Consider the following 288,358-nt stretch of genomic DNA (forward strand, 5'->3'; position numbering starts at 1 on the left):
CCATCACACATATATTCTGTTCTAGGTATCATTTTCCTAAACTGCCAACAACCTCGACCGGTCTAGTAAATCTTATTTCTTAAATACAACACTCTGTTGTAGAGTTTATTGTTGCTATTATTGCTCTGAATCAGTTGTTTTCTTATGAGTTTCTTGGATCATAGGAACCTACCTTATCCTTATCCATTGGCCCAATTAGTTCAATATTGTCTACACTGACAAGATGTTGTTGGCCTACAACTCCCATCAGCCCTGACCATTGGTCATGCTGGCTAGGGCTGATGGAAGTTGGAGTCCAGCAATACCCTGCTTTAGTCTACCAGCCACTACTAAGGAAGAAAGGCATGCTACAAAATCAGCTCATGTGGATAGTTTTGCGGGGTGTGGGTTCAATAAACAGGAAGCAAAATAGTAATCAACCAACACAAAAGCAGCTGAATTTATTCCAGCGTTTTTAAGAATCCAGCCATCCGGTTGCCATCATCCTGCCTCATGCTAACTTGTTTTGAATGCCACAAAGCCTCGATATATGGTGCCATTCCAGCAGTGGTTTTCTAGTGCGTGTGGACACTCTTGACTTGTGACGAGCTTATACATACATATTCATCGCTACAAGGCTCTTCTAAGGTGGGAGGCCCCTTATAAATAAGGAAGGAAACTTCAGCTATTAGCCTCCTAAGTAAGGGTGGTGAGGTGAATTACTGTCGATTATCCTGACAATATTACAGTGGCATTTTGGCAGAGGAACTCCCTTGGGGTCAAGAATATGAGGCCTACATTCATTAAGAGTGTGTGTGTGTGTGTGTGTGTGTGTGTGTGTGTGTGTGTTTTAAAAAGGGTACCTGGGCAGGAATGCCCGTGGAATGTTGAAAGACAGGGAGAAAATGGATCCAAAACTTCCTGGTGAAAATGAGAGGCTCGAACACTTCAGAGCAGGAACCAGCAAACGACCAATCACAGAGGAAGTGCAAAGAGACTCCTCTTTACTCAGGAGGCACTGAATGGATGAGCCGGATAGATCGTTAATAGCTAGTAATCGCAGACACAGCTGAGAACATAGGCCAGAGCAAGCCCGACAAGCACTTACAAGAAGGAAACATGACAGGATGCAAACAGGAAAGGGGAGGAAAGGGGAGCAGCGTTGCACAGCCTCCGCCTGTCCTGAAATGTAACTCGTGTTTAAAATTACATTAATCATGTTGTCTGCGGTTAGAGCACCTGGCTAGAAGGTCAGAGATGGACAGTAGCAGGTCCTCATGCAGGGTAAATTGCTCTGTTGACACTGGAGGAGCCGCACGGTGGGAAAATGCTGCTCATCATCATGTTCCGATGAGAAGAGGTCTTGCTAGATTAAACTGACAATGGCCATGTCAGGGAGTTGATATTGGTACCTCCCTGGATGCATGGCGGTTCAGATAACTGGCAATTTTAGTTCTTGTACCATAACCTTAATAGTTACACATTTGAAATACTCTGCACAGGGTCAGAGGCACTCTGTAGCCAGCCTGCTGCTGGTGTAATGGAAAACAGTTTCGGCAGATGATAAGGGGGTGTTCAGGTTGGTGTTCCTGGCATGAGGTTTTGGGTTGAAAACAGTACTAGTGTAAGTGCATCTGAAATTAAGCACTTAAGAGGACAGGAACCTGGGATATAGGGCAGTGTACACAACCCAATTTCCACCTCTGGTTGCATACAGAAAAACTGGATCTGAATCATCTGTTGGTGCCACGAAGTCTCTGTCTGGAAGCACCCATAGTTGCCTGTCTGTTGAACTCCCATGGTATTATATTGTGTCTTCTCATTCCTGCCCACCCCAAATGTAATTCCACAATTATTGTGGAATAAGTCTGTCCAATGTAGACTGCCAAAGTGCTGCTGAAGCTTTTCAGAGTTAATGGCATTTCAGCTAGTACGTTCAGCTAGTCCTTGTCCGTTTATTTAACTGGCAATCAATTAGTCAGTTCCTATGCTTTTTAGAGTACAGTTGCTCTTGTTTGCAATGCCAGATGCCAAATCATTGACATATATGATATATTAGATGAGGGTGGGGGCTGACTCTCCCCCCCCATTGTCCCACAATTCTTCAGTAGGTTGTAACTAACAACCAAAGGAGGAGTCTGTTGAAGGTGAGAAGAACGCATGAAGGAGGCGTGATTAGGACACTCATCACTACAATCTCCATAGTACTGCATGATTAGCTGCTGTGCACATTTGATTTTCAACATGTTGCATCTTCTTACGCAACCAGATGAAGTTTTGGACAGGATTGCGTGATCCTTACTAAAGCACTTTTTGTCAAATTAAACAGCACGTGTGAACGTGGACAGTATGCACGCGTTGGTGCAATTATACAACCAGCAAGTACTGGCAGACATATTCTGATGTCGCTGTGTAGTTGGCCCCAGCAGAAGAAGGTTAATTATATCTTTTAAGTTGCCTCAGTTGTCAGCCCTTGATACTAGTCCCAAGCTGACAGTTATATACATAGCAATTAACCAACATAAAGGATTTGTGGCGATGGGGAGAGGCTTGGCCTTCTTTTCTAAAGCGTGGGCACGCACACACAAAATGTTTCTTTAATGGAGCTTAACATAGATGGCAAATATTTCGCTCATAAATATTTCATTTACCAACGTGTCAGTTCAACAAACATTGACTCAAATCAAGACCCTGATAACAAAGTTTCTTTTTATGAGAGGGAAGGGCAGGTTGCTTCTTTTTCAAAAATAACCCAACAGTTCCTTTTATCTCTACAGCTTCAGATATCAATATATCAACCTGCACAAAGTCCGTGCTACATCACAGGTTTGGCGAGGGCCAACTGGCTTGTTTAAATTAGTTTGCATTGTGAATCTGGATCTTTTTTCTGGTTAGGGATCGGGAAGAAGTTTGATGCAGTCCACATTTAAGGGTGAGCCTACCTGATTTGCACTTTCTGAAACCATCCATGAACTGAAACACAGCCATCATTTGAAATTTGCACTTCTCTGAATTTTGCCAGGCAGTTCTCTGGCCAGGTAGTGTGTACAAAAAAGGCTACCTTCTCACAGGAGCAGTCCTTTGGTATTCCACTAGTTTTCAGGCTTTCTGTATTCAGGAAGCCATTTCTGTGTTAACTGCTCTGCCATGGCAGTCCTGCAAAACCTCAGTCCATTATAGCCAATTCTGGGTCACCTTCTGGACCCCAGTCAGTTGATATAGCTAGGCATATTGGACATTATTGTTGTATTGTGATAACTAAAAGTACAGCCTGGAACACACTGTTACATTTTCAGAGAAAATTGGAAGTGGTGCACGAAGTGTTTTTCAGGGAAACTTGTCCATCATTACTGCTCTCATGGAGAAACTCCTGACATTATTCCAAGGAAATCAAAGGTTCCATTGAATACAATTGGAAAGTGCCTATCTGCAGACCAGAAAACAGTGTCTGTAGAGGGCCACTTCTGCACTAAAAAAAGAGGAAACATGTTTACATAAAATGTGAATATGCTAAATTATATGTACAATTGCAAAATTAAAAATAATTACCATAATTCCAGTGGAAATGCAATACATTTCACCATAGTGACAAAGACTGTGACCAGGTGACATGCACCTGCTGCCCATGTATTGTGCTGATAGACAACTTCAAGATGTCTACTTTCGCTTCTTGTTGTTCTTTAACTTTAAAATGTATTTGGACTGGGCAATGCTTCAGAGGACAGTCCTCTGTAAAGTAGGATGCATGGTCATCCCACTTGACTTTGCCTTGTAGAAGAGAAACAATGTTTTGTTGAGCACTTTCTCATCTTATTTTGCAGTCCTGCTCAGTAAATTTGCTGTCACAGTTCTGATCTGTGTCCATTAGAAGGTTTGGGAGAAGTGGATAAGAAAACAGAAAAACTGGTGGCTCAACAAGCTAATTGGAGGACAAAGCAAAGAACATTCTCAAGGAGTTCCAAGGTGAGAGGAAGATGGACCAGGACTTTAGCATGAGCATGATTTGGAAAACACAACAACAGGGCAAATTAGGCAGTGAAACAGTGGATTTAATGCATTTGCCTATCTCCATTCCCATCCCTCCTGTGAAACTCTTTTGCTGTTGCCAGTTTTGTTCTCAGCAGTGCACTGGCACTTGCTCCCACTATGAAAATTGTCTTGTGTACTCATGAGTCACATGTACATCAGGAATCCGAAAAGCAGCTTGTCATACCTGTGTCTGTCCGATTCATTGTCTAAGCTCCTGCAAGTCTCGATTTCTTTTCACTTTTGTTAGGTGGGGGACTTGTGTGTGTGCTCTCGTTGTGTTAGACGAGGCCTTCAGAATCTGCTAATAATACTGCCACTGAAAACACAAGGACTGTGACATTATTCTGAAACTATTGTGGAGAAGGCTCATCCTCTTTAGTGAAGATTCTGCATTCAAGGATAGTTCATTCTGCGGGGGGGGGGGGGGAATATTGCTACCCAAATAAATATCCTCCATCCTGGAGAGTCAGGACCATGTTTGGACACAAGGTTTATTTTGAGATGTTTTTACATCATAGTAGGATCACATATATGTAACTTTTGGAAATAAACTTTTGAGAATTTTGGGAAAGGACCCTGAAGTGGCTTTACAACTAAGAATATGGAATCAAGAAGTCAGCTACTGTATTCACAAAACTTAATATTCTTAGTGACTTAAAAGGAGTAAACAGAAGTTAAGAGTTCTGGTAAAGGCAAGTAGAGGACTATTGTTGTGTCTGATGTGGCTTTCTTGGTGCAGCCAGATTAAAGGACAATGAATTATATTGAGGTGTCCCATGCTTTTGATTCAGAAACAGCTATCGTTTCTCTACAGTTCATGTACTCTCATACAAATTCAGACAGCATTCAACTTATACTGTCCTGTCCCTGAGATTTTCTGTAGTACAGAATTTTCAAGGAGCAGAATGGGGGAACCTATCACTTGTAATTATGCCATAGCCAGTCCCCCACTGTTAGTACAATGGTTATTGGTTTCCCTTGCTAGGTTTAAGAAGCTATGAGCAGCATCAAGAGACTGAAGGTGGCAAAGCACTGTATGTGCAACATTTCAGAAATAAAGCGCTTGAAGGCTTGCCATAGCTGTCTCTCTTGGTCATTTAAAAGTGAAACCGACTTGCTCAAATAGGCACTCTGTGGAAATCATTTAAGTAGAACTTCATGAATTTATCATGAAATATCATGTGCTAAGAAGTGGTTATTTAAATATCTGAGCATCGCATGTAATCAGAGAATTGTGAACTCATGAACTATCAGACCTTTTGAAGCTTAAAACAAAAAATATGTTTGTTAACATTGCCCAAGCAAGGCAAAATTACTACCAGGACAAAAATATTAAGAAAACTTAACTTCTGTCTACTCCTGTTTTACATGTACGTATGCTAAAATCCCATAAGGGGACCTACACACTTGATCAGCACTTATTTCTTTCACCAGGGTATAGGATTCCAGGGCTGGATCCACACTGACCTTTTAACCGTTATTGGAACGGTATTAGATAGATCGTTCTAAAGCGTCACAGGGCATACTGGTAAATTAAAAATGTTCCTTACCTTGTTTTTATCCGTCAAAACGCACTTTCCCTACTGCTGGTTCCTGGTTGCTTTGCAGCGTCCTCTGGTGTCAAATTTTAATAACACATGATGAACATTACAAGCAAAATGTAACGTGTCCATCTACATTATGAAAATCATTCCTTAACGTTATAAACCACGAGTGTAGTTCTGCCCCAGGTGATTTGTACTCATAAACTTGTTACTTTAAAAACCAGCTGTTGGATTTGTCCCAGGAATATTTAAATTTGCTTTATGGTTTTAAATGGAAGACCAGCTAGATTGTTAGAAAAAAAACATTTTTCAAAAAACAAAGCTAGATTTTTTATTAAGAAAGGGAAGAATTGATGTGCATCTTTTTTCTTTAAGAAGAGAGATGGAATACTGGCTCTGGATTATTTCAGGACTCTAAAAGTTTTTCATCATGTCAGAGGCTGACTTCTTAAGTCTAAAGGGCAATATGTAGTATGAACAAACTGTGGGTTCTTCACCATATGAACACACCAACCCTCTGCTTCTAATGGGTACAAAAGCATCTGGCTTAGAGGTTATCAAGATGCTAAGGAACTATAATACTTCTGCTGCAATGTCTCTTACAGGCTCCTGTGATTTTTCCACTATTCCATAAGCAGTGTGATATCTTCTCAAAGGAGACAAGAGTACACACTCAAGATCTCTTAATGTGGATTAGTTACTTGTTAATGTTCTTTAATCACTAGTTTCTTCACACAAGCAGGAGGGTTAAAGAGCAGTTCAAGTGTCACACCACTCTTTAAAGCAACATTAAGATTCTCCATCTTCTTAAGCTTTTCTCCACAAGGAAAGGTGCTCCGTCTCTCCTAATCATTTTAGTTTCTCCATTTTGTATCTTTTCTACCTCTACCATACCCTTTTAGAGATGGGGTGAGAGAACTGAACAGAGAATTTTAAACAGGGACACGCCATAGGGCAGTTTATGTGAAGGCATACACATTACTTGCTGTTTGATTTTCATATCCTATTCCTAATATTGAGATTGCCTTTTTCAGTGTTAAAGTATACCTCTTCACACCCATCTCTTCTGCATACTGCTTCAAAGTTATTGATGTGTATGATGACAGGAGTGCACAGAAGTACTTGTGCATAAGCAGTACTATTTTTTTGAAGTCCCCAGAAACCCACAATTATTCTAAGAGAGGTGATCACATATACATACAAAATTTCTCAGCCTCATATAATCAACATGCTTAAGTCTAATTAATGCACGAAGGTGTTAAAACCACAGTGCAACCCGACATGCCAGGCTTAGCTAGGTCACACCCCCTCACCTCGGGAGAAAGGTAATCAAACCTATTGTTCTCTCCCAACCTGCCTGAGAAGCTCAACGTGTGAGGTCTGAACTGGTTGCTCCAAGCGCAGACTGCATGGCTCTAACAAGCCATTCTTGTGTTCCTGTACCAATAATTTAGGAACTTTCATCACTGTAATTAAGTCAAGTTTTACTGCCTATGTTTTCCGAATGATGTATGGAAAAGCGCATGAACCTGACATGTTTGTAAGTAAACCCATTTTTAATGTACCAAATGTGTGATCTTTTTCTATGCTGAGGGAAAAGGGACCATTTTGGAACTCCCAAGGGTGTATTTTAAATATCTAACAGCCTTTCCCCCCCCCCACACTTTGCTGCATGTTTTGTGATTATAAATCTCTGCTGGTGTTCTCTCACCAAAAAATACTTGCCCCAAACTTCGATCTTGGCATCCAGGAATTCTCCTTTTATACCTATAATTTCCCCTTGACACCGGCGAAGATTAGTACTGGGGAAATGAGGGGCAAATCTACATTAAATGAAAGCGAGTATTAAGAAGGTATGCTGGCGCAGATACACTCTAAGCATGTGATTTTGAGCACAAGCTCAGGAGTCCTGTTCAGATCTAAACTGGCAGGGGACAAGGCTAGCCTGATGTGGTGAGTTGCCACTATAAGTGAGCATTTTAACCCAGCTCCAGAACAAGCTGCCTTTCATGTGAGTCTCATTGAGTAGCTGACATGGAAGGAGTGCCAAGAGGATAGGTTCCCGAAAGGCTGCATCCCTATAGCAAGACTAACCCGACAATAGCAATGATCATGAGAACCCCAGCAAGAATACAGATGCTGATGAAGACAATGTCACTGGTGTCCTGGCCCTTGCTCTCGTAGACTTCTGCTGCCTCCATATCCTGCTGTTGGGACTCCACCAGGTTCTCTGCATACTGGTTCAGTCTGTAGGGATCAGAGCCAGAGATAAGATTCACAGAGGCCTCTTTCCTTTTGGGTTCGCACTGCACTTCATATTGGTGAATGTCCTCCTGATTTCCATCTGAAAAGTCAATATACAGGATGCTGACAATCACAGACGTGTTGTTTCTTTTCTATAAAAGAAGAAACACAAGCAAAAGAAAAGTGTTTTATTTTAACACCGTGCAGCCAGTGAACACCTTCCTTTTCTACATTAGTAATAAATCTTCTAAAGAAGTAAGGCTGCCTAAGGTTTACTTTGTGAGGTACTAATTTATTTTTAATCCGGTAGGGACTTTACCTACCAGAGAAGAAGGGCAGATCAAGTCGATGGATTATGCCAAAATGGCTAAAATGACCGGAAGAATCAGAAATCAGGAAGACCAAAATTTTAATAAGGAATGGGGGGGGGGGGGAATTATAACCTTAAAAACCATTGTAAACAGTTAAAATTGTTAGTAGGTTTGGGATATCACTTGTAGCTTAATGGTGAGTTTTGGACACAGTGGAGATGTAAAAGATTTGGATTATCATAAAAGATGCAGGAGGAAATGATTAACAATAAGACCCACAAAGGGGAGGAGGGAAGTCCAGGAGATTCCTTGCAATATTGTTTTTATGTTGTATGTTTGATATGTGACAGTAAAAGTTTAATCTGAAAAACCAAATAAATAAATTTATATATATCTAAATAATTTTATTGTTAATCCTCTTTGTTTTCTAGCTAGAACAAGATGCATAATGCCATGCAAGGCAACAGAATCCAGGTGGGCCTGACCAACTCCACAACAACCAAGCTGAACACAGCTCTCAAGCAACATATTGTGGTTGCCATATGCTCAATATCTTTTTGGGTTTCTGCAGTGCCAGGCAAAATCAGATGCTTATTGAGAGGCCCCTGTTGGGCCACCACCCCTGGACAGTTAACTGTGCTCAGCTTTGTGGATCACAGCATTATGCAGGGCTATACAGAGAAAAGATAGGTGGCAACATAACTTGGTAGGTTTACAGGTAAAGTTTTAGGTCAGGAAGACACAGTATATTTACACAGCGAGATAATTAGCTGGATTACAGTTTGTACTAGTGTCAAACTGGAGCAAGCTTTGAATAGAGCAGAGGGAAATTATGTGCATTTTGTCTTTGACATTCAGCACGTGTACTGATTTTTATATTTCCGTGATGGAATCTTTGGTACCACTATCTGACTTGCATATGCTATGGATGCAGAGCAGACAGGAAGAAAATCAATATGATTTGCCTGATTATGAGCTACTCACAGCTGGTGAATAATCCTTTTTTTATTCTACTGGTAGTCCATACCCTTCCTTCCAGCCACAGTACATCAGTCAATCAATGTAGGCCTTTATCAGAAGAAGCTGCATTAAAACGCTTGTAGAGCTTCCCCTTTCAAAGAGGGAAGAGTGCACAAAGGAAGCAGACGGATCTGCTGCCAGAAAAAAAGTCCTTCTCAAACTCCATGAAACTAGAGAAAGCAAAATTGGATTACTCATTGGATTATCATCCCATCGTGCCGCTGGACATCTGACCTGCTGTGGCATCATTGCCAAAAATAAAGCAACAAATGCACATGGTTATTAGACCCTTGTTCTGGACGTATTTTTTAAAAGTGGTTTATTTCATACTGTGGCCTCATTTAGCCCCATAAAGCCTCATTTATGGTGACTTGTCATAGGCAGATGCCTTGTTTGGACTCAAACCAATAGTCCACCAGGTTCAGTATTGTCTATGCTGACTGCCAGTAATTCACCAGGGTCTGAGGCAGGGAATCTTTCCCAGACCTACTTAGAGATGCTGAGGATGGAACTTGAAAACTGTTGTATGTACAGCAGATATGCTCTGCCACTGAGCTACGGCTCCTTCCCATCACCTTAAGATTGCCTCGTATCGCTTGTTCTCTGTCACAGCAGAGAAGTCATGCCCACAGTCCAGGAAAGGCACCTTAACAGCCCCCACCTCCAACTTATTGCCACCTTGACTGTTTTAGCCCCTGGGTGTTTTCTGCCTATGTGAGTGACTGCCTTGTGATTGGCGGGACATAGCCACCTGTCAATCAAGACCCACCTGGGCCAGAAACTCTTTAAAAGATGACTGTTGCCAAATAGGTCCCTCAGCCGACCATCTATCTGAGGAGGCCAGGAGCATGTTTATAAGTAGCTGCAATAAGAGAAATAGACTTGAAATGTTTTCTTTTTGATGTACCATTCTGCTTTTACCTTGTCTTTTTATTCTAAATAAACTTAATAAAATTGGCTGGTGGGGACTTGGTTGCATTTCTGCTGGACTCAAAGGGGTATTTCCCGCCCTCACAGGGCTGTACACATTGGATCTGACAGAGAAAAGTAAAGTCTCTGGGGTTCAGGGAAGAGCTGGGAAGGCTTGATGATCTCTCATTTCGCCTCATAAATATGCCCCTTGGATCCACAGAAATCACTCTCATCTGGAGGCAGAGGGACCAGAGAACCTCAGGCCTGGTATGACTGACCTACCTAGACTGGCAGGTGAGGAATGAATGAAGCAAAAGGCCTCTCCTCTCTTCTTTTACACACACCTCATGGAATCACAAAATGGTACAATAAAGGGAAACAAGCTGAACTTATGACTACCAGTTCTTTGATCATGACAAGTCAAAACTATGTCATGAGGAAGCTTGGCTTAGCTCCCACGGTTATGAAAATATGTTGAAAATAAATACATGAAAATATTATGAATAATTTACAAGTTATCTAGTATTCCCCAGCAGCGCATAGCCTCATTTCAATGTCGTTTGGATGCTCAGCACCTTTGACTGCCAAGCCATTGACCGAGGAATGAGCACCCCTCGTTTCCTCTTTCTTTCTCTGCTCACTGGGTGGCCATAGACAAGTTATTTAATCTAGGGTCTTTAACGTGAGCCTTGCCACCTGCACACCAACAGCTTCACAGATGACAGGGACGTAAAATGAAATTTCCCAGGACTCAGACAATAACTGCACCCCAAAGCAATGGTTACTTTCAAAAATGTATCACCTATAACTTATAAAAATATAGTGCTGGTGCTACTATCAGTAGCCAGATAGCCCTATACTGGAAATCATTCAATATTCCTATGAGAGAGGTATGTTTTCCTAATGTATGGAACACAGCTTTATCTGAATATCTGGTCAGACTTAGACATGTAGTTTGGGGTGAAGCCAAATCAGACAGTTCTGAAGTGGATCCGTCTCCATTTTTTAAATTACAGTATATAAATATGGAGAGTCATATAAGTACTCCTCCCATCACTCCTCGTTGTGGTTGGACTATATAAGGTAAAGGGTAAAGGGACCCCCGAGTGTTAGGTCCAGTTGCGGACGACTCTGGGGTTGTGGTGCTCATCTCGCTCTATAGGCCGAGGGAGCTGGTGTTTGTCCGCAGACAGCTTCTGGGTCATGTGGCCAGCATGACTAAGCCACCTCTGGTGAAACCAGAGCAGCACATGGAAACGCCGTTCACCTTCCCACCAGAGCGGTACTTATTTATCTGTTTGCACTTTGACGTGCTTTTTAACTGCTAGGTTGGCAGGAACTAGGACAGAGTAACGGGAGCCCACCCCATTGCGGGGATTCAAACTGCTGACCTTCTGATCGGCAAGCCCTAGGCTCTGTGGTTTAGACCACAGTGCCACTACATAGACTCATCTTAAAATCTTGGCTATATGGTACTGCAACTCTGTAATTTTTTTTTATATACAAAATATACTCAGCGTATGGTTCTGTTATGGTTTGTATGATTATGTGTCAGTTTGTACGTACGTTTATGATAAATCAATAAAAATGATACTAAATTATATTAAAACAAAATGTGGGACTTAGGAGCAGTTTTTCGGTGGTTTTAAAAACAACAACCCCAAAGCAGCACAGTGGTAATTGAAGGTGTTATTGGTGCTGTGGTGTTTTAAACTTTTCCTTGCATGCCACAATCCTATTTGAAGTACACTCACTCTTGTTAGCTGCTGAGAGGAAATTTCCTCCCAATGCTTAAAATGAGATCTTTTTCTAAGGTCTGCAGAAGGGTGGAAGGAGTTAAATTCTCCCTGCTTTGATCCTGATATTTAACACCCCCTAGCAGAGGCTTCTATTTGCATTTTTAAAAGAAAAGTGCCCAACAAATGTGTGAAACCCCACCTTAAATGTTACTCTGGTTTAGCTCTTAGTTTTTCTTTGTGCAACCTGAGGATAATTTAACACATGCTGAACATCTGGAAGGATTTTGCTTAGTAAAAAAACCCCCAGATCTGAGTTCCCCATTCACAGTGGTCGGTATGCTTTCTGATTATCATGAAACCTTCTTCCAGAAAAATCATTAGACCAGGCTAATCAGCCAGAGTGTTGGAAAACCTTCTTAGAACAAAAACTGAGTCATGATGAGCTTTCTGCCTATGCTTGGGTGCCACATGAGGTACAGTTCAAACAAAACACCACATTTACACCACAAACTTTTATCCAGGCATCACTTCACAGGCCGCTTACTTCAGAGTATAATGGAGGATACTTTTATCTTAGACAGATGCTTCTCAGCCTGACCTACCTCATAGGGTTGTGGTGAGGATAAAAAAGGGGGAAAGGGGAGAACCAACAACAAACGTTAGAATGTGCTTTACCCCAAATAGTTCTTTCCATTCCTTCAAATACACACCCATAGATGTAACATTTCCCCTGTGTGTTTGTGTGTAACATCTCAGAGGTGGTGTGGAGAAATGTCAGAGTATGTGTGTGCGAGAGAGACAGAAACAGAGAGAAGGTGGGGTGAGAGACCCAGGATGGGAGACTCCCATGGGATCCCCCATGTACACTTCCTTGAGTTCCATGGTGGAAGAAAGGTGGCATATCAAATGTACAAGATAAATAATAACTGCATCTGCATTGCCTCATCTTCACTCCTCCAATAGTAATTCTTCTTCTTCTCCTCTTATCCATTCAATGACACAACTGTGTGTTGGCCTTGTAGTTCCCTGTTATTTATGTTGAACAAGCAAAGGAAGCAGCCAGCAGTAAGGGACAGCAAGTAATCCACACAGGAGAACTTCACTAATTCGGCTACGGAAACAAATCCAGGAGCAGATGCTCTGAGGATTGGTCCAGAGGCAACAAATGATAATAATTGTGCCTTCTGCTGATGCAGAATACAAGACCCAGGCAGCCAACACATTTTACTTGGACATGGCCTTAATTTATACAGGCCTAACTTTTTTTTTTTAAAAAAAAACACCGATCACTTACCTGCGGTTCTGTACCACAGGTTTCAAACCTTGCATGTATCCTAAAATTCAAGCCGACCACTTGTGCAGGACAGGACGGGATTCCTAAATATATCTTATTCCTCTCCAGCTGAGCCAGTGACTGTGTGGGAATCTGGATCTGAAACTCTGTCCGTGTGCAGCTGACATTCATGAGGACAACTGCGAGAGGGGAAACAAAAGGAAGAACCTTCCCTGAAATCACCGGAGGTTAATAACAAATAGCTGGCAGCATTCCCACAGATGAATCACACTGTCTTAGCCAGATATGTCAGTGGACCTGATACAGCGCTGTCTAAAGGGAAGTCTATGTCCTGTGTTCTAAAGTCCTATATGGGCATATATGCATTGCCTGACCAGATATTTGGCTGCAGGCTTCCAGCGCCGGGTCCCAAACCACCTCATGGAAGGTAGGTCAGTAATTGATAATTTTGTCCGTGATAGCACCAGGGATGCCCCCCCCTTCGTTTGCCCCTGCCAGGGCTTAACAGAAAGCAGAGCCTCAAAGAGCTACCCGGCTAATGTTTGTTAGTGATCCAACCTGAGTATGAAGTTGCACTTTACCAAGTGAATCAGGGAATAAGACATAACCAGTGGTAAAGGCCACAGGCTCAAAATTTTAAGTGAACTGAAACATTTGCTTTAGTGGTACACAGTATTTCATACAGAAAATAATATTATCTTCGAGCAGAAAATAATAGTATGAGCTAAAGCACAGATTTGAAACTAGATAATAATTGACACCACCACACTGATCGTAGATGTGACTCTGGGCAGCATAGAGTTTAGTGTTTGGGAAGGTTCATCACACCTTTTCACTCCTGAGTTCATTTTTTCAAAGCTCACTGAGAAATCCTCAAATACATTCGGTTGGTAATTTAAAACCCTACTTCCAGCTTAACAACAGCAATGTGAAATAGAAGGCGCATCTCTTAACTGCTGCTCATTTCCTACTATCCACCACAGGAGATTGACACCACTGGCTCTGACCTGGGACAAAGAAACCAATTCCTGCTGTGCAGTTCAGCAAACACATACAAGGCTGGTCATTGGTACTATGCAGGAAGGAATGTCCCATGCAGAAATAAGATAGAAATCATCCCTCACACATTCCTGAGACACTATTAGTCAATAGCAAGATTGCTGTTTGCTGCCCAGCTTTAGGTGTGTGTGTGTGTGTGTGTGTGTGTGTGTGTCTGGAGTGAAAGTGCGAGTGATGCTTATTATGTCTGATTAGGCGTCATAGATCTTATCCTGCTAGATTTCAGCAAGAGTTAGGCTCCAGGCAATAAGATTCTGGGACCCAATGGAGCTTGTTGTCAGCCCATGTGAGCTAGAAGCAGGTGTCCTGTCCAAAACAAGCAGAAGTCAAGGTCCAAAGCAGAAGCATACATTTAGTCAAACCCAAGATCCAAGAGAAAAATCAGAGAAAGGGAGCAGGGGCTTAGGCTCACTTCTGAGGGAAGCCATTCAGACTGCCAAAGACAAGCAAGCTCTGAGGCAAAACCTTTATAGGACATGGCATCCTGGGATTGGTCGTTGGGGGGTCAGCTGACTGGGTGCTGAACAGGCTGGTATTACTGTCTAGATGGCACATCAGAACCCAGTGTGGTGGGCTTATGCTACTGGTGACACAGGATATGAAGCCCCTGATCATGACAGTTGGGAGTTATTGTCCGAGATCCTGCGCCCTCCCTTTCAGCACCGTACACATCCATTTAAGATCTATGCATCCCCAATTATTTTTGCAGCTTGTACTGCGCTGTTGTGTTGTGGCAGCAGCATGGGCGCAGTCGCAGGTGAGGGTACAGTTGCAGTGACGGGGCTGGCAGCAGCACAGGCATGACACCCAGAGCAGGGAGAGGGCGGGATCGGGACCCGGATTTGCGGAGGGATGTGTCATGGGGGCAGGGGCATTGTCAGCCATTTTGCTTACAGCAGCAAAATGTATCGGGTTGGCCCTTACGACATTGTCCATGTCTGGAAGCACCTGAAGTCATTTGAGAAGGTGAAGTGTTGGTCTAATAAACATACATACATACAGGTGTTTATCTTTGTCCTTGCAGCCAACCTCTTTATCCTGTATATTTTAGCTGGTACCAAGAGTCAAGGGAGCTCTGGTCTGATCTAGTACCTCAGTTCTTCTAAAGCTTCTCTCATTTTGTTTATTATGACTGTATGAACCCACAGTGAAGAAGTGTGCACTTTGCAGCACTAAAATGAACAGAACCAAACAACTGAGAATATTCAAAATAAAATGTCCAACCCATTCTGCCAAGGATTGGACCAGGTGTTGACCAATACCAGCCCACCAGATTTCAGCCTACACAATATAAACCAATATGACACAAGACAGAGCAAGTATACTGCAGAAAATCCGTCTTGGATGACTTCACTCTAGATGACTTAAACAAGACTTCCAATTTTAGCTGTTATGCAGCTGGCCTCTTGCAAAGCTCATCACAGAAATATAACCTGTGATAAGTAAATATTAGAGTAAAGAAATAGCAAAGCACGGGTTGAAAAATTGCCCATATTTCTCCTGAAACGAAGTATGAACTACCAAATACTTTCTGACCATGTGTATTTAATAATGACACAGTTTGGGAAACTGCACGCAAAACAGAAAACCACTGATTGCATAGCTTTCCCTCAAAATTTTATATAATTTGTATGCCACTGCATTAATAATTTTGGTATTTTCTCCCAACACACAAACGCAAGTACTTTCTGACAACTTATCATTTGTGTGTCATGCTCATTTTCAACAATGATTATTATCTTCAGGCTTGTTCCGGATTCTCTTGTTCATAAACTCCCCCCCCCCCCCGCGCGCAAATATTCCACACAACAGAAAATCTGGGTGAAAGAGATCAGACGGTAGGCCATACCTCCGATGTATGCAACAGAGAAACCTCGGTTGGCTGTGTTCCTGTCTGTGTGAAGGACCAATAGCAGCTTGTTTCTACTGGATATAATAGGAGACAGCATTTCTCTCCCACACCACTTCCCCAGCAGAGACGCCTTCTCGGTGCCTCCATCAAACGCAGCCAGATGGTCATAATCACAGCCATCTGTCAGGCTGTTCCGCCCCTCCAGATCCAAGTCCAGGAAGAAGACTTTGATTCGATATCCTGGGGGCAGCTGGATGGCCCAGTGACACTTGATATTATTGGGGTAATAGTTGGGATACTGAGGACTGGAGAAATTTCCTTTGACGGCTGTGTACACCTCCTGACATGCACCTGGTTACAGAACAAAGAGAGTGTGATACAATTCAGACAGCCCAAAGAATGAACTTTAATTTCTTGTAGTGCTGTGTAAGACGTTCCTAAACACTTCTCTCTCTCCCACATCCCTCTCCTCAACCCAATGGGAAATGCAATTTCAACTTCTTAAACCCCCCCCCCGCTTGGCTGTAGGGTAGCCACTTGCTCATCACCCAAAAGAGGAAATGCATCATCAAAAGAAGAGGTTTGCATAAAATCTGCATATGCTGATGTGTATGTATAGATTAGGGATGGGGAGAAATTGGATTCAGTTCACATTTAAACAATACAAGAACCGAACTGTAGCCATCCTTCAAAATTCACACTTCTCCAAGTTTTGCAATGCAGTCCTACAAACAAGTAAGGAACACAGAAATGCATACGACCACCAGGATAAGGTGTCCATATAAATGTATGCATTAGTGAGTTTGATATATACCTACTGACATAGAATAACCTAACAGCATATTCCCTAGCCCATGTGTCCAATGGGAGACCTTTGTCCAAGCCCTATAGCAAAATCCCCTAGTCTGACGTAGAGCTGGCAAGCTCTTCTGGGAAAATGCACATTGTAAAGCTGTCCTAGGGCTAAAAAACTTCATAATACAAATAAGGATGGGGAAATCCCTGTACATAGAAAGGTAGTGCATCTGGGAGAACACCAAGGCACACCTTTTCTCGCTGACAGGCTAGCTTTTCTTAGAAATAAAGTTTTGTATGTTTGTGTTTAATGTGAGGCAGAAAACATACAACCCTCTCCTGTACGTTTTATAGCTCCTGCAGGTTGTGGCCTTTTTTAAATGTGTAGATTAGTTCTGTGCCTTAATTCTCACGCTCCTTTTGAATGTGGTGAAGTTGCCACAATGTGATTTTTACTAATCATTTTCTGTGGTTAACATTTCTTCTGAATATGCATCAGTGTGGTGAGATCTCAGATTTGCCACATCCTGGAGGCTGGTCAAACACCAAGGTTCTCCAGGATGTGGTAAATCTCAGATTTCATGATGTGGGATTGCATTCAGAAGAAATACTCAACAAGCAAACATATCTTCAAAATGAACATTAGAAACTGATATAATGTTGCCAAAGCTTAGCATAGGGTGGATCCTATTGATTAGGAACATATCATAAAAGGTTTAAGATTTGCAAAGGCTGAAATACTAACTTCAGTTTTAAGCAATGCTAGTTTGTTAGCTTTACTGAGGTCAGGATCTATCTCTCAATTTATACAAAAGCTAAGTTTTTTTGAGGAATATCCCATTTTTCCCTAGGCTGCTTCCACACCAAGCATTTTCTGAGAAAAGCAGCACTTGTTCATTCTCCTCTTAAGATGCATCTGCATAAAAGTCAGGACCAAAGCATACTCTTCCCATATTTTCCCTGTTCAGCTACCATTTTTCTTCCAGAGCTCAGAAATTGACTATAAAACAAACGAACAGTGGGAAAGCTGCAGAATCTCCCATGGTGCAAATGGCCTATCACACAGCTGTTCAGTCGGTTTTGGAGCCAGTTATGGCCTGCTTGCATTTCTCTAGCCATTTCCTTCTCTATGGTCTGTCTTTCCTCTCTAGAAATCAACTCTGCAACTTTAACATTTCTCTTTCTGAAGAGCATTGTCACTATACTGTATCCATATTTTTTTCTCCCCCTCTTTGCATTGTAGTGGCGCTGGAGTGAGGGAAGAGGAAGCATTTAGCCCTTTTGCCCATACCAGGATCCCAATGATAATCACATCCTGAAACATTTGGGGCCGAATTAAGTGAGGCTTCCCTCTTGGTCACCCAATGTTATTTGGATTCCAGAAGTTTAGAAGCAGAGTTGGCATTCCACTTCCAGCTTAAAGTAGAACCAGCAATATTTAGGTGCTGCTAAAATTTCCATGTCTGGAAGGACCCCAGGATGACTTCCTGTGCTAACAGAGACTCCACAAAACTTGCCATGCCTCTGCTCACTTGATATTGGCATAAGGTAAAGGTAGAATTGTCTTCCATACCTGAAAAGAAATATGCTTTGAAGCCTCTGCCTGCAATGTTAAAGTCTGATTTGAACACAACCAGCAGTTCTTGTGCAGAAGAGATGTCCGGAGGCTTCACATGCCCACAAAAATGACCAAGGAGTGTATCCCCCATAGTTGGCCCATCAAAGATGGCCACATAATCAAAATTGCACTGCTCACTGTTTTCCATCTGGAAGTCCACAAAAATCAGTTTGATGACAGAATTTGAAGTTGCCTGGATGACCCAATGGCATTCCGCATTGTTGGGGTAATTCTCTGGGTAATCAGGGCTTGTTATTGATCCCGAGAGGCCGGTGAGCACCCCCCCACAAACATCTGGAAGCAAGAAAGCATAACATATTAAAATGAGAGAGAGGTTACAATTCAAGTTGCTTTTACATCACATGACTTTCCTGAAAGCATCTTAGGAAGTGTAGTTTACCTCTCACAGAGGTAAAATTCCCAGCACTCTTAACCGATGAAAGTTCCCGGGATTCCTTGGGGAAAGTCATGTGCTTTAAGTGCGTTTTAAATACCGTATATGGTGTGTATGCAACCAACACTTTCCAGTGCATTTTCCCTCACTTTCCTTACAGAAAAAATTCTGATCTTTAGGGGAAGCGGGTTTGTTGTGCAAGACTCCCCCCAATCAACTGTAATTGTCCAACCTGAATCTGCCCTTTTGCCTCCAAAAGTGACAGTCTGGAAGCCCCCATTGAGCTAGTAGAGAAGACTAAATCCAATGCATATGTGTGTATGTAGGAATTGAAGAATGGAATGAAATGAATGAGAAGAGTGAGATGAAAAAGAATCAGCATGCACGGGGTGTAGGGGCTTTCTTTTCCACCATGTTTGTAGGCACAGGTCTCAAACTGCTGCTTCTTCTGACTTGGTGTTAAAGAGCAGGATTTGGTGGGGAAAGCACTGGAGCAAAAAACCAAGCGCTTAGTCACAGCGCTTTGAAGTGCAGACTTGTACCTAAAATGCATGGGACAAGATGTAAGTGTGGGTGGTCCCTTGGTTTTCTCAGTTCAAATAAGTTTCCAGGTTGTGGGAGGCCTAGAAGATCTCTCACATATAAAGGAGGAGGCCTCATGACTTCATGAAGTTTGAGAAACATTGCTTTGAATGGTGGTCATTCGCCATCATTTTACAAAACAAAACACTATTAACAAAAGCCACAGGCACTTTGTGCTTGCTGACATAGGTTGCTGTTTTGAAACTGCTTACTCTGGGGTAGCCTTACTGAAACCAAGAGGGTTTTCTAAGTTGGAACTGGTTTACAAATCACAGCCTAAGTTCCCATTGTGAGGTCAATTTCTGCTTCCAATTACGCCAAGAAGCAATAAAACTGTAAAGAGAGAGCAGAATTAAATTTGCAAACCCTTTCCTGCCAGTACTGGCCCCTGAGACGGAAAGAATCCAATGTTACTACTCCTGAATCCTTCTGTGACTGTTCAGGAAAAACCCTTGAGAAGAAAATACATTTCTACTTGCAATCTCTGCACATTATTTTCTTGAAACCACCAGGAGTAAGCATAATAAATCTCAGTTGCTCCATGATGCCACTTTTATGGACCCATCCTGTAGCTTGATTACAGTTTAATATGAAAAGGGAAATGTAAGAGCTTTTAAAGGAAGTCTAAGCAAGGATTTCTAAATCTGTATCTAAAGATAATTGATAAGCAAAATTTAAACTAAATTTTAAACTGCCGTTCTTCAGTTAGCCTCACCTGCAGCTGGTAGTAACTGATTGGGGAAGTGTGGTATACCACTGCAGTGTAATATATTGGATTCTGTCTGCGGAGAACCACACTAAGTTTCCCCACTCAGCCCTGAAGCTGAATGACCTTGGTCTAGTCACTCCCTCTTATCCTAACCCACCACAGCTACAGACCAACTCAGTCACACCAAATCCAGACATGCAAGGTGCACTTTTAAGGTCTGCAAGGACAGTAGCCTGAGCTGGAGAAACTGGAGATACAGCCAGGTCGATGCACTGCTCTGTTGACTACACCAAGGTAGAAATCTAGGCTCCTAAATATGTATACCAGGCAGGCCTAGTCAACACAGAGACTTTGTAATGCCTGCCAGTCACAGGAACTGATGCTGCACACCTCTTTTCTTCTGCACCGGAATGAAACTTTGAGACCTGAGCATCTACAGACCTCAGACGTTCTCTGGGGTAGGTCCCAGAAAAGAACTTGTGTCCCTGGCAGCCACCACCTTCCCCCTGCAGCCTGTGCACTTTTATTTTTGCTCTTTGAGCTCAAGTACCCTCTCAGTATATTAGCCAGTTTCTTGCCTGGCTTCACTCTCTCACCACTCTACACGACGAGGCATGTTTTCTCCTCTATATCTGGCTCTTCATGCTTGCTGACTCTGTTTGTACAGTAAGGCACACGGTGTTTGTTCTTTATAGGCCTATTACACTTCCCAATCGTTGTTTGCTTGCTACTTCACTTTTGACTCCTCTTTTCTCCTCTGTTTTACCTGTTCTTTTCCTTCACTAGCTCTCGCGTTGTTTGTTTTGATTGCCTAAAGTGGTATTGACCCCCGCCTGTCTTTATAATCACAGATTTGCCTTGTGCCTTAATGAGTAGATTCAGCTCTATTGGCCGGCTTAGACATTGTACTTGCTGCTGAATTTTCCCTAGAGCTCCACTCCTGTAAAGGCTTATTCCTCCTAAGAGGCTCTGAATCTGTAAGGTGGTGCTGTGTCCCCTGATGTACAACACAGCATGACATATACATGGTCTGGCCTAATGTTGACTGACATTTCTTTTCTGTAAATACGTTTTAATATAATGTTGATTTTTTTTTTTGTATATCACCTTGTGAAGGCTGCAAGAAAGACGTCATAGAAATAGTTCAAATAAATAAACAATTCTCTCTTTCGTAGAGAAGCTGCAACTGAATCCCATTCTAACCTTTTTGGTAAACTGCAGAGAATCCTTGGCTGGCCACATGGTTATCCGAGTGGAATATTACAGTCATGATGTTCCAAGATGAGGTAAATGGTGGAGGAAAACTTGTGCCACAGAATTTTCCTAGGAGATTGCCTTGGTCTTCCGAGATCCCGTTGTAAATCATGAGGTAGTCAAATTCACAGTTGTCATGGTATTCCAGGTCAAAGTGATGAAAGGTGAGAAGAACAGAGGACCCTTCTGTTACCACTATGAGCCACATGCAATCTGTATCGTACGGGTAGAGTCCAGGGAAATTCGGGCTTGAGACGTTGCCATGTGGCGCTGAGAGGACACCACCACATTTGATGCCTACAGAAAACATAAACATTTGAAGGTCAACTTTGACTAAGCAGCCACTGTAGCCTACTGTATCTATAAGCAACAACTTGAAGAAATATATAGCGGTGTAAGTCCCCACCCCAAAAACTCCAAAATTTATTTCTGAATGTGGCTTTGTCTTCTGCACAATGCCATTCTCACTAATGCCTTTCTCCTGCTTACCCAAGGAGCATTCATTTGATCATCTTTGCTTGTTGAAGTCAATTAAGACATATTGAACCAATCTTGTGAACAGTTTGATGTGTGTCCAGATAGTGAGTGACTCAACACACTGCAATGTAGTATTATTGCCTATTTTGCTAATATTAGTTGGTTATTTTACATGCTTTACATGAACTGTAATCCACTCAGGAATTTCTGGGACTAGGCAGACTCAAATAAAATCTAAATAACTGCCATAGGCAAAGAAGAAATCCTCTGTCCTTCCTAACCTTTTACAATCAGTGTGTAATGCATTGCTATCAGACACTATAATGGACCACAGGGCAAGATATACAGCTAGTAGATAGATAACATAAGCCAGCATCATATACATTCCTTTACTACGTAAAGTTTAAAGGTAAAGGTACCCCTGACTGTTAGGTCCAGTCGTGGACAACTCTGGGGTTGTGGCGCTCATCTCGCTCTATAGGCCGAGGGAGCTGGGGTTTGTCCGCAGACAGCTTCCAGGTCATGTGGTCAGCATGACTAAGGAGCTTCTGGCACACAGTGCACAGAAACTCTGGTTACCTTCCTGCCGGAGCAGTACCTATTTATCTACTTGCACTTTGATGTGCTTTCGAACTGCGAGGTGGGCAGGAGCAGGGACCGAACAACGGGAGCTCACCCCGTCATGGGGATTCGAACCGCCGACCTTCTGATCGGCAAGCCCAAGCGGCTCTGTGGTTTAGACCACAATTATACGCAGTGTATAACATTTCATTCCTGCATAAATCTAAGAGAATGAATAATTGCATATTATCTTGCACTGGAATATCCAGTATATCTAGCAAGGTTCTGTTGCCCAGCTCATTTTGGAGGAAAACTGGGCGTGTGGTGAAGATCATAGCTGCAGAGAGCTATGGAGTTGAATGGAATAAAACAAAAACTTTGGTTAAGATTGGGGGAAGCATACCTAAACTGGCAATAGCATTGTTTTAAAATCTGAAATTAAGTGGTAAGGAGGAGGAAGGCCCACTTCAAAATGGAGTATCTTCTTCTCAAATGCAGCTGCAGGTCCATAGAATTTAGAAATAGAATCCATTGGAAAGCATTAGTCACTCTTTCTTTCTTCACACAATTTCAGCTTCTCACTAAAAACTTTAACTCTGCTCAACTGGGCCTGCTAGTTGCCCTAAACTTGTTAATATGCCTACAGTGATAATTGAAAAGAAAGAATGAAAAATACTGTTCTAGCACACCGCTATAAACATGGTTCTAAGCACACAAAAACATCTCCATATCTACAGCTCTATTGAAATCAACAAATCTTTGCTCTCTGTTCTTCTCAAAGCACATACACTGCTGCAGCAGACCCATTCTTCTCAGTAGGGGTGCTGGGTGACTAGAAGCTTCCACCCTGTCAACCTGATCCAGAAAATACTTGTGGATGCAAGAGTTCAGAGATGTATACAGTTCTATGTTAATTCCAGTGGAGGAAGCTTGACCCCACACTTCCTTTGCCCACTTGGACCCGCTCCATCCATTACATGAGTTATGGGCATCCTACGTACAAGAGATCCATGTATGCATCTGATTGAGGCATGGATACAAGGAAGCCCTAGCTTAAAAAATATATGCAGTGTATACAGGGAGCAGATTACTGAAAGATTTGTAAAAGAAGCACCATCAGTACACAGCACATTGCAAGTGCACCATGACAACTGATGTTCTAGAGTTAGCACCCTACATGATCATGGGAAGCAAAGCAAAGGCAGTCCATTTAAAAAAGAAGCACGATTTTGCAAATGGGCCCAAAACACAGCCCCCAAAATGCCTTACTTTACCTTTCTTGGCGTTTATCCCATTCGCTGTGCACAAGAAAGTTATTGTCACAAGGTGTTGGAGAAGCATCTGCTGCATCCTTTGACACAGCTATGAAGAGACAAATGGACCCAGTGCCAGAAAACAGCAGAAGTATACTCAATGCAGCCTATCTGAGAGGGAAAAAATAGCTGGAGGCCTGTCGAATTAATAATGGAATGAATAATTCATTGCTTGTTTGAATTAGTAACCTGATCTGTTCTTTGCTTCCTTCACTCGGTTTTAACGATCTGGATCAAATGTCCCTAGGATTTACACTGTACCAGGTACCTTGTCAATACACTATATTTGGAAGCGATGTTAATGGTTGGGATATGGTGCATAACTGCAGTAAGTCAGTGCTGACAATATGCCCTGAAGGGCTCGTGAAAATAATTTAGTTCACCACGCAAGATAGGGAACCAAATTAGGAATTTCAGATTTTACATGGAAATGTATCTGGGGAATTAGCTTGATTTTAAAATATGGGGCCTGCTGCACAAAGCCAGTAGTTGATAAAAGAAAGAGAAATATGGGACAGATTTTTAGATTTTGATGAGCTGAACCATACTAAAGGATCGAGGTGCTTTTTAGTTCCCTAATTACTGTTTGGATGGTGAACTGCATATCACAACCCTTTAAAGGGTCTCTTCAGACTGGTGGGCATGTTTGTTTTCGCAGATATATTCTGCAGCATCTCATTGACACAATAGCTGTGCATTAGTAGTGGGATCATCCACACATCATTCCACTTTGTTCATTGTTCTGTGATGCTTCTGCGGTGTTATTGCGTTATTGTCATGTTTGCAGGGGCAGGGGGAGAAGGATACTCGGTACTATAGTGCAACAAAAGCTAGTCAGTCTAACTTCTCTGTAGTGAGGGAGCTTCTGAGTCTGGGAGCAGCCACTGAGAAGGCCCTCTCTGGTGTCCCCACCAAGTGTGCCTGTGAGGATGGTGGGACTGAGAGAATAGCTTAACTTGAAGATCTCAAAACCCAAGCAAGGTCGCATTGGAGAATATGGTCTTTCAAATGACTTGGACCTAAGCTGTCTCAGGTGTCAAAGGGCAGGGTAAAGAGGTGTGTCTTCAGCATTATCCAAAAACTGCATTGTGTAGATGCCAGATGCACCTCATGAGGAAGAAATTCCACAACTTAGGGATTGCCACAGAGAATGCCCTCTCCCACATTGCCACCACCCCATACATCTAATAAGGCAGAAGGGGCTACCTAGAGGGCTCCCTCTGAGATCTTAACAACCAAGTGGGCCTACAGGAAATTTGGGGCCAAAGTTGTTTAGGGCTTTAAACACTAAATGTGAGTAATGTCATCAATGTCCTTACCCCATTACTATTGGTTCCCCACTGGCACTACCGAAAACTCTCAGGAATTTATGCCTATGGTCTGAAAGTTAAGCTTAGAGAGGGGAACATGGCAGTAAGACCACTGGGCACGTTTTAGACTGGTGAGAAGGAATGTAACCTTTGACTAGCAGGCTTACATTTTGAACAAAGCAGGTGGAATTAAAACGATTTCCTTCTGTCTTTCTCTCTGCCTCTTCTGTTGTGGAAAATAAAATTAAATACAAGTCTTATTTACCTCTAGATTTATGGAGAGCGGGATAAATCAACATTGAAGTCAAAATAAATAGCTGGTAGAGTGACAGCAACCTGTTTGTACATGCTGGAAGGACTCATGTGAAATACATGCAGCACTGATCAATATTTAACATCTACTTTTCCAAAGTGCTCACACCATCTTTAAGAGGCACTACCAAGGAAATGTTTCGGTTTGACAGCCCTCTCTTCTTTAATTAACCGTAAGTTGGGAGCATTTTAAAAGAAACTATCTAGAATAGGAGTGTAGACTCACTGTGTAGGCATAAGGATTTTTAGATAATCAGACCCTAATTGAGCTAACTAAATTTAGTTTATGCTTAAGCCTCAATTACATGTTAGCGGTTAATTTAAATCCCATTGATTTCAATTGTACTTAAACACAACTAGCTTTAGCTAAGATGGAGACCTCAGTCTTTTGCCTTTAGTGTTAACCTGTAACATTTACTGTTTTCCTCTATCCCAAATGTATTGTTGCATTTACTGTACCGTGATTAATACAGTGTTCATTCAAGATTTAGGGTTAGATTCAAGTTGATCTGCTCAACCGTGAAAATACTTGCATTTGACTGATTGACGCGATTTTAAATTTACATCTTTGGAATAATTATTATACTCGGGCTCTGCAGTGTAGCTTTGGGCTAAATATTTAGAGGATATGTGGGACCACACCTGAAAAACAACAACGCAAGAGTAGCAGTGCTTTGATGAATCCCTAATTTATGTTGGATTTAACTTGGTCCAGTGACTACCTATAGAAAAACACTGCGTACAAATGATGGTCTTTGGAGCTGTTGCACAGGGTTTTCTGCACTGATGCAGTAGGAGAGCATATGCTATACAGAAGGAAATAGGAAGGCAATTTCGAAAAAATCATTTGAATCTAAAACGAATATAAAAGTAATCTGCAGTCCTATATACACTTAATCCAAAAGTAAGCCCCACTAAACACAGGGGGACCTATTTCTGAGTAACAATGAGTACGATTGAACTACAATATTTTCACTAAACTGTGGTGATTTGAGGAGAGTATCCACTGTAGGCCATTCTCCTCTACAGCCAGCAGGACTCTAAATGTTGTCCAACAGGAGAGGAGAAAGGAATCCAGAGAGCAATGACGTTGTCCTATCTCTGTGTCTGGCGGGGGGGGGGGGGCGTTGCTAAAGGGCTAGCCAAAGGGTGAAGATAAGGATGTTTGTAGCCGACCCATCAAAGCATAAGACGGCATAACAATAACCATAGGATGGGTATGTGATGCTGGCATACTCTTATGCATTGGGTTGTATCCAATGCTAGTCCTACTGAGAGCAGACCCATTGAAATGAATGAATATTGTCAGCTCAGTTCCATTGATTTAAATGGGTTTACTCTGAGTAGCACTTAATTACAAACCATGAGACTAAGGTTATGTGCACACCAGGGTGTTAATGTGCATGTCAGCCACACAGATCTGATTGTTTAGTGTGTGCTTCCAATTTAAATAGGTATTTAAGTTTCCTGTGCGCACACACGCACACACACAAATGCACACACCACTCCTTTCTCTTCTTCCCTGACTAAGGGTGAAATTCTCTGCTGCCTCCTTGCAGAGATGAATTCTGAGAGACAAAATGAAACAAAAGATTTCAAAGGAAATACTTCCAGAGAGGCTGAAGGTAAAAATGTCACCTTCAAAGCAGCAGAAAAAGAAAGGTCCATCTCTAAATCTAAGACCATAAGACACGTTGCATTTATTAATTAAGCTATAAGGATCGATACCTGAGACATTTCCTGTGGATTAATGACCAGCTGGGAGGAGCTGATGGCCTGAGGTGCAGCTGAGGGCCATTAACACCAATCAGTCATCAATTCCCAGGAAATACCTCGTGCCAAGGTCACTAAGTGACTAGATTTATTTTATGGGCAATGATAACAATAATAATATTTAGTTCGTCTCCTCTCGCTCGTTTCCTGAACCAAACGATTCTCATTTTTATGCAACAGAATGAGTTCAAAGTCGTACGTATTCTAGAAATTCTATGAAAAAGAAACACATACACAGAGAGATGTTCTCTTACACACACTTGGTAAAAGTATATGGAGGGTTTTCTTTTGCTACTTTGTGATAAGAAATTGTTAATAACTGCAGGACTCCATAGTGATGCAAAAATTGCTCCTTTGCAAAACACCTCATGGGCATGCTAATTTACTCAAAGCTGGCAGGGTTGATTTCGAAGGACAAATGTTATGGCCCTGCTGCCTCAGCAAGTAAATGGGGGTACAGTTACCACCATGTGAGCTAGTGTATCATAGTGGCTGAGGCTACAGTCCTTTGCACACTTTCATGGGAGTAAGCCTAAATGAGCACAATAAGACTTACCTCTAACTAGGGCTTTTTTCAGGGGGAACTCACCAGAACTCAGTTCTGGCACCTCTCAGGTGGACACCTTTGCCGTTCTAGGATAGGGTTACCAGATGTCTCCGGATTTACAAATCTGTCCCCGGACAAATTCTGTCCCCAGATTTGCAAATCTGTCCCCGGGAAAAGTAGCAGTGGCAGCCTCAGCAGCCCAGAGCCAGCCTGGTAGCGCAGTTGGCTCTGGCTGGCTTCAGGAGCTGCTTGCTGCTGCCGCCACTGCCGAAGGGGAACCAGGGACGTCCGGCGGTTCAGATCTCCTGCCCCGTTCCCCCTTTGTTTTGACAGATTGGGGGAGGCTCGGGAGTCATGGGCGGGCGGGCACTGCCCAGGAGGGGCGCCAGGCGCATGGTTTCTCTGCCAGGCAAGGTGCAAAGCCCTTCTTTTGCTCCCTGTGAAACATAAATGTGCAGTTTAAAAAAAAAAAAAACCTGGGCAACAGCCGCCTGCCTGTGACTCCCAAGCCTCCCCCGATCAGTCAAAACAGAGGAGGAAGTTGGGCAGGAGATTGGGGGAGGCTCAGGAGTCAAGGGCGTGTGGCACGCCGTTGCCCAGTTTTTAAAAAACTGCGCATTTATGTTTCACAGGGTGCGAAAGAAGGGCTTTGCACCTTTATACAATATGCATGTGTGCTTGGGCCCAGGGTCTTTTGCCTCACCATCCCCACTACTGACTCCCTGTTGCTACTCAGCTTTGGGGGTGGGGGGTGGGGTTGTCTCCGGATTCATTGAAAAAAATCTGGTAACCATATCTAAGAGAAAGAGAGAGGATTTCATGGTGAGTTCCAGCACCTCTTTTTCTAGAAAAATAGCACTGCCTCCAAGTCAATATGCATAGGATATTTCCTCCTCTGCTCATGGCTGTGGATGCATGACTTGACTGTTTCCAGGCACTGTGGTCGTCTGCAAGGGATTCTCACGTGGCAGGCTTGATGTTGCCAGCCTTCATGTCGTGCTTGCAGACATCTTTGTAACAAAGAGTCGGTCTGCCAACGGGCCTGGTGCCTGAGTGGAATAAGAATGCGATAAGCAAACATTTAAAATAATTATTTAGTATTTGTTAAGAGCAAAAAGCATTATCAAACGGCATCTGGCCTATAGAAGAATGAATGTTTTGGACTCTGATTTGGCCTCCAAATTAGATGTAAAAGGCGGCGTGGCTTCTGAAACATTAAAAGTTGTGTAGAAGATTGAATGGCATGCAAGCTGTATTTATTTATTTTATAAATTTAATAAACAATATTTTATTTGATAATAATATTTTATTTAATAATTATAACTATTTTGTTTAATAAATAAATAAATAAAATTTTAAAAGCTGTACCTGATGAAATTCTGTTATGCAACTATTAGAAGTGCAGGAAACTTGTTTTCCTTATAACTTAAGCTTCATAGAAGCCCAATGCGGTGTTTCACAGCTCCCGATCTCAATTAATGCAAATAATTACGACATGTGAGTCTTTCTCCATTCGTGTCTGGAAAAGCTTCTTTTCCAAGGAGAAATTCCTTAAGGAAAGATGGTGAGCTTTTTTAAAAAAAACACAACACCTCATCTGGCCCACTGAAACTTGTCTTTGCTAACCCTATTAGTCCTAGAATTAAATCTATTACTCAATGGAGGAATCAATAAAGCTAGCTTTAGACCCCTCCACCCTTTTCCAGCCAACTGTTGGGCGTGTGAGTTGCGCCGGATGGAAACTGAGCATTAACATTTATGGTTCAGTGACATCCAGTGTTTTCTGGTGTTAAGTGCTCATGTAAAATGCATAAAGCTTAACACTGGGGTAAAAGGTGCTTTCTACAGGAGGTTGTGGTCAACTACCAGCATTTCACGGCCTAGCCAGTGCTGTCCACCTAATGAAGACTAATGTGGAATAGCTCCTGTCTCGTCCGCATAGCGTATTAAAGGGCTGACTACTCCGTTTACTTAAGCAAACAGGGAACTGTTACAAAGCCCTGAGGACCAATTATAAAAAAAACCCTCTCCAGCATTAGATGAAGTGTTAACCACAGTGTCCGGGACAAATTCCAACTCGAGTAATGACATTCTATCTAAACTCCCTCTGCCTTCTTTTACCCTTTCGAAGGAATCAGGCTTGTGGTTAAAAACACCAAACAGTTGTGAAAAGAAACCTGGGGTCTATTCCTAACATGGCCGCTCACTTTTTTTTGACCTTGTAGACAAGTCACAAGCCGTGTCTGTTGGAGGCAGTTCTCGCAAAATGAAAATATGAAATGAAATGGTGTGTGATTTCCATTTGAAGTACTGCACAGTGTTTACATGATTTCCCCCAAGTTATCCTCAGGTATAAATTGTAGCACCCTCCATTTTGTACTTTCCCAGAGTACTTTGGGGGACACTGTGTGGGTGGGTGTAGGGTCTTCTTCTTCAAGCTGGGTTAAAACAAGAAGACGCTCCACTCTCTGTGCTGCATGGTGATGGTGGTGGTTGTTGTTATTGTTATTATTATTATTAAAATTTGTATACTGCCCTAAACCTGCAGGTCACAGGCGGTTTACAAGGTAATAAGTGGGCAAACGGGGATTTGAATCCACATCTCCACAGTTTGACACTATGGGTGGAAATCAACATCACGCTATTATGATCAGCATAAGTATATCTGAATGAGCATTACGGAGCTCCATGGTGCAGCCTCCAGACTCAGGGAATGCTCAGCAGGACTCAGCAAAAGTGCATATCAATTCTATTATCAACTCTCTCAGGACAACGACAAGAATCCACCAACAGCATATGAGTCAATATGGCTAACCTGATTCAAAAACACCCACCCACCCCACTCAAACATGAAAACAAAGTTCAACACAGCCAATCACAAACAAGCAACCGCACCCTAGGCCAACCACAATTTCTCTCACCACCAAAGGAACACAAGCGAATAGCAAAGAGAACCTGCACAAACAACGCTGACACAAAAACCTACACATTCATTAAGCAAAATAGAAATATTGCCTCCCGACCCCACCCCCACCCACCATGGCCCCCTCTACCTCTTCTCCCCTTTTTTCTTCTTAATGTAACCCTAATGTCTCAACAAATGAAACTGACCTATGGAAAATGTAACTTGAAAAAAAAGACATTGCGCGTACCTTTGTAAACCAAGAAAACTTTAATAATTTTTTTTAAAAAAACCCCTAAAAAACTAAAAAACAAAACTCTCTCAGGATGTTGCTGGCCACTCTCTGGGCTACCATGCATAATGCCAATGGATACAATCATGGTGAATACAGTATAGCTTTATTGCATCTCCACAGTGCTTGGCATTTTCTGTAATGGCCAGTGGATTACTTCAGAACAAACTGAATTCAGAAATCCATCTGTATTTGCTGCATTGTGCTTTATGGGGCATTGTCTGTACGCTGCGCTGCAAGCCGCTTGTGTACTGAAATGAGCCGATACCCACTCAGCACATGTCAGATGCTGCACAACTCTGCTCAACTCAGTACAGGTTTGTTTTTGTGAATGGGAACCTCATTTTATACTTGGAAACACTTGCATGTAAGCTAAGAAGTTGTTTCTTGCCATAATACTGTGGTATCCAGCCACACCAACTTGTGCTTCTTCCTGATGTGTGACTGTAGCATGAACGTGCATAGATGGCAGAATGTGTTCGAAAGAGTGGCAGGTACTGTATGTAGTTGCTTAGAGCACATTAGTTAGTTCTGAGTCCTATTCGTCCTCCTTATTGACACCGTTAACCAAGGAATAATACAGCAATTGGGGTTGTGATTTTTAATTGCAGTTAAGTTCAATTGCCTTACTTTTAAGCAATCAGTTTTGACTGACTGAAGCATTACAGTCATTCGATACCATTTTATAGCATTCCATTTTTGCCCCTGCATTCTTCTGAGGAAATTGGGCATGCAGCAATGGGATCCCTTGCCCTAGCCTCTCTCAGTGAAGGACTCAATTCTATTTGCCTGGTTTTTCTTCATTCCTTTCTGGCTTGTTTCGCAGCCCGCGTCACCCCCCCCCCCCCCGTTTTGCCATTTGCCGTGCACACAATGGACACAATGGCTTTGCTTAGCCAGGAGGGGGGGCAGAAGGACTGCAAAGAGGCGCCAGCTGTGACCTGAGCCCAGGAGACATCGTATTTCAGCCTTGTGACACATTTCACCCTCTCGTGACCTGGTGCCTGCACTGCACAAGCTGTGTCTGAAATGGCAGAATTGTCATTTGTCAGTCAGATGGAGATGGAGGGGGAGGGAAGGAAAGGAAAGGAAAGGAAAAGTGGGGGGGGGGTGTCACACAGAGGAACTACCGGGGCACCATTGCAAGGAAGGTGTCTACTTCAGCCTCTACACCTTGGTGGAATAAAGAAGAATGAAAATGGGGAGGGCAGAAAGGGAATTTTGAGTCTGTTCATATGTTTTAGCAAACCCTAACTCAGCTTCTCTCCTCCCACAGCCCCCCAAACAGACATTTGTTCTTTTAAAAAGTATGTCATCTGGCATCATCCTTACAATTGTCTGGGAGATATCTAAAAGCTTAGAATCATCCGATGCACTGAGCATACGGTTTTTGATTACTATATGGAAGCTACTAACTAAAAGTGTAAAAGTCCCACTGATGCGTTTATCACTTGTTAAGGGTATTAGAGCCTCCTGGTTTCTGGCCTTATCTATGTATTGCCTCTGGCTTCTCTTTTTTTCATATCACCTGTGGAGGGGCTGAGTGCTTGGCTGTGAATCCGAATCACAGTTGGTTTTCCCAACTGACTATTCTCCCCCTCCCTAAGCCTTCTTTTGGCTTTTCTTCAGGCCAGATCCCACCTGTGATCCACGTGTAGCTTTCTCAACTACCTCTCTCTCCAGGCAGAGTGACCCCAGCGATCCTCATCATTCTCTACCAGAGAATCGCATCCTGCTTCTTAAACTCCTCACCATTGCTTTGACCTCTTTGCCCAGAAGGGTTTTAGGGTCTTTAATTGCTGCATGGAAAGCACAAATTCAGCTAGTGATGCTTTTCCAGGCACACAAATATACCCACTAAATGTCTGCTAGTCATGCAGCCATAAAAAACACAGAGCTCTGCAAGAATATAAAGGTTGCTATGAAATCAAAGCATATGTTCCCCTACCTTTACTTCTTAGCAACCAAATAGAAGAGCTGATGTATTCTCCTTAAGACCCGACATGGACAGCTTCTCACTCCAGTTTTCAAGTATTAGGTAAGCATATCTTCCATCTACCTGAAAAACATGGCCTGATCCACATAGAAGGTACAGTGTGCGTGGGTTTCTGCATGGAACAGGAAGCATGTGTAGGCTTCTGCAACTAGATGAGCTCACCTTCTCTCTATCTAGGAGGGTCAACAAATTCAAATTTAATTTAATTTCCTGCTGTAGAGGAACGGCAGGACTGTGCATTGTGAGGAGCACCAGTATAGTGGGGACATTGGCCTTTCAGATAGACCCCCGCCAGCTGCCACTGTATGTACACACAGTGTGTCTTTCATCGAAATAGGCTTTAATTCCAGTTAAAGACCTGTCATAGACCTTCCATAGCCAATGCAGGACAAGCCTGTCAAACAAAGCAGGGTTGTTACCCATCCCTGCTTTTTGGGGTGCTTCCAGGTGTGCTTTAAAAAAAATTGATTGAGCATTCATTTGTTTGCTGGGAGGTTAGATGACATTGCTTCAAAGCAGTTGTTCTCTCTTAGGTTCCATTACATTTTTGCATGATGTTCCTTATTGAAAAATGTCTATTTTCAACAAAGTGAGAGATTGGCTTCATTATTATCAGATAATGGAGGCATATAATTTGGATAAGAAAATAGGCTTCCAGGTGGAAAAGTCAAAATTAGAAACAGAACTGCTAGAACCCAAAACTAAGAATTTGTCAAGAATGTATAACTTGCTGTTGAAATGGAATACTCAGGATGAAACGGTGAAATCTGCTATGATTAAATGGGCACAAGATGTTGGACATAATATTATGTTTGCTGACTGGGAACAGTTATGGACCACAGGTATGAAGTTTACGGCATGTAATGCCTTAAGAGAGAATATTATGAAAATGATATACAGGTGGTACATGACCCCAGTCAAGCTTGCAAAAATCTATCATTTGCCCGATAATAAATGTTGGAAATGTAAAGAAACTGAAGGTACATTCTTTCACCTTTGGTGGACGTGCCCAAAGATCAAGGCTTTCTGGGAAATGATATATAATGAATTGAAAAAGGTATTTAAATATACCTTCCTGAAGAAACCAGAGGCCTTTCTTCTGGGCATTGTCGGCCAATTGGTGCCAAAGAAGGATAGAACCTTTTTTATGTATGCTACAACAGCAGCAAGAATACTCATCGCAAAGTATTGGAAGACACAAGATCTACCCACTCTGGAAGAATGGCAGATGAAGGTGATCGACTACATGGAACTGGCGGAAATGACTGGCAGAATCCGAGACCAGAGAGAAGAGTCGGTGAAAGAAGACTGGAAGAAATTTAAAGACTATTTACAGAAATATTGTAAAATTAAGGAATCTTAGAAGGATGTTGGATAGAAACTAAGAGGTTTTTAGCTGTAATGCTTTAAGAGATATGAAAAAAGGTTTGCAACTGGGTAATTTTAATGGTAAGGATTTGCTGAACTAACAAATTGAACTGGAATACAAAAAAGGGAGGTATGAGGAGGTCCGGGGAAATAAGTATAGGGAAGATAGGTTATGGAAAATTAATGTTTTTTTTAACTGTTTTATTTGGTATGTTTCTTTTTATTTTTTACTTTTTTGGTTTTATTTTAAAAAACTTTATTCTTTTTCTTTCTGTATTCTGTATTTTTTGTATTTTTTGAAACTTTAATAAATATCATTTTTTTTAAAAAAAGAAAAATGTCTATTTTCTGGGGCGAAGTAGATTTGTTGCACAAGACCTTCTAGTCAAGGACTGTGAGCAACATCATGGGAGGAGCGTTTCCAGATACCCCAGCCTTTAGAAGCCTTATAAGCTGCTGCAGGAGGAACTGCATGGGGGAAGCATTTCTAGGACCAAGGTGAAACTCTCAAGCTCCCTGGTTATTTCTAATGTTGTTGATGTAATGTTGTTATATACAGCACAGAGAGGTTGGTTTTTTTGTATGCTATATTTGCTGTTATGTTGTCATTTTACTATTACTGCTCTTGTGATGGTTGATTTTGAGATGTTTTGCCGTTTGTTATAAGCTGCTTCGACCATGATTTTTTCGGGAGAAGTATCACAGAACTGTAGAGTTGGAAGGGACCCTGAGAATCATCTAGTTCAACCACCTGCAATGCAGGAATCTCAATTAAAGAATACATGCAAGACGACCATCCAACCTCTGCTTTAAAACCTGGAAGGAAGGAGAGTCCATCCCCTCCCTAGGGAGTCCGTTCCACTGTCAAACAGCTTTTACTGTCAGAAATTTATTCCTGATGTTCTTGTAACTTGAATTCATTGGTTCAGGTTCTAGCCTCCGGAGCGGGAGAAAACAAGTTTGCTTCATCTTCCATGTGACAGCCCTTTAGATATTTGAAGATGGCTATCATATCTTCTCTCAGTATCCTCTCTACCAGGCTAAAAACATACCCAACTCCCTCAGTGAGTCAACTACCAATGTGTCACCTGTATTTGCCTGTACTTGATTGAATTCCACCCCAAAATAGTGAGAGTCTGGAAGTACCTCTAGTTACAGATTTCTGATTCACCTGCACAGGAGAGCTCAAGCAGGGAGTGTTTACCAGCAGAATTTGCTCATGTCACTTATGAACCAGTAAAATGTGTCATTCTCATCACAACCTTGAGTGATGAAATAAGACACATTTTAAGAAGTTTGCCCATCCACAGTATAAGCTAATTGTCAATGTTGTCACTGGCAGCAAAGACAGAGATGACACCACTGATACAGTGGTGATAAGCCAGTGTCTCTGGGGTCCCTGTTCAGACAAATTCACTTCCTTAACAGTATGGAAATCAAATACTCATTTTTGTTGTTTCGGTGCATGCCATATACTTTTGACTGACTGCTGAAAAAATTATACCTTTCATATCTTTCCTGTATGACTAAAAAAAGAAGAAGCAGCTTTTTAGGCATGTTTGACTAACTTATTAATAGTCCCATTCAGTTAAAAACATAATGGAAATGACACATCTAATTCTATGAATTTAAAGCTAAACACAATCTTGTGTGTCAAAGAACTCAAGTCAGTATCGTTTCTTTGACAGCGAAATCTGAAACATGTTTACTCAGAAGTCAATCTAAATTCAGTGGGACTTACTCTCCAGCAGATGTATTTAGAATGGCAGTCTGAGTCATTCGAGAATAACTACTGCTATCTCACATATTATGTAGTGCAAAAACACAACATTTGATGGACAAGTTTCTATTTCTTACAACAAAATCCTATAGGGTACCTAAATGCTTACCACTGCTTGTGCCAACACAAGCTAATTACTATCTACCCATAACTATTATTAAATCAACACAGAAGCAAAGCTAGAAGAATTATATGACATTCCCACAACAGAGTCCCAAACAACTGCTTAATGCCTCCATGAAGCATAACATTATACTGTACCAAAAAAATACCTCCAGTGCTTAAGCAAGGGAAGAACTGAGAAGGATGGCTCTGAGATTGCATCTCCTGTCTCCTAAAACTTTAGCAAGCAGCAACCACAGGGGATAGGGGATTTCAGTGATAATGACAATGTTCTTTTCCCTGTTAAATGTAGATGCATACATGTCATAGAATAATAGAATTGTAGAGTTGGAAGGGATCCTGAGGGTCATCTAGTCCAACCCCTTGCAATGCAGGAATCTCAACTAAAGCATCCATGGCAGGTGGCCACCCAACCTCTGCTTAAAAACCTCCAAGGAAGGAGAGTCCACAGCCTCCCAAGGGAGTCCATTCCAATGTCTAACAGCTCTTCCTGTCAGAAAGTTTTTCCAGATGTTTAGTCGGAATCTCCTTTCTTGTAACTTGAAGCCATTGGTTCGAGTCCTACCCTGTGGAGCAGGAGAAAACAACCTTGCGCCACCTTCCATATGACAGCCCTTCAGATGTTTGATAATGATTTTTATTAGTCTTCCATTACAACAATCCAATCCAATAACAACCTCATTATAACAATGCCAAATTATAATACAATTAATAATACCAATCATTGAGATGCCAAATTATACAATTTAGTAGGGACACTTGAGTAGGGATTTAGTTAACAGGCTACAACCATTAAGTGACTGTTTTGCACTAGCGCAAGCAGAGTGAGATACCATCCTGTCCTGTTCAAGCAGTCTTGCCAGAGGATAGAGTCAGGTTGTACGATTCAAGTTCTCCATGTGAACAGAGAAATAAAGAGGAGCAATTGATTATCTTGATTCTTATCATATTATTCCCCAAAGATTCAGGACTGTCTATTTGGAAAGAATCAAGGTGACATAGCTAAAGCGTTACATTTTTCTATATACAGCGGAACCTCTCCCTATTCTCCCACCTTCAGATACTACTAATTCAGTTTTGAGTTCACCCATCTCTCTTGTGACTCCACATCAGTGTAACCTTATGGAAATGATATCCTCTTTTATCTGCTGTCTGATTACTCAAATGTTTTTTGTGCTCCTGAGGCTATTTAGATAAATTGAATTGCACAGTATATGAAGACATTTTTACATATTACGGAAGCATTTTAAATGCCACAAGAAATGATGGGAGTAGTGTGCTATATTTCTGAGCACTGCGTAGATTGGTCATGATTTTTAACATGGAACAGCTTTCAGTAGCTTATTTGACTGTAAATTCTTTACAGGCTAAAACATAGCCACAAATACAAACATTATGTACACATATGAACATAAATCTGCATGGTACTGAGGCAGACCATTGTTCCTCCTTTTAAGAGAAGATGCCAGAGACTGGTGCTGGGAACTTGTGTATGCAGAGCATGTAGCTACCACCAAGCTATGACCCCTCCCTACGCTGGAAGCAAAGCTTTGTAGATGTATTCATTTTTCAGTTCTGTGCTGAGAAAAGTAGAACATCATGGGGTATTTCCCCCTCAAAGAGCCTTCTATGACTAACAACACAAACCCAATGCAATTTTCCATTATGTGTATTAATTAGATCAGGCTAAGGTTTCCGGTTTCCTCGGTCTACAGATCAATATCCTCCCAGCTCTGAAATAGATCAAATTTAGGCCTTTTGTTATAAAGTGAAGTTGAAGCTCTCTTTTTTTGGTTCCTTATTGTACTGCAGATTCTGCCCTCTGACCTTGAATGGTGGGCAGTGGAGTCTGGCCACAGTTCAGCAATAATAATAATAATAATAATAATAATAAATTGTATTTATATCCCACCCTCCCCAGCCGAAGCCGGGCTCAGGGCGGCTAACAACAATAAAACAATACAAAAGTACAGCATAAACAACACTCTAAAATCATTCATTATAAAATTAATTAATTCAAGCCACTGGCAACCATTGGGCCAAGGGAGGGAGTCAGGCTGTGCCCTGGCCAAAGGCCTGGTGGAACAGCTCTGTCTTGCAGGCCCTGCGGAAAGATGTCAAGTCCCGCAGGGCCCTGGTCTCTTGTGACAGAGTGTTCCACCAGATCGGAGCCACAGCCGAAAAAGCCCTGGCTCTAGTTCAGGCCAGCCTAACTTCTCTGTGGCCTGGGACCCTCAAGATGTTTTTATTTGAAGACCGTAAGTTTCTCTGTGGGGCATACCAGGAGAGGCGGTCCCGTAGGTACGAGGGTCCTAGGCCGTATAGGGCTTTAAAGGTTAAAACCAGCACCTTAAACCTGATCCTGTACTCCACCGGGAGCCAGTGCAGCTGGTATAGCACCGGGTGAATGTGATCTCGCAGTGAAGACCTCGTAAGGAGTCTCGCTGCAGCATTCTGCACCCGCTGGAGCAAAACTTAAGTCATGACTAAATTCCATGCTATTGCTCTCGGTGGGGCTTAAATATGACAAGTCTCTTGCTGGACTGTGCCTAGGGCACCTGGGCACCTAGGGATGGGCAATCGGGATTCAGCTTCAGTGCATTGGTTCATATCCAACCCATCACTGCTTCTAAGTGCGAGTCCTGAGGTGCTCTCCTGATTCAGATGGAACAAAGATAGAGCTGGGCATCACCTGCATACTGATAACATCTCTCTCCAAATCTCCTGATGACAGCTCTCAGCAGCTTCAAACTGATGTTAAATGCCATGGGTGACAAGATGGAGCTCTGTGGGATGCCACAGGACAATTCCCATGGTGCTGAGCAATGGCTTCCCCATAATTACTTTCTGGAAACAGTCAAGAATAACTGGCTGCAAGTGGAACCAGGCTTTTGTCACTAGCTGTGGTATCTGCTCATTCATGGGATTGTTTAGCCAACTCTTAGGACCCAGAAGGCATACATTTGGATGGATTGGCACAGCTGAACATTTTTTAAAAATCCAGTCTGACCAAAGGCAGATTAAGATTATTTGTAGCAAAGATACCTTGTTTGTTTAAAGTCTGTTAAAATATAAAATAAGAATCTTCTTTAAGACCAATGGCTTTCAAAGATCTCTCCATCTCTTCACTAAACGTCACAGAGCCGCATATCAATACGTAAGGTTGTCTTCTGCATGTGTTCACCATACTCTTAATCACGTCCTCGTTTATTCGACCAAGGTGCGTGTTTTTTTGAAAGCTCCAAGGCAGATTTTCGAGTGAATGCTCCTGAAGAGGCAAAAGTATAAGACACTTTAAAATCATCTCAGAGAAACATAGGGCCAATACTAAATTAGCCTTGAGCTATATTAATCCCGTTTTTCTCTCCTGGATGGAAGGAGAAGAAGTGGGATGTAGAGACCTCTGGCTTTTGTCTGGCCGGGATGTAGCCTTCTGTACAAAGATAAGAGTCACATCCATTGTTCTGCCTGCTTTCGCTTCCGGATCCACTCAGCCCTGGCATGTGGCCCCTGGAACACTGTACATGAGGGGACGCGGCTCTTGGGCTGTGCTGCAAAAGGCTCTACATGCAAACATGGGCTTTACTACCTAGCTATGGTCCTTTTCCCAGCTAGGAAGGCTAGACATGACAAGGTTTTCAGTGCAGGACTGAACCACTTGCAATACATATAGCATGAAGGTTCATGCATCAACTGAGGGGAAGGTTGTCACACTGTCCCATGGGAAGGAAAAATTGCCTATTAGAATATTACCTGGCTTAATACATAAAATGCCCTTATGTTCCAGAATCGAGATTGCTCTTGAAGAAGAGGCTTCATGTAGATATTTTCAAAGTTCCTGAAGCAGCCCACTAGAGTTACAAATGTTTCATCATCCTCATTCTCTGTTATGTACTGAAGAATAGGAAGCATTGGTGCTAGACCAGTACCAGAAGCAAGCATGAGAAGTTCTCCATACTGAAAATGAAGCAGAAGATGCCAAATACATCTGAGTCACTGGAAATGGAAAAACACTACAACAGAAACTTAATTTCAGCGCCAATTCATCATTTCATCCTATAAAAAAAGTGTGAACACTGCGTAACTCGGGGATATCTTTTCTCCTTTGGCAATCGTGTCCACTGTGATCAACTGAGAAAGCTTTACTTGGCAATAAGTCCCAATGAACTTTTTGAATAGACATGAGCTTGTTCCAGAAAGTGCATGTCATGCTAAATCATGGTCAGTATTGAAATTCAGATGAGAAGGAAGCTTCAAGAGGGAATGAAACAAACATGGTAGGAAGACAGTGCTCAGAAAGGACACAGACTTCACCGTTTATCTTTTCTGTCTCTTTTGGTTTGCAATAGTAACAGGACAATTCTAAATATGTTGACTTGGGATGGAATTCTATTTTGTTCAATGGGGAGTGCGTCCTATTTAGGATTACAGCCTTAATTATCAAATATAAAAGAAAATTATACCATACTAAATCTGACTCGACTGCTATTCTTGATCATCTGCTATATTTTCTCCTCTTGTTCTTTTTAAAAGAAATTGTATCCTACACAGATCCATGTCAAAGCTCTGAAGCACTGTGGTGAAAATCTGAAGAACCCTACCCTGATCCTTAAACCCTAATGGTTTTCCCCTCATTTCCTGAAACCAAAAATAGGAACACAACTATTTGGTATTTGACTACTTGTAATAATAGCCCTACATCTGATTGTATCTCATTGGTATTGTATTGTCCATTTTATTTTATATTACATTTTTAGATATTACGCTGTTAACTCCCCTGTGATTGCTATGTAGTGAAGGGGTTGAGAGGGGGGTTGTGTGTGTGTAAGTATATATATGGCTTTACTTGATTGGCTGAATAAGGAAAACCTCCAAATGGTCCTCTCCAACAAACCGAATCTCCTTCTTTCCAGGATTTTACATATTGTGACATGAGTCCATCTTCATAGCACTTGTAAAGAAAACACAAAACAAACAAACAAAAACATTTTTGAGAGGAAACCTCACGTTTATATTCTACAAATAAAATTTCATAAACTAGAACAGAAAAAACATTTTTAAAATCCCTTAAAATATATATTAAAGGTCTAGCACAAAGAGATTTAAATTAATCTGGGACATGAGTTACGAATCTAGCATTATTTGTTAATTTGCTCAAGTGTATGCAAAATAAAGATTGTCTATTGCTTGTATTGTGATTGTGCTGACTAAGCTGGGTGGCTGACTAGGCTGGGTGGCCACTCAGGTATTTTAAAACCTGCTCTGACTGCAAATAGCCTTTGCGCCCGATACTGACTAACAGATACACAAAATAGCACCTAACACATGCAATCATTTAGTCATTGTGAAACTCTGTGCATTCATAGGAAAAAGGGAGCTTTCTGAGTAGTGAAATTCAAATGCACAATGTCTCTTTGGTCATTTGTTCCAGGACTTGTATATTCTGCCTTTTTAATGCTTCCTTCATCTATGATTTTGGAGTAAAAGTAGTTCAAGCTAAGACAATGTATCACACAAAAATCTGATCACAGCACCAGACCTTATACTTTCTCTATAATAATGAGTGTAAAAAGCATCTGCATCTAAGAAAGAACCAAGTTGGCTCAGTCAGTAGAGCATGAGACTCTTAATCTCAGGGTCAGGGGTTCAAGCCCCACACTGGACAAAAGATTCTTGCGTTGAAGGGGGTTGGACTAGATGATCCTTGTTGTCCCTTCCAGCTCTACAATTAATTCTATGATTCTAAGAAGAGAGATAACTATGCTTAAGGTGGCCAGCTTTACACAGACTCTGCTCCTATGCCTCTGGCACAGAAAAAAAATTCCCAGAGGGAGAGTCTATTGCAGCAAAAGCAACACATTGTGTTGCAGCACCTTAAAGACTTAAGAATTTATTATGGCATAAGATTTCATGGATTAAAGTCAACTTCATCCACTGCAGCGGACTCTAGTCCATGAAAGCTTATGCCACAATATATGCATTAGCCTTCAAGGCATAGCTGCCAACGTTTCCCTTTTTTAAAGGGAAATTCCCTTATTCCGAATAGGATTCCTCACAAGAAAAGGGAGAAGTTGACAGCTATGCTTCAAGCTGCTACAGGTGGTCTTTGCTGGTTTTACAACTGCCATTTAGCAGATGGAGCTTTTCTTATCACATATCTTCATCTCAGGAGACATTGCTGATAAATGTCTGCATGCCAGGCTGCTGTTAAAACTTTAGGAGTTGTGGCAGGGTGGAGTTGCTGGTATACCTCTAGCCATACTGAGAAGAAGGCAGAAGAGGATGTTAAATTCAAGGTGTGAAGAGAGAGAAGACTTCAGTTACCACGTTTCCCATTTGGTGAGAGATTGGTTGCAGGAGACAGAATGTATTTAGAATCGAATAGGTTCCTTCCTCGTTCTAATGGGGAAATGACCAAACTGGTTTGTAATGAATTCTTGTAAATAGAAGAGCAAGAGAAACTCCTGAAGAGAAAACCTCTATGCCAGGTTTTACACCAAAAAACACCATAACATTATAGAATCACTCAAAGGGAGGGTTAAGCGCAGAAAATCGCCACTCACTTGCACTTAACTGTAGTATCACAAATGCAGCGCCATAATCATGGGACACAGGGGTGTCTGAACAGCACTTGGATTGCATAGTAATAATAATAATATAGTACTTCCAAAAATTGCCTGAATAGTGAGAAATACACTACAATCTACAAAGCCAAGTTATACAAATGGGTGCTTTACGATGGGTGTTCCATCTCTTTTGTTACTGCCAGAGAATAACTATGGTTCCTTTTGGGATGAAAGGTTCTATATAAAGGGAAGGTGTTATTACAATCATTACTACTATTATTGAAATGCAAAACTTGTGTGTAATAAGCAAGTATATATAAAATTTCACAGTCAGCCTATAAAGGTAACCTATTAATGCAGCTCAAATGTAGCATTTCCCCCTCCAATTGCCACAATAATGGTGAAATGATCCACCCACAAGTGTCTTATAAAAGCTATACACACCTCAAAAGGAGTATAATTCATGCTCAAACTATCACACAATCAATGATAAAACCCTGAAAAGCACACATTCCTGGAGGGTGAGCAGAGGGCAAAATGATGGGTCCCTGTGACCTGCCTGGAAGAGCTAGTGCTTGAGGTTTGAGATTTACAGTGAAATCTATCTTCCCCTGAGAAGGTATAAAGACAGATTAAAAAGATAGACATGATTTTGATATTCCTAGGCTCATAATTATTTATGTTTGCACTGATCCTTGTTAGGCTAAGCCAACATTCCTTCTGAACATAAGGACTCAAAGGCTGCAATCAATAAATCTCTTAATCCCATAGAGAAATCATTGAATTTACTCAGGAGAATTGCCTTATGAAGTGATTGACACTGAACCTAAAAACATTACAGCTGTCTTACAGCATGGAATGGCAGGTACTGTAGTTACTACAGTTTCCTGCTGTGGTCATTCTGGCTACACTGTCTGTAACATACCATAGCAATGTAACAGATGACTACTAATATAGGCACAAAGATGGATCCTATATAGATGACTCCATATTGTCCAAAATGACAGATGAGTCATCCTCAACCCTTTTACTCCCCCACCTCATCATCACAAAACCCTTCACAATGACAAATTGCTGCAGCCCAACATGCACCAAGTAGATGCCCTTCTCTAAGAACAACTTGGCTTAACCATGAAGTAAAGCCTGTTGAGCTGTCAACTCGATTGACTTGGGTGCAGTCTATACATACGGCAGAATGACGGGGTAAAATGGACAGAAACAATTCAGATGGGAGGTAGGATGGGAACACATTTTAAGATTCTCCCTTGTGTTGAAAGCTCACTGCAGGTAGAAAACTATGGATTAGGGAAAGTTGTACTTATTTATAGGGGGAGGGGAACCTTTGCGTTCTGCTTTCCCCTTTGGAAATGGAGTTGCTCCAAGATGTTAACAAGGTGTAAACAGCCATAAAAATAATAACAACAGTAAAATAACATGTCACTAAAACAAATACCAAAGCCAACACAGCGTCATGAAACAGGGAGGCACGGAGAGCCAGAGCTAACAATAAATAAACTAAATTAAGCAACAGCAGAACCAAAGCCTTGTGGTGCTGTTGTTTCTCTAAAAAAAGGCATAAAATGCCAGCAGAACACAAACAGAGAGGAAGATAACCTAATCTCTTGAGGCAGGGAGTTCCATATGTGGCACACTGCCACAGGAAAAGCCCTCTTGCATGTGCCTCAAAAGGCAGTGCTACATGTAGTACATGTCATTTTTTTACTTGCAGGAAGTTTCTGAAATGGTACTACCCAGAATTCCGTCACCCCAGTCTACCACCTCATCTCGCTGCATGAGTAGCCCCGTCTTTACTTCAGAGCGAGGGGAGGGGGGCAGAATTCCACATATTAGGACTAACAAGCCAAATCTTTGACTGCAGGCCTCTAGTTATTAAAGTACAAAGCTAAGCACTCAGCTGGCCTAGAAGATGACATGATTCCTACGTCAAGCTGTTAATCTATAGAACAAAGGCCGCTATTTACCTTTATTAAAACTTCAAAGTACCCTTCAGCATTCACAGGAGTAATTGGAGTATAGGCTCTCTGAACCTCCAAACCATTCACTAGTCCTCTGAGGAAGGAAAAGAGAGAGAGAGAAAGAAAGATAGAGGAAGGGAACCCTGATCTGAATCCCTTACAATTCCTGTCAGCAAAGTACTGCTCTCTCAGCAAAGGCTGCTGCCTGAAAAGCACTGCAGGTATCCTTCCTCCTTCCCCATGGGCTGTCCTTTGCCAAGCCAGACAATAGATCATTCCCTCCCATTTTGCAGTGAAATCACAGAGATTCAAGGCATTGAAATAACCTCAGATTTCTCTGTCACACACCTCCCTTAACAATCCTTCCCTTTCCTGGGGCCAGATGAGCTACATGGCCAGCCTAGCTATTTTGTGCAATATAGCTATGTTGCTCACAAAGTAAGGGAATTATAGAACTATACTAAGGGGGAGATTATAAATGGTCTTGGACAGATAGTGAATACATGGAAATAATATTAACAAACAACATCCCGTACTCATAAAATTTTGAATTTGGGAATGCTCCTAACTAAATGTACAGAAAGAATAACTGAAACAATTGTGCAAAATCAGACCTATCTCACAAAAGTTACACAGAGGTCAATGATACTACTCCTAGGCTTAATCCATTGTATCCCTACATGTGTTGGAAGGAGCCTGGAATGAACCATGCTCCTGCCGTGGTGCTGGCAACTTCACTCAGTTTATAGAAACTGACTTAATCACAGTCATCTTAAAAGTCCAAAAATGACGTGGGAAGTAATGTACCTCTTGGCTTCCACTGCCAATAAATTGCACAACAACAGACAACTTTTCAACTCAGAATAGTCAATTCTTTTATCCTTAATGAAGTTTTGTGAGGCATCTAGCTGTTACAGTGACGTGGAGGATATATAGTGAGCTCTAAGTTGCCAACAGCAGCTTTATTAATCTGTTTTCAGTGGGTGTCAGGCCTTTCAGATAGATGCTCAGTGTGATATTATGGTCCTCCCACAAAGGGGATGGGGGAAGTCCAGGAGATTCTTTGGAATCTTGTTTTTATGTTGTTTGTTGGATACGTGATTGTAAAATTTTAATCTGAAAAGCCAAATAAACATTTTTTTAAAAAGAAAGATATTATGGTCAGGGTGTTGGTGTTGGACCACAGAATCTAGAGACTGCACCATCACTCAGTTATAAGGTTCACTTGGGCAACTTTGATCAGTCAGTCTAACTTATTTCACAGAGTTACTGGGAGGGCAAAATGTTCCCACATACCTTAGAGCAGGCAGAGCCAAACTCGGCCCTCCAGATGTTTTGGGACTACAACTCCCACCATCCCTAGCTAACAGGACCAGTGGTCAGGGATGATGGGAATTGTAGTCCCAAAACATCAGGAGAGCCGAGTTTGGCCATGCCTGTCTTAGAGGAAGGGTGGGATACAAAGGTAACTCATAACATAAATAATATAAAAGGTAGCTCTGTACTGGGCATAACTTCCTTAGGGGGAAAAGTTAATATACTGTCCCTATGTGTTGGTACGTGACGATCATTCCAATACACATTTGCTTTTCACCTTTTCCCTTCCTGTAAATTGGCTTTCTTACCCACACTTAATTTTTCTGCCTCCAATACAACTAAAATGGAAGGAAAACAAGTGTAGGGTAGCATATACCATAAAATTAACAAGGTTAATAAGCTCAGTGAGCTCACAAGTTCTTTCAACAGAGCCAATCTGGGAGCACAGAAATTATGATTTACTTGGCATGAAATCTTTGTAGCTCAACAACAACAAAAAGCAAGTTAAATCACATACTGAGGCCTGTTTAACTAGAGACTTAGTACAGTACCTTAGCACAATATGTTGTCCCAAACTCAACCCTAGGCTGCTATTTCCAGGCAATTCAAATTTATACTGGTAGGTGTCCTCTGTCAGCTGATCCACAGAGCTTATGATGAAAGCTGTAAACGTTTCTGGAGTTAGTTCTGAATTACTCCACTGCAAAAGCAACAATAAATAATTACAAGGTTAAGCAATGCCACCCTCTTTTCTTTTTTTAAAAAAATGTGAGTGAATTCTGCCATGGTGAAACATGTTACTGCAAAACACACACACACCCTGCCACACACACAAATTTTAAAAACTGAATACATCTGGTCTCAATAAAGTGTTAATTCAGTAAGTAATTATTTGTGAAGTCCCATTTTAATCTGCTTGCCTTTTTTACAATTATGACCATAACTATATGCTGATAATGATTTTAGAAGGTGAGAAACTAAAGGTATGTCCACACAGAAATAGTAATTGCACTCCCAAAAGATGATGGAAGGCCATCTAGGAGGTAATTTTCTACCTATCTCAAGGAACGAATGGGCATTCCTCCTTAGTTTGCAGTCTCTCTCAAAAGCAATTTCTTATTTTTCTCCAGACCTCCCACTAGGGCTGCCGTCTTTCTTCCTTTGCAAAACTCCAGCGTTTTTAACAGCTCCATGTCTGCAAGAATTACATGAGCTAAGCTTCTCACAGTACAAAGATCCAGTGAAGAGAATAGCTTATTCGGGCCTCCAGGCAATCTTTAGAAGCAAATTTTGCATTACCAATTTGTTCAAGACATGTTTTATCTTTTTCAGGGCACGTGAGCCATTCATTGTGTGGCCCCTGAATTTGATTGAAGTCTCAAGATTTCAGATTTGGAACAAGGAATAATAAAGAACAGCACCTCTGAGCATGTGCCTCAGCCTTAGCCCTGGCACATCAAAATGGCTTCCAGCCCAATGGAAAGGGCTTCCAAGCAGGCTTGAACCCCAATAGCTATCATTTCAAATAAAAAAAGCATTTCTCTTTGTTTCTTCATTTCCTTGTTCTCATTTTCCCAGCATGCATTTCACAACCCTATGCGTTTTTAGTCTGAAGTAGGACCCATTGCGTTCAGTGGGGCTTAGTCTCAATGGGATCGGCACCTCAGCTCCTAGCATCCTTTCTCAGGTATTACTCCAATAAGCAACATAATATTTTAAAGGGATTTGTGCTTGCCCTCAGTTGTTGGGTGCTTGAGGAGCGTTAACAGAATTGGAGAAAGCCCAGATGGCACAATGGGATAAAACTGAATTATGAGTAAGTTGTGATGTTCATCAATATGAGAGATGCAAGAAAGGAATGTATTCTCCTGCATGGATTACTATATATTTTCTTGCATTTAAAATGTAATGATAATTAAGCTTACATATTTTACTCCTTTTTATAGGAGCAAAAATACTTGCAAGATTTATTGGGAAGACAATATGGCAGCAAACTATAATTACAAATATTAAAGTGGGAAATTTGATAAGTGTTATAAAACACTTTTTCTAATAATTCTGCATTCAAGAGACTGGCAGGAGAGAAACAAGTCAAAGACATAAACTTCTTGAAACATAGTCTTATTAAACTTCTAATTAGATATAAAAAGGACAAAATACTGTTTTGGACAGTAACTGCAAAGTAACCATGTCTTAACCATGTCTCCTCAGAAATAAGGCCTACTTAATTCAGTGGGGCTTACTCCCAGGTGTGTGGGGTTAGGATTGCAGCCTAAACAGATATACCTGAATGTACAGTAGATCAATTTGAAATCAATGGGATCTATTTACAAGGGGGTGGGGATAGGACCCAGATGAAATATTAACATAATTTTAAGATTTCTACTTGCTGTTTCTTCCTTGTCAGGAGACTTCTGTCTTTTTTTGCCTTGGCCTTTTCCCACTGCTCCAGCTCGTCCTGATACGTGTCATAGACACAAGGTTTGCAGCCACTACCACAGCACTGGGATGGCAATGGCTCTTTGGGCTTGAGAGACAGCCAGTCATCTTCACTATCATCCATTATCTAGAAAATATAACACTCAGTTTCAAATTGTTGGATGGAAATGATCTGACCCTACCACAACCAACATGTATTTTAGCACATTATAACTGAATTCCTTGCTTGGAAGCACTTCATTTTTTATTGATAATGTTAATATTACTTGCAAACCTCTTAAGAAATTTTGTTACGACCAAGTAGTAAATAAATCTTGTTAAATATAACATCTATATTTGTTTTTAATCTATTTTTGGAATATTGTTATTTTTAAGTTTTTGTATGTTGCTACAGTATTTGTTATTTTGCTTCAGGATTTTTTAATGGGAAATGATATACACATGTAATCAACTGTAACCTTCTACAGCATCATACTTTGCTTTGGATTGATGGTGCAGGTCCTACCCCTCAGAAACAGGTTAAACAGGTCATTTTTCCTCCTTCCAACTCTCTACAGAAGCAAAGACATCAAAGAGAATGTAAAATATGTTGTCCCAACAGGGAAAATGTTGAGGCTGTGGATCCTGTCCCCAGTATGTTTTAGGAGCTAAACCTCTGTAAACCTTATCAGAGTTCAGTATGCCATCCTTTCGTATAATGTCGTTGTTTTGGGAAAAACCATCTTGCTGGACTCTTCTGAAGTTACATAATCAGGGGAGGCTGACAGTTTTACATGTACACATTTACATTAAAAAATCCAATCTGGATGCATTCACCAACTAGCTAAGAACCATATGGGGGTTGTGCCTACAGATGTCTATGCACCTTGCCTTACATCAAAATGAGTACAGTAATGGCCACCAACTTTACAAACAGGTTTAGGCAAACTTATGCGGGATGAGACTACTGATTGCCACTAATCATGATAGCTGTGTTCTACCTCCAGTATCACAGGCTGCATATCTCTGTATAGCACTTGCTGGGAAACATGAGCAAGGAGTATTGTGGCACTCGTGTCCTTTCCAAAGACATTTGGCTGGCCACTGTGCGAACAGGATGCTGACCTTCATTTCATCCAGTACAGCTCTTCTTTATGTTCTTAAGATCAAAATGTACAGGCCAGGAGGATTCTGGGAGTTGTATTAAGCACCATTAACAATATATGCCAACTTCCCATATTTTCCAGGTACAGTCTTGATAAATTACACCCTTGATCAATTACAGTCCATATTAACATTATCAGCTTTTTAAACGAAAAGGCAGGAAATGGATAGAATCAATTAATATTTTCATTAGCACATATACACAAGGTAAGTCGTTCTTGAGATTTCTAGTCAGAATGTTAATGTGAGGGAGGGACAAGAGCTGTTTGCAAATGATCCCAAGTTCAGTCATTGGCATTTACAGGTAAGCTGAGAAAGTCCCTTGTTTGGAACACTGGAGAGATGCTCAGTGCAAAAGATATTGAACTAGATGGACCAATGGCTCTGACTTGTAAGGCTCTGACTTGTAAGGACTCTATGTCCTGTTTTCCACTAAGCAATGCTGGGAGGGTTATTATTTGACCAGTCCCATTAATGCTACAAACATCGATGGCAGTGGCACATCAAGAACAGGAAGTTGTGTGGTTCTGACTATAGCTTAAATTCGGGTCCACACTCCTGCCTACTTTCCTGTGTTGTGCTGCTGCCTCTGCTCTTGTTTGGTAGGTCAGAGGCAAAACTACCTAAAGGTGTGTGGCATGGGCTGGCTTTGTATAAGGTAATGTGACCAGGAAGGGACACCCAGGTTCAAATCCCTGCTCTATTCACAAATCTCACTGGGTGATTTTGGCCCCATCACCCTCCCTGCCACCTACCTTACAGGGCTGCTGTGAGGAGACAGTGGCTGTTGTGAGCATATTATATATGCTGCCCTAGAAGAGGGACAGGGTATAAATGAAATAAATAACGAGAAAGATACGATGCCCCGTAGTGTACATGTCTGTAGGCCTGTCACCGCCTCTCAGCCTAATTTACCTTAGAGGTTCTAGTTACAGGTAGGTAGCCGTGTTGGTCTGCCGTAGTCGAAACAAAATAAAAAAATTCCTTCCAGTAGCACCTTAGAGACCAACTAAGTTTGTTATTAGTATGAGCTTTTGTGTGCATGCACACTTCTGAAGAACTTCGTTGGTCTCTAAGGTGCTACTGGAAGGATTTTTTTTATTTTGTTACCTTGGGTTATTGTGGGGATTAAATGAGTAGAACTGTGTATGCCGCCTTCAGATATTTTGGGGGAGGGGGAATATAAATGCAATAAATGATGACATGAGGGCAGGAGAAACTAATCGAATTATTTGGACTCTGGCTTGTGACCAAAATCATTGGCAGCCCATGAACAAGGAACCTCTCTCTCTCTTCAGGCTCAACGCCCCTCGATCTCCCCCATATGGAAGCTGCTCTACACCAAGCCGGGCCATGGGGGGCCACCAAGCTCAGCCCCTGCTGCCACCCTCCAGCACTTGCAGCAGCGATGCCCTACCTGGAGACCGGAAGGAGTGAAACCAAGACCTTTCGCATGCAAAACGTGAGAGCTGCCGCGGGGACAGTCAAAGGTGCTTTAATCGCAGCAGAGCAAGGTGGTCGTTGTAGTTGTTACGGGGGTTAAATGAGGACGCGGGAGAACCATGCACACCGCCCGGAGCTGGGGGGCTCCAAGTGCAACAAGCGCCGTGCAATGGCAATGCCCCTCCGTTGCGAAAGCGGCGCGTCCCCTGGAGAAAAGGACAGGATTAGTCGCCACGTTGCAAGGCGTGACGCTGTTCTTCCGCCCTTGAGGGAACTGGAGGCGCTTCCACCGGCTGCATCATGGGCAGGGAGAGCCACCGCCGGTCCCCTCAACGGCGAACCCTCAACCCGCTCCCTTCCCACGCCGGGCCCAGACAAGCGCCGAGTTTGCGCAGTGGGGAAGCGGCCCGCTGTCAATCACAACATAGCCCCGCCCTGTACCCGGCATGCGCTTCGGAGGCGGAAAGAAAATGGCTGCCGCCGCCAGCGGGCGGTGAGGTGTCTGTGGGGGGACTCGGCGACGCGGAGCGGAGGCAGCGATGCTGGCCGTACGGCTGCCCGCCCAGCGGGCGCAGTGCTGGGCGCTTTGCGGGCAGCGCCGCGCCAAATTCACCTATGGGCCGAAGCGTCCTCGGGAGCCGCTGCCCCGCACCCCGTGGACGGTGCGCGGGCCGCCGCCGGGCGCGCCGTTGCCTTGGTACTTACGCAAAGTGCCTCCGGTGCGGGAGCAGCTTCCCGAGCTCGACGTGGTGACGTACGAGGGCAAGCTGCACCGCGTGCCTTGGCTGGCCAAGCCTCGTCACCCCAAGTGGGAGCGCGGGTGGCACGACCCCTGGCACGACGGCGGCCCCCGCCTGGAGGAGATGCCCACTTACAAGCAGCGGCCCTGCTACGTCTTCCACCAGCGGACTCGCGTGCTGGAAGGTGAGGGCTGCCTGCGGGGCCCGCGCTGACCGAGGCTGGTGGGCGGGGAAGGCCGGCCAGGCTCGGGGTGCTTCGTGTCAGGATGGCTTGGGCTCTGAGGGAGTCCTCGAGTGCAGGCGTCCTGAATAGGGGAGTGAGGGGGCGGTGAAAGGAAGAGGTTGGTGCCTGCGAAGTGACAAGCTGAGCTTGGGTTATGCAGATCAGGCATTATTAATGGCATGGACACCCCAGTCCTGCAGCTTAGAAAAGGCTCTCCGAGTGGCTGACGAAAAAGACAGTCTCAGATTAAAAATAGGCATGCAGCAACAGCACGTGAGGGGAAAGGGAGCTGTGTACAAGTTTTTGAAGGTCCTGTTCTTAATGGCACAGTTCTGTAGCTCTCCCGTTATGGAGATTTTGGCTTCCTAGCAGAGCAGCTGTCTCCTCGCTGATGTGGCACTGCTAGCAGTCTTGCTCTTGCTAAAGAGCAGGCCTTTCCCAGAAGCACTCCACATCGGAGCAGAGCAGGTGACAGTGGCCAGCCTAGGAGGCTAGCACAGTCACATGGTTCTTCTCTCAGGCAGCTGGCCCAGTGTAAAATTATGTAATAAATTTGTTCCTTGCTTTATCTTGCCCAGCATCGTAATCGTTATTTGCAATGAAAAGCCCAGTATTGGAAAGTATAAATACTGTTAAAGATGGTAGTTATAAGAAAGCGGGAACTGCAAATTAATGGACACAAACTTGTTGGGCCACATTGTGCCAACTTATCTATACTTGTCCAGGTTTTGTTAAGTAATTAACTGCAATGCATGCAGCATTTATAAGGTGGTCTAGGTTTTCTGCTCCATTTTGTCTCTAGAATAGCTCCCCCCCCCCCCCGGCTCCAAATCTTAAAAAGAATGGTGGAAAATTCCTTGTTCTTGTGTAAGAGTGATTGAAGTGCAAGGTGCAGTACTAAAGATGCTCACTGGTAATATATTATTTTACTTGAAGGTGTAAAGCAAGCATTGTGGCTAACCAAGACAAAGCTGACACAAGGTTTACCTCCGCGAATACTTAGCATAATCAATGACCCAGCTAATCAATGTGAAAACCAGGATGAAAGAGTCCAGAATGCCATTTATCATGCACGCCTATGGGGTAGCAGTGAGGAGGATATACCTAGAGAAACCTATTGGTAAGTCTTTGGCTCAAGTTTCCTTTTTTGTTGTTCCATTGTTTGGGATCATTTCTGAAATTGTCATAACAGCTTATATATTTTATTCTTTCAATAAGGCAGTTAGCAAACAGTGTGGTGACAAATACAGCAGAACTAATAGCCTGGATCAGTTTATGCCTCCTTGCAGAGCAGTGATTCAGGCAGAGATACAGGCAGTTAGTTTTTCATACACCCTAAAAAGTCAACTTTTGGGGCTGTAAGAATCAAATGTGCTGTCCAGTTTTAATTCAGAAAAAGCATGCTTTCACTATCAAGTGTTTGGGGAACTGTCCTGAGATGTTCCATGTAGACTGATTCTGTACTCTTGGCCTTTGTATGTGTTTAAATTAAAAACTAGGAAGTTTACTTTTTTATTACTGCACCTCAGATGTGTGTGAGGTGTTCTACAGAGTACATAAGGACAGGTTTCTGCCCTATTTAGCTTACAGTCAAAAATCTGACATGGGGAAGCAACAGAGGAAGGGGAGACAGGAATGGATGATGATTTTGGTTGGTTGCATGCAGTTGGGTTTGTTACAGTTAAGCATTGAGGGGGTTGTGCCAAAGGCTTCATAGAAAATCTGTGTATTAAGGAGGGATTTGAAGAATAATTACTTCTGCACCTTTGTTCTGAATGAGAACAGCTTATGGATAAGGTTGTGTATGTTCTTTGATTCCGTATAAGTGCAGAATTCACTTTAGAATCTTGACATGTATTTAAAATTAGTTTCTAGTGACTGGCTAAGAAAGATTGAGGAATGACTGCTAAAACATTCAGAATCTATAGGGCAGTAGTGTAGGTTATTAACCATACTTAAGGACATAAGAAGATCACACCCAAAACCCAACTAGTCCAATGTCCTGCTATTTACTCTGGCCAATTGGATGCCTCTGGGAAGCTCACAAACTCAGCATAAAGGGAATGCTACTCCCTCAGCAACTAGCTTTGGAGGTACATTGGCTATGAATCAGGAGGTTTTCTTAAGCCAGTGGTTGGCTTAAGACCGAGTTTAGCCTCTCCATTTGCCCTGCAAGACTTTTAGCCAAGCTATGTCTACTTGTCCTATTGGTCAGTAAAGATGTGACTGTGCCAAAAAAGGGGGTTGCAGGCTCTACTGATTTTCATCATTGGCAGCTGCTGCAAAGCCTGTGTGGCTCTTTCCAAGTTTCAACAAGCAGCTGATCTTAGGTGCTTGCAGAGACCCCTTTAAAGACCACTGGTTCTGTGCAAGTACATCTGATCACCAGTGCATGCAGAGAGCATGGTGGATCATTGGGGCTTCAAAGTGCTGCCACTGCTCCTGCCTGTCAAATTTGGTGATTGGAGGAGTGGGGGAGATAGGGATCTAGCCTGCTTGCCTTGCCTTGCCAATAGCTGCTGATAGACCTAACCTAGCCTTCATTAATTTGGCTAGTGGTCTTAATGGCAATGGATTCCATAAATAAATTACCGCCTGTAAGAAGAATTACTGTTTTGAACCTACTGCTGATAAATATCTAATAATAAAAATTAACTCTTTCCACCTGCATTCGCACCTCCAGTCATAGCCCATGACTAGAAGTAGAATAAATTATTCAAAAGGAGACTTGCCATAGAATTTGGGTTACCTTTTGCACAGAACTATTTTAATGTAGCTCTGCTTATGCCTTTGCACAATGTTGTTTCCAGATGATTGCCGGTACACTGATTGGCTTAATTATTGATTCCTGGCATTCTTAATAATGAATACCTGGTGTACTATCCTATGTATAATTAACTGTAACTATAATTTGAAGTTGTGTTAAGGCATTTGGCTGAACACATGAATGGTCTTCAGTGTATTTGTGTGCATAGCACTCCCCCTAGTCCCTGACCATTAACGTATTCAAGTACAGGGAATTTCCACTCACGTGCAAGTGAGGGCGAGTAGGAGCCTGCTGCAGACCTTACAGCTCAACGTGGGTGGTTGGGAACAGTGTTAGAAACTCAGATACATAAGCTAGGCACCAAATGACTCCTTAAACCAGCGTTCCGTTTGCCAAAACGGAATGTCTAGTTGCCATTTGGGGGCCAGATGACTCAAAAGTTGTATTTTTCAATACAACTTTTTGGTTTCTGAAATTCATTCTGATTGTGCAGATAAAATATAATGGGTAGAATTCTACAGGATATGTTGCTAGTGTGTGAAAACAGTCCAGATCCAAGGATCCCCAGGCATCCACCGCCAGATGAGGGAGATGTCTGGGCACCAGGATGGCACCTGACATCTTCACTTAGTCACAAGTGGCCAATAGTCAGGTGCAAAATACACATAGCAAATTCTGAACACTGGTTGGAAACATAGTGTAAAGTGTAACACACATTTGAGCCTGAACATGCCTTTAGCCATTGCAAATGCTATAATACAGTGGTACCTCGCAAGACGAATGCCTCTCAAGACGAAAAACTCGCAAGACGAAAGAGTTTTTCGTTTTTTGAGTTGCTTCGCGAGACGAATTTCCCTATGGGCTTGCTTCACAAGACGGAAACGTCTTGCAAGTTTTCTTTTTCTTAAAACTGTTACAGTAATACAGGGTGCATTGCTTGAAGAGGTGCAGTTGCGACTTGACTTCGGGGAGCAACTCATAGCACGCGGTGTGGTAGCCTTTTTTGAGGTTTTTGAAGATTTTTTTGAAAAAACTGAAACCGTGCTTCGCAAGACGAAAAAACTCACGGAACGAATTAATTTCGTCTTGCGAGGCACCACTGTATTTACAAACTAATGTCCATGAAAATTCTGCTATGTAATAATTTGTGATTTGGGCACTGTCAGTAAATTTTTTTTGTTTTGTTCTGAAGCCCTGTACTTTTAGAAGACTTGCTTCACTTATGTAGGACGATGACAGCCAAATTCCCCTTATTGGGTAAAAGAATGTTTGCTCAAGACTACAGAGTGGCAGCTGCATGGGAACGAGGTATGTCTCTTTATCCAAGTAAAATTGTCTAAAAGAGCACCTCTCCCTGTACTGTCCACCATAATGCCTTAAGGTCAGCTGGAGAAGCCCTGCTTATGGCCACACCCCTGTGAGATGCTAGGAGGGTGGTGGGACAGGGCAGTGGTGGCTCCTCCTTGGGGAAATATGGTCAGCCCTCACCATTAAGAAATAAATGCATATGATCTGTTTGCTCTGAAGCTTATGGAATTTTATTGGTGATTTTTATTTATTTATTATTTGGATTCTGTTTGCAGTTTTTATGTATCCATCCTTTTTTGTAAGCCATCTTGGGATCCAGATTGGAGGAAATGTGTAGGATTCTAACAAACAAGTCAAAATAAGTATTTTGTTTATAAGGAAGATTCTGTAAAAAGATTATAAGGTTCACAGCTTAGCATCAGAAAGAGTGCCCTTGAGGTAAAATCACAAGATCCTCTATGTCATGAACCTTTTTCTGTAGGTTAATAAAAAGGGAATAAGTAGAAAGATAGAGAAAATCCCATAGAGCTAATTCCCATCATCCCCCACTGTTGGCCAGTCTGGTTGGGAACTGATCGGAGTCCTGACAACATCTGGCAGGTCACAAGTTTCCTACCCCTACTATAGAGCCAGTGTTGTACAAGTAACATTATTTGTTAGAGCTGTGCTGCTGTAACGAAACAGCTTTTATAGCTCTCCTGAAATTAGAGGGGACTGTTCTTTACTGTAAACTTGCAAAATGTGCACATTTGATTATAAATGCTGAATCATTAACAGGACATTTCTGTAAAATACGTATTGGTAGTTTATGTTCTCAAAGCACTTGGGACACGTGTGCCTGAAAATAATAGAGCTTGATCGAAAAATATGATCTTAATTTTGGCCATGAACCAATTGATTTCCTTAGCTTAATCTGCTGACCATCTACTCAGTCCCTGCAGTGACTGATTCCACTTGCTCTCAGTCTTGGAGGGCAGAAACCCTTTATAGAAAATATACCATGTTTCATTGACATCCACACTACCCTAGGTTCCCTTCCTAGCCAAGGGCGTACCATTACATTTTCTGGAAATTGATGGTTCCAAGAATACAACAGTAAGCTCCCCTAAGTATATGGGAAGTATCCACAATCACTCAATGAGGACTTGTACATTTAGCTATGCATATTCATGGGAAGTGGTGAACGTCTTCTTTTGCTCAACATGGGAGGGAGCATGAATAGGAGAGTGCTAGCACCTGTTGTCCAAACAGAAAAGAAGATTGCCCCTTGTGCTAGTGGATTACAAGAGCATTTTTGGAATGGTATTTATATGGGTCAGCTGATAGCTTCAGCATAGTTCTAGTGAGGAAGGATCTATTTACAGTCCACTGTTTTCCTTTACAGAATCTGTTCTACTTCAGGTTCGTGGTATCCACGGGAAGATTTTGAATGCAACGAACCTTCTACGGCCTATAGCCTCCAAAGATGAGATATTAGCCACTGAAAACCACACTTTAGAAACCTTCTACCCTGTTTTGCCTACAATTGACCTTCAAGAAGTTAATGCATATGACATAAAAAATGATACAGGTGAATTTCCTAGAGTTTGGAGGATTAAGAAAAAAAATCATTTTCACAGAAGTTAATTTGTTATGGATGAGATTGTATCAGATGGCATATGTGAGAATAGGGGGTTGAAGTCAATACACTAAAATGTCAGGTTTCTTAATTGCACTTTAGAAATTGTCTTCTTCTTGAGCAATGAGTTGTGAAATAGTTCTAACTATCACCTGATTTGTGCTTTAGGTTTCCGAGAAGGGTACCCATATCCTTATCCTCACACTGTGTACATTGCTCAGTATGACAGCGTACGTAAAATGAGGCCACCACAGCTTCAGGCGAAAATGATAATGTTTGCTTTTGGGAATGCTCTGGCCAAAGCAAAGGAGCTATATGGGGTGAGTATTAAGATTTTTGTAGAAAAACTATGGCATATGCTGTCCAAATTAGGAGATGGCAGTTAGTTGCTTCTATTCATCCAATCATTCCATTAATGGTCACCACGCTAGCTGCTGTTCCTAACTTAGAGGCAAAGGTTTTCTGAAGCTCCTTCTGTGCTTTGCTCTCTAACCTTCCATGGCCAAGTCCACATGGGAGCTTGGTGTGTTTCTGAGTTGGTGTTTTGGCAGTGCTAGGACACTGTGGTATTGTGATCCATAAGTTGCATTAAAAACCCCCCTAAAAAGCTGGCACTTTCCATTTCTGCTGTGCACAGGGAGTGTGGGATTGTTGGGGACTGACTATGATATAGGAAAACAAATTCTTGTTGCTAAATTGTATGGTCCTTGTCATCCAGGAGTCTAGCTGAAAAGCCTTGGTTGAATTCTAGGTCAGTTGTGGGCGTCATGGTACTCTATTCAACATGAGTTTCTCATATAAAATACTGAATAAATAATACTGGTAAATGTCTGGTACCTGAACAGAAGAGGAAAAAAGCCCAATGGGATTGAAGCAGCTTTTGTAGCTGATAGTTGGAATTTGAACTTATGGGCATGGAGAGCTGTCACAGATTGTCCTCAAGTCCTGCAGCTTTTGTTGAGGTTTGGCTTGGCCTCTGGCAAACCCTCCAAGTAGGTGCCACTTCTTTCCCCAAACTAAAATCAGACATAATTGTAGTTCTCTGTCCTGCCATCCTGTCTTATCAACTAAAAATGTTTTCCTGGCCAGATGTTTGCGCTGCTGTCTAGCATCTTTCTACCATCCATTGTGACCCTTTCCTGCGCTACCTTCTATCCCCAGTTATCCACATGTGGACAGACAACTTTACATGTTTTCAAGTACATTCGGGTGGCAAAGCTTAAGAGTAAATCAGGGATGGGGAATCTGTGGCCCTTCAAGGGTGGTTGGACTCCACTGATAAGGATGATGGGAATTGCAGTGCAACTGCACCTGGAGGGCCACAAGTTAACCACCTCTGATACAGCCACACACCATTCACGGTTTCATCCAGTTATAAAATAGGCAGTATTCTTCTTTTTAATACTGTACAGCATTTCTCTTGACCAACAGAGCTTATCCTATGGCTTCTAATTTCACACTTCCCTCTCATGCCGATTTCCAGGATGAGCCCAGGGTCCTGGAGAACCCCATTGTTGTGCAGACTGTGGCTACAGATGGCCAATGCTTCCATTTCCTGGTGTTCCAGTTGAATACAACAGATCTAGACTCTAGCAATGGTGTTAAAAACCTGGCCTGGATGGATGCAGATCATCTTCTGTATGAGGATTTCAGGAGTCGTCCAGTAATCAAGAAGAAAGTTGTCCGGGTATGTTGATGAAGGTAGAATGACTTGCTGCCACAGGAACTCTGTCTAGCTTTATAGTTTAGACAGAAAAGCTTGGAGACTAAAAGAACCTGAACCGTTAGAGGCAACATATTAATTCTCTGAAACTAGAATAGGGGGCATCCTGAACATCATTAAGTTAGACTCTCAGTAGCACTGAGCTGCATCATGCCCAGCACCCATGTGATTACTTAAGAGTGCATTACAAGCAGAAATGACCAGTGTGCACGTAAAAGTACACGTAACATCATAACAGGCATGCACAGATGCCTTAACAATAATGCCATACTCAAGTGCATGTTGGCTGATTAGAGCCTGGTTCTGACAACATCTCTTCAGGATATCCAAAAATTAAAAAAAACCAAAAAACCTTAAGTTGTTTAAATCCTTTTTATATCCTCTTCAAGAAATTGCTTACTTTCCTTTGTTTCAGGGAAGGGACAGGATGAGAATAAACTTAGGATGGTATTTGAGCACAGTGAAATGTATTGCTGTATTAATGTGTATGATAAGACACTGAAAATCCAAAATTTTCCCCCTACAGATTCCAGCTGGAATACATGGCTATCAACCAGACACATTCAAGAAGTTCCTGGCATTGTACTTGCATGGTGTCGCGTGAGCAGAGCTCTGCCTTTGTTTCCACCTGTAATGCATATGCTTACTGTGCAGTTAAGGGTTAGAGACTATTTAATTTTTTTAAAAAAAATAAAGTTTCTTTATATATAAAAGTCACATGTAAATTATATTGTTTCAATCTGCTGCCAGAACATTTAACACCTTAATATTGACGTTCATTTAAGTGCCAGTGTTCTACTTCTACAAGAATGAATGGAAAGCAAAATCTAGTTCTGCACTTAAGGCTAACTATACTTGGGCCATAATCCTGTCTTTCATCCTCATAGCAGCTCACCCCCCCCAACCCCCCCCCCAACTTAGGTTGAGTGCCAACATTAATAGAAGTTCTGGGGTGGCAGCAATCAAGTAATGCATTTTTACGAAACATCTTCAGTTGCATTTGTTCAGTCATTAGGCAGTAGGTGACATTCTAGGGCTTCCAACAGCCAAGTTGAAAGTTGTTATTCCAAACAAGTACTGTATATAGTGTCTTAGTTGCAGAGGAAGAATTCTAAACAATGAGAGGACTAGTTGAGATTTAAGAAGATCAAATCTCTCAAATGTTTTGAAGCTTCATTTAGACCATAATGATACACACAGTTAGAATGTATACCAATAGTAGTATGATGTGTATTATTATGTCTATAAAGAGGTCTGTGTCGTTGATACATTCAGGAAGTTGGGGGGAAATAACAAGCTTCCTTTAGAAAAGGAATCTAACTTGCTCAAATCTAACTTGACAATAAATTAAATGAAACAAAGTTTTTTAAAAAAAATCTCTAAAATTCATCAGCAGGAAACTGAACAAAGCTATTTGGGTTGCTAGAAAACAAATGGGTGAAGAGTGATTAAAGCAGAGAAATTGAATAAATTCACTGCATATAGTCAACAGTGGAAGATGTAGGACAGAGACTTGTGCCTGAACTTCAGGGGGGAGTGTAAAGCACTCAAGAGTGGCCAAGAAATGAAGTGCTTGGGAAAGGGGTAGTTGTTGTGTACTGTACTTCCCACCTTCCCTAACCATTAGCCACTCTGGCTAGGGCTGATAGAAATGGTAGTCCGCAACATCTGGAGAGCGCCATGTTGACTCTCAATGTTCTTGTAAAGTTAGATGGCATTAGCTATTTCCTACTCTAGTTTTAAAAAGGGAGCAGGATCATGCAAATTCGAAGTTAGTTAGCTTATCATCTGGGCCAGGTCAACTGGCAGAGAGCATTATTAAAATATTTAAGAATCAACGTGGTTTCTGCCAAGGATAGTTGTTCAATAGATTCCTGAGCAAACTTAACCGCTATGGGATAAAAGGACAAGTCCTCATGGATGGGTAACTGGTTGATAACAGCAACAACAACATTATTTATACCCCTCCCATCGGGTTGGGTTTCCCCAGGACACTGAGAGCAAGAACAAGTGAATGGTCCTCATGTTGGAGGGAAGAAAGAAGTAGAGCTCTCCATATCTGCAATGATATGCAGTTACCAGCTGAATTATATTTTTGAGCTTAACAAAGTACAACCACAGTGCTGCTAAAGATGAAACATGTTCCCAACAAATGATTGGATCTAGCATTTGGGGTCCTTTGATGAAAAAAATATGATGTAAGATTTGTGCTTGGTGGGGAGAAAGTGGATAGTTTCCTGCTTATTGGGATTCAGCAAAGAGACCCATTAGCAGTTGGTCCAGGACAGACAAAAGAAAGTTCTTCTCATAAAGAATAACTTTTGGAATTCGTTGACAAGATGCAACAAGCACTAACTTAGATGGCTTTAAAAGATTAGACAGACCACTGTAGAATAACTCTGAACAATTACTAGTGATGATGGCTATAGGCAATCTCTAGGTCAGAGCTTTCCAAACTTTTATTGTTGGTGACATACATTTTAGATATGCATCATTTTGTGACTTTGGTAATTCAGTTTTGCTGGCAAACCGGAGGTTAAACTAACCCCTTTCCAGCCCCATGGGGAGCGCAGGGAGCATTCACACGACACACCTACACACTGCAGCTGACACACTAACGTGTTGTGAGACAGAGTTTGAAAAGCTCTGCTCTAGGTTCAAATGCCTCCAAGGACCAGTTGCTAGAGAGTAACAACAGTAGAGAGGACTGCTTTCATATGCTTAAGGTCTAGCCAGAGGCTTTTGGTTGGTCACTGGGAAAGGGGGGACCAATCAGCTCCTGAGAATTTCTTATGGGGGTAAGAGGAAACAAGAAGATGTAGAGGCTTGCCATGTTACTGTGCTGCATCTGCTGGCACATTCCCCATCTTTTCTGTAGAAGAATGTAAATCTTTTGAAAAGATAATGGCATGTACCCAAAAGGGACAGAGCTCCCTAAGCAAGAGAGGTTGAACCACCCTACTGCATAGCTGCAGTTTGCTTCTGATCAAGCAAGAAGCAGCAAAACTTTGACAAAGCAATTCTGCTTACAGGAAAGCCAGTTGTAGAAAAAAATATTTCCAGCTGAAACATTGTGAGTTTCTTAATTAATTGTGCTTGTCCAAGAAACAGAAAATTCTTTTCAGCTTGGTTGAATTCTATTATTTGCATAGAACTGAGGAGAAAATCTATTTTACAACCTCATCTTTATGTAGCTAATAATATACTAGCTGCAGGAGGCTTTCCAACATGTTACTGTCAGGTCTTGCTAGGGATGTCAACAGCAATTGCCTGTGTGATGCTGGATACATCATCTTAACACGCCACAGGCCCTCAAAACTGGCATCTCGTTGCCACTTCAGGACTGGATGGATTTTGACAGATGTAGAACTGCCTTGTGATGCAGGGGAGCTATCCGATACCAGAGATTTTCAGCTAGCACGATGGTAGCACTCGGCAGCTCCTCAGCCACAGCGAGCAAGCCATCAGACAATGGCTACACAAGACCTAGTGCTATACAGGGAGACCTGGCTGAGCGGTTTGTGTCTCTTAGATATGAAAAGAAAACGCATCAACAAAACCACCAGGAACAATCTGTATTCTCAACACGCCTTTCCACCCTCTTGTTTCCCTCTGTTATGAGCACAGACAAATGCTCTCTCCTCCTACAGTTTCTATACTACGGTGACAATTCTAAGGCTAGGCCCCAGGGACCTGCCAGAGTGTTTGTGATAGGCTTTTGAAGTTGCTCCCACTCGTTGATCTCTTTGTCTGAACTGTTTCAACAGGTATGCATGGCTCAGATAAAACACAGTGCATGATGAAGCCTGTATGCTGTTCAAGGGGAGAATTGTTTCTTAAAACAGCATGTTCCCTTGATGTGAAGCTAGTATGAAATCAAACTCTGCAGGCTGTGCTAATAGCTCTACCAGGGGTTTGCATGTGCCCACAAACAACTCAATCTTAGACTTCAGTTGCACACATTCTTCCTGTACTCCCTAACAGGGAAAAAGGAAAATGGGAAATGAACGCGTTGCACAATTGGCGTTTCGTTTTTATCTCATCTAAGGCCAGCTTGGGACAGGCTCCTGCCACCTACCATTTGTAGTCCAGCGCTAGACTGAGGACAATGATCCCCCTGGGTGTTCTGAAATAGAATTAGCATAACCAAATAATAAACATTCATGATGTATAATTCCCACCACCACCACCCACACATCAGAATAGCTACCTTAACTTGCAGCCAGTGTTATGACCAAGTAATATTTGTTATTCCGTATGCTCTAGAACCATAAACCAGCAGGTTTTTATACTATAAACTTCTAATGCTTTAGCTAAAGCACTCTAAAACCCAGCAAACACCTTCACTGCAAAAACGGATCTAAACAAAATTCTCAGTTTCACAGCAAAACATTACAATAAAAAATTCTGCAATTTATATCGTAGGGAGGAATGTAAAGTCAGATTTCTGATGACGCTTTTTTTTTTAAAAAAAGTTTGAAGTGTATAGCTTTTACTACGGTGGGGTAGAGGTGGGGAATTGGGATAACTTTAAATCCATTCTCTTTGTTTGTTAATGACTTAAACAACCTCGTCCCAAACTATTACAGAAGGAAGCAAGGAGAGCAACAGCTACAAGAGCGCTGGCAAGATGCAGGATTGGCCATAGGGACCCTGCTGAACAGCTGGCCGGTGGCAATTCCAACAGCTGCACGCTGGCTGGTACAAAGGAGATGCTGCGTACAAATGAAAGTGCAAGAGAGCAGCAGAACCAATGAGTGGCTCCCCTAGGGCCACTGAACCGGTGGTCTTGGATTAAGAGATTAAGAGAAAGGAATCGGAGAGCTGCCTTGGGGGTTCACTGAAAACACCTGCAAGTGCATTTAGCCTTCGCAAGTAGTCCAAGGGTGGAGGCAGGGCTTAGGGCCTGTCAGCAGCTTGAAGAATAAAAAGCAGCTGTGGGGAGCAGCACATCACATCTCTTGGGCCGTTTCTAGAGTCTCTGCGGGTGCCCAGTCTTAAGCAAACCATTGCTTAAGGCTGGACAAACAGTGTCAAAGTGCAAGTCAGCAAAGCATGTGATCCTATGGTTAATAATCCTAATGAATATTAAGTTGTAACTCCCCACAATGCTTCCACCGTAGGGGAGAAGAACATTTGTGGCTACCCAGCCAGATGGTTGGGGTATAAATAATAAATTCTACTACTACTACTGCCAGAAGACCCCAACCATTTAAAGTCATCTGACTCTCTTAACTGGGGACTTTGAAGAAACAGTTGGATTAATACATTTCATTTCTGCTGTGGGGGGATGACAGATCTTCAGTAATGAGATAATTGGAAGGCTGTCTTCTGTAACAGATCAACAGATATTTGATGGATTGCCCTGCTCATAAAAATATACCACTTCCAGTTACCAGAACAAATACGAAGTCCAAATCCTGATATTTAATCTTAAATTTAGACAAGCTGCTATTATGTTATTTGGAGGAAAAGAGGAGTATAACAAGCAAATGGTTTAATACCTGTAGCCATCAGTGGAATTTGCTGTGATGGATGTGTGTGTGTCTATATAAAACCAAGTCTACCATGTTTAAATGGATCCTAGTTCTATGGCTTCCACAAAGTGTAAGTAGGCAAACATGCCCCAGGGATAGCCTTAGGCAAGCTGATCGTTTGGTGGAGGACAATATCTAGAGAGAAATAGGGAGAAATGCATTAGCTACCAAATCTAGGGTCTCAGGCAGTTCTCCCCCTCTACCTGGGAGGTGAAGACAGAACATACCTGCCCCTCAAGATTCTGCTGGGCTCCACACTTTTATCAGCCATGCAATGGGCTTTTGGTTTGACCAATGCCAGCATCAATAATAAGGGGCAGCGGAGACAGGCATTGGGCTGGAGCAGGAGAAGAACTCTCCCTTCTGTGAGGAGAAAGGGCCAGAAGAGGTTCTTAAAAGAAATAAGAAAGTGAAACAAAAGATTAATATTTAATCAAAATAAACTGAAAATATGTTATTGGGGAAATTGTTATAGGTAGAAAGTAGTGAATGTATAAGTAACAGGGAGGAGGGATGAAAGAAACCCTGGCAGCTGAGGGGGGTGGATAAGGTACAAAGCTGAGCATGAAGGGAAGGTGGAGGGTAGGGGATGAGAGATGGGTAAAAATTCATTGAAATGCATGTGGGGATGAGATGGACACATGCCTTTTAGAACCTCTGGATCAGCAGATTGACTAAAATAGAGAGGCCGTTAATAGCTCCAGAGCAAGACAGAGCTGTGGAACTCCTTGCCACAAGGAAAACAGTGGTAAAGAATGCAGTGGCAAAGTATCCAATGCTAGATTAGCTCTTAGCTGAAAATGATGTCAGTAATTGCTGGCTGATTATATCAAAAGTCCCCTGTCTCCATTTCATGACTGGCACTGCCCTTGCACCACCATTTTGAGAGTGGGGGGCCGTGGTCATTTTCAGACACCTCAAGTGGGCTGTGGGGGAAGGAAGTTTGAAAACCCCTGGGTTATGCCACAGATGTACAAAGTGGCTTCATGCATGTGGCATGCCTAGATAACACACGTCAGTGATTATCAAGTTTTATCACTATGAAGCATAGGATGCAGAAGTGGGCATTGTATTTAGCATTCAGAAAATGTCAGTCTTTTGATACTTTTCGCTCATGTAGTTAAAAAAATAGACTTGATAGTCCTCAGGCAATGCCTGTTTAAATCTTACAAGCAGAGAAGCGCAGCAGGCTGCCATCACAATGTAGTATTCGCTTGCGCAGTAGAACTTCCCCCATCCCTTTCTCCACATGCCTCAGAACAGATATAGGGAGAATGTGGGGGGGGGGGGACTTCTGTTGCACAAGCAAGCAAGGTAGTCAGATACTGCCCAGAGCTTGAAATGCTTTGTCCCTCTCTGATCCCTAATAGGATCAGAATAAATTATGTATGAATAAATTTTGCGAAACACAGCTTAGTGCAATATTTTGGTACATTTTAAAAGGCCATACAGCTTGTGAGCAAAATACTTGAAATGCTGGCCCCAACAGAAGCTGTAACTCTATTGCACGAGTATTCATCAACTGCCTTGCTCCCTGTCCCTGGGATGAATCGGGATTTAAGTGTTGCTGAGTCCAAGTGCCGTGTTGTTTAGATGTGAAAAGGTAATATATGGAGGGCTGGATTCAGTGGGTCTCGCTAGCGGAAGCCCATGCAAGGTCTACTGCTAGTACAACGGGGCTGCTCCCCCATGTTGTTGTTTAAGTCATTTAGTCATGCGTACTCTTCGTGACCCCCATGGACCAGAGCACGCCAGGACCATATGCCCCCCAAATTCCCTGGAGGTTTTTTTCTGCGAGAATCACCAGAACAGCATGCAGGAGATTGTTCTACCAGGCAAGCAAAAATGCTTTGAGCTGAGCTGACAAGAGCAATTAGCACCATTTTGAATTCCTCCCAGTATTGCTCTCTGTGTAAAAAAAATACTTGGGAGAAGTCAGACCATTCTGGGAGTCCTTAAGCTAGAGAACCAGGAGGGAGGAAGCAGAGTGTTGCGGGCCTTTTCTGCTTTTAATCAGATGGCTGCACTTAGGCTGGAAAAACCAGACAAATATAGGATGGGGGACACCTCGCTTACTAGCAGTACATGTGAAAAGGATCTAGGGGTCTTGGTAGACCACAAGCTTAACATGAGTCAACAGTGTGATGCAGCAGCAAAAAAAGCTAATGCTATTCTAGGCTGCATCAACAGAAGTATAGTGTCCACATCAAGGGAAGCAATAGTCCCAACTCTATTCTGCCTTGGTCAGACCCCACCTGGAATACTGTGTCCAATTCTGGGCACCACAATTTAAGAAGTATGTTGACAAGCTGAAACATGTGCAGAGGAGGGCAACCAAGATGATCAAGGGTCTGGAAACCAAGCCTTATGAGGAGCGCTTGAAGGAGCTAGGTATGTTTATTCTGGAAAAGAGGAGACAGAGAGGAGATATGAAAGCCATCTTCAAATATTTTAAGGGCTGTCACATGGAAGGGGGAGCAAGCTTGTTTTCTCCTGCTCTGGAGGGTAGGACTCAAACCAATGGCTTCAAGTTACAAGCAAGGAGATCCCGACTAAACATCCGGAAAAACTTTCTGATGTAAGAGCTGTTTGGCAGTGGAAAAGACTCGCACGAGAGGTGGTGGACTGTCCTTCCTTGCAGGTTTTTAAGCAGAGGTTGGATGGCCACCTGTCATGGATGCTTTAGCTGAGATTCCTGCATTGTAGGGAGGTGGACTAGATGACCCTTGGGGTCCCTTCCAACTTTTAAGATTCTATGACTAGCAGCTGCTGCTTAAGATGAATTCTAGTGCTGCAAGACATTGCCCAGGTTTTTGTTACATGCACTGGGCAGTTTTCCACACTGCCGGTTGCGTGACTGAGCTCCGAACTGCAAGTGGAAAGACCAACACTGCTTTCAAAACAAGATTACAAAAGTGCACGGAGTTTTGTACAACCACACCACTACGTTGCTTGAACGGTGGGTGCTGTGTTTACTTATCCAACTAATCCTGATGTGCAGCATCCATAGTCAGCATTCTCAGATGGCCAGCAGCTGTTGGATGTGCTCATACTATAACGGCACAAGGACTTCCTTCTCACACGATGAGACGAGTTGCAAAGACCACTGCTGCAAAAATTACTCTTCATCTCCGTAATGTTTCTCCACACCAGAGAGAAGCGAGCTGAGAATTAACTGCTGTGGGAGCAACCCACTATAGAGGTGGATCTGCTCCTCAGCATCAGCTTGTAGGCAGCCTCTGGCCTTTCTTCACATCCTTTTGAGTGGTTATGCCTGGCTGGAAGGTGTCCTTGAACTCTGATCTCCTGCTCACTTTGATGGACGACAGAGAATTGTGTGTGAGCATGTGTAGAAACTAGCCCAGTATAAAAAGGTTCACACCCATTGCTCCACCTACTTTTTCCTCTGGCTCCACCCACCATTACCACGTGGCCCTTTGGAAGGCGACCCAGAAGAGGATGCAGCCCTTGGGGTCCCCCCCGCCCCCACCCCTGTGGCACCACATATGGCTAGAGGGACCTCTTCACAATCTTCCCTGCAAAGGCCTGGGAGCGACTAAACAGCCAGTCACCTATGCAAAAAATAGCTTCAACTGACCAGGTAATGGAGCTCTTGTGAACTGGAAGAATTTTTTCTTCTTCTGTCAGCTTTTCAATGTACAGCGGTACCTCGGGTTAAGTACTTAATTCGTTCCTGAGGTCCATTGTTAACCTGAAACTGTTCTTAACCTGAAGCACCACTTTAGCTAATGGGGCCTCCTGCTGCCGCCGCGCCGCCAGAGCACGATTTCTGTTCTCATCCTGAAGCAAAGTTCTTAACCTGAAACACTATTTCTGGGTTAGCGGAGTCTGTAACCTGAAGCGTATGTAACCTGAAGCGTATGTAACCCAAGGTACCACTGTACTACAAAATAACTACCAACATAATTAGGTATGGCTAGGCAGGCCTGGAACCTTCCCTGCATATATTTGCAACTTGTATAGCTGAAACAATATCCCGCACAGAGATTCCTGGGCCAGGATGCGCAGAACTATACCACAGGCAATCCCAAAGAGCTGGTATATTTTCCTTCGTTTCAAAAGCAGCTTAATGAAACTCTCTTTCAGGAATGGCTTGCCATTTAGAAAGGAGCTGTGTCGTTGGAGAAGTCCAAAGCTCCCAGAGGTGAGCAAAAGTAGGTCACAACACCCTTAGATAGCAACTTCCACAAGTATGACGATGCCACCCTGAAGGCAGTAATCCAGGCTTCCTCCACTGACAATCACATGGGTACAGCCATACCTCACAGATCACAACAGCGCAAGCCTTTTCGGGCGAACGGTGTCAAACTCAACACCACTGCAGGTTCATTTTTTGCTTCTTGTGAGCAGCTAGCAGGAAGGACCACTGAGGACTTCTGCTGTTTAAAAAACACATGGTAGTTTTTCTGGAGGTCTGCTTATAACCCTTATTTCTAGGAGCTTTAGAACTGCTGCCACCATCTTGAATGGGCTTTTTTTCTGCCTAAAGCAAAGGACAAGATGGCACACATAAACAAGCACTCTACTCCACGTTCACAAGCAGCTCATTATCTCGCTATCTCAACACTGCCAATGGGACAGTGTCCTTCTTTCAAGGGCAGGAGTTTGGGTTACTTCCAACAGAAGGAAACAGCTTAGAGAGCTGCTGCCCCCAAAGATCTGCCACCTGAGGCAGCTGTCTCACTCTGTCTAATAGTAGAGCTGGATTTGCTGTTCCTCCATTGTCTGATATACTGTTCTCGAGCTACTTTTCCTATGCATTTTCAGTATTGACTGAACAGGATAATAATGCCTTAAAAATGAATGTGGCGGCAGGAGCCTGGAATCCAACACACTTATAACCTTTGTGACAAGCAGTTAGCTGTGTCTTCAGAATAACGAACGCAGCCGATGACCATAGACTACACCCCAAGCCATCTCTTCTGGAACCACTGCAGGCATGAGAGTCAGAAGACAGCTGCTACGACAGTAACAAACAGCAAGGGACTGAAATCAAATGTTTATATTTATTACAGCATGGGGGGAAAGGGAGAGGAGAGGGTCTTGATTCATCTTTTAAAAACCACCCCGAACCAATGAAGACAATAATTTAGCTATCACTTTAATACAATGAAACCTGTCAGTTATCCTTTAAAAAAAATAGAAAGGGTGCTGCAATAGCAATGGGACAAATTGGTTTGCCGGTTTATCCCCCCCGCCACCCCGCTTTTAAATATTTTCTTGACTGAGAGACCAACCATTTGTCAACCCCACCCCCCCATCATATTTCTACAGAGAAAACACAATTAAAATGCCTAAGAAGAAGGCAAACATTAAAAAAAGTCATCGTACTACTAAAAAAGTTTGTCAATTCACATAGTTTTTGTTTTCAGTCAGAATAATAAAAAGCCAATGTTTCCCCCCAAAAAAACCAAACAAAAAAAAAAACATTTCGTTAAGGGGTGCGGAAAAAAGACATCCCTTTAATAAAACATTATCAACAAATATCGTACACAAACTACAATGTATAATAATTACTTTTCTTTTCCCTCGCTTAATTTTAGAACCAGACTACAAGGTAAGAAAAAACACTGAAACAAGATACAATGTTCTCAAGAATCCGCACAAAGGTAGGTAAATCCAGGGGAAGATAATATTTTACATAATATGAAATACATAGATCAGAAGTGAAGTTTTTTCTTCTTTTTATATAAAACAAAGACCAGCTACAAGGGAGTGTAATGTACAGAGATCCCAAGACTTGCGAGTTTCACTATACATTGTATGCTTTTCTGTAGTCACCTCTACCATGAGAAGGTAAGGTTTTTTTTTTTTAATTTTGCTTTTAATTACAGAGTAAGAGAGAGAGAGAGAGAGCCTACAGAATAGCAAGTATACATTTTAACAACAATAATTACTTAAAAATATCTCCATCCAGTTTCAGAGCATATACAGTGAAACCCTAATAAGATCACATCATTTCATTAAAACAAAAAACAAATGTTAAGAAGTTTGCGCTCACAGTTTTCGTGTCCCAGGTCAAGTTTTTAACCCCTTTCCCTTTCAATTCTGGTGGACCAACACCTCCCCAACATAAAAAATAAAATACCACGTACCCTAACCCCACCTACCCACCCACCCCTGGAATTTTTGACACTTCAAAAGTTTTGCAAAAGGGGAGTTAATAACATTTCTTTGTAATTTGCGGAGAAGGACAAGGGAGGGAGGGGGCTAATACAGTGCATGCCACAGTCACAGATACCAAGATCACAATTAAAAGTTTTGGAGGATGTGATCCTACAAGGGGGCCAAGCTGCATTATGCAACTGAGAATGAGGCAGAAGAAATCTGTTCCACTTGGATCTTCCTTGCTGGAGAATGTTTTGTGCTGCAAAACATCAAATGCGGGGGGGGGAACAAAAACCAACCAAAACAAAAAGAAGTTGGGGTGGGGTGGGGGGAGAGGGAGGAAGTGGTCTTCCGAACAAAACCCACCAATTTATATATAAAAAAAACCAAACTCTCCAGTTTTATTAATTATTTTAAAATGGCTACAGAGACAACATGAGATTTCATATCTAGACTAGCTTCCTTGCGTAGCACAGCACAAACATACAACAGGTTTAAAAGAATAATCAAGCAAAGGAGGTTGGAAATCGGGTGCTAGAGGCTTTTGTTTTGTTTCCAAAAAAAAAAAAAAAAATTCAACAAAAAAGTGTCATGTACATAGAATAAACCCTTCTTCTGCAGAAGGATCTGGTCATGTCTTGAAATATTTTAAAGATTTGTCCTTCATTGTTTTATGGAATAAAAAGTTCAGCCTTTTTATTGCATGAAACTAAAAATCAGGGGTGGGTCTCCCCCCGGCTCTCTGCATGTCTCCCTGCCAAACACACCTAGATTCTCTTCTTGCATAATTTCTTGAGATCCTCCAAATGGCAGCCGACTTTTTCTTTATCCTGGAGAAGAGGATGCGGGGTGAGGGAGGAGGGAAATCACACACTCATCGTCATGCTGGGAGAATACTGGGCGGTTGGGAGGGAAACGGGGAGGGGGCGGAGAAAGAGAGAAATCACAGCGTTAGAGTGAGGCAAGAACAAGACCAAAATGCTAAATGTTGCGGAAGCTGAGGAAATGAGATATGAAAGAGATGTGGGCTTATGAAAACTATAAAGCAACGTAATTGGCTTCAATAAATCAGGAGGGCTAGAATGTGCTAAAGATTAATTTATCAGGACGTAATGACTCCCATTTCCCCAAACCACAGTTTGCCAAACTGGGGGGTAAAGGAGAGTTTAATAATAATAAAAAAAGCCTAAACAGTATGTGGCAGAACACAATTAAAAAAAAAAATTCCAAATGTATATAATGATAAATACAGTGCCAGTTTACAGTCTTTTATAGGAAACATACTGTGTTTCATTTCAAGGCACCACTGCATGTAATGAAGTACCACTGGTAGAACTAACTCATCTGGAGGGAAACACAGGAGCAATAGGACCTCATGTATGGACGTATTCAACTAAAGGAGGCAGCTTTCCTAGCCCTTCCCCTTTGCTCATCAAATTTTGACTGGGAATTCTGAACGGCAGGGCAGGGCTCAATCTTTGGCATATGCTACTATGCAAAACATAGATATACATGGCTGGTGCAATAACCATCATCTGAGACTACTGATGGGTAGAACTCTGTCCCCACAGGACCCCTCACAGGAGGAAAGGAGGGAAGCCATTGCAGATTCTTCCTCTCCCCCTCCCACCCTGGAAAGTTTCTCCAAAGCGCCAGATGACACTCCAGAACAAGGGGGAGGGCAGGATGAGGCCTTCCTCTAGTGAGCAGGAGGAATCCTTCTATTTAGATGCTTCACATTCACTGAAATCACTGTTATGGAAACAGCATGAAATGGACATGTAGACTGCCAGATGTGATCTCACTCACTCACATATACAGTGCTTGGAAGCCATACATATTAATTTGCTGCTTGCCTGCTGACTGTAATCATATTTCGAAGTGGTAACTACATTGCTGGGTGGTCCAACTTAATAACCCATGACTTGCTGATCAAACCAGGATGACCCTCACAAATGAGTCAAGTAACCATGGCTGGTGCTGTCCAATGTTGGCTTCATTTTCTGACTGCTCCTGCCTCTTGTTTTGTAGGCATAGCTTCATAAGCCAGCTTAAAGCCATGGTTTCACAGTCTGGTTTGTTGGCCACGGGCAAACCATAATTAGTTGGCTGGAATGGGTGGTTCAGAGATGCAAGCAAAGCACAGCAGTGAAGCTAAGCAAATCATGGCTTAGCAAGACAAGCGAACCATGGTTTCTTTTCTCTATTTTAATTGCCTCGGTTTGGAACCATTTATACCTTTTGTCTTTGAAAGGTATGTCACATCTCAATATGCCGTACTGTGTACCTTTCCCAAGTTTTGTCAGCTCCAAAGCTGCCATTTCTCTATGTCTAGTTCCCTTCCCCCACCCTTTTATGATCACATAGCACCCCCTCCCTCTCCCCTCTCTGCACATATCAATGATTCCTTCCCAGAAATAGCTTGAAAGAGCCTAACAGGCTCTGTGATTCAAACCCCGGTTAGCATGAAGAGTTGGTGTAAGGATGACTCACATTGTCATTCTGGAAGGAATGGAGGAAGTTGCCTCCCAGTTCACCATCATCTCGTGGAGTGCCGGGAGGATTGCTAATGCCACTTATGTTGTTTGGAGAATTCTGCAGGGTTTTTTTTTGTTTTAAAAAGAAACAACAGACCACACAGAGATACACATGCAAGAAGTGAGTGTGTGCCTTTTCGAGTATGCTGCGTACTAGCAACTGCAACAAAAACATATTGTTCTACAATGGAAAAAAGATCACACGGATAGCTAAATATATATGAGAAAATGACTTGTGTTTGATGACTCCCTCACAGGGCTAAGAGCAAAAGGAGGGGGGGGGAGAAGAGGGAGAAAATGTCCTTGCACTGGTGAGCAGAGGGCAGAAAAGAAGGGTAGAGCTTCAGTACTCCTTCCCTGGCCCTACCCCCAGGGTCCCATATTAACCCCCCAACATAGTTGTTATTTTGTCCATGAAAGCAAGAACAAAAGAACACGGCCCAGTCTAAGAATGCAGACTTACTTTTGGAAGTCCATCTATGTCTCCTGACCCTTGTGAAAGAAGAACAAAAGAAAGAAAAGAACGGTAGGCTGTTAGTGGGGGATAGCTGATTTCCTTGCTCTTGATCAGGGTCCCCCCCCCATCAGCTCTCCCCACTCCCCCACCCCCGTTCCGCACCAAAGTGTCCGGTTCCTGAACCATCATCCAGAAATAAGACGCGGCTGCAAAAAGCTCTGCCTTGGCCTTCCCGGAAGCAGCTGGCAGTACATTAGTGAGCTGCAGGTCACAGCTGGGCTAATGCAAACCTCTTAACATTTGCCTCCAGAAAGGGACATGCTGGGGTTGCCTCAGCTGCCATTCCTTTGCATGCAGAACTCCCGGGAGCAGAGCCCCGGCTCACCTTCCTGCACGGCACTAGAGTAATGGCCTAATCGAGTTGCTACGGCCTCGGCTCCCTCCCGCGAGCTTCGTGACACTGATCAAGATGGAGTATAGCACCTCTACTTCAGCAAGATGTATAAGGCAAACATAGGAGGTTAATGGGTCTTTCTGCTGCTTTAATTAAAACACTCGTGCCACGGTTAGGTTGATGCTGCCGCTTCGCCTTTATCCATCAACAGGAGCCTGGCAAAGCCTGTGACCAGCAGTCCCTGCTCTCTGGCTACTTTCCTATGCTGAGTGTGTCAGGAATGGCCAAGTCCTCACAAGACTGGGCTTTGTAGATTACCGGCACTGAGCAAGTCCCCAAAGCTCTGGAAACAAACAGGATCCGCACCACAAAAACAAATGCTGAAAGCACACATCAGCCAACAGGCAGAGTCTTAGGAGCTCTGAGGTCAGAAAGCATCTGCTACAGAATTTTGCAGAGTAACAGGACAAAGGCCCCAGGTGTGGAGTCTAGCTAGGACTAGGGTCACCCCACCACCTTTGCAAGGGGTCCTTGCAAGGACCGATACCTGTACTAATCCCGGATTCAAACATTTCCCCCCTAGAGTGCAGTGCTGGGTGACTGCTATTTTAATTTCAACCATACACCCGAAGTAACCCTACACCAGGGTCACTGCAAAAAGCAACAATCAAAGCAATTTGTGGTTCGCTGCATGTCCTCCCAGGGTTCTGTACCAAGGGTACTCTAATTCTGGACCCAAATAGATTATAACATATCTTAAACAACTATTCCACTGCCTGGTGTTGATCCCCCAATCAAAAATTCTGCATTCCCACATTAACATAAAGCAATGTTTTCAGCCAGGAACAAGTACATGAAAAATGTTAAAACATGTTTGTGATTGCACATCCTATACAGTTAAAATGACAAAGTGCGCAACTAGAACTCATTTTATCACTGCTGGTTCTGGGATGTCCCGTGAGATGATAGTCCAAAAACGCTGAATATTGCTGAAGTCTTACCTAATGAGCCATTCATGTGATGCGGCTCCATCCCACCCATGCCTCCCATTGGGCCATCTGAGCCAGGTCCCATGGGGAACTGAGAAAGAAAGAAAGAAAGAAAGAAAGAAAGAAAGAAAGAAAGAGCTGTCAGTTACCACACATCACTCATATTATAAAATATCCAACATACAATATATTAGCTAGATGCTTCAGAACACCAATGGCAGCAATGCTCTGCAAACTGAGGTTTCTGAATTCTGTTTAAAACACAAAATAATGAAAAGTTCTTTAGGAAACAACAGTTTGCACTGAAAACCCACCATCGCCCACTGGGTATGTGTCTTCCAAATTGAGGAGGTTTGATACACACCCTGTCTCTTCGAAGAAGCCATTGATCTATTGCATCTTGTACCACTCCTGTGGGCAGACTCAGTCCTGACAAGGAAGTTGCAGAGAACTCTGCTCTTCTCTTTTGGATCAAAGTGGACAGCCAAATGGAGCAGCTGCTGTCCAGCTTAACACATGGTTGTCTGGGCATCTGATACTGTTGGATGGCCTACGCCCGGCCATGCCACAACTACAGTACTTTTCATCTGTACAGAAATTTTGCTACCACCCTCTACTTCAGCACCATGTGTGGGCAGTCTGGAACCCTTCGACCACAAACTACTACTATATGCAGGGTCCATATAAAAGCCATCTCCAACTTGCCATGTGCAAACCAAGGGAGGAATTCAACATAGCATTAAGCAAATTTTTGTGCTTGCGTGATGAAATGAATGCTCTGCCTTCTCTTCCCCCTGCAGGTGCTTGTGGGTGTTTTCCTGATCCCAACAGAGCCAGTTTTGTGGGCACAGGAGGAGGAGAGGGAGGAAAGCTAGCGGAAGTCCATACATGGGCTTCTGCTGGTGGGGCTCATTTGCTGAATCCTGCCCTTAAGTGACAGAAGTAGTGCAAGAGGTGGAAGTTCTAATAACATGACTAATCCAGGCCTCTGAAATCTCATCTGCCAAAATGTTTCAGTTGCCAGTCAAGATTTCTTTAGGCTCCATGTCATCTAATTGTACCCCTGCCTTTCATTCAAGTTACATAAGGAAGCACACGCTGGATTCCTTGACAGTTTTCTATCCAAATACTGGCTAGGACCAGATTTCTTTAGCTTTAATGGATTAAGCCACAACACCTGTATTTAGACCCCAGTTGTTTTTTATTCTTGCAACCATCAGTTTGCTTCTCCTAACATCCCATGAATTAAAACCCTGAGATTTAAGTGTTTGCTCCTCCTCTGCCTCCTCTCTATTCTGTATTCCATCCTCTTTGGACAACGTTTTCTGAGAAATGGACAGGACACACTTTAAGCAATCATCCAGCTACTGGAGTTTAAACTAGTTCAGTCTGAAAAACTAGGTCTGAACATAGAAGTATTCAGGAAAGAGCTGCCCTTCCCCAATAAGAGCTGCTTATCTGAAATATTGGGCTGGCATTGTCCTGAAGACAAAAATCTGGCAGGTAATCTTAACAGAATCTCTTTGAGATCAGCTTGAGTAAAAGGTGAAGAAAGGCCCGGGTGTCAGCTGTGTCTCCTTTAAATGCAACCCCGCTAACCAGCAATGTGCATGACAATCTTGACCAGAGCTGCGTGAACGCCGCTGTTTTAATAAGCGTAAAAAATTAACAAAGTCGCTGAAGAGTTAATCACTTTTTGATGGTTTGTTTTATTTCTGTTTTGTAACAAATGGCTGAAATCAATTAAACTGCTTTACCCTCAACTGATGAAGTTAATTATGATTTGTTATGGTATCTGATATGTAAATTATTAGAAAGCAGACTTACATTCGACCGACTGCCTCCAGGCGGTACGGGATTAATCATTGTGTAGATGTTGTCACTTGAATTTGTCGAATCTGTAGAACAGTGAAACCCACTAAGTCAGGGTGATTAATTCATTTCTTAATTAAAACAAACTCATGCCACTTGAACTCATTCTTTTGTATTTTATCACCTAAAATTCTCTCTAAGTACCACCATTTTCTGGCTAATTTGTATTTAATGAAGATTCACAAAGTTTTTAATCACAGAAATTCAACTGTGAAAAGAATTCTGCTACTAACCGAGAATATTGGGGCTTTCTTGCCAGGAGTGGTGTAGAAAGATAATTTGCTGCCATGTGTCGCATAACACCTCAAAATTAGCTGATGCAATTATCTTACTACAACATCATATTTCATCTTTAAAAAAATAACAAAATACATGGATGACATTTAGTCACAATATTTTTTTTTATTTTTTTTTAAAAACAGAAAACCCAATATTTTTCTTAATAATGAAAGCACTACAAGACAAGTGTTTAATTGAGGGGCAGAATACAAACAAAAATACACAAATTACAAGCAGGCAATGGTGACAGGAGAGAGAGAGAGATAGAGAGAGAGGGAGGAGTGGTGCCTACATTAACATATGGATTGTTTTATTATGACCTAGTCTGAAATGTAGGTCAGAGTTCTCATATAAATGCAAGAGCAGGAAGGCAGTGGTAATACTACACTGAAGCTCCACCCCTGCAGCTGTGGTACACGAGAGTTACACGCGGCATGGCTTACCTCCCCAGAGCCACCACTCCCCCTGCTTTTATTCTTGCCACCGACACATGCAATGTATAGTAAATCACCCTTGCAGGCCTATCAGGAATATTCACCGGCCCCAACACTGACACACACTCTCTCTTCCTCCCCTCCCACTTTACTACGATGGAAATACATGGAAGGGGGGAGGGAATTTTACTCAGCCTCCTGGGGAGTGAGCACCGTTTTACAAAGTGGAATTCACTCCCAGTACAAATATGGCAACACGACAACACTGACCTGGACAACAAAAAGAGATTTGTGTAGGCCTTCCTGGTGCTAATATTGGGCAACCCAAGAACAGAACAGCCCTAAAGAAGTTGGGGTTTTTTTTAAAGGTGGGTGGGACTGGCTTAAAAACAACAACAATAACCCTCTTTAAACTTCTTTTGGATATCTGGAGAATGTTCCTACTTAACTTCTACAAATCCACCCCTCCCACAAATGATTTTTCCTTATCTACCAACATAAAAATAGGTTTTTAAAAAATTACCGGAACCTCTCCCAACGTGTCAAATTTCACATGGATAATTCATCAAGGGACGCAGCGACCTCTTTCACATGGCTTACTGGGAGCTCAAGGCCGAAGTACGGTGCGTGCTGCCTTCCACCCCTCAGGAAAGGCTTTTGGTGCAGCCAAATCTCCCACTAACCCCATTTCTCATACGCCTCTTGCGGGGCTCCCTCATGTTTTAAGCCCTGGCAGAATAAAAGCCATCAGCACATGGCTGGCAGCAAGGGCAGGGAAAGAGGAACAGAAGACAAAACCTCTCCCTTTGAAAAGAGTCGGGTTGCTTTACAGCAGCTGCGCCCAATCAATAGCCAAACAGTGCATCGGTGGCATGCAGATTGTTGCTGTTGCGACCTTAAATAAAATCCAGCAGCAAAGGAAACCTGCTAAGCTAACCCAACCATTACCGGGCTCTCAATTCTCTTTTAAAAAAAATAAAAAATGGGAAATTAGTGCTGCTTTCTTTCACCCTTACCTGCGGGGCTAGGCATGATAGGTGTTCCAGGAGGACCTCCGCCACCAGGGGGCCCCTGTTGACAAGATTAAATACACATCAGGAACCACTGTGATAACACAGCCTGCAATAGGTCAGCCAGATCCTGCTGCTGTCAGCAACAATGTCTCACCTTGGTATTCAGCCAAGCATTAATCTCCTGCTAAAACCTTTGATGCACTCTTGTAGCCAAAGTGCAATTTCTTTGTTTAAGCCTCGGGAAAAATGAAGGTTTTACTGAGGAGCGGGGGGGGGGGGCACATCTGTGCAAGGACCACATACCAAGTCTATCTGCCAGGGTAGTTAACAGGGGGTATTCTTTCTATAACCTTCACATCTGCAGAAGGTGCAAACAGAAACGGGCAACTCAGCACGCTGCAACGTACTTCTTGGATGTGCCAATGGGACGATCTCATTCCAGAACAACTAGAGGAGTGTGCATTCAAAGTTCTCCACCGACACACAAATTGTAATCACCGTGCGAAATGCGTTCTCGAGACCCCTTAAACACAGTTACACCACCAGTGCATCATTCGCACAGCTGGGGTCGCTAAGGGATTTCTTTCCCTACTTTTGAGGCATGTTCAAGACTGGGGGGGGGGGCGGCTTTTAACATGCTTTATTCACATTGTCTTGAGGAACAGAAAGGAGCTTCCTCAGAAACCATGCAGCTTGGACTTTTTAGAATTCTTGGCCTCACTGCAGAAGCGAATACACAAGGTACGGAACCAAGTCCCTGCAGGCACTAGTATCCTGAGCTAGGATTCCTATTTGTGTGCACGCAAACACCAAAATATTGAATTGTATGGTGGACCGGCATGTCATGACCCATAAAGAAATATAAACCTACCACGTATGTACCAGGCGATGAAGAAGAGTATGGAATCTGCAAGAAGATCAGAGCATAGGCATTACTTGATGAAATATACCAACTGTACAGGGAAATGAATCCTACAGGTGATGACTGTAGGCCAAGAGTCCATACAAATAAATTTATTATTATTATTGAATTTATATACCGCCCTATACCTGGATGTCTCAACAACTGTTACCTGTGTTCAGGAGATGGATGCAACACATACAACCCAGATAACATCATTTCAGTCTTATTGTTTTTTTAAAATGTTCAGAGAACCCAAGATAGGAGCAGAGGGACACTGGAGCACATCCCACCATCCCACTGGGAAGGCATAGCTGTCAACTTTTCCCATTTCTTGTGAGGAATCCTATTCGGAATAAGGGAATTTCCCTTTAAAAAAGGGAAACGTTGACAGCTATACTGGGAAGGGGAATCAACACATTTCAACAGAGATTCAGGAACCCTCTTAAAAGATTGTACACAAGGGAGGGCAGTGGGAACAAGCACACGAGATCTGTCCCCTGGCCACCATTGGATGGCAAATGTCTGAAGCCGGGAGATTCCTGTACTTGTGGCAGTTCCCCAACCATTTTAGAAGCCTGATATTCTGGGGTTGGAAAACACGCAAGAGTCTCTACCGGCACACGCAGGTCCCGCTAACTGAACACTTGTTATGCAAAAATTCGCTTAGTTGTGCCCAAACTTTGGTATACAAACGGCTGATTCAGATATCTGAACAGCTGGACTTGTGAGAATGGTGTTGCTTAATCGTGAGCTTTATTTTCAACGGTGAGCCTGAAATTTTCCTACTGTGTATTTGAGCCCACAAGCAAAGCCTCTTCCTCAGTCGTTGAGATGGGGGCCAAGTCGCTGTCCCTGAGCGGCAAAGAACATGTCAGAGCCAAGCCCACAGAGTGCCAGCCAGGTTGGCAGCTGGGACAATGAGGGAGACACCAAGGATGAAGAAAAGGAGGAGGAGGAGCTTGGCTTCCTCCAGGACTGAGCGAGTGAGTTTCGTCACTGCAGTAGCTGGTGGAGGAAGAAGAGGATTTGGTGCCGATGCTGGCCTCAGCTTCATCATAGGCTTCACTCTTTGCCTAGGCCTCAGTGCCAGAGGAGGGCGAATAAAGGAGGATAAAGAGGTGGGGGCTGCACCAGCGGAGGAAGATCCTCAGCTCAGTCCCACGTGCCTTCCCTTGGCTGTCCTCATGGGCTCATGAAGTGACATTGTTGACCAACTAACTCACTGGTTAGATTCAGGCAAGGGGAGTGGAACTGGTTCAAAAATGGGCAGAAAAGGGGTAGGCCAGTAGCACTTATCAGAGATGGAGGAAGAACTGGGGGAGGGTGACGGGGTGGAGAGACCATGCTGGTGTAGATATATAGTAGGAAAATGTGGTGTTTTTCCTGTTGCCTTGTTTTATCAGGGAACGCAGTGGGTTTTCCCAATAGAAAACAAAGGAAATGATTGACTCGTTAGGCGAATGCTAGCCTAACGAGCCATTTCTCAGCAACACATTATGCTTGGAAAGCAGGACCTATGTGTACAGGAGACTCCCTGATTCAGACTTTCTCCCTCCAACTCATGAAAGGAGACTGGAATGGTGGCTGCAGTGTGGGCCTAGTTAGTTTGGTTGTCCCCACTCACCCTGACAGTAGAATGCCAGAAGATGGCAAATGAGAGGAATTCAAGTACTACAGGAAAACTAAATTATGAGGGCCAAGTTTACAAGAACAAAGGCATTCAAATAAATGGACACTTACTGAATTAGCGCTGTTGGGATTGGGCCATGGTCTACCAGCTCCTGGACCCCTGGAGTTTGAGAGAAAACAAGCTTTCAGCATGTACAGGGTGACAACGTGAAGCCAAAATGATTTCCACATCTAGAATTGTAAGAACGTCAACGGAAAGCCAGCAGCATGGCAGTTGCCTTACATGTTAATCCCAGGCATGCCGGGCCCTAGAGAGTTGGGTGGAGGTCTCATTCCGCCGCCATAGTTCTGCAATGATAACCAAGGATCAGTCTACCATAACGAGAAGGGAAACCGGAGAAGAAAAGAGAAAGGAAAAAAACAAACAAAAACGAGAGGGTTAGTTTGTGAAAATGAACTTTAATTAAAAAAAAAAAAAAGATGATGATAATGAACATATAGGCAAAATTGGCTACTTTGAAAAAGTAAAACTGGACGGCGGCATCTCTCAATTTGCTCTTTGACCAGGCAAAGGATTTTTTTTTTTAAAGGGGGAGTGGGGAAGAAAATCTTAGAAGCCACCCAAATTCCCATCTCATGGTAGGAGTGTACCAGGAATGCCCAGTGGGCTAAGGCTTCTAGCACTGGCCAATGCAGGTCATCAAGGAAGCCGTAGCTGCACCTAAAGGGTATGGAAGATGGTTATCTTGAAAGGTAATAAACACAAACAAACAAGACCGAAAAAGAGAGGCTTGTCACAGGAAGCCAAACGGGAGAGGTAGACATGAAAGAATTAAGATTCCTTGCTTAGTGTTGTGGTGGGAGAATTGCATGAAAAGAAGCAGGAGAAAATGTGGGGTGGGGTGGGCAGAAGAGAGAAATGTTCTGCTTTAAGGAAGACAAGGCAATGAGCACGTGATGGGGTGTTCAGAAAGGGGAATAGTGACAGCACAAAGGTTTGCAACAGCTTCTATGTAAAGAGCATTCAGTTACAAAACAGCAAAGCTGGCCAGTCACAAAACTGCACAAATCTTTATTGGTGTTCATGTACAAGAAAGAGAAGACAATTCTTAGGCCAGAAAATGTCATTTCTCTCCCATTAAACACGGCTGGCAAACACTTTCGGTTTCCCCAACACAGACCAAAGTTAGAGCACAAATTCACTTCTGTGCACCAGAGAGATACTACAGAACTGTACTAGGTCCCACTTGTTTCGCAAAGGAGATCTAAAAGATGAAATCTGACAGAAAGGGCGCCAATCTGTCACAGCTGCGAGGCCCACAGAAAGCTAACGATTAAGGGCTGGGGATGAAAAGGCAGCTTATTGTGGAAGTCTACATGTGAGCACTTGCTGAAACACCTGAAGAAGCTGCTTCCTCCCCACCTCTCTGAAGTCGTAAATCTAGATCTAAAGTCGGCGGCTATGGATTCCGATTTTCTTGGTTCCTGAAAGACAGCTAACACTTCGCTGGCTGATTGGCTCCCCTCCAAACATGGCTGCCCTGCAGGGCCTGATGGAGACTGCACAAAGCAGAGAGGTGGTTCAAAGCAGGTTCCTCTTTGAAAAGAGTTTAAAGCAAAATTGCAACTGGCTTACATACTATTGATAAGTGACGCTTTTACCCTCTCGGAAGAGCGGCTCGCTGCACACGAAGCAGAGCTCTGCTGTGATTTTGTTGCAAGGGTTTCTCAGGAACCCTCAACTCTTGAACGGAACACTTTGGCCTTCCATTTCTCCTGACAGAGGGCAGCCACAGCTGGCAACAGATCATTAGCCGATCAGTACAGTCCATACTCCTGGCAAGCAAACAGACTGCTTGGCTGAATGCTAGGCAACCTGGGTAGTCACAATCTCCATTAAAAAAAAAAAAGCAAATCAAAGAGCTTCACCTGCCTTGCTAACTTCAGCTGACTACACAGGACAAGTGGGATGGCTCCTTCCTCACACTTTCATTAATGACATGTTTAAACTCTTATTGGCTAGGAACAGGGACCAATGCTATTTTGGAATGAGAAGCAAGCACCAAAGGGACAAAAAAGGACTCTCCCCCCCCCCCCCCACAACTCTGCACCCATAGCAAGGTAAACAAGAGCTAGACACAGGGAATGCTCATCTACACACATTTCATGCATGGCTTTAGAAAGACACCATGCACCTACACTTAACAACAGCTGCAAATTCAACCACGGCAGATGCCTACGTAACTACAACGCCAATGGAATGAAATCACTCTTAAGTACGCCACTTGGTGGGGATGGCAAGCACATGGCTTGTCCAAGTTGTACAGCACATCCAAAAGTTTTGAAGCAGTCTTTGTTTGGCTGACACAACTATAACAGATGCAAGCTGTTATAATAACACATCAGGGACTATTAAGAGCTTTGTACCCATCACTAACAGTGCCAGACCATTAAAATAGATAACAAAGCGATTGGAATCTAAGCTTGCCGGAATGATTATGATGCAAGCAACTTTCTTTCTTTTTTCTCTTGCTTTCCTGGAGGTGTGTGGCTTCAACTGGCGTTCTAATGGACAAGTTCATACTTTGCACCAGTATCAAGAAGTTCAGTTACCGTATTTTTCGCTCTACAAGATGCACCCGACCATAAGATGTGCCTAGTTTTTAGAGAAGGCTTCAGGGATAGCCGCGCAGCCTGCATTCGCTCCGTAAGATGCACACACATTCCCCCTTACTTTTTAGGAGGGAAAAAGTGCGTCTTATAGAGCGAAAAATATGGTATTTATCTTCCTCTTTTGCACTCTGCTTCAGATGCTATGCTGCACAGCCTTTCCAAACCTGGGGGTCTCCAGACTACAACTTTTGCCTTTCCTGATCATTGGTCATGCTGGCTGGGGCGAATGGACAACAACTTGAAGGTCCTGGGTAGACGAAGGCTGATGTATTATGATAAACAGGATTGATTTGTATAAATTAGATGCAGAAGATTGAAACGTGGGCTCATACTGCACCTATTCCAATTGTTTTCTTTGCAATGATGCTGTCACAGAGTTATCAAGACCTTTCGAGTAAAGTTGTTCCTAATAGCAGGCAACTATTATTCTGCCCACTTTCTCCAAGTCTAAGCCCTCCTTCTGCACTTGCCTATGCCTCCTGCTCAGCTATTGCCAGTCCTAGCCTGAAAACAGATGGTCTGACTTAAAGCCTTCTCCTTACACTTGCTGACCCTGAGGTTAATCTGGTAATAGCAGCAGAACCTTAAGTGCTGGGCTGACTTATCACAGGTGGCTACCTAGGAATGGTGTTTGTAAGGGTCAACACTTTTGCTGCAGCTGCAGATCCAAAGAACTTCACAGGGTATTACTGGATGAAAGCGATTTGCAAGGAAACCCAAGGAAACGTTTTATGCACGTCCCCCCCTTTTAAAGTGGTAGTTCAACACTTTAAATGATTACGATTTCACAGTTGCTGAAATTGACAAACCTGATAGTATTAGTAAAAATGACAGGGGGATGGAAGGGAAAGAAGCAAGCCGCTTTTCTGACGTGTACTAGGCCCTGTTAATACATCCCTTGGTATGCTGACATTTTCTTAGTATCAGTTTTAAGTGAGGGACTCATGGTGTGCTGGGGTTCTGGTGTTAAATCTGTAGTCGGTTTTCTATGCTGTTCCTTCAAACACTGAACCATAATCATGGCTTGGAAGGCTGTCTGAACTGAGCCACTGCACAGATGGCTAATACCAAAAGAAGTTTCAGAAAGTGCAAGGGACCTCACTAAAATGTGGCTACTGGTTATGGTTCCCCTACAACTGTTTTCTGAAGTGCACATGTGGCAAGCTGGTCATCTCTAGTATCAAACCATGTGATACAGGTGCCTCAATCTATTGGATTGGACACTACAGAAAAGCCTCATTGTGTAGCTGAGTATTACTAATGACCAGGCTTTCCATATGGTTACATGAGCAATACTTTAAGAGACCACGAGTTAAATGATCATCTATCCCAAGTCAAGGAAAATCTGGCCTGAATGTCCCTAAAGTTTAATATGAGAAAGCAAAGAGAGGTATCTGAGCTTGTCAGGTTTCAGGAAGAAGCATGCTAAGAGAACAAGGAGAGAGCAGGATTGCAAAGGAAGGTCCACAGGGAAGCGGCAAGCCTGTGAAAGAAGAGATGCACATTCCTCAGTACCATCCGTCAACACTTATTTATAACAAGTAAATATACATCATGCACCTCAATAACCTGATCCAACCATGGCACAAAAAGTGGACCAGCCGAGAGACTGGAGAGAGGACCTTGTATCTCTCTCTCTCTTCACCATCTGACTCCATCTGTCCCCTTGGAAGCTTCTCACACTGATCCGTTGGCTCAGAGAGTCCCAACAGAACCCACAAAACAGACGTATTGCAACAGAATTAGGTATCTAGGAGCAATGGCTTTCTAGGCAGCCTACGAAGTTGTCCAGATCCTTAAGGGTTAAACCTTGAGGTACGGATTCAACTAACTGAATTGTTCCTTCCGTCCTCACAAGGTGCTTGATCCAGAAGAGGAAGTGGGGAAGGAGCTTTTTGCTGTGTTCTCTCCCTCCCCACAACCCTTTCCCCCTGTCCCAGAGAGCCTCCAACCCTCCAGAGCCGATTTTAGGGAGATGCAAGGGGCTGCAGAAGGAAGGGGTGAGTAGGTGAATGCCACCTCCCACAACGTCCACTGGCGGGAGCTTTCCCTGAGTGGAGTTCTGCTGAGGGGATGCTACCACCAGAGGTAGCAATGCTGGGATCCAAGACTGAACCAGAACTATATAAAAGCAGATACGCGCCATGATTGGCCCATGGCATGCATCTGAGAAGTAACCTGTCAGCCCTCCTCTTCCCTCCATCATTCCTCCTGCAGTATGTAGTAAATGTGAAGTATGGACATCAAATAAACTTTGCTGGGCAGCAAAAAAGAAAAGAAAAAGCAAGCACCTTTTGGGTCGACCTGCATAGTCGATAGGGTGTCTGCCGGTGCTATAAAGCGCAGAATAGACTGCAGCAAATTTTTTTATTCCAAAAAACAATTAAGTGAAATAAATTCAGCATTGTACCCGCAAAACCCCCACCCCACCTAAGGGTTAGCATCTCAAGTTGTAAGATTCTTTTCTGACCAGAGTCCAATTAAACCGGAGTTTGCCCATTTGGATGAAAAGAGCAAAGATGGAAGGTGGGAGCAGGTGAGCACATGAAGTACGTGATATGAGGATGTTCACTTCTGAAGCCATAACTAGATGTTGGAAGGTGGGATTCCCCCCCACCCCCCATCCAGACACATGTAAACACACTAATGTAAAATGCATTATCGCTAATGGTGAGGAAGAAAAGGTTTGGGAGGAATGGAAGTGCTCCTAGCTCTTCAAGCTCCCAGAGGCTGCTTTTATGATGTTTTGCTCGCTAACTTCGTAGCAAAGGTATTGCTTGGCACTGGACAGGGTAGGAAATGCTCTGCCCAGGTTTTACCTGTGGACCTGGACCCATGGGCCCCATTCCTCGTGGAGGATTCATCCTTTGCATCGGCCCTCCCATGTTGGGATGCCCTAGCGAGGGAAGAGAGACAGGAAGATGTTACTTTATTACTGGAGAGTAATGCACTTGGGGAAAGGATAGGCCAAGGGGAAAGAACACCTGCAGACAAGCCGAATCACATTTACCTTGTTGTCGTGTGGGGTCCATTGAGTTGGGCAGCAAGGGCTGTGTACCAGGAACACCCCCTGGAGGCTATGGGGGAAAGGAAACAAATCTGAGGAAATCAAATACTTGGGAGATGCACAGTACAATGATCAGTATTGCTTTGCTACATTCGCTGCTGCAATTAGAAAAACCAGTCATGGGCTGAAGGCCCTTTTGGCTCAGCTGCTTTTATATCTATACTCAAAAGCATTAGACTTCAAGGAAATGGGTCAATTTACTGATGAGGGTGAGGGCAGAATAGCCCCCTTATGCTATAAGCCCTGCGTTTGTCTCATATTGCCATTGTGTGGGCGTCTGCAGAGGAAACCTGGTTGATTCGAGGATAGGCTTAATCTTCCCTAGAAATCCTCCTTCAAAAAGGAACAGGAAAACTTTCCCCCCATTCCAGTTATTCTTGGCCGACTTTCCCCTAAGCCAACAGCGAAAGGTAGGTATGGCAGAGGGAGTGGCATGAAAAAAAGCAGCATTTTTAAAAGTACCATTTATTTGTATGAGAAAAATGTAACATATGGGACATCATTTTCACAATACACATGTAGGTGGAGAATGGCCTCAGTTTCATTCCCTGAATGGGTAAGTGATATCTCTTATTTATCCCAGTTCATCTATCATCAGTTCCTAGAGTGTCACGTGTGCATAGTTGAATGCTACAACCCCCTTGTCTACTAGCCCATTGAAAAAAGGGGATTTCTAGGGGAGAATTAGAAGGAAGGATTAAACAGTCCTTTCCTTCCAGTTGTTGACGGTCTTCTAGAAATGCCTTTCACCTTTGCGTTACCTTGGCCAAATGGGTTTACTGACACAATTTGTAATTTTGTCCACTCCTGGCCTTCTTCAGAAAAGAAGCCTCCTTTTCTAGAGTTCACGGGCGCTTTCAAAAATCATGCTTCTCATGCCATAAAGCCAGAGTAAAATAGCTCCAGGTGTTTGGGTGGGCTAATTGACTGTGGCAACTCTTTTGATGCTAAGTATTCTTCTAGGTTTGGTCCTTAAGTTCACCTGTGTTTATCTAGCTCGTGGGTGTTTTGTAAACACCCTCCCTCCAGTTACCTGCTACATATAAGCATCCTTCATAAGCACCTATATTTTCCACAAGCATATTGAAAATGCATACTTAAAAAGCCCCTTAATGGATGGGGACCAAGGTATCTTATGGAGCACTTCCACCCACACCACCCAGCCTGGGCTCTTGGATTGTCTCAGGGGGCTCCTTCTTGTTCACAGTGTGGGGATACAGGGTAGGGGCTTATCAGTAATGGCACCATCACTTAGAAGCCATGCCATTCAGGACCTTCTTTGACATAAACAACTGCCCTCCCAGGTTTTTGAAGAGCTTGGTTGAATCTGCTCTGGAGTTTTAGTACAGTATAGCCTGCATTACTGCAGGTTTTAATGTGTGAACTGCTTTGTTTTATCACTAGGTTTATATTTATTTTCACTGTAAACTGCTTTGGGACCACTTTGGAATTGAAAAGTTGTATTTAATTTTTTATAAATAAACATATATAGCTATAACAGTGATGGAGTTTACCTGCACTGGTGGGGTAAGTTTTGATCAGGGTAGAATCTGCATGCATTTTTAAAATGTTGTGAAAATGTTGCTTTAAAATGTTGTGAAAAAAAATCCTTTTGAAAAATACATTGAATTTGCTATAGCTCACAGTTGCCATCTAGTGTCTAGTGTATTGCACTTCACAACACATTTGCAGCTGCACAGCTGAGTCCACGGTTTACAAACTCACGGGGTGTCACTTTTTTGGGGGGGTGCGAAATAAGACCCGAGTTAGAAAGATCATGAACTTCCATCTTTGCCGCTACCTTTTGGTTTGGGGTACTTATACTCCAGTCTCAGCTACACTAAACGCCTAGGTACCTGACTCCGCCCCCCCCCCAATTCGACAACAACGATTTCCTCATTGGAGAAAAACATAAAAGCTTTAAAATGAGCCAGGAAGTTTCTTAAATATACCATTTCTCTCTTGCCTAAATGGCTAGATCTGCTTTCCTAAACATCAGTCATTGCTATGCCTTCATTCATTGGCTAAAGATACAGAAAGAGGAACAGGCTCATTATTTTGTTTTAACAAAACAAATGAGCAGAGTAGCAGCTGAATATTCTGCCTCATATTTCAGGTTCAACAAGGGCTGAAGACTTACTTCCCCTCCACTTCTTTTTGTAATGAAAACTTGGAATCCAGGAAAGATGGCTTATCAGGTGGGTGAGGGGGGTGATATTCTCCTTATCTTCCCTGCAGATGCCCACATGCACATATCCCATTCCTCATGAATCTATCATATATCTTCATTTTTTAAAAAAACAGTCATCCATATGCAGCCTGAGTCTCACAGTGAAGGTCCTTGAATGAAATGCTACTGATGCCAGTGCAATTTTAAGGTATACATTTGGGAAATGCACTGCGTTAAAGAAAGTTATCTGTTTGCCAACACAGATGACATTTCATCAACAAGGGTGATAGCGTTTCCCCTTCCTTACTTAACAGAAGTGAACAGATTGTGATGATGCCATTTGTATTTAAAATACGTCAACGCATTTTGTAGAAATGGTAAGATTCCTTTTTTCTTGGGCAACAAATCCTTTCAACTTCATAATGTGCCTTCCATATTTTGATAAAGCTGGTGAGAAAAGACAGATATCGTCTCTCTCTGTCTAGCTATAAGCAAGTTTGCGATTTGGACATTTTCTTTAAAAAATATTTTTTAAAAAATAGTCCAGATCCCTCTTAACATCACTACTTAATAGAAGTTGTTGGCTGTAACTTAGACAGAGAACTGGTATTCCAAAATGAATATATTGATACAAAACTTAGAAATATGTGATGCATAAAAGGTGCCGTGAAACTCCTGCATAGCTTTATGGGTCCCTTAAGGAGCTATGCACAGTTCAAACAAAATGGACAGAGGACCTCTGCAACTGAGGATAGGTGAGATCCAACATAGCCAAGAACATGGTAACTCTCTGATCCAGTTTTGGCAAGTCCACTTACAAAGCCATAAGTGAGTGTGATGGCACTGGATGTACATTTTTTAAAAAACAACAACACGTAAACCACAATTATATATATAATTTTTTTAAATCCTGCACAGAGTTATAAAAAGGAATTTAAATTGCATACAAGATTCCTTAATATTGTTGTTGTTATTGTTTTGGAAATGTGCAGGTGGTTAGTGTACATGGAGGACAAAGCTTTCAAGGGCTACCTAGTCGTGATGGCTTTATGCTACCTCCAGGAACGGAGGCACAATACCTCTGAATTCTAGTTGCTGGGAAACCGCAGCAGGAGGGAGAGTTTCTGCCCTCATGTCCTCCTTGTGGGTTTCCCCAAGAGGCATCTCTAGTTGGCTGCTGTGGGAAACAGGATGCTGAAACTAGATAAGCCTTTGGTCTAATCCAACAGAGTTCTTGTTATGTTCTAGCCTCCTGCAGCAATTTCAAAGAGGAATTTAATGTGATCATTGGTCAAGAAAGGCCAGAAAAGCATGACACTCAATAGGATGGCAGATTTTTTTTTTGAGAGTCGGTAAATCTTCTGTGCACATCTTACAATCTGGTTTGCATGAACTCCACTTACAAACGACAAGCTGGCTACAGACAGGACATCCTTCTGCCCTCAAGCTCCCACTATTTACTACATATATGCATTTATTATCTTGTGGCAAAAGATCACCTGAGAGCTTTACAATTCCCCCTTTAAGAAACGGGGTGTGTGTGTCTGTGTGTGGTAACTCATTGCAACCCCAGTGTTAAAAAGTACATGAATGAAAGAATAAACATCTTAAGCCTCAATCGTGTTTTAGCTGCGAATACTGAAGAAATACAATACCTGATTTCCCATTCTGATTGGGGGCCGGGGACCTCCTGCGTATCTTGGTGACATAAAAGGCTGTAAGCATATAAAATTAGTTCAGTGGCAATGAACGCTCAAAAGTGGAAGTAAACATTATAACCACTTCCTTCACAACTGCTCTTTAAAATACCAAAATTGATTGTATTTCCCTTATTCTACACACGTACACACAAACTCCCCAAACCGAGCATTTGATTAGCACAACATTTCTGAGGTGAATTCCAGGCCAAATGAATGAAAGATTTAATATACTGCATTCCATTCAACTTGTAATTAAACTTGACACATATACACACAGAAGCATTTTTTAATAAAAACAAAAAACAAAACCCTGCTGATAAGAAATATTTAGACTCTTAAGTCTTTGACATTTGTTGTGCTTTACTGTATTTATTTGTTTAAGGTTAGGATGGTTTAATAATTTTTGACAAGAATTAAAATTAGCACAAATGAAAGTACCAAGCGAATATTAAGATACTTTTTAAACAGACTGGTAAATGAAAGTGCGGTTTGGGGAAGAGAAGAGTTTAAAACATTTCAATGACAAGTAGTGAAAACAAGCACTTAAACCGTACAATGATTGTCTTAATGCTGTTCGGGGTTGGGGGGGTGGAGGATTAGAAAAAAATGATATTTGTATGTAAATTAGCATGTCTGAAAATCGAAAGCTACTTTGTAATCTGATGTCAATGGAACAAATGCAGCCAAGAGGAACAGACTTCCTAGCGGAGGTGAGATGAGGTGGAATGAAAACGATTTTGGGGTCCCGGGATCTTGAGTGGATGTAAATTCACAACGCTCCGCAAACTACCCTGGAGCTGCTTGCTGGTTAAGTTAGCGGAAGGGTGTGGCTCCCACATGCTTTGAGAGTTCACACAGAACACACATATCACAGCAGTGCCCTGCGATGTCTTTACCTGACTGTGGGGTCCCATCATGCTGTTGGGGTTGTGAGGTGGAGGCTGTGCGTGTGGCGAGGGCTGAGAGCCAGGCGGTCCCTGTGAGGTTAGATAGCAGAAGGTGGTTATAGGTCAGGCACATGAATGTGCAGGAAAAGAGCTGGCTTAACAGGAGAAGCTGGCGAATCTTCACAGGGAATGAATATTTTGTTTCTGAACATCGCAAACTTCCAAAAGAAAAAGAAATAGAAATTGGGGGGCGGGGGGGGGGGAGAATGCGGGCAAAGAACCAATAACTGTCAAAGCACATCAAATGAGCTGTTAATTCTGAGTGAGCGAAACAGCTTGTGCCCTCTGACATTTGTGATGGGATCGCTAGTGAGTCCAACGCTGGAATTGCTGCTCGGTGCTGGAATTTTACTGCTGTGCGGACAGACTAAAATAGGTGCAATGTGTGGCGGCACATAACCTGTGAGCAAACATTTTCATTGCCGAACCTTAATAAATGCAAACTGTGATCTCAATTAACACAAAAAAGTCTCCAAAATATCTGGAGTGGGGGTGGGAAAAAACCTGCCTCGTCTAGTCTCACACTGGAAATTGCACACATGGCACCGAAGAAACGCAACATGTCCGCCAACTGTGCCCTGGCATCTGCCCGTGTTCAGGCACGCTTTATTCAAATTATGTAATTCAGCAGATTTGGGTAAACAAAAAAACAAAACAAAACAAAATGCAAATCTGCGTTGGCTGTATGGATCATGATATGGGTCTGGGCAATACAACTTATGCAAGCTGAACAAAAAGCCCCCCCCCCCAGGTGTATTGCACTGTACGGTTTCAGTCTTCCACAAGCCTGCACTATTAAATGCATCTGGATAAGTGCTTGAAGAACACATAAAAAACTAGCTCACCCACAATATATTCCTATTAGATTAGCAATAGTACTTTTCTGTGTTTTCATTTGCCACTTGGGTTAAGAATTTAGAACAAGAGAAAGTTAACAAGAAGGTTTATGATGATGATAATAATAAAAATAAAAATGCTTAATAACATGCTTAATAACTTTACCTAGACTTCCAATTCTAGGAAGTTTGTAGCAGCAGCAATAACTTATCATTTCTACACACAAGACTATAGTGTCACATTTTTGAGACCAGAACTGTGGTCCTTCACCAAGATTAACTATCTATTGAGGCAACAATTAATCTTGCATGCAGATATGATTTTACCTTGGGGGGGGGCTTATATGTGCCTGAGAAGAAAAAGATTCATTTGTATAGTTTCAACCCTGCAATGCAGGGCTGTAGGATTAAACATCATTTTAATTCCCTCCATTCCTGGAATCCCGGAAAACAAGAAGTTTATTTCAAAAAAAGTGTGTTCTTGAACATGAATAACCAAATTCGCACTATGATGTACACATGTTCCCTGTGTAATTTTTTCTCTCTCAAACAAACACAAAATTGTAATTGGTCTGGAAAGCAAACAAGACTTGTAAGTACATTATGAGAATCAGCTACACACTTCAGGAAAAGCAGAGGAACAGATGTTCTATACCTGCCATGTTAGTAATTTCAACAAGTGTTCGCCTTCTAGCTGCTGCCAGCAATGGCACGGTTTGTTACCATGAGCAATTTTCTTAATTAACAGACATTAATTAGCCATTTAGCAATTTTGCAAGCATTTGTTTAGCAGCTTTCCTAAACATGAATACCACTGTGATAATGGTACTGATTAGAGGATCCCCTAATTAACAGTACAGGGAAGGAAAATTGAAATCACATAAATTTAAAAGGGGAGGGGAAGTTAATGAAGGCAGGACATATTTGCACCTGCAAATCTTTTGTACCAGGGAAACTTGAGTGCAATGTAAATAAAAGAGGGGGAGAAATTGTTAAAGAGTTAACACGGAAAGATGCAAACAGAGCTCTAAACAGAAGCAGACACTCTGCTGATCCTCCAGGTTATGTTTACGGGATCGTAGAAACTGATTTTCCTTTGCATTAATAAGATCCATTGTACATAGGGTGCTAATATTTGCTCATTAACTCCTTTAACTGAGAATTAAGGGTTGCTTCTCACAGGTTATTTTTTTCTCTAGTACTGATATCTATAAACAAAATACATGAATATAGTGTTCGGTATGATGTTTCAAATGTAGCTTTCCCCCCATTTCAAATACTTAAAAGCACAGAATTAGACCCCCGCTATCAAGTACAGTGGTACCTTGGGTTAAGTACTTAATTTGTTCCGGAGGTCTGTACTAAACCTGAAACTGTTCTTAACCTGAAGCACCACTTTAGCTAATGGGGGCCTCCTGCTGCTGCTGCGCCGCCGGAGCACGATTTCTGTTCTCATCCTGAAGCAAAGTTCTTAACTCGAGGTACTATTTCTGGGGTAGTGGAGTAACCTGAAGCGTATGTAACCCGAGGTACATATTTTGAAATGCATGGGAAGCGTTTGTACCTAACAAAATCAACTTTTAAGACGCAATCACTGTGCAGCAAAGAGAATTTGTTCTCAGCACTAGCTTATCATGTGCTTTGACCCCTTCACAAAACCACATAAAGTCCTTGTGCCTCTTTTAGGTTCCAGAAAATCAAAAACAACTTTTTCAATTACACACAATTAAAGGAAGGAGTTGTCAGGAGCATAATGCAAGTAATACAATTATTTTAAAGTCAACTGAAAATGGTCTCTGGGATGGTAAACACATAAAGATTGCACAATTTAAATTGGAACAGAAAAAGTCGGCTGCTACGTGGATGCCTTTGAGATGCTTTGATCAGAGCACTCTGTAACCTCTGTCTGTAAATGTGCTACCTTCATGTAAACACTTTATCTTCTCTAGACCAAAGAAACTCCCACTTTAAATGAAACTTCTACTGAGTAATTCTCTGTGTGAGGTGAAGCCCAACCCAACCCAACGAAATGGCAATGGGTAGGCAACTGTTGCTGCTATCAATGGTAGCTTGCTTTCAGCCGTTGAGACTGCCTAAGCCCTCTCTGATCGCCTCTAAGCCGTAGCTGCATATGAGTCCTAGAGCTTAACATTTCCACTCTGTCTGGAAGAACAATGTCAAGGTCTTCATGACTGCAGAATCCTAATGAAGCTTGGGTGTGACTTTCATGGTAGAGGAGGATGGGAAGCATCTTTTAGAACAGGAAAAGTCAGCACTGGGCTTATACGCAACTGCAACATAACAGAACGTAGCCTAGAACCTGGGTTGGATTCATTCAAATGCATAACAATTGCTCCTTGTCCCAGATATATTATCACGTACCTCTGAAATGCCTTGCTTCATGACTCCCACATTTCTATCAAACATGTCAATGGTAACCTCAAAAAGAAACTCTTATTTTAGGTCTATTAACATCATATTTGAAGTAGCTTTGACCAAGAAGCCATGTAGCTAATATGATCTACCTAAGTCTCCATGGAACAAAAGAATTACCCCCATTTTATCAATCTAATTTATTTTATAGAATAGTTTATATGCAAGTTTATTTTATTCACATCTTTTTCATTTTATTCACAGCAACCTTTTTCAGCCATGGGCTGGTCCACCGTCCCTCAGACCATGTAGTGGGCTGGACTATATTTTTTGGGGGGGGGGGAATGGATTCCTATGCCCCACAAATAACCCAGAGATGCATTTTAAATAAAAGCACACATTCTACTCATGTAAAAACAAGCTGATTCCTGGACCATCCGTGGGCCGGATTGAGAAGGCGATTGGGCCGCATCCGGCCCATGGGCCTTAGGTTGCCTACCCCTGTCTTAATCCCACCTTTCTTACACTGAGCTCAGGGCAAAGTACATTCAGAGGAGAGGAGTCTGGTGCAAAGCTCACTGCAAAATGAATCTCTTTGGTTGAAGTCCAATGCTATCCATTACCCCATGCTAGTTTCCCCTATAAGAAGTGTGAGAACATGGAATATTTTCTACTAAAGACATAACCTAAAAGATTATAGTCCTTTGCTTCACCCATGTCACCTAAAGAGATAACTTCTTTTTCTGACACACTGTAGTTTGCAAGCAGAAATAATCTGCTGTTAATTGAAAAGGGTAGTGAAAAGAAAACGACAAAACCATTATCTTTCCCAACTGTATCATTAGCCAAGTACTAAAGGAAATCCAGCAGTTCCAAATAAGAACCGTTTTTGGAAAGCTCAGAGCGACTACCCAACTATTCAACTACTTCACATACATTCATTAATGGCAACAATCAAGTAAATCGGTTTTTAAGATAAAATGTTCATAGGACTGGGGGGCAGGGAAACACCTCAAGGAAGTTAAGAATACTTAATGCTGTTCCCACTACTTCATTGCAACTACAGAACAGCAAGTAGTGACCTACAGGATTTACATTCTCATAGGTATTCACCAAACACAGGAATAAAAGTTCCATAGGAAACTTACGCCAATAATCCCTTTCAAAATCTTCACCTCTGATCTTACAGAGCCAGCACTTGCCATACTGCTATAATGTAGAAGCTTCTTAGCCTTCAGTTATCAACCTCTCCTTACTTGAACTTATGAGCAAATTATTTTGTGGTTCTCCTATATTGAAATACCGGTAATTAAAGGCTAAAACATAAATCTAAAATAACCTTGCCTAAATCAGGAATCCTGCCTCTCCACATAATAAATGTTGAGAGATGAACCTCAGGATTTTAAGAAGCCAGTGCCAACCTTCATCAATTAAGGAGACATCACAGATTTACCATTGCTGAAGTGCCCACTAGTCTCCGTTAATGAACATGGCCAATACAAAATGAAGTATTTATTTCCTTATATTTATCCTGCCTTTCTTCCATCATGGAACGACATATTGATTCTATAGAGTAGTAACACAGATGTGTTATTTCTGCATTAATGCCTGCAGACATAATGAAAAGCCTTTCTTGACCAGGAGTAAGTCACAGGATTATGCACTTTTTAAATCCTTGTTAAGAGGACAGCCCCAATCACCATGTAATATTGATACCAAAGTAATGCTTAAAACTATGATCAAGGTGGGTAGGACAAATTTGTTTTAAGATAAATTTATTGTCATTGTCCGTATATACACAGTATACACAACAACGAAAATCAAACACCCACCCAAAGACCGGGTTCACATACACATTTGCACGTATCTCCAACACTCTCATCCTATTCAGACATAATCTATAAAAACATATCATACTCCAGAATGTAACATAACCTATTAAAGGCATAACATAACCTAAAAACCTGTCTCATTCCTTCCTACTCCCTGCTTGCTATTTCTTGCAACTGGCCCTGAGATCATTATTTAGTGCAATCAGAGCTCTTGGATAGAAACTATTCAGAAGCCGTGTGGTTCGTGTTTTCATTGTCCTATATCTTCTGCCCGAAGGCAACAGTTCAAAGAAGTTGTGAGCAGGATGGGTGGGATCTCTCAGGATATTGTGTGACTTCTTCAAAGTGCGAGACGTGAAGATCTCATCCAGGGTTGGTAGTTGGAGCCCAATAACATTCTGGGCAATTTTAATTATTCTCTGTAAAGCTTTTTTATCCGTTTCAGAGCTGCTCCCATACCACGATAATATACTATAGGTTAAGACACTCTCGATGGTACTGTGATAATAGGACAGAAGTAGGTGCTGAGATAGATTCAGTCCCCTGAGCATTCTCAGGAAATACAACCTCCCCTGCACCCCTGTTTTAGACAGGAGGGAGGGTAAGGCAAGGGACAAAGTGATTTCATGGCCTGTTCTCTATTTCTTTACCACAGTTTAAGAGAGCCATTTATAGCTGAACCACCCCTAGGTGTCCCATTACTTGATGTCTATGCTACTAATAAGCATCCACATTGAGAAGTTTCTTTTGCAATTGCAGAAGTATGTATGGCAACCAAACTCCATTTGTAGCAAAATGTCATTTAGAAAATGGTTGAGAAGTTGCACTTTGCCAGTTTGGCCACTGTACATTTTTATGCACCGGTATTTCCAAATTAGCTAAAGAAAAGGACGATTATAACAGAAATCGCAAACATTTTGGGCTTGGAGGCACAATTGGAAATCTAATAAAACATCCATTTTACAGAAGACACTGGTGCTGCTCAGAACTCCCTCCACAAGCAACATGCAGAGAAACCCTATAACCTCCCCACAAAAAAACCCCAAGCCCCAGACCCTTCTTTAAAAGCTGCTAACTAACCAAACCAAACGCAATTTCTTTAAATTTTGGGGGTGTTTGGTGGCCTTGGAGGGGATTTGAGAATAACACCATGTCCACAAGTGCAACCTGGGGACCCCAGAAGAATACCATGGATAAACAGAGCAAGCCTAATAAAAATTCTGCAAAAGAGGAAAAAACCCTGGCAAAACCACTGTCTTTCTTTATGTCAGTAAGCTACAGAACGGTTAAGGCAGACCCACATGTCTTAAAAAGAAAAAAGCAACCAGAAACCACTGTAAGATCAGCTGGTTGAAAAATTGCAGGAGATCTGGAGCTTGGATAAGATGTGTGGTTTTTAAACACAATCAATTACTTGGAAATGGTACAACCAATGGATGAAATCTGCATAATACTTTTTTAAATATTCAAAATATTGAATCTCATAGCAGATTGTGAAGCATATTAGGGAGGATCCCATAACACTGGGAACAGGCAATGGAACGGTACTTGAATGTCAAAGTTGGCAAGTATTATGTGACTTTTTCTGGAGGGCAGTGGGGAGGAGGATAATCTCATTCATTAGAGACAAGGGAAAGGAGTCTAATGTAGATAGGGACTTTTCCCACACAGCCACTCACTATTTCACACTATTTGGCATTAGCCTCAAGGACAGTGGCAAGCCTCTGCCAATTATCACATGCATAGGAGTAGTGAATGGCAGAGCACCTTAACAGGTCGGTCAAGAAGTCCACGTTATGCCCAATTTCTTAAAATTGTCAAGTGAAAAGATCCAAAACAGAACCCAAGCATCCCTGCCTCAGTTAAGAACCCCCTTTGTGCACCAACTGCACAATATAAAACAACTGATCTTTATCTAAACTTAGAACTGTTTTTCCACAGGAGGCAAGGATGACCACTAGCAAAAATGCTTTTTAAAGCGTTCCTCACAGAGGTCAGTTTTACTAGCCCTAGATAGACTGGGCTTCCTCATGAACAGGTTTTAGGGGCTGGGGACAAAAAAACTCACCATCAAGCTCTGCCTGTGCATTTTCAAAGGCACCTTCCTAACCACAACTGCAAGGATGGGGAACCTGTGGCCCATTATGTTGTTGGACTACTGGCTCAGACTGGAACACAACTTGTAGAAGGCTACATATTCTCCATCTCTGCACTACTGAGAAGAGGATGCAGGATTAGATGGATTCTTGTGCTGCTTTTAAAAACATGGGTTGATTAACATAGGAACAACTAGCACACCCATATTCTTACCCTTAACAGAATCATAGAATTGCCGAGTTGGAAGGGAAGCTAAGGATCATCCAGTCCAACCCCCTGCAATGGAGGAATATGCAATTGTCCCATACGGGGACTGAACCTGCAATCTTGGCATCATCAGCAGCACACCACCCTCCCCGAAAAACCCCACAACCCCTTGAGTCAAAGCAAAAAGGAGATTTTGCCTTTCGTGGTGTATCTCCTTTCTGGAGCACCATCATTATACATAGCACTTTAGAGAGTTGCATAAGCGGGATGAGGAGGCAGCCCATGTTCCCACAGACCTTACAATCTGAGAACAGTGGCATTCTAAAAGAGGTACATCGTCTTTCTAAGAAGCCTGGGAACTGGAAACACAGAACGGAGCTCCCTCCTTCTCAGGACTGATACAACGAAAGCTTAGAACTGGAATTTGAAACTAGGGAACCAACAAAACAGAGCCAAACATAATAATAATAATAATAATATAACAACAACAACAACAATTTATTATTTGTACCCCACCCTCATGAAACTAAGACAGTATACAAAGAACATAAGAACATAAAAACAGGCAATCAATTAGTTAAAGAATAAGCGATATTTCTTAGAAACCCAAACCAGTTGGAAACCAGAAAGGGGGTGGGGTGGGATGTAATGTCCGTCTGCTCTTATCCAGAAACAAGATTCATGCATAATATTATCATCTGGGTCAGGATAGAGGCACATCTCAGAAGTGGTATACAAAAGCTGGGGTCCAGGAAGCAACATTCTATAGATGACCATGGAACGGTCTCCCTTGGGAGGTGGTGGATCCTCTTCCTTGGGAGGTTTTTAAGCAGAGGTTGGATGATCACCTGTCATGTATGAACTAGCTGATATTCCTGCATTGCAGGGGCTTGGACTAGGTAACTCTCAGGGTCCCTTCCAACTCCACGATTCTATGACCCTGTTGACCCACAGGCCAAACAAAGGCTAAGCACACACTGTCATTTACTCTGTGCACTCCACTGGTGTCTGAAGCAGAGTTCACATGATGGTGGCCACAATTCTGTAGTTTGTTGAGAAAGACTGTTGTTTGATGCGTTTCCCCTCGAACCAGCTTCTATCCAATTTGAAAACGCAGGCTGAAGTTACACTGAAGTATGCACAGTTCAGGCAGCTGTTGCACATGTGTAGATGACAGGGGTTTGCAGTCGCAGGGAACAAAATCTTATAATGCCTACTGGATGAAGACATCTCCACCCCCTCACAAGTGTGTAGAGTAACAGCAAATGCGACTTGAAACACAGCAGGGGGGAAATGACCTTGCTGCATTTTAAGCCACTAATGTGTATGTTCCCTAATACATAAGAGGAAGTATTAAGGAGTACTTAATATATTAAGTATTAATGTATTAAGAAAGCCTTCAAAACTCTGACCTCAAAGGATCCCAACTTATAGGAAACAAAAAGAGTTCCGGACCTTGACGCCTTGGTTTTCTGCATATAAGCTTTCAAACATGTTCTCACATCTATCTTGGGCCATGCCCTCTCCTAACCACCTATGAATAATACAATCAGAGAATTGTAGAGTCGGAAAGGACTCTACCACCTTGGTGCTCCCCTGATGTTGTTGGACCATCATCCTTGGCTTTTGGCCATGCTGCTTGGGGCCAATGGGAGCTGTAGCTGAAAACCTCTGGAGGAAAAGGCTGGCACACAGCAATGCTGCTTGAGCAAAAGACGAAAACAACTTTTGAAACCTGGAGGGTTATAACTTTAGCTTCAAAGCTCTTAGAGCCAATTCCTTTCTTCAGTTATTAGTTTTTCCACAGAAGAGAAGGCAGCCACAAGGGTGTCAAATTTAGGTATACCTCCGTCGTCATCAGCAATGTATTTTTAGGAGAGAATACAGTGTGAGAAATTGCTAGTGGTTTTGGTCCCCATGTGGGAATTCCATTGCAGCTTCAGAATCTGCATTCTGTTGGGAAGATGGAAGCAAAATGGCAGTGAGGCTCCTCCATTCCTGCTGCCATGTGATGGTGAAGCAATGGCTAACCATGCAGTTCCCATGGCACCTATGGATGAGATGGACCTTCACATCATGTTTCTTCCAGGAGAGAGGAGTTGGACCTACACTGAGCAATTTCTGCAGTTCCAGGAGAAAGTGCCCCTCTCCCTAAGCCAACATCTCCGGCCCAGAAGCCACATTGAGACAACTACTTCCTGCTACTTGACAAAAAAGCCAAGGGAGAGTAGCTAAGAGACAGAGGAAGAACCAAGAAGCTAAAAACAAAACGAAGAAAATTGGCTAAGGTAAGATGTATGCCGATGCAGAGCTAAGTAGAAATTGCTGCCAAGAATTGCCTAGTAGCCCTAGGCAGGAAGAGGCTAAGAGCAGGGGGTCCCCTCCTCCAAGTAAGTCATTTTCTACTTCTTGCCTCCAAGATCCCAGGTAAGGGACACCTCATTTCCAGAATGTCCCTCTGCCCATATCCAGGAAGTTGCAAAGAGATTCAAGCATGCCCACACTCAAGTGTATCATCTCAAGCATGAAGACCCTTTCTTTAGACTCAGAAAATGTTCTCCTGTGCCTCCTGGAGAGACATTAGAGTGATTCCACTCAAATTACCAGTTTTAATTAAAAAGGGGTCGAAAATCAATTTCTGCTTTTAAACAAAACTGATTAGCAAGTAGGTTATTGCAATTCACAGCAGCAGAGCTTTCCCTAATTCTTTAAACGAAAGCGACTGGCGTTGGAAGGGCATTCATCTAAGCATCAAGACACCCACGGTCCTTTATATGATAACGCCTGCTTTAAACACACACTTTTCCCCACAGGAGATCAAAAAATAATGGTTTGGGCAGGGAATCCCAGTGGTTAATTTAATCCACTTCCAAGATGTGTGTGTGTGTGTGTGTGTGTGTGTGTGTGTACTGGAAAACAGGGGTGTGCTGGAACAACAGCTGAGTGCATGCTGCAATTTAGGGGGGGAAAATGCGAGAAATTGTATGACACTCCCAGGAAATTCAAGACTTTGCGAAGCATTTTGTTGGCAAATGACACACAGCAGTAAATTGAATCCTCATGGCCACATTAGCTTGCAAGAGTAATGCTCATGACAGGTATCTCTGGATAATATATCTGCAGATCTACAGTGAAGGCAAGCATCTCTGCAAAAGTGCTGCATGCTCTTTCTTTCAACTTGTTATGCAGCAGTGGGAGGAGCTGGTGGCTTGGGGCTGGCCGAGAAACGGCAACAACAAGGATCTGAAAACATTTGCTACTTCCTGTCTGCTACCCTGGGGCCACTAAAACTGCCTTGCTTGGATATAAAAAACTGCGGTCTTACAACCCCTTCTCTTCTGGTGCCCCATCACCAAACGACCCCCGCCTTCTACCTTTTACAGCCCAGCTCAAGATTCATTTTCTACCTTCTCTTAGGAAAAAACAAAGCAAAAAAAGCCAGACCTCTGGATATTGTTATCTCTGTAAATATTTGCAGATGTTGTAGGACCATGGAGAACTGCAATTCAGCAGAGAGTGAATGCTGGAGCGCTCTCTCTTTCCCCTCCCCCCTTGCATACACTCAGTTATAAATCAAGGACTGAAATGAACTGCCTGCTAATGCTGGTTTTAAAGATACAGAATACAAAAAGCCAAGGGAAGCCAAACTGGAATCTTTGGGAAGGAGACGCATGCAGCCAAAGTATCCCAGGTCCTTTGCATATAATCAGATCACTGCACACCCTCCAAGTGTCCCTATTTTCCAGGGACATCCCTGATTTAGAGAAGCCACCCCAGTTTCTGATTTGATTCCAGTATATCCCACTTTTCCTTAGGATCTCCCTATTTTTATTGGAGAAATGTTGGAGGGTATGGAATTATCTGACCCCTGAGCCACCTGAAGGCAATCATGTATAGGGAAGTTTTTTTAAAAAAAAGTTTAATGTTTTATTATGTTTTTATACATGTTGGAAGCTGCCCAGAGTAGCTGGGGCAACCCAGTAAGATGTGTGGGGTAGAACTAGTAAAATTAATTGAATGGAACGTCCCTATTTTCATCAGAGAAATGTTGGAGGCACAGCAAACTATGAATTAGTTTCATGTTTGTTCTGCACAAGGTGTATGTGATCCTTCACAAATGCACTTTGCTTGAAGAGATATTATATATTCCAAGCGTTTCAGCCACAATATTATGCACCTGGCAAAATGCAATTCTTCAAGCACAGTTTCTTGCAGTTGTGATTTCTGTGGGGAATATAGTTGCACAATTGCTACAAACACTTTCTAGCCATTCTTCATGACAGATACAACATGCATATACACATTTCTGGCCTGCTTCCCCCCCCCCCACTATGTTTTATTTGGTGCACTTAATTTGTCCTGACATAAAATGCACACTTAAGACACTGGAGTATTCATTCATTCATTCATTCATTCATTCATTCACTCAGTGCATTTATTTCCCACCCTAAGGACTTCAAGGTAGCATACATGGTTCTCCACCTTCCCATTTAATTCTCACAACAACTCTGCGAGGTAGGTTAGGCTGAGAGGCCATCCCTGGTTGGGGGTCACCCAGTGAGATTCATGAGTGAGGATCTGAGCCATGGTCTCTCAGGTCCTGGTCCAATACCCTAACCACTAAAGGAATGGTGAGAGAAGAACAAGCAACTGTGCACTATCATGCAATGAGCTACTTTGGATGGTTTTATCATGGCGCAATCAATTAACGAAGAAGCTCCCCCTGCCTCACATGCAGCCAAATAGGCCCTCCCTTTATGTGAGATCTGATTAAACCAGGAAGTCTGTAATTAACCAGAGTTTCCCATTCCATTCAAACTTGGAAACTATGGTTACAAGCTTTAATACAAGACAGGATGTTAAACCATGATTTAAAGCGGTCTTAATATCCTGGCTTGCTCCCAAGCTAGTAAGCATAGTTTCTCAGTTGGTACAAAAAGAAGAAACTATGTTCAACTGAAGTCTTCCTGGTTTGTCTGGTCGTGTTGTGATGGGAGGAGTAAAGGGGTTTCATAGGAAAGGAAATAGCCTGTTCATACTGGGAGTAATAGTAATACTCCCCCCCCCCCCTGTATTCCCAATTTTCCACAGGGATGGGGAGAGGGGTTGTATTCCACAAAGCCGCTGTGTGAGTAGAGCTTTGTCCCGCCACCTCCCCCATCACCCTCCAATCTGCTCTGTGGTTTCCCCAACTCTCCAGAGCAGATTGGGGGGAGATGAGGGGGGCACACCGGTTGTGGGGGAGAATGAGAAGTTTTGTTCTATTCGCAGAAATTGTTCTTGTCACGCATTGACTTCATTGGCGCTAACCCAAAGAAATTATCTCCACAGTTCAGCAGCAATCCTAAGCTCATAAGAAGATAGGCTGCTGGGCTCACAAGGTGTAATAAGTGATCGTAAACTTTCAGTAATGTAGGAGGTGGCCTTGGACTGAGTCACCCTCATTAACTAGCTCAGAACTTACTGTACTACATGGGATGGGACCAAACAGAAATTTTAAAATATGCATTTCTATAGAACTTTTTACTTTCTCAAAAATGATGGTGTATTTATATGCAATGTGGTTGTTTAAATACTGGGTTTCGGCTTTCATGAAGCTGAGAGAATGAACAAATCTTAACAGAGCACTTCGAGATAATTTCAATACATTTTTTGCTTCCTTGTAAAAACCACCATTCACTAAACTTTGAAAAAAGCAGAGGGGTATTAAAAAAAGAAAGAAAAGAAACTTAACTTTTCCCCCACCAAGCCACTGTTATGAATTAGTGGAGTTATAAATCCTGCCAGTCCCAGATGATTAGATGCGGAGAGCACAAGATACCAAACTGTTCAATACTGATTTTAAATGGTTAGCAAGCACTTTCTGTTCTGCTTTTACTTGGGGTTAGAACACTGAAATGTAGACCTCAGATATTTTTTTTAAAATTACTTTACAAATACACAAAGACAGCTCAGTTATGCAGCCTCTCTTGTAATTATTGAAAGTTTTAGTTTTTTTAAAAATCCCATGTTCTTAAAAGCAACACTCCAAAAAGCAACAGCTTGGCCACTTGGAAACTTCAGAAACTTAGGGTTCCTATATATCCACCCCCATGACCCAGGCACTTCCATGGAGGTTCTGCCATCCGGCAGATAAAAGAGATGTCATCTAGGAGCAGAGACTTCTGGGTAAGGCTTCCAGCATTTAGGCAGGCCCTGCCTAGGGAATCTTTCTCTTCTTGGTCACCTTTCAGAAGGCAGATGAAGACGACTCTTCTTATAGTAAGTATTATTAGTTGTGAAGTGCCTAAAAATGGGGTGCTGCACAAAACCCATAAAGCAACAGTCCTACTCAATGGGTTCATAATCTAAATTAGACAACAACAGAACAAGGAAACACAGGGAAGGAAGCCAAACACAATTAAATGCAGGGTGCAACTCAACAGGGAGATCTGTGATCAAGATAAACAAGGATGTCCTTGTTTGTTTGTTTGTTTGTTTGTTTGTTTGTTTGTTTAAAAAGGACCTAGCAATTGTGGGACCCTCCAGATTTGATTAGGACTGTGTTGAGAGGGTGGGAGTGTTAACTGTGCTTCCTCATGATATTCCCCCAATGAAGCCACCAAAGAGATGGACCATGTAGGTACCACAAAGTCCCCTGTAGAGCAAGTAACAGTGCAATTTGAATCTGGAAAATGATACAGGAGGAGCAGAGTTTAAACTCAATGCTGCGTACACAACCTGTCCCCTTCCCCACCCAACCCCATGTCTAATATTAATATGTTTTAAAAAGGCCTAAAATCATAATCATTAATCTATCGTTTTAAGTATAGTTGCAACCATAGGCTACCTAAAATAAATGAAGCTGTTTTAAAGAAGGAGGAAGAGGTCCAATTAAATGAATATCAGCTAGGTAAAGAGTTCCATTGATAAGAAGCAATAAAAGTACAGAGCATAAAGATACGAAACTTAGAAACAGATACAGGGTTTAACAAGCAACAACAAAAACGGAAGAATGCAAAGACTAAAGCGGAGTATATAGAGATATCAAAGATAAGCAGGAGATAGAACGAATTCATATGAAGCAACAGATTCTTGTGAACAGGAACTCCGTGTGAAGAAGAGAGAAAAGCAAAGAATCATGATCATATTTACATGCATAAAAATAAAAGGGGTGACAGAGTGCAAACAATAAGTTTAATATATCTATGTATATTTGTAGCATAAAGGTAAAGGGACCCCTGACCATTAGGTCCAGTCGTGGCCGACTCTGGGGCTGCGGTTCTCATCTCGCTTTACTGGCCGAGGGAGCCGGCATACAGATTCCGGGTCATGTGACCAGCATGACTAGGCCGCTTCTGGCAAACCAGAGCAGCGCACGGAAACGCCATTTACCTTCCTGCCAGAGCAGTACCTATTTATCTACTTGCACTTTGACGTGCTTTTGAACTGCTAGGTTGGTAGGAGCAGGGACTGAGCAACGGGAGCTCACCCCGTCGTGGGGATTCAAACCGCCGACCTTCCAATCGGCAAGTCCTAGGCTCTGTGGTTTAACCCACAGTGCCACCCGTGTCCCTTTGTCTAACCCTCTGTATATTTATTCAGAAGTCAATGCCACTGTATTCAATGCAAGCTGTACAGTACCACAGCCAAAAAGAGTAAAATGATAGCTAATCCAACCAGGACCAAATTAGAGAACCCACCGAGGTACAAGTAGAATCAACGAAAGGATGGACCAGGATACCTTAAAGACTGCCTGAGACAGACGGAGGCCAAACAACCATGCCTGAGCCCTTCAGTGGCAGCATTGCTGGAGGAATCCTGTTATCTGTCCCCTGTGTGAACAAGGCCCACTTGGCATCTAGAGGAAAAGGGGCACTGAGTGTGGCTGGGCCAGCAATGTGGACTGTGCTGCTGGTGGAAATCCATGCTTGTTATTCTGAGTTACATTTCGAAGGCCTTTTCAGTTGGATGAACGTTTGTTATGTGACTGGCCAGTTCTTTATGAAAGTTTCTGCTCTCCTTTATTTCTTATTATATTTGCTGTACACTGCTGAGATGTTTTCTATATGAGTTCGTGAAACACAAATATTTTTAATGATAAATAAGCAAACAAGGAAAAGGGGAATAAAAGAAAAAAATTAAATGGCAAGTTCTGCAGCTTGTGGCAAAACAAGAGGTGCTAACACCAAACAAAGGAACAAGAGAAGAGTCTGACTTCAAACAATGAGCAGACTGCTATGAGGAAGCAGCAAAAGATTAATAAGAAATGACAACAGATCAGAGATAGAAAAGAATGAGTGGAATGTGCAGCAAAAATGTTGCAGTGTTTTAGCCAGCCAGCCATACCCTTTCCCAGGGCACTCCATTCCACTACTACCACCACCAGTCAGCATTCTGTGGCCACTGGGCAGACAGAGTCCTCAATGGGCTATTCTGGGGCTTCCCTTCCTTTATATTGTGAACCACCCCTGAGATTTTCAGATGAAGGGTAGTATATAAATTTAATAAATAATAAAATAATAATTAGTAGGCTTTTTTAAAAATAAAAAAACCTATTTCTGTTTCCCTGAGCTTGCTGATACTACTGTCTTGTGCAACAGGTGACACCTCTTCGACTCTGTTATTATTATTATTTGGGATACTGTCACGACAGACCTGATAATTAAGGCAAAAAGACTAAATATTTCCCCTTTGCTCTGTTCTGGGGTTCTCCTGACCCCTGCCTGAGCCAATTTAGGGGGCATGAAGGAGGAAGGAGAAGGAGAAAGCTCTGTTGTGCAAGCAGAAGTCTGTACACAGGGCTTCTACTGATGGGACTGGTTTCAGGCATCCCCAAACTCGGCCCTCCAGATGTTTTGGGACTACAATTCCTAGGTGAATCCCAGCCTCCCGGCCTAAAAAACCAGAAATTTGAGGTATCCTCATATATTGGTTGGTGAGGTGGGAGGTGAAGAAAAAGAACTATTAACTCAGAGATGGAGAACCTATATTATTATAACTCCCATCATTCATGGTTGTTGCCTAGGCTGGCATTAGAGTTGGAGTTCAACATGTGGAGAGCCACAGGTTCTAGTGGAATTAGTACACAAAGATGAAAACAAGAGAAGATAATGACTGCAAAAACAAGGATACCGTTCAATGAAGAAATAATCAATAGCAATGGAGGAGGAAGATCAAGAAGAATAACAGATGAAGGAAAATTAGTTTAATTAGTTAAAGAAAGTAAAATAATTTGTTGACTGGTAAAATTACACAAAATAAAATTGTAACACAGCAAAACAACACTACAATCAGGCAATTTAGAAGAAACTGGATTATATTTAGGCCAACAAGGAAGAATCAAGAGTAGATTGTTGCACTTTTTTGTTAACTGGAGAAACCAAAAGCAGGCCTTTCCCTCCTGATTAGGTTGTTCTTGAACTAGAAATGGTTTTATTACTCTCTGCTGCTTATTTTCATTAAGTTTTTACTGTTGCAGTGTTTTTATGAATTTTATGTGCTTTTAATTCATGTTTTATTTCTTTTGAAAGCCACTATAGGAGCTGTGCTGAGAAGCAAGCGGGTGAGGAGGTAATCCTAAAATTTAAAAAAAATTAAAGGAATATCCCAGCACCACCTGAAGTTTTGAATACAATCCGGAGTATATATTGCTTTAAGCCAAGCTTTATGTTCACCTCGCTATGAAAATAGCTTTGACTTCATTATTTCTTTTGTTGCATATTATTTTCAAATAATTTATCAAGCTTAGCAAGTTGAGATACTTGTATTGCAGGGGGCTGGACTAGATGACCCTCTGGGTCAACTTCCAACTCTACAATTCTATTGTATGATTCTATCATTTCACAACAGTGTGAAATCCAGCCACACTACCATAATAATTGTGCGGAAAGCAGGAGCCACAGAGATTTGTGAATTTGTGACAGAATCCACTGGGTAACACTGATCACAATGGCGTCCAACTGTACAACCCAATGATATTCTTAGGTCAACAATGTGTTATTGGAGGTTATCTCCAAATAAAAGGGAAAGCGGTTTGCACTCTGAACGCAAGTGACCAATTCGCCATATTTTAAATACAGTGGTACCTCGCAAGACGAATGCCTCGCAAGACAAAAAACTCGCTAGACGAAAGGGTTTTTTGTTTTTTGAGCTGCTTCGCAAGACGATTTTCCCTATGGGCTTGCTTCGCAAGACGGAAACGTCTTGCAAGTTTGTTTCCTTTTTCTTAACACGGTTAATACAGTTGCGACTTGACTTCGAGGAGCAACTCATAGAACGCGGTGTGGTAGCCTTTTTTGAGGTTTTTAAAGACTTTGGTGATTTTTTAAGCTTTTCCAAAACTTTCCCGACACCGTGCTTCGCAAGACGAAAAAAATCGCAAGACGACAAAACTCGCGGAACGAATTAATTTCGTCTTGCGAGGCACCACTGTAGCTCCACATTTCATATTCTTTTGATTTCAAATGTTTGATGCTCATGGCAAAATGGCTGCATCTTTCTGAAAAATAACTGAATTCCAGCCCTACCATATGTACCTTCTTCTCAGCTGCTCTGGTGGGTGTGACCATAGTGTAGCCAAATAGCTAAACAGGGAAACAATAGCATTTTATTTTCTTCAAGGAATAATACTGATAGGAAATGGTTAATCTAATGAGGATCTGGCAATGCATATGTCTAATACCATTAGTGCTAAGACACTCAGTAGTGGCATAGCCACCAAAGGGAGGAGTTTGGATTACATTTATTTTTTAACACCCCCCCCCCCACACACCCAAGTGTTATTTGGTCATATATCATTTAGCTACTAATATTTTTTCTAGATTTTTTTTTCTTTCAGCCTGGATGGTTTTAGTAACCTTAATTAGAGGGGATATAAAGAAAAACACATGAGCATCCCTTTAACAAATACCATAGATCTGTGTATTATTTGTTATTGTCACTTAACTAAATTAAAGTTTCCCCCCTATTATGCAGCTCAACACAAAGCTATTAAAAATAGTTGCCATTATCGGGAAAGCGAATACACAGGTCACAATCACACATGTGGCTACATTTATATATTTCAGGTGCAATTTTGCCACAATAGATCATGTTTTAGGGGGAAATGGTGGGCTTTCCATAATTTTTCAAGCACAGCCGAAGAAGATTGTGAGAACACCAACATGCAGCAATCCTCACCCCGTTGCATGGGCCCAATGAGGAATTAACAACATAAACTTTGCAAGAGGAATATGCTCCATTATTATATTTTTGTTGTGTGCTACACATTCCATAAGGAGAAAATGCATTCAAATTTTAATCTGATATAATTTTCAGATGCTAATGGAAAATTATACTACTAATACTTTATTGGAGAAATTCTAGAATCCTTCATAAAAGCATACAGGGTTGCATTCAAGAGACTTCTGTACTTTAGTAGGAAACACAACTAAGATTAAAGAGGTATTTTCTACACCAGAAGATAGCATCATCTCCCCCCTACTTAAGAACTCCACAGTTAATCATGACAACATTAGCAGTAGGTGAGATGAATATTAAAAACCACCAGGCCCTTGCATTGCTTTCCCAAGGATTAATGTTTTGCTCTCAAACCACATACACGACACCAGGAATGCAAACACATTTTAGAGTCCTAAAATGACAGGCAACTAAGAAGGAAAATATAGAAGTCTGTGGTTTGTCGTGCCTCTGCCTCCAGGTTTAGATCTTAAAGAGGAACCAGCAGCAAACAGAAGGCATTAATGGAATTCAGCTGATCATACCTTAATTACCACTCAGCTAATAATAGATACCCATAAGAATAAGGGAAATCCCAACATGTTGATCAAAGCTACAAGGTTGTCCATGCTGGGAGAGGGATTCTATGAAATAAGGTTGCTCTGCTGCTAAAAGCATAAATTTCGCTTACTTGAATCAATTACAACCTTATTCTTAAGAACTCAAGATATTCTACCTGCATGGTGTTTCCTTCAGCTCAGACCAACACAGTGATACCAAAATGATGGGACAGGACTATCTGTTGGCTGAGTGTGGGGTGTCCACAGTAGATATTCGGAATGACACCAGACTTAGTGCCATGGAACTAGACCAGCCTTCTCAACCCGGTGCCCTCAAGATATTTTTCACTACAACTCCTATCATCTCTAACCATTTGCCATGCTGACTGCAACTGATGGGAGTTGGTAGTCCAAAATCCCTGACGGGCACGAGTTTGGGGAAGTCTGCTCTAGATCAAGAAGAAAAGCTCTTAACAAAATCAACATTCCATTTTAAAAGTTTGGGAAACCAATTGATGAGTTGCATCTAAATCTTCAACAGGCAAGCCAACAAATGACAGGACTGAATCATTACAATTTCTTGTTGGGACCTCATGACTTTGTTCTCCTTCTCAGAGCAAAGTTGTTTTTCCACCTCAGGCTGTCTAGTGAAGATTCCTAATTTTGGAGGAAAGAAGGTGATACAAAGTAATGGCGTCGGGAGTTATTTTGCCTCCATCTGCTCACTTTAAGAATCTAGGAGATAATGAGAAGCTTTGCAAGTCTCAGGCACCTTGTCACAAACATCTTTCAAGGTGGCAGACAAATTTTTATTTAATAAAGCTAACTTTCAAAGTAACAGTCACATGACAGGATAGGAAATCAGGGGTCTTGCTACAGCACGCTGTCCTAGAAGATGAATGAACACAAAGCATAACCACCAACCTTTTCATTCATAGTATTTATTGCCCTTCCATACAGGCTGCTGAGGACGTGGGTGGCGCTGTGGTTTACACTGAGCCTCTTGGGCTTGCTGATCAGAAGGTCGGCGGTTCGAATCCCCACGATGGGGTGAGCTCCCGTTGTTTGGTCCCAGATCCTGCCAACCTAGCAGTTCGAAAGCACGTCAAAGTGCAAGTAGATAAATAGGAACCACTCCAGCGGGAAGGTAAACAGCATTTTGGTGTGCTGCTTTGGTTTCGGTGTTCTGTTGCGCCAGAAGCGGCTTAGTCATGCTAGTCACATGACCCGGAAAAACTGTCTGCGGACAAACGCCGGCTCCCTTGGCCTGTAAAGAGAGATGAGCGCCACAACCCCAGAGTCGTCTGTGACTGGACTTAACTGTCAGGGGTCCTTTACCTTTACCTTTTTTTACAGGCTGCTGTAAAGATGATTAAGCTAAGGAAATGAAATGAGCAGTAATTTGAAATGCACAGTATTCCTAAGTGTTATTATAGAAAAAGGCACAGAAAGGGCACTTTGAAAAACCCCAAGAACAGATAGATTGAGAAGGGTACTTCAAAGGTAGCAAGAAGCTGGGTTAGAACAGGTGCTTGAATGAAACTATTTTACTAGCAGATCACCTGCTGAAAGTGGTATGTGTGAGTCCCAAGCAGATCCATTCTGCTGAATTTATTAAGCACAACTGGGACTTGACTTTAGAAGCTATTCAGCTCACCCAACAAACAGAAGCAAGTGCATTGTCAAGAGGACACCAGAAAGATTTATAATTTCACATTTGCCTATAAATAGGAATTAGGTTGAAGGGGGAAAATACTTCTGCAGCTGATTAAAGATGGGAAAACATTTTAATCTACGTATATTGTTGTGTTTTTTTTTAGAAGCCACTTGAAAGTCAATACACATGTTTAAAGGAGTCTTGCAATAATAAACATCTAAAGTTATGGAGTGTGAGTATGTGTATGTGTATGTGTATGTGTATGTGTATGTGTATGTGTATGTATGAGTGTCTGTCTATCTATCTATCTATCTATATCTATCTATCTATCTCAACTGTATTAATTTTACTTAAATAATACAAGTTTATACAATATCCTGATATGTTATTGTAAGGGCCCAGCATTCAAACAAAGAAAGCTGTTTTACACTGTCAGGCCATTGGTGCATTTGGTCACTACTGCCTACTACACTGAGTGGCAGCAGTGCGCCTGAATTTCAGGTGGTCAACATTCCCGGCCGTACCTGAAGATGCTGAGGTTTCAACCTGGGACTTTCTGCATGTGAAGCATGTGCCATTGATAATAAGCATTATTTTTTTTAAAAAGGGGCAGATTGAGAAAAAACACGGTAACTACTATTACTGATCCACTAATGTACTGCAGTACCTTACGAGTAAACAATATCATGATGTCTACTGATTCCCGTTAGCTGACTGGTTTTATTCAGGTACTGCTAAACATACAGCTTATTTTGTTTAGAGACTAAGAAATGGTTTAATGACTCCAATGTAGTGTTGACATCCATAGCCTCCTCACAAAACACCCATTAGAAGTGTTCTGAAACCTCAGAAAGCAGTGCTTCCAAAGCCAATAATCAAAAAGGCTCATCTTTCAAGCCACACTGCCTTCACAGAGCAACCTGCTTTCAGGCCAGAGGGGTGGTTTTCCTAACTCCCAGTGCTGTGCAGATGTCTCCGATTGGGCTCTAATTCAACATTTGTTGTCGGCAGCAATCCAAGTAAGCCAGGGCCAATTAAAAAACTGCATTTGTATGGCGACACTTCATGCAGGCAGCCACAACCTTCTGAGGTTCGCTCCCAGGTGCATGGAGAATCTCCATAGTGAAGGCAAGTGAAGGCAATGGCGATACCCCTCATAATACCAAAGGGCTGTCCCTGCTCCCCACCATTTTCAGTATTCTAAGCAGCCATGCATAAGTGAACCAAAGTGCTACAACAGTCCTGCCCCCCCCCCTTTTGTGACCCTGCTACATTCTGGGATACCACCTGGAAATTTATTTGCAAGGCTGCGGAACACCCTTTGTGGCAACTCCCAAGGAGAGATTTGAAAAACTGGAGCGAATGTGTGACATCTTGGTAAATAAAAATGATTATGTCCCCCCCACCACCACCACTTGGTCTGAAAGACCCCAAAGCCTAGAATGGAAGGCTTTTGTGCTCCATTGTAAGTTTGGGGAAACAGCCATCCCTCCTTCCTGTCAGAATTGTTAAGCAGGGAATTATCTACAGCCACTGTGGTAAGAAAGGAAATCCTGCCAAATGAAGATGGTGAAGATGTGTCTGTCAACAGCACTTCCAAAAGTGTTTACATAGGAGAGGCTGGAAGCGTATAGCCCAACAATATTTTCAATTTCAGCTGCGTTTTCTTGTTTCTCCCCTGTTAAGATACTGCAACAAATTTTCAAGTGTTAAATAGCAAGGACTGGCATTTCATTCTATGGTGAGGTGAGTCCATCAGACCCCAAAAGGCTAAAGTAGCAGAAACAAAATTGAAATAATCATACAGTGTTTACAGCCCCCAAACAAAATTATTCTCTGCACATCAGTTCCTTAAACTAGATCAAGCCAGTCACCATTAGAAAACAACCTATGTGAAACTTGATTTCTAAAGACGGGCCGCTTGAAAATTACAAGCAAGAACACACACTTAGAATTAATGTCCAAGCTGAATATCATTTCCATAGAAGAAATCATGTGAATTTCATTCAGGTATGATACACACTTGTTCCATTTCAGTTTGTATACATGTGGCAGGAAGCATCAATTTCTGGCATGTTCCCAGGGTGACTAACAACTGTGCACACATCATGTGTAACTGCATGTACCTCCCTGAATGTCATTTCCGGCAGGGGCGTGATCTGTATCCATGTAGGGGATCAGGCTTATGCAATTCAGCTCTTAATCTTACCTTTCCCCCCACATTAATTTCGTTTCTGCTTTACCAACAGGATTATAAACTAGTAAACAAATGTAGCTAGTTAGCATGGGAAAATGCAGGGAGTCAAAGCTCAATAAAATGCAAAAGTGCTGAGGAACACCATCATCGGCTGGCTCCCAAGGTCTCAATGCATTAGGGGGCAGTGTAGGAACACAAACTTGATAGTGCTTTGTTATGGTGCATCCCTCACTAACTGCTGATGCATAGCTAAAACAGCAACAGACATTGATTTATGTTCAACTTTCCATTTCATCAGAGAGATTTTTCAAAATGCTACACACAGAGTTCAAAAATCAGCAGGAAAATACACGGCCACCAAGTGTACAGCAATAGCCGTACACAAAGAGCCTGAAAGAACACATAAGGTAACTGAGCATTGCTAGAAAACTCAAAGCACATATAGAATCTCATTTTCCAATCCTCGCCACTCTCTCCAGAGCAGGGTTAGGCAACTAGATAAGAGTCTGGACCCTTCAGTGCATCTTACACCATAATGTAAAAGACAACACATGCCCATCTTTAACTGCTGCAAAGCCTGCCTTATCTCTGGAGGAGGTGCTGGCTGGTTTATAAGGAAGGCCCAGTATCAGCAGCTGGCACTGTCGGGCATTTGCTAGGGTCCATGGGCTGGCAAGCAGTCCATGGCTGATGGCTGACAAAACCCTGAAGTGGCCGCTATTGCAGGGAGGAAGCGGAGCAGTTGGCCATCTAGCAGCCCACCCTGTTCTTCTGGGGAAATTGGGGGGGGGGGGCGCGAGAAAGTGGCCAGTACTTGGTGGCTGTTACACTCCCTTCTCCTTCACTACCAGCCCGTTCACCTGCCTTTTCTAGCTGGGGTCAAAGAGAAAGAAGAGAAATAGCCTCCACTATCAACACACAGGCTAACAGGGCTGGGGAGGCTCCACCATATACTGAAACCCTCCGTTTGTGAATTTGGAAAACTAAACTAAAGGTGATAAAAAGTTGAACTGTTTGTTATATTTCTGTCTCTTGGGCATTTTGATTTGCAAATGTTTTGAAGCCAAAGGGTGCAGCTTCTGACTTCTTTTATTTAAAAAATGGGTTTTCTTTGTGATCTCCCCCCCCCCCCCGAAACTGCAAAGGGAAACATAGATAGTTATAGCTGTATTCTCCGTCACTGGTCTGCAGACCCGCTTGACCTCAGGCCAGACACGAGAGCAGGCATTGTCAGCGGAGCAGTTGCTCTTTTGTCCTGCCTTAGTTACAAATACAGAAGTTCAAGCAATATCCTTCGTAACCTGGAAAGGACCACATTGGCACGGTGTGCATGTCATGTTAAACCAAGGTTTGCTCTTGGCTTATCACTTCCTGTATGTTTGTTTGGAGAGAAACAATTCACAAGCCTGGGTTCACAATGAGTCACATTTTGGGGCAGCACAGCAGCAGCGGAGGAGGAGGAGGAGGAATTAAGCACCCATGATCTCAGGAGCATGTACCAGCACACTGCTCATTTACATTAAACTATAGTTTACTTTAACTAAAGTTTAATACAGGGTTCCCAATGTGGTGCCCATGGGCTTCTGTGTGTCTGCAGAGGACTTCCATGGTGCTGAAATCATGTCATCATCTCTGCGCAGATGAAAGCAGGCTCAAAAGTGTGTCTGGTTGAACCCTGAATTTAGTTTTATACCTTCTAAATCTTACTGCTGATTTTTTTATTTGTACTATGTATCTCTGCCCCAGCACATTCAGACAGAGGGGCAGATTATAAATACCTTTAGTGAATTTATATATATCCCAAATCAAAATGGCCAATACTGTGCCATCTAATTGATTTACTGCTTAAAGGTTCAGCACAGTGTCAGCTTGTTGAACTGTTAAGTTTGGAATACTTGCCCCAAAACAAACAAAAATCCTCTGAAAAACATTGATAAAAGAGGATTCTTTCTATCAAACAGACTGAAATAAAAATCTACGTATGTTGTACCCAAGGCATACAAAACTTGAATTGCTGGCAGATGTTCCCATCTCACATCTTCTTTCACTTATTTCCACCAATATAAAAAACTCGCTTAAGCCTCTTTTAGTATCTCAGAACCAAGAGATTCTCTTTTTCCAAGTACGCACATGTCCTACAAATATATTATTCATTTTTTTAAAAAATTAATACAGCAGGCTAACAAGCCCCATCCACAGAATTAGTAGTTTTAGCATCGTAATCCAGATCATATAACTTTGATAAAAGTATTCATCGCTCAATAATTTTTTTCTTGCACACAGTCACTAACTCAAATAAGGTAAAACATACTTCCAGACTACAACCAATATTCATAACTTTTTAGAAAATATTCTTGCTGATATGTAGCTCTGAAATACTAAAATGAACATCACTACCAATGACACTGGTAATCAATTAAACTTATGGCTTAATATTCACGTGTCCCTTTTTAATTGACCATTGCCACTCATTAGGAAGAGGTATCCTAGTGTTCATGAATTTAAGAAGGTGCTATCCTTCATGGTTACAGAGATTAAAATGAATACATACTAGTCACAATATGCCAGGTTACAAGAAATAAAACGGCAACAAACTAAACTTGCTACTTATTAGATCTTATGAATTCTATTGCTTTAAAAATATTTTTAATGAGTTGCCAGAAGTTTATAAATATTGGGGATTAGCAGTTGCAAACTTAGATAATGTAAGTGCTGGAAATCCTGTGCCTATGTGTAACAACAAAACAACAGAAAACCACCACCACCATCAATGTGTGGCTTATATTAACTGCATCCTGCAGCTCCCAATGTATCCGACATGGCCCTTGAAGGAAGCACAATTAGCCCAGCCATAACATAACACAGAGAGGAGGCATTTTGAAGAATTAAAACCTGTTAAAAATCCTGATTGCTTGAAAATCACTGTTAAACCCCGTTCTCTTGTTTCAACCATAAATGTCCTTCACCTTAGGTGTTGCTCACAAAACTATTACTTGGAAATCACATAAGGCTAAAGGGAAACTTTGCTAAAAGAAGGGAAATTTCAAGGGGAAATGAACTCAACTCCAATAGGCAGATATTGAGATACTGAGTTTCTCTCTCATTGCCATGACAGGCTGGATGGGTTTCTGCCTGTGGCGAGAGCTTAAGCTGGTTTTGTTAAAAGATTTCAGTGATGGCAGTTGGAAAAAATCAAGTGGTTAACCAGAAGGAAAAGAAGAAGAATCCAAATCCTGAATGTTCTGAATTACACACAAGCCTGTCATGACCATGACCAACAAATAAATAATTTTTTTAAAAGCAGATTTGGAAAATACTGAATTGTAAAAAAACAAAACACAAAATGAATCTTGCTTTCCAGACCAGAAAAAGCTAACACATACACACTGCAAAAACAAAGGTTAAGGGAAACCAAGCAGAATATTACAGCTAATTGGGTACTTCTGGCAGTTTTGTTTAAAAAGTGTCTCTGAGACTATGATGCATCTGTAAACTACTTAAGAATCCATTCATGCTCATGCATGCAGCAAACAGCAGCAAAAGTCAGGAGAGCCAATTCTTACCTGAAAGAAACCTGGAGGAATGGGTCCCCCTGGCATTCCATCATTTGGAGGAATGTTTCCAAGTACTGGACTTGGTGCTGCAGCTGCACTCTGTACAAAACAAAAAAAATATACGTATAGATAAACAGCACTGATTTCAGGTCAGCTGAAAAGGAAGTCAACACACATCTCACGGCTCCATCAATTAGCACATAACCAATAACCAATACCATCATCATCAAGCCTACCCAAAGGAAATCAAACACTTCGCATTGTAAGAATGTGCCATTAAGAGTAATAGAATGCCAATGGCTGCCGTTCAGATTAATGTGCAACTGGGAGTCTGGTTCCCAGTAACTGCAGCAGGTTTCAAAGCTAAGCCACCATACTGAAATTCCCAAAGCATACCCACAGTCAATGGAGGTGGCAAACTCCTATGTTTTGAGTGGAGGGTGTGCACAAGCACAATCTGATACCTCTGTTACAACATCTGGGGTCTTCTTCAGTGTAAAACATGGTTATTCATCCAATAAATAATGAGTTATCAGCCATCCCACTCGTTCTTGTTATAATTAAAAAACTTCATAAATATAAATGCCAGTTGCCAACATCATGAGAAGTGTCTAGACGTCTGCTTGAACATGTGAATGTGTATCTGTGGACTGGGGCACATATGAAAGTCCCATCCGCACTGTCCCAGTGCGGGCTGTCCTGTCCACTCAGCTCCTAGCCTCTCCTGTGCTGATGTTCTCATGTGCTCATGTTCAAGCAAATATGAGTAAAAGCCCCTGCAGACATTTCCTGCTCTGGAAAAATATACTAACCACCACAATCTCATCTAAATGTATCAAAAGCTGGAAATGTTCATTTCTGCTTCATAAAACATGGGATTTTGCAGTGAATATTTAAAGCAGAGCAAAAAAAAAAAGTGTTATGTCTTGGGTTTTTATTAATTATTTTTATTGGAGTTTTAAGATATGCTTTCATTGTACAGTATAACAATGCAAACAGCAAGTATTCCTATTCAGAAGCACAATTTTAAAAATAAAGAAACCAGATTTAGAATAAATACAAATCAAAATAACATAAATTGTTTTCCAGATATGTATATTGGCAGGTGATCAATATATAAAATCAAACTGTTAATAAAACATTCACAATGATAAAAAAATATGGGGGGGGGGAGAATAAATAAGGTTTAAATCAACCAGATCCATTTGTACGCTGGCAATGGGCACTGCCCATGTTATTTAATATTTGTATTAACTACAAAATCATACCAAACAGAAATAAATTTATCTAGCTTATTCTGGCCTTTCAAAACACTTAGTTTGCAAGTCCATTTTTCCAGTAAAACTATATCCCATATTATGTGGGACCAGTACTTTATGGTGGCCTCTCCAGTGTCAAGCTATGGGTGCCATCTAATTGTTAACTTCATACCTCTTCCTTCCTCCCAAAGCAGCACAGAGAAGGCTTTTTGCTTCAAAATCACCCTACAAGGTAGGTTCTGAGGTATGCCCAAGGCCACCCAGAAAGCTTCATAGCTGAGCAGGGAATATGAATCCGAGTTTCCCACATCCAAAGCCAACATTCTAGCCACTTCACCACACTCTGGCACTCAAGTTTCCTTCTCCTCCCACAAATTCTGACCTTTACTTTAATTCCCCAGATTGTCCTCATTTGATCTTTGGCACCATTTTATGAGGTTTATATGGGATTTGGGGGGAAAGGGTTGCCCATTAATAGACCCCAATATAATTTCTTAATCATATCTGGAATTCTACTAACCGAACCAAGTAATTTTGTACAGAACAAACCTAGCAGCCTCCTAGTTAAAGCAAAAATAACGGCAAAAGTTTGGTTTTGCTTGTCCCCCCCCCCCACTTTTACCAAACAAAGTGAAGTCTATACCAAAGATGAATCACCACCCATCACCCGTATTGTGTATATGGTCAGCACAACTGTTAGCATTGACTCTTTCACTTTCTATTTTTGAAAGTGAAAAGGATGCCAAGTAGCAAGACGATATTTGAGGCATAAAGGAAAAGGCATGAAACGAAAGCTAGTGTAGTTGAAGGCACAGAATGTCGTTTTTACATAATCAACAGCAGCTAACTATGGAAATAAGAACCATTTCTAAGCGGCCAGTCCGCTTCGGCTTTCCATCTATGGAGTTAAAAACACCACAGATTTGTGCACCCTTAACCAGCTCATGACTCTTGTGCTTGCACAAAGCATTAAACAATGGTTTAGCATTATGAGGAAAAGCAACAGTGCGCCACAGGCTTATGCACTCCTCGTCCTCCTCAGGCAGCTGCAGCTCAGCTTCATATGCTAAACCATGTTTGTGCAAACTTGGGTGTTTGCCAGTTTTTTGCTCTAAAGGAGGATAAAGAATCCTTCCCTCAAAATTCACCATTACTGACTTTCAGGCAGAAATTAATCGGCCATACCTGTATCTGTCTGTGTCTGTCTATGTGTCTCTGTACTAGGGGTGGGGGGAGATTTTTACATACACCCAAGAGGAAAAATAATTTAGCTCAGGAGGAGATCCAAAGTTCCAATATATCACATGGTTCAGACTTCCACTGGGTAGAAGAAATGGAAAGGCTGAATGCAAAAAGCATTAAAATGTATGGGATTCCATTTTTTACTATGGTCCTTACACATGTGTACCAGATCAGTAATTCTTATACACTGGTGACATTTGTCTGAAAGAAAGCCTCTCCTTACAGCATTTGTTGACCACCCTAAGTAATTGACAGAAGGTCTTTATTCCTTAGAAAGAGACATATTCTGCTTTATAGACATAATTAAGCATAGCCATTTTCTTTCTCTTCAACAACTTATGACCAAAATTCTGGGATTCAAGGTGTATTGGTATCAGTTATTCCAGGTCCAACAGGTGCAGTATTTTTGTCAATAAAAATAACATTTGACATTCATTAAAGTGCACACATTTACCATTTATGTGCTTGTATACTGAAATTCCTGTCCAGGTAGTGAAAACATTTCAGTTTAATATCTAACTAATGCTGGCAGAGCTGTGATGAACCACAAATACATGGTGGTCGTGTTTGGCTGTTTAGATTTTTGGCTAAAACGTGTTTGATGGTGCAGACACCTTCGCCAGACAATCATAGGACCCTGGAGAAACATTATAGGATATCCTCCCAGGGCACCAAGCAGAAGCAGTACGCAATCAACTACTCATCACCTTTCGACAGTTGCCAAAGTAGAAATAGCTATACACTGCAAAAGTCAAAAACTACTCAATGTTAATTTTTGGTACAGAAAGATATGGGAACATCTCATCTTGGGCAAACTGGCACACCAAGTAAGATTTTCTAAGAATGGTTTAAATCAGTAGTATTGACCCCTGGTATCCATGTATAACAAATGCATGGAGGTCACTCCTGAATTTAGCTTGACTAATATTTACCAAATAATTATGCACTTTTGAAATGTTGAATCCCTTTTTTTGCAAGTCCAGGTTCATCTCTCCAATTGTGTGGTTATTAATTTTTTCTTGCGTTTTTAAATTTGTTTTAAAAATCCATTATTTAAAATCTTAAACAAAAAAACCCTTTTAATAGGGTCATTTGTAGCTCCTTTGCCTCATCCTGCCAGGATGGAGTAGCAGCAAAGTGTCAGAAAAGTTTGTCCTTTCCATTTTCAGTTCCACACCAAAAGCTACTAGGAAAAGAAGGAATGCCTTTATTGTGGCACAATGGGATCCGAATAGGTGCCCTTGTATTTCAAATAGTAAAATTCTAATCACCATACTAAGATAGGCGGAATCTACACATACATACAAAATGTTGTGAACATGCTTTTTAAAAAAAGTTTTGAAAAACACATTGAATTTGTCATAGCTCACTGTCGCCATCTAGTGCGACATTTGTATACTGCACTTTACAACACACTTAAAACGTTTTATTTGCAGCTGTGTAGCTGAGTCCATAGACACTTTCTATACTAATCCAATACAATCATCCCTGCTGTCCCCAAAAGTATTTTTCCTCCCAAAGGACTGCTGAAATCTGCGAACAAGTTGTACACAAGACACTTTTGAACCATTAACTGTAAGCTTGATTTAAAGGAAATCTGCAAGACTTTCTATATATTTCCTGTACACCTTTTTCCTTCTTCCTTACCAGGTATAGAGGAGGTTCTTTCAGCTGGGGGTGGGAGATGGAGCAGAGGGAAAAATATGTTTTTTAAAGCTTTATTATAAATTCAAGTATTACTGGTTTTGGAATGCTAATGGATAGTGAATAATCTAGTGGAATATCAGAAGCACAAAGTACAGGAATACTGATCAAGAAGGGAAAGGATTTTAAAAATCAATGGTGATTTCAGAAACACCTGGCAGAAGTGATCTTCTGGAGGGGTAGGGATGCATGTAAAAACTCCTAGACTAAATTAATGGCCAAGAAAAATTATCATCCCAAGTGTGTACATTTGTATGTGTTTTAAGAAAAGGGAAGGGTAGGGAAAGAAGGTTGTAAACCAATAGGGGGACAGTAAAATAATAAAGCAGGCACTCTTTTTACATCATAAAGTTGGAAAAACAGGGAAACAAGCATAATTTCTCATTCCTTTGTAGGCCATCTTAAAAGAGCAAGCAGAAATTTTATTCTAAGGCCACTAAACATAGTGTAACTTCTCTGTAAAGTGAATGAATGGTCTTAATGAAAGTATGTCCAGGATCCAGCTCCAAACTGCAGTATACTCAATTACATTTTTTTAATAAAAGCTCTCTATCACACAAAGTGCTGCTCTTCCAAAGACAGCAGGCATCGCAATAAAGCTGCCAGCCAATATTTTATTGTTTCAGGAGATTTCCAGCATACTATAATCCCTTGCTGGTGAGCCTCCCAGAGTTAAATAGATCCCCAAAACAGCTTAGAATAATGCAGTTCAGAGACTCTAGAGTTCTACAAACCATCTAAACATCGGGGGTGGGGGACAGAATCCTGCACACTGTATTTAGCACTGCTATGTATAATGCAATGTTTGCCAGTGTAAACTAGCAAAGAATATAGTATTCAACGTACTGCTGGGCAGAAGAAGAAGAAGTCAAATGCATAGATCTACAGTTAATGTTCTTCATCTACAATGGTATGAAAAGCACCCCGGATATGCAGCCAAGCCATGGAAAACGAACCGCCAGGTATCATGGTCCCTTTGTGTGGTGTGCACAACCTCTCGGCTTGGACATATTGCAGACGCAGCAAGGCATCTGTTACATTTCCTGGCTGGCCTGGAATGCCCTGCACAGCTGCCAGTTGGAATGCAGGGTACAATGAAAACCTCTTCTGCTAGCACAGGCATACCTCCCATCAAATCGTGGGAGTTATTTTTCCAAGATACACACATGTCAATTCAATACGCACTGTGACACTTGGTTGGGACTTAATAATTAAAGGGCCCACCAGTGCCCTGAACAGAATGCAAAAGCAAGAATCGCATCTAAGAGACATGATGCATTATTCAGAAGGCTGGAGTGTGGCATTCTCTCTCCCTCCCTTCCTCCCTCTGCCCCCCCCCCCGTACCCCCATCCTCCAAATGGCAGTTCATCTACAAGAGCAAGAGCAAACCTCCAAATCTATAGGCTCTGGATGGAAAGTGTCAGGAAGGCCAAGGAAACAAGTGAGGGAGAAACTCGTATCACTGGGTACCAACCACATTAGGTGGTGTCACATCTAACATGGCAAGGATGGGTCTTCACAAGATCACTGAACTTTCCCGTTCCTTGTTACTTGAAGGAATCATCCATTTACCCTGGATTAGGCTCCTCTCCTGCATAAAACTCACCAGCAACTGGGTGCACAGGACAGTGTTAATTGGCGGCGGTGGCTGCATTGAAGCAGACAAACTGGATCCTACCCACCCTGAGTGCTTTTCTGGATAAGGAGAGAGAAGCCGGGCATGCTGCAGGCAACCAATGCCAGTGAGAGTCACTTTGAAGGTGAATTAAAACACACCAGCAATAGATCCTGGGAGGATGATGCCTATGTACAAGGTGCTGCACTAAGATTTGGGATTGTGGCATGTTTCTGAAAGAAACACGTCTTTATCACTAATGTCATAAGATAACTAGGGGGAAGGAAGTTATGCTCCATTCCACTGGTCACCTTATCATCATATGAGTGGACAATTTCCCTTCATAAGGTTCACACAGCAACCAGGATGCTGTACAGGAGGGACAGGGTTGAAAAGCCTTCTTAAAAAGAGGGCCAGAATAAATATATAAAAAAAGAAACCTGATTAGGCAATTCTTGACTTTTGTCTGACTCCCTTCATACTAGAGGCTGCAAAGGTGGAGAATGGTGATGAATGGCTAAGGCAGAGAAAATCCTAGAAACAGGTAACAAAAAGTTAACTAGCTAAGTGATCTGAGGTCAGAAAAGTGAAAGAACAATGTATTTTATTAAATAAATTATGCAGAATGTAGTGAACAAAGGCGGAGGGATGAGAGCAACGGGATGAAAAAAAGGTCAAGCCAGTAGAGAAGTTTTGAGCTGGCTCTAGACACATAAAAGAAACGTTTCGGTTAAATGCGTTGCAAATTTAAGCAGGGAAAACAGGTAGAGAAAAATGGGACTCCACAGCAGCACCTGGTGGCACAATGTTATATTGCATGTACAACATGTATAAATTGCTTTTTCTTTGCCAATCTAGCTGAGTCCTTGTTTAAAGCTTGGGAGGGAGGGAGTTGGGTCACATGTAAGAGAAGTGATGCCAAGAACAGAGTGTCACAATAATGGGTTGGAAGAGTTATACCATATATGTGTTATATTTTATAACGGTAGTAAAGTAGCAGCCAACTTGTATCCTTTCCACACATTTTTCTCTCCTTATATAAAATAATTCCTTAACTGGGAGTAGACATCAGGTCTGGCTATAGTATTACTGTATGCAAATCACAGGTTGTGATAGGGACCAGCAGGTAAACAGTTGCAATAAGCTTAGCAAGTCTTTTGAGCTGCTTGATCATTATGAGATTGCACAAGATGTTACTGAACTTGCTACTTTGAAAGTTGTTTGCCAATTCTCTCAATGAACTTGCACCACCAAGCCATCCTGCACTTCACAGTGTGGAGAGAATTTGTGTTGATGACTTCTCTCTTTGCACCCTGAATGCTCTTCAACATGCCTGTAACCGGGATATCCAGGCATTATTTGGCTCATAAGAAGACAGTGCAAGACCCTTGAGGATACTTCTTTGCTAAATCTCTAGAGTAAAGGCCTAAACAGGCTCAGTACTACCATGCCACATGGTCTGCCAAATATCAGGCCCTAAAATTCATATTACTGTGATATAATATGAATATTTTTGTAACAGAATATGATTTTAAAAACTGGGGCCGGGGGGAGGCAAAGCTCATGTAAAGAGGGTTAACTGTGCCCAATAAATGATCTCATTATTTAAAACACTGTGCCCTGAAAAATGTTCAGCAGCGATTGCAACTGCTTGAGCCATTTGGTGCACCTGGTGGAGTTACAAGACTTCTGGGAAACATCATTACTTTGGGGCAGAACTTAACATCTGCATTTGTGGGAGGTCTGACAGATTTCTGCAGGATGGGAGACAAGGTTCAGAATTTCTACTTAGCTGTAAATGCAAAGTAAATTATGGGGCAGTTTCTGACATTCATTAATTATATTTTAAAAATGAACCAGCACAGAAAATGATGAAAATCTGGATGGATGAGTTCTGCTTCCAAACGTAGACATGCAGTCAACACACCGGCTCGGTACACTCCAGCAGATGCCGTCTAAGCCTTTAAATCGCACACTAATTGTGCTAATTGAGCTAACAGTCGCTGTTTCGTCTCCCAGCCCTGAGTCAACCAGCATCTTCTGGTACTGCTACAGAGATCCAAGCTGTTGGCTTTAGTGTTATTTTGTCAGCCATTAAATGATTCATCAGAGTCATTAATTGATTTATTACTGCTGCCTGCAAGTATAGCTTTGCAAATAAAGAATGATGTAGGTCAGAATGCAAAAGAAATTGAACAAAACAACACAGCGAGGAACTGGATGCTTAAATAATCTGTAGGAATCCCACACAGAGATTTTTTAAAAAGTTATGGGGGCAAAGGGAGTTAAGTAGGGGAGAGGAAAGATTAGCCACTGTTTGACTCCAACATGATGGAATCTACTCAACTACCCAACTCTAACCTTCGGCTGCATGCAAAAGGCATCGTGAGCTGTCACGAGATCCCGCAGCCCTCCAAACGAGTGATCATTTTCTTCTGTTAAACGATCCAAAGCTGGAAACAAAGTCAAAAGGATTCCACAACAGCTTAAGATGGTTTGATGTGAAAGGACTACAAAACCAGGTTTCAGACATGCATACTAAAAAAGAAAAGAAAAAAATGATTCCATTTCTGTGGTGCTTTCACAGCTGACCAATTCATCATGAAGACTGCAGACAGTGGTTACATGCAGCAGGCTAAAGAGCCTCATTTATTAAGAGCAGGGCTCCTCTTAATTCAAGACCCAGTCAGGGCAACCTGGGCATTCTCTGGCTGAGAAACACAAAACACAACTCCGTCTGCATTCTGACACTAGTAAATCTGAAGCCTTTGTAATTAGATGCAGAGTCCAGACTATGAACCCATTACACAGCTTTTTTGTGTGTGCCCTCAACCTATAAGATAGTTATAGTAGGAATCTTGTGCTGATTTTGATCTAGTGAAGGTATTTATAATCAACTTGGACAAAGAAGTGGAGGAGATGCTCATGAAGCTCTGCAGACAACACCCAATTTAGCAACTAATACTTTCAGAAACAGAATCTGGATCCAAGATGATCGCAGCAAGATGAAAAACTGGCCCAAAATTAACAAAATGATTCTTAAACAGGGATTAATATAAAGTTTTTCATCTGAGCAGAAAGAGTAGAATATAATTCTAGGTTGTGTCACCAGAAGTAGAATGTCCAGAGTAATGTCCAAAGTATTGGACATTGGACTCTATTCTGCTTTGGTCATACTTCCAGTTCTGGGCTGCAAAGTTTAAGATGGGTATGGACAAAATGGACCGCAGACAGAAGAAAGTGATAAAGATGGTGACAAGGAAGATCATGTCATTTGAGGAAAAGTGGATGGGTATGTTTAACTTGGAGAAGAGATGTAACAGTCATCGTCAGATATCTGAAGGGCTGTCAGATAGATGGACCAAATTAATTCTATGTTGCTCTGCAGGGTAGGACCAGAGCCAAAGGGTTCAAATTACAAGAAAAGGAATTTAGACTGAACATTAGGAAGAACTTTGTGATGGCATGAGTTGTACAACAGTGGAAGAAACCGTCTTGGAAAGTTAAAGGTTTTCAAGCAGAGGTTGAGTGTTGCCACCAGCCAGGGATTTTGTAGTAGTAGGTTTCCTGCATTGGCAAGAGGTTGGACTAGATGAGAGCTGAGGTCCCATCCAACCTTTTAATTTAGGATATTCCTATACAGCTTTACACAAATGGACAATTCATTCTACCCCAAGGGCTGCACTGCAGCCTCTTTTTATTTATTTTTGTTCATTAAAGACTAAAAGCAACAGCAATTTGCATAACATTTTAGAGCATTGGTCTTCAACTGGTGGGTCGGGACCCACAAGTGGGGTCATGGACTGATCTGAGGTGGGTCACAACAGGAGCACTGCTGCCATGCAAATATCTGGTAAAAGATGACGAAATGGGTCCCCAAATGCATGTTTGGGTTAAAGGTGGGTGCTGGGTATGAAAAGGTTGAAGACGACTGTTTTAAAGAGCACTGAAAGTGCTTTTCATTAATCTTTGTAACAAGCCTGTAAGGTTGGTCAGTATTATAATCCCCACACTGCAGATTTTGGAGGGGGGTGGGCATGGAGAAGGGGCTGAGAGGAAGTCACTTGCCTAAAGGCCTTTAATGAAGCAAGATTTAAAATGGGGAATTCCCCAGTTCATAGTTCAGCCTCCTAAACTACTACACACCAGCTATAGACAGGTGGGGTTATGAGTAAGTTTCAAAACAACAGTAAAATCCATTTAAATAAAGTAAGATCAGAGAGTCAAAGCACAAAACAGAGCACTTGCATGTCAGCACTGCAGGTCTATGACAGCAGTGGCTTAAGACACTGCATGTAATTAGAATGGAAGAAACACAGCAAGGTTTTCAACATTAAATTTATTGCACGGGTGCTCCTGCAAGGGGGGGGGGACTTTTCAGAGGTTTCCATGTGAGGCTGCAACACTGACGCTAGACTCCAGTTCAAACAACTCCTACTTGGACCACCATTGGATTTCTCAAACCGCATACTGCTTACACTCAGGCGTAGTTTACACACGTGGCCAAACAAGGTGTTACTTTGAGGCGGTGCTTGGACAGTACCACTTCAGGCTGCAGGTGGGGCAATACAACTTTTGAACACTCCACTGCATTAAAAACACACTTTCCTACAAGCAAAAAGAAAAAAACCTAGCACATCATACAGAAGGGTTTTAGTCCAGCCCTGCCCTTGTCGACTTGCTGGGATTTGTCTGTTTGTTTGTTTTTCTAATATGCACTCGGAGCAGCTTTCGGCACCTGCAGTCTGAAGTGGTACTGTCCACTCGTACCAGCTTAGGACTCTACCACTTGATTCTTCCGCAGGCCTCAGATATAATTAGTCAAGAGCCATACAAGTGAAACACAAATTATACTTCCCCCAGCCTGCCATTTGTAATAACCTCCACAAAACAGGAATTTCTATGGCTCTCTGGTTTGAATTAAATGCTGGCTGCTTAAAAGGCCGGAGGGGGGGGTGCGCGGTGCAGAGACGGAGGTGCCCTCACTGCTAAACATTCTCTTAAAAACTTCCGGAGGTACAACACAACCATCCTCACCCAGTCCTGACAATGTTTTGGTAGAGTATCTGGAGTGTGTCATTCCACCAGAAGGCAGTGATGTAATCTCCACAGGAATGGTTATTCTGTTCTTTTATCTTGCACCTCACTCCTGGTGTGATTTACACATAGGCAGACTGGGGCCTGCTCCGTGGAAGACAAACAGCAGTTCACTCTCCAACTCCAGATTAGCTATGAAAACAATTTGCCTGTGCTTACACAGAAGCCCTACTCTCTGGAAACCAGCCAGGCTTGGGGGAGGGCAGGGGAGGGAATTAAACAAGGCCCATCTAGCCTTTAAACTATTATGAAATGGGAGGATTTCGGTGCCCTGCATTTCAGCTGCAAGCTAATAGTTCTGTTTTAATCCAAGGAAGAAGAGGAGGAGCTCTGACATACAGAACCACCGACTGAATATAAGCTCTGTCCCTGCCTCACTTGAATAGAAGGGAGGATTTGGATGGATCATATGAAAACTGAAAGCTCAGTTCTCTAGAAATTGTTCACCTGCAGCTTATCTATCATTTCTAGAGTTCGGGTTGCTTTACAATGGCACATTTAATTTAATCCTTGTAACAACTTTGTAAGGTATGTTAGGAATAGTGACTCGTCAGAGGCCAGATAGCGAGCTGCCTCCCCCCCCCACCTCACCCTGAAATTTTCATAATATAGCTTTCCCCCCTCAATTAATAGTGTGTAGAAAAATCACACTAATATTAGCCTGCTGCACCACTGGCTCATATTTTGCTAGCAATTCTACTATCAGAAGATCCCACTACTATCAAAAGGCACAACTAAACACGTTTGTGGAAGGAGAAAATGATACACCAAGTTTACAAGTCTCTGGCCCTTTCCTTCTGGCATTTTGTTGCTGTGGTCCATTTGCTCTCCTTTGTTTTCTGCAGAGCTTGCTGGGACCCTACACTGACTGGACGCTCCAAGTCTTGGCAGAGACTTCCTATCCATGGTTGTTTATAGAGGCACCTTCTTTTAGAGATGTGATGGCCATACTCAGCCTCCAACAGTTTTGGGACTACAACTCCCATCATCCCTAGCTAACAGGACCAGTGGTCAGGGATGATGGGAATTGTAGTCCCAAAACAGCTGGAGGGCCAAGTTTGGCCATCACTGTTTTAGAGAGTTCCTGGGATACAGATTCTGGCAGCCATAATTAGTTCCAATTGCTTTCAGATGACTTGGTTTAACTCAATTTTTTTCTTCAGGTAAGACCCCCCAATCTCCACACACAACCACCCGAAATTTAGGTGAGTGGTTACTTAAGTGGGTGTGTCATCTTGGCCATGGCACCAGAAACGTTGCCTGGAGCAAAGTTTATGTATTTTTGCTGCTAAAGACGATTTTATTTGGAGGGGACTTCAAGCATATTTTTTATAGCTTTCCTGGGTTTTGATGAGGTCTCAGTGATTTTTTTTCATTGTTTAATTGCATTTGTTTTTAAATTGGACACCACCCGTTTTTAGTGAAGGGTGCTAATACATAGACCGAATAATTAAACTGCAGTGTTGTGCTAGGTGTTATACAGACAAACAAAATGGGACTGCAAAGATCTTACAACCTAAGCACAATACAATATATTAAGCCAGCAGGCAAAATAATAAGAGCTTTTCTTCAAGCCTCTCAGCAGCGTAACAAGAAAGCAGTAAGATGGCCTTGTGGCTGTGTTAGCCCTGCAAAGAACAATACTGCTGCAGAAAGAACTGAAAATGTAACAAATAAGAGGTGGGTATCCACAGGATTACCACGAACTTGTATCCTTAATTATGCTGAGAAGCAGGTAAAAAACCCCCAAATTTCCTTCATCCATTGTATAATTTATAAAAATATGAGCAGAAAGTAACTTCCTAATCTAACTATAATGTGTACCAGTCCATGAGAAAGCAATATTTTTATACATGCTATGAGCAGAATCAACTTAGACATTTTTGCCTGAAGCAGTTTGGGGCCCTACATGATCATCACCATTATTATTATTATTATTATTATTATTATTATTATTATTCCAATCTGGAATAAGAGGTGCCTCAAGTAACAATGTTAGATCCAGGAGTACCCCCAAGCTACATTCAGAACAGGCTGTCTTCCCACCTCCTGGACCTTAACATATAAAACTTCAGTCTTTCCAGGATTCTGTTTCAATTTGTTGGCTGGCATCAAGCCTATCTCTGCCTCCAAACACCTGTCTAGCACCTCAACCACCTCTTCTGATTGAGATGGGTGTCATCCACATATTGGTGACCCTGCACTCAAAGACTCCTGATGGCAGCTCTCAACATATAGATGTCAATAGCATGGGGTACAAGATGGAACTCTGCATGACACCATAGGAAAGCGCCCTTTGCATTGAACAGTGCCCCCTCCCATAACTACTTTCTGGAAATTACTCTGGGGGCAGGAGCAGACCCACTGCAATACAGTGTCCCCAACCCCCACCTCCCTGAGCAACACCAGAAGGAAACCATGGTCAATGGTATCAAAAGCCACCAAAAGGTCAAAAAAGAGGTCTAATCCGATGCATAAAGCTTTAAGCCCCATCTGTGAAAATGATCGGTATTTAAATATCATCCTTTTCATATGTCAGCCTAACCATATTTTATAAGTTCTCAGGGACCAAGCAAGAATTATACAGTCATACTGTGAAAACAGACTTTTTAAAACTATAGCACGGAAGAGCTTGTGTTGGAATGCCAGTGCTTTCTTTAAGAAAATGTGCTCAGCTTACGGTTTGGGGGGCGGGGAGAGTTTTATCTCCTAACCAGCTGCTTTGCTCAACCTGAGATCAGATCCAATTCGTGTGCCTCCTCATGTATCACCTCCAGGAAGAAAGGTTGTTCAAGCCACATTCTGCTCTTGGCTACACATGTGGAACCTCCCTGGTGCCTTCAATAAACTTAGCCTAGGTGCAATGATTGGAGTCAGTGATACGCAGGAAAGCAGGAAGAAACCCGACAGTTATCTGAACTGTGTTTACTCTTCTGGGTTAGCTTGAGTTAAAAAAAATATATTCAGCATTTGGATTATATGACTGAAAGTAGCAAATAGGACCAGGCAAACAGAGTTATGCACTGCAGTGACATGGTTTCTACACTTGCTTTTCAAAAAGGAAATGCAGTGTACAGGAGCATGGCCAGAGCGCTTATGGACAGTAACAATTACTTTAGACAAAGTAGGATAGCCCACCTGACAACTAACCACCAAAAAGTGTACAGCAGGGTTAAATCCATGGCCCAATTTTACATCCGTGGTCCCAGGCTACAGAGGCTAAAGACAAAAATATAGCCCTTATAACAACAATATTACTGTTTGGGAAATGTGCCCCAACCTACAACATAATGGTTAAAAGAAAAAATTGGCAGTCAATAAGGAAGTTTTTTAAAGGAAGGCTTTTCATGCCATCCAACAACGAATACAGCATCCATTAATAAAGCAGAAGAGAATACTTGCGCAATGCAAAGCCTATCACGGGTACTGGTAGAAATACAGAAAATTTCATTTCTGGTTCTGCAGCATGTGACAAAACCTTTGTCATATCACTTCACCTCTATCCACCTGTAAAGTGGAGTTCATTATTGTGCTACTTTCCCAAAAGGTACAAGGATTGATTCAATTTACTGAAGCACTGTAATTAAACTTTCACATGCTCAGGGTTAATCTGTGCAGTTTAAATTTCATGCCATCTTTGTTACTATGAAATGTAAAAGGCAGAAAATCCAGTCAAGGTTTGGGTCTACAGTACCTGGCAACGCTAGTTGTAATCCTATGGTACCAAGTCACATTTAATCAACCCACAAATAATGGCTTCAGCTGTCTTACATTTCTGAGCAGCATTAATAAGTAAATAATTGGTCTGTTTGGCAAAAACTATCCCAGATATATTTACAGGATTAAAGGCTTCTAGTAGCAGATTGATTAACTGTCCCTCTATTTAAAAAAAGAGTCACTGAAAGATGCCTGCTTGTTATTTTGATAATTTACTGGAGTCTTCAGTTTCATTACCTCTTGTCTAGTCTGAAACAAGCAACAGCAGTATTTTGCCAAGCAATAAGCCACTTAATGAAACAAGTTGTTTAGTAAATTCACTACATGCATCTTTTTATTGAGCTACATAATACTTCTAGGTAATAGTAGTAACTCTAAGCCATCAGTAAAGCAGTCTGAGAAGACTAAACAGAGGCTACCTAGGCCTAACAGTTTTAAGGTACCTGAAACTGCTTGATTATTTTTTTTAAGGTACCAGACATGTAACTCTACATTTGTCAATTGTGACCTTTTAGGCCAGCTCCCCAGGTCAGTGATCTGTTTATTGAAAGGTAAGCATTTACAGACCTGTACCTAGCCCAACCTGAACGGTTTCTGCCATGTCTTAAAAGCAACCTTAACCACATTAACTGAATCAGGTATTAACAGAGGGCAGACAAGGTTCTCCTTACCTATGAAGCCTCTTATTACCAACAGGTCTGAATTCAAGTCTAGAACCACACATGTGATACTAAGAACTTGTTTTACTCATGCAAACACCCCCTCCCCAAACATGCTTCCAAGAGAATGTGACTGAAAACAAAAGCTGTGGAGTCAATGTATTCGAAACAGCAATGTGAGAGCTTTCTTCAGCTTCGGTTCTGTTCTGGAATATTTTCTTGGTTGGGGCAGGGGAGAGCAGCTCAGTCTCTACGCTCATTTAACCCTTGACCTCCGCCCTGCAGCTGGGGTTGTTTGCTGTCAGTCACAATATTTGTGAGTGAAGAAATGCAGACAGCTACATTAGGTATCAACCCATAAGGCAGCCCATTTAAATCGCTTTGAGGGGAAAGCACGCAATTGATAATGGATACCCTATAGCTCAAATCCTTAACCTGGCCAAAGGAAATTTCCCTGTACCTCCTCTCTTCGCCCTCAACATCGACTGGCATTTCTTCTCATCTCACAGTGTGAAAAACGATTCTGCATCTCTTTCAAGCATCAGATCCAAGTCTTTTTGAGAAACAGGCTGCAATGGAAATGAGGAGGCATCTGGGCTTGGTCCACCCATTTAAGGCAAACCCTGTCATGCAATAAATCTGTGTGCATTTGGCAGGACCTGCTAAGTAGCCCTTAAATAAAACAATAGTACTTTCTCTCTTTTTTAAAAATGAATTTTTAAATTAAATTTTCCATTTTCCATTTCCAAATAAACATTTTACAAACTTTAAAATATCCAATGACTTCTGTTCTTCTCCTTCCATGGTTCATTTTACATATCATACATCCCTGCATATTTTACTATAAACATTCAAATCAGTTTTCCATTTTTACATCCATCAAAAAAAGTTTACTCTGTTGAATTTATCTTAGTGCTGCCAGCATTTTCAGCTGCATACAATTATTTTCCATATATTCAATAAATGTTTTCCACTCTTCTTTAAAGGTTTGTTCTTCTTGCTCTCTTAAAAACAATAGCGCTTTGCAGTCTCTCTTTTAGTACCCACAGGTACAGAAAGAGGCAAGACCAGGAGAAAAACAAGCAACACTCCTGATGAAAGCTGTAGCAAGTGCACCTTTATTGTACACCGTTTCAGTAGCTGTTGGTTGTGAAGTGGCTTATACATCTGCAAACATACTCCTCTGCATGTGCCAGTTCTGCCATCTCTCTGTGGTACACAGCAGTCTGCATATCAGAATTTTTATCTGCAGGAGATTGCTGCATGGGTTGGATGTGGGGGCCTGGGCTTGGTTACTTTGAGATCATTTTTGGCAGTATGTTTTATTGTGGGGTGGAGCTGTGGGTTAAACCACAGAGCCTAGGACTTGCCGATCAGAAGGTTGGCGGTTCGAATCCCCACGACGGGGTGAGCTCCCGTTGCTCGGTCCCTGCTCCTGCCAACCTAGCAGTTCGAAAGCACGTCAAAGTGCAAGTAGATAAATAGGTACCGCTCCAGCGGGAAGGTAAACGGTGTTTCTGTGAGCTGCTCTGGTTCGCCAGAAGCGGCTTAGTCATGCTGGCCACATGACCCGGAAGCTGTACGCCGGCTCCCTTGGCCAATAAAGCGAGATGAGCGCCGCAACCCCAGAGTCGGTCACGACTGGACCAAATGGTCAGGGGTCCCTTTACCTTTACCTTTAGCTTGGCCCGCAGTATTATGGGCACTTTGGTTCCAAACTAAGAGACAAATAGCAATGACAACAGCAATGCATTTTATGAAAGAAATGTTGGCCGAAAGGGAACGCAACTGGCTGATGCGCACCAGAGAAGACTTGACACGTAAGGTGTAAGCGGTAGCATGCCTCTTGACTGTTTAACCTCCTACTATTTTGTACATGCTGACAAGCTTCCAGAGTAAGTACCTTAGCAGTTTAGATAAGACAGTCTGTGAATTTGCACCTTTAGCTCAAAATGCTCCGCTCAAGGGTCTTTCGTTCAATCTCCTATTTGAACAGTAAGGGGCAAATAGTGCTTATTTCAGCACTCACGTCCCTTTCATTCAATCCCCCTGTCAGGATAATCACAAACTGCCATCCCCACTGCTTCTTTCCCCCGTTACAAGTGGCACAAAGCAAAGCAGCTTAATGGGTCACTGTGCTGAAAATTGAAGTTAACCTCATAAAGTATGGGTATATATTCCCACTTGAATCACAAGCATAATTCTTGGCCCTTGGGGCCTCTCTGCTCAACCTCACAGACCGGTTGGACAAGCAAAATTTGGTAGGCTTTTGTCTCACCCCACCCCACCGCCATGTGCTTCATGTCTGGGACAGATTTTAATGTTCCAAAGGAAGCTCAGCACTGACCTTATTGTCAAATAATAGGGAAGAAGAGCAGTCTATTAAATAACATGCCAGGCAAAAACTAGATGCTACTGCAAAGAGCCAGTGTGGTATAATAGTTAAAAAAGTCAACATAAGGCAAATGGAACATTTAAAAGTAGCCTACAATAGTAGAGGTAAGCAGGAAGAAGGACAACAGTGTCCAAAATATCTGATAAGGGTGTTTTGATTCATCAGCATAAATTTGTCTCAGCAATGACTAATATCCAAGTGGCTCTTCAAAAATACCAAAGGGTGCTTTTGTCCAAGAAACATATCCTGAGGGTACACACTACTACAGCCCATCCCCAGCAGAGATGGCTGGGTCAGACTGATAATATCTCTGCCCAGTTTTCTTCCCAAAGTCTAGACTACAAAAGCGTAAAAGAAACGACAACACTACGGGTCAGGGTTTAAACAGACTGCACAAACAGGTAAGACTGAATTTAAGTGGACTCCTGTTAAGCCTTTTCATCTCATTAAAGCTGCCTTCATCTTATATAGTGAGGTTTTAAATTTAATAATAGAACACTACCACACCTCATGCTAACCCGATTAACTTTAGAGTAAAGCACTATCTTGGCCATTTCATACAGATCTAAGCAGGAGATGGGTTTGTTTGTTTTTATTTCAAAATTCATCTCACTGCCCTGTTGGGTTAATAGTTCCTGCGTACTTCTGCCTGGGCTGCGTTTGTGAAATTACCAACACTTTTTTTTGCAACATTCACTCCTTGAAAAGCCTAATGAGTACTTATACTGCTGCATATAAACAATTCTCTCTCTCTCTCTCTCTCTCTCTCTCTCTCTCTCTCTGTATGTATCTGCAATACAGCAGCAGTTACGCATAACCATCGTTTAAACAGTCAAAAGCAAGAGTAAAAGCCTACATCCCTGCTACTTTTCAATTTCTAGGTCTTTTGTGGCTCCCAGCAAGGACAGCAATTGAGTAAAAGCTGTTGCCAACTGCTTGCTGTACCCACAAATGGAGGTTTTAATCTAATTTTTAAAATATAATTTTATATATTTTACGCAGGTTATACGCAGGTTAGTTGTAGAAGTCATAGACCTGTTGATAACGATCTCAGGCACTAGGCCCAAAGATGATCTGAAAAGTTGCCCTAGCACTACACTCTTAATGCCTGGTAAACTTTTATACTCCTGATCTTCTAACCATGGTTAAAGTTAGGGATGTTCCACTCTCCCATTTTCAGCATTAATCAGAGCATTACATTGTATCTGCACAAACATTAATGTCAACCATGGTTAGCTTTAACTAGAATTTAGAAGTTCGGTTTGAAGCTGGTTTGTAAATTCTGGGATAAAAAGGCAATGCTTGTTAATGATCATCTTATTACAGATGTCATGCTTCACCATGGTTAATGCTGAAAATATGGGTGTCATGAAAGAGTTGAGACAACATGAAAGGAGAGCCTCACAACAAGTTCCCAATTGCTTAACCGTGGTTAGAAGTCCGGAAACATTGGTCCAGTTTTGCTGTCAGGGATGTGCTCTGTTCCCACTCCCTCCTCCTCTTTTTCTGCTCTTCCTGCTTTGCTGTAACCATGGTTTGCATGTGAAATAAGGCAAACTCTAGTTACCCACAAACCATGATTGGCCTCCAAACCAGAAATTAAAACCATGGAATCATATTGTATGGATTCAGAAGTTAAAAAAGACAGGAAGGAAGAAATGTGCAAACACAAAGCAAGTTCCCAACCACGGGCCACAATGTCTAAACCCAAGCCATTATGTCTCCGACAGGCCTTTGTGGCCAAACTTCAAGGGCATTCATGAGAACGTAGTTGAAGGATCTTGTATATAAATAAAGGGTGGCCCCCCCCCGACAAAATTTTGCACAGAGTATTCAGAACTCCTTTAAGACAGGCTGGGATACACTGTGAATGAAATATCAGGTACTTTGGAATAATTTCCACATTAACAGCAATACTGCTTTACTCTTAGATGTGGTGCTAATAGCCTGTAACTATAATAATTAAAATAGACTGCTACACTCTTTCCAACTAACATCTAAAAGCATGTGTTACAATAAATTATGAATAGTGCGCACATAAGTTACACATAAGTCTCCCTTTCCCTGCCAACTGTTGACACACACAGCTTAATCCTCTCTTTCTGAAACACACTGGAAACATGAAGAACAGCTATTTGAAATGCAAGTCCTAAATGTTCTAGCAGTCTAATTAATCATACTGCTCTATCTACCACTTGCTGAAATTTACTCTTGTAGGAGGAACTAGATGACCGAAATTGGTTTTGCCAAAGTCTTTAAGAAGCCAAGCGCATGAAGGGTGTTTTCATTCAAAACTGCATCTAAATTTACAAATACATATGACGCACTTGTATAAGAAGCCATAATTCAGGGGTAGCATACGTGCGTAGCATTCAGAGTGGTTCCAGGTTTGATTCCTGTTGTCCCTATTTAAATGAATCTCAGGTAGCAGGGCTTGGAAAGCAGTTTGCCACTGGCAATAGATATTACTGCTTAGAGCTGACATTATTGGGCTAAATGAGATGGATATCTGACTCCGTATAAGGCACCTTCATTTGTTCAAAATTATACCTTCGGAAAGACTATTCCAGGTTAGAAGAATTGTTCCCAAATTAAGGCATCAGATATGAACAGCACTTGAAAGGACAGGGATTTGGACCAAATTTCAGCAGTGAGAGTCATCTGCTCAGCCAGCCTGTCCAGACATAAAACTCCAAGAAAAAAATTCAACTTTTCACCACAAAAGCTCCACCCACAGCACCAGTATATTGATATGTATAGAAGTGTATAGAATTATACATTGGGAAGTTTATAGAATTATGGCATAGTCTCTCTATGCTGAGCTATAAGGTCCAGCATTACATGCATGGGACAGATTTGGTACCCAAAACAGGCATCTCCAAAACAAGCATCGCATGTTAGCAGCCAAGGTAACACAAGGCGATTGCAAGTGATCAATTTTGCATCTTGGATGATGGTAGGTCTCCTGGTGCTGCCACAACATCATATAACAAAACCAGTGCTCTGATAAAAGTTAAAAGTTTCATAGTTACAGTTGGAACAGTTTCTTTCATGTTATGCCTTCTGTACAATTCAAGTATGGGTGGGCAGGGGTACCTGAACCATCTACACAGATAAATTTTATATATAACTTTCATTCATTCATTCACTTACTCACTCGCCCACTCACCCTTATGTTCCAGGTCAAAACATTATTAAATGTTGAAAATGATTATAAACAGCGGTGCCTTTGTTACCAGCAAGATATTTATCTTAGTGGTTCTTTTGAGCACACATTAACTTTTAGAAACACTGATCTAATGCTTAGAAAAAAAAGAGGTGTGTGATTATTTTCTAGTACCTCTGATATGTGTGTGTGTGTGTGTGTGTGTGTGTCCATCATTGCGGGTGGGAGACTGTTGCTACAGCCCCACCCTTTTTTGCTTAAAGATACTGTAATATGCCTGTAGTTTATGTGGTTTACCGGTATGAAATAGCTCAGTTGGTAGAGCATGAGACTCTTAATCTCATGGTCCTAAATTCGAGCCCCATGTTAGGAGAAAGATTCCTGCACTGCAGGGAGTTGGAGTAGATGACTCTATGAGTCTATGAGGGGTTTGAGTTGCTGTGGCAGAAAAGTGACTGATAAATTTAATAAATGAATAAATAATAAAAGCAGTGTGGATTTTTCAGTACCAACACTGTAAATTTTTGTGTGTGTGTGTGTCTTCCTCATCTGGAACTTTCCTGCAGGGGCTTAGGAGGGAAGGGTTAAGAAGGTTTTACTGAGGGGGAAGATTACTGACGAATATAAATTCCATCTTGAATTTTCTAATGATTTATCAGATTTACAATTTTCCTTCCCTGACAGTCACAGACCTAAGCAGCCATTCCAGATACAAGTCAAAGGTTTGTCCCTCAAGTCAGTTAGAGCTCTGATTTTATTCTGTTACAAATACACTAACCAATACATGTTTAAAAAGCTAACAATTTCATAGTACCTCATGCTAATACAAGGCCTGTTTTCCTGTTTCTCTTGTAAAGAGTAATCTGACAAGGCAGCTACACCAGGACAGCTTCAGTTTTCACACACACAGGCTTCCCTCTTCACCATTAGGAAACCTCTCCAGTCATTCACAGTTTTGTCAATGGCTCTTGGTGGTATCTCATGGACATACACGTTCAAAAGCCTGGCAGTGGTTACTTGCTAACATTTACAAACATCCTTGTACAAACATACTGAGACTCTCTGCTGATCTTGCTTTGTCTAAATATATCCCAAGGAAATAGCTTGGCAGGGTTGTAAAACTTCACAGCAACCAAATTAAAAGGGGGAATGAACATGAACAAGTGTAAAACAGGAAAAGAAAAAAAGGAAGCCTGCATGCATGTACACACACACACAAAGAGGGGAGAGAAATTTAAGGCATTGTAGCCCTGCAGTGTTTGAAAGCTTTGAGGAAACCACTTGCTTGTTAAGTCATGTAAGCACATCAAAATCGAAAACATTACAAAGAAATTTGCTGCAACTTGCATTCTATGGAATTTAAGTTTTGATGTGCTCTATTCAACAGAGCTGTCGTGTTCTGGAATAAGAAACATAACAGGTTAGGTCTTTAGCAGCATCCCCTGTAGCGTTTCTCTTCAGCTGTCCTCTCCCCCACCCACATGAAAGCTGAAAGTGGAATATTATTCAGGATCATGACAAAGAATTAGATGCTGACTGTACCGCCTGTACGTTCACGACATATCATACCAAAAACCAGGTCATGCAGACATACACCCTAAAAACATGGCAAGACAGAATACTCTCGCCAAAGATAGTTTTTCTAACTTTCTAAAGTTTGCTTTCATACTGACCAGGGTGTTCTTTCAAACTAGTAGTATGCTAAAAAGGGAGTATGAGCAACAGCTTCATATTGCCATCTTCAGTCATTCATAATGCTAGCCAGCTGACTAGAAAATTCAACTCAGTTAAGCTGCTTAGCTCCCCTTACAACTTTTAGCATCTTTATCTATTTGTCATAAAAGCTGGTGGTAGAGAAGTGTTTTTAGAGATCATTCAAGCTATTCAGCAGCTGATTGTTTCCTTCCCCGTCCACCCCCACCCTCCATGGATGGATAATGCTCCCAAGCGTAAGAACGCAAGATGTATACATTTGGCAGAGGAAAACAAGTGCGCTCATTTTGTGTTATGTCAACAAAGGGATTTAATAGTATGTCAGTAATCAAGCCACACATAAAATACTTGGGAGATGGGTGGCATGACATACGACAGCATGTCAGCTTCAAAGAATCTTTTTCCTAAAGCACAGAAAGAGTATACTCAGCGTTTAGTGCCTTGTATTTGAGCATTTCTGCCATGTCACGATGCCTCTAAGGCCAAACACTGCAGTTTTAAAGACTTCAAATTTCAGTACAGTATATGCCAGCAACCATCCACTTTCCAGGGCCATCAGTACTACGCAAGCCGAACAGGTATATGTTCAAATTCTCCAGCAGTGTTGGTTGAATAATAACTATTAAAGAACTCTACTTGGAGATGATGAAGTTGTCCAGAAGCAGAGACAACAGAATCTCTGTAGAAAGGAAGCACAAGGCAGTGCAATAGGGCAAGAGCGGCAAGTACAAATTTATTTTTTCACAAAGCCATCCCACTTGGGCTTCCAGGAGCACCCACTCCTTGCTCAAATACCCGAGATATAGGGGGGGGAATGGGAAGGTACAAGGCTGAGTGGCGGAAGACAGCCCTTTGGGAAGTCTGCTATTCCACAGGGCCAATCCCATTCAACCAGAAAGAGGCCTCCTCATAAATTATTGCCTGCTTGCAAAGCAACAGAGGCAGGAAGTTGGTGTGGCTTGAAAGGTGCCTGTAAAAAGACAGAAGAACAGGGGGATCAGGGGAAAGGGAACTATTTGTAGGCACAGGTGAAGGAGCGGGATGCACTCTGCCTCTTTCTCTGACTCAGGCAAAAAGGGCCCAAGGCCTGCCCCCACCCCTTTCCTAACATCTAGAAGCACCTAAAGGCTACATTCCCAAGGAAACCGCAACCACCCGGTACCAGAACCATCTAGGAGGCTTACTTTTGCTTCCAAACCTTGGACAATTGCAAATGAGCAGAAACATCATCACTCTGTCGATCTAGCTTGCAAGGCATGGGTTACGGTTTTCAGCCATGCCAACCCACCAGTACAACATCCATCTCCAATCTAAACAATTTTAAAAAGTTTATGAGCTCCCAACACTGCCAGAAGGACTCAAAAAGGTTTTCACCAAAGGCACATGCAATTAGCAGGCTTAAAAATGATGTACATACACAGGTATTAATTAACTATAAATTTTCGTCTAGTAATTCCACCAGCAGCAAACACTAGGCTCTGATCCAACAATCAATACTAGCCATTTAAAGGCTCCACCTGCCAAAAAAGTTATATAAAATAAATATATAAAACTTTCATTAGATTCTGCAATGGCTTTAGAACAATTAATCTACCATTAATGTATCAGGCGATATTGTTTGGTTTTATTGGCATGACAATTGACACCATCAATATTTCTTCACACCCTACACTATAGCTTCACTCCCATGCTACTCCAAGAGAGAAATTATGCCTCATTTTACTGCTGTACTGGCTCCCTCTGGGCCTGTATCTTCTGTTACTTACACACGCTTTAAAGAAAAAGCTTACAGCTCAATCTTCAGAGTTTTTAAAACAAAAGAAAAAAGCGAGGCAACAAAGCTGTTGGGAGAGGTAAATTGCCAGAGTTTCTGCAAAGTTGTGAGTATTAAAACAGATGGGTGTTTACTCGCTGCAACACTTCTCACTTCATGTGCTATAACCACCATGTTGCAATTACCAAGGGTCACTCTGCCACATGGCTGATCAGTATACCTCCCGTCTGGACACACACATGTACTTGCATTTCATCTCTCTTTATGTTTAAAGATAAAAGGCATCATAAGAGGAATCTAGATGATGAAGCTCTTCAAAATCCACCCCCCCCCCGATATTCGAAACAATATAAATAAGGGGGTGTGTAAAATACCACTCCTCTGAAGAAAAGAAAACAACAGAACAGCCAACACAACACAAAGTTAAACACAAATGGGCAATACACTCAACTGGGCATTGGGAGGCAACCATAGAAAAAGGGAGGCTGATTCCCTTATGGAGAATACATAGCATACAAGGCTTTAAAAGCAACGCAAAGTGGCCCCAACTGAAGGTATTAAAATCAAGAAGGATGCATTGAATATGCCTTCACCAGCCCTCCGAAAGGTTCCAATTCGCAGCCTGAATTTGCATTTGCAGGACTGCACAGAGGCTGTGAAGAATCTGTACCTGTCCCAAACCCTGAACCAAGCTTTGTTGGGAAAGGCATGCTCTAAGAGCATTACTGTCTCAACATATCCTACAGTCACAATTCAGCTATTAAAGGTTGACCACGCTAGTCATTAAAAGGCATAAAAGTATTTGCAGCTTTGCAGGAGCAAACTAACAATATAATATTCACTTGACTGGATGGATGGCGTGCTTTCTTCAGTTGATAAGTGTATATTGTACGCACACATGTATATAGAAGGAAAAATGTAAATATTTGGTCTAAATGGTTGTGAAATGCAGCAGATGACAATTCTTATGTCTTGTTTAAATATATACAAAATAAACACAGTATAGCCGTTCACCAATAATTGGCACTGGGAAACCCAGCCAGATGGGCGTTGTTGTTGTTGCTGCTGCTGCTGTTAATGGTTACTGTACTTACCTTGTACATATTTAAGCTTTGCCAAAGACTATACCTCTTGCATTTTATGGTCATTTGCCCCTATTGTTTACAATACCCCTCTCAATACCCATACATACATACATACATACATGTGCATCGCTCTCTCTCTCTCTCTCTCTCTCTCTCTCTCTCTCTCACACACACACACACACACACACACACACAATTTCTGATTGTAGTGACCGGTACTCAGTACCTTCTGCTGCTGCTCCACCGCCCTTTGTGAAGGAAGTATTATGGAGTGTCTGTTGTTTCTGCTTATTGCTTGGCAAGGGCTGGGCTGGTTGTATCCTCCATTCACTTCTTTGAATTTAGGCAGGGGGCTGACATTTGGTGTCTTTCAGGCAGATAGCTGCCTCTCTCACACCCCCCTACCTATGAATTCTTGATTATCCAAAACTTTGGATGAGCTCACTCCAGTATGACCCATGCCTCAATAGAAAAAGTCCTATTTGCTCACCTAAACTTCTAAAATTGTCACATAATGGAATGCCCCAAGTTCCTTTGATAAATTATGCTGTGTTCTATGTCCTCAGGGTAGAACAAGGGGTGTGAGAGACATGCTGAGTGGAAACTAGGAAAGGCACTACAGAAGCTGCAGCATGAGGAATTGTCAGCATTAAAAATAAACCCTATCATCCTGAAAGGGGAATTCTTTTGGGAAAAGCTGAGAAGGGCGGGAGATGAAAAATATGAATTAGGTTTAGAAACGTAAGCTTCAGTGATATGTTTTGCTGTCTTTGTATTTAGCCAGCTATTTCCTCTGACTTTTCAGTTAGGTGTGATTGCCTGGTGGCTGGATGAGGGGAACAAATCTTGGTCAGCTAGGTTCTGGAAGGGTGGGGTGCATAAAAATGAAGAGAAAAATATATAATTGGGGGGGTCCCTATTCTGGAAGTATACCAGCATGTTAACAAAAAAATAGAAAACATGAAATATTCTGCCAAGGAGTGAGTACTTTATATACTGTTTCCCAGATTAAAAAAAAAGGGGGGGGGATGAAGGGGAATACATATACTAAAGACTTTCACTCATTCTTATTGCACTTGAATGCCAAAATATCACATTTGCTTAAGCCTATTTTACTGCTAGCAGCTGTCTGTTATATGGTGACTGCTGGAGAGCTCGCCCAAGAGCAGGTGAGCACCATCTGCCTGCCCCTGACAAGATGCCCATTTCATTTAGACAAAAAGCTGACAGCTACATGGCCACCATCTTCACGCAATAATATAAAAACCCTTTTCTCAAATGCTGCTGTAACCTTTCACAGATATTCAAATAGGCATTGTATACCTAGAGAAGCAGTAACACGTCTCCCCCAATCCGCCCCCTTCCCCCTCCAGCCTCTCCATGTTTAAATAAATCCCCTCTCAGGCACACTGGTGAGCATGCTTTCAGAAAGACCCATAATTGGCTTGCCTACTGATCTGTGAAGAGTACATTTTCTACAAAAGCTCTCTCCCTGCTACCCCTTCTTTAAGAGGAGGGGGGATCTCCCTGTCCTCGAACAAAAACGTGTGTCAAGCTAACGCAAAATTACCATTTTTAGCAAGTGGTTTTGTAATATAGTCTACAAAACACAGCTGATAAGTATTAAATACACCAACAAGAGGGAAAGGCCTTAAATTGAGGTGAAAAGGGTCAACATGGCCACTGCATTAACTGCTGGCAGCTCTCAGCTGTTTCCTATTATTCTTCCTTTCTCTAAAAGTTCCCTCAGCCCCCCGAAAAATGGTGGTCACAACGTGTGTCTTTTTCTCCTCGTCATCTGGTATGGCAACACTTAAAATAAATGAAGAGTATTCGGAGGACTGTGTCTATCAATGCAAGTTCTAGATGAAGCTTACAGAAAAGCCAAATGAATGATAAAGTTCTCTCATTGGCTGAAAACATCTCTTGACAATCTAAGGGCCAATTCAAACTTTTAAAGTTTCCACATCAAGGCCACTAAAATATGGTAGTAGCTGGCAGCACATAGAAGTCAAAGGTAATACCAGATAGTGAGTGTAAGCTGACTGAATGTAATCCGTCAGTACGATGGGAGGCCATTTTGTGACAATTCTTCTCCCCTCTGTAGTACCCATAAATATTGGTAAGCCAAGGTCATCATAAACATCCCACTTTATAGAGGATAGCCCTCTATATGAAAGGCTGTCCATTCCAAGTCTGTTTTAAGGATCAAGATCGTAAGAAGGGAAAGGAGACACTTTGAAGTTGCACTGGTCACCTGGTCGTAAGTCTTTCCTAATATGGCAAGATGCATTGTATTTATAGTAATTATTTCTAAATCTGCATCTATACACATGAATCAGCATAAGCAAATTTTATGCAAATATGTACTGTATAGTATTTTGTCCCTTTTTTGATGATGTACAAGTGGCCACCATATTGCAAACTGTTTATCGTGTAGATAGATACTACAGTGACAAGTTTCAATACTTGTCCATCTAACATTCACGGAGCACCACACAAATGTCACAAGCAACACACCAAGTTCTCCTACACAGATGTGTTTTCTGGCAGCCTCATGGGGTCTGTCACATTTTACCTCGGAAGTCACAGGCTCAGATCTGGGGTTGCCCACCTCATATTAGAGGTGGAGACACAAAAATATTTAGAAGAACTTCCCAGGATCCTTCTATGTATGTCAGCAGTGTTTACAAACAAACCATGCAAAACAGGAGAAACTTATGAAAATCTTTTGTTAGTGCACCCACCAAGAAAGAGCTTTACAGGGCATGATATTCTGAATCCAAGGAATGAACCTCCTTCAAAAACTTACCTATGCATTCCCTATTTTGCTCTTTTGGAAAGGAAAGAACATCTCTGTATTTGCTCGTGTCTTTCTTAGACCAGCAATACTCCACATTTTTCAAAGTCCACTGGGATACAGCACTATGTGCACAAAAAGACCAAGGGATGTAAATCCATACCTCACTGCAGAGTCAGCTTTTATGGCTGTGGCAATGTGGTTCTTGACAGTTAACTGGGGTGCTGAGTGCCTAACTGAATGACTTCATGAACTCCTGGCTTCACTTGCTTTCAGACTACAAAATGAGTAGAAAGCTTTGACACAACTTGATGCTGCATCCTTGCTTTAAATCTGTAAGGAGAACATGACTGAGGAGGAAGAGTTATAAGCAGGACTGGCTGTGACACACAGCAGAACTGTCCTATAAGGGCAGCATGATTGCAGTACGATCAAATCCTTCACCCACCAAAGGCCAGCGTTTTCTATTTCTATCCAGGACATGGAACAAATCCTTTGAGTCGGTGCTAAGGTTAAGTCATGAGGTGTACCAGATGGTCATTTGTGGGACTAGTCAGGACCGGGCAAGAAAGGGCAAACAACAAAAGAACTTGTTTTAGAAGTGCTGCAAGTGAACTAAGGGCAAAGGAATCTCTTTCAGAATGGCAGATTGAGCTCTTTCTTTGGTGGTCCTGTGCCTTAGTTCTTCACACCACACACTTTAAAAGGTCCTACTGCCTTAGAAGTGGTGCATGGGATTTTGTGGTTGTACGTTTCAGAAAAGGCCCACTGCTGTGCAGAGATCTGAGAGGATCTTTGGAGACAATGAGATATTATGAAACTCACTCTTCTTCTTTAATTTAAAGAGCAAAGGGGGATTTACATTCATTTAAGAGGTGAGTTTGAATAGCTTCCTAAAAGAGGAAGGAAAGCTTCTTGAAACCAAGATCATCTTGGTTCTTCACAAATATTGTAATCTTCACAAATTAAGAGTGAAAGAATTTGCGAGTTTCATAATCGCCAAGGGAGTGCACTTTTATTATCGGTTCCATTCCTAGAAAGCTCTCAGTGACTCTACTATGTTTTCAGTAAAAGAAAGAATGAAGAAAGGAATCTTACAGGAATAAGAACAAAAACTGAGCAAGATTATGAAATGGGTTTATGTTTGGTTGAAAATTGAGAAGCCCCTCAAAATACAAGGAAAGGATAGGTGGGAAATGGTGGAACAGGAACCCCTCACAAAGTCACTGGCACAGTTATTCTCCCAAGGTGTGCCATGGAAATATATACAGGGGTTTATATAAGTCAGGGGTCTTATATGTTCTCAACACTCTATATCCCTCAGCGCAGGTAGGGTCTGTGCACCAACCATTTCCTTCCCACTCACAATATATGGGGCAGTGATCATATTCTGTGGGAAGGAGTAACATGCATCAGGATTTTTATTTTTGGAAGTAATTTGGCCTAGAGGTGAGAGGTATGGGGAAAATCCCTTAAGCATCACTGCTGCCCATGAAGCATGGTCCCATCCAGAGTCCCGACTAACTGGTGAAAGGAACTGGGTGACCCCAGAAGGTAAAATGAATTGGCTATCCCTTAGATGAAAGATAATGCCTGTCTATTGTTGGGGTGGGTGGGTGTGTGTGTGTATACGCGCATGCACGCACACATGCATACATTTATTTTTAGTCGAATCGAGTAGTATGCCTCCAATTTTAATCCAGAAAATAACATTGTGCCCCATGTATCAGGAATTTGGAAAACAGTACACCAGCCAAAAAATGACAATGTTTAGAAAGGCATTAGAAGAGAAGCATTTGCAATGGGCTACACTAGTGCTGGATATCATTCCTATCAGTGTGCCTCACTCTCTTTTTTTTCATATTCTGTAATTAAGTAAGAAACAATTGTGCAAGTATTTCCTGGCAGAAATGTTCACTTGGGATGCAGCTTAGAAACAAGGTGCTATGCTGTAGTTTGCTTCCCTTTCACCTCCAGAGATTTCCTTTCCTGCCATGTATGGCTCTTTTACCAGATTTGCTTCAATGTGGCTCCTAAACCAAGATTTCTAAATCTCTCTAATGTCTCAGCAACTTTCCCCTCCTTCCACATGCCCGCTCCCCTTCCCCCTCCCAGTTAATCCCTGAGACCAGTCTTGACTAATCCCTTTGAGCCATATGGAGCTTGAACCACTGAGATCTCAACTATGCCCCCAGAATATTTAGCTCTGCCTTAGGCAGTACCTTATAAGCGCTGCAGCAGCAGCAGCTGGCACAAAGCACTCCAGAATGCAGCATTCAAACCTGGCAGTTCCAAGAGGAGAACGGAAAGCTGCTCCGAACAGGTATGACGGGAGCGGGGTGCTCTTTGCCATAGGAGAAATAGTCTAGAAGAGCACCAGAATCAGAACAGCACATAGTGTCAAAGGACTGGGCTGCTTCTATATGCAAAGTCTTCTGGTTAACTTTATCAGTGGCTACTAGCCATGATGATTGTGGTCCGTCTCCAATGGTCAGAGGCTGCCATGCTTCTGAATACCAGTTACTGAAAACTCACCCGATGAGAGAGTGCTCTCGGCCTCAAATCCTGCTTACAAGTTTCCCACAGGCATCTGTGAGAACAGGATGCTGGACTAGATGGGCCATTGGCCTGATCCAGCAGGCTCTTATGTACTATATGGAAAGACAGGAGTGCCTGGCATGCTTTGGTCCATGGGGTCACAAAGAGTCAGACATGACTAAACGACTAAACAACAACAACTATATGGAAAGACTGAGGTGGAATCAAATACATGTGTTTATTTTGGAACAGAAGTTTAACTTGTCCTTAATTCCCAGAACGAGCTATGTGTATGTACAGTTCAGAGTGACCACTGCAATATGGTGGGGAGCAGACATATATTTGGGGACGAGAAGTCCATGTCATTTATGCCTCCTCCAGCTGTATATCTATTTGCATATCTGCACGTGCACATAGCTATATTAACATTAAACAGGGAAAACAAGAATATTGTGTTAACTATTTGTATGATAATCTTGACTTTTCTGTGGTAGAATGGGAAGGGAAGACCCAAAGGTCATGTTAATTTACAAGTGAGTCCCATAAGGTTCAGTAAGTGTATGGGTGGGTCCCACTTCAAAATATTTGAGGATTGCTCTAGGGCAGGGGTGGGCAGTAAGTAGCTCAGGATCTACTGGTAGATCTGGAGTGATCTGTAGTAGGTCAGCAAGAACTCTGACTCTCAACTGTTTAAGTGGCAACAACAAAAAGCCACCCCTCTCCTGCTAATTTACGCTGCTGAAGAAAGTTTAGGAGTAATACCAGGAGTGGGTTTTTGGGTGATAGGACTGTGAGCTCATTTAACCTATGAAAACAAATTTCTGCTCAAAGACATCCTGTTCCTTAATTATAGGAATATGTCCCTATCTCACCACAAGCCACTAAAGCACCTGACTCGAGCTGGTGATTTTGGGATTCTGGTAAACAAACAAGCAAACAAACAAAACCCAACCAAAGTACATCCCATAAGCCTTAAGTCTGCCTGCCACTGATCTAGGGAGTGGTTCGGTTTTGGCACATCTGTCATAGCCTCATGTTTCACTACACGGCCTGCCAAGCATCATAATCTTTCAGCTGGTGGACCTGATACACAACTGCAAATGCTGTAACATGGAAACCCACTAGGGCTGAGATTGGAAACCTCCAGATGTTGGATTCCATCAGTTCCAGCCAGCGTGGCCAAAGGTCAAGGTTGATGGGGGTTGGAGTCCAACAACATTTGGAGGGCCACAGGTTTCCCAGGATGCCCTAGGGCCACAGGAAAGAGCGCCATGAATCATAACATCTTGTCCAGGTTTAGTTGTTAGTTGTTCATTATCCAGACCAGAGAAAACAAAAACAGAGGGCACTTCAGATTAGGCATAGTTGTAACATCACCTCTGCACACTTCCTACATAAAATGTGCAGTCTTAAACCACCACATGGGGAAAGAGAACAGGCACAATTTGACTCATTCTCCTAAGAAAAAAACATTCCTGCTTCAGCAGCCCAGCTTGATTTCTAGGCAGAAACTGAAGTGCCAGTCTCCAAGAGCTCAAGACCTTTTGAAGTAGGTCAACCAGAGCAAAGGGCCACGGGGGTAAATCTGATGTAAGCTACCATGTAATTCAGTGCTATCTGCAATAAACTGGATGCTTTCTTCATGCCTGGTGAAAGCAAGAAACTAATTTGGCATGGAGGATGGGCAGATTTCAGAAAACTGGTAGGAGGATATAGGTGCTTTCACAATAAGACAGATGAAATAGAGCAGTACAATTCACAAGCTGGATTAACTCTTCAGCGGACTCAAGGAGGATAGGGAGTCTGCACACTTGGAAGAAAAATAGGATGAATTATGTCAAATTTATGGTTACAATGGAGAGGGGAAGCCTGTACAGATTCATCTATGCAACGCACACGCAATATAAGGCTTCCAAGGACAAACAATTACATTTTCCCCTCCAGCTTGTACTAGCCAAGGACGTCTTGTTTCTTTTTTCAAAAGGCGTCTTGTAGCTCAAGGCTTCCACTACTGTTTCTGCTAAGTTCTCACCCTAGCAAGCAATCTGTAGTACTACAAGGGTGTGTGGCAGTCATTCAGGGGGAGATTTCAGTATCAAACTCACTAAGCATCACACATGCAGCCAACGATTTACCTGTGTGATGAAAGAAATAGCATGAACTGGCACAAATTCTAACGCATGAGTACATTTAGTTTACATTGCCAGGGAGGGTTTGCAGAGCTAAGTTGGTTTCGCTAAGGCGCAGGGTGGGTGAGTGGGTGTAAGAGGTCAAAGGCAAAGGAAAGACTTTTCTTATGAGACAAGTGCAAGGAGCAATGACCAAGAAAGCTGCACATTATCACTTCCCATCAATGCCCAGTCTTGCTTCCCCTCCCCTACCTTCTGAACTTTTAAAGTGGCATAACTTCTTAAGCGTACCTTTTCAGAACTTTTATTCATGACCACGAGGACTAAAATTTTGTTGTTTGTTGTAGAAAGTGACACCTGGATATTTCAAGCAAGCGAAAGTCTAAGTGATGTTATCACAATTCCACACAGTATAGCACATTTAGAGGTGGATGAAATAGGATGAATTAAACAAACAGGGAACAAAACTCTTCCAAATCCTGTAAGCTCCCACAAACAATCGCATTTAGATGCCGCCTGAAGAATCACACAAACAAAAAACTGGTCATGCCTTTACCATCCTAGCCACACACCCTGCCCTCCAAAAACTCCTAAACAGATCAAGTCAAAATTATTTTTGCTGATAGATTGCATTTATATGCCACCTTTCTGCCAAGGCACCTAAGGCTGTTTACAATTTAAAATACTTGAAAAACAAAAGCAGAGTCACCTCAGGTCATTAGTGGTCGCCTCAGAAGCTGACTGAATGAGACTGAATGAGTTGGGTTTTTTAATATTTCATTGAGATCTGGTTTTAGTTTATACCAAAACAAACACAGCAGCAGCAAACTGAAATAACAACAACAACTGAGGGAAGAGGGAAGGGGAGAGGGATCGGTTAGCATTCATAGGTTTTCCTCATTTTCAATTTAGGGGTGTCATAAACAAAATACTTTCAGCTAGGAAGAGAGTTTGGTATAAGGCTTGCCTGGGCAGGAAACATTCAACTGCTAATTTTTAATTCCATGTTCCTATTACCAGCTCCTGATGTTGGTTATAAAGCTAAACTACAAAGATATGTTGCCTAGTAGATATGGTGATCTGCAGTCAGCATCCAATACCTAAATCTAGGTGGGAAGGATAACTAGTATACCCAGATATGTTCATCTAAAAAGGTGGCTTTGTATTATATTTATCTGGTTATGCTAGAAGTACCTTTTTGAAAGCTAGTGTTTGTGGAACATTAAGAGGTACCTCTGCCCCTTTTGCCCACTACAATGTCTTCTGTCCACCATGTCAGAGAATCAGGAAAGTTCACCACACAAGGAATATGAGATACACCTACCCTAGCATTCTGGATGACCTTAAGAAGGGCAGAGAAACCCTGAATATGAAGCTGTATGTTCAGTGGGAATGTTCCATTTATGGCCCAAAGATGATGACAAGCAAGGCAAGAGGACAACTGCATCTCTGAAATCCCCCAAAAAACCAATTCTCAGGATTATCAGCCCTGATTTGGGATGAAGAGAAATCAAACGAGTGTGACAGGTAAATGGGTATGTTAACAAAATCAGGGACCGACTGATCCCTGCTCGATCATAGAGGTCTTTGGGGAAGTCAATGTTAATGGCTCCTCGCTGTTCAGATTTATAAGGAGCAATGCATTTTTACTTGTTGGCCCAATTTGTTGGACAAGAATACTTTTTAAAAAATATTCCAGCAGGCTTTTTAATTGAATTCTGATTTTATAGTTTTTAGTCATTTTCAGTCTTATCATATTGGGTCTTTTGTACAGTGTTTAGCTATGACTGTGATGAAGCAGTATACAAATTGGGGTGGGGGACAAATAATACAAGTCAAGCACTTTCCACTGACTGTGCCTCACACTTCACCAAGGTCTGGGGCCATCTTAATTAAGGAAATGAACCAAGGAAGAATGTAAATGGTATCAGGATAGCTCTCAGAAACTCAGATTAAAATAGGGCAGAATTGTCCTACAACATCTGGCAATCATACAGAGGCCACATCTTTGAAGGATGTCATTTATCAAGACACATATTCCCCCCAAATAAGACAAGTACCGCAACAGCAACCACTACCTAGAAAAGGATTATATACATCCCTTCATCAACCTTGCTTCTTCAGAAGATGTGAAGCCAATGGAAAGGGGCAACTGGATCCCCAATAAAACACCCCCCTTCATGTGTTTCAACACCATTTGTATAGATTGCTCAATAAACTGGACCTGAATGTGTTCTGAGAAAAGTCCTTTTGTGTATGTTTGGTTTTTAAATTAAATCAAAATAAGTCTTTAGTGGGGGTGGGGAGGGATGGTATGAACCTGAGCAGAAGCAAATTTCAGCAGAAAGCCTACATGCAACTGCAAAGCCAGCATCTCCCATCATGGGAAAAAGTTTTTCACACAGCAAAAGGAAGTGACATCAGAAGCCAGGGGCTTTTTATTAGTACAGCACCCTGCTAAGCTTTACAAAAGGGGCAGTGTGAATTCTAAAGACTCTCTTATTGCAGAGAAGAGCCCTTCAATCTTCCCTCAGGCTGCAGCTTTTGTATTGCCTTTACCACAACAGCCTTGTCTGGATTTGTTAATGATCATTTAAGCCCCCCAAAAGGAATTGCTGCAGATTGTACCTTAAGACAACCACCGAACAAACCAAGCCCCACTGCCACCACAAAATAGAAACTAGAAAATCCCACAAACCATGTATATCACTCACTTCTTTGGGAGCAATAGGGCATGTAAAGAAACAACACTTGCTATGAGTTTCTTCATCTTAAAATATGTTTGGGAAATTTTTTGACAACTACAGTGGTACCTCGGGTTAAGTACTTAATTCGTTCTGGAGGTCTGTTCTTAACCTGAAACTGTTCTTAACCTGAAGCACCACTTTAGCTAATGGGGCCTCCCGCTGCTGCCGCACCGCTGCTGCACGATTTCTGTTCTCATCCTGAAGCAAAGTTCTTAACTCGAGGTAGTATTTCTGGGTTAGCGGAGTTTGTAACCTGAAGTGTCTGTAACCCGAGGTACCACTGTACTCCAAAAAAAAAAGAAAGAAAAAAAGCAGAAATCGTGTTTCCAAAACACCCAGTTTTGAATCTTTTATTATTTGAAAAATGTAGTCAGCCCTACGTTAGCAACCTTTCAGTAATCAGGTCACCTCATTTGTCAAAACTTCTATTAATATGAATAATTCAATCAATCAGAGCCACTTTTGAGTAACAGGCTACCAATATGGCAGCTATTTGGACTATAGGCAACTAAAATCTTACCTGCCATCACCTCCTAACTTGCTTATGTTCAGGTTACATGCAACTGAAGGGCTACTGTGATTTTTGCCCAGTCTGACACTTGCTGTGGCATGTGACTACTGTAGCTGTACAAACTCTCAAGAAACAACCTGTACCTGTCATGATCATAATAACCATCATTTCATAAAGCCTTAAACTGCTTAGGTCAACAGTACCTAAGGACTGTCGCTCTCCATATGAACCTACCTGGACCCTGTGGCCATCACCTGGGGCCCTTCTTTGTGTGCCCCCTTCCATGAGAGGTCCAGAAGGTGACATGAGAAGAGGCCTTTTCTGCAGTGGCTCCACCATTTGTGGAATGCTCTCCCCAGGGAGGTTCGGCTGGCACCTTCATTATACACCTTTAGATGCCAGGCAAAAAAAGTTCCTCTTCACCCAAGCCTTGGGTTGACTGGCATCTGATGCCCTTCTAAACGCGTCGTGGGAGGGTGTATTATTGGTTTGTTGTTGCTCTTATCTTTTACTATGTATTTTGTGGTTTTTATATTGTAATTTTATGTTGTGAACCTCCCTGAGATCTCTGGGTGAAGGGTGGTATACAAATTTAATAAATAAATTAATTTATTAACTAATAATATTTGTATGACACATTTCCATAGTTAAAACCATGCTCAAGTCGGCCTATGACATGAAAAGACTTGCACAATTACAAATATAACAAAAGTAGTCATAAACAATAAATAAAACACATCAAAAGGTACACAACCAAATTAAACAATTTCCACATCAATAATAATATATTTATCTTTATAATCGTAATTATAAATATACAACAAATTAATATCAATAACAGCAACAAAAAACCCTAACCAATGTCCCAGCCAAAGAGTCTAATGGCACAATGGTACTGTTATATTTGGCATACAATGCCATGATAAGAAGCTACACAAGTCCTCTTTTGGAGAGAGGATAAAAGGCCTATTGGCCCTTTAATGCTAGAAAAAGAGAGTGTAAGCAAAAGCACGTGCAGGCATTTATGTAAAAATCTCTCATCTTACATTCAAGAATCAGTAAATGAGTTACTAGCAAGGAAAAAAGGTGGTGAAGAAGTTAAGAGCAGAAAACAAGCTGGCAAATTTCCTTTCAAATTATATGGCTGATTTAGTTGGTTCATTGTTTCTTCCTAAACAATATTCCTGGAGATCAAGATAAGCTTTGCATGAACTAAACTACTAGCCTCGACAAAACTGTTCTGCAAAGCGTAAGTTGGCAAGGGATCAAGCGTGAGTCTACCCAACTTCAAAGTTTTTCCGCAGGATAAACAAGTCTGCAGTGTGTCACTACTAAGTAGAGAGCTATGATCTGAGCAAATAATTTAAGCACATGAAATTATTATTGGATTTACTTTCTGTATAGAGGTGGAGGTTTCCCTATCATAAATTTATCACTTTTGGATTTAAGTATGACATGGATGTCCCCAAGCCATTCAGTATATGAGGACGTGCTAGTACGTGGAAAACTGGTCTGAGTCAACAGCTTAGGAAACTTGTTCATTTTGAAATCAATCACACCCTCCCACACTTTGGGTGCTTCTCTTGAAAACTAAATTTATTAAAAAGTAAAAGTTTATTTTTTTAAAAAAAATTGCCTTCACTTTCTTACGGGTAGTAAACAATCAGTTACAACATTGATGCTGCTTTCTCAAATGTTTTCTCTTCCTTTGCAGATTTGGCTGCAATGGTGGGTCATCAATAAACTCCTCACAGTAGCCGAAACAATTTTCGGCACCAGGACACAAGAAGCATCCTTAGTTGTGATAGGGTCCCAGGCCCTTTCCACCCTGATGCCACTATCTAGTCCAGGCATGGCCACACTTGGCCCTCCAGGTGTTTTGGGACTACAACTCCCATCATCCCTAGCTAACAGGACCAGTGGTCAGGGATGATGGGAATTGTAGTCCCAAAAACATCTGGAGGGCCAAGTTTGGCCATGCCTGATCTAGTCTAATAGTTTCAGTTCCCAGTCCACCAACACCCTCATTCAAGAAATATCACAGAATCATAGAATCATAGAGATGGAAAGCACCCTGAAGATCATCTAGCCCAACCCACTGCAATGCAGCTGTTCCGTAGGGGGATCGAACCTGCAACCTTGGTGTTATCAGCACCATGCTACAGCTAGCTTTACCTAATCTGATCTGAATGAAATCATAACATAATCTAGGTCTTAAATGGAACTGCATGTCTTGGATGGACTTGCCATAATGTAGATATAAAACTCATAAACCATCTACCTATCTACAATAGCAGTAATAATAGGCATTTATTTAGTGCATCAAATGCATATGATTCTTGCAACAACCCTGCAAAGTGAATCAGTATTATAATACCCACGTTGTAGTACAAGAGTGGCCAGCCCATGGGCACATATGCATAGTGGAGAAACAGTCATGGGCACCACACACAGAGAGAGCACAACTTACACCACTGGATACAACAAGATGCTTCTTTCAAGATTAATTTCAGAGGGAGGGAGGAATCCTGTAGGTGCCAGATAAGACCTCTGTGGGTGATGCACTGGCAACCAGTGTTATACGGGGATGAAGGCAGAGTAGGGCCAAGGGGAAATCTGAACAGACATTCCTTGGTTCACTCTCTTAGCCTTTTCTGCACCACACCAGTCATGCTATCAGGACAACTTTAATTTAGCATGTGTTTGTTTTCCTTTATCAATTTTTGCTATTAATCAATCTGAGCTGACCTCTTTGAACTCCAAAGGGCTGGTGGAAAACCTACCACTGTCTTAACGTTTATACTTCTATGCAGGAAAGTAAATGCAAAGCCATCTTTAATTATAATACTGCAACCGTTTATACTTTTTTATTTGGAAGGAAGTCTTAGATACCCGCAGAAGGGATTTTAAGTGAACTTTAAGATCACAGCGTAACATTGCAACCCTATAAACCATAGTTAAGGAAAAAAGACGCAATTATCGCCACACACACACACAACAAATCACTAATTAAGATGCTAATTAAGAGAAATCTTCTGAGGGTCAGCACCATTGCACCAGGAATAACTGCTACTTCAAGGTGCAAAAGCACACACAGCACAGAGAAAACAATGGCTCGTAGGATCAGTTCTTGACTTAATAACGCAGGATATGCAGATATTGCTTCTTAAGCCAGAATTTGATTGCGTCAATCTACCCTGTGAGTATACAGCAAAAGGACATTTTTGCATAAATCAGTGCTTCTGATAATTCGTTCCGGAGGTCTGTTCTTAACCTGAAACTGTTCTTAACCTGAAGCACCAATTTAGCTAATGGGGCCTCCTGCTGCCGCTGCGCCACCTGAGCACGATTTCTGTTCTTATCCTGAAGCAAAGTTCTTAACCCGAGGTAATATTTCTGGGTTAGCGGAGTCTGTAACCTGAAGCGTCTGTAACCTGAAGCGTCTGTAACCCGAGGTACCACTGTACTACACCCCAGATGCTAAATCAGGTTGTGCTTCTAGGACTAATGCCTTGAACAAGACGGTGCACATTCTCATAATATTAAGAAGAAATACACAAACCAGTAAGGAAGCAAGTTCATGGAAGACTCTCAGCCCAGTATGTATCTTGGATACATGAACAATTGTCTCCATTAACAGGAGAAGAAAGTTGTTTCAGGTTTTTGACTGGGCATCCCATGAGATGGCACATTCAAGTGTAGTTCAGCCCAGTTTGTAGCTCAACTCCCCCTGCCAGATGAGTAGAAAGAACAAACTCATGTCCAAGACTCATAACCGGTTGAGTGTTCTCCCTGGGATATAATGGGGAACAGGTCTGTGATCAGCTGTTGAGGTGCAGAAATAATGAGCAAGAGATAAAATGAACAACTTTAGAAATAGAAAGTTGCCAGACACCAAAAGAGAGCAGCAAAAAAGATCCTGGCTATTCAGCTTTTAGGTTCTTCTTCAGTCAAAACTGTCACAGTATGCTGTATTCATCATGATATACTATAGATCTAGAAAGCGCAAGCGAGCTTTCATGGTAAAATGAGTTTAACCACACAACAGTGGTCTTCTCTGCTGTATGTAAATATTTGTGCACTTTGAATTGCTACTGAGGTCAGAAGGTTTGGAGGAGCCGCGCATTATAGTTAGCTGCACAGCAAGGGGAATGGACAACCAAATTAATTTACTGGGTAAGCAGTAGGGAAGGAGGAAACTTTTTTTACATATCTGTATTAGAGAGATTGTCTGTATATGAATCATTTTTTTATTACCTCACTGGCCTGGGAGAACAATATGCAATATATTATGTGTTTCTACTAAGACACCTGGAAAGTACAAAATGAATGCTAAAGTTCTGCGTAACTTTTAAAACTTCATTGTCTAAAACCAAGCTTCTGTCCTAAAAAATGCAGAGTAGCACTTGGATCTGCAAGGAATTTTCTTAAGACCCAACTCCTAGCTGCTTCCCCCAACAATATTTCCTTCTATTTATTATTTCCATGCAACAGATGACAGGTCAGATAGCCCTTTAGTGAGAAGTGAACAGTTCAGCTGAAAACAAACCAAGTGCAGAGGTCAAGCATAAGGTTAAGACTATCACAGAGTCTGAGATTACATTATCTTTAACAGATCAGTTCGTGTATTTCAGATGTGCTGCAGTAATACATTTCTGGATGCACCGCAGCTACTGTTTTGTGGTGCATCAGTGGAAACAGCGGGTGGGGGCGACAGCACCTTTGTCGATTTCAGAGAACAGGTTTCAATGGAAAGGCACAATTAAAAATCAGCTATTAAGAATTGTAAAAGTGAAAGCAACATCAAACCCATGACCACTTGGGGGGCTCAACATTTGCGACATTAAAAATTTGGGTGAAGCAGAGTTCAATGTTAAGAGCAGAATATTCTCGCTAGACGTGTCTAATATGCTTTCCTCCGTTGAACAGCCTTGATATTTTGCCTTGAAGTGCACCGATGGCGATATGACAGAACACTATCCAGATGCCCTCCGAAGGACTGGAGTCTTTGCAGCAGAGAGACACAGAGAGATTCTATCACAGAGTACATGTAAAAGTTTATCTTGCTTGGGCAAAAGCCACCAGCAGGTTCTGTACAGAATATGATACAACTAATTAGCATCTGCAAAGAGCAGGTGGCAGGTTCACCAGTCAATTCCTGAAAAGACCATTTCACGTGTGGTTATTTCCATGTAGGAAAAAACAGCAGACTGTGATACGTGTTAAAATGTCTATTAACATGTGCACATGAGCCCTCTCTGCATGATTAACATTGCACAGAAGAGGAAGAAGCAGGGGTGGGCACACTCACCCCATGCCACTGCCTGTGAGTTGAGGCCGGCTGTCTGCAGCAGTCAACCTGATCTATTAGTGTAAGATTCCCATGTGTTTTAGAAGCCTGGAAAACCAGGGTTCTTAGGTGTATGGGGAGTCCACCTAAAGAGAATGGGGCCCCTGCAGCAATTGCTCCCAACTCAAGGTTTTCAAGTAAGGAGGGCAGTGAGCGGGGAGCTCAGAAATGTTATACAGACAACAAGCAACTACAGTAAGGGCTCAAGTGCACCCATGGGTGTCTTGTAGAGAGTAATGGTGACAGAGGAGGCTGTTCTTGCTTCCTACACCATGAGGCATTAATCATGGGGACTATGGAGGGACTATGGTTTCCCATGTACATATATGCAACAAACACGATGGTGTACATATGGTTTGTACATAAATGCAGTGTTGACATATGTAAGCAATATATGAAATCTTATGTTTGCAGGCACAAGCAGGCAGCAGTCAACACCCCTGTCCCTCCTTCATCACAATCTCCACTCTAAACTGTGAGCAAAATCAGACCCAAGCTCTTACTGTATTAGCAATGAACTACTGTTTAGAGGAAGGGACGCGGGTGGCGCTGTGGGTTAAACCACAGAGCCTAGGGCTTGCTGATCAGGCCAGCGGTTCGAATCCCCACGACGGGGTGAGCTCCCGTTGCTCGGTCCCTGCTCCTGCCAACCTAGCAGTTCGAAAGCACCTCAAAGTGCAAGTAGATAAATAGGTACCGCTCCAGCGGGAAGGTAAACGACGTTTCCGTGCGCTGCTCTGGTTCGCCAGAAGCAGCTTAGTCATGCTGGCCACATGACCTGGAAGCTGTACGCCAGCTCCCTCGGCCAATAAAGCGAGATGAGCGCCGCAACCCCAGAGTTGGCCACTACTGGACCTAATGGTCAGGGGTCCCTTTACCTTTACCTCACTGTTTAGAGGACCAGGAAAGTCCACCAGTGGGTGTGGGGCAGGGAGAAAGAATGGAAAGTCAACTTTTAAGTCAACAACATACATGATGTTTAGGAGGAAAGGTTCTGTGTTTGAAGCTGATCTTGATATTTAAATATAATATTCGGATTCTTGAACAAGTGAAATGGGTACGTCTCCCTCCGGTCATTTCCACTGAAGTTAATCCAAGCCCTGAAAGGGACCTAGAGCTACTAAAGGAAGTGAGAAAGAGCACCACTCTTAGAAAAAGGTAGCCATCACTACCCCATGATCAAGCAGACACTGAGTGGGCTGAGTAGGAGTTCATAGGCTTCATGGGCACCAGGGGGAGACCTCAAAGGATACCACTGTGTCCGCAGGCACCATATTGGTGACCCCTTATAAAGCTAGTCTATGTACTTCTAATGTCACAACATGCACAGGATGGAGTGTCAGTAGAAAAGAGAAAACGGGAAGAGGCAGAGGAACATGAGAAGAAATAAATTGCATTTTTAAAAAACCCTTTTCTTTGCAACCCATGAGGACCAGAAACGTAGTTTCACCCACTCCCCAACATTCCAAAAACAGTCTATATGAGAATATAAGATAATGCAGAACAACTGTAATGCAGCAAGTTTCTATACCTCCTGTTTATACACAGACAGCCCCAGTGAAACTAATAGCTTCAGAACCAGACTATTCATCATGCCATGGTCCCATAATTTTGCATACTATAGGGATGGAAGGGTTCAGGTCCACAGCTGCTGGGCATGTCAGATTTATAGAGTGAAAGCACCTGAGCTCTCTCTCCCAGTCCTTTGGGGAAACTCCAGTTTTTAAGGACTGATTAATGATACAACGTTAATGTAGCAGTCATATATCCTGCTTCATAGTTTGAAAAGTTCTGCATTGAGCAGATGATGAAGTCCATGGATTTGCTGTGATTTAGCACCTCCAGCTCCTAAGAACTAATGTCTCCAATATGTCAGTAAATCTACTAAATGAGGCAGTTTCTTGATGGCGATTTCTATGATGGATGATCTGAAACTGTGCCAAATTTTATCACTTAGCCCCAAATCTGAAAAGGCTAGACAGACAAGGTGGGGAGGGGGGTTCTGATTTTGAAACTTCTACAAAAGCACACACCACATCTCTCTAAGATCCAGTTCTGAAGACCTTGTGCTCCTCTCTCTAACGGTCTGCCACACAGTGACCTGGAAACATAAGAGGGGGGGCAGCTACACAGATCATGAGTGGCTTGGTTCTCAGTATCTTCTCATGCGTCTTGTGTGTGACAAAATCAATGGGCTGCAATCTGGGAGGAGGGCAATTCTGGGATTGCCAGGAGTAGTACACAAATTTAGCCCACACTCCAACAGCGTCCCTTAGAGCAGTGGTGAAGAACCTGTGGCTCTCCATATGTTCACAGAATCAAAGAACTGTAGAGTTGGAAGGGACAACAAGGGTCATATAGTACAACCCCCGCCAATGAAGGGATATTTTGCCCAATGTGGGGCTCAAACCCACAATCCCGAGAAAAAGAATCTGAGCTATCCTTGGTTGCTGGACTCCAGCTCCCATAATTCCTGACAATTGGCCATACTGGCTGGAACTAATGGGAGCTGGAGTCCAACAACATCTAACAGAACACAGGTTCTCACTCCATCCCTGCCTTAGACCATGCCTTTGCTTTCTCCTAGACAGGTAAACAACTATAATTCAGTCCTAAGGAGAAAAGTGAAGTGCTTCCCCGCCTCTCTCTCTCTGGGTCAGCATTAGAGGGGCAAGCCCTGGCACTTATAGAAGAAACTCCTAAAACTGAATCTGTGTAGAGTAAAAGCAGTATTTGGGCTGCTTAGTGCTAAACATTTTTGCCCAGGCTATTATAACAGGCATGGGTGATGGCTGCAATTGCCCCAAGTATTAAAAGCATCAGCGACTTAGCCTGAGGTCACCTTTATCAACTGACATTTCCGTGCCAGCAAAAGGGCCCATGAGATAAAAATGTTGCTGTTCACCTAGCCTAAAGTAGCACAAGTTTCATGGCCACTGATGCAATAGAGGCGTTTGTGATAACTGAAGGAGTCAGCTTGCAGAAAATGCTGACTCATATGATGACTGCACTGTTTCAAACTATAGACAATAATGATTCACGTCCCTAAGAATAGCAGTGAAAATTCAGTTCCCCAAACTAACAAAATGGGATATCGGACAGGATGCTAAAAAGGTCTCTTGTGTGCAGGAGTCTTCCATGATTAATTAGGGCCTTACTTGTAAACCCAGGATATAACTGGGATTGAAAGTCAAGCCCCTAGTACATAGTGGAAAATATTATATAACAAAAATGTTGACTAAGGGGGGAAAAGAACACACACAAACACACACGCAGAGCGAGAACAACTTTCATTGATCTATTACAGGAAAAGAAAAGAAAAGTTGAGAAGGGGAAGACTGAAGCAACAGATGTATATGCATGGCTGAGTAAAAAGTACCAAGGGAATGTACTAGTAGAAAATTGCTGTTCATTGAATAATATAGAAATGAATACTTCCTGCACTGTTGTACTAAATCAAATACTAGCTGGTGAATAGATGATTTAATACAAAGCAAACAAAAGCCTGGCTTGCAGCATTTTTGGCTATTTACTAGAATGTTATACTCTGCCTGGATGCAGAGTCTAAACAAGGGAAGAACAGGGAAATCAGGAGCTGCTGATCACCAACTATCCTTCCATCTGCTGCGGATCATTTAAGCACAATTAAGAGATCAGGAGTACTGTATTTTTCTGTGTATAAAACTAGGTTTTTTCCCTAAAAAATAATGTCAAAAATCTGGGGCCGTCTTATACACAGATAGTAAAATACACAATTTTTTCTTAAATTGGAGTCCACAAAAATAGGGGGCGTCTCATACATGGGAGCATCTTAAAGACGGAAAAATATGGTATTACATCTGCAGTGGCTCTATATGAGAAAGACAGTAACATCGTTCCCCAGCAGAAGATATATAAATTCAAAGTGCCATTAACTACCAAGCTATTTACTAACTATATCGCAGAACTGTACATCAACATCCTAGCACAGAACACAGAGGCAACCATGAAACTATCAATTTGTTTACAAAATACAACCAGCAAGTATACAGGTGCAGGCAGCCAAGAAACTACAGTGGCCCACGATAGCCAGAACAAACATGTGAGCATGCTGAATACATGGGAATCCCTGTGCTAGCAAAAACTCATATATATGAAGGACATATGATTTATGCTATAAATGCAAGAATTTGGGAGGGGGTGCTGTGGTCATTTTAGAAGGCATTATACAAAATATTTACTATGGCTTTAAAACTCAACCACAACATTTCATCAACTGTGTGTAACTAGTTTGTACCTGGGAGAGCTTTATAGAAATCTGTACTCTGCCAAGAACCTCCTTAACACCTTTGTGCTCTCCCTTCCAATCTCGATGCTGTAAAATGAGAATAACAGGAACCTTTGCATGGCCATCAAAACTGTGATACAGAAGATCAATCTACAAATTTGCATGTACAGAGCCCAGCACACACAATATTTCCCAGCAGCACTATAAAGGAGGAAAATGCTTGGATTGAAGAATATGCAGGGAAAGTCTCAGCCGCTGAACGCTTGCTTATTATAGATGAGAATAGCTTAGTCCAGGCCTAATGGGAAATGATTGCTTCCTGCTATGTAAATTGAGTTACAGCCAACCTCAGACTTCCTCTCAACAGAGCACAAGATCAGAAGAATCTGCTTCATGTTTTAAAACTAATCGGTTTCCCATGACTTCCAAACTTAGGAACTATGACCATTTCAGAATGAATGAGCACCTGAAACCAGTTTTATCCTGGCTTGTTCTCACTAGCTATAGTTTAAACCAGGGGTAGTCAACCTTTTTATACCTACCGCCCCCTAATGCATCTTTCTTGATGGCAAAATTTCCTTACCACCCACCAGTGCTCGATGGAAGGAGGATTCAGCTTGTGCCATAGAACCCCCTATCGCCCACCTGGAATCCTGAAATGCCCACTAGTGGGCAGTAGGGACCAGGTTGACAACACCTGGTTTAAACAAACCACAGTAAGTTCAGATGCCATGGGAAACTATAGTTTAAGAGCAGGAACCAGGTATGTCCAATCACCTCCTTTGGTATGTGAAAGAGAAGAACAGGGAGACTGTGAGTCTGAGTACTGTCACAACTCAGTGGCAATCATGGTTTCTTGTTACCAGTGAACCGTATCCCCATGTGAGTACAGTGGTACCTCAGGTTACAGGCGCCTTGGGTTAGAGACGCGTCAGGTTACATACCCAGAAATAGTACCTCAGGTTAAGAACTTTGCTTCAGGATGAGAACAGAAATTGCGCAGCGGCAGCAGCGGGAGGCCCCATTAGCTAAAGTGGTACCTCAGGTTAAGAACAGTTTCAGGCTAAGAACAGACCTCCAGAACGAATTAAGTTCTTAACCTGAGGTACCACTGTAGCTGAAACCAAGAATCTAGTCATACTAGGAGGGCCTGGCCTAATCCTGAAATCATGCTTCCCTTGACGTTTCAGGTCTGCAGGGGGTGGGGAGGGGAGGGGAAAGAAGCACATGGAGAAAGTTTAGAAAAGCAGTTGCCAGAGAAAGGAACTTGAACACTAAGCACACCACTTTGTTCAGTAGATTTCAACCTGTCAAAAGATGGGACAGGTTTGGCCTTGGGCCTCCTTCTGCACCACAGAGGCTTTCTCACTCACCTTGCTTTGGGGGACCGATACAAAGGAAGGCTCTTGGCATCAGGCAAGAGACACGATTGGGACACACAGCTGGCCTTCAGTAACCAGTGAGGAAGGGGATTCCAAAGCTCCCACAATAGCTTGACTTCCCTCTTCCCACTCCCTGATATGTATTTCTTCCCATCTTTCCCTATAACATCATGCATATCAAGGAGAAACAGCGGAAGAGCCATGGCACAAGTGCCTCCACCTGCCTCCCCTCGTGACTCGGAACCAAGGACAGGGATCCAGGGATCTCTGGGCAAGTACAGAGTGCCATGCGCGAGCCTAGAGCCAAAGCTTATGTTGGGTGAAGGGCGAGGGAAAAGTAAAAGCAACCATGTGCATTAGAGGATCAATTATGGCAAGAGCACACAGAGCTCCTTTTTAGCTAAAAAGCAATCACTACTTCATGCTCTCCACTCCCTTCCAAGTGTGTGCTGCTCTACCTCACCCTCCCTTTCCCCTCCATGCCAAAAGGAGGTGGCAATGTTCTGTTTTTATCTTAGAAAGAGCAAAGGAAGTTCTGCCTCATAAAACAAAATGGCGGTGGCAGCGTTTGCCTCAACCAGCTGTGATTCAGCCACAACCCATGCCATGGTCCCGACCCAACCTGTTGGAAGATCAGGGCTTTAGCTGCTATGTGCAACAAATCAGTGCCAACACCTTTCGCCATCCAGGTTCCATTAATTGAAAATGCTCTCTGATACTGCCCTTTATCATGGCGACGACAACAAGATTGCAGGGGAAGAAACCCACCTCAACGCAAAACAGATTCTTGGTATTTATCTAATTTGAATGAGCATTCCAATGACAACATTTGGTTCTCTGTAACAGCTGAACCTGCTACTGTATATTTTCCCACCTCGAATTCTGGAACCCCAGTCATGATCACTGAAACCAATGCAGTCATGCTTTTTGGAGACCGATATCCCTTAGAGATCTGTACTAATGGTTTTTCATAAAGTGACTGCCTTAACGACTGCTGAACACAATGATGTTCAAGCTAAGCTTGTGTCAAGTGGGGTGTGGGTGGGCGTCACCTTCATTTTCTCTGGGCTACAGCATTCCACTTTTAAAGCATCACAAAAGGCGACATTATGCATCTTGGAGGGGGGTGCTGGGGTTCTTTTCAGGCAAAAAAGGCAGAGAAGAATAGCTGGTGTCAACAGAGTACTCCCATCTGCTCCCCCCTCCCCCAGATGTGGTCTTGAGACTTGGGTGACACTAAGCCCCTAAAGTCAATGAGCATCTGTTCTCCTCCACCCACTGCAATCTGCCCAGAACTGCCAGTTCGACAGCCATCAATCAAGCAATAATATGCTGACCACAGGACCCGGTGGGACACCATTTTCCAAGTCAAATGCAGCAGTTAGCATAAATAAAGCACTGTGTGTGTGTGTGTGTGTGTGTGCGCGCGCGCACGCTTTTCTCTCCCCCCCGCCCCCCAATGATTCTGCAGCTGCTGCTAAGAACTCTGTATGCAATAAAAAGTAAGAAAAATAGGCAGGACAGAATGGCAATTCTGCTCCTCTGAGTCATAACAATTATGACGTTGTGATAAGAACCGTTTTCCCATGAATTTTTAAGTACCAGTAATCCTGTGCTGAGTCTGTCCCCAGGGAAAGAGGTGACAGGTTTGAGCAGGATTGACAGCTATTTCATCCTGACAGTCAGCCACAACTAAGCCACCTTGAAGGCCTGCGCACCCCACTCTGGGTACTTTGAACTTCCGCTTTGGACTTACGAAGAATTGTTGCAGTGTGACGGCTTTGAGACTAGCTATGACTCAGGAAGCCTTAGCTCACATCTCACCTCTGCCATCTCCATGGTGTAGTGCCTGGGCTCTTTTGGGAGGAGTGTGTGTGATAGAAATTGAATCAATGAGTAGAAAACGTATGGTCGGATTCAACCAAGGAGCCCTGTCAGCTGGAGCAGTGTTAGAAACTTGTGTGTGTGTGTGTGTGCGCGCGCGCTAGGTGCCAAATGGCACCTTAAACCTGGGCTATGGTTGCCACAACAGGATGTCTATTCGCCAGGGGGTTGGACTAGATGACCATAGGGGTCCCTTTCCAACGCGACAATTCTACGATTCTATGACTTTCCAACTACATTGCTTCACTGTAGCTTGCTCTTACAACAATTCACTTGTCCCAATATGCAAGGAGGAGAAACACACACACAGTGGAAATGGAAAAGGTATTAACTATGGACTATAGTTAATTATAGGTATTAACTAATTAACTATAGCAGAGCTTTTCAAACTGATTTTTCAGTTCCATTTGGGTGGCCTATGGAGAGGCTGAAACACAGTCAAATATACTCGGCCCTGCACTAACCTTCCTTGATGAGATGATGGAGGGCTGCAAGTGAGTCAGTTATCTCAATGGAGATATCAGTTGCCAACCTGGTGCCCAGAAACCTCCATGTAGTCGCAATTGGACCTGTGCCAGTAGCGAGGTGCACTTGGTACCTGGGGGATTTCGAACCTTGAGCGGAAGCCCTGCACAATCACTTCTGCTCCCCCACATACCCCAAAAGAGACTCTGGGTATCTGGGTCTGGAGAAACCACCCCCAGAGCAGCATACAGGGGAAGAGAGGGGTAATGCTTGTGCAGATGGAACGCTCATTACTCTGAAATTCCACCCAAAAGGTTGTAGCCTATGCTAGTACTACTCAGAGTAGACTTATTGAATTCAATGGACATGGCTAACTCAGGTTGATTCATTTCAACGAGTCTACTCAGAGTAAGCCTAAGCAGGGGATACAACCGAAAATATTAGTATGCTGTCAAGTTGATTTTTCTCTGAATGGTGCCAATGACACAATTTGCTTGCTTCTACGCTGACATGTCTGATTGGTGAATACAATCAAAATGAAGTCAGACCTGCCCAAACCCTATTGAAATCAATGAGGCTTAAGCACATAGGCAAATGCTCAAGTCCTCTGACATGAGCCAACAGTGTGATGCGGCAGCTAAAAAAGCCAATGCAATCCTGGGCTGCATCAATAGGAGTATAGCATCTAGATCAAGGGAAGTAATAGTGCCACTGTATTCTGCTCTGGTCAGACCTCACCTGGAGTACTGTGTCCAGTTCTGGGCACCACAGTTCAAGAAGGACACTGACAAACTGGAACGTGTCCAGAGGAGGGCAACCAAAATGGTCAAAGGCCTGGAAACGATGCCTTATGAGGAACGGCTAAGGGAGCTGGGCATGTTTAGCCTGGAGAAGAGGAGGTTAAGGGGTGATATGATAGCCATGTTCAAATATATAAAAGGATGTCACATAGAGGAGGGAGAAAGGTTGTTTTCTGCTGCTCCAGAGAAGCGGACGCGGAGCAATGGATCCAAACTACAAGAAAGAAGATTCCACCTAAACATTAGGAAGAATTTCCTGACAGTAAGAGCTGTTCGACAGTGGAATTTGCTGCCAAGGAGTGTGGTGGAGTCTCCTTCTTTGGAGGTCTTTAAGCAGAGGCTTGACAACCATATGTCAGGAATGCTCTGATGGTGTTTCCTGCTTGGCAGGGGGTTGGACTCGATGGCCCTTGTGGTCTCTTCCAACTCTATAATTCTATGATTCTATGATTATTAATCTGCTATTTTAAAATAAAACTAATCATGCATTTAAACCCCTCGCCCCAACCACCCCACTCATATCTCCCACAGCTTGAGTCTGTCTGCCATGGTGGGACATTATGCTGGGAACTATGAAGGAAGCTTGGGCACATGGAACCGCTCCTAGTGGTGCAGCAATGAAACTGCTAGCACATTTGCAAAGCTAAGCAGGGACCTGTATTGTTTCAAATTGGATGGGGGACTGTGTGTTTAGATTCCTGCATTGCAGGGGGCTGGACTAGATGACCCTTGGGAGTCCCTTCCAACTCTACAATTCTATGATTCTGTGCACACATCTCTGGCATGTGCATTGAGTCAGAACTCAAGAGTTGCAGCTAGGGCTTCACATAAAGAGCAGTTCAAAAGAGCTAGAAAAACTGGAGTCTGTATACTGAAGAGAATCTTTGTTCCTAGAAACCCCAAAGTGCTCTCTCTCTCTCTCTCTCTCTCTCTCTCTCACACACACACACACACACACACACACACACAACCGTAAATGCTAAACTATTATCAATATAAGCATCAAGCCAGTACCTTGTGGCCTGCATGCAAATACACCTTATACTTGTAACTTTGGCACATTTTTGTTAGTTTCATTATCTGTCCTAACTGCAACATGCAGGCAACACACCAATGCAATATGAGTGAGGATAAACAGAAAAACAGCACTCTAAAAACTACTAAAGAAAAGCAAGCACACAACGGTATAAAGGGAAGTGCAAAGTCTCAGAAAACTGTCATCAGAACAGGGAGGCTGCTTACATATTCTTATCTTGCCCAATCTGCTGTCAAATGGCAGAACAGTTATATGACAGAAACAAAATGAGGTCAACATACCAAAGTCTCATTAAAAAGGGCAAATTAAGGCCAATGAGGTCCTCTGGTATCTAGCAATCTGCTTGCCTGTAATTGTTAAGATTAGCCTCCATAGACTCCCTTCGACTCCCCAGAACCCCCATTTATGGTTCCAAGACATAACAAGTTTCTGGCTTTCAAGGTTGCAGAGAGCAAAAGTTAACACACACTGATACAGTGGTACCTCAGGTTACATACACTTCAGGTTACATATGCTTCAGGTTACAGACTCCGCTAACCCAGAAATAGTGCTTTAGGTTAAGAACTTTGCTTCAGGATAAGAAGAGAAATCGTGCTCCGGCGGAGCGGCAGCAGCAGGAGGCCCCATTAGCTAAAGTGGTGCTTCAGGTTAAGAACAGTTTCAGGTTAAGAACGGACCTCCGGAACGAATTAAGTACTTAACCCGAGGTACCACTGTACTGTCTTTGAGGGAGAGAAGAGCCTTTTCCCCTGTATGTGTGTGGGGGGGGGGAGTAAAACATACAATCATAGAGTTGGAAGGGACCGCAAGGGTCATCTAGTCCAACCCAATGCAGGAAACTTGCCCAACATGGGACTTGAACCTACGACTGAGATTAAGAGTCTCATGCTCTTCCAACTGAGCTATTCCACATGTCAAGAAGTGTGTTCCCATGTAAGACAAAGCAACACACAGCTTCCAGAATTAAAATTATGAAACCGACCTTTCAACAGAAGCACCATTTTTCTTATACCATTCACCTTTTTATTTTCCTTATCTTTGCGTGTTTTATGTAAACTGCTTAGGGACTTTGCATATTAAGCAGTATATAAATATGATGATGCAAAATGGTGAACTCCCTTTTTTAAAAAAGTCTGGTGTTTTTCAGTGATTATAGCTTGGTTCGTACGTAACTGAATCTAGAGCCTCAGACTCATGTCCTCCCTCTGCCCTCTCTCATGTGCTTCAATTCCCCACCTCCCCAAAGTTTCTCTTGTTCACAACACACTACAATTTACTGTTAAATCCCAAACAGGCTAAACTATGGCTTGCTGGGAACCTGAAAGTTCACAAGGAATCAGAATGTGCAAATATCAGAGGCAGAAGGAAGTTCATTAGCCTGAGGCTTGGTCTCAATGGCCAATCTCTGGCCATCCAGGCTGGCTCTCAGTGCTCTCTGATCACGTGCACATTTTTCAAAACATGTAGAACACCACAGAGTCACCTCACTTATTCTCTTTAGAAATACTCTGTCAATGTTATTGCTAGTAACAGTACTGAGCATGATAAATATCACCTTTTCCCAGATGACAACTGTGGTTAAATGCTGCCCAAGCTGCAATATTTCTGGAGCAGAAGAACAACCTTAGGCCCAGATTGTGCTCAACTGATGAGAAAAGCATGAATTTATTGTGCAGCTTCTTAAAAGTGCCAGCTGTGTGGAAAAGCCCTTCAGATTCAGTGGCTGTAAAGAGATGGGAACTGTGCACCCATCACAGCACCCTGACAGAATGACCAGGTTCCTGTTTTTCACCCCTTGGTGACTGACTCTGGATTTATCATATATTTATGTTCCCTAAACTGGGCTCCTTGTTCCAGACCCTGATAGAAATAAAGAAGTTATGTTTCATTATTGAGGAAAGCCAGTTTTCCCTTAATGGGTTTTATACAATTTAGTGCTACACAAATGATCCTTCAGCAAAGGGATTTCTGCTTGCACCACGGGACATTCTCCTCCCCCCTCCCCCCTGCACAACCCCTAAATCTGTTCTAGGATGTGGATTGGGTGGGGGTATGTGTGGGGCGTGAGGGGTCGAAGCTGCATGAGCAGAAATCCTTGCATTGATGGGACACGTTAGTTGAATACTGCCCTAAATTACCAATAACAAATTTAAATAAAGTGCTAAATCAGATTTATATTTATTCATTACATTTTAATCCCACCTTTTCCTCCAAAAAGGTTAGGACTGTAGATATGATTCTCTTCTCCCTTGTATGTTCACAACAGCACCGAGAGGGGTTGGTTAGGCTGACAGATGGTGACTGGCCTAAGATCACGTAGTGAGCTTCAGAGGAGAATAGAAATTTGAACCTAGTCTACCAGTTCTTCATCCAGCCCCTCCAATCCCTTCATCACACTTCAAGATGTCAAAGCAAGTTACACTGGAGGAGCTTGCATTATTAAATATAATTTAGAAACAAATAGCAGCATGCAAATGAACAAAGGAATCGTTTAAAAGAATGGTTCTGTTCATTTAAAAAATGAGCCAGGAGCATTTCTGTATAGTGACACAGAGCAAGGCGGTGTGGTCGCTCTCTCTCTCTCCTGACAGATAAAGAAACCCAGGATCAACCCTGAAGGAATAACCACCCAGCAAATGGGCTGGCCGATTCAGGATACACACCCAATGCCTACACCAAAGCCTACTGACGTCTGTATTCATTGTGGCCATTTTGATCCCATGCTTGGGTCTTGTCATCATTTCTCCTTCCCAGACCCATCCCCAAAGGCCTGGGAATGCTGTGTCTGGTTCCGCAGAGTATTAGTTCCCCCCCAAATGGCACCTGTGGTCAGTTGACAAGAACTTCAAACCACTGGCACCTAGCAGGGAAGTTCTGTGTAATTGGAGGTGACAGCTTTTACCCATCTTCCTAGGCAACGTTCCTAAAATTAGCAACCGAAAAGGGTCATGTCAGTATCTGCGACCACTCAACACAAATGTACGAAGGCTTACAATTAGCCTTCGACTGGTTACATTGTGAGAGTAAAAGAACAACACCTGGCGTCAGGTGAGCTTTCTGTGCAACAGAAAAGTGGTCAATCATTCTATTCGCCTCACCTCAAAAAAGCTGCAAATGCAAGTCTGTTTAAAATTACCTATGTTAGCTGACGGGAAGCCATACTTCCACTGACAGCTTACAAAGTATGCCCCACACAACAGCAAGCCTTTGCTTTGAGCTTGACACTGTGGACACCGTATACCAGAGAACCTCTCACCTGAACCCTAGTTACCACTTCTCCTGTTATCTACATTATGAGCATGTACCACATCCATGCCTACAGTAATTGATCTTTTTTTATAAACAGAGCCCCAATGGGCATTTCTTTAGATTCTGTGCTGTTTTTGGCAACTGTGTTTGCTGAATGTGTTTTTACAACAAGATACATATTCACCCTTTCAACATCGTTTGCCACTGCTGCCCCCATTTTCCTGCAGAGAGATAATCCATTTGACATTGTGAGCAGGAGGACCTCCTCCTTGTCTGCATCTTCCTCTTGATGGGCACACCCAAGGCCAAGCCTCTAGTAACACATTTTAATTTCCGCATCTTCAATTGAGGAGAGAGGAAAAAGCACAATCCCTTGGGCCTTGCAAATGCCCTTTCACAGTAGGCGTGTTGAGTATCCTGGAGCAGAAGATTAATTCAATTGACAGGAAAGTTCCTTCCAGTTAAGCATTTTACAGTGTGGGTGATTGGGTGAAGAAACATCACACCAGGATCCAACCATGGATGCAAATACATATACAGTCATTAGCTTCATGCTACTGCAACATGGTGGTATTAATTTCACTTTAACGTGCAAAGAGGGCCTTTTGTCCTAGTGCTCAAACACTAGGATATTGTTTAGGGATCAATTAAAGTCTCTTGCCTTAATGAGATTCCTAGAAAGCCTTCAACCTTGTTTTCTGGATAAGCCTACTTCTAGAACTGCATGGAGTAGCTCCCCTTTAAAGATAAGACTACACGAATGAGAGGTAATCTTTTCCCTGACATTAGCCATAGAACAAACTCCTTTTAACCTCTGAACACACGTTACACATAAACACAGGCAAGGATATAGGGAAGCCTGCTTGTTAGCAAATGCGAGGGGTTTAAGGTTCAACACCCTACATTAATTCTGTCCTCTTGGATGCCTTCATTACAACAGAAGTGCAATTTCTCTGCCTCCCCTGTAGATAGCAATTAAGTGTTTAAAGGGAAAAGATGGCCAGTTGAAAGACAAGGGGAGTCACTTCACCTGCTACTGAAAAGGAAGGTGGTTTTATCAAAGCAGGAATAACAGTACAGCCTGTACACGTTGACTAAGAATTAATTCGGGCCGAGTTCAATGTGACTTACTCCCGGGTAAATGCATACAGGCTTCCAGCCAAAATCAGTCCTCAGGGAGGTCCATGGTCTGCCAACTCAGGGATGACACTTTTCCGTGTTAACTTTGTTCTGATACATTTGGCCTTTTATAGGCCAGCTTCCCCTTTGCGAAAAAGGGAAATAATCGTTTTGGCTCAGAAGCTGCCTGCACTGAAACCATTAAATAATCTGTATGAAAGAGCATGTAGTGGAAAAACTGTACTACTTTCACTACTACTAAAGACTAGCTCAGATTTACATTCCACATATGTTCGCTGCCTCGAGGCTTTATGAAAAAAAAATGCTCTGAAGAAGAAGAACGGTCAATTTTGGATGCATAATTATTTTAGGTATGATTCAGAGGTTTTCAGAAAGCAAAACTGCTCCAGCTCTGTCTGCAGCAATTTGACTCTCAAGTGTATTAGACCTTATTAGAATGGGTGGTCGGGCGGCTCATGGGATTGGTAATGGGATACTGAGACTTTCACCTCCAGGTCACCCTCTGCTCGAAATATCGCCCAGCTCCATGATGATTGAGAAGGCTTTACAGTCTGGAAGCTGTTCGGCTGTCGAAAGGAGCTGAGAAGGTACGGACGGGCTTAAACACTGCACCCGGCGCCCCTTTGCTGCAGGGAGAATGCCTGTCAACAAGTCCTTGCACAAACCCTCTCGTTTAAATCTTGAGCAGCACAATTAGAACAATCTGGCAACCCACAAAGTCGAGGCTGCTGTGCACAGGGCCCTGCACACAACACATGCTCCCTCTAACCAGACAGCACCGGAAATCAGGTTGCACCCAAACGGATACTGCAGAGCTGCTACCGCTCTTGCTCCTCCTGCAGAAGACAAATGGAAAAGAGCACGAGACTCCTGATTTCAGGTCAGGTTCAAGCCCCACGTTGGGCAAAAGATCCCTGCACTGGGGATTGGACGAGTTGACCCTCATGGTCCCTTCCAACTCTACGATTCTATGAATCAAGAAGTCTCTGGTTCAATCACATCTCCACCATGAACATACCAGGCAAGCTACTTTCTCAGCACCAGTTCCCACATCTACACCACGTACAATATGGAGAATAATTAGTTTTTTTACCTTGCAAGGTTGTTGTAAGGATTACAACTAGGTAATGCATGTGAAACATTTTGAACCCATGGGAGTACAGTAGTTTGAAATATTTGCATGTGTCCTGTGAAGAGGCTTTGGAGAAACACTGCATGTGCGTGCACAAACATACACACCTCTTCAACGAACAAGCAAAAATCCTCATTGGTAAATTAATAAAACTGAATGCCTGCTTCAGTTTCGACACTTGATAGAACAACAATCCTATATCCTTTTTCCTGAGGTTTTGACAGGTAGACTTAATCTGAAACTGCAATTGATACAAAAACATGCAAATAGGCACCAAGTTCAGAAGCAGTAAGCCATGTGATGATGTTAAGATTGTATGGTGACAAATCTCTGCTAGGAGAGAGAATCTATGTTCTTACTCTTTTATTGCTTTACTTTTGTGGCTATGCGTGTGCGCCTGTGTGTGTGTGTGTGTGTACTGCTCTCCATCCATCTTGGCTAAACTCCAATAAAGGCGGTTCAAGTTGCACTTAAGCTTCCTTATATATTTTCAATTACACCCTAATTGAAAAAGTGATCTTCATCTTTCTGTTCATGTTTCAAAAGTGTTGCCATTTGCTCTTCAAAAGCAACTGTCTACTATATCCCAGATACAATTGAATTCCAGTTGACAAAGGTGCTTGAAGATAGTTTCTGATTTATTTATTTTTAGAGGAGCTACACGGAGGGTGAATCAAGTACAGTTGAGCACCTGTAATAAGTCCATTGGATAAATGGTTAAAGCAGTAACTTCCTTGGGGTTCCTCTAGTTCCTATTAAGCAGGTACATCGGTTTGGCTAGCATTATTTCTCGCATGGATTAATACTCCCCTTTCGCAACTGAAACCCAGTGAACTCCTTCAAGTGTCAAAGGGGCAATACCAAAATGCCTACATGTACTTTGCAGCACAAAGCTGGACCACATCTCATGAGCAAAATGGCCATTAACTGTATCCAGCCAGAGCCTGGTGGAGTTTGCTGCCTGCAGGACTGCCAAGCGTCAGCTGCCACTGGGTCAGAAATCAGAATCTCTTCATGGGAGGGAGCATCACGTTAGTCCTTATGATTAGCTAAACGGTGTGATCTACCAGCTCATAATAAATCAGAAAGCAATTTTGCACATGCTGCTTTTAACTCTTGGGATATTCAGGCAAGTCTCAATGCTAAAAACATCAGGCTTTTATTGAAGTATATGGAACTCAAGAGGCTTGTAGTTCACCAGGTTAACTCAGGTTTTGAAGGGGACATAGAAAAAAGACTGTAAAAAGGTAGCATACAGACAAGACAACCTCAGTGCCTCAGAGTTGCTCTCTGGGTTGCCAAAAATCTAGTCTCCATATTAACACCTACCTCTCAATTCCAGGAGAATAAATTGAAACTCAAATACAGGACAGAACGAAGGGCAATTGAGCACTCGTATAGAACTGGTAGAAAGTTTATTAATCTGAAGTGAGGGGGGAATTCAGTCACATAAATAGTGTTTATCAATATCCAAGTCCTCCATCATGCGTCTTATGTCTGTGTATTACATATAAATGGGGTAGGAGGGGGGAGTGTTGCTCCTCTTCATTTTCTGTACTGTCTGTGTTGCAGTGTCATGAGAGCCACAATTCACACAACGCATTAACACAGAACTACAGACAAAAACAGCAAGAAATGCTTCTTCTTTTCCAGCTTCTGTATAATGTGGCTTCTTTACAGTGGAGGTCCTGGTTCTAAATGGAAAGCTATAACCTACTAAACTGGAGTCTCAGATTCCACGTGGAGATGGATGCTCTCTGTGGCTTAGTGGGTCAATGTGACTGGTTGTTAACCGGAAGGTTGGTGGTTCAAGCCCACCCAGGGATGGCTGTGCGCAGGATTCCTTGCAGTCCCTTCCAACTGCACAATTCTATGGCTGAGTTCATGCCATCTATCTCACACAAAAAAAATAGTTTTTTGTGGTGGAAATCACAGAATGTGGGGGACTATAACCTCACAGGGGAAGAACCTTCCAGCCAATCTTTCGACAGCCACACTCCCAGACTTAATTGTATGGAATAAGTTCCTGCTTTTGGCACAATGTACCCATTTTTAATAGGGAAAAGACGAATGCAGCACAACGCCTGTCAGTAGACTGGATGGCAATGGCATGAAGTGTGCTGTGGACCCTTTCTGTTATATCTGTAAGAACCCACCACTTTATATACATGCAGAGAATGTGCATAACCTCAGCTAGCAGACTTTCAGCATTCTTCTGGAGCAACCTCCCAAGTCTGGTCATCAAAGAGCAAGGCTTTTCATGTGCCACAATACCGCTCTGTTAGAGAAGATGAACCGTAGCTTCTACAAAAAGTAATTTGAAGGTCCTTATTAAGAGTCCGCTTCAGGACAACTGCCCATTCACTGCGCTTCATCTTGCCAAGCGTTTGCTGCATTCAGTAATGAAACTATTTCCCATGCGGCAATTCCCTACTAATGTTTTTCGGGTAGCTCCTCTGGATTTGTGGTTTTCAAAAACTAACAGCGGTCAAAAACTCAGATAGACCCCTTTGTAACACCAGAAGGAGGATCTGAGACATGTCTAAGCACGATGTTCCCAAGCTTGCCTCTTTCAGGTTCACTTGCCACCAGCGTTCAAAATCCGCCAGGCGCCAGGAACATTTTGCACCCAGCTATCGGCCACTTGCGAGGTGCATGCCTGGGGATGTTTGGATCTGGACTGTTTTCACACACTAGCAACACATCCTGTAGAATTCTATCCATTATATTTTATCTCCGCAATCAAAACGCATTTCTGGAACCAAAAAGGCATATTTAAAAATATGACTTTCGAGTAGTCTGGCCCCAAAATGGCAGCGAGGCATTCCATTTTGGCAACTGTAATAGGGAGTCATTTGGTGCCTAGCTGATATATCTGAGTTTCTAACACTGCTTGGCACAGATTCAGATATGACCCCACCCAAAGCAGCACATATTTAGCCCACCTTCTCTGCACTCTCCTATCCCCGCACAGGCCTTAAAATAGGTGAATGTGGTGTGTGAAAAGGGCCTTGAGCAACATCTACCTGCAGTCAATCAAGGTAGGTAGGGCTGGTACATTAAGAACTTAATGGCACCTAGGGCATGATGTGCTAAAACTGTATGTAGCTGCTTTGATGCCTGGCACGCTGCTGCATTCTGTTGATTTTATGGTGGTTCATTTCAGTCGTTTGGAACCTTATTCCGTGGCGCAAGAAAAAGTCCTGTAGCGTTCAGATGTGCCAAGTTCATTTTTACTCAATTCTCCCTCAGCTTCCCCAGCAGATAATATCTAACGTCACGATCCTCCCTTGTTTCGGTGACATGCTACCATTCATCTTTTCCAATAACCGGGAATAAAACAAATCAACTTACTGTTGTGCTTCTGGTCCTGACAGCCAGAACACAAACACTGAAATTAGCAAGTACCTAGAGGGCTATGGATTGCTGTGGCTTAACAATGCTCTACCTTTTCCCCTTTCAGGGACAGAGGTTGCTGGGAAAACAAGCTTGGTGGTCTCAGATGGAGTCCCAGGAGGGCATTTGTCCTGAATTACTGCCACTCCTGCAAATAGCCAGAGACAAAGCATGTCACCGAGTAGCACTCTGAGCCTGATATGCAACACCTAACTTCTCACACTGACAGCTCAGCGTTATTTGACCCATCTGAACTGTTACGGCCAGTTAAAAGACACCTGGTAAATAAGCATTACTTAGAACAGAGATATTTAAAAAGGAGGGCATACAAGATTTAATTTCTTCTCTCCCTGCCCCCAGCCACCAAATGCTGTAGTTAATTCTTTTTTCCAGGTAACTTTCACCAGTAAGAACAGTGATCACTGTGTGTGTGCGTGTGCAAGCACATGCTCTATAGTCTCAATGTCTGCTTCAGTAAGCAGTTTGTGTTCTGAACTGTATTCGGTAAAAAATGCAGGACGCTGAGAACAAAGGGTTCTTTCTTCACCATGTTTGTCATGCATTTGATCTGGACAGTCTGTCAACAGGTTCTCCATCTCCATCATAAATCCTATTCCCTTCACAAAGATGCATCTACTGAGCCCTTTTCACACATGATCCTCCTATTAACTCTCTGCACTTCAGGCAAATGCAGTGTTAAGTATTTCATACAAAAACCATACAGAGGACTAATTGATTACCCAAAACTCAGATTCCTTACACAGCACAAACACACACACACACACACACACACACACACACACACTCTCCATGGGTTTTAGCCCAGTGCACATTATTCTTCAAGAAAACCTTCCAATAACCAGGCATCTGTTTTGAATGGAGGACACTAATAATATTATTAATACTATTTATATGACAAGTAATTCTGTGGCGCCTTGAGGACTAATTTTTATTAGGACAGAAGTTTTCATGGATGACAAAATGTAGTCCACTATTTAGTGGATTAGTCAGCCACAGAAGTGTATGTCATAATAAATTTGTTGGTTTTGAAAAGGTCCCACAAGATTGATACAGCAAAATCATATTGCTACCCATATTATTTATATCCAAACAAGAAAAGTGTGGTTTAATACGGCTTACTTACCAGGAAATAAAATCAGTTTCCTGTTCAGATGCAGTTGGAAATTGTGGCTTCCACAAGCTCTGATAGAAGCACCAAAACTTGTAACTCAATGGGAAGATGACACTCATTCTCAGCTTAATAAGCAATGCTGAAATCCAAGTAAACCATACTCTTGAGGAGATCCACTAACATTGGTAGACCCACTAGACCTAAGTTAGGCTACATTCAGACAACACTTTATTTCCTTTCCCCAACGTTTCCTTACCTGTTAATGTCTGTTCTATGCGGTCTTTCATACAACAAAAAAACAACAACCCTACGTCTGGAAATCTGGCAAAATCTAGTAAGCTTAGTATTCACTTATGTGAACTGTTTTTGGGGGAGGGGGACCTAGGGACTCCTAATATTGCAGGAGCTTTGTTCAAATAATGAAATTTTGGACAGCATTTTGGCATTCCAGGCAATGAATCATGGGAGAACAGAAGCACCCATGCCCCAAAAGGCTGAGGGAGTAGCAACATCCCCAATGACATTGGGTCCTTGTGCCACACCACGCCCAGTGGTGTGAATTAAATTTAACACACCCCATGTTTGAATGCAGCATTAGTCATACTCAGAGTATGACTTAGTGAGATGGTGTCCATTATTGTCTGACCCAGTCCATTGTGGTTACCCGTTTTTTTAAGCGGAGCTTCTTTGTGACATGTGGTCAGCTGCTGGCATTGCTGTTTTCTTCAGCCCTACCTAAACAGTTGATTTCACCTCCCTGAAATATTTTTATAGGAATGGGACATTAGCTGGAACTGTAAGGTTCAACACAGATGCTTCCGCAAAAGGACTGAATGCAGCTCTTTGTAAATCCAAGTGTCACTCGCCTCAGCATAATAAAACTGTGAGTTAAAAGGACTGCATATATTTGGGAAACACCCACCCACAGAGTGACTGAGAATTCAAATGGGCTTGGAGCGTTGCATATGGTCGCCTCATTGTTGTCTTGCAGCCTGGCCCTAGCCAATGGGCTTGGTCCCACCCCATTCATAACTCAGAGGTTCTTACGTCAATGCATGAAAGCATAATAATGAGTCTGACTCAGTCTTTACCAAGAGACTCGGCTAGCCAGGTGAAGTCAGCAATCAATCTGTTCATTTGCAGAACACAGCAGATGTTTACAGGGCCCCAGGAACAGTAGCAATACTTTTCATTTTTAATCTTCTCTACTAACAAGGCTCAGCTAGTGCAGAATTTGAAAGGTATTCTTTCTCCCATTTCCCCCAACTAACTTGTGAGCTTTTCTGCTAGTGTATAGGGTGAAGTTCTACTTTCATCAAGTTAAAATTTTCCAGAGTTGTGGGAAATAAATTGTTTTAATGGCAGCAGATGTCAAGGTAACATGCATGGAACGTCAGTGATATGCACCAATAAACATATTTAAATCTGCACAAACACTCGAACGGCACCTAGTTTGTAAGGTGAGTTCCTATCTTCTGTGTGTGCTTGCTGTTAGAACATACCCCTCAGAATAACTTCTTTGGCTAGCAGAATACCTTATATTTTCCTTTGGTACATGATACAACTTTTGCTAGCATATACTGCTTGAGATTCTTAAAATCAGTATTTGGGAGGAAGATCTTCTGACATTTTACAAGTGTGCTTTTTAGCAACAAGGAAGCACAAATTTTGATGCTAAGACTGAAAGGCACACCAACTCTTGAATCCAAATGACAGAAGCATATTCACACTCCCCACTCCATCCACAAGGACCTGATAAAATATTGGTCCCTAGTTTCAAAAGACAAGTCTCACTGCACAACACCATATGGTATATAGCTTATATAGGGTGTTGTACCAGTGACACTTGTCTTGTAAAAATAGGTACTATTATGGCTCAGCCATGCACGCTTTCGGCAACATTCACTTACTTTGCCTAGCTTTATATAGCATACTCAATTTATACTGACTATTGATTACGAATTTTATACTGGGGCAGAAATTAGTTTTGCAGGAACAAACCCAGTGTAACGGGAATGTGCTTTATTTCTGTTCCGTGCTCCGATAATTTTGTTTTTAACTAGGCTGTGTGTGCTCGCATGATGAAACAGGGTTTACTCATAAAATTTTAATCCTTTCAAGGCTTTATGTAACAGATAACACTGGGAGCGAAAATGGCCTGTAGGAAGCAGGAAGAATATGAATTTGAGGGTGACTGATCCCACTAGCAGTGGACTTGTGCATTGTACACTTGCCTGCTTAGTGGGAAATAGCATATAATAAGATGGAAGGCAGAGTGAACACTCATGCCTTAGAGACTCCATTGCTGTAAAAGGAGGCTTCTTCAGAAACAGGGATGCTGAGGACTGCACTCCCATTGCCTCTCCAGCGCTGTAACAGCTCTCTGCTCCCTGACTCAGTGGACCAAAGGCAGAATAGAACTTAGGTGTATGGTAGTCTTTCACACTGTTGACTTTAACAATGGCACACTTACCATATGCATTGCTACTAGGTTGAAGTATTGGGTTTGAATGAGGAGCTTGTAATCCCTGTGCAGCTTCTAAACTTCATTCTTGTTCTTGGACAACTAGACATTTCTGAGTCTAACCTACCCTGTTGATGAGTTATCATGCTGCACTCAACTCCATGTTTCAACTCCTCATTTAATCCAATACTCAAAATAACACATATTACTTATGATGCCACAAACAGCAAAACCAATGAACACATATGAGTAGGTCAATGACATAGCCCAAAGCAAGCAAATCATGCTATATGCGCAATTTGGAAAAATAATTAGGTCATGAACTATTTGACCTGGGCTTTGCAGGGCACAGAAAGGGGATTTTCCACTTCAGCTTCCCTGCTTCACATTATTAGTGAATGTTGTGGTGAGTATGAGCTCAAGTCAAGTTCTTTAAAGTTTAAACATGTCTTTTTATTAGCAAGGCCATTTGCAGTGGCTGAGAATTATTATTTTTTGGGTGGGGTAATACCAACCCTTACCCTTACAGAGAGGGTATGCTTACTGTTATGCTTCTATACTGCCCAAGCCAATAAACTAAAAAACCACTTGAAGGGGAAGAATAGTTTAATTATTATTGTTTGAAATAAAACGCAAAATGAAATTTGTGCATGAGTCTACTGTTGTAATAATTCTTAATATTTATATAGTACTTTGAATACACTGTAAAGTGCTTTAAGCATTCAGTTGTAGATCAGCTGAATTATTCCCTGCAAAGTAGATCAGTATTATTATCCCTATACTGCAGGTAAAAAGCTGAGAGAGAATGGCTTAAGATCACCTGAGTGATTTCTTGGCCGAGATGAGATTTTAAAAAGAAAAGTAGATTTGCTCTAATCTGAAACGAGGAAGAATCCTAAAAGTACTGAGAAATCCTCTTCTCAGAACAGCATAGACATTTCCATAGTGGCTTTCCATGTTTGAAGGATGGAACACTATTTATTTTCCTTTGTTGCTTATTCATGATGTTTGTAAAATATAAGTGCTGTTGTTTTGCAAAACCCTTAAAAAATTCTCTTCCCTGGGATGCCAAGAGGCAGAAACAAAACAACAACAACCACCACCTCCAATTTATTTATTGTTTGTTTCCTGCCTTTCTTCCAAGGAAGCTGAGAGCTGATGACTGAAGTTCATATACTAAAGCAAAAAAACTAGACACAAGGCAGGTCTGGGATGGAGAACCTCCACCATCAGGATTAAAAAATGGCAGGAAGATACTTCAAGCCATAACTAAAAAGACTGTGTCCGTAGAAACCTAAGTTTCCACCTAGCACTGCTTGGTGCTGACTGTTGTCTGGGCTGATGTCCTAGAGATGCCCCCCAAAAGAGACTGCTCTCCATAAGAGTCTAGACCATAAACTCTATGGACATGGTTCCCTGATGCTTCAGTTATGTCAGCTATTGGCCACTTAACCAGGGCAGACTTCAATTCTTTGCAAGGGTTTATGCCAGAGAAATACAAGTAAGACTTCAAAACTCATTGGTATGACCAATGAATGCTTATGAGCCTTCCAAATATTCAAAGGACACCAAACCCTTTACTTGGGTGTGCATTGGATCTGGGCAAACCTTAAATAGGGAAAGCTCCTGAGACCTGTGAAAAAGTTAGTTAAATGGGACAAGGCAAACCACAATTTTATTATAGCTAAAACACTCTGCAATGTCCACAGGGACAAAGAAAAATCCTGCTGAATTCAGGACTATGGAGAATATGGAGAAGCAGCAACATCATAGAAAACTGGGCTAAAGGTTCAAAAGGGACTGAAGAACCAAATTTGGGCTCCATGTGGGAAACTGGTAGACAATGGGGGGGGGGGTTAACAACTTCATTCTGACCAGGAAATAATTGGCATGTGGGTTATCTAAGATGGGTTTCCTTCTGTTATCGAGAAGAACACATCATAACTGTTGAACACTAATAATAACCTGGGGTGAGGGGGAACCCTGATCCAAACTTTCCAGCAAGATACTTTTAAAGATATGGGATGTCTGTTTGCATGGGTCAACTAGCAAGAAACCGTTGAGCCAATGACATTACACACAGAGAACAATTCTAACCACGTCAAGTCAGAAATCAGTCCTATTGAATTTAATAGGACCTACTCCCACGTAAATTAAGGTTACCAGATTTTTTTCAGTGAATCCGGGGACACTTTTCAACTTCCTACTAAATAGATGGATTTTGTTTGGGGACTGATTTGTAAATCTGGGGACTGCCCCGGGAAACAGGGACATCTGGTAACCTTAACTTAAGATGAGTTATTATTTCAGCCTTAGTAGGGCAGACAGGGTCTTACTGGGATAGACAACAGGTACTATCTGGTACTTCTCAGCCTTCAGATAGAAACTTTTAAAAGCAGACCCCTTAAGGACATATTGCTACTAATCAGAAGATAGGACTTTTGGGGGAGGGGCTAAGTGAATCAAAATAAAAGTGATCAATGTGATATGGAGATGCTAACTGCAATTAATATTAATATTAATAATAATAATAATAATAACAACTACTACTACTATTACAACATGTAGGGAGAGAGGGAGTGGTCTGCTTATTTTCATGCATATACAGCTGTAACATGATTTAGCACATTGGCACTTTAAATCACACACACACACACACACACACACACACACACACACACTCTGCAATTGTCCACCTTGCTGCAGTTTGGCTACAGGTCTCACTGCTGCAGTTTGTCCCACTGCAGCATTTCAGCCAGTGGCTTTTGCTGACATCATAGTCATTGGTACTGAAATGGGTAACATTTCAGGACTGGCTGTAAATTTCAGCTGTGACCTCCAAAGAAACAAAACTTGGTGATGCAAGTTTTTCCTCTATAGAGATTTATTCTTTTTTCTTGAGTCAAGATCACAGATTTTTGCATCACAAGCTATTTGGCACTGGGCTGCAAGATAATTGTGCCTAGATTTACTGCAGCTTCTCTAAAACCCTTACCCACATCACTGAAAAGCCTAGCAGAAATTTAGTGGACAGGCTAACTTCAATCTGAAAAATCTACCAGAAACTTCATAATCAAAGGCCTGCAAAACGCAAAACATGAACCAATCAATGTACTGGTGCATTGAGTTAAAATTGTGGCTGTTTCTCTCCTCCCCCTGATCCTATTACTACTGTGCTATGAGGGGCCAAGACATGGTTTGGGCTTAGCGCTACAAGCTCACTCCAAACAAGCTACAAGCTGCAACCAAGGTTTGTTCTTGGCTTACAACTCATGGTTTGTTTGAAGTGACAAACACCACAAACCTGGGTTTGCTCACAACTATAAGGCAAAATATTGCTTATTGATATCCATCTAGCTGCCATACCCTGCTAAAAACATTCTAAATTTCACAAGCATTCTGCACATTCAAAGTTCAAAAATAACTCTACAGTGATACCTCGAGTTAAGTACTTAATTCGTTCCAGAGGTGCGTTCTTAACCTGAAACTGTTCTTAAGCTGAAGCACCACTTTAGCTAATGGGGCCTCCTGCTGCCGCCGCGCCGCCAGAGCATGATTTCTGTTCTCATCCTGAAGCAAAGTTCTTAACCTGAAGCACTATTTCTGGGTTAGCGGAGTCTGTAACCTGAAGCGTATGTAACCCGAGGTACCACTGTATAGATTACTAAACCTTTAACATAAATATTAAGTCACATATTAAGTGACTGAAACACACTTGTGCAAAAAATATTTAGGGACACAAATCAATATCCTGCAAATGTTAGCTGTCATTACGTTTATGTCCCTTAAACCTGCAGGTGTAACTTTAAATGCAGGGGCAATGGCAAACTGGGGGGGGGGGGGGGGTTTCGTCCTCATGCCTACCCATGAGTTGCAAAGAGAGAACTACTCCCAATAAGAAAATATGCAGATATGCTTAATTTGAAAGATTTACACTTGTCAGAATCCAGAGGGATTATCATGTTAGCATGTTGCAGTAAAACAGTCTTGTGGAACCTTAAAGACTTACAGATTTACTGAGGCACAAGCTTTTGTGAGCTCGTCCACTTTATCCAATGCACAAAGTGTCCTCTGTTAGCGCGTATATATTATATGTTCACAAGTAATGGAGGGAGAATTGTAGTGTCAAATAGTCATGAAATATCAAGGAGTAGCTAAAATTCAATTGAAGCCTAAATGTATGCAAAACTAACAGAGTGACCATTCGCAACAGCAGTAGCTTGGGTGTTTGCGTTAATTAACCCCCTTTAGTGGGTTAGGAAGCCATTGTCTCCATTCAAACCCAAACAGATACAGAATTAAACTTCTTGGACTCCAGAGCTGGCTGGCGGCTTTCAGTCTGATTTGAGGAGCCGCAAGGCCAGGCTCTGCCAAGCTCAAGACGATTCCCGGAACTTACTGCCCCAGACCCTTGCCAGTAACAGCTCTCAATTAAACTTTAGGACTAAAAGCTCAAGCTCTTCTGACTGCGAAAACCCTGTCCCTCACTATCTCAAGGAGCCAAGGAGCCGCCATCCAGAGATTTATAGGTCAAAACCAAGTCATTAAAAACAACAACCAGTGGCTAACTGGGCACCAGCAAAGACACATGCAAATCTGGTGCATAGCTAAAAATTAACTAAATAATGTTAATTGATTAACTGTGTTAGTTGCTCAATTAGTCAATCAATTACATTTGCATAAATCTGCATATGGCATTTTGGAATCAGTAAGCATGATTTTTGTTTCTAGGTGGTGAACAAGTGTGTGTTAGTAAGCATCTTAGAAGAGGAGTCCCTCCTGCACGATAGAAGGAAGATAACAGGCACCAACTCTAAGGGGCCAAGACCCCTTCAGTGCCCCCCAATATTTTTGGGGGCCCCAACTGACTGTTCTGAGCTGCCCCAGTCTCCCTCTCCATCACATGAGAACGCATGTAAGGCACCCAATGGCCTACCACCCTCCCTCTCTCCCTGGCTGTCCTCCCTTCTCTCCTCCCCTCTGGTGGCCTTGGTCTGGACTCAGCTCCCCATGAGCCCACCGACTCAGCCTCTTAGTGCCAGCGCCAGCCCAGGCCGCGCTGCCTCTTGCGCCCAGCTGCCTAGACCTTGGAAGTGCCAGGCAAGGGAGGCGGGCGATACAGCCTCTGTCAGGCTAGGGGGGCTCATTCAGGGGTGAACTCACTTGGCTCTGACCTCCCTCCCTCTGTTCTTTTGGTGACCTTCTGGACCACTGGAAAAGATTGTGTCTTTTACAAAGGTACTTGCAGATTTTTAAAATACTTATATTTAAAAACAGTATTATTATTATTATTACTACTACTACTACATCATGTCCAATAGGATTAACTTTAAGTCAACTGAAATAATCTACACAACAAAATGTTGCAGCTCTACTTAAAATATCTGATTTGGAAAACAAAGAACAAATGAGGAAACACCTTTCGAAGTCCGTCAATATTCCGAATGCTACAAGTGCAAGCTTAAGAATTACATAGCTTACCTTCGCAAGGTGTAGGTACACAAAGCAAGAAAGTGCGAGCAGCTTAAGTGTGATGCTGTATTGTTTTTAATATTCAGTTGGAAGCTGCCCAGAGTGGCTGGGGAAACCCAGCCAGATGGGTGGGGTATCAATAATAATAATAATAATAATAATAATAATAATAATAATAATATATTAGTAGTAGTAGTAATAGTAGTAAATCCCAAAGTGGGAACCCTCAAAGCTGGCCTGGAGGAAATTAAATTAAGGATTGGGTGTAATAAACCTATAGGCACATTAGTATGAATATTGATTCTTATCCTCATGACAAGCAAACTTGACAAAGCAGCACTGGGGATATTCTTCATATAAGAATCCTCAACAACAGCCTTGTATAAGTTAGGAGCAACTATCAAAAGGCACAACCTATGTAGAAAATGAGAAAGTGCTTGATGTATGGGAAGAATACTTTAAGGCGAATTCCATCTACTTACTCATTTAAGGACCGACCCTGTCACCAGAAATTCACAGCTACTTGAAGTAGCTGAAAAATCAGAAGTGCCTTTCCGTTTCTCCACACAAGCAGCCATCAAAGGACCAGAGCCATTCCAGGGTTACTTGAATACCATTTGGAAGAAACTGAATAGCAGCACGATCACTATAGCTTGCATGAAGGGCCAATTCCAAGATTTTTGGTCCGTGGAAGAATAGTTCAAAGGACGAATATGTGTATAAGAAAAATATCTGACATAATATTGGGGGCAACTCTACAGCCTGATTTTGAACTGCCCCTTCCCCAGTAGAATCCTGTTTAAAGGAGCCCGACAGCAGATACATACAATAAGACCACCTTTCCCAAACTGGTGTCCTTCAGGTACTGTTGGGACTACAACTCCCATCATCCCTGACAATTGGCCATGCTGGTTGAGGCTGATGGGAGTTGGGAGTCCCAATAATATCTGGAGGGCACCAGCTTGGGGAAGGCTGCAGCAGGGGAATTTAATTGCCAAGAGATCACGCCAACATATTAAATAACCCTTTGAAAGTTGATATATGCCACTCCTCTAAGCTGAATAGGAAGGGGACAAAATAAGCGATGGACACGACATGTTCGCCAGCCAATCTATCCAATGAGAAAATTATTTCCCCAGTCCCAAAGGACACTCTGACTATCAACATGAGATCTAGGTTTCTGCATTGAAACACTGCACTGCAATGAGTTCCAACAATATCCACATACCGAATGTTTCCTCCTTTCTAGTGGAAATGGCTTAACCATTTGGGAGTTCACCAAATCCCATTTTGAGAGAAAGCAATACACACGATTCACACATCTCTCTCTCTCTCTCTCTCTCTCTCACACACACACACACACACACACACACACACCTCCAGTGGTGGCCAAGAAATGCAGCTTAGCTCATCCTCCACTTTTGATGTGTGTCACCATCAGCACACTTGGTAGGAATGTTTTCCATGTGCTTAGATGGTGTGGGAAGGGGTTCTCCTTGGGTACCGATGTATGTGTCAGGGACTGGACGAAGAAGAATAGTGCAAGGTAACAGTTGGGAACCCCCCAAAGGAAATCCCAGAGCCCAGGGTTTGATGGTGGGATGCTGAGGAGAGCGGGAAGATTGGCAGGAGGTGCTGGATACTGAAGGGTTTAGTGAGCAGGGTTTAGTGAGCAGGAGGAACCTGTGACGAGGAATAGTTCAAACTCTCTGGCTGAAGCAGACAGGATAATGAGGAGAGCAGGCGGGGTCACAGGTGGGCAGGCACAGTTTGCGACTGCTTGGGAAACATCCAGGACAGGAGGAGCCTTAGAAAGGGTGGAAGGCAGGGACCTTCAGCCCTGGCAACTATTCTATAGGGGCAAGACCTACTGGGAAGTGCTGCTGAGTTGTACGCAACAACTTCACTGACAACTGACTCTGCTTCTCTGTCCTGACCGACATCTGACTCCAGCCCTGATAGTATGCAGGGAAAACTCCTCCATGCAGGGAGGGACTCTAGCCCAATGAGTGTTCCTCCCCAACCAGAAGGAGTTCTCTCCCTGTATAAGCAAGGACAACTCTTTTGAACACCGTGAGGATGCACAGATGGACAAGCAGGTGCTTCCACCACATGCATGAGCAGCACGTGGCATGTCAGTGGCTGGGCCAATCCACATGGTTCTTCTCCCTCCATTGTTCACTATGGAGAGGGGACGGTCATTTCGTGTGAACGCCCTCTAAATGAACCAGGTTCCTCTTTCCTTCTTTCTCAATTGCACTCCCACAGAAGTTTATGTGGCTCTCCTATTTCTATTATAGGGACGCGGGTGGCACTGTGGTCTAAACCACAGAGCCTAGGGCTTGCTGATCAAAAGGTCAGCGGTTCGAATCCCCGTGACGGGGTGAGCTCCCATTGCTCAGTCCCTGCTCCTGCCAACCTAGCAGTCCGAAAGCACGTCAAAGCGCAAATAGATAAATAGGTACTGCTCTGGCGGGAAGGTAAAGAGCGTTTCTGTGCGCTACTCTGGTTTGCCAGAAGCGGCTTAGTCATGCTGGCCACATGACCTGTACGAATGAAGCTGTATGCCGGCTCCCTCGGCCAGTAAAGCGAGATGAGCACCGCAACCCCAGAGTCGTCTGCAACTGGACCTAATGGTCCCTTTACCTTTTACCTATTTCTTATATCCAACAACCTGACGGGATAAATACTTATCATTGAAGGTTGTGATCAAAATGCACATACCCTTATCCGCCCAAGCGCTGTCCCTATCAACTTGAAGGAATGACCATCAGCTCAGAAGCACCATGGATGCAAGCGTAAATGACAGGCACCATCAAGCAAACTGTTTGGCATTTTGACTGTTAACATTTCATTTAAGAGCAACCAAAAAATAAATAAAATGGCAACAAGGAATAAAACCTCCTTTCCTTCTCCAGGCTGTCACTCTGTGATAATAAGGAAGAATCTTTGGCAGAAACTGAGAAATTCACACCTTTTTAGAGGTGGGGAGGAGGGGGTGAGAGGAATCTGGTTTGCAAAAAAGGATAGTGGCTTGAGCCACAAGCCTAGCTGGACTTTCTCCACATTGGTCTGTGAAATCCAAAACAGGTTTTTCCCTCTCTTTGGAAGATTTTGTTTTGGAATGCCAGTAATTCTAGTGGCAAGAACAGCAGCTTTATGTTCAGAAATGAGCCAGCTGGAGAGCTGCAGCCCTCATGAAATAATGAAATGCCAAACCAACCCCTGCATCTTCCACAGTCTCTCAGGTCACCTACCAGATTAGAAGGCCTGTTGCTAAGGCAACCATATCTTGCAAGTGCTAGCTGAACTTCCCCATAATTTTAACCCTTTAACTATCTCAGGAAGGTAATGCTAATAATAATGCAGCTCAGAGAAAGTTGGATTTATTGTCTGCTTAACAAAATGAAGGGGGGGGGGAGAGACCATCCTTCTGCATTTGATCTAAAACTCTCTGGCTGCTTTCCTAGAATTTAACAGAAAATTACTGACGGATAAAAGAAATATACAGCCAACAAACTTTTACATGCACCTGCCAATATTTTTTGGGGGGGGGGAGGACAGGCTGGGGGGGAGGAGAGAGAAGAGTCTGCTGTGAATATGAAATAGGAACAAAGCAAAAAATGGGATGTTATTATTCCTTGTGGTCAGAATTTCGTGTCTGCATATTACAGAGCATGGGTAAGCCCTTCTGTGGTAAACAGAAGGCAGAGAAAAGCTATGCTGAGGGGGACAGATGGTCAGCGGTACACTAACACCTTCCAGTTGCCTAAAAGGGACCCACTGCCAAGTGACACCCCCCACCCCCTTCTCTTCCTATCTCCAAATATCTTGATAAAGGGTCACGCAAGGCAGCACACTCCAAACTCAAGGCGAGTTACTCTTATGTGTGGCAAAGAGCTGCTCAGCATCCAAAAGGTTGACCATTTGTGAAAGCATGATCAGGCAACGCAAATTATTAAAATCAAAACCCTGCAGCTTCCATGCTCAAAAACGAGCAGTTGGGGATTGGTGATGGTACCACAACAGCCTCCACGAACAGTGCATCTTAAGGCTTTAAGAGAAATTGCTTGCTAAGACCAATAATGAAGCAGTGTGACTTGTGTCCCAGACTTGGATCCTTCCTGTTGGGTCCCAAACCACGACAACTACATGTGGGATTTCCACACCCCCCCCCCAGATGTTTGTTCTCAAATTGCCAATTCAGAAGCTTAACATGTTATATTATAGTGCCAGAGCTCTCAAGCAGCTGGCCAACGAATTACTATCGAACCACCAAAAAGTTAAAGAAGTTAAAACCAACTATCTAGAAAGAAGAAATTACAATACTGGAATTGGGAAAGTCCTACCTGAATAGTCGTAACCAATGAAACATCCCCATTTCTTGTGGACACCTGCCTTTCCTCAAGAGGCAGGGTCAGTCTAGGCAGAGCTTCATCACATGTTTTTTAAGGCACATAGGGAAGGAGGATTTCACAGAAGGGGTTCTTAAACTACCTTGGTCTCAAAGTGTATAGACTGCTTTGCGCTTAAGCAGCACTGAGGAATGGACAGTCAGGAATAAAAGCAGAACTGAAAAAGCAAGGAACAAGGACGAATAAGAATTCCTACTTCACAACAGCCAATTTTAAAAAGCTGAGGCAACTTGTCACACCTCAAGAAAGAAAACGCCAACGTGGAAACAGTGCAAGTGAAAGGCATCCTTGGCCTATATCCTGAATGCCAGCAGAAGAGGATGTGGGTAGAAGGAGAAAGTAAAATTAGCACCAGGGGTCAGATAAGCTGTGCTTGTTCCCACTCTCCTATTCTCGCTGTTCCTAAGTTGCTTTGGAACCTCATTTTCCAGCATAGATTTTCAGCGCAAGGTCAGTGGTCAATAAATATAAAGGGCAAGCAGGTATCATACGCATCACTATGAAGCAGATGCATGAAACGTCTTGGGTTGATATTTCCCCTGCTAGTTTGAGGTAGACATTCTGATCAGCAGTATCGAAATATTAAGACTAAGACAGACAGACAGACAGACACACACACACACACACACACACACACACACACCATCTGTACTGTTGGACCCAATACTGGAATACCACTGGGGGACTTGGTTGTGCAAGCACCACACATTTAAAGCACATTGGAACACTGAGAACTGTACAGAGCTACACACAGAGCTGCAATTCTCAGTACCTAAAGAAACTACAGTTCCAAATACCCCTGAGGGTAAGCTATGTGCTTTAACTGTATGGTGTGTCCACAAACGTGGATGAACGCCTTTGGCTGAAACAGATCAACAGACATTGCTTCTTCCAACAGAAGAAATGGGTTCTGGTAGGGTTTGGGTGGTGTGCAACAGCAGAATTGCTCATTTGACCTTTCTTGAAATCATTCTGCTGACTCCTGGCAGTTACTAAACAGCGGCAGTTGATAGCACATTGACCTCTGTGCAGTGGAACCTTTTCTGCGATGCCTGCACAGGATTCCTTCCTGCCTGCACACAAGACCTTGTCTCTCCCCCCACCCCCCACCCCTTTTCTTGCATTTACCAATCCTGCAATCTTGGTGCTTATGCTAGGTGCAGCCAAGCCAATAAGCAGCGATATTCAGAAAAGTCTGAACTAATGATAGTCATCAATGTGTGATAATATGTAATTGATGAGAATCTGTTCTCCCAGTCACTCTGAGGAGCTCCTGGGTTGACACCAGGGATGCTTCCATGTTGCAGTTTATTAGTGCTGCTTACACATGCAAGTTTTGTGCAGCATCCACAAGACGTTGGCCTCATCAAAATGCTGTCCCATATTATTTTCCCATTTAATACTTGTACTTTCCATGAAAAATCCAGCAAGTTTAAAAAACCTGCAGGAGCAACTAACGACATTCCCCAAATACTAGCACTAGTGAAAGGATTAGCGCTAGCGCAATGGGGCTTGCCCACTGTCTTCCTCCCGCCATTCCCAAATTTGCTCTGGAGGGTTGATGAAGCTTCCATAACAGGCTTAGGGGGTGTGCAGTGGAGAGGAGAGCAGGAGAGTGTTTTCCTACACTGAATACAACCCAGTAAATCTAGATTAAATTTTGGGAGGAGGGGATATGGGACAGAATTTTGATGAGAACAAAATCCTGCATGCATGTGTTGCATTGAGACCCCAAGAAGCTTCCATGCAGAAGCACCTCAGGTTTCCAAGATGGAAAGAGACAATAAAATCCAGACAGCAGAATTCCAAAGTTTGGAATGGAATCTGCATCCGTCTTCTTTTCCCACGTTGCAGGAAGCTTCTTGAACTAGAGGTTCCTTAGATAATATCTCTTTGGCTAGCAAACAATGTGGCAGTACTACGCGGAGAATTATGAAGGGATTTCTATCATTATTAAGTAAAATAATAAAAAGAATGCGTGATAGAACAGGGGCCGGGAGGATATACTGGAATCAAGCTTTCAAAAGAAGTGGTGTGGGGGATCTGCTACTGCAGCCTGTGTTTTCTAGAATTTTATCACTGAACTGCACACTTAACCTGAACTTGGTCATCTGCCAAATTGTATTATGTAAGGGATACAGATACGGAATATTTCGAGAAATTGCCCGGCAGATTTTAACAAGGCAACCCTCCTATTGCAAGATCCTTTAGTACTCAGTAAGAAAAATCCACTTAATATTGAATAAAGTTACACACTTTTTGGGGGTGAAGGGGAGAGGATACAGGACAGGAGAGATAACGGCCTTCTATCCCCAACTTCATGTGCTAATTTGACACTGGTGTTTGAACAGCATTTGGTCTGCAGACAAGGCAATTTAATACTCTTGTATTCCCAGAGTAAAATCTCTTTAGAAAGGGCTTGAGAGGGGGCACATACACAAGGCAGGTGGGGAGGGGGAGGGCCTTCAACCAGCAGCCACACGTAAGACAAAATACACTGCTAAAATTAACCATGCAATTGCCTGACTTGAGATATTTTGAAAGAATAGGCAGTTCCATTTCCAAATAAATTTATCATGCAACTTTAAGCAACTGTCTAGAAAGTATTTCAAATGCCACATTGTTCCCGGGTTATACTCACTCCTTCCCCCAAAAAGTGGGGAAAACTGAAATCTTTAAACAAGACAAACTGTTCCAATTATAATTGTACATTAAGGCTGCAATCCTATGCATGCTTCCTTGTTAGTAACTGAGTTCAACAGGGCTATGTCCAAGTAAACTTGCCTTGGCTTAGGCTGCACACGCATTAAATAAGCCTTAAAGCTGTGCAGCAGTAACCAAACATCCAGGCTCCCATGAGTAAAGCAATCAATAACGGAGCCCTGGCCCATTCTGGCAGGATATACAGTTCCCTTGCTATGGTCAATAGATGCTGTCTCCCACACTGTAAAAGAAATGTAGGGGACACATATGCTGGTTGTTTCATCCCTGGAAGTACCAGCTTATCAAAGTGAAATATTTTCATAAACATGCAGGTTGTTTGCTTACAAGAAATATTCTGGAGAGTTTAATACTCCTACTACATTTTATTTAGAGGGCTTTATAACAGCTTCATAAAAAGGTAGGCCCCTGAAATCTTTGCTCCAATTTTACAGAAGCTTGAGCTGAGCTGGTGACTTATCCAAAGCAACATGACTCTGTGGCTGAGATGGACTTGAACCCAGGATTCATAGCTCCAATGCCCTCTCCTAGGGACTGCTACCCTGGCAGCTTTTCATTGTGAAGACTGGTGTTTCCTATGCCACAATCCCTCCCATTAGAAACAGGACGCCTGAGAACAAGAACACACACATCACCACAATGTCCGTCCCTCCCACTTTCCTCTGGTTCACACATCAAGTTCAGACAAACTATAGCCTAGCTCAAATATATGAATTCCTGGGGAGAAGGAGATTGCTGCTGTTTCCTTCCTCCATGGTCACTCTCCTGCTGAGCTGAACCAAGCCACAATTTGGCTTAGTATGTCATCTGAACTGAGGCTTGTGGGTTTAGCTCTCTCGGATGCCTTGGTTACATAGCGTGATTCGTCTGGAGAGAGCTAAACCACATGCCTGGGTTTGGATGACTTAGCTCAGTAGAGTGGTGGCATGACCAGAGGAGCAAAGTGGCCACAACCTCCTGTCTGACAGTCTGCATATTTGCTTCTTCGTGCAAAGCCAAAGCAGGGCTTAGTTTGATGTGCAAACCAGGCTCACTTTTGGCCTTCCTCCTGCTCCTTCCGTCACTAAGAGGATTTTCATCAAAGGTTTGAAAGCATCTAATCATTACGTGCAAGTGGTGATTTTTAAAACCACTCGACTAGATCCAGTCATATTTCTTTTGCGTACAGCTCTGGTGTTTTCACACACAAGCCAGTTTTGGGGCCAAAAGGAAACCCAATGCAATCAGCAACATATGAAGGATGCACAGTAGCTTTAGTGAACAAGCCTATGGTGCAGTGCTTTCATTGAAAAAGCAAAAAGGCAGCAAGCTACCCTTTCTCCTAGGCATGTTAGTGCCTTGGCAAGACATGCATACTCTTCAGTTCCAAGTAGGCCCCTGTGAATTCTGCGCACACACACAAAAACCTCCAATACACTTCAAATTCCACAGACTACACTAAACAAAATTGAGAGTTCTAGAATCGTAAATATCAGGCAATTCCATCCATAGATTCTGAACTATCTTGCCACCAATTTGTATTTTGTTTTGTTTCGGCAAGGACTAAGCAGTCAATGAGCAAAGTGCCAAAAAAGGACGCAAGACAGGAATGCCAGTATTGTTGTAAATTCACATGTAGGTGGACTTGCAGCCAACATACAGTCCTGCATCTTCTATTCAGCCCCCTTTAATGTCCCCCAGCAGGTATTTTGCTACCAAACTATTGATTTCTATTGACTATTGATCACCTGCTATTGATTTCACCACCACTGGGAGATTACCCTCCCCACCAATCTGGTCTGCCACTCTTGCCTGACAAATTTTGATCTTGCACTCATCTAACAGACCATTTCCTGCTCCTGACCACAGAGTCCATTGGGCAGAGCATCTATTTTGTGGCATGCGCGATTGTCAGGCATCCATTTACAAGGGGGAAGGATGCACAGGGAGGGCCACCCCTGCACACCATCATCTTTGTATGAATCCCACTCCCTCAGCTTGCCAGACAACTGTTGGGGGAGCATGCAACTGTGATGGGGGTGACAGCTCATGTGCAGAGACGGCACCACATTCTTGTCATTCCTGTGAAAATTAAGCCTTTCATTTCCATGAGAGGGAAAGAATGGTCAGCCCAGTTTCCACCCACCACTGGCTCTTGCCATGCCCGTTTGTCCTATCCACTCCCCATCATCAAATGTGGCCCTTTGGGGCAAAAGGTTAAAGCAGAAAGGACCCAAAGGTACCCAGTCAACAAGTGATGTTCATGATGAAGAGGTTCCATTGCTCGACATCACTGGGGATTTAGAAGGCAGGAGTGTTAAGATGTTAGCCAGATTCTGCCCCAAGGACAAGTAAATTTACAGGGGTGGTCAGTAAGATTCCCATTCAAACTATAACCATGAGTGAGTGGAACAGATTGTACATTCCAGGGTATACAGTGAATCCATTATTTGTGTCAATTAAGGATCCCTTTTCTTTAAATTGCTTTCATCATTACTCCATTGTTCGCTAGACAATTTCACTTCAGAGCAAGCTTCAACTTTTGCAACCAACCTCCTCTCCTGCACCATTCTCTCATATCACTGAAAAGTTTATTATGTCCTCTAGCTGTAAATAAGCGGAAAACACACAGGTTAGAACTCAGCAAGGCAAATAGGAAATGATCATAGACGTGAAAAAGAAGCAGCTCCCATCAGTTTATTACTATAGAAAAAGAGACTGCACAGGAGACAGATTGTCCTGAGGTACGAATGAAAATTCTTACCATTTAATACATCTCAGGATACAGAAACAACTTGTGCCTGTGGTGCAAAATAAGCTCCATATTTAAGAGACAAACGTGTTTGCTCTGCATATACCAGCAAATGTGAACATGCAAATGTGAACATGTCATGATCATAACGATTCCCAGATGCATTTATATGTCATCTACACTCTGTGTTTGCTCCAGGAAACACCACTGTTAACACCTGTACAGACCAAACATTTACCCTGTGACGTGTAGGACTGCCCATAGTAACTGGAACAGCAGTGGAGGGGGCCCACTTGGAAAGGTCTAAGATCCTGAAAATGGAACTACTCATTTCTCTCTCTCTCTCTCATAAGCACACACGAGAGCACAGGGAATTTTGGGGGGAGGTAAATATTTCATGTTTCCGCAAGGGTGGTTTTAAAAGGCAAGATGTTTAGACACAAGAAAAGAAACACTTAAGGCTTAATTTCCCATTCTTTCCCTCAGCAATATATCTCCATCCCCAATGCACATAAATTTTGAGGGAGATCTGCCAAAAGTACCCTGGCAAAATCAACACCATAGACAAAGTTGGATGCAGATGCAATGCTGTTGTACCTTTTTACCAATACATGCTTTCTGAAAGAGACCCTTCCGCTCTTATTCCATTAGTTGCTAGTAATTACATATTTCGTGTACCTAGAAGATGGTTTTATAGTTATTCTCTCTCTTCCTTCAAACAGAGACCCTCGTTTTTTAACCCTGCCAACTGGCTTTGGAACTTGATTAGCTATGTATATCAACACTAAACATCTGTAACTGGCAAAATTTACAACCAGAAATAAAGAAGACTGACCTTCACTACATTGACAGACATTTAGGTTCTTGTATTACAACCATGTGGACAGGCAAAATTCATTATCTGTAATAGCTTCCCCTTGTAACCTGATTAAAACACAAAAGGCATCAATTCTGTATCCCTTTGACCTGCCAGCTACTTCCAACCTAAACCAATGAGAGGGATTATTTGACAAAAGTCATTGTTGCTGGACCAATCAGTATTACACAGACAAAACCAACATGTTCTCAATTTTTAAAACTTAAGTTTATTCTTGGCAGTGACTTTAAAAAGATGTTAATGTTGGTATAAAGCAGTAATCCCAGCCTGTCTATGGTCCAATGGTAGCCATTTGCCAGTTCTCAATGGATACATTCCTGAGGGTTTTATAGTAGCATGCGGAGCATTCAGAAATGGAAATTTACCTCCACCACCAGTTTAAAAAACGAATTAATGTGCTGGCATGGGTTTATGGATTTTAAATGGATTGGATATGTGGCATAACTATTGTAAACAGAATCCAAAGAACTCTGCATGAAATTTACTGAACAAGGAAGTTTGGGACTGGGGCTCCTCGCATGACAAGCCACTTTTGAATCAGAGATGAGATTCAAAAGCAGTTAGCAGTACAGCATTTGGCTGTGTTAAGAATAAGGCTGTCCTAAGGAAAGGAGGGAAGTAAGACTTAAGAAAACCCACTAAGAATGAAAAATTGTTTAGATCTGAATCTTGGTTGCCAGTGGGAACATGCATCTTAATTTTAAACTAGTGAAAGGCACAAACTATTTTACTGAACAATAAAAATAATAAATAGATGAGCCCCCTCAATTTAGTTTTTTAAATTTAATTATTATAATTGAAAACCAGCCCTATAATGGCACCATATATAACTAAAACATCAAATACTAACACTGTCAGTAATTCAAGATTCTTACTCAACCACCTTTTAATCAAGTGATAACCATTGAACCTGAATATTATTATAGCTTCAGCATTCAGAGACAAGGGGTGTTCTAAATCCAAGGAGCAGCTACAGAGAATCACTCTCTCCATGTCCTTGTTGGGCAAACTTGGCGCGTAGATTATATATTTAAGAGTATGCTTGTGATCGAGGACATAGGATGATAGGGTAAGTTAATGCTGTAAAGGTTAAGTGATGCCCTGGTTATAAAAAACTTCTGTTTCCGAACATACATCAGTGAAACTGGGAAGAACGCTTCAATGCTCCTGTATTGCTACTTTTCACATCTCCAAATGGATTTGGTAGGCAGGTACCATGGGCTCAGGATGTTTTGGCTTGGTTTGCTTTGAGGCAGATTTATTTTACAACTTTGAATACAAGTTCTACTGCCGTCTCTGCTCTTTGATGTAACATTTTCGGTGTGACAGCACCAGTACATTCCTTACCTCACAGAAGTGTTGTAGCATTACGTAAAATGAAGATATCAAGCAGAACTACTACACTGAGTACATAAGAGACAGGCTATGAAACAACGGAATGATCACACAACTGATTGGGGGGGTCTCATTGAGAAAAGAGGAGCATGGTCAGATAGTAAAGAAACATCTAACTGATAGTATGTGAAAAATTGTGCTAATCAGTAAGGACCAAACCAGGATCACTGGTACAAAACTCTTGTATAGCGTGGTGAGCTGCAGCAAGCCCAAAGAGAAGAGGACCACTGCAAAAAAATAGTTTCATTTTCAAGTAATGTTGACTTGTTCAGGAAAGTTTTTAATGACTGACGTTTTAACATATTATTAATCTTTTGTTGGAAGCTGCCCAGAGTGTCTGGGGAAACTCAACCAGATGGACGGGGTATAAATAAAAAGTTGTTGTTGTTGTTGCTGCTGCTGCTGCTGCACAAACCAGGAATCCTGCCATACCATGAACTCTGGTTAGCTGAACAATCATAGTTTATGCTTTGTAGATTGTTTGTTTTGAAATTTACTGGAGTTTGTAATATACCAATATTCCTCTTTCCTAGGAAAGGGAAAGCTGCTGTTGTCCTCCTTCCTGCCACAATTTTTTTGGGGGGAGGGGAGTGAGGTGGGGGGTGTCTAACACTTGCCTTGGACTTACTGAAGTTCATCCAGCAAAGCAGTTTGCTACTGCCAGTGTATTCGTTGTGTCAGTGTGCCTTTACATAGCATACCGCCTCTGTTTGCCCTATATTCCTAATCTCCTACATACATGAAGAGCCTCTTCAATGAACCCTCTCCAATCAAGTGTGGATTTATTAAGTGTAGGGGAAAGTGCAAATGTTATATTGCCAAGTTTACAAATGCATATCGACACCCGCTAGCACAAAGCTGCAATACCCCATATAATAGAAAAGCTGTTCAGCATTGTCCCTGACCCTAGAAATTTTGAAAACTCCATTATGCCAAGATGAAAACCATGGTACATTAAAAACAAACCAGGAGATAAGGTTAGGTAGAAATATTTCTATAGGTCCTTATTCTTCCCAAACACATGTGAAATACTGCACAGCAGAAGAGAAGATGACAAAATACTTCAATTTTCAGAACTGTTAATAAATGCTCCGTGGCCCTTCCACCAAAAAACCAAGACTAAAATTGCATTTACATCATATTGTGTGTTTCTCACAAGAATGATGAATGAGCACTTTTGCACTGAAGAGCCAAACAATATGGTTTTCACCTCCCTGATCATTCTCTGCAAGGCACGTACAGCGCAAAGCAGCAAAGTGAGGAGCGATAGCCTGTTATTTTCATCAGATGATGCTAAGTGCACGCTTCACCTCCTCTCTTCTCCATATTGCAGCCAAAATACTCGCTTACCCTGAATGCTTTGGGGTAAAGGAAAAAAAAACAAAAACCAGGCTGTGTCGCAGTTGTCAGTTACTTTTAGCGAATCTCCCTTTTGAAAGAAAAATAAAACAAACTTCCAAGAACGGACAGGGATTTGGCTTGTGTAACAACAAGTTGCCAAAGGAGGTGGGAGAAGGAGGAGGAACATGCAGTCCATTACTTCAGAGAGAATGGAAGCTAAGAAACACACAAATACTAAAAATGGACAGCGCCAACTGCATGCCGAGATGAAGCAACATTAAAAGTTAAAATTAATTAGCTGGCACGTTGACAGAGAATCCATTGTGCAGTACAGTGAAGCAATCGAAAGTTCGGAGACTTATATAAGTAATATTGAAAAACTCCTTGATAGCTGCAGGTAAGGACAGACATGCTGTTGGACATGCCACAACACCAATCTGGCTCCAGCAAAAGGTTTTGCAACGCAGCTCATAAGCTCGAGTCCCAAAATACTCTGAAGAAAACATCCAGCGATGAACAATACTAGGAACACAGACAGCGCACAGGCTCCAGACGTTTGCCAATACCAAATGTTCTAGATCAATTACAGTACAGCAATTTATTCTAATAATGATGGTCAAAAAATAGCTTCCGAACATATCAACCTGCATCAACACATCTATTTAAAAAACTAGCTTTAGTTGCCTTTCACTCCTCAGAAATATCAACATGCAGCAAAGCTACTACAGCAGCAACACCTCATCTACACTGTGGGTCTAGGAAGCAGCAGGTAGATAGGAAACCTGATATATTCTTCTGAAGCCCATGGCAAATTCAGCCCCAATGTGCAAAGAAAAATGGAGCAGCAATGTTGCAAATACGTACGTGGCATTAATTGATTTCACAATGGAATCAAGCACCTGTCTGATCACAACATTTGTTTGAAAAGGCAGATTAAAATGCAAACTATTCAAAGTAGGCCATGCTCTTCAGCTAGACAGGTAGGTAATTGGGTCCTCTAATTAGATACCAAAGGGGGAACCTAGAGAACCTCCCTTCATAGTATAGATTAGGTAATCACCTGTAGACTGAAAGATCACATGTACAATTGTGGTTAAGAAAATATTTCTGCAGGGAACAGAGCTTGTGACTTCTCAGTACAGGAGCATATTTAGGTTTATAGCTGGAGGTGCCCTAACCTTGGAACAAGATGAGGTGTTCTGCATGGCAGACTCCATAGGGCACAATCTTCCTACCTCTGGTCATTGCATTGGTCTTATTTTTATAGAGAGTATGTGTACACAAGTATAAATGCGTGCACATTATTTCCCATGCGAAACACAAAAATGTCTAAGACCAGCTCTCTTTTCAGTAGACGATTTTTTTTTGTTTTATTTATTTAAACAAATTTATATGCTGCTTTATTGTAAGAATATGTATGTAAACTGTTTTTTTCTTAGCAGTTTACATACATATAAAATTTAAATAGCCAGGGGGAAAACCAGTTTAAAACCGGTATCAAAGAATATTCGAAAGATTTTTAAAATGAACATTAGCTAAAAAGAAATAAAACACATGTACATATGAGGGACAGTCACATACAGCATTAATACGAGCAGTGCTTTTTTCTGGGGGAACGCATATCCCTAAACATTTTGTGAATCTAAGTTTGGCCTCACTGAGGGGCAGTATTTCAATAGGAGTAGGAAAATGAGAGTACCCCTAAACATTTTTTTTAAGAAAAAAGCACTGATTACGAATCATGATTTTCATCAGAGTAACAAAGAATTGTTTGCATATACTGTACAGTATACCAAGAGAAAAGACACAAGTTGTGTTTGTTTGTTTTTTTGCATCTTTCAAGAATAAAGAACAAATATAATTCAATATCATCCAGTGCATAACAATAGGTCTCATTGTACTTATACTCAAGACTACCAGACACAATTTAGAGGACAAATTTCCACTGTGGCTCACATATTCCAAACCATTATCATGCTGGAAGCAGCACAAGGCTCTTTTTAGAAGTTCCTCCCCATATCTCCAAATGTACCTTATGAGCAGACATATTCTATGAGAGTTTAGAATTATGTGGCAAAAACCTGGTCTAGTGCTTTGTTTCCTACACAAAATTAGAAGGGTGATCGTGTCACAAAGAAGGAGCATTTGGGGTGGGTGGGGAGGATAAACTATTCTTGTTCAAGCATCACACAGCAGGACCAAGACTTCGGCAAACTCCTCTGAAGAGTCCCAACTGGATCTTCCACTGCAGAGAAACAGGGGGACAGAAAGAAACCGGCAAACAAAGCCTATTTTAGGCCTGCTTTATCATGTGCTAGAAGGCTTCACCTAATTCAAAGAGGTGACTCAGTCACAGTTGAGGATCTGGGGATGAAAAAAAAACACTTTGCTACACCTTGTGATCGTCAAAGCCAGATTGGTAGGATGCTAGCATGCTATGAGTGTGATTTATGCCTGGTTGCCGGATTCAACTCCTGTTTAAAGTTTGTGGGTGGAGGTGGGGAGAGAAAAGGAAATGGAAGAACCAAGGTAGAAACTTCTTAATCAAGACAATTGTGGTTTTTTTACTTTCAGGTATAATTCATTCCATGTTGATGTAAGAATCTCCTTGTTTCTTACATCATGCAGTTTTTTTAAAAAGGAGCACAAAATGGGAAAACAATTAACAGGAGAGGACCAGAAGCAGCCACCAACACATATCCACCACCCAGTCTCCACTGTGGCATGCAATTTATTAACATAGCAGGGACACCTGTATTGGGCTCATCTCAGCCATGTGAAAGTAGCCTTCGACACCATCAATATCCGCTCCATTACACCTTGTACAAATGAACAAAGATGTGCACTGCTGCCTTGTTTAACCACACTGAGCCTCTGGGAAGTGCTATTATTACACTGAAACTAAGTGATCATCAAGTCCAGAGGCCAGCTGAGTCTAGCATAAGTTAACTAGCTAATTTCCTGTTGGGACACTTTTCCCACCACCTGGCTGCCTCTCCTCACAATGGCTCCTTGCAGTCCCACCTCTACATAGGACCAAATTTCAGAAAGGAAGGTAGCTTCTGGTTCACAGTGCCACCTTCCCTACAAGACTATGGCTTCAAGTTATAAACTCACATGCCTCTTCAGTTCGTGGGAGCGGCTGCATACAACTCATTTCCTGTATCATGTAAAAAGATGTTCTTGGGTGCACACTCTGGCTTTAAAAAAATGGACTGCAATAAATTAGGGAGTAATAACAGAAAGAAAGAGGCCCATTCTTCTTTTTCCAAAAACATTAGGTTCCCCTTAAAAGAGAGTAAAAGTTTGTTGGGGGGGGTATTATTGACTTGTTTCTGTCTTATTATGTATTTTGTGTTCTCATTTTGTATTTTTCCGTTGTCAACTGCCCTGTGATCTTCTATATACAAATTTAGTAACAAATTAAATAAACAAATGAACAAATTATTCTAATCCAGAAAGTCATGGGGATGGGAAGGGAAAACACTAAAAGTAAAGTATTGAAAATTCAGCTCCACAGGTATTTATTTATTGTTTAAAATTCTAAAACACGCTTCAACCTGATGCATTCTAGGGCAGCATAAAATATCATGGCAAATCCTTTGCTATCCATGAAAATCTTTCCATAAAAACAATTTTTAAAAGAAAAAGAAAGAAGCTGAGCAATCCTATGTCTTCACATCATTGTGTCCAGTTGTTCAAGCTGTCCCAGTTGCTATATATATATATATATATATATATATATATATATCCTGCATTAGATAGCTCTACCTCTTGCTATATAGAGAACAGTTTCTCAACATCACTGCAGCACAAACAGGTATTTCTAGTATAGACACACTGGCCCAGCACAGACAGCTCTAAACCATGCTTTGAAATTGAAATCAGAGTTTGAGGGTGGTTTGCAGACCTACATTAAAGTTAAAGCCAAATTACATTAAACATAGTCGACACCAGGGCTAACATACCACACAATGGTGGACAAAGCCAAAGAGAAAGGGGAAGGGAAGGAGGGAGAGAGATATCTTGAGAGTCAGTTTGAGATGTTTTTCAAAAGGCAATGGACAAAGATACTAAATCCTAAAACTTAAATCATGGAAGATGAGGTTGCTATCCCTACACATATATGCAGTGCTTTTTTCAGGGGGTAGGGGACGGAGGGGTACACATACCCCTAAACATTTTGTGAATCTAAGCTTGGCCTCATTGAGGGGCAGTATTTCAATAGGAGTAGGAAAATGAGAGTACCCCTAAACATTTTTTAAGAAAAAAAGCTCTCTATATATGTGACCAAAGTCTGGCATTTATTGCATCTGCATCAGTTCACTCTATTTTAAAACCCACGCTATGTGCAATTGATACAGGAGAAGTATACAGGGATGGCAGTTTGTTCTTTCCTAGGTAGTGCATTGGGTATCTTTCCCTCTAATGAGGTTGTTGTCAGTGTCACTAATTAAGCAACAATCCATATCGGCATACTGCGAAGGAGATACACATCACCAACTTACTACCTGCTGCAAGTCTCAGAAGGGGAATCCTCAAGGTGGCATGATTTCAGCTATGGCGGAAGAAAAGGTCTTCAAATCCATCCAGGGTTAGAGTTTTCTGGAGACCCAGGAAGGTAATGATATAGCCATTTCTTGTGGTCAGACTTTTAGATCAGTAAATTGAAGACTTGGTTTTCTTCCAGAGATGGTGCTATTGTAAGGCCCTTCCTGTACTACAGAAAGTACTTTGCAACAACTCTGCTGTAATTACAAGATTGGTTTGGCAAGTGTCGATGACAGTAAACCAGATTACGGGGCTTTATTGCAGCTTAACCTATTGTGAACCAGCTATGCGCCCATCATCTGGCAGTGCCACCCAACTGGCACACTGAGACAACCAGAGAAGCTTGAGGGCATTAGGAGTCAGGACACTAAGCTACCAAAAGCAGGATTCAGACATTGTAGCATTAACATCAAAGAGAGCTTCAATTTCAATATGTGGTTTGGAACCAAACAAGTAGGTCCCCAATAAATCTAAAATGTCACTGATGAATCCTCTCTACAAAAAGACTGAAAACATATTTTAAGTACTGTATGCTATACCTTATAATATCCCATGTGAACATGCAAAGATGTGAAGTATGAATTGACCCCAAAGGTAGCATGTTTGACAGAAAGCTGGCAACAGCAGAAGAGCTAAAGAATCTTGGTCAAGCCTGAACAGATGCTTCAAGCGGTGCCTCCATCAATTCTCATGGAATTGGGTTATTACTCATATAGCATTTGCAAACAGGAGAACTTGGGGGGTGGCAATGAAGCCTCTTTTCCAGGGCCTTGTTTTTCCACATGCTCTGCTAAATACACATGTGGCCTCAGAACAGGCCTCCTTAAAATTCCAAGATGAAAAGAGGGACCTTTCTTCCATTGGCAAGGATCCCTCTATACAACTCTATACTGCAACACTTAGAGGTTCTCCCTAGAACATAACACACTCTCTGGAGCCAAATAAAAGGAAGCCATAGCAGTAAAAAGAAAATCAGAGAAACATCCTAGATGGTGCCCCTGGTGCAGACATGTGCCTTAGCATGCAAGCAATACAAGGAAAGCTGAGCAGATGTCAACAGAAGAGGTAGGAGACTATGGCACGAATGGCATGTGAAATGTTTACCTAGTCTAAAACAAAAAGTCAGTGTGATCATGGCCTGGAACAGCAGTCCTAAACATATCTGGGTCCAGGACACACCTTTAACCTCAACATGAAAAATGGAAGACAATTTTACTCTTACCCATCCTTGCTTCCTATCCAACCCGTCACCCATCCATTTCCTCCTCTCTCTCAGCATCGGTATGAACCGCTATAGGTCAGGTACCCATCCTGTGTCTTGACTCACAAGTTTGGCCAACTCCCTAAGGCAAGACCAGCAACCCCCAGGTCCACCACAGAATAATCGGGTAACAATAAACCACTGCATTCAATGAGGTCCCTGATAGAAATCTTGCAACTTTTATCAGCTGATCATTCCTGACCTCTGAAAAAGGGATTAATGACACAGGTGAGCAACCTGCAGATTTTGGCCACTATCCCTGTGGCCCTTGGGGTAAAAAGGCTTCCAAAACCCTGGATTAAAATCTACAACATACCAATATTCAAAATCCCACTTACAGAGACACACTTACTCCTGCAAGCAAGCTGTTTGTATTCTGCCTACCATACGGTCAAGGAACTCAAGAAACAAACTTTCACCGGACAGTTTGTTTATTTGCATACATATAAGCAGAATCAGTATCTGTCTATCTTAGTAAACCTGGTTTTCTGCTGATCCCCACCTAATGCTTCCACCAGCAAGGAAACATCAAGCCTGGGACACAGATAAAGTGGCACAAAGGACTTAGGGTTGCTGTTTAGATAAAGGAGCAATAGAAACAGACAAGCCACTTGAAAAACTTTCATGAAAAATAAGGGTTTTCCCTGTTCTACTCAACTGGGTATATAGTGCAAATGACAAACATGCAAATAGAGATCTGCAAGGACATAAGATGAACCCCCTCTATTCTTCTCAGCCTTTCCCCACAACTTTTTTCCATTCAGTTAACTGGGATCTTCCAGGGAGATATATGTCATTCTTGGCTACTGTGTAGTTTGTTGAGAAAATCTCAGGTATATTCACTGCAAACAACACATTGATTTTAAATATTTTTACTTCATTCTTCTGCCAACAAAGTTCAGCAAGTAACATATAAGCCCATTCCCATGAGTACCACTCAAGACTAACCAAGTTTGGCTCCCATAGCTCAAGACAGCAACATCAAGCAAAAGCATTATGTGTTTGAATGTAATCCTAATCAAAACCAAACAAACAAACAAACAAACAAACAAACAAACAAACTAGGGGAGTCATGATTGGTTGAAACTGAGGAACATACCAGGAAAGGTTGAGAAGATACCAGGCAAGGAGGATGCAGGATCTGGCTCATTAACTGGAAGAATATTTCCATGTGATTACAAGAGGTGCTAAATGTCATTGCAGGTGGCCTCCTGCAGTCATTTTGTATACATTCCAGAAGTCAGAAGCCCAGTTTGAACAAATAATAGTCCATGTCCATGCAGCTTAGGATCATGAAGGGACACTGTGCTTATCATTCAAGATTTCTGAACTGCTTTTCATTCAGTTTATCCAAGTGGTCTACAATGCATTAGCTCAGCACAACTCGTACGGAGGTGCATGGGGTGAGCAACAGGGCACTCATATGGAATTGATCATGGCAGCTTTTCAGACCTTCACAAAGTCAGGATAAAATGCAGCAGCATATGAATAGGTTAATACAGAGGGCGCCATCCTCAGAAACAATCATCCTTATTAAGAGAGCTCCAGGGTTGTGTGACCAATGGAGAGCCTACCATTCGAGAAGGGTCTGGAAGGACCACAATATATGTTAAGGTGAAGCTATTTCAGCAGTGGGGAACCTCAGGAGCAGTGGCCAAATATGGCTCCTCCAGTCCCCTCCTGGCCACCAAGCACAACCAGATGTCATGGACTGACTGGACACAAAGGAATGTGGAAGGCACCAGCTGGGGAACCCCCAAGGGAGGAAGAATCAGAGCCCGGGGAGTGGTGGTGGGATGACTATGTATTGTCAGAGGGGACCTTCAGTTTCTGCAGCTGCCTCATAGGGGCAAGACCTACTGAGAAGAGGCCTGGTTCCCCTGAGCTGGTCTGGTTTCTGCTAATCAAGAGCCTGCTCCATGTGACCCCAGCTATGCTGCATACTCTCTCCTCAGCTGCTTTTGTCTAGATGGAATGTGCTCTTGAACTGTGACTAAGCCTTTTGCTTGTCTGAATGCAGAATGAGAAGATTCAGCGTGCAGAAACCTTTGGCCTTTGTATGGCAGGTGCACAGCCCACTGCACCAAAGTCACAACTGTTGCATGGCTCGCTTTTCAGCTCTGGCCCCACCCACCACAGACATGTGGCCCTCAGAACGCTGCTCAAAAGGATTGCGGCCCCCAGGCTGAAAGAACTTCCCCTGGATAAGACGTTGCACTAGAAGCAGAGCTGTAGTTGGGGGATGCAGCACACTAATCCAGTCTCCTTGTGCCCATGTCCTGTGTTGCTTCAAGCTTCTCCACTGACACTCTACTTGAGTGCCTGCTGCTTATGGGGCAGGAAAACCTATGGGGAGACACAGGCCTGATTTCCAACAGCAGCCCTACCAACTGCCAAAGTACCAAGAATAGGCTATTTACAATGCAAGTCCCTTACATACTGGACTGTGTAAAAATAATTACACCCCCCCCCCAAATGCATGCCAGCAGACCCCACAGCAAATAGAGCTCGGCATTTTCATAAGAATCCAACAATATGCCATCTATATATAGCCTGAAGCCTATTAGGCCTTTTGCACAATTGCTAGCAGAAAACCTGGAAGTTTCTTACTTTTAACACCTGTGCCCGATAGGCAAATAAATAGAAAACGCCAGCATCAAAGTTCAATTGGTTGCAACTTCCCCATGAATTGCTGTGCAACTAAGCTACAGTTCAGAAGCATCTTTTAGAATAAATACAGAAGCCACACACCAGGGTGCGAGCAAAGTTAAGCAACACTGTTCATCCACATTGCGCTGTGTTGACAGCTTGACTTTATTTAAGTTTTTTTTTTTAAGGAGCCGGATGATAGAGCTTGCTTTTGCACCCCCGTGAGGCAGGATTCACATACAAGCATAGCAGGCAAGACAGTGGTAGTTTAAAGATATATATACTTTGCTCCAAGGCGTGAGGGCAGAAAGCAGTAACTCTTTATAAATTAGAAACGTCTACATTCAACCAAAACGCAGTTTTACAAAAACACATGCACGCGCGCAATTAAAAAGAGGCACAGCAAGAAAAGTGAAAAGCAAGAAAGAGAGTCGACAGAAAAAAGCCTAGCTAATTTTCAATGCACAAGATCAAATATTGCAGGGTGCATAGAGAGTTCGCTCATGACACAGCCAGAGGTCTTCCTTTGGACTTTATCTTAACATTACAGGCTGCCGAGTCATTGCCTTTACAGCAGGCATCAGGAGCTGTTTTTTTTTTTAAATAAAAAAAACACACCCATCCCTTGGCGATGATGGGCCTCCACCTCTCCATCGTGCACCTCCCTCCTGCCTCTCTTGCGAGGAAAGAAGGGGGGAAGAGAGAAAGAAAAAGAATGGAATACAACCGGGGCGATGCACCCAGCAGAAGTGTATGTCAGCAGGATGGCATGAGTGAGCTGCGTGGGCAACAGCCAGCACCCAACAGGAGAACTGACAGAGCACTTGTAAAGGGAAATGGGGGAGGGGGAGAGAGAGAGAGAGAGCGAGAAAGAGAGAGGGAAGAGAGAGAAATATTCTTCATCTTCTGTGTTTTTCTTTGTACTCCCACTGCCTCCCTTCCCCCTGCTTAATCCCCAGGGCAACAATCAGTTATGCAAATAAGCCCTCCCCCACCTCCTTCCACATTCTAGCCTGGCTGCTCTACATCTGCTCTAGGTCCTCCACTCCCCAAGCTGCAGCTACCTCTCTATTGTTCAGGCCTAGGCAACCCTCCATGCTGCTGCAAACACACCGGAGAGAGCGTGCACACACACACACACACACACACACACTTGCACTATCTCATCAGCACTTCCCTTCAACCTTCATACCCATCCTCATATTACTTTTAAAGCCAAGGCGGTTATTTTAACAAGCATAGCAGGCATAGATTTATTGCCACACTCACGCTTAAAATTAAAAATGCTCCATGGCCGGTCGCCGCCAACAGTACCATCAAACCATGTGCAAAATGGAGCTCTCTCTCTCTCTCTCTCTCTCTCTTTTGGAATGGAAGAGGTGGCCGATGGCACAGAGAAGGGTCCTTGGGTTCAAGCAAAGCAGAAGGCACACAAAGTACATTCCACCAATTCTCATACGTGTACATCCACACACTAAAATGGATTTTGCATTCAGAATCTTGGAGTCTTTTTTTTAAAAAAATAAACTTTTAAAACACTGAATTTTTTTTTTTTAAAGCCAGCCTTACACTGACAAAGCACATTCATAACACCTTTGCACAGGATGGTTTTGCCTCTTACTTCCTAGAGGACTGCCAAATTAGCTTTTTTACAACTTGCTCAAATCTCCTATACAGGTGTAACAGAAGTTTTAGTTTTGGTTTTTTCAAGTAAACTAAACAACCCTATTTATGTTCATAAATAAGGTGCCAAACACCACATACACATCAGTGAAATAAACCATTGCTGAATCAAGGCTGTCAAATAATGGAGCCTTTTTACTGGGGAGGGAGGAGCTAGATTTAAATATTCATATTTTTAAACTAAACCAGAGACTGAGGTTTTCAAAGTACCTCCAAAAATATGGTCATGGCAAAGTTTCAAACTTTCATTATATAAACGATGCACAAAAGATTTTCAAAACGTGTTCAAGAAAAATGTTGCCAGCTACAAAACCTATGATTCTATAGTCTAAACCTTATGCCCCAAACAGTTACCTTCCAAACCATATTACAGTGGTGCCTCGCAAGACGAAATTAATTCGTTCTGCGAGTTTTGTCGTCTTGCGGTTTTTTTCGTCTTGCGAAGCACGGTGTCGGGAAAGTTTTGGAAAAGCTTCAAAAATCACCAAAGTCTTTAAAAACCTCAAAAAAGGCTACCACACCGCGTTCTATGAGTTGCTCCTCGAAGTCAAGTCGCAACTGTATTAACGGTGTTAAGAAAAAGGAAACAAACTTGCAAGACGTTTCCGTCTTGCGAAGCAAGCCCATAGGGAAAATCGTCTTGCGAAGCAGCTCAAAAAACAAAAAACCCTTTCGTCTAGCAAGTTTTTCGCCTTGCGAGGCATTCATCTTGCGGGGCACCACTGTACAACTATTTGCATGCTGAACATACCAACTGTGCATTGTATCTCTTAAGGAAAAAATTAAAAAACACAGACCAAGCAGTTTGACAAACCCCATTGCTCACTTGGGCATTTTGCCTCAGAGCAAACAGTATACGGATGTAGATTCTGTAACCTGTGTCTGGACTGAATCATCAATATGCCAAAAAGAAAATCTAGAGATATAAAAAGAGTGAAGACTTATAGTGTCAATAACCTCAATTTGTACCGCTACGGCTTCCATCACCGCTGCCTATAACCAGCTGAGGCTGCTCTCCAGAAGGGAGACAGAGCCCCAACAGATAAAGCAGTGACAGAAGTCAACTTTTAAAAACCATCTGTCTTTTCATGGCAATTTCCATGAATTACAAAGAGTAACGAAGGCAGCCAGTCCTACAGATCCAAAGAGGGCTTAGTGCCTCTGTACAAAACCTTCCTTTCCCTATCAGTTACCCTCCCTATTCCGTTCCAAATCAGAGATTAAACCCCAAACCTTCATTCCCCCCCAGCTAGAACATTAAACAGAACAGAAGGGGGACAACAGATCACAGGTTCAAAGCAAGGGTGATAACTAAAAAAAGTTATGTGGTGAAAAATGCAGGGACAGTTTGCTTGCCTGAGGCAAAGGGCAAAATGGCGCCTCCCCATTCCACCCACAGAAGCAGCTGAACCCGATTTCAACACTGGCAATGGAACAGCATCCACCCTCTGCTGCTCTTTAGGGCAGATTATATATGGCCTCTCCTCCAACAGAAGTGGAAATAGAGGGGTGGCTTGGGGGGTTAAGGCCAAGGACCTGCTGCCTGAGGTGGCAGCCTCACTCCACCTAGTTGTAGGCCTGGTTCTGTAGACACAGGCTGCATTCAGACAACACTTTATTCCATTTTCCAGTGTTTCCTTACCTGGCGATTTCCATATTTTATGTGCTATTTCAGACAACATAAAAGTAACTTCTGAAAATCTACCACAAGTTTAGTGCTCATTTCCACTTTAAACAGTAATGGCTTCTCCCCTCAAAAATCCTGGGAACCATAATTTGTTAAGAGTGGCTGGGGAAACCCGGCCACATGTGTGGGGTGTAAATAATATATTATTATTATTATTATTATTATTATTATTATTCTGAGAGCAGCGTTCGAAACTCCCATTATCCTAGGTGCACTTTGCGACAGGCAATTTCATTAGTGCGAGCAGCTTCTGAGCTCTGAGCGCAGGACTGAGCCCAAGATTTCAGATTAAAACTGCCACTGCTGGAAGGAAAGGAGGGCCTTTTTCTGCCTCCCCGCTTCCAGCTTCTCTCTAAGGACCGGAGAAGTGACCTTCATATGAATATTAGGGGGGTGGGCAAGGGAAGTATGGCTTTGTTTTTTTTTGCAGTCTTAAGATGAGGACTAGGACCATGTGAAAAATAAACCTAAGATTCATTCATTTGCAGCTTGGTATTCTTGTTATAAAAAAGCACGCCTAGACACTCCATAACCTAAGTTTATGTTCCTAGCTTGCATATCTCAGTTTCTAACACTGTCTGATGAGAGTAGTTAGGAGACCCCTCCCTCTCAGAGCTACAGTTCCTCAGGAGTTATGCGCGAAGAGGGATGGATTATTAAACCGCTCTGAGAATTGATGGGGAGCAGGGCACGCCTCAGTAGTGAGCTCTTATGGTGTGAAAGGGCCCCGCAACTGCCCAAGAAGACACAGGTGCCAAAGCTGTCCCTCACCATAAATTTCTAAAATAAGCATTTGTTCGGACACCAAGCATTCTGATCGTAAGGGTGCCTTACACCAGCTACATGAATACTGGTTGCAGCTATTTAGTGGCAAATGCTCAAGTGGCACATATGAACACCCCTGCTAAGCATTCTATTTGCCCCCTTGGGGGCTTAATAGAAGACAACAAAAATACTGAACAAATATATTCCTATTCCTTGGTTGCCCTGTATCTAGAAGTCATCTAGTAATACTATATGGAAAACTAAAAATATCTGTGTTTTCTTTCTCTCTTCATTCATTCATATCCTGCCTTTCCTCTAATGAGCTCAAGGAAATGTACATAGTTTCTCCTTCACACCTATCTCATCCTCATAACAACCCTGGGAGGTAGGTTAGTCTGAGAGTGCAAAGTCACCCAGATGAACTCCATGGCATTTCGAACTCGAGGTCTTGCAGTCAGGGTCTGACACTCCAATTGCTACACTGACTCACTGTATATCTATAGTCAACTCCTGAAGCACTCCCGTGAAACATTGCTATTGCCATTTTGCTGACAGGCCACCAAGGAAACTCAAAACTTGCCTTCTCTTCCCAGAAGGCCACCAGTCCAGGATGTGAACCAAAGTCCCTCACCTCTGTATTTCAATAAAATTAAATTAAAAACAGATAAGACACATGAAGATTTGTTTCTGCAGTTGTTACCAACGAAGACTTGTTTTAACGGTCAAAAGCTTTGCTCTGCCACAACTGTGGAGCCATATAAAATTCAGCCTCTAAATGGCACAACAAAATGCAACCCCCCCTGTGGGATTTACCTCTGAACCTGCTATTGCAAGGAATTGGGGGGGGGGCAGCCCAAACCTGCCTGTTTTCATCTAGCTATTTGTGTGTCAACATCACATATGCGGCGGTGGCAGCCGGAAGAGCAGAGTGACACATGGCTGACCTTCATGGCGACAGGGTGTTCGGGGTAGCTACTTCATCCCACCCCGCGAAATAGACAAGAGCACAGGACTTAAGATGGCCATGTAAATAAACGTTACTATTGTGCGAAGAAAACAATTCTTTTTATAAATTATCAGCCTCGTGGGGGGAGGGGGGCTCCATCCCTCCTACAGCAACACCCTAGATTTCTATACAGTGGTACCTCAGGTTACATACGCTTCAGGTTACACACTCCACTAACCCAGAAATAGTGCTTCAGGTTAAGAACTTTGCTTCAGGATAAGAACAGAAATTGGGCTCTGGCGGCGCGGCAGCAGCAGGAGGCCCCTTTAGCTAAAGTGGTGCTTCAGGTTAAGTTTCAGGTTAAGAATGGACTTCCGGAACAAATTAAGTACTTAACCCGAGGTACCACTGTACTTCTACCCTGCCCAGTGTCAGCCCTGGGTGCAGATGGGAGATCGGGCCCTCCATCCATCTTTCACCATCCAGCTCACTCGCCTGCATACAATCCCATGGATACAGAACGCTTCAGGTCAACTCCTTGTCACCTACGATTGCATGGCTGCTGAAAAGCACCCTCAAGAGAGCCAGGCTCAGCGTGCACTGACCAGCACCCCACCCCACCCCACATCTCTCTAAAACCCACTCAGCCCCATCTGCAAGAGGAGGAAGGCACAGAACATAATGGATTTGGGGGTCGGGGGGGGGCTTACCCTCGCCCCTAAACCCCAGAAATAAAACTGCTTTCGCTGCCTTCAGGAGTGGCATTCGGGGGCCTGTTTGCAACCCGAAAGGCTTGTTTCCTACAGGGTTGATCTCTCCCTCCCCAGTGAACTGCAGCCCAAATCTTTTCACTTTCTTGGTCAGGGAAGAAACCCGAGCTCTGCCGCCGCCGCCGCCAACAAAGAGCCGAGGCCGCCTCTAGCTAGCTGCAAAGTGTGCTGAATTGTCAAGGCAGCGGCTACTTCTCCTCCTTGCTCCTCCCAGCCTGCTGTGTCAGGGCTTAAGCTGAGAGCTTGCCACGGACCTCCCTATCATCAAGTCACCAGGGTATAACGCATCTCCCCTCCCCCACAGTTAGCAGTAAACCAACAGCCATTTCAGCTTAAAGAGACAGCGCATCTCCGAGTCCGCCAGCACATTCGTCTTTTGTGTTTCCCGGTTGAAACAGGAGGGAGAGAGAGAAAGCCACACACAGACAACATTTCTCTCTTTCCACCCACATCCTCGGTTCTGGATCTGCTGTGACACCTGGCCACCCAAATTCCAGAAAAGAGGCCTTGTTAGACAAAGACTATTTGTAATCACTATCATTTCCCACCCCCAATTAAAATATATTTATTAAGGCCTAGGTGTTTGTCTCGGTGCATTCTGCTACTGGCATGATGGTGGTTTCAACCCAATTAGAAAGCCAGCTCCAGGTCCTCAAAATGCTGTCTGGTTGCAACATTCATGTGTTTGTTGTCTGTTTACTCAAAACCTGAGGAGCAGGTTTTGCAGCCAGCTCTGATAAAAGGAGCCAGCCAGCAGCAGCAGATGTTATCTGAATCTTACCCCAACCATGGCAGCTATGACACACTTGCTGACTCATGGGAAAGGAGCATGGCTGGCTTCAAATTTGCTATCTCTTTTCAGAAACTGTATACTGAGTCAGTAAGTAAACAAACCAAAACTTATTTCATAAGCAGCCAAGACGGGAGCCAAACTCTCCTGTGAATAATTTCAGGTTCTAATACCGTTTCCTTTCAGATATTCGGCTAACGCAACAACAACGAAAGACTGCCCCATGTCCACTGTGTGTGTTTACCAAAGCTATCTGCTTATACATGACAAGAATTTGGAGACCATTTGCTGCAAATGGCAACAGCTAAAGCTACTGGTTATTGTACCATCTGTCCCTTAAAAAACAAACTTAATGAGTTTGCATTTAAATGTTGCAGCTCATTCCCTTGGCCCCTCAACATGTGATAATCTGACCTAGAAAACTCAGTCACAAAACCTCGTGTGGACAGTAGTGCCTCACCACTCCACTTAACTTCCAGGAGGAGGTTGTCTTTCTTTATCTTCCACTCTCTCTCATTTTCTTTCTATAAAATGATATTTCACATGCGATCTATAGGTCTGCAATGTTTAGCCAATTAATTGGTTAATTATTAATACACGCGCAATCTCTGGTCAATTAAGATGGTATCCTCAGCTAAGTGTGTAGTGTTTTTTTAATTAGTTTGAAAACAAATACAAACATCACAGGTGACAAGCACCATTGTTTTTTATTTCTTTGTTTCTGACAGTAAAAAGAGGGAATGCATCTCCTAAAATGGTGTCTTCAGTGACACATGCAGGCTTCATCTTAAAAAAAAGTTGGCCCTTCAAAATGCTTGGTTTTATTCATATGCAAATTTAAGTAAATGGATCTTTAAGCCCTAAAGACCCATACGGATCCTCTAAGATTTCTGATGAAAGATCTAGCAATCTCAATCTCAATAATATTTTTCCAAGTATTTCCACTACTACAGGTGCCACTTAATACCGGTTCTATGTTTGTAAGAACTCAATAGTTTAGTATGGCAGCACCTGCACTTTGGAACTCCTTGCCTGTTGAGATCAAGATGGCACCTTTCCCTTTACTCTTTTCGATGTCTGCTAAAAGCATTCTTTAGATAAGCCTACCCAAATGCTTAGAAAGTTGAGGTAATTTTAATCTATTTTAGTATGATGGTGGTAGGTCAGGCAGCTGGGCATGGAGCTTCGCAGACCACAAAATTTTAATAATCTTTTAAAAAGTTTTAACTTTATAAACCAACTATTTTAGTATTTAAACTTTTGTATGTTTTGCAATTTTTTCTCAGTTTTAGAAGGTGCTTCTTAGTGTATTATATTAACGTTGTCGTGTTCCCTCCTCCACTACCACGTCCCCCAAGAAGATGAGCAACTACTTGTTGCATCCGTGAGTTGCAACATATACAACTTGACTTCTGCTGCAAAAGTTCAAAGTTTTAAGTGTCAAGGATGGGATCCAAACTAAGTTGTGTGACTCAATGGGCCTTAATTAGTCAATGTCTAATCTTCCTTGTTCATCTCAGTGGGCCCCAAGTATAACCAAATTGTTCTAGAGATCTCTGCAACCAATGCCTTAATATTTGCAAATGTCAGTATTTCCTTTCTAGATGACCCCCCTGGATGAAGCCAAGATTTTCTGACTATTTGAATGTTGCACCCTGTTGCAGACCCCACCACCCCAGAAAACTCCTGTAAACAAAGCAGTCTTAGATAATGTGAAGTTTGATCTGCCCAAATACTACATTTCATCCCTCTAAAGCAGCCATTACTGAAGTGCAAGCTTCAGGCGGACTTAAATATCAAGTTTTCCTAAAACTGAATAAACCGTTGTTATCTGGAGATCAAAAGAGACTGCTTTTAAATGAGACACATAAAGTACTTTACAAAAAGGTAGGATAAAATCCAAGCTTCCAAGGTAAGGAAGGAAATGATCAACAGAACAGGAAAGCCCTACTCAGAGTCACACATGTTGCACCAGCCTAGCAAAATTCATTAATTGCCTGCTTCTGCAAAGAACCATTTCTCCTGAATTCTTCTCCCTATTAACAAAAATCTCTCCTCTCTTTGCTGTTGGGGTAGGAGCCCTTGTTATGACTGCTCCTCAGTGGAGGGAGAAGTCTCCCCTAGCTTTTGTATGTGAACTGCTTTGAGTTTCTTTGTTCCTCAGAAAGGACCACAGAAAGGAAATGAAGGAAGGTTTACAAGGTTTGTATTTACTCAGAGCTACAAATCTGTCAGCCCCTTAAAGACACATACACACCCCTTCAAAGACAAAACTTCTCTCTCTCCCCCCCCTCCTTTATTCTTTCTGAGGAAGAAGGGGGGGGGATCACAGCACAAAGGCACCAACCCCCACCCCACCCCCAACACACTCAGTGCACCCGGGAGGCCAATCCACAACCCATGCAGTCCAGACACCAGATTTTGCTTGCAGTCATATGTCGGGGGCATGGAGAGAAGCAGACGAGCAGCATATCTTGCAGAAAAATAAAGAGCCTTTTACACTTGCAGCAAAAGGCTCTGTTTCCCAACACTGCCCCCCCCCAAATAAATAAATACCACCTTCACTCCCTTTTCTAATGGTGATCAAAGCCTGCACAATAAGGAGTGGGGGGGGGGAGGTAAAGAGGAGGAAGAATTGGGAGGGGGGATGACTCACTTCTGTGTCACTAGCATCTCAGAGCTGCACATCCGTTAGCCGGGGGGGGGGGGGAGCCCTCTTTAACAAGCGGCCCATGCCAAGAGCAGATTACAAGTGATTTCAGCAAGCAAAAGAGTACAAAGAAAGGGGAAAAGAGGGAACGGCCATGGCAGACCTCTGTCGACCAGAGAGTTCTAGTCATTGTGTCAGGAAGTGCTCTTTGCAACACCCACAAGATTGCAAGCAGTGTATGGATCTATCGTAAACACAGCTTCCAATACACAGACACCCGACTTTTCCACATCTCTCTATCCCCACCAGAACAATGCTTCTTCTGGCCCCAAACAAGTTCTGCAGTTACTGAGGGTTTCAATCTGCAAAGTCTACAGCCCAGACTTCCTTAAGACAAATACAAAAACATCCCAACTCTGCAAAAACAGACGTATCAGCCCTCACACTTACAGCAAAAATACCCTATTTGTCAATAGACTTTTTTAAAAAATAGTAATTGCAGAATTTAATAACCCCACTCTGCATTCCTTATCCAAGGGACTTCCCAGCTGAAATTCAACTCTCACTGAATTTAGAGAGAAGGAACTTCAGGTCTTTTGTTGAGAGTAAACTACATTTTGTTGCCTTATTTCACAAAAACGCAGCACATCGTGGGGTGGGGGTAGTGGGGGGGAACGTCTGTTTCCATTTGAAACTGTCAAAATTAGCATGCAGTAATTAAAAATCACACCCTTTCTCTTAATAACCTAACCAGCATGATACAATCAGGTTGTGCCAACTCTTTAATCTAATTGACTAATTACAGATTTTAATTTAGTCAGTTACTGAACAACTGTTGACAATTTGTTTTCATTAGGGACAGACCAGGATAAATATTTAGGCTCCCCAATCACAGAGACTACAGCGTAAGCGTTTTGCCATGACCTCTGGTTTAATGCTTCCTGGGTTTTGTCAATATCAACTTAAAAAAAGGAAGAACTGCTTTTGAACAGCCATCCATTCTTGTAGCTCCTATGCAACTGCAGAATGCCAGAATAACTCCTACTTTAGGGACATTAGTTCACTCAAACGACAAATGGGTACTTGCCTCTAAAGCGACAATCAAAGATTTTAAAGCAGCCCAACCTTATACCAAGAATGTAGATGAATGAGTGTGCTTTAATGATGCATTTTTATTTTTACATAGTAAAGTCATTATCTTGCCACTGGTTTATCAGCCATGGATCATTATTAATGAAAATAAGAGTCATCAGAAGTTCATTCTTAAGGACAAAATCAAACGCACTTAAGTGCCTGTCTTGGAATAAGTGGATTGCAAGAGGGTTTCTCCCCCCCCCTCCAAAAAAAAGGTGAGACTTCCACAATGAAGACCATAGTTTCCTTCTGAGCAATGGAGCTTGTGATGGGCTGCAACCCCCCACTGAGTGTATTTGAGCACCCTCAAATCTGCTATGTGGGGCTGCGAGACCCTCTAAAGCAGATATTGGAGGAACACTGCTTAATAATGCTCATTTTCTAAAACTATTATTTCAAAAAGCAAAAGTGAGCAAACTGAAAGCGTATTTTTGAGGAAGGTTTTCCCCAGTGCTTTTTTTTCAAGAAAAATAGGTGCTGGAACTCACCACAAAGTTGTTACAGTAAGGCAAGTCAGGACAGCCCTGAACATATGCAGATTTGACAACAGCCTGTTCACGGAGGTGCTAAAAACTACGGCAAGCTGTCTCCCTAGCTGATTAGGGGGTCGCCCGTGGTTCTGGTGAAGGTCAAATAAATGCACCCCACCTCCCTCGTTTTCTTAGATTCAGGCAGGTGAGTAGGGCAGCTCGGAATGGCCCTTGTGCAAATGCATAGACATGCAATAGCAGAGGCCTGGCTGGAAAGTTTAAGTCAGCTGCCACTACACACAAGGCGGATTGAAGAAAAGGAAATATGAATTGGTCCCACCAATTGTGGCTAATAGTGGCTAGGAACTAGGAGGAGTCATAGATCTAAAAAAAAAGTGTAGACTTGCACCCACTGGTCAGCTTTTGTTTTGATTTGAAATTCTGGGCTTCTCATAAGTACATAATGGCAAGAAGTGGGTAGGGAAACTCCTGGCTCACAACAGCATCCACCTGAGAGGTGCCAGTTCTGCACTCTGGCTAAAAAAAAAAAAGTACTGGCTTTTCCTACAATTCCTTCCTAGGAAACAGATAGCTTTGGTTTTCTCTCATTGTCACGTTTTAAAGTACAGCGCAAAAATGCACTTGCCCTCTGCAACCCAAGGGACAAGCACTGACCCATGTTCCCCTTTGGGATTAATTGCATACAGCCAGCTCCTCCCCCCTTGGGTAAATTTACAGGAAACCTGACAATGCACCCCTTCAAGAATTCATATGCAGCTCTCTTGTACTGAGTCAGCCCATATATCTCTGTAGACCAATATACTGTCTGTTGGCCTTTCACAACACGATGCTTTCTGGGTGTTGTTGGGACTATAGCCCCCATCATCCCTGATCACTGCCTATACTGATAGTGCTAATGGAAGTTGAGAGTTCAGCAACACCTGGGAAGGCGCCAGGTTGAGGAAAGCTGGCCTACTTTGATTGGCAGCAGTGTTTCAAGGCCTTGGGCTCTCCAAGCATGCCAGCAGAGTTCCTTCTAACTTGAGATGCCAAAGACTTGATGCTGGCAAACCAAGTGCTCAACACTGCTAAGCTACAGCTCCTACCCTTCAGCTTTAACACTGATCTATGGCCACTCAACTATCCTCCTTCCATTGCCTCTATTTTCAAATCCATTTACTTCAGGGACACAGCAAGAAGAACTGTAGCAGGAAGGATGTCCAACCCCCATAATCCCTTGAGTGGAATAGACCCACTCAGGGGTAAGATGGGAATTCCGCCTCTGACTATGAGCCAGTTCAGATATATTTGCAAATGCAGCTGCTCCCATGACTCTAGATTAGGAAAAGCCTATCACGCCATTTAGATTTCACGGGCCTATTGAGGAATCCACTGAAATACCAAATAGCTTTCTATTACACAAGTATTACCCCTGCCAAAAGAAGTGTTTGAAGCAGCCCAAGAGAGCTTCTACAGCAGAAGGATCTATCTACCCTTTCAGGTCAAGTTGTACCTCCTGCATTCCACCAGTAAGAACAGCCAACACAAACACTCAATACTTTCCCTGATGTTTTCCTGTTTACTTCATTTATGAATCGCTTCCCATTAAAGATCCCAAAGCAATTTCACAATAAACTCACCAACAATTAAAACAACAACCATGCACAAAAACAATTTCAGGTGTGGCACCAAAAAGGACTAGGATGAAAATCTTAATTTAAAAAACTTGTTGGAAAAAGGAAGGTCTTCAACATGCATAAAGATTATTGAGAAAAAGACACCCCATGGAGACGTGGGGTGGAATTCCCCAGGGGAGATGCTGTCACACTTGAAGGCCCAATTCCTACACTGTGAGAAATGGACCTCCTGATAAAATGCCTGAAACCATGGAGAGCCCCTGCCAGTCAGCGTAGACAATACTGAGGTGGATGGACCAACGGTCTGACTCAGTATAAGCAGCTTCTTGTGCCCTGTATGCAAGTTGCATAAGGCTTTGTACATCAGGACGAACCCCTTGAACTTAGGGCCTAGGGGAGTAGGGCTTCAAATGGATACTGAGGATGAAGGAGAGCATGAATACCTCCCGCGCTATTTGTATAAGAATGAAGTGGAAAAGCAAATAATTCAGGAACCTAATATGCTAGAAGGGGGGAGGGGAAAGGCTGGTATTCTAACTAATAAGATTCAACACCCAGTGCTACTGTGGGGTTGACAACCTATATTACCCCTGGAAGAGACTTCTGTCATAGCTTAATAACTGCCAGTGTGTATATAGCTCCATTCTTTGGTAGCATGTCTTACTGCGCAGTTGCTTTTAAGTTTAGGACGTATGTCCAAAAAAAATTAAACACACTGAGAACTTAAGTCTGTGCACACAACATACATTTAAAACCACAAGGCTTGCCCCAAAGAATCCCGGGAACGATGGCTTACCCCTCACACAGGTACAATTCCTAGCACCCTTAACTAGCTACAGATCCAAGGATTCTTTGGGAAAGTAATGTGCTTAAAATGTATGTTGTATATGCAGCCTTAGGCACCTTAAGCTGAAAAACAATCCTCTCTTGAAAAATATCTCCACGTATCCTCCGGTAGCAACAGGGAAGCTGTAGCCCTCCAGATGTTCTTAGACTTCAACTCCCATCATCCCTGACCACTAGCCATGCCAGCTGGGGCTGATGGGAACTGGAGTTCAACAACACCTGTTGAGCCACCAGTTCCCAGTCCCTTAAAAGGCTTAATAGTGTAAGTATGTTCCATTGAAATGAAGGGTGATCTCTGAGAAAAACATGCACAGGAATGTGTGTTCAGTCTTTCTTGAGATAATACCTTTTTGGTTCTAATAAATTGCTTCTCCCTGTGATCTGGTGAACAGAGGAGGCAGAATGCAAAACTGGAGCCTACTCCCAACATCAAGTGAGGGGGAAAAACATCTGAATAGGATGAGGGCAACCTAAACATTGCAAATAGATCCATATATTCTTAGTAGGCAACCCAAGATGCTTCCAAAGCTTCTAAGAATTCACAGGGCTGTTTTCAGGTTAAGCGGGCTCTTTCCTACCTGTTTTCTCTGAGTTCCCAGTAATCAGTGCTGTGGAGATATTCTGCACATATGGTGGAATCCAAGACTGATGGACCCAGTTTCAGCTCCTGCAACAGGGCTCCACCTTCCTCACATCAGAGGTCACTCATGACCCCAAAATCTGCTCCAGAGGGTCCTCCCAACTTGTTGGAGATTTTGAAAGTTGTAAAAGTGTGAAGAGGAGACAAAGATGAAGTCTCACCGTGCAAACAGATGTTTCTTTCACTCACATATTGATAGTTTTGGATACAACCCACCTCTTCCAGCCATGTGAAGGAACACGTTACACGATCTATTCCTCTTTGAATCTGACCAGCCCTCACTTAAATTCCAAAGATGCCAACATAAGATCAAAGGCATCCATAATAAAGCTCTGCAAGTACTTATTTTGGCTTGTTATAAACCTGTGACCAGTTAATTTAACCAAATGGCTTCCGTTATGAATAATAAACAGCAGCTCCGTATTCATTTACTTATTTATTTCACGCTCACTGTTCAGTTTTCTTTTCAGAATTATTTGTCAGTAATTTCAAATGGGCACAAGAGTCGCCTCACGGGTTACTTTTTCTGATGTAGAAATTATTCTCCATGGAGAAAGAACAATATGCCTTCTGAAGGCTTGGTGGAAGAGCCCACTTCCAAAAGAGTGCCAATACTTTTAGCAGGGGTTTCCATGAAGATACCTTCCTGACTCAGAAAGGGTTTGCATGAAATCACCTGCTAATATGAAGGGAGAACTACCTTTGTTTCAGCAGCAGCATGCAAGGTGCTTTGAAGTCCTGACTTTGGGATTTCAAAGCACCTTGCACCTGATCTTGTTGTGATGTCAGTTGAATGACACATAGGTCACTCCCCACACCTGTCAAATTTGGCCTGTGAGGCTGATCCAAATAAAGATCTGACCCATGGAGCCAAAAAATGCCCCCCAAAAAGTGGTGAGCTCTACATTCAAATACTCATCTTACAAAACTCCATTGTTAAAGTTTCCTTAGTGATATGTTCAAGTAACATTCTTCAAAACCTTCCCTCCTATGCTGCCTTGATGAACCCATTGTGAATACCATGAGCACCAGCCAAAATAGATCATACACAACGAAGCTCATACACAACCGACTGCAAAACCTAAAGGGTTGACGAGATCTAGAAACCTGAAGTTTACAATGTCTTCTCATCATATGCCTTAACCCTTTTGTTTAACTTAAAGGAAAATGCAAGAGCATAATTTGACAGTAGCCTTTCATATTGCACAAAAATTAAAACGTAAGACGTTGTGCATAGCAGTGCAAGGAGGTTTGGTGCAGGAGTTGTTGCTAGGTTAGTTTTTATTAAGACACATGTCAAAGGAAGGCACTCCCATGTTCAGCTACCATGTTTATAAAAATTAAGGAAGGACAAGTGAGAGTTTATCAATGCCACAGGCTTTATCCAAGTGCATAAACATTAACACAACCTCAATACGCTGCAAACAGCTAGCAATTGCATCACTATCTGGAGAGAGAATCGTGTTTTCCCAGACAAAAATGCTACCTTGGGTGAAGGCTTCTGGATTGCTTAGAAAGAACGGGTGACAATTGGCGCTTCTACTAGTTCCAGACACCATCATATGTACCAGCACTTGGAATCATATGTCAAGAGGAGAGTCTAGATTTTATGTAAAGCCTTTCTAGATTGCGCTTCATCCTTGCAGATACAAAGGCAGTACAGTAAGCCTAAAACTTACATACACTTAATTTGTGCATACAGCTTTATGCACTTGGCCAAAAAAAAAACAAAAAAAGGAGGCAGAAAGGAGGCGGGTGCCTGGGAAAAAAGATTTTGGCAATCCCAGCTGCCATTGAACCCAATGTGTTTTCACCATGTGTGACTTTGGCTTTAGGAACGATTGCTGGAATGTAACCCCCACATAATCTGCAGACATACTGCATACAATAGGCATGAATAAAATCAAACATGTCATAAAACACAATAAAATAAATAAAACAATCAACCGTCATCATGAAACAAGTAAAGGCAACCAAATTAACCAGAGTAGACTAATGTAACATATTTTAAGATGCCAGGGCAAACACAGACGTTTCACCAGATTGATTATGGCAGCATTTGTCATGGTCCTGTTGTGAAGGCAATCCAAAAGCAGGAGCCACCACCAAGAAGGCTCTCTCTGTTGTGAACATGTAACCAACATCACAAGGCAGAGGCGGGCGGAGAAAAGAGCTTAAGACACAGGCACCGCTGAGACACTTCTTTGGCTTTGGAGTCCCAAGCCAACATCCTCAGTTATGCACCAAATGTTTTATCTTTCAAAAAACTAGCTCATACATCAAGCCATGGAGAAGGGTGCAAATCTCAGTTTAAAAAGTAATGTAAGAGCTATTAGTGGACCACGAGGAGGCTGACAACGATGAGAAATAATATAGGTATGTTGAAGTAAGATTATGCTCCAGCAAAGCAGAATATACTGTATGTTGAAACCCTTCTGCTCTTGGTAAAAGAAATGAATACCTGTTAGTTGTCAGGACTGCCAAGCCACTTTCTAATGGAACAGATCTCCACAGTTGTGGCTGCTGTGAGAATCTGAAAATGAACATGGGCTTCACGTCACAAGGGAGAAGGACCTCTTTGAAGAAATGGATTCTTGTCACATTCTCCCAGCAATTAAGGTTAAGTCATGTAGAAAAAAATATTTATGTTACACCTACTGCTTTTGCACAAATGAAGCAAAGAATTATTTAGATTATAATTAACTGTTTGACACAACACACAGTTAGCAGGTATTTAAAGAAGAGAGAGAAAAGAAGTCTAGAATTTTTTTAAAGAGAGGAGTTGTTTCTGCTAGAGCAAACAGATAGCATATCCTACAACTGCCGGACCAAAATATGCCCTGTATAAAACTTTTAAAAATGTAATTCTTACAATATTTAATTTTGAAAATATTATGTTAAAGTTTTTAGGGAGCGGTTCCAAAGGACTAATATTATCAAGGGAGCAGCCAGTTGACAACTTAAAAAATGGGGGGGGGGGGGGTTTGTTGAAAACAGTTTCTGAATTTTTGCACTCTCCCTTGAAGTTACACTCAGAGGAGCATGTGCAAACAGAATAATGCCACAAAAAGTATGTAGCGACAGTCAACTAGATTTAAGTTCATTTTCTGTAGCTGGAGGCCAAAATCGACTAAATTGGTTCTAGTGATCAAGTTTTCTGCAATTCCCCATTCTGTGTATTAGCTATTTGACAGAAATTCACTGCGGTATTTAAACTGGCAGTCATCACAGCTAACTCAAATTGTATTGGCTTTCACAGTGTTGAAACGCTGAACTGCAATCATCAATCGGCCAATTCCAAGATAACGCGGTGGTTGAAATTCCCTGTCATGCTGTACAATCCCTTTGTAGCTCACCAGCTCAGAAGATGCACAATAAAACCTGCAACAAGAGTGTCTGGCAACACCGCCACAATGTAATATGAGTGCGCCTACGGAGGGGCTTTGCCTAGAAGCAAGATAAAGGCAAGCGTGCCAACAGCAGTAAACCTCTAGAGAGAGTATAACATTTTCGTTTGGAAACGCACAGAAACACTGAAATTGGAAGCACATTTTGGATTTCTCTTCTCTCCTTTCCCCTAGACATTTCTTTTTTCTTTTTTTCAAATTTCAAACCACTGAACCACCACATTAAAAGCACCACAGTTTTATCAAATTTCTACTCTACCCCAAGACTTGGGGAGAAATGTAACCAAGTGTATAAAATTAATAAGCTGTTTTCTGTTTTAAAGTCAACTTTGTACCAGTTTACACAGCTTCAAATTAGCTCAAGTTTTAACGAGTGACTTTAACGCGTGCTTCCGCAAAAATACGTTGCAACGAAAAACATAAATTAACGTAATTCTGCACAAAGTCAGCCAAGAAAGACAAGTTTTCCTGGGACTTTCTCTTACAGAAGTGGAACAATGGCACAAACCGGACAAGATATAGCCCCCTTTCCTCATCCCACAAAAATCCCCTTCAAATGTACCTATCTTGCCATTGTCCTATCTTCACAGCATTAATTGCTTTCTGCCCCCAAATTGGTCCCAGGCTCCCCTGTGGTGAGCAAATTTTGTGATTTGCAGGAAAAAGAAATACCTTGGTGTTCAGCTCACAGGGAAATGTGGAAGAGGAGCATTTGTGCAGTCTCCAAAGCGTAAGGATTATTCACCCATCCCCTTGGTACGGGGTCTACATAGTACCATTCTACATTGCTGCTAGCAAGAATTCAGCACACAGCGTCCCAATCTCAAGAATTCCTTTCGCAGTCAGTACAGGTCAACCGTCTCAGAACTCTTATGAATCGATTAAGACACAGAAAAACCAAGAAGAACGAACACTTTTTGCTGTTTTTAATATTAAAAATGTTCTTTGGGGAAATTGCTTGTTGCTCCTGCTGCTTCTATTATCATATAGTTATATTGGGAAATGAAATGGAAGTTACACAGCATGGAAGTGCTGTTATACAGGCTGCTAATGAAGCATGGGCTCCCATTCTCTGAAGCATGTATTCGCCAAGCCTACTGATCTGGAGAGATTTGCTTCTTATACGTCCAAGTAGCCACACCTCAACCATAAACAATGGGAAAGAAGCATGCAAAGGAAATGATGCCAGGCTTTTAAATGCATTTCTCCAAGCACAGAATACTGTCTTTTATACACTATAGGTTAGGCACTCTCCCGAATTTTAAGATAATATTTTTGCTTTCAGGCCTGTGACACAAGACGAAAGATCAACCTCAGTACAGAGTCTCTACTGGTGCAGAGAATAAAGGAATCCACGAAATACGTGCATCCAAGTCATGCACATCTATATATATAAAAAAGCCATCAAGAGCGTAAGAGAATTTTTACCAATCATACCGGCAACGTAGAATAGCAGTTTATTTTTACTCCATCTACCACATTAGTCATCTGTCCATTCTGATCATGATTTGCACAGGCCCCCCGAGTGAAAATCTTTTTTAGAACGTAAACAGCAGTAGCTATTAAGAGGTTCTCGCAATCCTGCATGTTCTTCCTGGAGTCTCCATTAAAACCTCCATACTGTGTCAATCCAAATCATGCAGCCAACTATCCTGTAGTCTGGTTGGGAGCCTTTCTGAATGAGTCACCGTTCATTCATTAGCTTGTTAAGAAGGCTTGTCGTTTAAACTATGTTACATGGAGGCAGAGGCTTAGAAGAAGAAGGTGGGAACACATTCTGGCTACATATAATAAGGCCAACAAGCAAACTGATCAGCAAGATTTCTCAGGCAAGACCCTTCCATGTTTGATACTCAGTCCAACTTCAGCGCCAGATGTTCTGTGCAGGGGCAGTAATTTAGAAGATTAGGAAAAGGGGGAAACTAGTTCAATGTTCTTTAATAGCCTCAGTCCAATCCTCTTCAAACCCCTCCCATACATGAGAAATTGTCCTTTTTGTCTCCACAACACGCTCCAATATCTCATCCATGATGGCTTGCTAAGTTCATTATAGGAAGTGAGCTACAGATTTCGGGGGGGGGGGGGACGACTACGTTTATAAGCTTGATACATCTATGATTAAAAGCAACATGGTCATGACAATACAGATTAGTCAACTACTTTAAAACCAACAAATAATGAGTATAATGAAAAGAAGGGGGGAGCTGGGGGGGAGGAACAGAACGTCTTTTTGGTCTTCATAATACATAAAACTAAAAAGGTAAAGTACTACTCAGGAGTGTTACGAAACTGTATTACACTAAGATTTTTCAAAACAAAACAAAACAATCAGGATTGCGTCTATTTGATGTAAGCTTAAAGCAACATGTATTAAAGAAGTTTATGCGAATCATCTAATGCACTCATGCCTATTATTAGAATTATTACCCAGCTAAAAAAGATTAATTTCTCTAAATACCGTAAATCCTCAGACACTATTATAAGGCTGCTGCTAATGTAGCAGTACTATATCTTGAATGCAAGCAGTATCCCTCCACACCTTATGCTTTGCATCCAAGACCTACAGAGGGCATTCCAACATCATTACAAAACTACGTTAAGCCACATTTCATAGGGGACAACCTGAACTCAGAAGCAACTTCCCAACCAAAAAAGAGACATGAGAAGAAGTAAAGAAAGAACCAGCAATCCAAAATGGCAAATCCAGCGACTGGTTTGTCACTACGTGTAGTGACGAAGATCCTAATTCTGAATGTATCCACCCGCATGCTTAAGTCCCCACTGGTGTCAGTGGAAGTTCTATTCCTTTAGAAGTGAGGCTCAAAACAATACAGACACACTTCAAGAATAATCAGAAACAGGCTTGACACTTGCAGGCCGAAATCTAAACAGCGTCTTGTGGCGAACTTGCCACACACTAAGCAATATGGCAAAGCCACCTCTAACTGGGATGCTGCGTGCTCTGCCTCAGTTTTCACGGTGACAGTCCTATTTGAGAGCTACCAATGAGGAGCAAGTAGGGGCAAACTCCTTTCCCATCCACCAAACTGCAGGGATACGGGGCTCCTCCCCATAGCACAACATGGCCTCTTAAGTTTCTGCCACAAAGGCAAATTCAACTACTGCTTCTGAGCACACTGTTACGATGGAAGCAACACAGACCCAGGGTTAGGGACAAAGTCAGGTTTTTTGCCACCAACTGAGCCATATTCCTTATCGCAGCAGAGTACTTCTTCCCATTCAGGTGAATGGCATTTATTTCTCACTACTCTTAAGAGGGCTTAACTTTGATTGAAGGAGGAGGAAATCTACTTCCACTGGGATCAACAGTGCTGGGGCTGAGTTTCTACTCTCCAACTATGCCCCTAAAGTGCAGTCTAGTTGCCCACGGATTGTACAAGAAAGCAGAGAGTTTGCACCCTCTTCCCCCCTCCCCAGAGCAACACCAGGGCCAGGCTCCAACCATTGGTCTGAGAAGAAGCCGGCGCAGGGAGTTTGCTTCCCAGCCCTCTTCTGCCAGAAATGCTCTGCTCCAACTGTTAAGTTCCCTAGGACTGTAGAATTCATAGAATCATAGACTTGGAAGGGACCACGAGGGTCATCCAGCCCAACCCCTGCAATGCAGGAGTCTTTTGCCAAATGCGGGGCTTGAACCCACAACCCTGAGATTAAGAGTCTCATGCTCCACCAACTGAGCTATCCCAGAGTATTTGGGAAGAAACCATCTGGCTTCTGCTACCAGCCAGAGGGCTAAGAGCGAGAGCATCAAGGGAAGATCAGCCTGGCCACAACTAGGTAGATGCATCCACCTGCTTACAGCTCACAACTATCCTCTGGCACGGTCCAGCTGATCTTCCTCGTTTATCTTTTTTCTTCTCCACTCTCCTTCCCTTATGTGTCCTGTCTTTTTAGTTTGTAAGAGCCTGTTCCTCATTATTTTTTATTTTTATTGGTGCAAACTGTTTGGGGAGAGAACATTTGTCGAAAACAAACCAGGCCAATAAATAAATAAAAATGCCAGATTATTTTATTCCCCTTTAAGTACAACTGCTTTTCTATGGGAAGGCTACAAATCAGGGCACAGAGTTACAATGAAACCAGCCACAGAGACTAGGGCTCAAGTTTTTTGTGCCCCTCTCCCTTGCTTTTTTCTTTCAAGACAGACAGTTTCCTGCTAATTCATGCTGTCACAGCCTACTCTTCTTCACGCAAAAGCAAGTGCTTCCCATCAACAAGTCAGAAAAACATCTTCTAAAGATTGTTCATCATTAGGCAAAAGGATCTCTTTGGGGACTTGGTCAAATCGAATACACAAAACCAGATCAATGCCCAGCCATCTGCCAATTTTCTGGGAAACATAGTTCTATATTCCTGGTATGGCTGCATCAGGAGGAGATAAAATTAAAAATGTAGGTTGTGGATTTAATATGAAACTCTCCTTTCAAAAGTTGGTTCTGCAGAAGAAGAATGTCCATGATAAACACAGAGCAATGCACATTTTCAAAGTTTTCTTCTAGCCTAGGAAGTCTGCCTACAGTAAGCTCTCAAACCTTTTACTAAAAGCTACTTTAGATATCAAGAAGAGCTATTGTTCTGGAGTTTGTGATCCTCAGTACAGAAACCAGGGACCCCGTTCATATGTTACCAGAACAACTCTGAAACCATATTTATTTTGTCAGGTCTCACCCTGCTCCAGCAACATCCAGAGAGATAAGCAATGGACGAATTATCCCACTCTTCCCTGTGTTAGTGACCCCTTTTTCCCAGGGAGCTGGTCTGAGAAGGAACCATATAATTCAGGCAACACTATAGCTGTTAACTGAGAGGCAGAAGGCTATGGAGGGAGCAGCTCCCTAATGATCTTAACTTACGAATCATGTGAGAAACTGATTAAAACCAATGGGGTCTCTTTCCAAGTATATACTTTTTAACCAGACTGCTCACTTCCGACTCACTTTCCCCATAGACCACAGCTTCTCACCCTGCATATTATTTTGAGGCTCAGCTCAATGGAAACATGGACAACATTCAGCAGCTTGCTTTTTCTCCACTGAAACTCATCTCCTTACAAATCCTTCAGTCTGTGTGTTACAAAAGAAAAAGGACAAGATGCCTTTCCTTTTATGAACTATCAAAATCTACATCCTCCTGGGAATCCATGCTCTGCCATCATAGGTAGAAGCTGACAAGTCAAAGTTTATCCAGAACAGTTAGCTTGGGGCAATGTCCCCTCTAACAGGATAGGGTCACTAGAAACAGCTTCTAACGTTATCCTCTGTGGGGCTTGTAGCTCTATAGTTACTCTCACAACATCCCCCCCCCCCACCGTAACAAAGCAAACTCCAGATGCTCGCATCGCAGACACCTGCTATTTATTTGGGGGTAATCAATATCACACCGGAAAACAAAAATGCAAGATTCTCCACCTCGATTCAAACCCTGCATACAATAGCTCACCCTTCCTCTTACAGTCAATTTTGTACCCGCAGCCCATACAAAAATTCAAAATTAAAGAAATAATGAAGTCTGCATTGCAGTCTTAAGGGGAAAACCTTTGCATTGATATTTTGAACCGAGTCCATTGGCTCTCGAAGGCTACAGTTCTAGGCCCACTTACCTGGGAGTAAGTGGGGCTTACTTCCAGGTAAACACACACAGGATTGCCCTGCACAGCAACCTTACGAAAGATTCATAAATACAAACAGGCCCCGATGAGCTTTCAGAGACATTCTCCTCCTGGAGAAAGAGCATTCCACATTCAAATACAGCCACTCACTTATGTCAGAAAGTTTGCAAATGAGATTTCAACATGATAAATATCGCCACTGCATCTCTCCTTCACCCTGCCTATCCTGCGTGCCACTAGGAAGATGCATGGCGATGTAACTAGATCAATATGCACCACCTTAAAGTACTCAAGATAAGTATCTGAACTAGATTCACATAGCTGTGACTTTATAAAATATTATTCAACCAAGTCAGAATGGCAGCAATGGCAACACCCTTTTCTCCCCATTTGCTCCGGTGTGCCGTATTCCCATGAGTTTCTAGTCAAAAGGATTAAAAATTAAGTTACTCACATAATCATGAAAGGCTTTTGCTTCACTCGAGTGTTCGCAAGTATCTCGCCTTTCCGGAGCTGCACAGTAAAGGTCCCAAAATACACTGTAGGGCAAAGGAAAGAGAGAAAGAGGAGACAATGACTATGAACCTGTACAATATACAACACCACATACAGTGTTTGGTATGAAGTCTGGCCATGCCAACAGTTCAGCAGCGAGGAGCATCTATCTTTAGCAGAGAAGCAGTCAGTATATCACCTTTGTTCCACTTGAGACTTCCACCTCCAACAACATCCAACTAGAGACAAGCAAGATGTGCATTTGGGGATGCAAAGGTTATTAATGTGCAGATTCCCATGAAAGTGTCCAAAGACAAGCTGAACTTGGGGAAGGTCCGTGGCTCATTAGCAGAGCATCTGCTTTGCTTGAGGAATGTTCTGGGTTCAATTCCTGACACCTCTAATTAGGACTGGGAATGCCCCCCTCCAAAAACTTGGAGAATCACAGTTAGTAACTCTGGAACACTGGAAGAGATGGGCCAATGGTCCGACTCACTATAAGACAACTACCTGTGTTCCTAACTCTGGGGCATTCAAGCTCCCTATATTTAGACTCACTATTTTGTTTAAAGAGATTTCTTTCCGCAACCATTCGCTTTTGCTCATCTTGCCAGGGCTAGCCCATCCTGCTGTTTCCCCTCTATGCTCAGGCTGAACTTTTACTTTTGGACCTCTTACACACTTACTGCACATTCAACAGCACTTTTAATCGCCCTCTCGCTAGAACCGAATGCGTCCAATTCCGGCTGTTGTGCTGGTCCATTAAACCCGAACACATCTCCCTCTACATATGAAGCCATCTTCCAAACCAGAGTGCAATCCATTAGAGCTGTTTCAGTTTGACATTAAATGCCATACTGTCAATACAACATTGATTTCATCTTCTGTCTTGGATGTTGCACATATATAAGCACCGCCATAATGGAAGCCCCTTAGATAATAAAACTCACTGTCCTCCCCATGTTAGCTGCAGTCACTTATACAATTGCTGACTAATCTAGTGCCGTGTAGTGGGCAGAGTGTCATGAGGAAACCCAGGTTTAAAATCTCCACTACCATCATAAAGCTCACTGGGTGACCTTGGGCCACTCACTGGCTCTCAGCCTAACCTGCCTCTCTGGGTCCTTGTGAGAAACACATGGGGGAAATGGGACAACCACATACACTACCTTGAGCTCTTTAGAGGAAGAGTGGAATAGAATAAAAAACACACACCCCCTTTTCTTTCTGTCCCCTCTCCCCCATAACCTCACAATGCATATTGACAGCAATGTCTCACATCTAATGTAACTAACATGTAGAAAGGACTCTATGAACTGAAAACAGATGTTATGTTGTTGTCGTCCGTAAAAATATTTTAATAAAAACCTTTTTTAAAAAAATGAACAATTTCAGTCTCCCCAGGCATTCAGGTAAATAATGTGGGGTGTCAGAAAATAGCCAAAGCGCTCCTGCACGGTGGTTGTTTTTCAAGTATCAAAAACTCCAGGTGCTAACATTTTTCTTCTCAACTTTTTCTGACCAGTACTGACTGCATAGCCTGACGCCTGACACTATGCACAAACCCCAAGCACTGTAACAGACTGGGAAACAATCCAAACAGCATTAACCTGGGCCAGCTGACAGAGAATGTTCTGACAAAAAAAAAATGCTTCTGCTAACTACACACTAGAAAGAGAAATAAAAAACCTTTTAGCTCTCCTGCTCTACAGGTTCAGAAGTAAGCAGCCTTCAACTCCATGCGCTACCTCAACCTCTTCTACTCAAATAAACTACAAACCAACCCACAAGCCTAATCCAAAAACTGCACCGCTTACCTAAGCAACATGTGTCCCTCAACTCTCCATCTTTGGGTGTCAAGCCTGTCTCACATATGGTCATGTTGAAAGCATCCTGTTCTGCATTAGTAGCAAACTGCCCAGACGCATAGTAACTTCATCACATGCAAATGGTATCAATGGGGTTTACTGTCAAGAATTGCCCTTCGGAACCGGGTTGTAAGAAATGTTTCTATCACCCAGCATCACAGTACCAATTGCACATCTGCTCCAGTCAAGTTGAAGCTGCCCACTGGACTATCTGCGTCTCTGAGATAAATTCACAAGGGAGAGACAACCTCATAGCAAGCAGCATTGATCAGTAACTCTGTGCAGAAGCTAGGGGAAAGTGCCAGTGTTTCTTTGAAACTTTTTAAGTAAAACTAGAAATCTATCTGCAAGACTAATAAAGCTCTTCCCAAGGAAACGTTTCAGGAGAAGGCAAATACATTTATAAAAAATATCAGCGCCTGATCTATCCTGTCACACATTTACACCTCAGCATCATAACAAGGGTGGGGGAAGAAACAGAGCAATAGGTGTAACTTGCAGAAGTACTCCATATATTTTCTTACAAACAGCAACACATAACTGTCCTATGGCTGCACTCTGAATCACCATACATAAGGAAGTAAAGGCTACAGCTAGACCCCCTTATGCCTTGTTTAATGATAAAGGAAAGCTCAAGCAACATCTATTTTGTATGACTTGGAAACAGTTACAACAACTGATCAAGACTTTCTTCAGTACCTTTTTCTCCAACACTTGCTGAACTAAATCCCAACTAGGATGAAGAGAGGAGCTCACAGTTCAACTATGTCTATTTCTCAACGCAGGAACACAAGATCACTCAAAACTTTTGCCTGGGACATTCTTTCCCACTTACAGTCAGTTAAGCATAGGAGTTTCTATTTTGGGGAAGAGAAAGCAGCAGCCCACTTACCACCACCACGAATGTAAAAACCCAGGAGGTTCTCCTAGTGTGATGTTTTTTTCCCATCGGATCTGTAAACAGCAAAGGGTGCAAAGAGGTTAGATACTGGGAGAAAAAGATGCTTCCTCTGCCCCCAGCCCCCACTTCACCTCCCCTTTCCCCAAGCAGCCTCTGAGGCCCAACTAGCAATAAATGGCAAAAGGTGATAAAAAATTCAAAATGGAGGCTACAGTGCCTGCTTCTGAAAACAAAGGCCATCTAAAACAAGGGGTGAGGGAAGAGGGTCAAAAGTAAACAGAGCCACTCACCTCTGATAAAAAGGTCTGTGCTGATTTCTGTGCTCCTACATGCAGCAAGTATTCATACACATACAAAGCTAACCTGCAAAAGGACGGAAGAAAAGAAAAAGTGGTAGAAAAAGAGCAAGCGGCCACTGTGCCGAACAAGACTTTATAGGATTGTCCCACTTCCACGCTGAGCTTCCTCTCACTTCAGTGGGGATGAACCCAGGTTTAAAGCAGGGCAGTGAAGAAATATCACTTCCTTCCTGCCTCCAGTGCAGAGAGCAAGGAGCGCTCTCCTTCCCGCCCCGCGCAGCCCCCATCCCACCTCAGAGATAAGTTGATACTAGCTCAGGGCAGGAAACAAAATGCAACTTCTGCAGGCACATGCCCCATTTGCAAGGCAGCCAGCAGCATCCCCCAGCCATTCATTAAAGCTTCCAGGAACCCAAAGCGAGGTGTGGGGAGGGGGGTTTGAGGTCTTTCTCCACTAGTGCCTGGACAGATTTGGGGGAAGGCCAGCTTGGTCTAAGAGGGGTCCCCCCACCCCGAAATCCTCTTCTACCCAACCCCCCGATTTGCCCAAACTTGCAAACTCTAGAAGCGAAGTGGGAGGGCCAAGGGGAAGCCTACCCATCGCTCATCGCCTGGACAAAGCCCTTCACCCCTTCCACTTGCACAGACGGACAGACACTTCAGACAAAAGGACGCGGTGCATGCGTTCTTCCATCGTGCTTTCCGATCCGCCACCCTCCGCTCTCCCTTCCACCACGAAGAGGCGGGACCGCGGTAGGGAGAGATCCTTTCCCCGCCACGACCACCCCGCTTCCACCCCTGGATCGCAGCCTCCATGCCCGTCCCCTCCAGATGCCCGAGCTCCCCGAAGACAATGAAGGGACGGCGAGAACGCCTGTCGGAGGAAACCATGCGCGGCTGCTCCCGGGAGTCCCCTCCGGTGCCTGGGCGCTTACTTTTCCCGAGCCTGCCCATCCGAGGGCACCGCCGAGCCTTTGCCTTTGGCGAACATGGTCCGCAGCAAGAAAGAGGCGAAACCGAAGCCGCCGCCGCCGCCGCCGCCTGGATCTCTCCGCTGCCGTTCGGTCTCCGAAGCCTCGCGCCTTCCCTCAGCTGTGGCTCGCCCAGGCTCCGCCGCTGGCGCCGCGCCGATCGCCCCGGTTTCAGCTGTCAAAGCCCCAGCCCCGGCCTCGACCCCATCGCCCTGCCCCTCTCCGCGGCTCCGGCTCCTTCCTCAGCTGCTCCTGCTGCTGTTGCTGCTGCTGCTGCCGCCACCGCGGCTGCCCCCGGCTCAACCGAACGTGGCTACACTAGGGATGGAACGCGGCGGGCGTCAACGTTCCACAATGGATACATTCCCCGGCCAATCGGCGGCCTGCGGGGGGAAGGGTTGCTCCGCCCCCGAACGGCGAGTTTAAGGTGGCACCGGGGGAGATGCTGCCGGGCAGGACGAGGCGGAGAGAACCGCGCTCCGGCTGCTTCCTAAAGGGTCCCCTTGGCTGGGGGGAGGGCCTCCGCGGCTCCGCCTCCTCCTCCTGCCGCTGCCGAGGGGCTGAGCTGCCTTCCTTACCCGGCTCCCTCCTCGACCCAGGTACCCTCCCCTAATCCCAGCCTCCCCACCAGACGCCCTCCCGCTGTCTCGCTCGCACCATTCACCTTTCCCACATGCACCGCCCTGATCTCACTCCTCGCCCCAGCCTCCCCGCGCGTCGTTTGCACCCGCTACAGCACGATCCCGCGCCGCACCAGGCAGCAGCCCCCTCGGCGCCCCATTTTGCACCCGTGGCTGCACCTGCCTCGCTCGCTCCCTTTCCCCGCTCCCTCTCCGAGCCCTACTCCTGCCCTTTGCTTCTACCTCCATCCTCTTTGCGCTCGGCCGCCCCACTTTCTCCGCCTTCCTCTTCCTCCCGACCTCCCGCCTCCATTACCTTTCATATAGCGCTGCCCAGGCTGAAGCTGCGATCCTCAAGCCCCTTCAGCTCCCGAATACATTAGACTGTGTGTGTGTGTTCCTCAGTTGGGACTTGCGGATCGCAGCTCAGAAGTGCGCAAAGTGAGAGGCGCACCCCCCCCATCTCGAGGCGTGCTACTTACTCAGAAGTAACTCCCACCTTGCTCAGTGGGGCTTACTCCCAAGGAAGCGCGAATCTGTGGTTTGCAGTGGGATCTCGGCTTCGCCAATGGAATCTTAAAAACGGGGCCTCCCGATGGCCAGGGGTCCATTCATTCATTCACCTTTTGTACCCCGCTTCTAAACACCTTTATTAGGAAGCCGTACGGAGCTCAACGGGACTTAACTCCCAGTCCTAGTAAAAAGGAACAGGAGCGGCGTGGTTGGACCACCTTTGCATACTCCTCCGGTTCCCCATCTCTTCCACCCACCCTCCCGCCCAGCTCCTTTGGTCCGCTCGAGGCTATTTTTGTTTCTCCTTGCAGAGAAGGGGGTGTCGTGTCTTACCCACCTTTGCAGAAACCGGACTAAAACCGCTTTTTTAAAAATGTTATCTTACACCAGGATGGCCCTAACATAAGGACCTATTCAAAATGCCTCAAAACGGAGGGAGCGGGACCTCCCCAGATTTATTTTTTTAAGGGGGGGGGGAGAGACACAGAGAATTGGGTGGAGGTTTGAGGAAGTTTTGGAGAGGGAGTACCGTTTAGGAGATCTTTAAAACACGGGTTTTAAAATGATACCCGTACCCCCGAAGAAAAACCTCAGAGATGCCTGGGGGCTATGTATGATCCAGGAAAAGGCGCCTTGTATCCTTCAAACAATAACTCGCCACCATCTCCCCATCCCTGTTAACAGCTAAAGACCCACATTTGCGGTCCGTTTCTCTCCTGAAGCCTAAAGTTAGAACCTCCTGAGAAACTGGGAGGGAGAGCTTTTTCCAGCTTCCCCCCACCCCGCAAATGTCGGTGCCTTTCGCTTTAAATATGATATAACCCGTTTGCTACTGTCCCTTTAAAAAAGACGAGCTGAAAAAGCTGTGTAAGCGCTGATTGGCTGCCTGTTTGGATACATCCTTAGGGGGGACTAGAAACCGTTCGCCAGGGTTGATTTTTTTTTTAAACTGTGCTGTTCCAATAAACAAGTAACGCCCCTCCCCCTTACATGCCTATCACCAAACAATTAAAGGGTAGGTCAGTGTCCTGGGGAAAAAACAGTGGAAGAAGGGAAACTCAAACCCAGAGTTAATATAAACTACAAGCGCGCACACGCCCATTAAAGTTCGGTGATATTGTTCAAAGGTGTATATTTGTTTAAAAGGGGGCAGAGTGTGCTTAACGTGAGCAGAGCCCCTGAGTGATCTGTAGTATGGATCTTTAGAAAGCGAATTTATGTGCGTTTTCGGAGTAATGTTCCTTCCTCCCTCCTCTCTCTCTTCCCCCCACCCCGCCCCCAGGAAACGATACAGCCCGGAGCTTTGTACTCGCCTTGATTTAATCTGTGCTATGCGTGGTTACTGAGGCTTCCAGGGAAAGGTAACATTCAAAGGCTGCAGAGCACTCTGCGGTGGAAACTTGCAAGTTTTAAGATTTTTTTTTCCCGGTAGGTGGCATGGAATTCACGGAAGGAAAAAGATACTCACCACCACAGATCCCTTTAAAAAAGCGTTTCCATATATATTTATATATATATATAAACATTTAGGAGTTGTGTGAGCCATCAGTAATTGAATTAGTTTGGTACAGTTGTTGGGGTCAAAATTCCTTAAAACCATAAAGGCTAGCAGTTTTCTTGCTCAAAATAAATCCTTTGCTTTCCTGGTGTTTATTTCCAATATTATTATTTTTATCATCATTAGCATATGGGGTAGTTTAGGTGATCAACTTTTAGATGCATGACGTAGATGGACAAAATTCAAACACAAATCGGAGGAGGAGTTTCATTTTCTCTAATTTACAGCAGTGCCTGCATTGTTAAAGTAACTTTCCTTGTAGAATCTCAAGTAAAGGTCAAAGGAATTGGATGTATTTGACAGCTTGGAGAAAACACGATGAAGAGGCAATATGATAACCATAGCCAAATATTTGTAGGGTTCACACATAGATGACAGAGCAAATTTGTTTCCTGTTGCTCCAGAGGGTCGGGCTACAACCAATCAAGTTAGAATTACAAGGAGATTTCAAGTAAGCGTTAAGGAGGATTTCCTTTTGCCATGGGATGCTGGACTAGATGGACAATTGGGCTTATTCAGGAGTGAACAGAGAGGTGGGCCACATCAGGGGTACGGAACCTCAGCACTTTACCCCAGGCCACTAACTGGTCCTGATTCACAACCTGGGGGCTTTCGCTGGAATGTGTCTTTGAATTCTGACAATGCCTCTTCCTTGTCTAGATGGAGGACAGAGCGGGAGTCTGAGTTTGTGTAGAACAGGCTTCCTCAAACTTGGCCCTCCAGATGTTTTTGAGACTACAATTCCCATCATCCCTGACCACTGGTCTTGCTAGCTAGGGATCATGGGAGTTGTAGGCCAAAAACTTCTGGAGGGCTGAGGTGGAGGAAGTCTGGTGTAGAAGGTAGCTAGCTGTACAGAGGTAAAATCCATACATCCGCCCACTTTTGCCTCTGGCTCCACCTGCCACTGTCACCTGGCCCTTGGAAGGTTGCACAGAAGGAAATGTGGCCCCCGGCTGAGAAAAGGTCACTCCACCCTGGAGCTAGGCGATCTTTGAGGTCCTTTTTAATTCTGTGACTCTAGAATTCTACTTTGAACCTAAGGAATCAATGAGGGTGTTAACAATTACAGTCATACCTCAGGCTACAGACCCTTCAGGTTGCGTTTCTTCGGGTTACGGACTGCCGGTTCCAGAAGTACCGGAATGGGTTACGGCAGTCGCGCATGAGCAGAAGTGCTAAACCGCTCTTTGCGCATGTGCAGAAGCGCCGAATCGCAACCTGCACATGCGCAGATGCACCACTGTGGGTTGCGAACGTGCATCCTGCACGGATCACATTTGCAACCCAAGCGTCCACTGTATTGGAAATCACAGAGGGTGGGGGAGGACGGTGCTCCTTGTTTAAGAACTTCCTCCATAGGAAAGGCACAAGCACTCTGCAGTTTCCCTCACTTAGGGCTGGACGGGTGGGTGTTTTAAAAACATTTATCATAGCAACTTTGCATGTGAAACCAGAGGGAGTGAGAAGGGTGTCTTGCAAGAAGCTGCATCAGCCGCTGTGGTTTGCTCCCAGCAGGGTTCTGTGTGAAAATGTCTGAAAAGCAAGAGCTGCTTTATATCATAAGGGGTTTGTACGTGATGGGCCAGGATATCGCTTTTGGGGCCAAAGTGTGCAGGCAGCACTTTGCAGGAGGCAGAGCTAAGTATAGTGAACCCTGCAAAAACTATGCTGCTGGAGTTTCCTTTCCACATCCTTGTCAGCTATGGATTCCAGGGTCTGTTTGCAGAGGAGCAAATGCTTGCAGAAGGATGTGGATCCAAGGAGTCACAGAATTCCACTGTCCATGTGCCCCTTTGCAGCATCTCAGGGTCAAAGTGGGGGTTTTGGAAGTACAGTGGTACCTCGGGTTACATACGCTTCAAGTTACAGACTCCGCTAACCCAGAAATAGTACCTTGGCTTAAGAACTTTGCTTCAGGATGAGAACAGAAATCGTGCTCCAGCGGCACGGCAGCAGCAGGAGGCCTGATTAACTAAAGTGGTGCTTCAGGTTAAGAACAGTTTCAGGTTAAGTACAGACCTCCGAAACGAATTAAGTACTTAACCCGAGGTACCACTGTACTCTTTCTGCTTTGTCCAAGTCAGAAATACTGAAGAAGATCTGTTCCTAACAGATCTTTGACCCCTTCCTGAGCTGATACCATTTCTTGCACTGACCAGTTTCCTTCCCTGTCCTGGAAATGCCAATCGATACCATGAGCAAGCAAAAAAACGACAACAGCAGCACACAAGAGCAGCAGTTTCAGAGAAGGAAAACAAAGCTCACTCCAGCCTTCTTATCCTGAAGTGTGATCCTTGAAGAGGGTCGTTTTTCTTCCTTGGAAACCTGCAAAAAGGGGAACATTTGCAACGCCTGTGATTTGTGTTATGAAACTCTGTTCCCGGCATCTCTCTTGCTAGCTAGTTTGCTTTCCTTCCAGGTATTTAGCAATACGTGGCCTCCTCTTCCTCTGCGCTCCACGTCCCTTATGGTCGGGTGCTGCAGTGAAATCAGAAAAAGAAGCCCTTATTGGTGACATCAGCCTCCACCAGAAGTATTAAAGAGATGTGCCAAATTCAGCCTTGTGAGCTCACTGCAAGGAGAACCAAGTGGATACACATGATGGGCTGGGAAGGAGCCAACCTTCCCTTTCAACATAAACAGCTTCCCAAAGTGGAAAGAGGAGGAAGACGACTGCCGAAAGATAGGAATGCATGTTTGGGACTGGGATATTTACAGACCTAACCCCAGCTTTCTGCAGATTCTCTTAATTAAATGTGGCTAAATATGATGGACATTTTTCAAGCATATCTGAAACCCGATCTTGCCATGCCTTGTTCCATTTTAAATCCCCTTAATGCCATGCTGGCCTACTCCTCTTCCACTGGGAGGAAAAATACTGAGCAAACTTTCAGGGTACTTGCACAATATGGATGCGGTTTCGTACCTCAGCTGCCAAATCCTTGTGCAACGCTGGGCACACGGCTGTATCATGCCACAGCTGTACATCTGTAAAATGGGGATGATCATAATAGTAATAGCACTTCATATCTGATGGGACCTGTAGTGGTAAACTTGTTAAAATTAAAGATGGCGCATTAAGGCATTGCTGCGTTATACAAACAAAGTTGTACATTAATTCAAGATGCTTCTGTTGACACGCAAGCCCCCAAACCTTGTGGGCCTCAGATATCTGAAGGAGCACTTCCTCATGTGTAGACCTGCCCAGGTGTTACATTCTGCAGGCAAGGTGCTGCTAGCCACTCTGTGAAGCTTGTGGGGTGGCAGCGCAAGAGAAGGCCTTTTCTGTGCCATGCCCCCACCTCCCAGTGTGAAATGCCTTCCCTTGTCCTTGAGTCCATTTTGATGTCTCATCAACACACATTTTTGTTATACATTGGTTATATCTTACATCATGGGTTGTCAACATGGCACCCATAGAGACCTTCCCTGGTGACTGTGGGGTCCTCTCCCCATTTCTTAACAAAGAGAAAGCTCTCCTCCCAACCTAATTGCAGTGCAGGGTTGTGTTTAAAACTGGGGAGAGTTAACACACACACCACATAAGACCCCTGTATAGAAAGCTGCTTTCAAGTACAGTTATCACAGAGGAGAGAGAGTTTTGGAGGGATTACCCCCTCCCCAGCGGTGACCACACCCTGCCTGCTGAAAGCACCCTCATTGCAACTGAGCTTCAAAGAAGACTCCTCTTGGCTCCAATGCGGCCAGGCCTAATGGCTGCAGGAGAGAGGTGACCTTCCTAAGAACTTAAGAGGAGTCTCCTGGATCAGGCCAACGGCCCATCTAGTCCATCATCCCATTTTTCTTAAGAGGAGAGTGCAAAATATGATCTGAAGCTCAACATCAAAAAAACGAAGATCATGGCCACTGGTGCCATCACCTCCTGGCAAATAGAAGGGGAAGAAATGGAGGCAGTGAGAGATTTTACTTTCTTGGGCTCCATGATCACTGTAGATGGTGCAGCAGCCACGAAATTAAAAGACGCCTGCTTCTTGGGAGGAAAGCAATGACAAACCTAGACAGCATCTTAAAAAGTAGAGACATCACCTTGCCAACAAAGGTCCGTATAGTAAAAGCAATGGTTTCCCCAGTAGTGATGTATGGAAGTGAGAGCTGGACCATAAAGAAGGCTGATGCCGAAGAATTGATGCTTTTGAATTATGGTGCTGGAGGAGACTCTTGAGAGTCCCATGGACTGCAAGAAGATCAAACCTATCCATTCTTAAGGAAATCAGCCCTGAGTACTCACTGGAAGGACAGATCGTGAAGCTGAAGCTCCAATACTTTGGCCACCTCATGAGAAGAAAAGACTCCCTGGAAAAGACCCTGATGTTGGGAAAGATGGAGGGCACAAGGAGAAGGGGATGACAGAGGACGAGAAGGTTGGACAGTGTTCTTGAAGCTACCAGCATGAGTTTGACCAAACTGCGGGAGGCAGTGGAAGACAGGAGTGCCTGGCGTGCTCTGGTCCATGGGGTCACAAAGAGTCGGACACAACTAAACGACTAAACAACAAGAAATGTGGACCTCCAATTCCTAGAGCTAACAGGTAGGAGGTGGGGGTTAACTCTTGCCTCCCCAGCTGCACTCTCCAAGAATGAGGCTTGTGGGACTAAGAGAAAACATTGCTTTTGAGGCTCATCGCTGCTGGGAATGGGGGATGAATGTGTGAGAGGGAGGTCTTATCTGCTGGGATCCTGCCTCTCTCCACCTGGCTTAGGGCGGGGCCTGGCAGGCTTGCTTCATAAGAACTGCTGCTGCTGCCCAGCAAGGACGGGGTTATTTTGGGGAATGTTTTGTTGGGAGTTTTGCTGTTATTGATATTATTTTTGGTATCTTTATGTGGAAATTGTTATGTTTGGTTATGTAGTTTTGATGTGTTTTATGACTGCTTTGCTATTTTTGTAACCATGTAAATCTTTTCATATTGTAAGCCGCCTTGAGCATTGTTTTAACTGTGGAAAGGCGGCATACAAATAAAATGATGATGATGAGTACAGTGTGGTGCGTGCATGATGTTCCCAGCTGTTTCTCCAGTTTGCAAATTTGGCCCCCCCCCCAGGTTTCCAACCTCTGTATTGCCTGGCTTAATTGTATTATGCTGAATGTAAGCCACGGGGGGGGGGGGGGAGCTGCCTGGTGAAAAGTTGGATATAAATGCCTGCAGATAAATAAACTGAGCAGCAGCAGCTCCCTTGGTAGAGCATGAGACCCTTAATTTCAGGGTTGTGGGTTCGAGCCCCACACTGGGCAAAATATTCTAACATGGCAGGGAGTTGGAATAGATGACTTTCGTGGTCCCTTCCAACTTACAATTTTATGATTCTATGAAGTATGCCCAACTGTAGAAAAGCAAAAATAACTATGGCACTATATTGTGAAATGCAATATTTCAAAGGTAAGCTTCATGCAATCACTTCTGTGGCTTTTTAAAGACTAATTTTGAAAATTTCTGAGCCATATTTTCCATCTAGGAGGGCTCCTGCACCTTTAAGGTGTGCAGAAGAGAGAATTTCCACATGTTATGCAAACTACAGCTGCTGAAATCCTACCTGGTCACCCTAGTGACCTTTGCATGTTAGCATGGATGATCAGGGGGTTTATGAGTTGTCCCATTTTTAAAAACTGTGTGCATGCAAATCTGCCATTGCAAGAAAATCAACCAGATTCTTTATCAAAGCAAGCAATGACTCATCAGCCCAGTAGAATTACTGGAAGTTTCCCAGAAGCATGTTGCAGATGGTGATCAAGAAGCATGTAGATGGGGGTACTTGGATTCTTAAAAAAGTCTGACTAATACCCACACTAATAGTTCCTAAACTAAAGCAGCAGCCATGGGATAAAAGGATTGGTTTGCTTGAGGCGAAGGGGGAGTTAAGCAGAATAAAAATGGAAACAGTTCATACTAGAAAGCAGTAACCAGTGGGGATCAGCCAGATTCAGTCCTGTTTATATGTGCAGCAGAATGAAGTGGTAGGTGGGTGAAATATACTCAGAGTCGCAAAGTGATTTCATGCTCTTTATTCAGCTCATAGTGGTGAGGAGGAATGAATAAAATGTCCCCTCACAGTATCTGCTTTATATACATTATTTACACAATGGGCTGCACATGATTGGCTAATTCTGGAATTCTACTGTAAGCCAATCAGGTTGTGGATTCACTTCTATCTGGAGCAGGATTGGGTGGTTCCTGCCAACCAATCATACTGCTGCATTGTTCTAGGACCAATCAGACTGCTGCCTTTTGGATCCTATTGTTCTAGGACCAATCAGACTGCTGCAGTTTGGATCCTATTCAACTCAGTACATAACACCCCTCCCCTCTAAGTTCCAGTCCTGCCCGGGAGGTCGCATTCATAGTCCTCAAGGTATGCCGGCGGCCTACGTGTGCGTTGTGGCCTGGGGTGTTCCCTGGTCCGGGCTCCGGGTTCTGGCTCGTGTTCCAAGGATGCTGGCTGTGATGCGGCTGTTTGGTCTGGTGCAACCGGCTCGCTCAGTCGTGGTTCTGGTTCCGGTGTCCTTTCGGCCTCACGGGTCCTCTCTGTATTTACTGATTCTGCCTCTCCTGCTGGCCCCTCCTGCTCTATGGGCCTCACTGCCCCGCTGTTCCCTTGGGACTCCTCTGACCTGTCCTCCTCCTGGTTTTCTCCCGGGAATCGTCGCCGTATCTGGTCGCAGTGGCGGCGCCAGCATTGCCCCCCATCCGTTAGCACCTCGTACGACACGGGGCCAGTGACCCTGGTGATTGTGGCGGGTACCCATGCTGGGCCTGCCCCAAAATTCTTTGCGTACACTGGGTCCTGGGCCTCGAAGGTCCGGGGGTTCCTGCCTTCCCCCACCACTATCTCATCCTGAGCTCTATCGGGGTGAAGGCGGTCCAATCTGATTGCAAGGCGCCGACCCATTAGTAGTTCAGCGGGGCTCCGGCCAGTCGTTGAGCTGGGGGTGCTGTGCTGTGCTAGAAGGAATGTGGCAAGGCGGTACTCCCAGTCCCCTTGCGTCATGCGGCGAAGGGTGTCCTTGGTGGTCCGCACCATGCGTTCTGCTTGGCCATTGGTGGCAGGGTGGAACGGCGCCGAACGGATGTGGCGGATGGCGTTCTGCGCTGTGAAGGTTTGGAATTCTCCTGACGTAAATGCAGTCCCGTTGTCTGAGACGAGAGTGTCAGGGAGCCCGTGGGTTGCAAACAGCCTGCGTAGTACCCGGATGGCTGCGGACGTGGAAGTGGACGGTACCAGTGCGACTTCCAGCCATTTGGTGTAGGAGTCCACCACTATGAAGAATGTTTTCCCCTGAAAGGGGCCAGCGAAATCCACATGCAGGCGTGACCATGGTGCTCGGGCGGACTCCCAGGACTGGACTGGGGCCCTTGGGGGATCTGGGCGGGATTCTTGGCAGGCCTGGCAGTGTTTGACCCAGGCCTCTATCTCTCCATCGATCCCCGGCCACCACACATAACTCCTGGCAAGGGCCTTCATTCTTACTACCCCTGGATGTGTCTCGTGTAGGGCTGTGAGGACCCTTTTGCAGAGGGGCTGGGGAACAACGACTCTGCTTCCCCATAACAGGCACCCCTTGTGGGCCGACAGTTCATGTTTGCGGGTTGTGTAGCCGGCGAATTCTGGCCCGGGGCTGCTGCTGGGCCATCCCCTCCACACCCAGTCCAGGACCCGGGAGATGACCCTATCTTTCTTGGAATGGTGTGCAACTTCTTGTGCCTGAATGGGGCGGTCGGGAAGCAGCTCCAGGCTCATAACCTCTTGTGCAGGTGCTGGGTCAGGGCCTGTTTCCGGTAGTGGTAGCCTGCTGAGGGCGTCCGCATGGCCCATCGCCTTCCCAGGTCGGTGAGTCAGTGCATACTGGTAGCTGGCAAGGAAAATTGACCACCTGAGGACGCGAGGAGACAGCACTTGGGGGGTCTGCTTTTCGGGGGCAAACAAGCCAAGCAACGGCTTGTGGTCAGTCACCACGGTGAAGGGCCGCCCGTACAAGAAATCATGGAATTTTTTTACTCCCTTTACGATTGCCAGACCCTCCTTGTCGATTTGCGAGTAGTTCCGCTCGGTTGTGTTGAGTGTCTGGGAAAAGTACGCCACCGGTACCTCTCTTCCATCCGGGAGTTGGTGCCCCAGGACAGCTCCAATGCCATAGGGTGAGGCGTCGCATGCTAGCACCACCGGCAGCCTCTCGTCGAAGTGTGCCAAGACCGAGTTTGAGACAAGCAAGTCCTTGACTGCCTGGAATGCGGCCTCCTGGCGCTGGCCCCACACCCAAGGGGCCCGCTTGTCCAGGAGTCTGTGTAGGGGCTCCGCTACCGCCGCCTTGTGGGGAAGGAAGGAATGGTAAAAGTTCAATAGCCCCAAGAAGGCCTGAAGTTCAGTCTTGCTCTTGGGCGCTGGGGCATCACAAATGGCCCGTACCTTGTCCCCAGTCGGGTGGACCCCTTCTGCGTCCACCATAAATCCCAGAAAGTCCACCTGAGGCACTCCTAGTAGACATTTTTCCCGCTTCACCTTGAGACCCGCCGTCTGGAAACGGTGCAGAACGGTGCGGAGGCGGTCCTCAAACTCCTCTGGTGTGGGGCCGGCAATCAACACATCATCGAAGAAGGGGGTGACGCCAGGAATCCCTTTAAGGAGAGAGTCCATTATATTCTGGAATATGCCTGGTGCCACGCTGACACCGAATTGCAGCCGCTTTACCCTGAACGCTCCTCTGTGCGTCACAATCGTCTGTGCCTCTGCTGTGGCCTCATCTACTGGCAGCTGTTGATATGCTTGGGCCAAGTCCAGCTTGCCAAAAATTTTCGACCCAGCCAGGGTGGCAAGGACATGGCTGACCACTGGCACTGGGTATGCGTGGGCCGTGAGGGCCTTGTTTATGGTACATTTGTAGTCTGCGCAGATGCGGACCGAACCATTAGGCTTGACGGGTGTGACGATTGGGGTTTCCCAGGGAGCATTAGGCACCGGCTCCAGCACTCCTTGCTCTACGAGTCGGTCCAATTCCTCGTCTATACGGGGTTTCAAGGCGAACGGGACCCGGCGGGCCTTGAGCCTGACCGGTCGTACTGCGGGGTCAAGCTGTAGCGCAATGGGGGGGCCCGTATACTGTCCCAATTTCCCATCGAAAACCCCTGGAAATTCCTTGCATATGGCGTCCACGTCCACTTGTAAGCTAGTGTGGTTCACCCCGGTGACAGCTAGCCCCAGTGGTCCAAACCATGCCAATCCCAGTAAGCTAATGTAGGGGCCCTTGACCACAAGCAAGTCCAGTTGCCGCGTCCGCCCTCGGTATTGCACCCTGAAGGTCCCCACCCCCATTGTGGGGACCTTACGTTTCTGGAAGTCCCGGAGGGTGAATGGGGCCGGCCTGAGTTTGGGACCCCCAGTGGGACACAGTTTCCTTAAGGTCCTTGCCGAGATTATGGATAGAGTTGAACCCGTGTCAAGCTCCATGCGGCATGGGGCCCCCTCTATCTGTACCTCTACATAAATTTTCTCTACGTTGGGGTGGGGCAACTGGTATACCTGGAAGTCCGTGAGCTCCGTCGAGTTGCCTTGGTGCGTTGGGCCCCGGGACCTGGGGCTCTTGGATTGGTCATCTGATGCCTGGTGTCGGGTGGGCCGAGCCCGACACACCCGGGCGATGTGTCCCGATTTTCTGCACTGCCTGCACTCTGCGTTGCGGAAACGGCAGGTCCTCCTCTCGTGACTCTCCCCGCAGCTTGCGCAGTTCCCTCCTTCTCGTCGAGGCAGCTGTGGTCTGTGCGCTGCTTGAGTGCGCTGCTGTACTCGGTGCACCTCCTCCCTGTCGGATCCTGAGTCGTCGGTGAGGTCTTCATGGTGGACCCTCGGTTGGGATGGCAGGCTCGGCCGTGCCTCTTGGGTCGACCTCTCGGCAGCTTCTGTTGCCAGGGCCTCCTCCAGAGCGACCTGGAACGTTAGGTCCTTCTTAGCGTAGAGGCGTCGTTGCAGCTTCTCATCCTTCAGGCCACCGACGAGGCGGTCACGAAGCATGTTCTCCAGCTCTGAGAAGTTGCAGAACCGGGCGGCTTGGCGGAGAGAGGTCACAAACCCAGTTATGGTTTCCCCAGGGGCTTGCCGCTTTGCGTAGAAGGCATTTCGACGAGCCACCACTGAGGGCTGCGGCGAAAAGTGCCCCTTCAGCTGTTCCATTATTGTTTTGTATGGAACAGTAGCAACGTCTTCAGGCGCAAGGAGAGCCCGGGCGATTTCAAACGTCTCCTCTCCGCAGACGCTGAAGAATATCGCCCTCTTCTTGGCGTCTTCTTCGTCGGTGACCCCTTTGGCTTCTAGGAGGAAGGTGAAACGGGAGGCGTACGCTTCCCAGTCTCCAGATGCTGGGTTGAATGGCGAGAAGCTGCTGTTGGCTGCCATTCTGAGTTCCTTGTGCCCCGGAGCTGAAGCCTGGATACACGGTGCGAGGCAGCGGTGCGGCAGTTGGCGGTGCTGCGGTGCTGTGTGTGGCAGTCAGCTCAGCGGGATCCCACCTTCGTCGCCAGTGAGATATACTCAGAGTCGCAAAGTGATTTCATGCTCTTTATTCAGCTCATAGTGGTGAGGAGGAATGAATGAATGTCCCCTCACAGTATCTGCTTTATATACATTATTTACACAATGGGCTGCACATGATTGGCTAATTCTGGAATTCTACTGTAAGCCAATCAGGTTGTGGATTCACTTCTATCTGGAGCAGGATTGGGTGGTTCCTGCCAACCAATCATACTGCTGCATTGTTCTAGGACCAATCAGACTGCTGCCTTTTGGATCCTATTGTTCTAGGACCAATCAGACTGCTACAGTTTGGATCCTATTCAACTCAGTACATAACACCGGGCGATTTTATTTTTCAGTAGTCAAAAGCTTCCTGCAAATAGACAGAAATCAGGCAAAGGCCAGCAACAGACATTTTCTCCCTGCTGACTGTGCTTGACAAGGTAAAATCATCACCCAGTGGCGTAGCCCAAAGGGGCAGTTGCCCCAGGTGCAAAATTGTTAGGGGTGCAAAATCTCAACACCCAGTTCTGCCTGAATACAACTGCGCACTTCCATCACCGGGCTCCATTGAAAACAACTTCTCCATGCGAACCAGGAAGTGACCTCTCCAAACAACAACTTAATCTCTGTGGCTGCAATCTTTTGGGTAATGCAGATGCCTTTATGCAGTCGAATGCACATGCATACTTCGTTTCCCTACCTCTCACCCTCTCCACGCGGCCCTGGGCTCTGGCAACCCATTCTATGCCACTGTCACACCACCCCCACCCTCCACAAACACCATCTGCTAATGGCTATATCTTCGACTACTCAGTTGATATTTCAACATCTCTCCCTGCTTCAAAAATGGGGACAAAATAGAATTTCTCAGCTTATCTCCAAAGCATGATTGCCAAAGTAGTCTGGACAAGAAATAAGTTCTGCACAGGTAGCATCTCTTGGAACTGGGGTGGGACGTGGGCACTTAAAGCACCACCTGTGCCTACACAGACTTGCCCAAATGATTTATTATCGTTTGGTTGCCAGATGAAAAACTGTTCTGTTTGCCTGGATGTTTTACACCGATGCTTCTATTTCTTGGTTTCTTTTTTATTTGTTATTATCTGTTGAGTTTTTTCCTGCTGTAGCAATTTGCCACTGTTGTTTCATGATATTTAGTGTGTTGATGGTGATTTTAAAAAACCTCTTTTGCTGTTTTAGGTGGCAAGGCTGAAGATGTTTTAATAAATAATATCAATATTGTGTTGTTTGGATAAGTGATGACAGTGGAGACGAAAGCCCCGCACAAAAGGTTTAGCTCTGTTTGAAAGGCAACTCCAGGCATCCCAGTTCTGCTCATCAGCTTGTTATGTTTCCAACCAGTTCTCCAGAGGGCAAACTTTGTGAAACCTGTATTGTACTTCCTTTCCCTTTACTTGTCTTTGCCATTCTGACATTCATTTCTATGGAAACGGGAGCATAAGTAGGAACTGAGAGGCAGCTCCTGAAACTAGCAAGAACTCCTGATCACAGCCATTGGCTTTTGGATACAGTTTCCATGAGAACAGATGTTTGGTCAGCATTAGTAGTGGGGGGGGGCGAGTCTCAAAACAGATCTCTGTGTGTGTTAATATGTTTGTGTACATGCATGGGAGAGACTCGGTGTCTGAAATCCTGAAAAACTGCTACCAGTCAGTGTAGACAATACTGGTATGACTTGGTTTACGGCAGCTTCCTATGATCCTATCTACAAAAACATTTAGAGGATCAGGATTCATTTATTTAAAAAAAAAGTCACCTGAATATTGCATAACTACTTTAATACTACATGGCTATAGTAATTAAATGGCTTTGAAACACCACTACATCTTTTATAAATAATAGTTACTTTTTTAATCCTCCCCACTGCTGCATGAATGTGAACAATCTACCTCACAGCAAAGTTTTACAATGAGCCTCTATTTCGCTGTTGGTTTAAGTTATTCAGCAAAGTCCTTTATGTATTGTTATAAACTGAGGGGAGGGAAGGCTCCCCTAAACCCAATAAATTAATGTGTGGGGTGTTAGGGGAGGGGTAGTGCTTCTGGTGGGGCACATGGCTTGCTCCTTCTGTGGTAGTTTTGTTCGCCTTTGGCCCTGCTCTCGTCCCTCACCTGTGGCTCCGAGAAGCTGTCAGCATGTGCCAGTGGGAAACAGCTTCGACTGGCCAGCTAAACCAGGTTAGGGTAGCCAATGGGTATTTAAACTCCTCGGTGAGTTAGGGCTTTCCCCTAGGGTTGCCATATTTTGAAGAGCAAAAAAAGAGGATGCTATCATTTTAAATACCCCTATTATGTTGTTTAGTCATTTAGTCATGTCTGACTCTTCATGATCCCATGGATCAGAGCACGCCAGACACTCCTGTCTTCCACTGCCTCCCGCAGTTTGGTCAAACTCATGTTAGTAGCCTTGAGAACACTGTCCAACCATCTCGTCCTCTGTCGTCCCCTACTATATGTAGGCTATAGAAGCTGTGATATATTGCTGAGGGGGGCAGGAGAAGAGAAGAGGAAAGCAAGTCTACAACCACCAGTTATGGCTCTGACTCATCCAGAAATTATAGCCCGAGACATTTTGGCAAATTAAAAAAAAATCCACCCAGACAGAAATTTAACCCCTGAAAAAGAGGATGTGTCCTGCAAAAAGAGGACACATGGCAACCCTACCTTCCCCTGCATGCAATGACTGCCTCCAGTGGATTGAGCAGGCGAGACCAGCGGTCCAGTGGTCAAGAAGGCAGTTTCTGCACATGCTGTAGAGGGAAGTGGGGGACAGATAGAGCTGGTTGACCTGGGAAATAGAGAAGGAAAACTCTTATCCTAAACCTCTTCTGCCTTATGGGACATCTTCAGCGGAATAAAAGGCTAAGGAGTAAACCCTACAGAATTCCAGAGTGGAGTCCCTAAGATGGTTGGACGGTGCTTTGTACACCTCCTTCCAGCAATTCCTGCAGTTAAGCTGCTGCCAAATGTATTGCTCTGTTTTCCTTTGGACCACATCAGCAAGGCTGAGAACGGGGTCTTGCCTGGGTAGCCCCGGACCTCCATACACACTGCTCAGGCTTGCGCTCCAGGGAGGTCACTTTGGTGCTACTAACACAGCAGTTTGACTTCACCCCCCTCTCCCTCCCCAGAGGCACATTCCACTGTCTCTCCAGACGGACGGAGGTCAACAACAACAACAAGTGTCAGAATCTGGCTAATATATGGGATAAGAAGGGAAAATACAAGCTACAGAACTGTGCCAGACAAGGAGTCCCTGGGCCTCACCTGGCTGGTTGGATGCAAACCATCATGAAACAATGGCCAAGCATCTACACATCTAAGAAGGTTCTCAGGTCTGGGCAAAACAGGCAGTACAAAGGTGATGAAGAGGGTTGCGGGGTTACAGAAAAATGTGTCCTTTTGCAGGAGGCTGTCATGGTTCAGTCTATGGGCGATCAAAGTCCCTGCTGAGGACATCGGGACCAGGGGCAAGATGGCAGGGTGGGAGCAGGAACAAGAGTCCAGAAGCCAGGGGTCCAAGGATCAGGAAGCAGGGAGTCATGAAGTCAAGGGTGTGAGGGTCGAGAAGCAAGGAGTCACAAAGCCAAGGTCCGAGGATCAGGAAGCAAGAAGCCAAACACAGCAAGGCAGGAAACGAGTTGCTGTGGCAAAGAGCCGAAGGGAAATGCTGACCTTATATCCCTTCCCGGCTCTTGCCACCAGGTACAGTGAGTTACCAAGCTGCCTCACCTGTGCGGCCGCGCCTTGCCTCTCCAGAACAAATTTAGGAAGGCCCCAGTCCTGCGAAGTCTTACTGGTCACAGGGCCTGGCTCCTGCACGCACTCCTGACAGAGGCTTGGGTTTTTGGCTGGGAAGAAGGAGAACAAAGGTGAGACTGCCATGAGCTGCTGCGCAGGCCTGAATTCCATGTGGTGCTGGTTGGAGGAGGCTGTACTAAGAGACCCGGAGCCCTGAAAGACTGCTGTGTTGGACCCCAGCTTGCTGAAGCTAGGAGAGTGGTAACAAAAGGCACACTTGGGGTATAATGTTCTGCACCCCCTCCATTGCAGACTTCCAGGTGTACGTGTGTGTTAATAAACCATATTTCTTAAAGACACTAGTCTCTGCTGTGCCTTGATCTTCCCAATGGAAATACAACCCCGGGTAAGTGCCTAGAACTCCTCAAATATCACACCACTTGGGGTGGCATGTAACAGTATCAATGTGTGTGTATGAAATGATTGGCTCAATTAAGAGTAATTGCACCTGAGATTGTAATAGGCTGGTTCAAGAGAGCAACATGTCCTTACTCAGCCATTGATAGTTTTGGATGTATCTAGGGTGCATGTATACCCTACATTTAGAGCACATTATTTCCCCCCAACAATCTTGGGAACTGTAGTTTGTTGAGGGTGCTGGGGTTGTAGTTCTGTGGGCATAAACTACAGTTCCCAAGAGTCTTGCTTTCAGTGTATATATGTAGCCTTAGTGTGATTTACATTTAACTCAACAACCATTGGGTAGGATCCAGATGAACACCACAATCCTATAGACACAGGGTTATGTAAATCCTATTGAGTTTAATCCCATTTGAGCTTAATCCCAGGTAACGTAATATAAGATTGCAGTTTAAATTAGATTAATTTACATCCCATTAAAATCAGTGGAACCACATAGTCATGGTGTAATTAAATTTAAGTTCCATTTATTTCAATGGGAACTAATACAACTATCTTGTTCTGGATCCAACCCCTTATTTGTAGATCTGGAGGAATTTCTCAAAGGATATAAACATGTGTTTTTTAATGGAGTCCTGTTTCACTTTCAAATAAGTTCTGCCCTGCCACCTCATTGGCTAGCCCAAACCCTGCCTGAGTTGTGCCCAGGATCCTCCCCGACTTCTACAAACAGCAGAATCAATCCTACACATGTTTACTTAGAAGTAAATATGGCTCCTGCTGAAATAAGGCTGAAATGCATCCAGCAAGTATATCATTTCTGCATAAATAACTTTATCTGTATTAATTTGCAGTTAATAAATGTGCACTTTATTATCCTTGTGCAAACAGAACTGTGGTTTGTCAACCTAAACTTGGCCTAGTTTCATCACATGCAACTATCTGCAACACTGTTTGCTGTTTTGTATTTTTCCACATGTTTTTGGTAAGATTTAATAAAAATGTTTAATAAAATTTGATTTCTAAAAAATTAGCAGAATTCCCTGGAAACTGGAACAAGCTAATAACATTCCTAAAAGGTGAACATTTGTACCAAAGGTGATAAGGGCAAAATGTTTATGCCCCCAGCCCACCCTCAAATGTTCTCAAGGCAGGCAAAATTGCTCCCTCCATGCTGCTGAGCATTGCAGGAATAGCTGGGCAGCAGAGTAAAGTATTAAAACCTTATCGGTAAATATATTTCAAAAAATACATTCCTATACTCTAGGGGGTTGGAAGCCTGCAGTTCTCTAGATGCTGCTGTGATAGATCAGCCGGTAGAGCTCTTAATTTCAGGGTCATTCGTTTGAGCCCCATGTTAGGCAAAAGATTCCTGCATTGCAGAGGGTTACAGTTACACTAAAAGACCCTTGTGGTCCCTTCCAACTCTATGATTCCATGAGAAAATAGGTGCTTCCCTAATTAAACAGGCAGAGTCTGAGTCCATGGAGCATGTTTTGCAGAAGAATTGAAATGCATATAGACTGTAACTGGAGCTCATCCTTCTTCCAGGACTCAGAAAGGCTGTCCTATATGAAGCGTTGAGTCTTGCAGAGGAACACTAGTACAGCTTCAGCTACATCCTGAAGTTCCTGACTCATTCTGGTCACCATCTGCTTGTGCCATCTCCATCTCTCTCTGAAGGTCCTTTAACTTTCCCTGGGAGGAGATGAGGAACGTGCTACATGAAGCCAAGTTCCATCTCAAAAGCTCCTTACACAAAGCTTTTGGAATAATTTCTTCTGAGTGGTGTTCAATACCTCTAGCTACACAGGCCAATTTCTAATTAACTGATCTGAATTCTTTCTGAACATTGTGCCAGCAGTTTTTGAGTTCCAACCACCCACCCACACCCTTCCCATCTACTTTAGAAGACGACGGAAGATCGTGCAAGCTGTATCAATGCATTGGGCTGCGTCCAGGCTAACTGAATGAGTTAGTTCCTACTGAAATCAATAGAACTGAAATGAAGTCACAATTAACTTTCAGTGGGACCCAAGTTAAACCAATGGGATCATTTGGATCCACCCCATCATGGTGGGTTGTCATCAGGTGCCTTGAGTGACCCCAGCCACACATAGTGATTGCCTAATCTGGATTTGAGAGGGCAGTCCTAGATAATTCAGTGGGGCTTACTCCCAGGTAAAATGGGTTACAATTGTCTCCATAGTTTCCTTTGGACGAGAAGTACTAGACTCACCCAACCTTTGTAATATTTATTTTCAAATATATAAGCATAGGTGATAGCAAATAGGCATTCCTACTTCTGGCAGAAGATTTCCTCCATATCAGGTTGGGCAGCCCCCTAAGAAGGTATAGCCAGCTTCAGCTAACTCCCTTTCTCTCTCCCCTGCCCATTCCAATGGCAAAGTGCTGTTCATTGCAACATTCCTCACCAGGACTCTGCCCCCACCGCTGTAAGTGAATTACCTTCACGGACATTAAGAAAATGTTAATGCTCTTTTCATCAAAATCTCAGACCGCTCATTCACTCACTGATCCAGCCAAACGCACAACAACCAGTTAATAAAAAGAAAAACAAGTATGGATTTTCCATTAAGAGTTTTAAATTAGCTTATTTTAGGATCCAAGTCTATGTCTTTTAGGCCTGCAGAAAGCAAACAGGTGAAGCTTTTGCAGGCATGAAGATTCCATGGTGACAAGTGGGAAACATCATTTGATTTCCACCCCTGTGCAGGATTAAAGGCACAGAACCAGAAAAAAAAGATGAAATCATTACTCTTGATACAAACCATCTTGACATAACTGAAGTATTTACCCCCAGGTTAATCACCCAACCGATCAATTGCTTATACTTACCTGGAAGTCATCTCTGGGAAAGCTGACTTTCCAGTATGCATACAGAGGGTTGGGCTGTTGGGAGTTTCCCCATCACTTTCAAGAGACTGGGGATAAGGATATTTACAGATAACCTTACTGTAAATGTATATTTCCACTTGAAGTGACAACAATGGTGCATGTGTTACTATCGAAAGAGAATTCAACTCGCTTTCCTGTGCAGGTTTTTAAGGCAATGCAAGTAATGCTTATCTGTGAAAGTATTTTATAGGTGTCTTGGGTAAATTTAAATCTGCTGCTGCTATGTAGGAACCTTAAACAATGTGAAAATACACAAGCATCTCTTCCTGCTAGATTCAAGTTTATTGTTTTGGACGCTGGTGGCTATTGGGGTGAGATATGATTCACAAAGATCTGATCCTAAGAATGTTTTTTCCTTAGATACGAACATTATCAAAAGCAATTGGGCTTGCTTTCATGCACTTAAACCAGCTCAATAAGAAGGGAAGAGCCCTTCTAGATCAGACCAAAGATGTACCTAACTCAGCATTAGGTACTTAACGGTAGCTACCTTGACGCCCTCTTCTGCTGCATTCACAGTCATAATGACACTGATACGAGAGATATAATATATAGCTATTGAGAATAGTAGCCATTGATCAAACATCTCCTCCGTGAATTTGTCCAGTCCCTTGCAAGTCATGCTAAAACGGTTATATTTTTTGACGTGGCTAGATTATATTTTTTTGCCTAGTGTGAGGTATTGGTGCAGTTGTGCATTTTCAGTCCTTCCTACATTCTGGTGAGCTGTTTAGGGATTGTCAGAATGTAGTGGCCAAAAGGGGATTTCTTCTCCAAACTTCAGAGTTTCTCTAGCATGGGACAGGCAACCATTATCCAAGCTAAGAATATATCTTAACTCTCATAATTCCACTTTTGGGGATCTAGAAATACCTCAAATCTCACATGTTCCTAGTTTACAAAGGCTGATTACTAATATATTACTAAACTTCACAAATGCTGATTATCTTGAAGTGCTCTCCCTCCTGCTTTTTCACCAACTATATGCATAGTCTGTGGTATCACTGTGTTTTGTCAACCCTCTCGTATTCATGAACCAAATCCCTATTGCTAGGTAAAACTGAATGGCTTGGATCCTAAGGTAGCAGCAGGCAGAGCCATCTTCCTGATGGGTTGTGGATTGGTGGCAACAAAAAACAGAGGGTTGAAGTCTTCCAAGTTGTCATCTGGCAAAGGGGGTGTGGGTGACAGGGTGGAACAGTATTTTTCCCTTTCCCACCTTTCCATAAAAACAAACACACACACAACTTTGTAAACATAAGAGAGGCAGTCCTGTGGATCTTTATTTATGTTGGTCCCATGGAGTTAAGTGGGGCTTACTCTCAGGTAAATGTGTGGAGGACTGTAGCCTTGGCCTTCAGATACAATCCTATAGAAACTTACCTGGGAGTAGGGCCCACGGGGCTCTGTGGGACTGACCCCCATTTTCCAAACCATCCAGGCACTCACCTTGAGTAGTATAAATTTTTTGCCTACAAGCATCCACAGCAAGAAACTCCCATCCCTTACCCACAATAGCAAAAGAGCAAAAAGTGATGTAAAAAAGCATACTCTACACAACTTTCAGCTCCTTCCGGCTGAACAGCTGAAATAATTTGGGAGCCACATTGTGCCTATGAGCTGGGAGTTTGCCATCCCAATCTTCACCCATTCTTGTGTCTTTCTAGTGTTTGCGTTGAAGCTTGCAAAAGTGACACAAGTGATATGTTTGGGGAGTGTGTATTTCTTTCTTGGGAACTCTCCCAAAAATCTTGAATGACCCCTTTGTTTTCCTTTAAATTTTTATAAATAAAAATTTATAAAAATCATGAAACATTTTATTTTTAAAAGATTGCAAAACTTTTTTATTAGGTCAGCTTTCCATGCAAATGTATGTAGCTCATAACACCCAAATTAATGTCTCAGTGGGACTTGCATGTAGGTGGGTGAGAATATGGATTACAGGCTTAACTCTTGCACTCTCTCTCTTTGTACCTTGACTGTCCTGTTCAGCCTGTGCACGATCTTGCTTATCCAGCATTCTAAAGCCCTTCTCTCTGTTCAAACATGGCATGTAAAGTGTTCTGTAATCCTCTATGGGTAGGATGTGCCAATATTCTTTCAAATAGTACAAGTCCTAGAGACTAGGCAGTGTTCATGTGCAGGGACTGTCACCATAAAACACCCACATTCCAAGTTGCGTTGGCATTGCTTGTGTTGATATTATTGCCAATTACAGTGGTACCTCAGGTTAAGTACTTAATTCGTTCTGGAGGTCTGTTCTTAACCTGACGCACCACTTTAGCTAATGGGGCCTCCTGCTGCCGCTGTACTGCCGGAGCACGATTTCTGTTCTCATCCTGAAGCAAAGTTCTTAGCCTGAGGCACTATTTATGGGTTAGCAGAGTCTGTAACCTGAAGCGTATGTAACCTGAAGCGTATGTAACCCGAGGTACCACTGCATACACTGACTAGCAGAAAGAATTCCCAGGCAATGCCGGGCACCAAGAAACCAGAAAAAAATCAGCGGGTTTTGAAATACCGGTAAGTGGTTAAAATCAGTACAACTTTGAAAGGTTCAGTCTGCCATATAATTCAGTGTCCCGGAGTAAGAGTACCACTCTAAACTGCCTTGGTCAGACCACACCTGGAGTCCTGTGTCCAGTTCTGGGCACTACAATTTAAGAAGGAGGGCGTCAGGGGAACAAGTATTATGAGGAATGGTTGAGGGAGTTGGGTATGTTTAGGCTGGAGAAGAGGAGACTGAAAGGAAATATGATAGCCATCTTCCAATATCTAAAGGGCTTTCACATGGAAGATGGAGCAAGTTTGTTTTCTCCTGCTCCGGAAGGTAGGACTTTGAACCAATGGATTCAAGTTACAAAAAAGGAGATTCCGATGAAACATCAGGCAGGTAGAACTTTCTGACAGCAAGTGCTGTTTGACAGTGGAACCGACTCCCTAGGGAGGTGGTGACTCTCCTTCATTTTGATTTTTAAGAAGAGGTTGGATGGTCATCTGCCATGCATGATTTAGTTGAGATTCCTGTATCATAGGGGGTTGGAGTAGATGACCCTGGAGGTCCCTTACAACTCTACAATTCTATGTTTCTGTAGATGCATGTTGAGAGTACATAGAAGACTATAAGCCTCTCACCTGACTGAAGTTAGCCTCTATTCACACTTTTGTATATTGCCATAAAATCTTTTGATGAAGAGCGCTGAGCAAATATTTTAAATAAACTAATTTAATGATGCCTGTGAGTTTTTGTTTTCTGTTTTGCAACCAGTATGTTTTTTTTAAAAAACCAACAACTATGGTTTAATGACAGGCAATGGGAAGACTTGAATTTTGGAACAAACAAATACATTAATTGCTTGAATCAAGTTTTTCTCCATCCCCTGTTGGTGGCAACTTTAGTCCCCACCCCCACCCCCACCACACAGTTACCCAGATTAGAAGTGTGTTTGTCTTTTTTTTTTTTATGTATGCCACAACAGAACTTTTTTTATGTATGCCACAACAGCAGCAAGAATACTCATTGCAAAGTATTGGAAGACACAAGATCTACCCACTCTGGAAGAATGGCAGATGAAGCTGATGGACTATATGGAACTGGCAGAAATGACTGGCAGAATCCGAGACCAGGGAGAAGAGTCGGTGGAAGAAGATTGGAAGAAATTCAAAGACTATCTACAGAAATATTGTAAAATTAATGAATGTTAGAATGATGTTGGATAGAAATTAAGCGGTTTCCAGCTGTAATGCTTTAAGGGAATATGAAAAATGGGTTGTTAATAGGTAAAAATCTAACGTTACTATTTTAAGACTAAAGATTAGGATAAATAAAGAGGGTAAGGATTTGCTGAACCAACAAATTGAACTGGAATACAAAAAAGGGAGGTATGAGGAGGTCCGGGAAACAAGCTAAGGAAAAATAAGTAATGGAAAAATTGAGTGGTTTTTAATCATTTTTATTTTGTACTTTGTATTTTTTCTTTTTTTTCTTTTTTTTCTTCTTTTTCATTTTTATATTGTAACATTTGGAAAATCTCAATAAATATCTTATAAAAAAAATAGAAGTGTGTTTGCTTGCAGGCTTGACTGTTCTCTGATTGGCTTTGCTTATTTGGTAATTACACTTGCCTTCCATTCCACCTCATAGTTGTGGCTCCATGCCCAGTGTGGCTGAAGCTGTTGCGCTCCCCTAAATCTGTCTCTAGCCTTCGTACCTACAGCACCTTTTCCACCAAGGTCAGGAGAAAAGGCATTTTACAATTTCTGGCAAAATCCTTTGACAAACCAATTTCAACTTTACTAACAATGGTACTTGAGACTGTACCAAGCTGCATAATGGGAGAGAGAATCAACCCATCACTTTGCTCCATAGGCCTTAATTTATTGAATGAAGTTCTATTGCAGCCATGTTGCTTTTTTAGCTTCTAAAATCCTTTGCCTAACAACTGGGTTTTCCTCTTTCTCTCACACACATTTTGGCTTCAAGTAAGTATGGTTTCATGGAACCAACAAATCCTTGCTGGCTTTTGTTTTCCATCAGAGGGTGGAGGTGATGAGAGAGAACTACTTCAGAAGTTTTCCAGCTAGGCTTCATCATAATCCAGCCTGTTAAATGCCTCAGTACCAGGTAATGCAAACATTACTCAGAGTGTAAAGCCTGAAGTTAGGCTTCCCTTGCCTTGGTCTATAGACTTTCAGTATGTTTCTCATTATGCAGCTGAAACGGATATGCACAGTTATGTAGCACAGCCTGCCTTAACTGCACTTTATGAGGTTAGGAAAAGATCAGGCAAAAATATACTCTGCGGGTGATGGGAGTGCAATTCTAAAGGCTCATAATTGAGAGTCAAATCAAAACCAGTTTTCTCTGGAATACAGAGGCATGGTTATTACTGTGCCAAACTACAACCTTTCTACCCCCTAGATGTCTCTTGCATACAGCTGTTCAGAAAAAATGTCAGATGAATTCATTTTGTAGGATAGGAGGAGGATGACAAACACACAGCTTCTCCCTCCCTCCCTCTGCTCGACAACTTTTACTCAATCATTTATTTTTTAACAAGTTTATGGAACCTGGAAATCTGTCTAGTAGAAGGATAAAATATCTGATGGCACTGAGCAACAGGAAAGTGGAAGATTAGAACAGAAATTATTATGGATCCTGTTTCTCTGTGCTTGAGGACTCCATTTGTTTGCAACCTTAGGTCTAAATCGCATGTGAACGTTCACCAGAGGTTGCAGCTTCGTGATGCCTTGCATGTGTGAAATGTTCATTACAGATGAAAAGCTGGAGGCAGAGCTTCCATATCCTATTGCCGCTAACAGATTTTTAAATGGAGATGGTTGACACATTTTGTTGCAACTGTCACATGATGGGACAGACACCAAGTGATGTCAATCAGTGTGTTAATTAGCTCTGAACTGACTCATTTGAGGTGTGTTGAATCATGCTTTCTAAACCCAAGTACCTTTTTTTCCAGGAGTGACATAAAAGTTTGAGTTCCCCAGAATTCACCATCAGGCCAGATGTAAAAATGCAAATGTGGGGGGGGGGGAGCAAGAGAAAAGGGCTGGTGGTGTTGGTGATGCAACCCTTGTCTACCTCTGCTGAAAGTCTTAAAGTAAAGGGTATGAGGAGTTAGCAGACATTCAACTGAGGCCCTTTCAAGTACTTGGGTTTCAAATTGCAACCCAGCCTTCTGGGAAGAAGGAGTACAAAATGGATGGTTTCCCATCTCTAAAAATACAACTACTAGCTAATAGTTTTTCTCCATCTCTAGGTGAAGCATCCTTTAATGGATGGAGAACAAGCATGAAATGGAACTAGATAGTTCCCCACCCCACCCCTTAACATATCTATGTAACTGAAAATGGGGGTATAGGCTTTTTCAGATGAAGAAATAAAGTTTTCTCACTGGGAGACTCCAGACTTGCTTTTATATTCAAGTGGAAGTTGGTGGGTTCAGACAGTCCCCATACCGCTTGCAGTTTACAAGCTTACATCTGGCAATCCAAAATGGGTAAAATATATCAAAACTATCTGCAGTTCTGCCTTACAACTTTGGTAACCCTACTAAAGAGGAATGATACTTGTTCTAAATCCAATATATGGGTTTCTGTTTTGATTGCAATTTGGGAGTGCCTAGGATTTGTTGGTGGGCAAATAAAAAATAGTTCTATTTTGTTAAAAAAGGAGACTTCCTGGATGCCAAGATCCAGATTTAGGCAAGTACTGTTTGGTGAGAGAACCCCAGGAGAGATATAAAATCACAAAATATGCAGCAAAGTAAAGCATGGAAATATAGTATGTCAGACCTCTAAATATGTGCTTCTAAGTTCCTTCCAAAGTTTCCCTCTTTCCCTAGCATAGAAAAAACCCCACATTTGGTAAGTTAAACATGGTTTACTTTCAAACTCTCCAAAGGTCAAGTTCATGTGCTTTTTCCATATAACATTCAGAAAACATTGCACAGGCAGTAAAACCTGGCTTAGTTACAGTAGTGAAAGTTCCTGAATTATTGATATAGTAACACAAGACTGGCTTATAAGAGCCATGCAGTCTGAGCTGCAGCAACCAGCTCAAAATCTCTTCACGTGTTGAGCTCTTCTGGTAGACTGAATTACAACAATAGGCTTGATTACCTTCCTCCCAATATGAGGGGGAGTGATCCAGCTAAGCCTAGCTTACTCTATGACATTAACCCCTTCTTGCATTAATTAGTCAAGCATGTTGGTTATATGAGGCTGGTTATGCCACAGATCACGCTATATTTATTACCAGGGATGTTCAGAAGCACTGCCAATAAGAAGTAATAACACAACTGTTTCCCCTCCAACTATTCATTCACTCCTCATAATTTGACATTCTTCTCTAATGATAGAAAGGCAGCAGCAGGGTGGGATGGCTGAAATGCAAGGTATCTGGAGGCTTGTGGTACCTTAATAAATGTATTATGACAAATGCCATTTTGTGGACCAGAGTTGGCCTACATCATCAAATGGACAAAGTGTAATCCTGAATTGGTGTGCGCGCGCGCACACACACACACACACACACACACACACGTGGTTCTCTCTCTCTCTCTCTCTCTGTAAGTAATAGAGAAGAATGAGGTCAAAATAAATACATTGGTGATTGTTACATAGAGCAATAGATACAGTGACAATTGTCAAGCAAGTGTTGGTGAACTAAAGTGATAAAAAACTGTAATCCCAATTCAAACTGCAGGTGACACAATTGAGTTTCTTGCCCTGGTAAGATACAGGGCAGCTGGTGGGCTTCTTCCCTACAATGTCCACAGTCACTGCACCAAACTCAAGGCAACCAGGAGAAACAAGGCTGTGCTCCATCCAGTCCCTTACATCTATTTTTGGCAAATGCTTTCCTCAAAATGTGGAGTGGATTTCATGGCTGAAGGAAGCAAATCAAAGGCTTCTCCCCGCCCCCCCAGACTGCAATACATGCCATACATTTAAAGTACATGACTGCCCCTAAAGAATCCTGGGAATGGTGGTTTGTATGCTAGGTATTGTGGCTCTGTGAGGAGTAAACTACAGTCCCCATGATTCTTTGGGGGAAGCCCTGTGCTTAAATGTACCTTATGCATACAGTCACTTCAGGTAATTTTCTCCCCAGCTGTGATATGTGTCAGGCAAGAGGGGAAAACTGCTTGAAGCAATAGAGTGCGGTGGGTTAAAGTTGTTGGAGAGGCATGGCCTGGTTTACCCAGACCTATGCAATACATTTCATGGGTTTAAAAAATAATAATTAGGGCCCACCACCACCTTGCCCACTATGGCTTTTTATGTCAGAATGGGCAGTGCATATGAAACTGTTACAAAAACACTGTGGCCTAATTTGAATAGTAGAATGTCTGGCATCTGGTGGGCAGGGCTTTTGTGTTGTGCTCTGGAATTAGCCTCTCCCTTCGGGTGTTCAGTTAACTTCAGTTAGAGAGGCCAACTGTCATTCTTGGCTCATTCTTGCCTCATGATGTTGTTTTAGTTTCTCTCAGATAGTATGTCATTGTGTTATGATTTTCTTTATTATTATTGAAGCTTTGTTTGACATATACCTGAGCCACTTACTTTGATGAAATAAAAGAAACTGCTGAAGAATGGTGGAATATCCTAAACTGGGTAAGGGAGGGGATATTCCCAGTCTGATAGGAGGATTGTGTTTTTTAATCACCCCCACCCTCCACAACAGAAACATCATCCCTGGCTGCCCAGTGGCATCTAATTTGACCCAAAGCTCCCCTCCCCTCACCCTGATTGACATTTTGAACCCTGGCGGAAAAACAACTGAGATTGACCTAATTTGGGCTGTTGGCTCACAGGTAAGATTGTGATTGTTTCCTAAAAACCTGTGGGGCAAGAATTGGTGCTAACAGCAGCTTTAAGACTTGTATCCCCCCCCCCCCATACTATTAGGCTCCCAACATGGGAAGAGTTTTGTGGCTTTCAGTCTATATGCCCAACCGCTTCAAACAGTTGATGTTATTCACGTGCGATGCACCCCTTTTCTGTTTTAATTCTGCTGCAATACTTTCCTAGACCATTGCTGAATCCAGTGTTGTATTTGCAGTACCCTTTTAAAATCTGACATTAAAACGACAGTCATGTCGCAGCGGTATGAAAAGCTACGCTCATGTTCATGTCTTTGTTTGTTTGTTAAGGGTTCCCTGGAAAATGCATTGGCGCTTAGCCTGTTTATTCTCTCTCCAATGCCTCTCCCCCATTTTAAAATTGAAACAGTAGTTCTTTGTCACAGTGGTCAGATCAGACTTGATTTATTTGGTATACAGGAAGCTAACCCAGCAGGGAACTTGGGGTGTTGCTGCTTTAACTGAAGTCTTTTGAATAACGGGGAGGAGCAGAACACAAGGAGCCTTGCTTTGGAACAGAGCAGAATGAGTTTACTCAAGAGATAAGGCCTTTTTGCTTCTGATGCTGGGCTTGTTAGCATATGTTGCCGCTTTGCCAATCTTGTGGAAAAGCCAATAACCATAAATGCATTTGATGTGGCTGCTTTACTTTTCATGTGTGCTGCGCCTGGCCCTGCCACCCCCAAGCAGCCGCACAGCAAGGAGAAACTGCGGTGGTGGATAGGGGGGGCTGTCCACAGGTGTAGGCCGGTGCTTGGGCAGTGTGTCTGTGTGTGTGTAACTGATGGTGCTTTAAAAATCTAGTGCTGCCTGGCTGGCTGCTTCCTCCTTCGTGTGATCAATGCTTAAATAAAACAGGAGATTTAAAACAATCATTGTAACTCCCACTATTCCCCTTACAAAGAATCTGGCTGTGTGAGAAGTTGTTTGCGGAACCTCCTCCCACTTGGAGGAGTATCAAACAATAATATCTTACATGCGGGGCTGTTCAGAAAGCTGGAAAAGGTGGGGAGGGGAGAACTTGCACAAGTGGCATTTAAAAGCAACCTCATAGCTGGAGGAGCTCTTGAAGAATAATTGCATGTGGTCTAAAAAAGCACATAAAGAATTGGGAATGCACAGCCCATATCCAACCCTTCCAGGTTTTTTCCTAGAATTCTGCTGCTGTGTACACTACTCCCATTTACTCTGCATCCAACATGCTCCCACCACTGGTTTGGGAGGCAGCATGCACATGGCATTAGCCACAATCCATATCTAGCTTGTCATTTCCTATTAAATACTGTGTTTCCCCACAAACCAGCTGCTGTCCAAATTGAGAATAGAGAATGCCCTAGCTGTGTTTTAAGGCAGTAATGTGCACACAGCCTGAATGAGGAACATTAAAAAGGTCACATCCGCACCTTACATTTAAAGCACTACCACTTCAACAGCCATGGCTTCCTACAAAGAATGCCAGGAACTGCAGTCCAGGGCACTGAGAGTTGTCAGGAGAACCTTCAGTAAATACCCTTAACAATCTAAAGTTCTTGGGGTTCTTTGTGGGAAGCCATGACTGCCAACATGGTATAAGAGTGGTTTGAATGTACAGTGTTGATCCCTCCTTAGTACTGATAATGCTTGCTAGAAGATGCTTGAAAGTTGTAACTAATGGTGCACCTGCAATTCCCAGAGTGTTTTAAAGGATCTGTTTCTGGCATATGTCTTATTGCCTGTGTTCGCTATGCATTGATCTCTGCCCACAGACGCTGCACAGCCAGGGGCAATTGGGGGAATCAGCATACAGAGTGCAGCTCATATTACTTGCTCTGTGTTCCTGAATTTTAGGGTTTTGTCCTGCTCTTATAGAAGAGAGTGGGAGAGCTGTCAAGCAGACAAGCCTGAACTGTTCATAAGTTGGCCTTGGCCATGAAAATCTGGGGAGAACCTAAAACCTTCGTTATATGGGGACAAAGGTCCAAGCTTCTTGAAGCAAGAGTCTGACATCCGAGCAGGGTGGAGCCTCAAACCACATTTTGTCTGATCTGGGGAATAAGATACAGTGATACCTCAGGTTACATATGCTTCAGGTTACATACGCTTCAGGTTACAGACTCCGCTAACCCAGAAATAGTGCTTCAGGTTAAGAACTTTGCTTCAGAATGAGAACAGAAATTGTGCTCCAGCAAAGCAGCAGCAACAGGAGGCCCCATTAGCTAAAGTAGTGCTTCAGGTTAAGAACAGTTTCAGGTTAAGTACGGACCTCTGGAACGAATTAAGTACTTAACCCGAGGTACCACTGTATTTAACCCGAGGTACCACTGAGTTTGTGGCGCTCAGGCTGCTTTTGAGACTAGTTTCAGTCACCTGTGCACTTGCTTCTGTGGCTGCATAATGGCTGCTAAACCTGTGCGTGTTTTAGAATGTTATTGCAAAGGCGCCATATGATAGCATCACTCTCTTCTCCCAAAGGAGAATTTAGCTACCCTGAACACCAGTCATTCAGAAAGGCACAACCAGAAACACCTTCCCAATAGGGTTGCTGTATTTCAAAAAGTAAAAACCAGGAACCCTGGTTTTTTTTAAAGGAAGGCTCCAAAATTGTTGAGCTTGAGCTTTTTTTAACACAAACCCCAGAGTTGTTGAGCTTGTTTTTACAAAAACATGATTTTGCGATTGTCTTGCCTAAGATCCAGGACAAAGCACCCCCTTTTGGAAATTCCCCCCGGATGTCAATTCCGCCTTTGAATTCCCAGTAATGTCCGGGAAATTCCGGACATATGGCAGCCGTACTTCCCAAGGACATGACTCAAAAGCACATCTGGAAAGATTGCTTCTATCTGTCTGACTGGAAGCCATAGATAAATACGGATTAGCCCATTATTATTATTATTATTATTATTATTATTATTAATTTGTATATCACCCTATACCCTTAGGTAGATTTCAGGGTGGTTCACTTACCACATGGTAAGGATTTCTACCACATGGGTGCTTGGTTGTCTATATTAATGCAAATGAACTGGGTCCCAACCCCATGCCCCACCCACAGATTATAATATGCAGTAAAGGTCTGAGGCCTTTTTGTGTGCTGTATTTCCCTTTAGAATTTCACAGTACAAGTTAGCTATCTGTACTTCCCCATGCCATGAACCTGAGGTGGCTGGCTTGGATAGTGGTAAATGCTGGGGAGGAAAGTGGGGAGCGAGAGAAAGAGCAGCTGTAATATGTGGCCTGCAGACCTGCACCAGTTGACCATTGCCTTTTTAAGTGGTGCTGTTGTCTATTATTTGCTTGGATAAGATCAGAGCCTCCTCCAGACTGGTGTGTGATTGGCACAATAATAGCAGTGGATTTAAAAGAATCTGAAGAAGTGTGCATGCGCACGAAAGCTTATACCCAGAACAAACTTAGTTGGTCTCTAAGGTGCTACTGGACAATTTTTTCATTTTTTTCAGCAGTGGATTTATTCTGCTTTATTACTTGTTCTATGATGCTTCCCCAATTCTACTGCATTATTGCTGTCCGGAGGGATTGTAGCACCACAGAAGTTGGACTAACCCCAGGGCTGTCTTAAGCATATGAGGCGCCGGGGTGCAAAAATCTGCCGGCCAGCCGGCCGGTTGCCTCAACATCTCACTGACTTGGTCACCCCAGAACTCGCGGTGCAGAGCCACCTGCAGCAGAAGAGCCCGCTGCGGCACTGCAACCGACGGCGGGCTCTTCCCCGGACTCAACTCTTGGGCCCCAGACTCTCGGCTTGGCACCCCTGAGAGCCCGGCGCCTGGGTGCCCTGCACCCCTAGTGCCTATGGGTAAGACGGCCCTGACTAACCCCCGCCTCAAACAGAACATTTATGGTAGGGGAAATTGTGGAATTCCGGCAGGGACTTATAGAATAGGCACTAACTTGGAAATAGAAGTTGGAAATATGACCGCCCCCAAAACTTTTTGCAGGTTAAAATAGTTTTGAAAGTGAGATCATGTGTGATGGCCATGGTAGTATAGTGAGCACACATCACTGGGAATGAGCAATGAAAAGGATTGTGTGTCTGGAGGGGCTCCAGATATGGGGAAAACTCTCTCCATTGTCTTCCCTTTCTCAGATGGGCCATGTTCTCAATGAAATTTGTGTGAGAGGAAATTGTGGTGTTCAGTAGCAGCAAAATGCCAACCAAAGTGACTAAGGAACAGAAGGAAGATGCACCAACAAATCCAGAGGAAGCCCATGTCTGGCCAGGATTGTAATCTCTTATTTAAGCTGTGCAAAGGAAGCTGTAGCTGGTCCATCTAGTTCAGTATTGTCTACCCTGATAGCCAGCAGCTCTCCTGGACTTCAGATGAGGGACATTCCTAGTTCTTCCAGAAGATGGTGGGTATTGATCCTGGCATCTTTTGCATGTAAAACAGATGCTTTACCGCCAAGGAATGGCCCCTTACAGGAATGTAAAGATGAAAAGGCTCTGCCTCATATGATGTGCGCTGGTCCTAAAACCACAAAAAAGATGGACCCCAACTTTGGTACATGACTGTGGTCTCATACAGCAAATATTCCATGTTTCCCTACACACTTTTCTGTTCCTGTACTGATTTGGCCTATCAACATCCTTTCTGCATTCCCCATCCCAAGCCAAGTCCTAAATCTATACATCTGTAGCTCAAACCCATTCCTACTTGTTTTTTGGTTTGTTTTTTTAAAGATTTGCTTATAATTTGGCCACAGCTTTCAAGGAAAAGCCCTGCGAACCAACGCCACACAAGATTGTTCTGTGGCAGGCTGGAATGTAGACAAGTCAGTACGTTCTCATTCCACTTCGCTATAATTTAGAAATGGTTGAGCGAGAAGGATAAAATTGGAACAAGACTTTTCCTCTTGTATTTGGACGGTAGACTGGAATCATTTAGGGGTGGTCAGCAGCAGTGCTGTCCAAAGCTCCGAAGGTAGTCTTTTAATAACACAGGTCTGCTCTGTGATTAGCCCCTGTGAACTGGGGCTTTGCTTTGACTGTTTGCTTTGTGTATTTTATAGGTGTGTAAACATGATTGGCTCCGTTTCTTTGAAACAGACCCTTGTTAGGATGTCCAGATTCCAGCAGCGGAGGGTTAAGTGGGTATTGGTGACTCCACCAAGGCTGCGGAAGAGGATCTTTTTAATAAGGTCCAAAGCACTGCAGTTGGCGTGCTCTGTGCCTGCCTCTATTTGCAGGGTGTGTGTGTGTGTGTTTTTTGGTAAACATTATTTGCTACTATAGTGCAGGAATAGTGAGCAAAGCAGTAGTGATGGTGGTCTAAGCTTTTATTGCATATCCCCTTGTATTCAGGGTCCCTTTTCCTGCCTACAAACACACTTCCTGTCTTCCAAGTTTCAGCACTGAGTAGCATTGTTAATTCCATCAATTAAGAAAATGAAACTGTTTTGGAAGGCGTCATTCCTAGTTCTGTTATTTTATCGGTGTTGTCTATATGTCCCACCCAACTGAAGAGCAGCAGACAAATTAAAATGAAGAGCATTTGAAACAATGCTTCCTATCCTTTTGATAAATGGAACCAAGAGACATTAAAAAAATATATATTCCAAAGAATATTCCATAGAGCAGTTTGAAAATGTCACAAAATAAGTATGCAAGCTTTTGAGTTCTCCATAATGCTTCCTCAGGCTACACTACCATGTAAAAAAGCAGGCTGGTGATGAAGCCATGGTCCTGCAGCTTTAAGATGCAGAGGTTCTTTGTCTTCTATTGTTTTTTTACCCAGCACACACACCTGAAAGGCTGCCTAGTTTTATTTATTTCTGTTGCAATCTGCCAGAGAAACTGTGTTTCTTCTAAGCTTGGAGACTAACCTGGGTAACAATTGGTTTTTGTTCTTTTCAGGAATGGGGGAGTCAGCCATTGTGTCTTCCTCCAACAGGCCTTTGGGGGAACGGACTGTTTTTAAATAGTTTTTTTAATAGTCTGCACTGTTTTTAACTATCTTCATTTTAATAGATTTGTTTCTATATGTTTTTGATTCTATTAGAGTTTAATTACTCTATTAATTAACTTTATTTAATTAATTAACTATTTAATTAACTATTGTCTTCTATATGCTTTTAGCTTTTTGTATTTTATCAGTGTTGTTTTAATTTGTACAAGCTGCCTCGAGTTCCAGTCTGGAAAGGTAGTATATAAATAAATATAATAATAATTAATAATAATAATATAGAGCCTCATTTGCAAGTCTCCTTATATGAAGACCATAACCAAATACAGAATCATGACTTTCACGTTAGTTTTTCTTTTCCTTCTCTCTAAACCTGCACAGTAGGAAAGGGGTTGCCTGTGGTGAGTGCAGGTTTGGAGCCTAATCAAATGGCTCTCTTAGCTAATAGCAGCAGCTGTAACTTTTCATTCTGCCCATGGCAAACCATGAGCATGTATATTTAGGATTCTACCTCTTTATATACGGTATATTTAAAAAAGTTGAAGCCATTCTGGGCTAAATCCCAGAAGCCTGTGTTTGTCAAGAGGTCACGCAAACAAGAGCCTTCGCTCTAGTAAGGAGACAGTTCTGCATCTTCTTTGTAATCTGGTTCTGTGATGCAAGGATGGCCATATTGTGACCTCAAGTGGTGAATTTGGGGCAAGGTTAAGGAGCAAAATATGCCACACCCAGACCCAAAGCTTGGGTCTTGAAGTAGCAGGCAAAATGGCACCAGGCATCTGCATGCATACAGGTGTGCGATTGTTCCAGCAGATGCCATATTGTGCAAGATGGCCCCAGGAAGCCTGTGTGTCATTTGCGTACCCTGTTTGGCACCACCTGTCAACAGAGAAGGCTGACCAGATGTGCATGAACAGGAGAAAATGGGCTTTGCTTCTTCAGTACAGGAGGCAGCCTTCTAGCTTCAACACCCCCCTGTTTACATGCCCCAAAGCTGTTGTTTTCTCCAATGGCAGGAAGTGACGGGTAGTTGCTTAGCAACTGCAGCATGCTTTCCCTTATAACCCTGGCAAAATAACTAGCCAGACTGGGGTTGAGGTGCTGCTGTTAAAGCAGGCAGATGCAAAAGCAGGACTAATACCCAGGATAATTGAGCCATGAATTACAAACGTCCAAATGGTGCTAAACCGTTTCCCTTGTTCGTTCTTCCTCTCTCTCTCTCTCTCTCTCTCTCTCTCTTTTTGTCTACAGGTGATCAGTTGGGAAACAGTATGAGCAAAATGCCACAAAAGAAAAACTCCAGCAGGAAGCATGGGTGGTTCTGGGGCACAGGAGGTGCAAAATTACTGAGAGTTCGGAAAATCAGCATTCTGGTAAGGCACAAAATGTAACCGGACATCACCATATGATGGCTTGCAGGGCAGCGACTGGTATGTTTTCATCTTCTGAATGCTTGTGGAACATCTATTTTTGGTGGTATCTGACTAAATCATACTTGGAATAGACTAGTCAATTACTTAATAAGTTATTATGACTAATTTTAAGTCCATTGGTTTCAATGGGTCTACTCTGAGTACAACTTAGTCAGATGCCACCCTGTGTTTTTGGATCCAGTTTTATCCTGGAAACGACTGCAGACGTACCTTGGAAGCCAAACGCCTTGGCACTTGGACATTTTGGCTCCCAAACGCTGCAAACCTGGAAGTGAGTGTTCTGGTTTGTGAACGTTCTTTGGAAGCCGAACGTCCGGCGCGGCTTGCAAGGCTTCCTATTGGCTGCAGGAGTTTCCTGCAGCCAATTGGAAGCTGTGCCTTGGTTTCTGAATGTTTTGGAAGTCGAACGGACATCCGGAACAGATTCCGTTTGGCTTCCAGGATATGACTGTAAAGTGCTACTTGTGTAGACAGTACTGTCTTCAATGCCTGGGGCTGACAGTTTGACTTCTTGGTGGGACCTGCTCTACTTATTTTCATGTGCAGTAATCCATTTTTTGCACAAAACAAAAAAAAAACAACCATCAAACAACTTACATTTTGTATTCAATATTATAATATAAGCAACTTTCCACAAGCTGTGTGTGATTCGTTTTCACTACAAGCCTTGAGTTTTCTTGGGAAAGCATGGAGAGGTATAATTTTGACACTCCTGGAGCTGGTTCTCTCTGTTGCTGCACAACAGCAAGAGAGACAGAGGAAGAAATTCCAGATTGGATGTGATGGAGGGTGGGGGGAAATCCAAGTTGGATTCACCCCAAGGCATAGGTGGATCATGGTACTAAGCAGTCTCCTGATTATCCTATCAGGAAAACTCAGTGTGTCTCCATCTGATAATTTTCTGGCAGAAAAAAGGAGTATCCAGTCTTTCCTGATGGATTGGATATTGTGTGATAACTAGCTCTGGCAGTAGGCTGGAGAAAAGAGCTGAACTGTGGATTTCTGTGACTTAAAAAAAATATGAAGGGGGAGGAGAAGGGGAGTTGCTTGCAAAATGCAAAGTCTGAAAAAGACAGGAAGGAGGATTTGTATGAGGAATGTAGGTGTGTGTTTAAATTCTGTCCATATTTGATGGTAAACACTGGGGGGAAAGAAATGGAATTTGTTAATGTGTCTTGACTTACTTGGAGACTGTGAATGAAGAATCTCAAACTTTGATATTAATAGGTGAGTTTCACCATCCCTCAGAAGTCTTAACCTTCCCATATTCTAGTTTAGATTACTGCAATGTGTAACATGTGGGGCTGCCTTTGAAGACTGATTGGCAGCTGAATTCTGCCCCAGCTGCAGTTTCCAGATTGCCGACCTGAGCTAGGCTTTCTGAGCCTATAACACCAATCTTGGCACAACTGCACGGGCTGCCAATTGGTTTCTGGGCTCAATTCAAAGTGCTGGTTTTGACTTAAAAAGCTTCCTGTGGTTCAGGATCCCAGTACTTTAAGGACAACTTCTACTTACATGAGCCAGCCCCAACCCTGCGTTTATCATCTGAGGCCCTTCTTTCTGCGCCTCCCTCTGAGGGAGATATGAGGGTGGGGGCACAAGAATAAGCCTTCTCATGGTGGCTCCCCATTCATCAAATGCTATTACCAGGGACGTAAGCCCAGTGCCTTCATTATCTGTTTTAAGGCACTCAGCAGAAACATATCCATTCACCTAGGCCTTTGGATCTTAATCTAGAGAGTACCTAAGTATGTTTGTAGCCTCTTGTTCTGCTCATATTTTTAGCGGGGTGCGTTAAGGCAATATTAAGAGCCTGCAGGATCAGGCCAATGGCCCATCTAGTCCAGCATCCTGCTCTCACAGTGGCCAGATACCGGTGGGAAACCTGCAAGCAGGATTTGAGCACAGACGTGTTCTCCCCTCCTGTGATCTCAAGCAACTGGTATTCAGAAGCATCGCTGCCATTGCGACTAGTACCCATCAATAGCTCTTTCCGGCATGAATTTGTCCAGTCCTCTTTCAAAGCAGTCCAGGTTGGTGGTCATCACTGCGTCCTGTGAGGGTGAGATCCAAGGCTTAACTATGCACTGCGGGAAGAAGTAACTTTCTTTTATCTGTCCTGAATCTTCCAACATTCAGCTTCATTGGATGTTGCGAGTTCTAGTGTTATAAGACAGGCAGGAAAACTTTTATCTATCCACTTTCTTCATACTATGCATGATGTTACAAACGTCTATCATGTCATCTCTCACTCAACTTTTCTCTAAAGTCTTTCAACTCCACTAATATCCAACCAGTTGAGTTGAATCTGCCTCTCTCTCTGTGTGTGAACATTTTAGGTTTTTTCTTCTGATACTTGGTTTTAATGTTTGTTTCTACATTGTAAGTCACTTTGAGTCACTTCTGAAGAAGTGAATAATAATAATAATAATAATAATAATAATAATAATAATATCATCCCAGGCACTTTTCTCCTATTCTGACCAGATTCTAATATAGGAGCTGGCTTGGGGTGACAGAGCATGGAGAAGTGGCTGGGACAGTTCAGCTCCCCTATGATCTAAAAATAAGAAGGGATATTTACATTAACAGGGAAGATATATCATTGAACAGTTGTTACTGCTCCCACTGAAGAAGAAGAGGAGTTTGGATTTGATATCCCGCTTTAGCATGACCCTAAGGAGTCTCAAAGCGGCTAACATTCTCCTTTCCCTTCCACCCCCACAACAAACACTCTGTGAGGTGAGTGGGGCTGAGATACTGCAAAGAAGTGTGACTAGCCCAAGGTCACCCAGCAGCTGCATGTGGAGGAGCGGAGATGCGAACCCGGATCCCCAGATTACGAGACTACCGCTCTTAACCACTACACCACACTGCCTTTTCTACAGTGGTTTCCCATCTCTGGAACAATCTTCACCTGGAAGGTACACCTAACTCCAAGTGTAACATCATTTTTCTATGTCCTCAAGCACTTGTATGTTGATAGCTATTGGTCCCTCACTCATTGCTGTTTTATGGTGACCACTTGTGATAACTTTATGGGTGTGTGTGGATACATAGTGTGATCACTTTTAGTTGTATGTTTTCAAGATTTGCTTGTTTGCTGTGTAAGTAACCTTGAGACCTTTGGGTATAAGTTATTGTTACAATGATGATGATGATGATGATGATGATAAAAATGTTGTTAATGCATTGTTTGACCCAGAATGATAACAGGAGCTGTATATATGAACTATTTAGAATCAAGTTCAACAGTATATTAGTTAATATCTCTGCCTTTTAAAAAAAAAAAAATGCCACCATTTCACTTAAACTGCTTAGTAAAGTCCCAGTCCTGGTTGGGACCTCTCCAGCATGGGAAGATAAGGAAGCTTTAATCCTTTACTGCTTGCTAGGAAATCAATCCAGATCAGGCCTCCCATGGTAGCAATCTGTGAAAAAAAACAAAAGCTGCACTTAAAGACACAGGTACATAGCGGCAGCATGGCTCACCAGAGAGGAGTGTTGCCTGTAGCAAATTGTCTTGACATTCTGCCTTGGACAGGAACACGAGCAAATTCTAACTTTCCCTTTGCAGTTTTCTAACTAATAAAACTGTGGTAGCAATAATAATAAATCTCATTATTTTCAAAGGAAACAGGCAAAGTATAACATGCTTTACAACAAACATCTTGAGACTATTGGGCTACTGATTGTGATAGTAGTAAAGGTCTTCCATGTAGCTTTCCCTGTTTGTGAATTCAGCTTTAAAAGTATGGTGGGAGTGCTAAAGGAGATTGAGCTTATTTCTATTTTAACTTGAATATCTGAAGCACACCCTTTTGCAAAAAGAGAGCTGGACTTCTGTCTGAACCATGCAGTTTTGAACTGCACTTTTTGGGGGCCCTTTCCCCTCCCCACTGCCCACCACTGGCGTCCAGGGCTGTCGAGTTTGTGCTTATCACACAATGCTGCTTACCTCACAGCAAAAGCTAAGGCACTGCATAGATCCTAGAGCGGGAAGTGTGCCCAAGAGAGAAGCAGCGAGGGGCTGGCAGCTTTGAATAAGGAGCTGGAATTATTATGTCAAACTAGAGCAGTCTTTGCAAATCAGAGCTCTGGGAGGCTGTACTTACTGACCCATAACTGTATACTTCTTCCTTGGCTACACAGTTCCAAGTGTTGCGGCTGAGGCTTCGGTCCCATGGTGCATGTGCTAGTAAAGGCAGCTAGATTTGCTATTTAAAGCAACATATTCCTGAGCAAATTCAGATGATACAGAGCAGGCTCTTGGAAACCAGTGAACCATAGGCAAGTATCCATCTGGTGCAGTGACTAGAAGTTTTGGAAATGGATACAAGATCAAATCTCAGCCATTCAGGCAGTGCATTTGGTGGCCTTGAGACCAGAATTGCTTGCACTTGCCGTTTAGTTTCACAATCACCACTGTGCTGCTCTGAGGCTCTTGCAATATATCTCAAACCTGCTTTGTTAGTATGGATGCCATCTCTGGGTATCTGGATAGAGATGATGTTTCTTGCCTTGAAATGGACAGGTGGTCTGTGATTTTCAAATCTGAGTCTCCACCACCAATCTCTTCCAAGTCCTTTGAGTGGATGAAGTGCATGTTGCAAGTTGTGAGCAGCGGACTTGGTAGTTAATTCCAAGATGATTGATGCAGAGAATGGGATCGTGTGCGAGCTAATATCATCAGGCACTCATTGGCTGTTGCCATAATTCAGTCTTCCTCACCCAAATGTTGGACTCCAACTCCCATCATCCCTGATCATGGGCCTTGCTGGCTTATGGGATTTGGAGTTCACCTACATCCAAAGGGTTGTTGGGAAGGCTGCTGCAGTTAAAATGTGGTCTGCTGAACCCACTAGCTATTTAAATGATATTAAAATTCTACTATAAGACCTGTGTGATATGGTGAATAAATAAATGCTATAGGCACATAGGGGAAGATTACACAGAATCCAAACTATGAAGACAAAAATGCATTACTTAACTTTCTAACAATACATAACTTTATTTCCCACTTTGCTCAGTCCAGCTATCTGTTCCTAAGGTCCAAAAATCATCTGATAATAAATGGGTCACCATACCAAGTACTGTAAATTTGGATTGTGAGTTACCATACCCAAAAGGCTGGGAATCATTGCTTTTTATGGCATTAGTCAGATAGCAGTACTGTATATGTTTCTACCACATAGTCAGTCAGTCACCAGAAGTTCCAGTTGTGGAGGAAATAGTAGCATGTAGTTCTCTCCTTTGTGTGATTTTAATGACATACCCAGAAAAACCTGTATCAACTGTTACAGTTCTCAAAAAGAAGGTGCATTTTGGCAAGGCTGCTGAGCAGCTTCTCTGCAATATTTGGACAAATCAGCCAGTGACAAGGCAGTGAGATAGCAGAGGATGAGAAAGCAAAAGTAAGGAAGGGTATTAGGACTTTCATGACTCAGATTGGATGAAATTTGTGGCCAAACATACTAACAGGCCCTGTGTTTGGACCTTAATGAGGGAGTGCATCATGTGCAACTCTGGATGAATGTTTAATATTTCCAACTCACTGGGTTGGTTACCGGCTTACATCTAAGCCTGGGGACTAGGGTTTGAAATGATGCTGAAGCCCTGAGGAAGATTAGTCAAATGCTGAGCAGGGCTGTATTTCTGGTTATGTTAGCCTTGATTCCTGTCAGTACACTTGGAGCTGCTGCTTTCCTCCCACCTCCTGCCATGAGAAGAAGCCTGATGGATCTGGTCAAGAGTCCACCTAACCCAGCAACACTCTTTTCTACAGAGGCCAGCCAGGGGCCTCTATGAAGGCAAGAGCCTTCTTCTGCTCTCAGGCAATTGGTATTCCCTGGCATCCTGCCTCTGACCCTGGCGTTTCCACATGACCATCAGAACTTGAAGATGTGGGTTTCTCTTCCATGACATCCTCTAAGGGCATCCATTCTAGTGGTCATCTTCTTCCTTTGACTTCCATACATGAACTATGCCCTGTGTGTGGAAATTATATCCTTTTCTCTATCTATCCTGCATCATCTGGTGTTGCATGTCTCTTGCCTGTCTGTCCTGAATCATCTGCCACTGCCTGTTTGATTGCAAGTCCCTTTGAGTTCTAGTATTATTATATGGGGGAGGGGAGGGACTGCCCCTATCATTTTTCCATACCACGCATGCAGCAGTGCTGACTCCAGATCTTGGAGGGCTTTGGGGGAAGCTTCCCTCTGTGGGCTTCCAATTTCCTTGCCCACTAGCCCTGTCTCTCTGGCCCATTCCACACAATTGCCTGGGAGGGTGCAGGGAACACAAGCCAAGTGGGGGACCTTGCTAGATGGCAGCAGAGAGAGGAAAATAGCAGGAAGACCACATGGGTCAAGACAGAGGGTGGGAGTGGCGCCCCATTTACAGTATCAACAGTTTTATTTTTCCATCCCTTGGACCTCTTTCAGATAGTTGCATACCTGTTCTTAAGCAATTTCTTACAGCAACCTTAATGCAGTTCATATATATATATATATATATATATATATATATATATATATATATATTACCATGATCAGTATCTAAATGTTTAAGTAATCAAAACCCAGAAGCAGTAGCTGAGCATTCCAGTTCTGTCCCATTTGTTCTTGCTCTTTATTTGTTTCGTTGTTTGTTTGGAATAAGAACTGCTAAATAATAGTGCTAGAATTTAAACACTCTTGCCTATTCCTAGCAGGGCATCTACTTAAAACATGCTGTGGTCAAATCTGGAGAACAATAGGTTAAGGGGGAAGAGCCACAGCTGGCATTAATTCAGACATACTAGGGCAGGCTGTCATTCCCCTGTTCACATTAAAAGCAGGGATGAATTTCTAAGAGAGTCCAGGGTTCAGGAAAATTAGAATGCCATATCATTTGGAATGCCTGTTCCTTAACCCTAATTGCATTTGTTTGCTGTTTTTGTGGGGGGAACACACTCTGAACATGCTCAGAGGCACACCATGTGTTCACAGATTCTGTCCTGGCACTAGAAACTAATTTTGAAATTGAGTCCTGTTTTGGGGGTGGGGGTGGGGGCTATTATTCAGATTAAGCCTTATGTAGGGACCTCAGTTACCTGCATTTCTGCCAATGCTGCACAGAATGATGTTCTATATGAATCTGAATCCAGTGATGCACACTATGTCATAGGCTTAACATTTTCCAAATTGTAACATTCTCAGCCCCCCACCCCACCCCAATGTAGATGTGTTGGATTTTATTTTATTTTAAAACTTGTCTGTGTCATCTGTTCGTCTTTCTACTCCCCTTTTTGGGGTAAGGATTTACTTGGACCGTTTGTTTTTTTGCTTTCTGCGAGACTTCCACACCTCAGTGGCAGTGGGAAACGCTGAGCGCAGATTGCATTTAAATGAAGGCTTGCAAAGGAGGTGTTCCAGACGCTGTCTGGAGAGGCTGAAATCTTTACCTGATTCCCTAAAACGCTTGCAAATATTCAAGCCGAGTTAAAGAGAGACTGTTCTTCATTTAGGCAGCCTGCATCTTTGTTGAGGGAAAGACTGTAGAGGGAAGCTGGGGTGGGGGCAGGGATGTGATTTATGGCTTTGGGGAACTGGAAGAGAGAGAGGGAGAAGGAAGACCGGCAGAAGAAACAGTTCAGAAGTAAAACATACAGAACCCAGAATATCTTCCTTTACGTTCTCTCTCTCTCTCTCTCTCTCTCTCTCTCTCTCACACACACACACACATCCATTTTATGTTAGTAATATTGAAGTTAAACTTTTCTTGTTAGGGGCTCCACCGAAAGCCTCTGCTATCTTCATGCAGATCAACACAACTGCATTTTGTAGCAGATGTTTTTGTGAGTGTGCTTTTATAATAATAATAATAATAAATAATAATAATAAATTTTATTTATATCCCGCCCTCCCCAGCCAAAGCCGGGCTCAGAGCGGCTAACAACAATAAAATAATACAACATTCTAAAATCATTTCATTAAAATTAATTCAACTCAAATTGATGGCAACCATTAGGCTAAAGCTCTGTGAAGATTGCCAAAGGAGGGAGTCAGGCTGTGCCCTGGCCAAAGGCCTGGTGGAACAGTTCTGTCTTGCAGGCCCTACGGAAAGATGTCAATTCCCACAGGGCCCTAGTCTCTTGTGACAGAGCGTTCCACCAGATTGGAGCCACAGCCAAAAAAGCCCTGGCTCTAGTTGAGGCCAGCCTTACCTCTCTGTGGCCTGGGACCTTCAGGATGTTTTTGTTTGAAGACCGTCCGTAGGTACGAGGGTCCTGGGCCGTATATCACTTGTGGCCCCATACATAGGCATGTTGCTTGTGGCGTATGTGTTCAAAAGCCCATTTTGGGCAACGTGACATTTGTGGTACCATGGTTGATGAGGTAAGACTAGGATGGTGGAAGTCCTTGGAGCAATACCGGTTTGGGGTCTTTCCAAGCCCTCCCTATAGTGACACACTTCTTTTTAGGAGGAATGGTTGCCCTCTTGAGATTTATCAGCAAATTGCTGGAGGACTATAGAAAAATAGAGCTGGAATCTGGACCACAAGTGATGCATTAAAAAACTTAAGAAGTGTCCTGATGTAAGAGGCCAAAGGTCTAGCTAGTCTAGCATCCTCTTCTCACAATAGGCAACCAGATTCCATAGTATGACTATGCATTGTGTGGAGTTCTTTCTTTTGTCCGTCCTAAATTGTCCAGCAGAGAGAGAGAGAGGAGAACTTTACTCCTTCCACTTCCTCCAGACCATGCATAATTTCATAATTTTATGCACTTCTAGCATGTCCTCCTTTTCTTTTCCCAAATGTTGTGTCCTTTCCTCATAGAGGAGCTGCTCCATCCCCTCGATCACTTTGCCTCCTTTCTCCTGAACCTTTTCTAGATCTACAGTTTCCCTTCTGAGGTGAGGCGACCATGCAATATGTTAGCACCCTCTGGAGTGAGCCCTGCTGCTGTGTATACTTGTCCAGTCCACTGCATGCTTCTGCCTTTCAAGTGCTCAAAGCACCAGTCGTATCAATGTGCCAGTGCTTGTAGCAGATATAAAAAGACAACTGTGTGCTTGCTGAGTTAAATTTCCTGAAATCACTATTAGAGGGCTATGTGGCTCACACGCAGTGCTATAAGCAACCTGCTTCATTAAAACACTTGTGTTAGAGTGTGGAGAATGTGCAAAATATTGTTCCCCCTTCCCTCCAAAAAGCATATCTGAAAATATTAACAAGGAGCCAATATACCTGTAATATTAAAACACATGATTTAACATTGCATGCATGTATCTGAATTATCATAGAATTGTAGAGTTGGAAGATCTCGTCCAACCCCCTGCAATGCAGGAATCTAAACACAGTCCGCCATCCAGTTTGAAACCATACCAGATCTTGCTTAGCTTTGCAAATGTGGCAGCAGTTTTATTGCTGCACCACTGAGGTGGGAGTGTCTAATCAAGACTGGGACTGCAATGTGTGTATGTGTGCGTTTAATCCATTGTGGCAAGAGGGAGTTTCCCCCTCATGACCAATAGCTTCTACATTGGGATCATGGCACAGGAGAAAAGGGTTAACCTGCCCTCCAGTTTTGCACTATGGTCAATCCTGATTGGGTCCCCCAGCAGCTGGCATTTACACTTTTTTAAAAAAGGGAAAATGATTGGCAGGGACAACCATCATGTTTCAATGTCATGTGTAGTTTGGCTCTGAAATTCACAACAGCTATGCGTCAGACAAGCCAACCAACCCTCAAATGGTTTGTAGACTATACAGTCTAGATTAGAGTGCTGATTTTATATCTGCTCTAGGCAGTATTTAGTTTCTTGTTCATGTCCTGACACACATATTTGCATGGAGGGAAGTGAGATGAACCCACAGATCTGGTCAGCAGCACTTCCTCAGCGGCTCTTATTATGGATAGGATTCTTTGCCTGTCTTTTTCTGGGACACACCAGTTACATGCATTATGATTGTCTATATAGTTTTGCATCCGGGTTTTATTGACTCTGCTCACAAAGAAAGTACAGAGTAAAAAACGGGTCCGTCATGAAGATTTCAACTCCTGAAAATGAAACTATGGAGATGCAGCTTTCCCTAAGTAGTATACTTCTGTGTAATACAGCAAGCTTTTCCTTAGATGGAGACTTGAATTAAGCACCACTCTTCACCTGTTGCTGAGACTGCCACCTACAGGATAGCATCAGGCTGGATTTTAAGGGACTCCTTTTGACGGCTGGACATACAGTAGTGGCAGGTACTGCCCAGTCTTTGCAGCAGCTTGTGTGCTTATAGTCACACGCAGTGTATCGTGTATGGTGTCATCCTATACAGATAATGCCATTAGCACTTTATGTCCACATAGCAATTTCAGTGGGAATTTGACCAACTATACTGTAAAGTGGAAGGGACAATCTTTGAATGAGATATGGAACTTTCCTGAACTGGCATTTTTATTTGGAACCTGGAAGAACGGATTTTCAATGAATGTATGAATGAATGGACTTTATTACGGTCACAGACCAGGATAAAGATTTTCAATGAACTTTGCAGTCTTTGATATCAGTAGCTGGAGTAATTTGCTGGTTGGGAATAAGGGCTGACAGCATGACCATATATGCATGTTTACTCAAAAGCAAATACTATTTAAAGGGGTTGCTTTCTCAAGTAAGCGTGCACAGAATTGAGAGTAAAGCTTGAAACAGAGATCTGCATCCTGATCTCATGGCCTCCCAAATAGTAATTATAAGCCAAGTGGTAAAACAGGCTTTGTAAGACTTAAGTCTCACATCTCTAGCAATTCCTCAGCATCATTACGGCACAGAACGTAATTACTGATGCATGTCTGAGGAATATCTTGACGCCAGTTAACGCCACAGGACAGGCCCAACAGCCCAGCCTGTTACTTTCTTTAAAGTCTGGGTCCCACAGTGCTATAACCCTAAGGGGTAGGCAGCACTACAGATACAGAGATACTTTAATTGTTGTCTGCAGTTTGTTTTGTAACTCGCTTCTGCTCAGTATTGCTGTCAGCAGATGATTCTACCATGCCCAGTTCTGCAACCAGTTCCCAAGGTTCCGAAGGATGCAGTTAGAAAACATCCATTGTAGGCATATAGACCATCCATATAGGTATACAGTGGTACCTCGGGTTACAGAGGCTTCAGGTTACAGACGCTTCAGGTTACAGACTCTGATAATCCAGAAATAGTACCTCAGGTTAAGAACTTTGCTTCAGGATAAGAACAGAAATCGTGCGGCGGTGGCACGGCGGCAGCGGGAGGCCCCATTAGTTAAAGTGGTACCCCAGGTTAAGAACAGTTTCAGGTTAAGAACGGACCTCCAGAATGAATTAAGTACTTAACCCGAGGTACCACTGTATAAAAGTAAAGGGTAAAGGGACCCCTGACAATTAGGTCCAGTCGTGACTGACTCTGGGGTTGCGGTGCTCATCTCGCTTTACTGGCCGAGGGAGCTGGCGTACAGCTTCTGGGTCATGTGGCCAGCAGGACTAAGCCGCTTCTGGCAAACCAGAGCAGCGCATGGAAACGCTGTTTACCTTCCCACTAGAGCAGTACCTATTTATCTATTTGCGCTTTGACGTGCTTTCGAACTGCTAGGTTGGCAGGAGCAGGGACCGAGCAATGGGAGCTCACCCCATCGCGGGGATTCGGTAAGTCCTAGGCTCTGTGGTTTAACCCACAGCGCCACCCATGTCCCACCACCACTGTATAGACCCACGGAAATATGAAGGTGCAACCTTATGGCATTTCTTCCCAGAGTTGTGGTTTAGCACTGAACATAAATAAGTGTTGGCTGCAATGAAATGTTGCAATGTATACTAAACTTGTGGAGTTTAGGGGGCCAGTCATGCCTTGCTTCAGGATACTCCATTCTGTCCCATCCTTCTCTGTTTCCATTCCTTCTTTTCTGGATGGCAATTGTTAAGTTGTGGGTGAACATATCAGACGACACAGCGATTCTTCAAAAAGCTCTTGTTTATTCACAGGCCAGGCCAGAACTGAACTAAAGGGTTCAGTCAGCCTGCTTATATAGAGCTCCAGTACAATGTAACTGTAACAATTTTCTAAAACTATCCAATCACTGAACGTCACTTTCGATCCCTTATTTGCATAACTATCTACAGTATCCCACTGCTGGCCCAGGGTGAGAACTTCAGTACATAGCAGCAATTTTACTTGGCTAATTAGGATGCTCTGTTTTCAGTGAGTTTTTTGGGTGGCGTCGGCATCCACTTAAGGTATGTTTGTATTCTGTAAACAGTACATGACAGCCCAGTTTCCCCTGAGCATGTGAATGCCTCCCTCTTGTTTCTTGGTCACCTCATCATCCTCGTTCACTATTGGAAGGAGGAAAGTCTGAGAAGACCTTGCATGAAAGATGACTGTGCGAGGCACAGAAAGAACATTGGAAGCTGCCCTATGCTCATGCTACTGGTCCATCTAGCTCAGTACTGTCTATAATGATTGGCAGCAGCTCTCTAGTTGTTTTGGACAGGGTCCCAACACTTGCTGGAGATGCCAGGGATGGAACCCGAGACCTCCTGTGTCCAGAGCAGATGCTCTGCCATTGAGCTTTGACCCTCCCAGGGTGGCTCAGGAGAGTCCACCCCCACTGTATGAACTGTGCTGCTTTCTACCAGCAGTGCACCCCTTTATGTGCTGTTCAGTGGGGTTTTTCAGGTGGAACTCAGTTCTGGCACCTCTCAGGTGGGTGCCATTGCCATTATAAGACAACAAAGGAGGCGTTCCTGGTGAGTTCGAGCACCTCTTTTTCTAGAAAAATAGTACTGGTTGCTGATGCATGCAGGGAAGGTGACCGGTGTAGGTTGATGATCGCTGCTGTCTTTGATTCAAGTAAGCAACACATCTAACCTTTTTTTAAAAATGCCTGTGTACTGAAGATGCCTTTCTTGATCTGTTGTTGTTGTTTAGTCGTGTCTGACTCTTCGTGACCCCATGGACCAGAGTACGCCAGGCACTCCTGTCTTCCACTGCCTCCCGCAGTTTGGTCAGACTCATACTGGCAGCTTCAAGAACACTATCCAACCATCTCGTCCTCTGCCTTTCCCTTCTCCTTGTGCCCTCTATCTTTCCCAACGTCAGGGTCTTTTCCAGGGAGTCTTCTCTTCTCATGAGGTGGCCAAAGTATTGGAGTCTCAGCTTCAGGATCTGTCCTTCCAGTGAGCACTCAGGGCTGATTTCCTTAAGAATAGATAGGTTTGATTTTCTTGCACTCCATGGGACTCTCAAGAGTCTCCTCCAGCACCATAAGTCAAAAGCATCAATTTATTGATCTACTTGGTTCTAAAATCCCTGTTCCCTGCAAGGTCCCATTTGATGTTTTCAGTAGTGTGTCATTTTGGAAGGAATGTGCAAGAAACGAGACAACTTTTGTGTGTGTTTTCAATGTCAAGACTGGAAAGTAGACTTTGCAGTCAGTCAGAATTTGTGTGTGTGTGCATGTATGTCTGTCTGTCTCAGAAATTAAAACAAAAAACAGCAAGCTGGGCACTCCAGCTACTGCTAGTTTCCTGTTTACTGGAGCAGCTGCATGGAGAGTATTACAAAGGGTGTGTGTGTATTAGGCAAGTCAAGCCACTGAATGGTAAACACAAGGCAGGCACCTAACAAGTTTTGATCTTTTCTCTCCCCCCTCTTCCACTGCCTCAACCTTTCTTTTGCCCCAGCCATTTTCCAGCCTGGGTGAAAGATCCTACAAATGTTTGTTCCTTCCCTTTGGAAAATGTAGGGCCCTTGAAGTTTTTTGGTGGTTTGCAGAAAAAGCCTAAGCTCTTTTAAGAGTATGAATGGTCTGTTTGCTCTCTCTCTCTCTCTTTTTTTTAATCAAGTACTTAGAGATGAAGAAACTAGCAATCTGCTTGCAGCTACTGTATATGCATAATTAATACAATCTTGTTATTCATAAAGTGTAGGAGAAATAGGGATATTCCCAGTTAAAAATAATGAAGTACCAGCTACCAACTAGAGTGCAGCGCTATTGTGATTTTATGCTGGGAGTTAGGCATATGTCACGACATTTTGGTTACTTATTTTGCAAAAGCTATACAAGAGAATTCATTCTGTTAACAAGCATAGTTAGACTCTGTTGGATACCTCATGTCCTGCTGTCTCTCTCTCTGTCTCCTCTTTTATTTTGCTGAACCATAGGCTTCTGGTCACTTTTTTAAACGTATGCAATGCTATAATTTGCTTGTGGATGTGATGAATTTCCTGTGCTCTTTAAAAAATGTAACTCTTTGCATTGTCCGGTACATACACTGAACTGATGGTATCTTGTTTCCATATTAATATATTGTTTTGTTAATTCCACCCCCATCCCCATATTTAGCAAAACCCACCTACATCCCTGTCTCTTGATCTCAAGTCCTGACAATATTAATAAACAGGGCCTTTCTGCATACTGACCCTTCTTGCTCCTAAAGGGGCTCAAGTTGCATTGGGTGTCTTTGTTTTACAATACATACAGTATAGATCTGTCTGTCCATATAGTTGCACATAAAAGCTTTAGCAGCGAGCCAGAACTGGGGGGGGGGGGAGAGAATTTTTATGATTCCAACTTGTGCAGCTTAGGGCTGAGTAATGTGGGGGGTTGTGTGTGTGTGTGTGTGTGTTGGGGGACTTGGAAATCTCGCTGCTGCAGCAGCACACTCAGGGTTACAGAGACGTGTGTAGAGAAACGTCTCAGCAATTCTTGTGTAGAGCAGGGGAAAGGGAGGGGAGGTGGGGAGAGCAGGGGCATTTTGAAACTGCTGGCTGCTGCGCGCTGATTGGCGGAGCCTCGTGTCTCAGCGTTCCAGCCATGCAGCTCTCCTCCCTCCACTCTGTCCATCCCGGAAGGAATTTCCTTTGCTGCTTGA

The 288,358-nt window shown here is 43.0% G+C and overlaps 4 protein-coding genes and 1 pseudogene across 11 annotated transcripts; 2 read left to right on the plus strand and 3 right to left on the minus strand.

The window, feature by feature from the left end:
- Positions 1-4,513: 4,513 nt before the first annotated feature.
- CDCP2 (CUB domain containing protein 2) lies at positions 4,514-39,212 on the minus strand. 3 transcript variants are annotated; one of them, XM_081010671.1, is made up of 6 exons: positions 23,648-24,495; positions 21,285-21,632; positions 18,352-18,690; positions 15,981-16,334; positions 13,073-13,251; positions 4,514-7,948 (listed from the first exon to the last, which is right to left on the minus strand). In XM_081010671.1, exons 1-6 carry the CDS (start codon positions 23,721-23,723, stop codon positions 7,631-7,633), a joined length of 1,614 nt encoding a protein of 537 aa, XP_080866797.1. In that variant the 5' UTR covers positions 23,724-24,495; the 3' UTR covers positions 4,514-7,630. The 3 variants fall into 3 exon arrangements, with proteins under 3 accessions (XP_080866797.1, XP_080866799.1, XP_080866798.1); XM_081010673.1 differs by lacking the exon at positions 23,648-24,495 and adding an exon at positions 39,135-39,212 and having other exon boundaries at positions 4,515-7,948; XM_081010672.1 differs by having other exon boundaries at positions 4,515-7,948; positions 23,643-23,726.
- LOC308479537 lies at positions 26,870-36,704 on the plus strand (annotated as a pseudogene). The gene is made up of 2 exons: positions 26,870-27,001; positions 35,339-36,704. The product of its transcript is annotated as an uncharacterized misc_RNA (transcript).
- Positions 36,713-51,357, minus strand: CYB5RL (cytochrome b5 reductase like). Of its 2 annotated transcripts, none has more exons than XM_081010701.1 (7): positions 50,948-51,357; positions 48,335-48,514; positions 46,500-46,648; positions 44,638-44,725; positions 40,936-41,040; positions 39,843-40,046; positions 36,713-39,357 (listed from the first exon to the last, which is right to left on the minus strand). In XM_081010701.1, the coding sequence occupies exons 2-7, from the start codon at positions 48,509-48,511 to the stop codon at positions 39,154-39,156; spliced, it is 927 nt and encodes a 308-aa protein (XP_080866827.1). In that variant the 5' UTR covers positions 48,512-48,514; positions 50,948-51,357; the 3' UTR covers positions 36,713-39,153. The 2 variants fall into 2 exon arrangements, with proteins under 2 accessions (XP_080866827.1, XP_080866826.1); XM_081010700.1 differs by lacking the exon at positions 50,948-51,357 and adding an exon at positions 50,286-50,588.
- A 78-nt stretch (positions 51,358-51,435) lies between these two features.
- Positions 51,436-60,069, plus strand: MRPL37 (mitochondrial ribosomal protein L37). Its single transcript, XM_081010674.1, has 7 exons — positions 51,436-51,897; positions 52,873-53,056; positions 55,896-56,011; positions 57,396-57,581; positions 57,798-57,949; positions 59,113-59,316; positions 59,879-60,069. Exons 1-7 carry the CDS (start codon positions 51,513-51,515, stop codon positions 59,954-59,956), a joined length of 1,305 nt encoding a protein of 434 aa, XP_080866800.1. The 5' UTR covers positions 51,436-51,512; the 3' UTR covers positions 59,957-60,069.
- A 9,828-nt stretch (positions 60,070-69,897) lies between these two features.
- SSBP3 (single stranded DNA binding protein 3) lies at positions 69,898-237,610 on the minus strand. Of its 4 annotated transcripts, none has more exons than XM_081010675.1 (18): positions 237,407-237,608; positions 236,463-236,535; positions 236,164-236,225; positions 233,363-233,447; positions 118,605-118,694; positions 92,033-92,113; positions 91,092-91,151; positions 87,210-87,276; positions 87,019-87,095; positions 81,810-81,898; positions 81,638-81,686; positions 79,865-79,900; positions 78,997-79,051; positions 77,223-77,293; positions 75,408-75,486; positions 74,019-74,047; positions 73,512-73,613; positions 69,898-71,914 (listed from the first exon to the last, which is right to left on the minus strand). In XM_081010675.1, the coding sequence occupies exons 1-18, from the start codon at positions 237,460-237,462 to the stop codon at positions 71,885-71,887; spliced, it is 1,191 nt and encodes a 396-aa protein (XP_080866801.1). In that variant the 5' UTR covers positions 237,463-237,608; the 3' UTR covers positions 69,898-71,884. The 4 variants fall into 4 exon arrangements, with proteins under 4 accessions (XP_080866801.1, XP_080866802.1, XP_080866803.1 ...); XM_081010676.1 differs by having other exon boundaries at positions 81,810-81,874; positions 237,407-237,606; XM_081010677.1 differs by lacking the exon at positions 92,033-92,113 and having other exon boundaries at positions 237,407-237,610.
- Between the last annotated feature and the right edge of the window lie 50,748 nt (positions 237,611-288,358).

The sequence above is a fragment of the Podarcis pityusensis genome (genome assembly GCF_964106645.2).
Source record: "Podarcis pityusensis genome assembly, chromosome: 6".
In the NCBI taxonomy this organism is placed as follows: Eukaryota; Metazoa; Chordata; class Lepidosauria; order Squamata; family Lacertidae; genus Podarcis; species Podarcis pityusensis.

What these genes read in the sequence shown, in the direction of transcription:
- CDCP2 (XM_081010671.1), bottom strand. Translation starts at nt 23,723, where the DNA reads ATGCAGCAGATGCTTCTCCAACACCTTGTGACAATAACTTTCTTGTGC. An exon ending in TGGGATAAACGCCAAGAAAG is followed by an intron (nt 21,633 to 23,647) that starts GTAAAGTAAGGC and finishes TGTTTTCTGTAG; the next exon opens with GCATCAAATGTGGTGGTGTC. An exon ending in CCTGTGGTACAGAACCGCAG is followed by an intron (nt 7,949 to 13,072) that starts GTAAGTGATCGG and finishes CTTCTTTTATAG; the next exon opens with AAAAGAAACAACACGTCTGT.
- CYB5RL (XM_081010700.1), bottom strand. Translation starts at nt 50,327, where the DNA reads ATGCTCACAACAGCCACTGTCTCCTCACAGCAGCCCTGTAAG. An exon ending in TTCCTTATTCAGCCAATCAA is followed by an intron (nt 40,047 to 40,935) that starts GTAAAGCCATAT and finishes CTTCATTTTCAG; the next exon opens with TATGGAGAACTTCTCATGCT. An exon ending in CATTTTATGTATTAAGCCAG is followed by an intron (nt 39,358 to 39,842) that starts GTAATATTCTAA and finishes TTGCCTCTTCAG; the next exon opens with GAGCATTCACTCGAAAATCT.
- MRPL37 (XM_081010674.1), top strand. Translation starts at nt 51,513, where the DNA reads ATGCTGGCCGTACGGCTGCCCGCCCAGCGGGCGCAGTGCTGGGCGCTT. An exon ending in GCGGACTCGCGTGCTGGAAG is followed by an intron (nt 51,898 to 52,872) that starts GTGAGGGCTGCC and finishes TTTTACTTGAAG; the next exon opens with GTGTAAAGCAAGCATTGTGG. An exon ending in AAGCAAAGGAGCTATATGGG is followed by an intron (nt 57,950 to 59,112) that starts GTGAGTATTAAG and finishes GCCGATTTCCAG; the next exon opens with GATGAGCCCAGGGTCCTGGA.
- SSBP3 (XM_081010675.1), bottom strand. Translation starts at nt 237,462, where the DNA reads ATGTTCGCCAAAGGCAAAGGCTCGGCGGTGCCCTCGGATGGGCAGGCT. An exon ending in TTCCTCCAGGTTTCTTTCAG is followed by an intron (nt 92,114 to 118,604) that starts GTAAGAATTGGC and finishes CTAACCTCACAG; the next exon opens with GGACCGCCTGGCTCTCAGCC. An exon ending in TATCATGCCTAGCCCCGCAG is followed by an intron (nt 77,294 to 78,996) that starts GTAAGGGTGAAA and finishes ACTGTTCTACAG; the next exon opens with ATTCGACAAATTCAAGTGAC.